At 37.1% G+C, this 285,905-nt stretch overlaps 16 protein-coding genes across 34 annotated transcripts; 6 read left to right on the top strand and 10 right to left on the bottom strand.

The window, feature by feature from the left end:
- Positions 1-2,324: 2,324 nt before the first annotated feature.
- colec11 (collectin sub-family member 11) lies at positions 2,325-6,090 on the bottom strand. Of its 2 annotated transcripts, none has more exons than XM_055053431.1 (7): positions 5,999-6,090; positions 5,356-5,507; positions 5,191-5,262; positions 4,389-4,460; positions 3,294-3,347; positions 3,111-3,206; positions 2,325-2,951 (listed from the first exon to the last, which is right to left on the bottom strand). In XM_055053431.1, the coding sequence occupies exons 2-7, from the start codon at positions 5,492-5,494 to the stop codon at positions 2,563-2,565; spliced, it is 822 nt and encodes a 273-aa protein (XP_054909406.1). In that variant the 5' UTR covers positions 5,495-5,507; positions 5,999-6,090; the 3' UTR covers positions 2,325-2,562. The 2 variants fall into 2 exon arrangements, with proteins under 2 accessions (XP_054909406.1, XP_054909404.1); XM_055053429.1 differs by having other exon boundaries at positions 2,325-2,969.
- A 1,735-nt stretch (positions 6,091-7,825) lies between these two features.
- myo6b (myosin VIb) lies at positions 7,826-48,103 on the top strand. Of its 3 annotated transcripts, XM_055053483.1 has the most exons (34): positions 7,826-7,935; positions 9,734-9,804; positions 12,234-12,380; positions 16,396-16,465; positions 16,545-16,618; positions 17,463-17,592; positions 17,821-17,926; positions 18,647-18,702; positions 18,777-18,874; positions 19,303-19,467; positions 19,786-19,866; positions 21,566-21,746; positions 23,122-23,266; positions 24,144-24,301; positions 25,135-25,226; positions 25,520-25,592; positions 28,251-28,378; positions 29,451-29,546; positions 30,697-30,867; positions 32,979-33,017; positions 33,100-33,193; positions 34,040-34,170; positions 34,258-34,335; positions 34,413-34,542; positions 35,692-35,782; positions 36,916-37,066; positions 39,447-39,655; positions 39,767-39,845; positions 40,724-40,884; positions 41,007-41,057; positions 42,921-43,024; positions 44,412-44,546; positions 45,883-46,101; positions 47,082-48,103. In XM_055053483.1, exons 3-34 carry the CDS (start codon positions 12,264-12,266, stop codon positions 47,279-47,281), a joined length of 3,813 nt encoding a protein of 1,270 aa, XP_054909458.1. In that variant the 5' UTR covers positions 7,826-7,935; positions 9,734-9,804; positions 12,234-12,263; the 3' UTR covers positions 47,282-48,103. The 3 variants fall into 3 exon arrangements, with proteins under 3 accessions (XP_054909458.1, XP_054909457.1, XP_054909459.1); XM_055053482.1 differs by lacking the exon at positions 9,734-9,804; XM_055053484.1 differs by lacking the exons at positions 9,734-9,804; positions 41,007-41,057.
- Positions 48,104-48,758: 655 nt separating this feature from the next.
- Positions 48,759-76,807, bottom strand: impg1b (interphotoreceptor matrix proteoglycan 1b). Of its 5 annotated transcripts, XM_055053529.1 has the most exons (19): positions 76,485-76,807; positions 70,440-70,655; positions 68,875-69,041; positions 68,751-68,776; positions 68,378-68,409; positions 68,245-68,291; positions 68,031-68,171; positions 67,044-67,102; positions 66,530-66,717; positions 65,376-65,669; positions 61,950-62,446; positions 61,073-61,162; positions 54,311-54,530; positions 53,109-53,319; positions 52,182-52,367; positions 51,900-52,074; positions 50,499-50,582; positions 49,965-49,983; positions 48,759-49,241 (listed from the first exon to the last, which is right to left on the bottom strand). In XM_055053529.1, the coding sequence occupies exons 1-19, from the start codon at positions 76,549-76,551 to the stop codon at positions 49,222-49,224; spliced, it is 2,739 nt and encodes a 912-aa protein (XP_054909504.1). In that variant the 5' UTR covers positions 76,552-76,807; the 3' UTR covers positions 48,759-49,221. The 5 variants fall into 5 exon arrangements, 4 of the variants coding, with proteins under 4 accessions (XP_054909504.1, XP_054909503.1, XP_054909505.1 ...); XM_055053528.1 differs by lacking the exon at positions 49,965-49,983; XR_008607559.1 differs by lacking the exon at positions 51,900-52,074 and having other exon boundaries at positions 49,183-49,241.
- Positions 76,808-88,735: 11,928 nt separating this feature from the next.
- htr1b (5-hydroxytryptamine (serotonin) receptor 1B) lies at positions 88,736-90,739 on the bottom strand. The gene has a single exon (XM_055053434.1). It carries the CDS (start codon positions 90,464-90,466, stop codon positions 89,312-89,314), a length of 1,155 nt encoding a protein of 384 aa, XP_054909409.1. The 5' UTR covers positions 90,467-90,739; the 3' UTR covers positions 88,736-89,311.
- Positions 90,740-103,812: 13,073 nt separating this feature from the next.
- Positions 103,813-122,617, bottom strand: LOC129374742 (sorting nexin-14-like). 7 transcript variants are annotated; one of them, XM_055053339.1, is made up of 31 exons: positions 122,177-122,617; positions 121,952-122,093; positions 121,723-121,843; positions 120,917-120,990; positions 120,444-120,522; positions 120,321-120,364; positions 119,258-119,345; positions 119,087-119,171; positions 118,847-119,003; positions 118,127-118,202; positions 118,005-118,049; positions 117,078-117,158; positions 116,873-116,987; positions 115,846-116,001; positions 115,601-115,725; positions 114,809-114,867; positions 113,786-113,812; positions 112,710-112,856; positions 111,186-111,318; positions 110,401-110,587; positions 109,373-109,456; positions 109,133-109,233; positions 108,445-108,556; positions 108,323-108,363; positions 107,651-107,770; positions 107,197-107,320; positions 106,298-106,462; positions 105,599-105,694; positions 105,410-105,501; positions 105,243-105,299; positions 103,813-104,133 (listed from the first exon to the last, which is right to left on the bottom strand). In XM_055053339.1, the coding sequence occupies exons 2-31, from the start codon at positions 122,086-122,088 to the stop codon at positions 104,095-104,097; spliced, it is 2,967 nt and encodes a 988-aa protein (XP_054909314.1). In that variant the 5' UTR covers positions 122,089-122,093; positions 122,177-122,617; the 3' UTR covers positions 103,813-104,094. The 7 variants fall into 7 exon arrangements, with proteins under 7 accessions (XP_054909314.1, XP_054909313.1, XP_054909315.1 ...); XM_055053338.1 differs by having other exon boundaries at positions 103,813-104,136; XM_055053340.1 differs by lacking the exon at positions 113,786-113,812 and having other exon boundaries at positions 103,813-104,136.
- A 1,903-nt stretch (positions 122,618-124,520) lies between these two features.
- LOC129374676 (heterogeneous nuclear ribonucleoprotein Q-like) lies at positions 124,521-133,043 on the bottom strand. 2 transcript variants are annotated; one of them, XM_055053213.1, is made up of 12 exons: positions 132,918-133,043; positions 131,275-131,434; positions 130,423-130,541; positions 130,124-130,231; positions 129,885-129,998; positions 129,472-129,648; positions 129,177-129,312; positions 128,580-128,785; positions 127,964-128,113; positions 127,749-127,870; positions 127,259-127,584; positions 124,521-126,047 (listed from the first exon to the last, which is right to left on the bottom strand). In XM_055053213.1, exons 2-12 carry the CDS (start codon positions 131,420-131,422, stop codon positions 126,019-126,021), a joined length of 1,635 nt encoding a protein of 544 aa, XP_054909188.1. In that variant the 5' UTR covers positions 131,423-131,434; positions 132,918-133,043; the 3' UTR covers positions 124,521-126,018. The 2 variants fall into 2 exon arrangements, with proteins under 2 accessions (XP_054909188.1, XP_054909189.1); XM_055053214.1 differs by lacking the exon at positions 131,275-131,434.
- Positions 133,044-137,890: 4,847 nt separating this feature from the next.
- On the top strand, positions 137,891-140,425 carry cga (glycoprotein hormones, alpha polypeptide). The gene is made up of 4 exons (XM_055053216.1): positions 137,891-138,024; positions 138,107-138,218; positions 139,524-139,711; positions 140,158-140,425. Exons 1-4 carry the CDS (start codon positions 138,022-138,024, stop codon positions 140,233-140,235), a joined length of 381 nt encoding a protein of 126 aa, XP_054909191.1. The 5' UTR covers positions 137,891-138,021; the 3' UTR covers positions 140,236-140,425.
- A 2,688-nt stretch (positions 140,426-143,113) lies between these two features.
- On the top strand, positions 143,114-156,842 carry znf292a (zinc finger protein 292a). Its single transcript, XM_055053215.1, has 8 exons — positions 143,114-143,320; positions 146,066-146,220; positions 146,912-146,990; positions 147,999-148,134; positions 148,226-148,428; positions 148,901-149,037; positions 149,547-149,688; positions 150,364-156,842. The coding sequence occupies exons 1-8, from the start codon at positions 143,171-143,173 to the stop codon at positions 156,406-156,408; spliced, it is 7,047 nt and encodes a 2,348-aa protein (XP_054909190.1). The 5' UTR covers positions 143,114-143,170; the 3' UTR covers positions 156,409-156,842.
- Positions 156,843-158,102: 1,260 nt separating this feature from the next.
- Positions 158,103-166,597, top strand: orc3 (origin recognition complex, subunit 3). Its single transcript, XM_055053363.1, has 20 exons — positions 158,103-158,232; positions 158,312-158,378; positions 158,459-158,556; positions 159,894-160,032; positions 160,110-160,214; positions 161,044-161,207; positions 161,288-161,427; positions 161,936-162,095; positions 162,393-162,506; positions 162,580-162,713; positions 163,339-163,402; positions 163,500-163,616; positions 163,697-163,776; positions 164,247-164,380; positions 164,486-164,577; positions 164,655-164,752; positions 164,884-165,025; positions 165,427-165,543; positions 165,651-165,730; positions 166,407-166,597. The coding sequence occupies exons 1-20, from the start codon at positions 158,209-158,211 to the stop codon at positions 166,510-166,512; spliced, it is 2,175 nt and encodes a 724-aa protein (XP_054909338.1). The 5' UTR covers positions 158,103-158,208; the 3' UTR covers positions 166,513-166,597.
- A 1,273-nt stretch (positions 166,598-167,870) lies between these two features.
- Positions 167,871-171,609, bottom strand: LOC129374755 (akirin-2-like). Its single transcript, XM_055053365.1, has 6 exons — positions 171,433-171,609; positions 170,967-171,140; positions 170,725-170,868; positions 169,518-169,667; positions 168,563-168,634; positions 167,871-168,444 (listed from the first exon to the last, which is right to left on the bottom strand). Exons 2-6 carry the CDS (start codon positions 171,136-171,138, stop codon positions 168,434-168,436), a joined length of 549 nt encoding a protein of 182 aa, XP_054909340.1. The 5' UTR covers positions 171,139-171,140; positions 171,433-171,609; the 3' UTR covers positions 167,871-168,433.
- A 2,144-nt stretch (positions 171,610-173,753) lies between these two features.
- LOC129374754 (cannabinoid receptor type 1B-like) lies at positions 173,754-176,754 on the bottom strand. Its single transcript, XM_055053364.1, has 2 exons — positions 176,580-176,754; positions 173,754-175,496 (listed from the first exon to the last, which is right to left on the bottom strand). The coding sequence occupies exon 2, from the start codon at positions 175,436-175,438 to the stop codon at positions 174,041-174,043; it is 1,398 nt and encodes a 465-aa protein (XP_054909339.1). The 5' UTR covers positions 175,439-175,496; positions 176,580-176,754; the 3' UTR covers positions 173,754-174,040.
- An 18,415-nt stretch (positions 176,755-195,169) lies between these two features.
- LOC129374821 (peptidase M20 domain-containing protein 2-like) lies at positions 195,170-202,004 on the top strand. The gene is made up of 7 exons (XM_055053463.1): positions 195,170-195,685; positions 197,147-197,295; positions 197,366-197,508; positions 198,385-198,539; positions 198,893-199,019; positions 199,124-199,231; positions 200,263-202,004. Exons 1-7 carry the CDS (start codon positions 195,290-195,292, stop codon positions 200,400-200,402), a joined length of 1,218 nt encoding a protein of 405 aa, XP_054909438.1. The 5' UTR covers positions 195,170-195,289; the 3' UTR covers positions 200,403-202,004.
- Positions 202,005-202,207: 203 nt separating this feature from the next.
- On the bottom strand, positions 202,208-225,418 carry LOC129374819 (gamma-aminobutyric acid receptor subunit rho-1). The gene is made up of 10 exons (XM_055053462.1): positions 225,027-225,418; positions 217,806-217,856; positions 217,619-217,725; positions 215,203-215,270; positions 214,032-214,255; positions 211,432-211,514; positions 209,506-209,646; positions 208,673-208,825; positions 206,407-206,603; positions 202,208-204,179 (listed from the first exon to the last, which is right to left on the bottom strand). Exons 1-10 carry the CDS (start codon positions 225,131-225,133, stop codon positions 203,877-203,879), a joined length of 1,434 nt encoding a protein of 477 aa, XP_054909437.1. The 5' UTR covers positions 225,134-225,418; the 3' UTR covers positions 202,208-203,876.
- A 3,001-nt stretch (positions 225,419-228,419) lies between these two features.
- Positions 228,420-242,206, top strand: tonsl (tonsoku-like, DNA repair protein). Of its 2 annotated transcripts, none has more exons than XM_055053570.1 (28): positions 228,420-228,715; positions 228,798-228,893; positions 229,743-229,885; positions 230,180-230,363; positions 230,444-230,573; positions 231,076-231,247; positions 232,049-232,163; positions 232,232-232,380; positions 233,141-233,293; positions 233,879-234,004; positions 234,145-234,343; positions 234,431-234,486; positions 234,576-234,665; positions 234,809-234,881; positions 234,973-235,136; positions 236,751-236,874; positions 237,295-237,473; positions 237,547-238,000; positions 238,340-238,548; positions 238,733-238,833; positions 238,919-239,075; positions 239,398-239,476; positions 239,564-239,871; positions 240,164-240,335; positions 240,773-240,948; positions 241,025-241,098; positions 241,396-241,529; positions 241,779-242,206. In XM_055053570.1, exons 1-28 carry the CDS (start codon positions 228,691-228,693, stop codon positions 242,096-242,098), a joined length of 4,362 nt encoding a protein of 1,453 aa, XP_054909545.1. In that variant the 5' UTR covers positions 228,420-228,690; the 3' UTR covers positions 242,099-242,206. The 2 variants fall into 2 exon arrangements, with proteins under 2 accessions (XP_054909545.1, XP_054909546.1); XM_055053571.1 differs by having other exon boundaries at positions 238,355-238,548.
- An 845-nt stretch (positions 242,207-243,051) lies between these two features.
- Positions 243,052-244,597, bottom strand: nkl.4 (NK-lysin tandem duplicate 4). Its single transcript, XM_055053458.1, has 5 exons — positions 244,546-244,597; positions 244,390-244,475; positions 243,528-243,605; positions 243,287-243,441; positions 243,052-243,215 (listed from the first exon to the last, which is right to left on the bottom strand). Exons 1-5 carry the CDS (start codon positions 244,592-244,594, stop codon positions 243,140-243,142), a joined length of 444 nt encoding a protein of 147 aa, XP_054909433.1. The 5' UTR covers positions 244,595-244,597; the 3' UTR covers positions 243,052-243,139.
- A 4,813-nt stretch (positions 244,598-249,410) lies between these two features.
- On the bottom strand, positions 249,411-278,738 carry stac (SH3 and cysteine rich domain). 4 transcript variants are annotated; one of them, XM_055053471.1, is made up of 12 exons: positions 278,318-278,724; positions 275,493-275,525; positions 271,611-271,944; positions 268,681-268,814; positions 263,771-263,852; positions 262,922-263,028; positions 259,923-260,004; positions 259,772-259,839; positions 257,290-257,387; positions 253,307-253,358; positions 252,905-253,042; positions 249,411-250,896 (listed from the first exon to the last, which is right to left on the bottom strand). In XM_055053471.1, the coding sequence occupies exons 1-12, from the start codon at positions 278,429-278,431 to the stop codon at positions 250,798-250,800; spliced, it is 1,341 nt and encodes a 446-aa protein (XP_054909446.1). In that variant the 5' UTR covers positions 278,432-278,724; the 3' UTR covers positions 249,411-250,797. The 4 variants fall into 4 exon arrangements, with proteins under 4 accessions (XP_054909446.1, XP_054909449.1, XP_054909450.1 ...); XM_055053475.1 differs by lacking the exon at positions 249,411-250,896 and adding an exon at positions 251,828-252,019 and having other exon boundaries at positions 278,318-278,729; XM_055053474.1 differs by lacking the exon at positions 275,493-275,525 and having other exon boundaries at positions 278,318-278,723.
- Between the last annotated feature and the right edge of the window lie 7,167 nt (positions 278,739-285,905).

A 285,905-nucleotide genomic window follows, 5' to 3' on the forward strand; every position in this document is an offset into this window, starting at 1 on the left:
TGAACCAAGAAATGTTTAAAGTGTTGATGAGTTTAGACATGAATAAGTATTTGCTTTTTACTGTCACAAGAAGACATAAGACAGGAGAAAATTGAAACCATCTCTTCCATCAATCATTATGAAAAAGAATCATATCTAAAATCTCTCTGCCTGACCTTTAACCAAATAATCAGAGATTTAAAGAAGAGCTGCAAAAGAAAATGAGTTGGATTAGCAATGCTTGTAAAAAATGATGCTCTTCAATTAAATATATTTAGTATTCCATTTTAAAAAAGTTAAAATCAAATAACCATTTATTGTACTTGTTTTTTTTTTGTTTTTTTTGTTTTTTTGTTTCACACTATTTCTTTCTTCGGTTTGTGAAACTACATTTTCCATTGTTTACTCTTCCACGGTTTCCCCAACCCTCCAAACAGTTTATTCTTATTTCTGCTCAGGTAACCAGAGATTGAACCAACCATGACACTTAATTGGTTTATGCTAGACAACTCCTGGTCATGTGGCTGCATAATTCATGTCGGCATTAATTATTCATTTCGTAAGGGACTGCTGGTGTGTTTTATTTGAAGACATGCATCATGCATATTCAAACTGCTTTTCCTAGAGAGCCACAAATTAGGATATCATCTCAGCTGGGATGCATATCTTACAAACAATAGCTGGCAGATTGTGGAAGGCAACTTGAGGTAAAACGCAGGGCTAAAAAACAAATCTAACGTAAGATTGTTATTCAGGACAGAGTCTACAGAAACATCTATTTGGAAAACAAATTTGAGCCCCCTACTGGTCAGAGTGGGAATAACCTCCTGATGTGGTGGACACTTATCTTTGATCCACAGGATCTTTGATCCTTGATCCTGTGGATCAAAGATCAGTATTTGCAGTTTGAGTCGTTAAAAATTTTTTGCAGTGTACCAGTGCAGCACCTTGACCAACTTGTCCTTTAAGATGATTTTGATTTGGTGTGAGAATTGAATATGGGGATTGTTTCCTATTGATTTTGTTTGCCTGCACTGATGTCGTTTTGCCTTCAAAAATGTTAAAGAAGTGAATTTATCTTCTGTCAAAAGTATGTGCAGGTTTTCTCCTCTCCTTCAGGCTCAGAGTTTCTCTCAGCTGCAGCACTGCTGCATTGAATAAAAGCAGCCAGCTCAGCAGTAGGAACTAATGTCCTCTTTCTTGTGTATCCATCACTGTTTATTGAACAAAAACCTGCACATTTCTTATCATGTCGAATAGAAACGCAGAAAGCATGCTGCATTCTATTTGTTTGATTAAAAGCACTCAAGCAGAAACTGAATGTGTTTTTTAATTGGATATTTCTTCATACAATCTATAGCCCACTGCTTATTTGTCCTGTTTGTCAATGAGACTCTTACAGGATATTTGCATAGTATGCAGATGGAAGAAAAACAGAATATAGTAGTGAGGATATGATTTGAATAAGAAGAATTTAAAACAAACTCAGGATCCTGGAAGCTCAGAAATAAATAGCTTATTAGATCCACCATCAAACAGAACATCCTCTTGTTTGTACATCTTGCAAGTGGTTTCCTTAATATTTACATGAAGACTAATCTCAGTGCATTGAGCTGCGTGTTCGGCTCCAACTAACGATTATTTAAGCAATCAATTTTGTACCAATGATTCTGACAAACAACAAAACTGGTACTTTCTGTAGATTTTTCACTTAAGCCTTTTTTTTCATAAATACATTAAAAGATTTAAATAAATACTTCAAATTTTAAGCAAGAAAATAAACATTATATTGCCTAAAACGCCATCAGAGCCAAATCATTCGTAGCAAAGGATGCGTCTGCAGCTACACTGCAAAAACATAAAATCTTACCAAAAATGTTTGACTAGTTTCTGGTGCAAAACAAACTGACAAGTACATTTTCAGCAAATATGGGAGCCTGTTTTATTATATATGATAAGTATACATTATATAAGTATAGGTATATGTTTTAAGTCCATAATTTATGAGTTATGATAACATCAAGTTCCATTAGTAGAATTTTGAACTTATAGCCAGATATTTTTATTATAAGTGCAAAAATAGAACTAACACTTTTTATTAATATTCAGTAATTATTGACCTAAAAACACATATTTTGCTGAAAAGTTACTTTATGTCATTTTGCAAGTGGACTAAAATATTTTCACTAAAAACTGGACTTGGTGAGACTTTATGTGTTTGCACTGTAAAAAATCATTCTAACATCGACGTGTTAAAAGCCCAGATCTTTCTTCTTGACTTAACATAAAAGCAGCGTAGGTTTTATTTATTTTTGGATGAACCAATTAATAACTGAATTGGAAAATGTTCTTTACAGGAGGTAGATTTATTGATGTTAGGAGAAGTTCTGACTGGATAGAACAGATTTATACACAAATACATGTTTTATCTTAAATGCAAAATGTATATATTTTTGTTCAGTTTTGGCTTAATTACCTCTTTAAAATCTCAATGATTAATTGAACGATTAATCAATTACTAAATCTGTTGATGATTATTTCAACTGTCGATTAATCGTGACTATTCATGACTGATGCAGTTAATCATTCCAGTTTGTTAAATTCACAGATGAAGAACATGGTGGGGTGGCAGGCCACGTCGGTCCACTCCCCGGACGCCACCATCTCCGTGCAGTCCTCGTCGTCGTAGGCGTTGTTGGGCTCCCCTTGCCTCCACCTGCTGAAGGTGCTCATCGGGGAGCCGTCCACGTAGCCGAACAGCCCTTCCTGGTCCAGGTCGTGAACGCCGATGTAGACTCTGCTCAGGCCTGCCTCCGTTATGTAGCCGGCGATGGCCACGTTGGCGCCGTCGTCCTTCGGCATGGCCAGGTGCCCCCCCCTCGCCTGGCAGTAAGCCTCAGCGTCGGCGTAGCGCTTCTCCTCCTTCACCAACAGGTAGACCTTACTGTCTGTCTCTTTTATGCCTGCAACAGCTGCAGGGGAGGGCAGTGCTGTGAAATGACCACTTGATTTTCTATAAATTTCTTACTGACTTGCACACCAATTACGTTTGGATGAATAGTTATTGCATAATTCTGATTCTTTTAAGAGAATGTTTTGCTGAATGTTAGTGTAGAATGTTTAGAGTATACCATTTTTAATGAAGTTCAGTTCTGAGGACAGCTGGGCCACGACGATGTCCATTTCTCCAATCATCTTCCTCATTGATGCGCACTCACATGGAACACCTGGTGAGGTGAAGGTTTGATGGATTACCACTCTGCCACTTTACAAGTTTTTAATTTGTTAAAGTGAATACTGTAGCTTTGTCTAACCTGGCTCTCCAGTAGGACCTCTTGGTCCCGGGTCGCCCATGTCACCTTTAACCCCTGAGAAAAAAAAGGATAATTCATTCAAAACTAATATTTTCTTGAAAGTTTATTGCAAGACATACGTTTTGTTTCTTGTCAGTAAATGTCACGTTACCTTCAGATGTTCAGAGATGCAGTTAAATTTTGTCTTCTTGGTGGAATAATAATTCAAAAACTACAGAGGATTCCTGTCGATTCACAATTCAGATGATTTCAACTATTCGCCCACTTTGCTGCGGTATATGATTCAAATTTATTTGTGCAAAATGTATCTATTCAATGAAGGGGCTCGTAGTGAACATCTAAAATATTCACAAGAAGATCAGTTTGGGAAGCAGGAATAGCTAGCCAAAATGCTACTCCAGCCAATCCAGGAGCAGCATTCATTTTCCTTTGTGCTGATTGGCTTACCCCCTCAGATCTACATTTCTCCATGTATTATGAATGCATATTAAGGTATTTTAACGGCGCTAACGTTAGCATTCTGGATGACCACAATCTAAACCATATTTTAAATGAAACATGTTTAGCTAAGATAAAACCCAGTAGACAAACCAGTTTTATCAAGTTACACCAGTTTTGACAAAAAGAGAGTTTAAACATTAAGAATCAAATCAGAAGTTTGTTGTTGTAGCAACCAGCTAATGGAGACTCATTGGATACTGAACCTATTATATATATGTAATATTCTGAGCAACTTCTTCACAAAACAGGAATAAAACAGTGTCTTCAGTCAGAGGTGTCTTCACAACCGCTGGATTATGTACTGCTACAGGATATTTGTACTGCCAACAGCCATAACCATCTAAAATGACTCTTTGAGAAGTTTGGCTTGCAGCAATGTTTAATTTTCCTTTAAGATTTAAGTTGGATTGAATTTATGTAACTGTATTATTTTGACCCTGAAATTAAATGAAATCGTTATTTTGACTAATATAGAGAGAAGAAAAAAAAACAATAATCCAACATAAAAATGCTTTGAAGGAAATCAACAATAAATCCAGACTTATTATAACATTTACATATGTGATGAGTTCAGGTTAACTTTTGACCACCAACCTTTTATCCCACTTGGGCCAAATTTTCCATGATGTCCCATAATTCCTTTCTGTCCTTTAAGCCCAGGTCCTCCTGAAACAGCAACACATTATAAACACATTCCAAACAAAAACACTGTATCATCCTGATTCTCTGATTTAGATACTTTCTTAAACACCTAAATCAGAAAATAGTGATTCAATCTGAAGACATCCTTTATTAATCTCTGCAGTAAACTCATGCAGTAACCCTGCATTCCTAAAACTGTTCCTCCTCCAACTTTTCACCCAAATGTAAACACATGGAGATCTGTGGCTGGCCTGGACGCAACTTAACTCCACATTATCAGCACAAGAAATGTAATCTTTGCCCCAGTAACTGCTGCACGTCTTAGAATATAGAAAAGAGGCTTTAGGGAAACAAACTTACAAAACAAACATTCAGGATAACACTGCAAAAACACAGAATATCTCCAAATATTTTCAGTGTAGTTTCTAGTGCAAATATTTTGGTACACTTGAAATGAGACAAAACTAACATACAACTAACTTTTTAGCTTCTTCTTTTAACTTAATAATTCCTTAATATTGATGAAAAAGTACAAGTTTCATTTCACTTATAACATGGGAAAATGTTTTGTTAAAAGTGACATAATCTGCTAATGTAGCAAGTATTTTTTCTTCAATATTAGGGATTTTCTCCAAAAACAAGCTCATATTTTTTCCTGAAAAGTTATTTACATGTTAGTTTTGTCTTATCTGAAGATGTTTGCACTAAACACTAAAGTTTAGTGTTTTTGCTGAAGGTAAACATGAAGGTTTACCGTTCTCTCCTGCAGGGCCGACTCTTCCTGGTCTGCCAGCCGATCCTTTTTGTCCTTTTTCTCCTGGTTCTCCTACAGCAGCAGGAAATCAAATCAGACATATTTCACCTTTAATACGATTGTTGTGTTGAGAAGAGCAGATTATGCACAGTGTGGATCATTTGCCTTTGAGTCCAGGGACAAGGATCTGAATTGTACAGGAGTCTTCTGCCACTTGTTGTCCATGTAATAGCTGCACTTGTAATAAACTTATCATCATCACAGATATCAGAGTCACATGGAGTAAAGGTTTCCATTGTGCCATTCTTCCACATGGACTGGATGGTGTGAGAAACAGAACAAGGTTAGAAAATATTAGGACAAAAACTGGTCCAGAGCTGAAGTAATGACGTTTAGATTCACTGCAAAAACACAAAAACCTACTGAGTATTTTTGGTTTTCTAGTGTAAATACCTTAGAACACTTGAGTTAAAAAATAAAATGCACTGTCACAATCACATTTTCCCCATGATATAAATCAAATCCACAAGTAGAACATATTCAACATTATTATGGTGCTATTGAGTAAAACAAGTTCCTATGTCTTGCTGAAAAGTGACTTGTGAGTTAGTTTTGTCTTAATTCAAGAGCCTTTAAGATATTTGCACTAGAAGTCTTGGTAAAAGTTAAAAAACAGTCATTCCTCCAGAAGGTGCATATAATAATCCTGGAGAAGAGACAAAACACAATTTATTTTTATGAAAAATTCTACTTTTTTAGAAATACTTCACAGTTTGAGATTAAAACCTTTGCGTTTTCTGACGCTCACCTTGACGAGTGTTTCCCGGATCAGACTGGCGATTCCAGCCTCCAGAGATCTGCAGCAGCTTTGATTTCTGGGCGTCCCACTGAAAAGTTTTCATGTTCCTCCTCGGATGTATGTGTGTGTGAAAGTGTGTGTGCGTGTATGTGTGTGTGTGTGATAGCACATTTATAAACACTTCAGAGATAACGTCCTGCAGCAGTCGGGGCCCCTGCAGATAATTGCCTGAGAAAGCAGCCTGTGATGGATGCGAGTTTAAATTCACAGACTCAGTTGGATCCCTTATTTTATGCCTTTTAATTATTCATTTAGACCTTTACAATCATATGTATACATATATAATTCATAATACCTTAAGTATGGCTTTGTTTAGAGGCTTATTTCTGTCAAGGAGTCTAAATATTTTTATAGTTTCCAGAAAATATGAAAATATATAAATGGCAATCAAACAGACAAAATTACAACATAATATACTGTGTTACTAAAAATAGTGAAAACAACAAACTATTTACAATATATAAAACTGTGCTGATATACATATAAATAAAAGGAGAAATAATTTGTTGATTTTCCAATTCATTACTTTTATGTTTTATCATTATTTAACTCATTTGTAGAACCTAAATTTCCTGCTCCAGCTTTTCAACATGTTCTTCACCTCTTTGGCCACTTGAGGGAGCCAGCGTCCACAAAAGGAGTGAGGAAGTCAATCCAATGTGTTGGTCCAGTTGGCAGGTTGTGGTATTTGCATTTCATTGCATATCTCTTCGTGTTTTTTTTTTTTTTTGTTTTTTTTTCTACTGTGTCCAGGACTTCTTAACGTTACCAACCTGGTATTAAAATGGTATCAAAAATTGTCCAGCCACTGCTGAGCATGCTGTCATCTTGTGTCAGTAATCAGATACGTCCAGTGTGGGAGTATCTGATGTCCTAATTAGATTTACAAACCCTGTGGCTGCCACTGTTTCAGCTGAGGATTGAGTGTCTCCTTCAAAATTCCCCCCAAAAGTTTTACATTACCTGCTTCTCAAATATTCATGACTCTCAAGGCAGCAGTGGCGGATGAAGAGGTCAGCGGTTCTCTCTGTTACTTTGCTTCAGTTTTATACCTGTAGAGTCCAGCCCAGCACTTACGCAACCAACCTTCTCCACTTTTCTGTCACATTTTTAAAGTTTATTATCAATAAATAGCACAACAGGGAAGAAATTTAATCAAGCTGAATTGAATGTTTATTTATTTATGCTACATTTTGGTGCGACTCACATGAATGAAAAACCAGTTGGAGATCAATTATTATCGTCCAAACAGAAAAACTAAATCTAATTGATTTAAATTAAATTTGTTTTGATGGTTTAGCTTCACAGACAGACAGACAGACAGACAGACAGACAGACAGACAGACAGACAGACAGACAGACAGACAGACAGACAGACAGACAGACAGACAGACAGATAGATAGATAGATAGATAGATAGATAGATAGATAGATAGATAGATAGATAGATAGATAGATAGATAGATAGATAGATAGATAGATAGATAGATGAGCAAAGCCCCTTTAAAAACTTTGTATAGGCTTTATAAACTTCAAATCCACACGCGAAACTTTAAAAAAATTGTACGTAAGACAATATTCCAATATTCAAAAGTTGTAGTCATTTATCTTCTTCATCGCAGGTTTTCCGCGCCTTTAAGCGCCAGTGAATCCACCTGACACGGGATCTTACGAGCAGCACTTTAACGCACCTCCAGGATGACGTCACGTGCGCTCACCGGGGGCGCGAGCACAGCGCTGGGTCTCAGCCTTTCATCTGTGCTGCAGCAGCGCGAGGAAACGCGGAGGCTCCTGGATCTGCGCCGCATTTCAGATCCGTATGAGGGACATGAAAGTTGTCCCGGTCCGTCTGCAGCGAAACGGCTCCATCTGAACCAGATCAAACGGTAAAATGGGCGGGATTTGATCCAACTTTAACTCCGGTTCAGAAACTTTCTTTAATTCAATGATTTGTCATTTTAATTATTTATCATGTGGATAGTGTTTATTGTCATTTTCTTGGACTTTTACTGTTTTATTGTGTCTTAAAAGTGAATTTGCTTTCTTACTTCCATGATAGAACAACTCATCAAGATCCTTTCATTCAGTGTTGAGTCATGGCCAGCCTTCTCTTGTCTGCATGTTTAACTTTCCACTTTTTGAAATGTTCTTTTAAATTTTCTCCAATAATACACATCTCCATCTTAACCCAGAGTTTCATACCTTTTTAAAAAGTGCAGCCTTGTTTTTTCCCAGTATTCACTGCTGTCCAGTTTCCCATTCTGGCCTGCTGCAGTCAGGAAACAAGTGGCAGGAAACAAGAGGCGTGTTTTTTGTGTCCTGCTTCAAACTCTGAGCTTGTGTCCTGCACACTTTCAAACTTGCTGTCTTCTGATTTGCATACTCCTTGTGCTGATGGCTGGCTGACTTTGGTCCAACTTGAAGCCTATCACCTCTGTTTGGATTAGGGTCAAATACTAAGAGGATTTCAGGCTGCAGAGTCAAAGGTTTTCTGGGTGAAAAACTAATCATGGTTTGATGAGGAATTTGAATGTATTATCCACAGTTTGACTTAAAGTAACATTGAAAAAGCTGTTGTCGTAAACTGAAAGTCAGACAGTTTATGTCTTAAGGCTGCTTAGGAGGCTGCTTAGGGCCTCCGCACCCACCGGGGGACCCCAAGAGCACCAAGCCAGAGTCATGGCTAACTATATACAGACTAAAAGTTAATTCACATGAAAAATGTAAGTTCAATATCATTTCTTATAGTTGTTACTTAAATAATAGGTCAGTCTCTTCCTGCTGCTGATATTTATTTACTGGAAACTTAGTGTTTATCAAGTGATGCTACATTCAAATAGTTAAAATAAAACGGCTCACTTAAATACCAATCTGCATTTCAAAATCCTATTGTTTATTTTAGTTTGCTTAGAGTTAGGGTTTATCTGGAGTTTTATCATTCCAGATAAAACTGGAATGATGTAAGCTAATTACAAGTTATGCTATTGATAGCAGATATGTTACACCTCTAAGGTATTTTAGGGATGATGAAGCACTTTGAGTTGAGTATTTGGTGAAAAGTCTTGGGCCGGCCCTGACCATAAAGAAACTCAAATCAAGGTTATGAACTTTAGCATAATTCTGTTTATCATCCATCTAACAAAAACAGTGATTCCATTCCTCGTCCCCCTCACAGCCTTGATCTGCCACTTCAAGGCTGATGATAAAAGACTGAGAGGATAAATGTCTCTGCTGTGGTTTTTAATTAACTGCTTTAAACATTTGGTTCTAATTATACATATAAATATATAAATTAGAGGTCCGTGTGGGTTTTTGTCAACTTTGGTTTCTGATTTGGGTTTGATTTCTTGCAGTTTTTACGGCTGGCTTCCCGTCTTCTCTAGTTGACGTCACATTTTGCGCCACTGTCAGCATTTATGAGCTGCTATAAAGAGTTTTTAGTTCCTTATTGCTCTTGATTTGGGTTCAGTGGCTGACCCTGAAATATCTTCCCTCAATGCAAGAACACTTCCAATTTCTAGGTGGCAATTGGAGTGATGTGTAATAAACAAGATCAAAGACCTGTTTGGAAATATTTCAACTTATATGATCAGTCATGGTTCGGAGAATCACCCAATTCTGACAAATTGTTTATTATATTGGCTGCAGTTGGAATAATTTTGTTTTTGTTTTTGTTTTTTGTAGAGATGCATCAATAAATTCACCAGAAAGTCCAAATTTCCATTAATCACCTTGGATTGTTGAACAATAAGTCAGTAAGTTTTTTTTTTTTTATCTTCCTTATTCAATAAATGCTTCACAATTTAGAAGTAAGCACATGAAACAACAACTTGAACATTTTTAGTTTAGTAAAGGTCAGCGCTCACATTAAAGCAGACGAAGCACAAATCCAACTGTAGTCCTTTTTAAATATATATATATATATAATCAGGATTTGATAGGTGCATCTCTACTTTTCTATTTTTATTGACAGCAATCAGTTTATGCGGCACATTAATGCTGCAATCTTCAGTATAAATAACCATATATTACACTGCCGGTTGCATCAGCTATATAATTTATCATACTGCAGGTTCTCATATTGACTTATGTTAACTTAAGTAAGTTATGTTGTATAAAATTACATTAGAGACCTTAAATTTACTTTGTTTAGACCTCACACTGCTAATAATGATGCAAAGTGCTTATGAGAAACAGTGTGTGTGGAAACTGGAATAATGTCTGACAAGTTTTATGTGAAGAACTTGATCAGTAATTTTATCGCCAATTTCTTTGAATATTGTTGTGTTAAAACATCTATTACAAATGTTTATAGCTGTTAACGTCCAATCAGATCGAGGTTTTTTTAAGCAGAAATTAACTTCTAATGAGCAAGAAACGTTTGCTGATGCACCAGAAACTTTGGTATCCAAAAGTTTCTTTTGGAAATTTTGTTTGTAAATTTAAATTAAAAAAGTGAATAATTGTGTTAAAATCGAGTCAAAATTAGCATGTTAAAGTCCCGGCCACAATAAGAATTTTTGCGTGATTAAGGAGATTATGCCAGTATCATCATCAAATACTGTGATGACATCAGCAATTTAATATACAGGAATTTATAAAATCAGTTGCTATTGGTAACATTTTCCTCACCCCTATTTTCCTTTCATTGCACCACGACCTGTGACCTTTATCAGCGTTGGCGCTCAGATCTGGGCAGCGTGTGACTGTCATCCAACAGGCTATGCTGTTAGCACACAAAGCATCACTTGGAATATAAGTGCCAACAAATGTCACCTTTTAAACAGGCTTTTTATATTAACCATTACACATTCACTCCAATTGCTAAATTTACCCAAAATGAACACAACAGCAGAGTTCCTAGTGGAATATGTTCCTATATCTCAACATACTGAATGGAGTAAATTACAGGTTTCAGGCTGGATGTCAACATGCTATCCTTTATGCTAATATTAGCATTGTGAGGAAACATTAGGCTATTGGGATATTTTAATGAAAAGAAAAGCTAAAGCTAACACTCTGATGTTAGTTTACCTGCTAGCGAAAGACAGAAAGGCAACAAAGCTCCACGAAGCCTAGATTTAAAATATGAGAAGCAGCCCAGTTGGAGGAGAGATGAGTTATTCTGATTGCCCTTGCAATAAAACAGCTTTAAACAGAACAAACTGTAACTTTAATACTGTTAAAGCTGTGACCATTTAAATCCGGTTAACTATTTCTGATAATCTTCATTTGGGATGATCATGTGGGGTCACCTGAGGTCGTGCTACCCCCTGCAGTGACTGCAGGAACCCTGCGGGGCGTATTCCCAGTCACATTGGACTGGGAAATCCTCTCTTATAAGATCAGAAGGGGAACAACAGGTTAGTGGAAAGCAAAGCAGACAGCAGCAGCTGGTCCAGTCCCAAACAACCAAAGCAAAGGACTGGGAAATGTCACTTCTGACATCATTGAGAGTTCTGGTAGTTACTCTGATGCGGTCTTTCTGTTTCGTGTAACAGATTGCAGTCAAATGATATTAGAAAATGTGATTTAGAAACATAGAAAGTTGATGTTAATCTATTTAGTATTAGATAAGAAATTTGGCGAGTGGCTCTGTTAACTGCACTGCAAAAACACAAAATCTTACCAAGTATTTTTGGTCCAATTTCTAGTGCAAATATCTTAGTGTACTTGAAATAAGGAAACTAGAAATAGGAGCTTATTTTAGTGGAATAATTTCTTAATATTGATGAAGTGTGCTAGTTCCACCGGCATATTATTTTATTTTGTAATATATGAAAAATATTTTGTTATAAATAAAATAATCTGTCAATGGAAATGGCACATTTTTATCAATATTAAATTTTTTGACTTAAAACAAGCTGCTATTTATATCTTGCTGAAAATTTACTTAGAAGTTTGTTTTTCTTATTTCAAGTGTTCTTAGATATTTGCTCTCGAAATTAAACCAGAAGTACCTGGTAAGAGTTTTCTGTTTTGTAGCTCTGATAGCAGACTGAAGCGTCTTTGTGAATTTGACGATGCATTTGGAAGCCAGTTAATTTTAGAAGCTGAGAATCAGGTTTGGTTTTATGAACTGATGTAAAAATGCAAATCTGTGTCTAACTTTGCATATTTCTACAAAAGCAAGTTCTTCTTCTGTTTGTTACCCACCTTCCTGTTCCTGTCGCTCTCTCCCCAGCGGTGCGGCTCGGCTGAGCGAAGGTAAGCCATGGAGGATGGGAAGCCAGTGTGGGCGCCCCACCCCACCGACGGGTTCCAGCTCGGCATGATCGTTGACATCGGAGCCGATGCGCTCACCATAGAACCGCTGAACCAGAAGGGCAAGGTGGGTCATCTCACTGCTGCACACAAACTGCGACTCTCAGCTCACAAGCAAGTTTCGTTTTGAACAAGCAGTGAGAAAGATGATGTGCATCGGTTTGATTTTTGTGCTTTGGACTCAAGTGTCGCCTCTCTGCTGTCAATTCAAGGTTTCCAATGTTTTCAGGATTTTGGAAAGTGCTTAATTTCTGTATAAAGTTCTTAATATTCAAACTGCACAATTTTGTAATAAAATCCAACATTTGATTAAAAGCTTGAATTTGGAACAGTTGAAACAAGATACACCAAATAAAAAGATACAAGCTGCGTTTCTATTGATATAATTGGAATTACGAAAATACATTAATACATTTTTCTTACTGGAGACACGGCAGGTCAAAAAAGTTTCCATCTCTGTCAAAATTAAATTTCAAAATGAATGGAAGGGCTTTTTTTCACAAGTCATGTGATCAAAAAAATGATTTTTACTACTGGCGGAAGAAGACAACAGGAAATGATGGCGCGAGATGTTTGTTTTTTTAATTATCACATAAAGAAATTTATTTACATGTGATTTTTTTAATTGCATTTCTATTTTAACTGAACAACTTTAATCGACTAACAACAGTTTTTTGTGCATTTGTATTGAAATCGCAGCTACTGTCTTTTTTTTTTCTCACTATCTGAACTGGAATCAAACTAAGCTTTTCTTTTTTTTAGGCCATTTAGAATCACTAAAATTATTTATGTTTCCTAAATGCCAGAAAACTTAGCGAGAAATCTTTTTTTGACATTTTTATATTGTAACTTTACTCTATTTATGTAGTGCCATTTGATTTAACTGTAATATTATTTGCGTGGATTGTTTCAATGTAATACATATTTATTACTGCTAATGCTTCAGTGACTTATATAAAATATGAAATTTTGCCTTTGTTTTGTGCTGGAAAAATTAGAAAATTTACATTGAAAATCATGAATTCATGGAAAATATTTTCCCCCAAAAATAAATTCTGTGAATGAATATTTCTGTACCTTTCCTTCAGCCAGTCTCCAGTGTGATTTCAGGCTGGAAGGCGTCAGCACAACAATGTGCATGATGGGAGAAACACGAGAGACCACATGTACAGAAGCATAAATAAGTAAAGAGCAGCAGCAGGTGTGCTGATAGCGTTGCCTGAGAGACAGAGAGAGGAAAGACAGAGCAGCTCATTAGGAGGTGAAGGCCACCTGTTGCACCTGAGTCACCGCCGGTCCACAACTTGCAGCCATCTGATGTTTACAGCAGCTGCTAGATGCCTCTTATTCTTTAAATAATTTCATAAATATTTTTAAATTCTGTCTTAATGTTTTGCCAAGAGCCCTTACTTAAACTATAAGGTGTTGTTTATACAGAAAAACAACAAATTCAGTGTCTATTTCTAAAATAAGAGTCTGGTATGTTGCAGCTTTTATACAAACACAGAAAAAAAGTTTTCTATTTTGTTAATTTAGTTATTTACATTTTGGTCATTTCTAACTTTCATACACAAGTCAAAAAAGAAAAAAAATACACAATGCTGAAAAAAACAAGACAAAAAAAAGTTTAAATTCCTCTCAATGTCAATAATACAAAATGTTGACTTAAGAAATTGTAGGTAGAAGTATCAACAATATTAAATAGTAAATAAATCCTACCTAATGGAAACTCCTGTGTTTTAATTGTCATATTTCCAAATGGCTGAAGATTAAAATAAATGTACTTCTATTTTTATTTCATGTTACGTCAAACTGACAACAATCAGGAAGTAGAAACACACAACAGCACCGTCCCTTTCTCACAGCTGAATTTACATATTTTACTCCAGATAATTTGTTTAATTAGTTCCAGGGACGCCGGCGCTGGAACTTACTGGAATTTACCTCAACTTTACTGCTTCCTGTGAACTTTTCCTGCTCCTATAAAAATTATACATTTGCAAACCATCTGCACGCGGAAATTGGCTCCTGATTTCTGAGCTGGATAATTAATTGTTTGTGTGATGAAAAAAATCCCTTTGAAGTTGAAAACATCTTTGTTTTAGAGCCTGATCCCCTGAAACATGTCATCAGGCTCATTAGCGGCTGTGTTTCTGCGTTACGTTTTATTGGTTAGCCGTTATTCACACAGTCGTTACCGTGGATGACCGTGTCTGTGTTTGTGCCAGCATCCTCCAGGAGGCTCACAAAGCTCCCCTTGTTTATGATCACCGGCTCCCTGTGGTAATAAACCATGCAGCATTGTGCAGCCGGCCGGGTTTACGCTGCCAAGCATTAATATTGAGATGTGGAGGCCAGCCATTAAATATAGCGAGGAATATAATGGAGTTTATGAAACCAAAATATATTGTAGGAGTAAAACTTGGGTTTGTCTTGACTGATTGGTCACCACTAATAATAGAGCAGCTTTATTCGTTCTAATGAGTTCAGCTTCATCATTACAGGGCTGAACAAAGCAATTTTAGGGCCCTGAGTAAATTGCAATGCGGGCCCCCCATTTTAAAATCAACACCAGATGCATCGTCATTCCTGGGTCACTACCTGTGTAAGATACACTAAAAAAACACAGTAATATACCCTGAATATCCTGAAGAATTGTCACAATAAGCTGTAAATCAATTAATCAAACAATAAATTAAAATAAACTCAATTTTCTTTTGCATAATTTATCATTTTTTTCTACCAAAATCCTGACAAAAGTTTTCTATCTGGTTCTTTGGTCTCAACTGGCCATTTTTTAAGGACTATTTTATTTACAGATATTTCAAAATTGATTTTATTTGTCATTCATGTAGTTTTGTTAGTTTATTTTGCATAAGTAAAATAAGTTTTAGCGTTAAATGTTCATTGAGAATGTGTTCTTGCATCATTGTGTCATTTACATTTTATCGCTTGGTCTTATAATAACATTATCGTTTTTTGCAATAACTTTCGGTTGGTTATTGTGACTATTATAACTTATAGGTTACCTTTCAGCACAAAATAGAAGCTTGTTTGAAGGAAATGATTCATTAATATTGATGAAAAAGTTCAGGGGAAAAACATTAAAATCATAATAATCTGCTAATAAAATGTGTGCCATATTATTTTAACTATTTAAACACTGAATTCAGAAGAGAAACCTCTTATATATGGACCAACTCTAAAAATAATGTAGTTTTTTTTTATGTATAATATTTTTTTTTTTGCATTATTCAAAGACAAAGATATATTTATCATGCTAGCTTTTTGCTCTGGTGGTGTAGAGGCAGCTGCTTAATTTGCATATGCCTTGGGCCGGCCCGGATTATCATCATCGGCTCCTCACTCAGCCCGCTCACCGACTCAGTCAGGTGTTCAGATCTTGTTGCTCTCCCTCCAAATTATTCATCACGCTGCCATGTCTCCCCTTGTTTCTCTCACAGCCGACTTGTTCCATTGAGTTTATTTCCATTGACTCAGACTCGGAGACAAAGCCGCCAGAGCAGCAGTAACTAACACATCCATGCGGTTTTGAACGTCATTACAGCCGTCTTTAAGCGTGATCAATCTTTCATGTTTATGCCGGATTGATTTGATCTTCTCTGTGCTTTTACGCCCCAATAGAAATGTTTTCTATTCTGCAAAAATGTAAAGTCTTACCAAGTATTTTGGTCTAGTTTCTGCAAATATTCTGAGCTTATTCTGAGCTTATTCTCAGCTTATTCTGAGCTATAATTTATTAATATTAATAAAAAGTGTGAAATAAAATTTAAATGACATAATCTGCCAGTGGAATTAGTGCTTTTTTTCATGAGTATTCAGAAATGACTGATTTAAACTCTTCTGTCTTGCTGAAAAGTTACTTGTAAATTAGTTTTGACTAATTTGACATATTTACACTTGAACCTTCACCACAAATACTTAATAATATTTAGTGTTTTTGCAGTGTAGCAGCTAATAAGGGGTGAATATTTTTTGCATAACTGAACCAGATACAGCTTGTGTTTTTTTTTCTTGTAAATGTTGTGGTGTAAATGTCACTGATGTGGCTCATGTTTCAGACGTTTCTGGCTCCTATGAACCAAGTCTTCCCGGCAGAAGATGATGTCAACAAACACGTCGATGACAACTGTACGTTTCCAGTTTTTAAAAATGTCACTTTGTTCCTCTATAATTTGACTACAATTGTTCTTTTTCTTCCTCTGTTCAGGTTCCCTCATGTACCTAAATGAAGCCACTCTTCTCAACAATGTCAGAGTTCGGTACACTAAGGACCATATCTATGTATGTTTTTACTTCTGTCTGTAATTTAAAGCCTTGAAAATATTCTGTTTTATTATAACAATTAATAGATCAGAATTCAGTTTCTCTGCTGCTGTTCTTTCATCGTAAAGGTTAGAAAAGATCCAAGTTTGTTGATAAGAACCTGTATCAGTACAAAATTATTTAGGTCATAAAAAATAAATACTCTTCTGGTGTTTATAGTGAAGTCCTTGAAAGTAATGGAGGGAGCAAAATGTTGCAAAAATAATATAAATATTTGTCCATTTTAATATTTTTGGATCAAATACTAAATTAATCTTGTGGAAAATGATGGACTTTAACTTTTGACTACGTTTTGCTGCTAACATTTAGTTCTGTGGACTAATAGAAACTAAATAAGCTAAAATCATTAAAAATGGGAAGCTTGGATTAGCCTTCCTGTTATCTGTTGAAATCTTGCTCTCTCTTGCTTTCTCGCAGCCTGAATAATGTGATATTAATTTCTCTTTACATACACTTAGGCTGTTATTATTGTACAAAAATGTTATAATTGACTTGGATTAAGTAGCAGATAGCAGAGCAGAGAGATTGGATGTCCGTCCTTGACTCTCTTGGGAAGAACTTCCAGGTGGTACCGGGGAAGGTCAGACCCGGGTCAGACCGGGAAACCCTGCCTTTAGTTCACTGACTCACTTAGGAAATTAGAAACAGCTGCTGGATGAAAAATTCAAGACATGAAAAACGGTAGAAGGCGTGTCTTGCTCGCTTTCAGTCCTCTCTCTTTCACCTCTGTTATTGTTTTTTGTTGAGGAATCTAAATTATGCATCTGCAGTGGCTCTAACCATGCATGTGCTTCTCCTGCAGACGTATGTGGCAAATATCCTGATAGCTGTTAATCCTTACTATGACGTACCGAAACTGTACGGGCCTGACGCCATCAAGTCGTACCAAGGAAAGTCGCTGGGAACGCTGCCACCCCACGTCTACGCTATAGGTGAGAACTCGCCTGTCAGACTGACCCCTTGCAGGTCAATCTTTGCAGAAACACTGTGCAAACTTTGAACGTCCTGCTCAACGAGGATGACACCCGATGTTTGATTCCTATAAACTTGTTCTATGTGTTCTGCACCACAGTTTCATAAGTGAAATAATGCATTATTTTATTTCATAAATTTGCATGGATGCCAAATTACACAGTCAGTGTCCATTTTGCTTGTTTTAGCGGATAAAGCCTACAGGGACATGAAGGTTTTAAAGATGAGTCAATCCATCATCGTTTCTGGTGAATCTGGAGCTGGAAAAACTGAAAACACCAAGTTTGTTCTCAGGTATTTCCTCTTTCTTTCTTTCCTGGTGTGCTCTGATTTATTTCAGGTCATTTTTAAAACAGTTTTCCATTTCTTCATAAAGCCATTCATGACCTTCAGACATTTTTGCCCTGAGTGTATCAATGCTTTAAGCCATTTTCGTGCTGCAGACCAATAACAAAAATAGTGCATTGAAAAATAGTTTTCAAACATCTGAACAAATGAAAGTCTGAAGATTAAACTGCATTTGTGTTTAATGCCCTGAAGTAAAATCCATATCATCCATTTGCATTTATCCAGTCTCCTAAGTAGATAAAACACACTTTTACTTTTTGAAATTCTTAGTTTAACTCACAATGTTTCAGTTCAATTTTAGATAAACTAATTTGAAACACTTTTTAAAACCATTTGATGTTCAAGCAATCTGTTGTATTTTCATTTCAGTAAAGGTAGACCACATTCTACCTTTACTGATTGTGGAAGGTATTTTGTTAATTTTTTGGATTAATAAATATGATTAAAAAGGAATTCAGAAAAATAAAACATAAATAATTCAATTAGAAAATAATCCTGATGATGGGAAAACAAATCCAACATAGAAACATAAAACTACTGCTTCAATACTTAATAAATAATACAATCATATCTAACTTCATTGTTGACAGTGCAGCTGAATACCCAGCATGCATTGCTGCTTTCCAAGGTAAATCCACCATGTTTAATTTTCTGCTCATCCTGTAGATACCTGACAACAACATATGGCAGTGGTCAAGATATTGATGAAAGGATTGTGGAAGGTAATCCATGTTACTGCCGGATTATGTGTGTTTGTGGGGTAATTCTCTCGGTGATTTTATGCTTTTTGCTCCAGCAAATCCCCTTCTGGAGGCATTTGGAAACGCAAAAACCGTCCGTAACAACAACAGCAGTCGGTTTGGGAAGTTTGTAGAAATTCACTTCAATGACAAAGTAAGTGATGGTGATTTCTTCAGTTTTGTTTGCACTTTAAGCACACATAAAAACTTTTGGGCTAATTTCTAGTGTAAATATCTTAGTACATTTAAAATAGAACAAAACTAATGTATAAGGAACTTGTGTGAGAGCTTGTTTTAAGACAATAAACTTTAATTTTGATGAAATGGTTCTAATGAAACAAGATATTTATTCCATATTATAAGTTAAAAATGTCCACTGGTCGATTATTTCATTTATTTCATCAACATAAGGAATTATTTACTTAAAACAAGCTCCCCTACCTTGCTGAAAAGTTACTCAGAAGTTTTTGTTTTTTTTGTCTTATTTCAAGTGTACTGGGATATTTGCATTAGAAGCTAAATCAAAAATACCTGGTGATATTTAGTATTTGTCTTGTTTTGTCTTGTCTTGTGCGTCACCAGAACGCTGTTGTGGGTGGATTTGTCTCCCATTACTTGTTGGAGAAATCCAGGATCTGTATGCAAAGCAACGAGGAGAGGAACTACCACATCTTCTACCGGCTGTGTGCCGGGGCGTCTGAGGACCTGAAGAAGACGTTACACCTCGACTCGCCCGATAGCTTCAGGGTCAGTGTGCAACAACAAGCTCCTCACTGAAGGGTTTATGTTCCTGACGCTTGTCATGTTTGGTCTTTTTAAAATTTTATCACTGTGACTATTTGGGATCCGTCTCTGTGAGCTTTATGCATCAAAAGTTTTTTGTTTTTGTCCAATCTACTTTGGAAAATAGATTTTAAATATGCAATTTATTTGGAAATGAGATATTTCTTCTAATTATTCAGAATAATATTGCAATAAATCAATCAGGATTTCTCACCAACGATGAGTTTAATATTTTCTGATCTTGACATTATTGAACAGTTTTTTTCTGGATTGTTTTTGCAGTACCTGAACCGAGGATGCACCAGATTCTTCGCCAGTAAAGACTCTGATAAACAAATCTTACAGAGCAGAAAGAGTGCTGAGGTAACGTTCCTCCTGTGTCCCTCTAATGTTCAATTTATGGTTTTTATAGAGCATAAATTACTAGCAGAGAAATTAAAAATTCTAGTTTCAACATAACAAGGATTTTCTAAACTGCAAACTTCCTTTTTAAGACACGCAGTCTTGAGCAGCAAAGCTTTTTAATTAATATTATAAATGATAGAAAAACTTATTGTCCTCTCCAAGGGACAAATTATTTAATTTTGTCTGTATTTTGCATTTTAAGGATTTAATTTTGTTCAAATAATATAACAAATGTAGCTAATAGCTAATGGAAAACCCACAATATATGAAAATTACATCAAACCAATTTAAAAAGTGAATTTAATGCAGAAAAAAAATAATTTCCTATTGGTCTGATGTATTCTGAGAAAATTGGGATTTTTATTAACTTTGTGCCAGAATAATCAGAATTAACACTTAAAATAATTAAATAAATTCCCTTTTCAGTGAGATCCTAATAGATTTTTTTTTAAACTTAAAGGATCATATTTGTTCCTGTAACAATAAAAACAGTTTAATCTGAAATGAATCTTGTTAATCATATTGTTTGCTTATAATGTCTATAATCAGTAATGTAATGATGAGCGTCCTGTGAGCTGTGATGTAAGTAAAACTGATTTATTTGTTCCTGATGATGTCATGTCCTGTCTGCCCGGTCGCTGATAATAAACAGGAAAATAAGGTGATTTGTTTTTCCTCCTGTGTTTTTTCTGACTTGCCATCAGAGGTTTCTTGCTCTCGCTTTTAGTGAAAACAGAAAATGGGTGCATGAAGTTTTTTTTCTTTTTCCATTTGCATGCCAGCGTGGATCTGGGTGTGGTGTTGCTTAATTATTCAGCTGTCTTCAGACCTTAAAGGCACGGCTGCAGAACTTCATGCAAATTTTACATGCAGCCATGTCACCCTCTGAGAAAAAAATAAAATTTTTTCTAAGAGGAGAAAAAAAATTTAAAAAATTCTCCTTCTTTAAGCATTGAAAAACAATTTATGTTCAGTGATCACTTTACAAGATTTATTGCGATGTAGAACTATTCTTACATATTCATAGATTATTATTTCATTCTTATTGTAATATGTTGTTGTTTTTGCTGAGTTCTGCTGGTGGAGGCATTTCTTCTGTTTCACAGTGTGAAGTTTGAGTGGGGATGCACGATATATCATCACTAACATTTGTATCGGCCGATATTAGTTTTAACATTTTGGTATTTGTTCAATTAAACATAAATAAACTGGGCCAAAATAAACAATCTTTCCATCTTGTTGCCATTTATTTCTGGAGGTTTGTCAAGCAAGGGTGACAGTAGCTGCATTTCCATTACAAATGTGCACAAAAAGTTGTTGCTAGTACCCTAATGTTAAAAAAATACAATTTCACATTTGCAGTGTTTCCATTAAATAACAAACTCAGTTAAAATCACAAATGAATACGTTTGTTCAGGTGATAAATCATAAATCAACAATAAAGATCCAACTACATCCTGTTTCTTCGTCTTCTTGCTGCAAGACATTAGTGCCACTAACTGTGCAGCCCTGTTGTACACAGCAGCTGTATTTATATTTATATTGGTCCAGATTTTTATATCCGTGCATCCCTGTGTTTGAGTGTTTGACTTGATCTGAGCTGAATTTTTTAACATGACGTTTTGTTTACTTTCTGACTCCTCCATGTTTCTTGCAGCATGTGAAGATGGGCGCTCTCCGCGACCCCCTGCTGGACGACCAGGGCGACTTCAACAGGATGTGCGTGGCCATGAAGAAAATCGGCCTGAACGACACGGAGAAGCTGGACCTCTTCAGGGTCGTCGCTGGCGTTCTGCATCTGGGAAACATCGACTTTGAAGAAACTGGGAGTTCCTCAGGTGAGAAATGAGCAATAATCAAGAATATTTTATTATTTAGTCTCTACAAAACAAAAACAAAAATTATGCCTTATTAGCATCATTCATTTCCACCCTTTATTTTTTTTCTGTTTTTTTTTTTACAATTGATCAACATGATTTTGATCAATTTTGATTTATACCATTGTTTTTCAACATTTCCTCTGTCAGATTTGGACACAAAGCTTCTGCAAACATCCATTTTGCCATAGATATTCAGTTAGATTGGGTTCTGGTTTCATCCAAACCGTTGTGTTGTTGCTCTGGCCGTACGTTTTGTGGTGGAAGTCTAACCTTCACCTCTGTCTCAGGTCTTCAGCAGCTTCTAACAGGATCGTCCAGGATTTACCTTCGTTTATCTTTCCATCAACTCTGACCAGATTCTCCTCCATTGCATCTTCACGCCATAATGCATGTTTCATCACAGCGATGTTTGCTGTGGTCTACATTAGCTTTCTTCTTAACATTCTCCCATAAAGTGCAGATTTGTGCAGTGCATTACTTAGATTTCCACATCTCAGAGTCGAATTTCTGCTGCTCCTCCAGAGGTGATATCAGGAAATTATCTAAATCCAAATGTCTGGAAACATTTTTAGGTTTTTATTTGTAAAAAAATATATATATTTGAAATTTATGTTTTTTCCCCACAATTATACACTATTTTCTGTTCTAGCTCCTAAAATCCCAATAAAATACTTTGAGTTTGGGTTTTAATATAACAACATTTCTTTTCTGCAATTATTTTCATGATAAATTCAAATCAGCTCAACTTCTGTTTTGATGTTAAAAGTTTTTTGAACAATACTCCACTTCATATCTGGGTTTCAGTTGTGTTTGATTTTTGTTTCACTTTTATTTATTGCTTTTGGTTGTCATGTTTTATTTTGGGTATTTAAAATATATTCCTGTTCTGGAGTTACGTGATATTTAAAAAAATGAAACTTTATGGTGAAGTTGTGTTATTATTCTATTAACAATATGAAAAGTAACATATTGTCTATCGCAGTAATTTATTGTCCAGTGAAATTTGATATTATGACAAGCCTAATCTTTCAAGACGTTGTGCATATGTTGCATTTTGTTATGGTTTTATTTCAACAAAGTAGATAAAAGTTGTCTTTTTTTTAAAAATCCAAGTGGCATTTTTATACATTTTTGTAACTGAAAAGTAAATTGCAGACCTTTAGTCCCACTGAGGTAATAAAAATGGAGATGTTGCTGTTGATCTCTTACTGATCCATTTGTTTTTGTTGTCCGTTGTGAAGGTCGTGACTCTGTTTCGTGACTCCAGTAAAAGCAAAACAGTTTAAGAACAAAACCTCGGTTTATTTATTTACTTTATTGCTTTTGCTTGCAGGTGGTTGCACCATTAAGAAACAGTCGGACCAGACGTTAAAGTTCTGCGCCGAGCTGTTGGGTCTGGACCAAGACGACCTGCGGGTCAGCCTCACAACTAGAGTTATGCTCACGACAGCAGGGGGCGCCAAAGGCACAGTCATCAAGTAAGAAAACCAATCCTGCTTCAGTCAGAAGGATAAACTTTGAGGTGATTTCACTGAAATAATCAGAGTTAAGCTAAAGGAGATGTTTTTCTTTTTTCTAATCTGTCTTTCAAAATGCTCTGTGAGTAAAACGAGCGTATGCAAATGAGGTTATGATATGAACACTGCTCCTCTGTACTTTGGTGGTGATGCCATGTTTGGTAGATGAATATTTCAGAAGGGGCCAGCTGCTGGCCTGGCCTGGAAGTGTTTCCTCCACATCAATAATGCAGCTTATGTCTAAGGAGGCAGGGGAGCGTGGCTGCGATGCGCTGCAGCCCCGGTGTCTGGGGAGCAGGTGGAGCTTTGTTACCAAGCTGCAGAGACATCCAGGCGTCCCCTGGGAGGGGAAAGTCTTTTAACTCATCAGATAAAACACTGTCGCTGATAAAATTACCTGTCATGGAGAGTAATTATTAAAAGAAGAAAATCTGCTAACAGGCTAATTGTTTGAGATGGGCTTTTGAACCTGAAAGGCTTTCTGAGCCGAATAACAAAAGGAAGTAGGAGGAAAAGAGATAAAACGGCTAAAGGGGCTATTTTAAATTAAAATTCAGCTTCTTCCCAGCTGGGACAGCTCAGTCAAACTCTTTGACCTGCACTTTGTGAGATCAGGCAACCTCTGTGAATAATTCGAACATGAATGGTGAGAAAAACGCCATTAGAGATTCAGGTAGGGTTGAAAGTTCACATTTCTTTTAAAACTAAACTCCTAGCTGGAATATTAAACTCCAAGCAACTTGAAAGATGCCACTTTAGAAATGGGGCTGATTTGAAACAGAGGAACAGAGCGTTGCTGTCCCAGTTAGACTTTGCCCCATTTTTTGTGTCCCTCCAGGGTTCCTCTGAAGGTGGAGCAGGCGAACAATGCTCGGGACGCGCTGGCCAAGGCCGTGTACAGCCGCCTCTTCGATCATGTGGTCAAACGTGTCAACCAGTGCTTCCCCTTCCAGGCGTCCTCCAACTTCATCGGCGTGTTGGACATCGCTGGGTTTGGTAATGACAGAACAGGCTCACCACGGCCATCGTAGACGGAATAAAAGGAGTAAAGTTCTGCCAAAAAGTTTTCTAGAAAAAACATTAAAATTTCTGGGTTTGAAAAGTGGAAAATTTTCTAGAAATTATAAAAAAAATTTAATTAATTTCAAAAGTTTTCTAGAAAAAAACTAAAATATTTGCAAGAAAAAAATGTCAAAGTTTAGATTAATCTCAAAATTTACGAGAAAAACTTCGAAAATATCTGAGTTCTGGAAAACTCTGAAATGTTGAGATTGATTTCAGAAATTTTCTAGAAAAAACAAGAAGCTTAAAGTTTCAGGGCAAAAATAATGAGATGAACGTCAGAAATTTTCTTTTTAAAAAAATTTGCATTTCTGAGCTCCAAAAGTAAAAAATATTCTTTAAAAAATCAGAAATATCTAGAAATGTTTAGATAAATCTGAGAAAAATGCAGAAATTTCTGAGTTTCAGAAGTAAAAAGATTTAGCTCAGAAATTTGCTTGTTTTTTCTGAGATTAATCTAAAAACTTCTGTGTAATCTGGCAGAAATTTAATCTCTTCTCTCTATTTTTAACATCCTTTATACATTGTTGTACTTTCAACCTGTAATTTGCCAAAATTTGCATTTCCTTTCTCTCGCCTCTTGTTGAGGAGGATGTTGGCTGTGTGTGGCCTGATTTTTAATTTAGCTAATATGATGCGTAAACACACTCCTCACCAGGCATCTTGTAGGAGAAACTCATTTCCTCGTTCCTATAATTAATGTGAGCTTTGCATTTATTTGTCAGGGTTTTAATTGAAATGTATCTTCTGTTTTTGGATCCTCTCAGAATACTTTGAGCACAACAGCTTTGAACAGTTCTGCATCAATTACTGCAATGAGAAACTGCAGCAGTTCTTCAACGAACGCATTCTCAAAGAGGTGGGTGATGAGCCAAACGCAAAAAAAGGCAACATTGTTTGCATGCAGACCATTTTTCTCTCACTTTGCTTTCTTTTTCGCTTTCTACGCCCACATTTCCTTTGAGCGTTCCCATTAGAGTGCTAATTTCAGCTTTTTTCCTCTCCTGTAATGTCATTTAATTAGTGGCTGTCAATTCTGGTTCTGCTCAGTACTTATTATATAAAAGTTGTTAGTCTAAAGCCTGTTGGATTGTTTGAAAACCTGGAAGAGTTTCTTTCAGAGTCTGATTTCTGTGTTTTTGGTGGTTACAGGAGCAGGAGCTCTACCAGAAGGAAGGGCTGGGGGTGAACGAGGTGCATTATGTGGACAACCAGGACTGCATCGGTGAGTTTCTGACTGGTTTTAAATCCTCAAACTTTTAGAATATTTATATTTATGTTCATAAAAATTTGGTATTATTGTCACAGTTTGTAAATTCATCATCAGTTCTGTTTTGCTATTAATAAAATATGCATCACTACACTAATTTGTTTTCTTGTATATTAATTTTGTAGTAGATTCAGTTACATTGTTCATTTGTGATTAATTATGTGCTTCAGCAAGCAATCCCTGCTGCAATATATTAAAAAAACTGTTTTTATGTTATTGAAAAAATTATTTACATGTAATATAGGGCTGCAAATAGCAATTATTTTAGCTATTCTTTGATCTATTGATTATTTTTGACAATTTTCTGTTTATTTTCTGTTTATACACAACATTGGAAATACATTAAAATATGCACATAAGCAGAAAATATTAAATCCCTTTTTTAAATAATAAAATAAAATAAATGAACACATTGAATGTTTGATTATTTGTAGCAAAAAATTAATCTGCAGCTAAAAATCTTTCCTGATATCAACAGGATTTAACATCAGTATGGAGAAAAGCTAATTGTTGACAATATTCCAGATTAAGAGATTAAAAATTGGAAAAGCTGATTATTAGAAGATTTATCAGACTTTTAACCAGGTGACATATTTATAAAGTTTTTTTTTTTTTTATTTAATCTTAAATGCAAAATGTTTTTTTTTTCAGTTTTGGGTAATTACTTCTCTGTTCACTTTTTTATCATGTGTGCTCCAGTTAACAATTAATCAATTATTAAATTATTTCAATAATCGATTTAATGATTTCAAGTCAAATGTAATTTCTAGGCAAGCAGACAAAGAATTGTTTTGAATATCCAGTGAGAGATTTAAAGAAAACTTTTATCCATTGACCAAAGTTTACAGTATTAATGCTGCTTTAATCATCCATCCATCCATCCATCCATCCATCCATTTTCTTCTTCTTTCTTATTAGAAAATGCCACTAACGAAGCTAAGAAACTATAAAGTGGCGTTCACCTGAATCCTTCTTCTGGGATTTATTTATCGGCATCGCGGCCGATAAATAAACAGAAACGCAGACTTCCTGTTCCTCTCAAAGCGTCCGTGTCTGTTTGGCTGAAGGGAGAAGCAGACTTGTCCCTCATGTCTCCCAGTAAAACCCTCTGGAAAGTTTCGGAGGGTTTTACGGCCCTCCGGCGCCGTGAGAAGCTCAGATTACGCCTCTTGTTTTGGTTCCGTTTCTCCTCGAATCAATCCTGGAATTAATGAGTTGAAGTAGTCCATGTACCAAGGTGAATGAGTTTGATTTGTATTTCAAAGGTTGTGATTATTCAGGTGTGAGGCTAACTGACAGCAGTGAATAACATTTATGACTTGCAAATGACCGTTTGGGACGGCCATTAATTCACTCATCAATCTTCTCCATTTATGCGCAGGTGCTTGCTCATGCTAATTTTTCTAAGGTCCTTGGCTGTAACATTATTCTCTGAATAGCATGTTGGATGAATAATTCAAACATGTGTCTGAATGAGCATCCAGGAACATGTTTTATACTTTTTAAATAATCAAATTCAGAAATGATGAGCCGTGGAAGTTTCAATGAATCCCAAAGTCAGAAAAAACATTTTGTAATTTCTGTGTTATAAATGATTGAAAACTGAAAATGAAGCCACTGTTGCATCATTTACTGTCTTGCTTGTGTGTTGGGAAACAAACTGGATGTTTCTGCATCATCAAGTTTCTTTCTTTTTGTGTTTTTCCCATTTGAATAGTGCATGTTCTTTGGGATCGAGGGAGCGGAGTTAATGTTCTGCTGCAAAAATAGCAGAACAGGATACATCTGTGCCTGTCACAATAATCAATCAAGTCCATAATAAATGAAAATGAGCTCAATAATTTCCATTCTGATGAATAATGTTCTTTTGAAGGGCAATTTTGATTGCAAACTATCTAATTAATATTATTTTCAGTTCTGTCTGTGTATTTTTATCTCCTTTTTACATTTTGGTTGTTGTTTCATTTTGGATATTTTAAATGTCTTTCAGTTCCAGTGGAGTTTTCTGTATAAAATTAAAGTTTACTCGTGTTTTATAGGACAAACCTGCATCATTATGCCATTATCAATCAAAAATGATCTCAGAACAACAATATTATTGTTTATCACAATAATTTCTGGTACATTTTGTTTGCTGCATCACCATCTTGTGTTACTTATAGTTTTTGATCATATTGAAGGATTAACATAAATTAAATTTTAATGCTCCATGAGCTTTCAAACATTTTTTTTTTTGGTTTTTTTACGTGGACTTGCGAAACAATATAAAAATAAAACACAATTTCAAGATGTAATCTAAAACTAAAGTATTGGTTTTGCATGCTGGTCTCAATCTAATATTGGTATGATGTTATCGGTATTTTGGATGGAAGTTTATTAAATTTACAGCATCCAGGTAGTTTCATTCCTATGTATTTAGTTTTATTTTGATTAAAGTAATTTATTTTGAACCCAGTTTGTTGAAACTGGTCTGAAAGGTTATTTCAGACGAAAACCTTTGATGTCTCACGATATCTGCAAAGCAAATCAGAATCCCTCATTAGCATAAATTACTGGACGTTAAATGTAAGCACAAGCTGTAATTCTGTGGCGGATCTTTGCATTTTGGTCCAGATCTTGTGGAGGCGAAGCTGGTGGGAATCCTGGACATTCTGGATGAGGAGAACCGGCTTCCTCAGGCCAGCGATCAGCACTTCACATCGGCCGTTCAGACCAAACACAAGGATCACTTCAGACTGACGGTCAGACATCTGGGCTCGATTCTGGTCTTTTTGATGCTTTGGCCTCACTGTAAAACATTCAGCTAGATGGAAGATTTCTAGTGAACATAACTTAATTCTCTTCCACTTGTTGTTTGAACTCAACTTAAACAAGTGGCGTGAATTTATGGATTGAAAAAATGCTTAAGTTAAGTCAGACCTTTTCTTGAAGAATATTTTTGCTTACAGACTTTATAATTCATTTTATCTGTTGTTTCTGCTGTTCTGTTTATTTATTTTGCATATTTAAAATGTCTTCCTGCCCCAGTGTTAAATATTCTTCAGAATTTAAAGTTCATTCATCTTGCATTATCATGATATTACTGTCGTAGGTTTGCAATACTGAAGTCATCGTAACTTCAGTGTGTAGTTGCGTGTTGCAATGATTGATTTTTTTGAGTCAGTTGGTTTGCATATGTCTAAGTAAAGGGATTATTTTCTGTTCTGGGTGTCGTTGTGATCAGTCAGTTTTGCAGTTCTGTGAGTGACGCACGGTCCCCGTCTCTCCCCCGGTCGCCGTCTTTGTCCTCATTGTTTGCCAGCCTGCCTGATTATCTGCTAATACGAAATTCTTTAAAGAATGTAGCCTTGACACTTATTCAAGCTCACCATTAGAGGCGGCTGGCTGCAGCCACGCCATTGTTGTCTCTTAAATGAAGTCCATTCTGTGCATTTAATAGGGTGAAAAATGAAGCTTGAATGTGCGGTGAGCTAACATCACTCCACACCTTCTGCAGCTTTTCAGAGGCTCGTTTTCCCTCAATCTCCCAGCAATTTCTGCCTCCGTTTTTTTTTTCATTGTTGATTCTGAAGAATGATCAATGTTTGGACCTTTTGACAGCACTCAAACTCGACAAGAGGAAAGTGGCATTCAGAGCCGTCTATTAAAGCACACTCACTGAATAAGTACAACGAATCCTTGAACAAAGTTTTAAAGGATGCACGGATTCTTAAAGTGTAGCTCTCTGCTCATCTCGACACCAAGGACGTAATAACAAAAATTCCTCCAGTCCAGATAACATTAGCCAAAATGTGTGTTTCCTTTCCCGCTCAGGTGCCCAGGAAGTCAAAGCTGGCGATCCACAGAAACCTTCGAGACGACGAAGGTTTTATGATCCGCCACTTTGCTGGAGCCGTCTGCTATGAAACGGTATTTATAACGCGAAAATTGTTTACCAAGAGTTACTATTTATGTACAAGTTTCCACACCCTTTGTTTTCTCACTTGAATGTATTTTCTTGAAGTTTGGTGTGAAAAAGCAACACAAAATGGTGTAACGGTGAAGGAAAATAAGCTGCAAAGTGCTGAATGCATGCAGCTGCAGCTGAAGGGCTGAGTATCTTTACTAGCTTTGCTCATTTTGAGATTTACATTTTTTACCGTTATGTTTTGCAAATTTGTTTGGACAGAAATGTAAACAATTTTTAAGACTTGCTGTAAATTTTTCGGGTGATTTATAAACATTGTATTGAAGACAAAAGTCATCATTATAGTAAATTTCTTATCATGATAAAAAAAATCTGATTTATTGTCACAATAATTTCTAATTAATGATGTTTAAAACCCCCCAAAATTTCCAAAGTTGGTAATTTCATGATTTTGTTTCACTATTTGTTCAACTAGAGAATCAATAAAATGTGGTTAAATGCAGATACAGTGTGTTATTTGGTGACAAATCACACTTTGTGTGTTATTTACACATTGGTATGTTTTTCAAGAGAAGTATCTGAGTTTCTGGGGCAACAATAGAATTATAAATATTTGTTATTGTCACTTTTGTAGTTATCACAATAATAAAACACAATTATTTTCCCTCTAGGATGAATTAGTAGCTTTGAAATGAAAATTTCCTGCGCGTGTCGTCCACCATCTCATTTAATCTGTTGATTCTCCAACCTTAGACAGACGGAAATGTTTGCTCAAAATAGTTCTGACAACTACTGTGTTCAAGCTTTGCAACAGATTCAAAATTGGACTTTGACTAAGCCATTTGGACACAAGTAATTGCTTTGATTTAATGAATTTAATTTTAATTTAACAAAAAAATAACTCAGATTGTTATAGAAGAAGGAATGCATAAATCAGTATAGATCCAAAACGCATCAGTTTGAGCTGGTGTGTCAAATCCTGTCGTTTGGGGTAATGAATATTTGGAGTTATCAAATATTTCCATCACATACAGAAACTTGTTGGTTCATGCAGAACGTATCCGATTCTTCAGTGGGTTTAGCGCTCCATCAGTATGTGGCAAACCAAGCCCTCCACTACATAAATGAATGCGAATGCGCTTGTGTTGACAGACGCGGTTCGTGGAGAAGAATAATGACGCCCTCCACATGTCCCTGGAGAGTTTAGTGTGTGAATCAAAAGACAAATTTGTTCGAGAGCTGTTTGAGAACTCCAGCACCTCCAAGGACTCCAAACAGAAGGCGGGAAAACTCAGCTTCATCAGCGTCGGCAACAAATTCAAGGTCAGTGGCGCGGGTCGCACCTTTCTGCACCAATCGGCAACTTGGAAAATCTCTGAGGTCATAATTTTCTTTTTTTCAAATTTAAAAGTGAAACATCGCCATATCATGACTTCTTTCATTTTCCCCGGCACAAAAACAGATTATGTTTAAAGCTGTCATATTTTTGTGGAAAAAGTAGAAAAGATTATTGAAGGCCTGAAAAACCCCCAGATGTTCATTTTTTTAACTTTTTGTTCTAAATGTTTTCTGCTTTGGTACATAAAATGTTTTCAATTATAAAGATGAGAATTTTATCCGGGTTTAGTCTGATTTTGACTAAAAGGTTTGTGGTTCGACTGACTAAGATACAAAAACGAGAGCAAGAAAAACAAACAAAATAACTGCATAATTAAAAGAAACTGTTTCAATGACAAACATTTTCTAATTAAGAAGCTATAAGCTCATCAATAATGACTTTTATTTTTAAAAGGGCCACAAATGGCTCCTGCCTTAAACAGTATTTTAATCAACACATGCTAAAATGTCCTGAGTTAACTTGGCATTAAGTAAGGCTGAGGCAGCAGTGGAGTAGAAGTAAAACATACTGCCACCTGCAGGTGGGAGGTAGCATCTCTTAAACCCATCATTTTTGCAAACAAATGTGCAACTATGCATGAGGAAAATAAGTTGTTGATTTTGTGTAAATTTCTGCAATTGCAAAAAACTCAAATTATGGAATAAATAACTTTTATTGTTTAGTTTTACATGTATTTGGATTCAGGTTTTACTTTTTGCATTTCATTTACAGATAACTAATTGGTTTTACATGCGCAAGAACTTTGCCTAAATTAAAGTTTGTGAAATCAGAATGTGAAATCCACCCATTTTCACTTTCTCTATGTTTTCTTGCTGCCTCTAATCTCTCTAAGCTTCTTTTCATACTAATAGAAAGTGAGCTAACTCTAATCTCCTTTCCCTTTTCCTTCCTGTTTCTCAGTTGCTTGTCCTTAGTTCGGACGCCCCGCTTAGATTCCCTCCAGTCTCACCTCTTTCCTCTGAGAAAACCTTCCTTGGGGGATAGATCTGGAAAAAGTCAGTTTGAGGTATAAAAACAGGAAGTTTTAAAGCAACAGCAAATACAACAACAGTGTTTTTTTAATTTTTTTAGAAGCAGAAGAAATCAGCTTTCAGTTGCATATAAATAAGTAAGTTTGGATCTTTCAGACGTATTCTTATATCTTGCAAAACAAGAAGTTTTTGAAGATCTGAAAAAAGCAACTCAAGATCTCATAAAAAAAATTAAACGTGAGACTTCAGAAAAAAACAAACTCAGGAACATTAACTTAAGATCTTAAAAATGTGTGGGATTGAATTAAATTGTTGTGGGATCTGAGAAAAGTAACTCAGGATGTACACTGCAAAAACATAACATCAAAAATATTTTTGGTCTAGTTTTTTGTTTAACTACTTTCTTACACTTGAAATAATACAAAATCAACTTAAAATAACTTTTCAGCAAGAAATAAAGCTTCTTTTTAGTCAATAATTGATTCCACTGACAGATTATTGGGAAAAAGCCAATAAATGACACTAAACTGTTTTAGGTTAGTCAGAAAATTATTTCTATTTGCTAAATAACAGAAAAAACAAATATATAATTCAGCATTTATTTTTAATTTAGGTAGATTTCAGAAAGTTACATACTTCTCCTCAATACACTGCAAATATACCCTTTCCAAAGCAAATTAAAAGCTACAGAAAATAATATATTTTTCCTGTTATAAGTGAAATATTCTACCAGTGGAACAAGCACTCTTTCTTCAATATGAAGGAATTATTTACTTACAACAAGCCTGTAGATGTTATTTTTTCTAGTGCAATAAGATATTTGCACTAGACCAAAGTAGATAAGATTTTGTTTTTGCAGTGTGATAAACCTTTTATTTTACAAAAATTAACCAGGATCCTTCAAAGTAACTTTAGTCTTGCTCATATTTGTGACCTCTCTCAAAATCAACTCTGGACTTTAGAGAAATATTCCTTTTTGCCTCCTTGAACTGTTTATTTAATATTAAAATCATTATGACTTATTTTAAAACGCCTGCCTAAAGTTTTTCTTCTTGCACAAACAGACACAACTGAACCTGCTCCTTGAGAAGCTTCGCAGCACAGTGAGTCCAATGTTTCTTACTGCTGAGTTAAAAATGAATCCAGGCTGAACTGGATCTTCTTCATGACTCGTTTTGTGTTCAGGGCTCCAGCTTCATTCGCTGCGTGAAGCCAAACCTGAAGATGGTCAGCCATCAGTTCGAAGGAGCGCTGATCCTCTCGCAGCTGCAGTGCTCAGGTAGGAGAAGGGAAACCAAGTTTATGACAAGAACAGCTCAGGAATTATATCTTATATAAACAATAAATGCACATTTAACTTCTTACTACTTCTCCAAACTTGATATGTTGAATTTAAAAAACGTGGAACGGTTTAAATGCATGTTATCTATAAAGATCTCTAATATAGAGAGATAGAAAGATGCATAAGACATTTTTATTTCACTTTTTCTTTTTCTTTTATTTTGCATTTCATATCTGCTTTTGTTATGTGGCTGTCATTCTATTTATGTGAAGAGAGAAGAAAAATATTTATTTATAAAATGTTTAAATCTGACCTAAGGCTCTGTCCAAGTTTTTAATTTGGACCCATTTTTATTACAGCCACTGTAGGAAAGTAAAACAATAAAAAATACAAGAATAAAGCTATAACATTACAGCTTTATGTTTGTATGTTTATCCTGGTTTTATTTTGACTTTATTCTTGTATTATTTTGACTTTTTTTGTAGTGTTATTATTTTATTGTCATATGAGTTTATTCTTATAATTTTATGACTTTATCCTCACAATCAAACTAAAACATTTAGTTTGATTTATTAATTTGTGATTAAATCACCTAAAATTGGTAAGACACTGCATTGTTGCAACTTTGGAAAAAAAAAAAAGTAAAAATTAGTTAATCAAACATAAACTCACAAACAAGCATCACTTGAACTGCTGCTAATAATCATGTTTATATGGATTAATAACTTCAGCCTTGCATAAATTTGCAGAATCGATTCATCCTGATTCAAACCTGTAAAGGACGTTGAGCCGTTCTGCTGTATGCATGTTGGATAAATGAAGGCTTGTGTTTGGATCTGTTAGGAATGGTTTCGGTTCTGGACCTGATGCAGGGCGGATTCCCCTCCAGGGCGCCGTTCCACGAACTCTACAACATGTACAAGGCGTACATGCCAGACAAACTCACACGGCTGAATCCTCGACTCTTCTGCAAGGTCGGCTCATCTGTTTCTCTGTTTATTTGTTGATTAACTTGTTTGTTTAAAAGTGATTAAAAAATATGTCGATCTGATCCTTTACAGGCTTTATTCAAAGCTTTGGGACTAAATGAAAAAGACTTCAAGTTTGGGTTAACTAAAGTGTTCTTCCGCCCAGGAAAGGTGACGTTTTACTCTTAACGTGTGGCAGAAGTCCGTCTCCATTAAGGGTCAAAGTGTGACGTGTTTCTGTGCCTCAGTTTGCTGAGTTTGACCAGATCATGAAGTCCGATCCAGAGCATCTCGCTGAGCTGCTGAAGAAAGTCAACAAGTGGTTGTTGTGCAGCCTCTGGAAGAAGGTCCAGTGGTGCTGCCTGTCTGTCATCAAACGTAGGTCCAAAACCCTGCAGACTGCGCAAAACATTAATGCTCCAAATTAATGTTCATTAATTCATGTTTGTACTAACACTGCTTAACACTTTATATGAGGAATAACTATGAACAAAAAACCTTTTTCTGCTTTTTGCATAAAATGAGAGGCAATGTTGGGCAAAATCAACTTTTTTCAGTTTTGCATTATGTTATAATGTCATTATGTTTTCTAAAAAGACAAAGTCTCAATTTAAAGGTGTTAAATTACAAAGTTAGATTTCTTTCAATTCATATCTGATGCATAAAACCCTTTTATAACCTCTTGATTGTGCTTTAAATTGTGTAGTAATTTGGGAAAACCCATGATCCTTCCTCTTTAACTGTATTTGTGTAAAGTTAAATAATTGATCACCTTTTTTTCCAGCGCTGCAGTAAAAATGAGCTCTTTGTAATAAAAACACAAGTTGGTATTTATACAATCATAAACATTATTTATAGCTGATTAGCTCAATTAGTTCAGTTTAATCAGTGATTTGTGTCCCCTGGGCTGGTTTTGTGCAGTACCTTTTTATTTTTAATTGGGACAGAAAAATTTAAGAGAAATGGAAAACTTATCAAACGTATTCAATGTTCTGTAAACAGAAACCCTTTTCTTAGCCAATCTAAAACATTTAATCTGATTTAATGCCAGTAGTTGAAGGAACAAGTGGTGTCTTTTTGAAAAACGTAGAAAATGTGGTTCATGTGGTGAAGCTAAAGCTGCCAGTTCCTGTCACAGTGAAGTTGGTATTCTGTGTGTTTTACTGTAGCATCAAGTGCAAAGCTGCCTGCAGCCGTCCGCCATTTTAAATTTACCACTTTTCATTCCTGTCTGAATATTAAAGTGTGCAGCCTCCAGCCTCAACACCGCTGAAGAAGAACACAGCCTGGTTATTTATGCTCAGCACCAAGCTGCTGGTTTTCCCTGTGTCAAACAGAACCGCCCGGGTCCGGCTCGTTTTTAAGCATCAAATGACCAGACTGCTGCACAGCAGACCCACAGCTGTGCATTGTTGTTTTTCTCATATTTCTGTTTCAGTGGAGTCTGAACGAAACACATAATAGGTTACGTTTCCTTAACATCAAAGTAAGCAGCTGATGACACTTAGTATTTTTGTTTCTTTGCAGTGAGGAATAAAATGCATTACAGAGCGTTGGCCTGTATTAAGATTCAGAAGACGGTCCGCATGTGGCTGAGTAGGAAGAAACACAAGCCGAGGTGAGTTTCCTCTTTTCTTTCTGCTTTGTTTGCTTCTGAGGCTGCATTCACACCAACCACAATCAGTCCGCTTTAATCCAACTCCACTCCGTTTGCCTGGAAAGTCTGGTTTGTTTGGGAAAGTGCGAAAGCGAAAAAGAGTGAACTCTGGTCCTCTAGAGACCAGAGACCGCTCCAAACTCAGAAAGCAGAATACAGCGCAGGGCATTCTGGGTAATCCAACCAAACAAACGTTAGCCTAGCGCTAGCAGAAGGAATGGCTCATGGTCTTTAGCCAAAAGCTAAAGAGAAATTCTACAGCCGCTAAAATCTGACGCCACTCCATGTTTATTTAAATTTGATGAAGAAAGGTTGTTGTTTGTTTGGAGGCGTTTGTGTCGCTTCCGTCAGTGTTTCTTGGTGCAGCGCCCCCACAGGCGAGGAGGGGAACAGGCAGCTCAAAAGGTTTGGTTTGACTCAGCAGAACCACAGCAGCTGGAATAAAAAGCAGTTTGGGTTGAACCCAAAACAAAACAGTCTTTCCTTTGTTATTATTTATTTTGTTTTACGTAGTAATTTCATTTACTCAGTTACATTTACCTGAGAAACCTCTAGGAAAATAAAAACTTTTGGAAGCATTTTTACACTTTGTACTTTTTACTGTAACTTGAGTATAGTTATAATGAAGTAACTGTAAATTTTGCTCTAGTTCATTAAAAATATTAACAATTGTAGATTTTATAAAACATAATCCAAAAAGGAACTGAATTCTCCTTTGATTTGTTTATTTCAATTTAAATTGTGTCTGTCTGATTTCAGTAAATGCTTTGTAGCAGATTTTAAATCATGGAACCATTCCTGACATTAAAAATAAAGTAATCAGCTTTCTGCTCAGTGATCTGGCTAAAACACTATAAATACAGGTTATTGATGCATTTCAACCATGTAGCAACATGTCCACTGATGCATGGCTGATTTACTGCTAATCAGCTACATTTATTGGATAATAATGCTCAGTTTAGAACAAACAGAGTTCATTTTAAACTCTGTTTGTCTGAGTGCAAAGAGAAGTAACTGAACATCTATATTAAAATAAAGGCTTTTTCTGAACTGTAAGTTTCATAAAAAGGTAATTCCTGACTCTGTTGATTCAGGATTGAAGGTCTGGTGAAAGTCCAAAAGCTGAAGAAGCACATGGAGCGTTTCAACGAAGTGGTGAACGGACTGAAGGAAGGGAAGCAGGAGATGAGCAAACAGGTTGCAGAGCTGGCCAAAGCCATAGATGCTCTGTTAGCCAAGATTAAGGTAGAAACTCCTCCATCTGCTTTTTGTGTCAATATCCAACAGCGTTTATTATATGTGAAACTAATATTTTAAAAGTGCACAAGAACAATTTAGATTTGTATTTCAGTTTCATGTTTTATTTCTCTCAAATCGTTTCTGGTTTGTGCTTCTTTTTCCAAGTTTCCTGATTTTCTGTTTTTGATTGAAATGTCTCGGCTGTTTCTAACATCTAGCATCTGACTGAACATTATTACAATTTTTGACTTTTTAAAGTCACTTACAGCTGATTTTACATTATAATTAGAAGCTTTGAACTTCCTTAATAATTGTTTACATGGTGTATTTTAAATGGAGCAACCATCTGAATAACTCTTAAAAGTTTATCTGAACTTTTAATAGTTAGAAATTTGTCATAAATAATGTTTAATTTTTTCTTTTGTTGATGCTCAAGTAATCAAGTTATTGATTGATGTATCTTAAAATGTCTGAAATTGATTTACTTTTTTAAGTAAACTGGCCTTTAATATGTTAACTGAAGGTCTTAAATTTTGTCTTTAAGGACTTTTCCATCTCATATATTTTATGTATTTTTTCAGTCAGGTGAAAGTCAGACATGATTCAGAACGGTTGAGGCTAACGCTAACTAGCTGCTAACATACCCTTGCTTGCTAATAAGCATTTTCTGCAGATTTATTTTCCGTTAGATGGACAAAATTCATGAATTTAGGTGGAAATATAGGTCTTAAATTCCATCCATGGTGGTCTTACAAAGTCTTAAATTTAACTTGGTGAAACTTGCATAAACCATGAATGTTTACATTAAACAGTTTGAGTTTTATAAACATATTTATTCATGGAAGAAAAAGGTAATTTTTTTCTTTAAGCGTCTCTGACTCATATTTGCTTGATTTTATTTTCTGTGCATTTGGAGATGCGGCTGTAGACGAAGCCCTCATCCTCGTATAACACACCATAACCTTTTTTAAGTCTTTTGTGGCCTTTTCTCATTCTTTCTCTGAAAATCAATGTTTTTAATCACATGAGGTGGAGAAAAGCTTGTGAAAAAGACTCCAATGATTTAACTTATTGAATTTGTTTTGCTCAGTGATCAATCATCGTTGGTTAGGTAAATCCCAGCTCTCCCCATGCAATATGCACCATTTATTATTGAACCCTTAAGGTGCAGCAAATAATCAGAAACACGATTTCATGCTATCTGAATTTGGTGCTCAAAATTCTCCAGTAGCAATGATACCATTTTTTGTGCTGCAGCTTCCTGTATGTAATTACCAAATGTAATTATGGTGTTCACTGGTATCCTGATTGACACTAAGGAGCCACTGACCTGATTTCTGACTCTCTCTCTCCGCTCCAAACATTTTTTCCATGCTAACTGTTGATTTATTACCATCCCTGCTGTCAAACACACATGTTACTCTGAAGGTTCAGCAATTGCTGTCGGCGTGGCGTGAATAATGCATCAGATGCCAATGGCTGCCGTTCAGCCCTCTATACATCTGTCATCTCACCTCTTCATGACAGCGTTAGAGACTCATCCTAATGAACCCCCACAATGCCTTGCAGATATGCAGAGGAATTGGACATTATGCCTGCAAATTGCAACTGACAGACTTACTGTCACTTTGTGTAACGCATGGCCTCATGGGAAACATTGCTAATCAATACCGCTTATGATTGACCTCTGTGGTGTTCAGGCCTACAAATTCAAGATAACAATGTTGCATGCTGTAATATTTGAGTTTAAAAATAAAAAAACTTTTTTAGAAATGGTCGATTTGACTGAAAAATGTATCACATTACAAGCCTTTCATATCAGTCGATATTGACAATTACTGATTTTTTTTTCTCTTTTAAATGTCTGGAAAAACTACCAAACTGATGGCATCTCCTTCCATGTTTTATCCACAGTTTTCACTTCACTGTTTATTCTTAATTAGGCAACCTGAAACTGCTGCTGCACACGTTACTCAATAGGCTGTTGCTAGTGAGTCGGTTTGTTGGTAGCACCAACACAAGCTCAAAACTGTTAAAGGTTGAGCAGCAAAAGTCCATTTTTAGATAGATAAGTCAAAAATTTGGTGGAAAAAATCTCAAATTACTCTCAGAATTTATTCATTTATTTAAGAAAAAATAGAAAATAATCTGACTTTTTTCACTTTTGGACATCTTTTTTTTACAAAATTTCTGACTCAAAACACTCCAAAATGTGTTTTCTATTTAAGAAATTATTCTGTGGGAATTTTACAATCATTGGAAGAGCTAATTATACTTTCAGGTTTTCTGGCTCTGAAACATTGTGATTCTTAGCCTTCGGTTTCTTTTATTTCCTGCTGCTCGTCTTGTAACCACGACCTTTAATTTGTGCCTGTTTGACCTCCAGGCCACGGTGATGACCTGGAAGCAGATCGACACGGAGTACCAGGCGCTGGTGAAACGCTCCGAGCAGCTGCTCGCCTCCATGCAGAAGAAGAAACGGGAGGAGGAAGAGACGGAGAGACTGAAACACATCGAGGAGGAGATGCAGAAGGAGAGGAAGAGGAGGGAGGAGGAAGAGCAGCGACGTAAACAGGAGGAAGAGGACAGAAGGCTGTGAGTGGAAAATACCCAAATATAACTGATGACATGTTTGTAAATAAATAATAACTAAGTGATGGATTTGATTCTTTTCAATGAGAGAAACTTTTTGTTTCAACATCTTAGAAAAGCAGAGATGGAAGTGAAAAGAAAGCAGGAAGAGGAAGACAGGAGGAAGAGGAAGGAGGAGGAAAAAGTTATTCAGGTTTGAAATGTTTTGTCTTTTCAACTTTGACTAAAGCGTTTCCAGCTGACAAAATTAATAAATAAAATCATATTAACTAGTTTTATTAATCCCCTGCTTTCAGCTTTTTATCGGCGTCTTCTGCACAGCAGGGAGAATAAAATGAGTGGAAGAAACCTGTGGAGTTTAAATATTACTGTAATTATTCCAAAATGTGCCACACAAAGATGAGAAAACTCATGTTTTTAAATCAAAACTGAAAACATGCATCTCTCTTCAATAACATACCAGACAGACTATAATTTGAAAAGGAAAAGTAGATTAATTTTTATAGAAGAATTAATCTGTTAGTCAGTCAATCAGGTTTATTTGTGAAGCACATTTAAGCAATTCAAAGGGCTTTATGTCGAGAAAACATTAAAAACAAACAAACAAACATGTTGTACAGTCAGCAGATGTGAAAACTAATAGCAAACGTTGCATTTTGTCATCACAACAGATTGAATATGTTGGTTTATTTTCTATTTATTACTTAGATTTAATTTAAAGAAACTCGGTGTTTCAGCTGTTTCACAGTTTTCTGGAAGTTTGTTCTAGATTTTAGGAGCTTAATGCTGCTTCTCTAAATCATTGTTGATCCAAAATATAAAGCAGGTTTTTCACAGTTTCTGTGTTAAATCACTTTTTAGATTTTTGTTGAGGTAGATGAGATCGGCTCGACGATTGGCCGATCATCACGCTCTAAAAATTAAGAAAATTGGTCCACCAAAAATCACAAAATGAATCTCAAATTCGCTCCATTGTAGATCAAGTGGCCAAAAGAAATCATCCAGAGGGCCTCAAACAGCCCCTGGGCCACACGTTGGACCTCCCTGATGTTCTGTGGTGTTTGTTTGCAGGCAGAGCTGGACGCGCAGTTGGCGCTGGAGCGCGAGGAGCAAGTCCAGCGCGCCGCCGTGGTGGAGCAGGAGAGACGCGACCGCGAGTTGGCCATGAGGATCGCGCAGAGCGAGGCGGAGCTCATCAGCGAAGACGGCCAGGGCGACGCGGGCCTGCGCAGGTAGACGCAGCCGACTCACGGCGCCGCTGCACAACGCAGCGGCACCGCTGCACAACGCCCGGCCAGGCCGGCCTGAGCGTGCAAAAGTTACTGACCTCTTCCTGTTGCTGTGTTTTCTGCAGCGATGACTTCTATTCAGGTCTTCCTATCTCTTCATCCTCAGCCGTACTCATGTAAGACACCTGAGCAGGTGGAACTAACGCCAGCCGTAGTCGCTCACTTAATCCTAGACTCTCTTAATCCCTGCTGTCGCACCACAGCCTGAAATAAATACCAGATTATAATCCACCAGCAAAATTACTCTTTATGATTGTTCAGTCAAATTATTGAGGTTAATAATCAACATTATTGATGATTTAATGCTGATTGTTTTGTTATTCGCAAGTATCATAAAGCTTGTATATTTATTATTAATTAACAGTAAAATCAGAATATGATGCAACAATAAAATGACTCCTTTTTAATTGTTCAATCAAATTATTTAAATTAATAATCCACATTACTGATGATTTTATGCTGATTTTTTGTCATTTATAATTTATTTTTAATTTTAATGAAAGTGAAAATCAGAATATTATTTATGATCACGTTGTTTGAACGTAAAAGTATATCTTCAGGCTTTTTACAACTTTCGAGTTGTAAAATTTTTGTTTGTCAAATCAAATGTTTGTGCAGCAGAAATGTTCAGACGGCTCTCAGAGAAAATCTCTCTGCTGCTCATTCTCTTCAGCCAGGAGTTTTCCCTTTAAGCTGCTGCCAGAGCAAAGAGCCGGCCGTTCCTCCACTTCCACTGCTCCCTGCGAAAAGATCAAGTCTTCCTTTCAAATTTACAACCTTTCCAATCAGGCACAAGTCGCAGCCGGAATGACAATGATCCCGAATCCGTTTCATCTTTCCAGTCAGTAAGATTTCTCAGAGATAATCCAATGATTCATAGATTAGCAGCCAGAAACAAGATGCTGACTGTAATTAGCAGAGGCAAATCCCTTCATTCCTATTATGGAATTAGCTGGATCCACTCAGCAGGGGGGCTGCAGACATGAGATCAGAACAGAGCAATCTGTCGAGTTGCTGAAATTAATCTGATTTAAATAAAAGCACTACGTCTTTTCCCTCGCTTTTCTTTTTTCGCTGTCTTTTTTACAAAACAAGAATAGAAGAGAAACGGCCTTTGCTGTCCCACAAAGAGGAAATTCATGTCTGACAGGAGCATCAGATGTAAAGGCTCACACAATTACAAAAAGCTTTTAGTGTTGAAAAAACATGAATAAAAATACAAGATTAACAGTAACGATAATAGTGATAATAATAGTACTGTATTTAAAATTCTGCGATCAAAAGGATGTGCAACTGAGCTGGATGTTTACTGAACACTGAGAAACGCAGATTATTTATTGTGCAATCCATCAGTCCAGAAAAAAAACAGCTGAAAAAAAAATAAAGTAAGGAGAGAGTGGATTGTTCAAACACCAGCATGTCTCTTAAACAGGCAGTTCTGAGTAAAATCAACTTTTTTGAGCTTTACCTCATGTTATAGTATTATTCCCTCATCAAAAACATGCATGTCTCTTCCATTCGTGTTTGAGAAATCCTTTAATCTCCGTGGACCTAGCCCCGCCTTCAAGACGCAGCTCCTTCAGACTAGCCTGCAACAATTAGCAAACACTTGGTGGAACATTTCTTCTGCTGGGCTCATTATAGGAGCCACTCCTCAGTGAAACGCTGATTAAAACGTTGTTAAAGGGTTAATAAAGGAGCCGTGTTGTGATGACTTTCTGAAGGCGGAGTTTCAGAAAGAGCAGAAGGTTTTTTAAAGAGACAGAGCCCCAAGTTTGAAGTCAAATTTATTTTAAGTCATATTTGATATATGACTATTAAGTACTACTAAAACCGCACTGAATTATTATTTTTTTTAGTCAAACACCTTTGTGAAAAGCAAAACATTTGCTTTTTTCCTACTAGTCTCACCTTTTCCAACTTACCTGCCTGCATCTGTTTCACCTTTCTCACACACCTTCGTCTGTTCCTGTCCACAGGGGCGCTCAGGTGCAGGCGACCAAAGCTGCTGCCGGCGTGAAAAAGTACGATCTCAGCAAGTGGAAATATGCTGAGCTTAGAGATGTCATCAACACTTCCTGTGGTGAGAATCCTGTTCAGCTCTCAGTCCTCCATTACCAGCAGATTTAGGTGTGAGACCTGTTAATGAAATTGATATTTTTCCTCCCTTCGTTCCTAAACTGCTCGCAGTTTTCAAGCACCATGTTAAATAATTCAGCACCAGCTCATATTTGGTGCTTAATGATACCCAAATTCATTCGACGTTATCTCTCTACATCTGTTTGATGGTTTTTTTAGTTGCCAAAGTGTCTGTTGAGCGTCTTGGACTCCAGCTGTGAACATGATGTCTTGCCTAGAAAGACATCAAAAGAGCAAAGTTGAGGATTTTCTTCCATCTGCTGCTCATTTCTGTGTGTTTGTGGTGAGGAGAGGAAATAGTTACCTTAGTAAAAGGATTGTTAATTTTTCCTTTTCAGTCTGAAGCATCATGAAAACCTTTGGCTGGTTTACACATTGATGCTTCTCTTCATGCTTTACTCTCATCAGGGCTTGGCTTTCCAAGGACATCTGGATAATTATCCACAATGGTGTCCATGATGTTTCATAAGGACCTCATTAGAAATGTAGCAAATACCCATCATTATGTTATTTATTAATTCATTTCAATGCGCTTATAATTTGTCCTCAGAATCTCAGTGAAAGTCTGTCATTACCTACAAAAGTATTTATATAATTTAAAATTTTAACCAATAAAATGTAAAATGTATTTTTTTAAACAAGTGAAAATATGAATATTAATTTGTCCCGCTGAGTCAAAACGTTGTAGAGCTTTAAAGTCTTTAATGTTAATTAATTCATCTATAATGACAATATTGGCCTGGTAATAATTTTATGAGTGACATTATTAACAAGTAAATCTACAATAAATCAGAAGAATTTGAAATAATATGAGTTAATACAACATTTTGTTTCCCTTTTGGATCAATAAAGTATTTTTGTATATAACATCAATTCCTAAATTAAAGATTTTAGTGGCAACCATACAGTTTATATGGGATAAGGTAGTGCAAGTAAATAAGTTTGTTTTCCTCCCATTCTGTATTGAAAGAGGGAATCCCACAGCATAACGCTGCCACCACCATGTTCCTGTCAGTGTGTTTAAGGTTTCCCCCACGTCGTTTCTCATATAGGTTAAAAATTCAGTTTTTTTTATTTTCTTTCAACAGTTTTTCTTCATGGAGGCCATATTTTTAAAATGACAATAAATTTCTTCTGTTGTGTTTTGGTTTACTTTTTAAATTTATCACTTTAAAAAATGCATGGAGGTCGAAGATTAACCTGAAGACCTTGAAGTTTTCAAATATTTTCTAGAGAGTAGGACAATAGATCCCAGCCAATCCTTTTAAATGTATTGATTTTTAACAATACATTTGTATGTGAGTTTTAACAAACTCGTTTTGTTTTGAAAGACATTGAGCTGCTGGCAGCCTGCAGAGAGGAATTCCACCGGCGTCTGAAGGTTTATCACGCCTGGAAGTCCAAGAACAAGAAACAAAATGATGACGGGAGCGACATGAGGGCTCCTAAATCGATCACTGACTATGGTTGGTAAACAACATTATTGTTCTCGTCACCCTGTTTCTCTGATTGCAGGAAAAATAATCCGGTTATAGTGAACAGCTCATAAACCTGAGCAGTTCTCATGTTTTTTCTTGCTGTTTGATTTTCACATCATCTAGTTCATCTTTACAGATAGAGACTTTGGTGTTGTAGGTTGAATATTTTAAGAGGATTCCCTCAATGGACATATTAAACCCATATTTTATGTTTAATTTGGCTTTAATATCACCAAAAAGAACATCAATACTGCTAAACTGCACCATTATGCAGACGACACTCTGCTTTCCTCTGTTGGCTCTAATTAAAGTGATTCTCAGTTTAAAATTTTATTGAAGTTAAAGTTATTCCCACAGTTGAAGTGCATCTTTATGCAGATGACACCACAGTTTACTGTAAAGCTTGTCACTATTGTGATATAGGTTATAGCTGCCCATGTTTTAAAAAGGAGTCCCTCAAGGCTCAAATTTAGGCCACTTTTGATTGTTGATTTGTGTCAATAACATTAAGAGAAAAACGTCTGAAGTTCACCTGTATGCAGATAACACCCGACTTTACTCCACTGACTCTACTACGAGGTAGACAGGCTTCAAACTGTCGACATGTCAATGTGATTGTTACCAGAAAAGATCCTCATTTGTGTCAAAATCAATTTCAAACTGATAATTTCAATTTTGCTGAGGCAAATACCGTGACATAGTTAACCTCCCAGACAACATCAGCCAACACCGTCTGTTTAAATATTAACTTTATGGATTTAAGATTAAAATTTTGTTATATTGAAATCAATTATTTTTTATCTTTACTGTAAAGAATATTTTTCCTTCAAAAAATGTAGTTGCAGTATTGAAAATGTTATCAAAGTGATTTTTTTGAAATGAATAAATATGATCCAAAAATGCCTCTCATATCTCAGATGTTAGTTTTTCTACTTTTAGAGTTAAACGTATTGAAAAGATGAAGATGTGGATGAATGACAGCTTTCCATTTGGAGCGAATAGTAATCTTTCTTTTTTTAAAAAAGCCAAAGGCTCAGTTGTGTTTTTATTGTCTAAATAGGAAACATCCTGTATTATCAGTCGAGACAAAACTTTTTCAGGCTACATTTGTGACACAGAGTATAAATATCTCCTTTTCATGTCCAATAAATATTCATTGGGGAAAAAAACAGCAGCACTGAAATACTTTAATTTACCAAATCAAACTGTACAAACTCTCCTCTTTCTATAGAACTTTCAAATATTATCCTTTGATTCAGATCAGACCAGACGGCTTGCTTTTCCTCTGGATTTTTCATTTGTTATTCAAATGATTGACTTGCAGCTGAGCAGAACCCGGCTCCTCCAACACCGGCCCAGCACCAGGAAGTCACCATGAACCGCCAGCAGCGATACTTTCGGATTCCTTTCATCCGACCCGCTGACCAGTACAAGGACCCGCAGAACAAAAAGAAGGGCTGGTGGTACGCCCACTTCGACGGGCCGTGGATAGCCAGACAGATGGAGCTGCATCCAGACAAACAGCCCATTGTGTTGGTCGCAGGTGAGTCATCAGCTCGCTCTTTGTTTCCTCAAAAGGTTTTGTTTTAGGAAAATTATTTCATACATACAAAGAAAATGTCATCATGTTTGGTCACTGATGCTGAAAAATTATATGAAAGAAAATTAAATTCTTCAAAAAATCCGTAGAAAAGATGTTTGTAGTTTTTCTTTAAATATATTCTCAAGTAGTTCTTATTTGATAAAATATGCAAAATGTATTTTGTCTAAGTTTTTATTTGTGTTTCTATCAGTTTATCTCTTTCCTAACTACAAATCTCCAATAATATTTATGAAACCAATGAATTAAAATATAATTAAAAAACTTATTGAAACCTAAAAATTGAATTTAAAAATCATTTGATATAGGGTTGATAGAAAATTGTTGAAAAAAATGTTTATATCACATCAGAATAATAAACTGTATCAAAATTTGAGCTTACACTTGTTGGGGCTCCTTTTGCATGAATCACTGCATCAATGCTGCGTGGCATGGATGGAGGTTCTGTATGCGCTGTACAATGGCTGCTGGAAAAGATAAGTGTTTTGTTGTTGACTTACAATCCAGAAACCATTTTCTGTGTTGCTGTTGTTTGTGCAGGAGGTTGCACTTCTGCTTTTCAAAGATGTACGATTGTAATTACGCATCTGTTTGCAGCCATTTTTCATGTGCGAGTGCAAAAGTTGAGTTGGGGGCGTGGCCAGTAGCAGCTTACTTGGATTTAAAGTGACAGAGACCCTAAAACAGCTGAAAATAGATGCATAATGAGATCCACAAATAATTTTGTGCAAAAAATGTAATGTAGGCTGTTTTGTAGCCCAAAATCTCTCCTAATCTATCCAAGGACTTATAATAGATCACTTTTAACTGGGAGGTTTATATTTAGTAATTTAATCATGATCTCATTCATCAAGTTGTTTTCTTCTTAATATTTAACGCCCAGCGTAAATCTCTCTGCTTTCTCGTCCTCCTTCACCTTGAAGGTAAAGACGACATGGAGATGTGTGAGCTGAGTCTGGAGGAGACGGGTCTGACCAGGAAGCGGGGCGCTGAGATCCTGCCCAGGCAGTTTGAGGAGATCTGGGAGCGCTGCGACGGGATCCAGTACCTGAAGAGGGCGATAGAGAACAAGCAGGCCCGGCCAACGTACGCCACTGCCATGCTGCAGAGTCTCCTCAAGTGAAACCATGCTTCTGCGTGAGCAGTTCACTGTCTCTGCGCTTTGTGGGAAACTAAGGAAATAACAACATGCAAAGAAGCTCCCAGTTCATCTCTAAATGCTCACTTGATATCAATTCTTATGCTGATTTAATTTTCTATTTTTTATTAATTTGCAGTGCAACATTTTAATTTAGTAGCGTTAGCAAACTGGTTGTTTTCCAAAATCTATGCAGAAATTCAAAATCCCACTGAGGCCTTACGATTGCAATAAAGTTGCACCACATAAGTCTTAATTGGTTGTAGCTGTCAACTTAAAACCCAAACAGTGACACCAGATTAGAGCTTTATGATGCCATAAAATTCATGCTTTATGATTTTTGTGACTATAAACGAGGACAGTCACCATTTACAGCGACATATATGATGTCATGAGTTTTTAGCAACGTCAGAAACCAATTCTTATTCTTCAAACAAACTTATACCGACTGAATTTTATCATTTTAATGTTGTCAGTTATGGGAGATACCGCGTAATGTTGCAACAATGTGATGCCTGTAAACACCAGTTTGTTTTTCTGGCTGCACACGTTCCGTATCTGGAGTCTTTTTTATTGTTACTCTTTTGATATGGAAGAGGGAAACGTTTTCATGTTTGCAGTTTTGTGCATACTGGGTTGTTTTACAGCTAATGATGTTGTTGGTGTTTGTGTTATGTTTTTCTTTTCTCAATGGTTAAACAAACAAATCTTAATTTACCTTAAAAAAAACAAAATCTGAGTTATGAAAACTGAGCATGATGGCCTTCTCTCTGGAAAACTGTAGAAAATAAACATTTCTGAAAAATTCCCAGTTGATTTGTTTTTTGGTTCTGAAATGTTATAAGTTTATAGTTCATATAATATAATTAATATTTTTATATTAGTGGGTAAATGTGTCAAAGCTATTAGAGGTTTTATACAACAAAGTATATCAGATTTTCACACAAGCCTCAAACAAAATGGAACTAAATAAATTCAAATATTTAATTTCAGTTAAAAATTAAGTTGGGTTTTTTTTTTAAGGTTTGCTTCACGCATTTTTTCTTCTTCCACTTAATTTTCCATTAACATGCTTGAATAGAGCGCTAGGAACAGCCATCGTCTTGAGCTGGGATCTTTTGTGGCTTATTCCCTTTTTGAAATAAATTTAGAAAAAATTTAATCAAAACGAAAATATTTTAATGTCTAGTAAAATTATAAAATATTGTTTCAACCTTTAATTAAATTGCTTCCAATATTAATTCTAACACTAGATTTAAAAGTAGTATTTACTCCATTACCTCCACATTTTTTCTTCTAATAAACACTTTAATCATATTAATTGTTTTTGCTTTTGCCCACTTATAAGTTTGGTATTATAATAAATAATTTCCACCATTTTTTCAATTAATTTGATTCTCCAAAAATGTGTTTAGATTGACAGAAAACACGCAGTTTGTTCTTCTAAAAACCTTAAATTTATTTGCTTTACATGAAAAATGTACAAAAATATGTCCGGATCAAATGGTTATCGATACGTCTGCGAATGGGAGTGACTGAAGCAGCCAAGTCAGTAGCTTATACAGTACATTCTCTTTTTGGGACACAAAATCCATCCAAAACAAAATATATTACTTTCTCTACACATACAGTGAGATACAGCCATGTGCATCTTTCTGTAAATAATAAATACCTCATTGTGAGGAAAGACCAACCTTTGCCAAGCGTGTAGAGGAAATGTTCCTACCATTTATAACGAGTAATAAATATTAGTTTCCCCTGGAACGCAGCCTCATCCGCAGAGCTCTCTGTCTATCACTATGAACACTATGCGGAGTGAAACCGCAGCGTTTTGTCCTGCTTCGCTCCGGATCAGGTGTCATCAGAGGACTGTGACTTCGAAACAGTCGCTGTCTGGCGCCCGGAGCAGGCAGCACCTCCCGTACTCACTGGACAGTCGCCACGTCTGGAGGAAACGAGAAGCAGAGTCAGTTTGTCCCCGGCGGAGAAACGCTTTGTAATTATCATTCATATGGGAGACGGTGATTTCCCCACAGAAATGACAAAAGCTTGAAATCACAAGCTCTTCATTTGGAAAATGTTTTCCATTGCACAACAGTTGTTAGGATTATTTTTGTGATGTTAAAACTGCAGTTGTTTTTTTTTTTTTTTCAAAATCAGCTTTTCACATATTTGTTACCATATCGTGTCAGTCTGAGACAGTCTGTGAAAAGATCGATCTCCACCTCCAACCTGAGCAACGCATCAACCCGGCCAAAAATAACCAATCAGAGCCAGGAGGCGGGTCTTAGCGCTGTCAACCAACCTCATGTACTTGCTGGTAAATATGCTAATGGGGGAAAAACAACTTATCATTAAAGTAAAACTTTCTCCGCCGTTGTTGGTAGCGATGATAACTAGTACTTAAGTTATCACTGCAGCAGTGATGACTGAAGTGACTGACAACGCTAAGTCCCGCCCCCTGGCTCTGATTGGTAGTTTCTAGTTTACACTGGGAGAAGGCAAAGGAACTGGATTTTTTCACAGGTTATCTACCTCATAGCAAACCATTAAGTATTTTAAAAAAGGTTACTGCAGCTTTAAGGGAAAACTTTGATCACAAAAACGCTGCAGTGACTCTGGTTGGTGAGTAAAATTATCACTGATGAGAGTTTTCATGGACTTTTACCTTTGCAGGCGTCAAACAGCTGGAAAATATTTCATCAAGTTATTAATACTTTAGCAAAATGATTTTCAAAACAGGATGCAAGTTTTAAATTATTGCGTCACATTCATTTGAGCAACATGGCAAATTACAAAAAACACATTCTTGAACCAACAGAGTAAATACATAGGAATGAAGCAATTAAAGCTACTTTACTTGTTTCTAAATGAAACACTTAAAACAGGATAAATATTAAATGTATTCAGTCAACATGTGACAATACTTTGGAGAAACAAGTTTACCTGCAAGTTACAGCTACAGGTCAAAGTTCAACTCCAACCCTTTGTTCATTTTTCTAGATTTGTGTTTAATGAAAACACCACAATTGAGAAATTGTGTTTTTTGGATATCAGTGGAGTTCTGATGTTTTGTGCACATTTCTAACTGAATCACAGCAAATGTCTAAACTTCTCACAGGGAACTTTAATAAAAATTAACCTCCAGATTTGCAAACACATTTAGAGCAAAGTTACTCAAAGCAGTTTATGCCAGTCTTACCTCACTGCGTGGCAAACTGTGATGGAAACCCACCATGTCTGACACTAACTTTTCTGATCTTGTTGTGTAGAGTCGTCTGGGGATCTGCAGAGAAAAGGTACATTTCAACGTTTTTCCTTCCAAGATGATTAAAGCAAAGATTTGACACAAATCTACCCCAAATTCAAATAATGATGAAATTCATCAATATTTAGGATTTAAAACAAGCCTCTATGTTATAAAAGTTATTTATATGTTAGTCTTGTGTTATTTAAGGAATTTGCACTAGAAAATAAACCAAAAACTTTGGCAACAGCCAAAGTCATCAACTCAAAAATACAAAACATTTTCTAAACACTGAAATCACAAAAACTTTTACTGAGATTTTTTTTTCTGCTCAGAAATAAATGAAGCATGAAAATATTTTAATTAAAAAAAAGTTTTTTTTTTTTTTTTTTTTTTTGTAGCTTCAAATGGTTTCACATGAAAAAAATTATTTTGGGCTCAATTGAAGAAAATTGAAACAGATTTAATCTCTTCAGAAAAAATAATTTAATTGACTTTTTATTTGAAAAGTTTAATAATGTAATTAAAAGCTTTAGTTCCTATCTAAGATGAAATTAAAGAGAAAGCAGAAAACTTGGTTATTAAAATATTAATTCTTTGAAGTGATGTGATGATTCAAGTACCTTGATTATTAAAACCCTTCGAATCTTCATCAAATTCATTAAATTATGTTTTATTACTTAGCACCAGGTACTCTGGCTGGATAATTATTAAAATATTTTAATGTTAACTCATAAAATATAATTTCAGCTTTTTAATTACTTAAAATGAACTTCAACAAAAAATATCCTATTAAAATATTCTTGTACACAAATCTCAATGAGTAATATGATTGGTAATTTATCTTTATACATATATATATTCCAATTATAATTCTAATGTTAGATTATAAATCTTTACCACATTGATTTACTCCATAATTTCCAGATTCTTTTCTTCTGTTGTGCCTTATTATAATCTACAGATTAAAACCCTTTAATCAAATTAAGTGAACTGCTAACCAAACACATTTGCCTGCTTTTTCCCACTCAGATTAATTTTCTGAGCTGCAAAAAAGTAATTGTTAATTTTTAGTAGGACCCAAATATTTCATGTTGAGAAAATGTTAATTTCTGTGTCATAGTTTTGTCCTAATTGTGAACAGAGAAAAGTCTCTCCATCTGCATCGATCAGCTGAACTTGTGGGACAGATTTGACTGTGTGGCTGCACTTTGGACTGTTCTACTGCAAATGCTTCTGAGGTCAAAGGTGAAACCTACAAAGCAGAGTTAAAGGTGTGAGAGGTTGAGAGCAGAAAACTGCGGCGGTTTGAGGTTAGTGAAAGGTTAGGTTTCAGTGCCGATCCTCTCGCTGTACCTCGATACTCAGGCGTATATTTTCAACCGAGGCAAAATGTTCCTGCTCAGACTGCGAAGAGGCCGAGCTTGAGGCGCACGGCAGAGTGGAAACATGAGTTAAGACACCGTCATCATTCTCAAAAACCGGGTTCTCCCTCAAAGTGTTCTCAAAGGCATACGGTGCATGAGCGTGCCTGTGATGCAAACGCACACAAACGCATTTACAGCAGCGGCGGCCGACACCCTGAGAACAACAAGGACGGGATACGCAACGCGAATCCCAAGCAGGGTTCTGACTTACACCAGAGCCACGGACTTTCTGGTCCTTATGCACTTCTTGTTGATGAATATTAAAATGCCGATGACGGCGCAAACTAGGCAGAGGCTCCCCAGCAGGCAGGTTGTAATCAGAGCCGGGTCCAGAGGCACCGACACCAGCTCGCTGCAGCGCGCGCCGTGGTAGCGCCAGTATTTACCTGCAGGGCATCTGAAACAAAGGAAAACAGAATGAAATCCCAGACACTTCCCTTAAGAAAAGAAAATTAATAGTTTACCGTTTCTTTCTCTGCAGGAGTGATTCAAAAACAATTTAGCACTTCCAGTTCTGAAAGCAAATGTTTATGAATGAACCCCCAGAGCGCAGAGTTCAGTTCAGGCCTGCAATCTCGCATTTCTATGGTGCATTTCCAAAAGTTTTAATGCAATGAATAAATACAAATACTGTAACATTTTGTACTTCAGGTAAAGATGGATCTGTTCAGTCTAATTCTGTTTTATTATTCATTTTGGTGGCACTTTTAATGCAGAGATGACACTAAAACTTTGCATTAAAAATGTCATAATTTACCAAATGACACTTCATGAAGACTCTTTCACATGTCTGATATGGTCAGCCATTCAAATAAAGTGTCACCATTATTTTAAATTATATTTAGAATTCCTATTGGACAATTTCTGAGTTTAAAAGTCAAACATTTTGGATGTTTGAAACTCAGAAATTTCTGAGCTTCACTTCAAAATCTTTGGTGTAAATTTACTTTTTTTATACATGTCTGCAATGACGCTAAAATGGCTTTGCAGTACAGATAGAAATAATATATTATTTCCAGTACACCGTCTGATGAACAGCTATGATGAATAGGACAAATTTGCATTGTTCTTGAATTGCAGTTGGGGGCCACAAATTGGCCCGCGGGCCGCTCTTTGAACAGCCCTGGTTTGCGTGTACCTGCAGGTGACTCCGTGGCCGGGGATTATCTCACACGCGCCTCCGTTCAGGCAGAAGTCCGGCTGCAGGGAGCAGGTGTCCTGGCAGGGCCGGCCGTCCACCGCGCTGTAGCCGGGGTCACACAGGCACTCGGCCTCGCCGCTCCAGCTGTTCACCACGCAGCGAGAAAACTCGTTGCAGGCCAGGAACTTACACAAATCTGCTTGGTCAGCTGAGGGCAGCGGGGCGGAGGAGGGAGATGACAGCAGGAGCAGAGAGGCGCCGGTTAGCAGTGATGAAGAGGAGAGCTCACAGCGTTTCAATCAGAATACAAACCATCACACAAGAAAAGGCACAACAGGAGGAACCTGAAGTCAACGACTTTTGGCTCTATAGAGTCAAGATTCAGCTGAACAGAACCCGTCAGGCAACACGAAGTCGGCTCAAAGATGTCAAAATAAGAAAATTCACAAACAGATGAGAAACAGAATCGTTGATATTTTTCAGTTTGTTGCATTTAAAGCAATTCTTTGGTTTTGGGACATAAAACACTGAAAAAACACAAAATATCACCAAATGTGTTGGTCTAGCTTATATTGCAAATAACTTATTACACTTGATTAAAGACAAATTCACTCATAAGCAACTTCAGCAACATATAGGGGTTTGATTAGAGTCAATAATTTCTTAATATTAATTTAAAAAACGTATTTTTTCCATTGGCAGATTACTTCACTTGTAACATGAAAAAATCATGTTTTCTATATTTTTTAACATATTTTTTGCAGTGTTTTAATAATTTTATTTTCATATGAAAGCTTTATTTATTTGCTAAACTTTTGACTCTGAAAAGTTCAGATCAGCATCAACGTTTTCCAACACTGTAAAAACACAAAATTTTACCAATTATTTCTGGACACAAGTGACTTTCAGTCAGATATAGGAGCTTGTTTTAAGTCAACTATTCAGATTATTTTGTTTATAACATGGGGAAATGTCTTATTATTAGTGAAATAATCTGTACATCACTGTGACAAAGGCAGCAAACTGCTGAGTCGGGTTTGTGTGATTAAACAGTTTGTGAAAATTAAAGCTTCCTCTCACCACTGTTGTTAATTTCGCCCTGAAAATTGTAAAAGTAAATGCAGACATTTTTTCTCAAGCACCAAAACAAGTGAAAAAGTAACAGAACACAAGCCAAGACTTCAGCAAGAACTTCTCACCTGGTTCAACCTCCAAAGAGCGACTGTCAATCTCGATGTCAAGCCGATTAGACGCGGCGCTGCACAAGTCCTCCAGCACACAGCGCACGGCTTCTGTGACGTTGTTGGGCACCGGCTTGTCCAGTTTCATCCTGCTGTTTACCACAACACTCCCATTCCTGAAGTTCAGAATCTCCAGCTGCTTGAATCCGGTCAGATTGGACTGTAAATATGGCAGAAGCTGTGCAAAGATAGAGGGGCACAAGTTCATCAGCTGCTGCTTTTCAGAGGTTAATCACAAGAGGATTAGTGCTGCAAAAAATCTATTTGCTGCAAGGAAGCAGATTTTATCTGGTGATAAAAGAAGAAACCTGAAGTTTTACTTTATCTATGACAATTTAAATTAATAAACAAAGCTGAATTTGTTATTATATAGAGCTGACATAAAAAAACATAAATATCTTCTGTTTTTATTCTCCTTTAGAGACAGCGCTCACGTTTCATTATTCAGGTCACATATAAGAGTGAATTCTATGAATAGTTCATAATTAAATTTTGATGTGAGCATGAAAGGATGAGTTTTCTGCACTGATTGAACAATTAGATGCAGAACAAAATTGGAGTTTTGGTTTCTAAGCACCGGTGCCACAAAAATGCTAATACTTCAAATTATAAAAACTGTGAAAGGATAAAATAGTTTAATAAAAATAATGTGTTCTGCTAGTAAAAGGTCTCAAACAGAAAACTAATCCTGAATAATAAAGTCCTAGATTTGTCCCAAGAGGTTTGCAGCAGCAGAGCCACTCAGTTACTGCAGGTTTGAAGAAAAGCCTGAAGGATTTTATCAATATGTCCAGCTAAAGTCAGGAACCGAACCAGGAGTTCAATCAGGACAGGACAAAACAACTTTTAAATATTTATCATTTAACATTCTGCTTCTGCTGAGGAAGAAAACGGTCATTTAGAGAAATGGGTGTGAAAACTTTCTAACATGATGGTTTGTGGAAATCAGCCATGACTCAGCGATTTGGATAAATTCAGCCAACAGAATAAAAAACCTGAATAAGACAAGAACTAATCAATCAACGTCGCTGCGTTTACAGTGATTATATAATTGCACAATTTGACAGTTCAATAACAAATAATAATTTACTTTATAGAAACACGTCAATTTTGAAAAGCTCTTGTTTTTCAGTGAAAGGTTTTGCCGATGAGGTTGTTCGATGGAGACGAGTCAGATGATCAACAACCGGATGAAACCAACAAAGAAGACGACGACAGGATGAGGACTAGGCATGTTTTTAACGGTTTAACACATGGACAAACTTATTCATATTTAATTGTTTTTATTTAATGAAAACTAATGGAATTTCAAAATTGTGTTGTTTTTTTTACACTAGTGGAATATTTAGGAAGTTTTTTGCACATTTTTAAAGCCGGCGTGTTTTTGATCAGGCCACATTTTTATGATTTGTTGCAGAGAAGAATCATCTTTTTCCTTAAATGAGTTTGTTTTTAAATTTAACACTTTTTTATTAATATTTCATTGTACAGAGGCATGCAGATCATTTTATTGAAGATAAGATTTTCTCCATTTGACTTCATGCTTCTCCTTTATTTGTTTTTTATTATTATTGAGACTATTTTCTGGACAAACTCTCTGCGTAACTGTAGAGATGTGTGTGTTGGAAAATAGTTTTCTTTCTCAGGCTGCAGCCAAGCAACGAGACACGGTCTGCTTTATTTAATTTAGTCATTTATCTTTTTCTAAATATTTCATGTGCCTCGTTGTCGTTCATGTGAATAAGATAAGGCAAATAAAATAGTTTCGCGCCGCACAGCGCCATCGCTTTCTAAATCTAACTGGATTAACTTGATGCAGAGACTAAATTAGATTATAAATATATCAAATTCTAATGGAATAATTCAAAGTTGCTTCTTCAAACACCCAAAGCAGTAAAATTACTTTCGACTCTAATTTAACCTAAACTTTAAATTTAAACATATTTGAATGTAACTGAGACGTAGAGTGACTTAGAAAACTCTTCAACTCCCTTCAAACTTCAGGGATTAGCTTTGGGATTACGCCGTCATGGGACAGCGCACGTCCTGGTCCAAAAGGGAAATGAAAGACAGTTTTCAATGTTTTTCAAAGAAAAAACAGAAAAATGTTGGGACCCAAAGTTTAGATTGACGGATTGGAGTTTTCAGTCAGCCAGCTAAGCTTTGGTTCCCTGCAGCTCCTCCAGAGTTGCCTCTTGGCTGCTTCTCTTATTAATGCTCGTCTTGTTCAGACTGTCAGTTCAGATCAGGGGTGTCTAAAGTGTGGCTCGGGGGCCATTGGCAGGCCATAGACGGACTGTTTAGAGCCCTGAACTTCATTTCAAAATATGACTTTAATCCTGAGGCTCAGGTGTTGAAAAACCTTCCAACAATTAAAAAGTATTGGACACAAAACAAAGTGTTTGTCTTTAAACAACCACCTTTTCTGCTTTTACTTGCCAGGACCAGTTTCTGTTACTCAAAAGCAAGATTTGCTGCAGTCATATCTGTTTTCAATTAATTTAATACACTTGGCTAAATGCAACAAGCACTTTCAGAAAAATCGACCCAAATCCAGATGTTACTGTTCAGAAATGATTAAATTTTATTATTTTATTCATGCAAACCTGCAGAACTTTTTTAAGTTTTGGATTTAGAATGATTTACGTGTCATTTTCCAGGAACATATTTAAGACTTTGTTTGATTAAAGTATTGCATGTTTAGTTTATTGTTGAAAAGATAAAAAATATTTTTTAGCACTCAGTTTTCTTTAGACTTGATGAAAATGTTTGGACCCCCTTGTTTAGTTGGATGCCCAGGTCTGCATAGCTTTGACGGTTCTGTTTGCTTTATTCACTAATTAGGAAACATTTGAAGGCAGTCGAGGTTAATGGGTTTTATCGAAGAGCGCCAGAGTAAAGGGGGAGGAATAAAACTGCATGACACACTTTTTAGAGTTTTATAAATAAAACAAAAGAAAAATTCCAAGAATATTCATGAAAGTTATCTGAATAGTTTAGCAAATGGCTGCACTGTAAAAACACAAAATGTGCCAAGTATTTTTAGTCTAGTTTCTAGTACAAACTAAATAAAACTAACTTTCAAGTAATTTTTCAGTAAGATACAATAGCTTATTTGAAGTCATCAATTCCTTAATAATGATAAAAAACTTCTAATTCCACCGGCAGATTATTTCACTTATGGCATGAAAAAGTGAAATAATCTGCCAAAATAAAACTTTTTAGTCAATATTAAGGGCTTATTAACTTAAAACCAGCTCTCATATCTTGCTAAAAAGTCGCTTGTAAGTTATTTTTGTCTTATTTCAAGTGTAATAAAATAGTTGCACAAGAAATTCGACCAAAGAAATATTTGGTAAGATTTTGTGTTTTTGCAGTGTGGAAATCCAAACTGTGGAGGAACTGATGCAGGAAGTCAGACGGCTGAAGAAGCGAGGCTCCATCAGGGTCATTGATCTGAACGGCTTCTAAGTTCAGCTCAGATGAAAGTGCTGCAGCGTGAGGGGCAGAGATTACGCTGCTTTAGCAGGCCTGAGAGGTGGAGGAGCGATAAGAAGCCTTAAGGAGCTCTGCTCAGGACAGGTGAGCTCACCTATCACCTGCCAACACTTCACACAGACCCGCTGCTCTGACTGCGCTGCAGCTGCACACGGACCAGCAGGGAACCACTTGAAAACACAGTAAGAGCCACAATAAAGGATCTCTCTACTGCAAACCACAGAACTTCTACATCCACAACTTGATGGTTTCATAAAAAGTTACGCATGTATCTACTGGTTCTGTTAAAACCAACAGGCCTGGTGCAGATGTCACCGAAGAGACACGATGAATATTAACCAACTTAGCGTGTTTATTTTTCATCCAATATAAAGGAAAAAACACTTTCTGAACTCCATGTCCAATTTTTTTTGGTTGCTTCACAAACCAGTAGGTACAGCAGTAATCGGAGCCGATAGAACGAACACATGCACAGATATTCAGAGTCTGTTTAAATGGGCTCATCAACATGATGCTCAGCAGTTCATGATGCTTTCTGATGAAACCAGGTCGGATCATTTAAGAGAAATAAGAAGTTGCCCATTTAAAAGATAATATAGCTGTGTTCCCATTCACCTTAAAATTGCACAAATTGGAATTACAAAAATAAATTCACTTAATGGAAACAGTTTTTCAATAAAACGTTTCTGCACAATGATGAGGTGGTTTTCTGCTATATTGAAATTACTTTGATTCGCCAAACTGCGACTGAAACACTTTCGCATCACATAAGGCGTGTGATCAACAACCAGATGTTACTACTGGCAGAAACCACAAAGAAGACAACAGGAAGTGGAAGGAGAACAATGATGCTCCATGTTTTTAACAACGTAACATGTTAACTTACTCAAATAAAATTTTAATTGCGTTTCTTACTTAATGGAGAAAAAGCAATTGGAAAATTATTAGCAGAATATCAACAAAGTTTTGTGCACATTTGTAATGGAAACGCAGATTATATTGGTAACTCTCAGAGCGGTAAATACTTACCGGATCAAACATCTGAAATCTAGTTTTTCCAGGAAGCTCAACAAATTAGTTAACAAGCAAAGTTCAAGGTTTGAGCAACCACTAAAAATTGGAGATGGAGTGTTGCTTTACATTGCTTTCTGCTTTTTTTCAATAGTTTCTCTGCAGACAAGACAAGTTACAATGTGAACAGAAACATCAATTTGTGACAGTCCCCCATTTATTCTTGCAGATTCAATACATCTGCTCATTTTAAACATGCATGTATGCTAACATACCAACCCTAGTGCCAATTTTTAAATACAGTTTAATAAAAAACAACAAAATAATTGATGTTTCAAAACTGACAGTGGCTTGACTGTTTTTATTCCATTTCCTGTGGTACATTCAGTTATATTGCATGCAGATACCAACGCCATCACACTAAGGAGATTGAAACCAGCATTAGCACAAAGTGTGTGATGCAGGAGCTGACGAGAAGCCCGCTAAGCTGCTTACTCCACGTCACAAACCGAAGACTAAAACAGGAAAAGGTCTCCTGACCTCCAGGCATAAATTAACTCTGCTTCAGTAAAACAAAAGCATAAATCAGCAAAACATCCCGAAAATGTTCATAAAGCTCATTCACTTACTACTCTAAGCCAAACTGATTTAAATTTAAGGCATCAGACATGCAAATAATGTAACATCCTAAACATGAAGCCATGCTGCATTTGTGTCTGTATAAGTAGTAAAATAACCTCCACAATCAGATATATATATATATATAATATAGATAACATTAAAATTTAATTTAGTCATTTAACAGATGCTGCTAACTAAGCAACAAAGAAGCAACATTCAGCATAAACTTTTAATGCTATATATGTTTATTAGCACCACTTTCAGAGCAAGTTGAAATAGCAAAATAACTAATAAGAAAATAAAAACTCAAAAGTTCTGTCCATAATATTGAGCCTTAATGTATGATTTAACTTTTTTGCAATGCTATAAAATCACTTCTGCAGCATTTTTCATTTTAAAAAATTCATTATGATGCCCATCAAGTGCTGGATAATAACCAAGAAATTCAGCAAAAATGCCCAGTAGAATAGGATAGAATTTTGTGAAATGTGTTTTAAAAAAGTACCAGTAGAATTTCCCAGTATTTTCTGGGAAAGTGTCAAATAAAATCCAGGGAAGTTCCATCCCAGTAAGCTCTGAAAGACGAAGAGAAGTAACACAAACGTTTTTCACTTCTCAGTTTTTCTTACCACATCTGACAAGCAGAACTGGTACCATTCAGGCATTTTGTTAGAGTTTAAAACTTGGTGGGGTTAGGATTAGGGTTCGGGTTAACTTGCTAAAGTTTTGTCTTGATCAGTTAATATGTTTTCGCCTGTTTTCTGCACTGTAACATACAGAACAGCTCCAGTTCTGTATGAACCAGTTTGTTTTGAGGTCAACACTCTGGACTAACGTTGTACACACTAAGCTTTCAGTGGCTCAGCAGCAAAGCACAAACACGTTTCCTAACAGCTTTCCCTTTTAAGTTAAATCTTCTGGTGCTGAACTTTCATCAGATCTTTACAAAAATACACATTTTTTGTATATGTACAAAAAATGTACACATAAATTTCTGCTTAGTTAAATCCTAACAATGAATGTTAGATATTAACTTCAAAATTACCAATTGAAACTTGCTTCGAAACTCAGAAAATAAAAATATCTTGCAAAGCTGCCACAAACCAAACTCTAACAGCTCAAAGCTAAAAAAACAGAAATCTCTGTTCTCAGTTGAACAACGATTTGAGTGTTGCAGACTTTCAGTTATGTAAAAGTCCTGCAGACTGGATTCATCCTGTTTGGCTTTGCAACTTGTCAATTTCCTCTTATATCCACTTACATCATTTCAAAAAACTCACACACAAAAGGAAAATGCAAACAGATTTTACAAGAATGTGTGCTTTTTTAAATACACAAAGAAACATAAATACAGACAAACAAATCAGCAGCACAAACTGAATGTTAGTGAAAGATTTTCAGGACAGATTTAAAAAAGAACTGCAGTGTGACTCAAAAGATTAAGGCACAAAGCATAAAGATGAGAAGTACAGAAAAGAATAAAGTTTTTCAGTTAGAAATGTTAGGAGGATCAGGTGCTTCTGGTTTTACGTACTGCATTCTTCAGGTTGTTAGTGAACAAACTGAGGAGAATCCAAGATAAAAAGGTACCGGTATGGAGGCTAACGTTGTCTGTCTCCCCAGCCCAGATTTACTGGAAGCTCCAGGGTTTGGCTGGTTTCTGGACCCAAAGTGCTGAGTCTGAGTGAAACAGAACAATTTCACCACAAGTGTTTCCACGCCGTCAACACGGCGGCTCCTCTGAAACAGAAGTCTTTAGCGTACTGCAGGTTTTCGGTTTGAAGACATCTCCCACTTTTACTAAACAAATATAAGAGCAACAATAGATTCGCTTCTCAACGTCTATAAGGCTCATTGCACAGCTTCTCATCTGCTCCTGTTTTCCCTCCACAAAATGTTGAGAAGTGATGCAATACGTTTTCTACAACTGCAACATTTTTATTTAAGATCCAGTTTTAGGGCCATAGTAAGAAAAACAATGAACAAAAATAAAATGACAAGAATAAAGTCAAAATTATTGGAATAAAGTCACATTAATATAAGAATGAAGTCAAAAGTTATCAAAAATAAAATCATATAGAATAAAGTCATAATAGATCATGAATAATAAAAGAAAGAAGAAATTTGTCAAAATATGCTTGTCATTATTTTGACAAAAGCATGAAGTCAAAACAATGAGAATAAAGTCGTAATACAATAAAAAGTCATCGAATTTCAAAAATAAAGACGCATGAATAATATTACCATCATTATTATTATTTGCGATAATAATAACACCAGAATAAAGTAATATTGTGACTTTGTTCTGGTAATATATTTACTTTATTCTCGTCATTTTCATTTTTTTCTTAGCACAGCGATATTTAGTCAGTCGTATTTATTGCAGTTTATCCTGGTTTCATGATATAAAGTAGGACAGTGAAGCATGCAGAAGCATTACATCCATCACAAAAGCTTGAGTACCTACCAGTTCCAGGAAGGTATTCTCCAGTGACTTATACTCTGGGGAGCTCTTGTTGAACAGGTCATCAGTAAACATCATGTTCGTGACCCTCAAGCTAAAGAAAACCACCAACTCTTTGCTCTTCTCCACAGCGGTCATCACGGGTGTGCTGGCTTGCCTCATCGCAGGCGCGGCTGTAGAGCCGTACGGACCTTCATCGGATTCTGACGCAAATCCGCTCCCGCTCTCCTCTTCCTGTTGCTCCGTTACTCCGCCTGCGGTGCGTGAATGATCTCCAGGAGCGGTTTGGGTGACCGAGGTCGGATCCAAGCGACCTTCCCCTCCGTCCTCGGGAGACGGTAAAGGCTCCACGTCTGATCCAGGTTCGCTGCCCTGGACGGCGTCCTCACCAGATGAACGGGTGGAAACCGGGTCAGTGGGAGTTCTGGATGGATCCAGGTTCACCTCAGAGGTTTGAGTTCCTTCAGGCCTGGAGCTCGAACTTCCCACCAGCTTCGGATCTGGTGAAAAGAAACCAAACAGCAGAGGGGTCACGTTTACATTTCTATGTTCAAAAACACATTAAATTTTTTGTACTTTCTACTGCTTCTGAAACCGGCACAAACACCACCAACATACTTTTGGCAATAAGGTCATGCGTTTTGGTGTTGAGACACATTCGAATGGCTCAGCACCGTTACCTAGCAACCCAAGGTAATTCCAGCTCATTTGGTCAGCTGGGTTTACCACTGTATGCGCTGTACAATGGCTGCTGGAAAAGACTAGAGTTTTGTTGTTGACTTATCAATAAACCACTTGCTACGTTTTTGTTGGATGTGCAGGAGGCTCCACTTCTGCTTTTCGAAAATGTATGGTGGTATTTTTGCGCATCTGTTTGCAGCCATTTTCACGTGAGTGTAAATATTGAGTTGGCCAGTTGACATTGTATATCAATTTGTGATTACAGTTTGTGCTGCAAGAAGTTGTTTTACTCATCGTTCCAGTTTTATAACTGTTGTGTTTTGATAATTTTGTTTCTGAATTAGCTCAGACAGACAGAAGGTTTTAAACTGCCTGGATAAACAACATCATCGGCTGTGCCTGAACGCAGGCGGACGACACGCCAGCAGCAGTGAACCCACCTCTGGTTCTGGGATTTAAACAGCGAGACGTTTTTCAAACATTTCTCAGGCGACTCGCTCGTGTTCCAGTTTAATTTCTGAAACTGTTTGTGTGAATATTTAAATTATGAGGAAAACATTCAAGAAGCTCGAGGCAGTTTGTTAGTTTTCGCGTTTTCACATATTACAGTTTTAAAGGTTAATCGGTATTTGATTTTGTGTTTCTAAACGTTCATTCTAACAGCTGTAGCTGCTTCCATGCTTTTATTTGTTTTAGATGTGTCCTGACTGTCTGCCCGTTTTAATATGAATTATTCCTAAACATTAAATTTCACAACTCTGGCAGCTCATTTATCAAACATGACAAACTTTTATTTTTATCCAAACACTGGTGCAGAATTTATTACATAAACATTGCACCGTGGAATATTAAAGTTTTATAGATTAACCATTTTTATTAAATATGACATCTGTAGATGCACCGAGGGTTTTTCACACATTTCTCTAAAGTTTGGGTGTCAGCCGTCAGGTGGGAAAATGTTGCTGTGACTTAATGAAATGCGTCTGTGCAGCGCGGCATGACTGGACCAGAGGCCCCCTGCTGCTGGAGCTTTTCCAAGGGTAAAGTGACAACACCAAGTCTAATCATGCTGCCATTTCTATTTCCTGGGTCAATCAAGGTTGTATTTAGATGCTGCAACTGTGTAAGATTAATTTGAACAAACTCTTAAGTTTGTGTGTCCCTCCCCGGCACTGTGACTGAAATATCTGACTTGATTTCCGTCAGATGTTCAGGAGCAGGAGAAAGATATGAGACCATTAAAAGTCATTTTAGTCCCGTTGAAATACGAAAAATAATGAAGTTATTATAAAAACTGTTCCTTTTTTCATACCTGCTCTTTGTTTTGACCATTTAGAGATTCAGCAGCATCTTAAAAAGTCATAAAATATTTATCTGATGGTTTTTAAAGTCTTCGTATTTTCCATTACTGGTCTTAAATTTCACATAATTTGTGTCCTATTTATTTTTCATTATCTGTGTAATGTGAGCAATCATTTGCTGTGTTGTTGCATCCTGCCTGAAGAATTAAAGTGTTTTTTTATGCAGTGGAAACTGTGAGGCTCACAGTGGGAGGCACCAAACAGTCTGTGAAAGAAATTTGCCCATAAATCTGTCTTATTGTTGTTTGTTTAGGGAAGTTCAATCAAAGGATCCTTGTTCTACTATCCATCCCCCTTTCCTCCAGGAGATTTCATATTTATTTGCATTTATGAGTTTTTAGACAGCTGATAGTCCAGTGCAGTTAGATTTGGGACCAAAATTGCAACATTTGTTGTAGTTCTCATGCTGTGGTTCTTTTTCTCACAGGCTGAGCCAAACCAAAAACATGTTCCCCTCCTCGCCTGTGGGGGCGCTGCATCAAGAAGCACTGGAGAAAACAACATGAAAACACTGAGCGCAACTTCTTTCTTCACAAAAATGTAAACAAAGATGGAGTAGTGCCAGATTTTAGCGGTTGTAGGATTTCTCTTTTGTCCTTTTGCTAGCGTTACCCTAGCGCTGTTTTTTTTTTGTTGTTGTATTTTCCCACATTGCACTGCGCTGTAGCCCACTTCCTGCTTTTGTAGAGGTACCCTGGTCACATATATGGAACCAGAGTTCACTTCAACCGAACCGAGACGTTGGTGTTAAAATGGACCAGATTCACTTTTTTTTAGTTGAATCAAATCGGATTTTATAGACAAACAAACTGATTAAAGCGGAATAAACCGGGCTGGTGCGAATTAAATTAGCTAAAAACCTGTTTCATGTAACCATTTGCTGGGTATAAAACATGTTAAAATTTCACCATTGCAGTCCAAAAGCAAATGGACCCCAACTGAAACCCAGCAAGAGAAATTGGGAGAGAAATATTCAGCCTAAGATAACAGCCAAGTCGAATAAAGGTTAATGAGTTCTTGCAGGTTTGAGGTTTAAATACTAATTATTTTACAAACATGATTAATTTAACCTTTGCTTTTTGTCTGCAGCTAGTTTCTCTTTTACTCCTTTATGTTTGGATGTTTTTATTTAACTCTGCAGATCCGCAGCCAACAGCTCAAAACACGGAGCCAACACAAGACGGCTGAGTGCGGTTTTCATTTCCAGAGCTCTTCTAATTACCTATCAATAGCTTTAAATGAAGTCTACACCACAGGTTAATGTGTGGTTAATCAATAAAGCTTTAAATTTTTAAACTTGGCTCTTCTTGACATTCTGCTTTATGAGCTGCATTCACCAGACGAAGGGTCATCGTCTGTCACCTCAGGGCCTTGGAGTCTCACTCACCTCCATCTTCACCATCACCTGGTGGAGCCTCCTCTTCCTCCTTTCGCTCCTCTTCCTCCTTTCCCTCCTCTTCCTCCTCTCTGGGTTTTTCTTCTGCAGCTGCCATTGAAGGAATCCCATCAGTAAAGCTAGAGCTGGTCTTTGGGAGGACGGTGGGGATAAAAGGCACAAAGGTTTTTGGTGTGGCGGAAGCTGAATCCTTCAGCTGGTTTTCCAAAACTCCCACAGTGGAGAATAAACTTTGGGTGGGTGGGCTGGCGTCTTCTGGTTCCACAGCCGGATAAACCACGGTCACTGCAAAATAGCAACAACAGCTAGAAGCCACAATTTATGGCAAGATAAAACAACAGCAATGTTTACGTTTATTTAGAGGAAAAAATGTTAATTAATTTCATTTCCAAGTTAAGCATTTAACTGGAGCGATTCAGTTCTAATAGCAGAAGATTTTATGTAAAGGCCTTAAAACCCAGCTTTTATTTTGATAATCCACTTCCGCTTATCAGCAAGCCTATTTCCATATTTAGTTAGCAGCTTAAATATTTAGTTAGCAAGATAAATATTTCATTTGAAAATTAAATGTGTGGCTTGGAAAAATATTTAGTTGTGACATAAAATGTTTGGAAAATATTTATTTAGCAAGATAAATATTGAATTTGGAGCTAAATAACATTTTCCAACAGCATATTATACCAACTATTTTTAATAAGCAAAATTGTTAGCAAAAAAACTTAGTTTGTACACCACATATTTACCGTAAAAGCTAAATATTGAGCTTACTCTTAAACATTTAATTTGAACTAAATATTTAGTTTGTGAAATAAATATGTAATTTGGGGTTAATTATGCAGTTAGAAAAATAAATATAAATATTTAGCTAAACATTGAGTTTAAAACTAAATACTTACTTTCCAAGCTAAATGTTTAATTTGAAAGCAAAATATTTAGAAAACTACAGCTAGTTTAGTGTCAAAAATAAATACTTAGCTTGTGAAATAAACATTTAATTTGAAAATCTAACATCTATAAATGTATTAATAACATGGTGAAAATTTGACTTTGAAACATTTTTTCTCGTTGACAGACTAAATAAACCAAAACTATTGCTGTTAATGTTTTACTGTGTAACTGTACAAACAGCCCATAATAATCATTACCAGCCTCAAAGCTGAGTGTCTGCATGTCCAGCAGCAGCGTCGGCTCCTGCTGCAAGGCCGTAACGATGATGCGTTTCAGTTTCACATCTTCTCTTGTCTCTTTTCCCTCTTCCATCTCCAAACTGTCGGAGTTTAGCTCCGTTTCTCCGTTAAAGACCACAGCGTAGCGCACAGAGAGATCCTCCGATCTGATCAACACAAATAAAATCCACTGAGAAATCCTCAGAACAAACTGCAAACATTAATCCAACCTTTTTAAATCCCTGACTAATTTAAATCCCAATCTCTGTTGATGTTCAGATTGTGCTGCTATTATTTGGCCAATTTAATCTAATATTGTTTCACAAGCTGTCAGCATTATTTTGTTGGACTAAAAATCATAAGTTACATCAAAACAGAGTGAATATGCTAGCATTAGTTTGACAATTGAACCCAAGAAACAGAAGAAGAATTAACTATAAACACATTTCCTTTATTTTAGTTGATTTGTTTCCAAAGCATTTATTAAACTCACCGGAATCCAAGAACTCGTATTTCTTTGAATCCTGGAACTTTTTCAAACACATGAACCATCTAAAAAAAACGAGAACTGAAAAATGTTAAAAGTGCAGAGAAGTTTTGACTCCAGGTTCATAGTTTTAATCATCTTACAGGTAAACTAGGATGAGTGGAAATATAAATAAAAAGTTAATTTATTACTAATTTGTTTGGAAAAATTTATCTTATGTTATTAAGTTTTCTTTTTGTGATATATCTGCAAAAACAAAACGTTTTACAGAGTATTTCAGTCTGGTGGAAATATCTTATCTTAATAAGACAGAACAATATCTTTTCAGCAAGTTATAGGAGATTATTTTTAGTCAACAATTAGTTAATATTGTTGGAACAAATCAGTTTATTTCACTAATTACAAAAGGTTTTTCTCATGTTTTAAGTAAACATCTTCAAAAAGAGATTGTAGACTTCAGTCAGGTTTTTATCCTGCTAAATGAAGGTTATTATTAAAACTAATGTTAAAGATATGTAGGCTTGTTTTAAGTCAATAATTCTTAAACAGATTTTAAAAATGACTAATTTCAGCTGTAATGAGACATTTTTGTGTTTTAAGTGAAATAATCTGGACAAGTACTTTCTGTGTCTATATCAAGGAATTATTTATTATCATTTGGCTGAAAAGTTGCTTTTGTTGTTTTGTAGAAACTAGACAAAACTTCTTGTTTTGCAGTGAATAATTCTGATTTCTGAGGTTCTGCTCTCAGTCGCTGATCTTTTTGCACTTCTTAGTTTAGATCCTAAAGGTTGAATCAAAGCTGTTAAATCAATGGTTTCCTCCTAGCAGCACAATAAAATCTGGCATTTCCCTCCTGTATTGTTGTTCAAGCCTCCCTGGGAGAGCCGGCGCTGCTGCTGAAACGACCGCAGGCTGTCGCCGTTTGCATGAAGGTGAAGACAACAGCTGGGAGGAGGAGCGCTGACATTTGCTGCAGGCGGGTGATCTCACCTTGTCTCTGAGCTCTCTGGTGACGCTGTTGTAATGCGGCGCTGCGGGGTTGCTAAGCATTTCGCTGTATGTCGGGTCAGACACAGTGATGCTGAACTCAACAATGTATTCCTCATAGTTCTCCTGAATCAGGTCTTTAGCCTGGGGAGAGAAAGGATACAAACAGTTTAGGTATTTGTGGGAAACTGGCGGTGGATTCTGATGGTGGGTTTACCTCGTCTGTTTCTGCCGGGAGCAGGATGGGAGGAGGAGTCCAAGAGCCTGAAATGAAAGATTTTTACAGAAAAACTTTGACTAAACTCCACCGATTTACAGAATATGGTTTAGTGAACGAATGCAGGACTTACATTCACTGCTTGGCTCTTTAGCTGCAACAAACCTACAAAAAAATATAGTTTTTTTTAACTGTGATGTTTTATTTAGATGTTTTCTGAATATGTAACAATATGTACAGAATGGCACAGGGAGAAAAAAAATTACACATGTGTACAAACATACATGCATACATTACACATAATAACTTTTAAAACATTCTTTAACTTTATGTTGAGTCCCAATAAATCTGAATCATTTGTGATATACAAAATCTCCTGCTACTTCATTTAATTTGCAGTGAAGATAAAAACTCATCCTTGATACTTTAATATAAGACACATTTAGGTAAAAAAATTGACATAGTTCTACTTATCTAATATAATATTCAGAGGTTGATGGCCCTACCCTTCACTTTCAGCCTCTTCTACTCTCTGAAATGAAAAAATATGAAAGTTTCATTTTAATGTTGAAGATGAACCAGTTGTGATGAAACTGAGTTTCATGGCGCTGCTGTGAGTCTGCTGCTCACTCTGGCCACCAGGTCCAGATGCTCCTGAGAGCTGCTGAAGTTCTGGGCCAGGTCGTCCATGCAAAGGTTCTGGTGCTGGCAGGTGGACACCCAGGTCCGGTACTCCTCCGGGGCCGGGACTCTGTCCAAGAAGACCCGGAACGCTTCCCAGATTGCTTCCTGACAAACTGGCAACAAAATCCTTGGTTTAAAACAAAGAATCCTCAAAAAGCACGACAGAACGAGGCTGAATCCGTTCACTGCAAAAATACAAAACCTACTTTTGATTCTACGTCAAATATTTTAGCACACTTCAAAGAAGAGAAAATTAACTCAAAAGTAACTTTTCAGCAAGATAAATATGCCAATAGTTCTTCAATATAGACAAGAAATTCTAGTTTCACTGGCAGATATTTTCACTTGAGACAGGAAAAATGTCTTGTTATAAAATTAAAAACTAGTAAATTTTATCAATATTCAACTTAAAACAACAGTATCATTCATCCACAAGACAATCACTTTGTATATTTGCAGTGCTGAAAAGGTTTTTGTTGTCCATGAAGGTTCTGGGTAACAAAGGGACAAATGTGGCAATTTAACAACTAAATAAAGCAATAAAAGTAAAATAATAGTATTAGGATAAGAAAAACTATAGAAAATAACACATTTTACCATATTGTAAGAGAAAAGATCTGCCAATGGAATTAGTACTGTTTTTATTAACTAAAAAATTATTGACTTAAAACAAACACCTATTTCTTGCTGAAAAGTTAATTGGAAATCAGTTTTGTCTTATTTTAAATTTTCTAAGATATTTGCACGAGAAACGTTACAGATACTTGGCAAGATTTAGTGTTTTTACCGTAAGGAAACTAAAGAGTAACTATTTAAATTACTTAAGTGCAAATGCTCCAGAATAAATCAGAATATGATGCACAGCGTTCCAAATTATTATGAAAGTGATATTTTCTCAGATTTTCTTAAATGGTCATTGCAAATGATGGTCGGTATAATTTTCAAGTCGTGAATTATTACAGTGTAAAACAGATTATACTGAACAAATCTCCCCATGAGAACATGTTGAAAACTCAAAATGCACTGTTCCAAATTATTATTTCCCTCATTTCCATAAAGGCGAACTGTATATTTCCAGCTTGCTGACGATATTTGAGTAAATATTAACATGTTTGGAGCAGAGGACCAGAAAAGCAGCCGCATTGTCCAACTCCCCACCGCCTGTGGGAAATGTTTTCTGCCTCACACCCATTAGAAACGATGCTATTACCTCTAATAGAACAATTTAATCTGTGTCACGTTGAAATGGCACGCTGCAGCAGCTGCTGGGATGACTTTGATAACAAGCCATTTGCAACCGTCGCATCCCCGTTTAATTCCCCTAAAACAGCCACAACGCATGTTGGAGGATGTTTTTTGTTTCGTAAATAATCCAAGTGCCTCTGTTGAATTTCATCCTCAGCATCTTGATGTTGAAAAGCTCTGAGTTGGCGGTGACATCATCAAAATGCTTTATGATGTGTTTTCTTGATTTTATATGAAAACCTCTTTAACAATCAGAGTGGCTCTACCTCTGAGCTTGTAGTAGGCCCGGTGGCTGCCGATGACGGTTTTCATCGTCTCCTGGGGACACACTTTGACGCCTGTGGTGTGGACGGCGGACCTCTTCACCCGCTGTCCGTCCTGCTCGGATCGGACGTTGGCCGCATGCCTCATGGGTCGGGAAGCTTCCAGAAAGTGCCGGTACTTCACGTCTCTGAGCCCGGAAAAGTTTATGTCATCCAGTTCTGCAGGAGGAGAGACAAAAGAGGAGGCAGGAATGTTTCAACTGAACTGGATAATTACAGCAAACAGCGGTTATTTTGTCATGTTTATGTCAGTTATTGGAGGATAATTGGTGGAATTACAAAATAAAGTCTTTCTGGGAACATTTTTGGTATTATTTTATGTACTTGTTGTGATCTTTTGACCTTCCACACTGGTTCCTTATAACTTTAGCCAAAAATTAAGCAGAATCAATTAGCATTATTTTATAACAAAGGCAGTTTTTTGCATTGAATTTCCAAAAAGAATGACACAAAAAGTACCAGGAACTTGTTTTCAGATCTGTTTTTCTTCTCATTTCTTTGAAGCCAATCAACAATCATCTTTAATTTTAATCCTGAAAAGAGAAATAAAATGCTTTAGTAGTCTCAAAAGTCATCTTGTTTCAAAGAGTCATGTGTTATTTGCAACTCTTATTTGGTTCACTGCAAAAACACAAAATGTTATTTATGGTTTAGTTTCTATTGCAAATATCTTCATTCACTTGAAACAGGTCAAAACTAACTTACAAGTAGCTTCTCACTAATATATAGGAGCTTATATTCAGTCAATAATTCCTTAATATTAATGAAAAGCACTAATGCCACTGGCATATTATTTCACTTAAAATAATCCTTATTTACGTCGGCACAGGTCTAAAAATCAACCGCTGCCTGCAGCCATCCAACCTTCAAAAACTCTTTGAAGAATCTGAATTAATGAGCTACATTTAGTTTCCCTTTTGGATAAATAAAGTATGTTTGAATTTTGATTTTTGCAGTGAGAGACAAACTGGACCACCAGGAAATCGACCAGAAAACGATGAAACTATTCCAGACCTCAGGTCTTCTGGTCTGCATCACCAGAACCAGAACCAAACATGGAGAAACGGCATTCCGCTTCTAATCTGGAACAAACTTCCAGAAAACAGCAAAAATGCTGGAACACTGAGTTCCTCCGGAGCTCCTGGCTGTTTTTCAGACAGACTTATCCCAACATCTCCTTACGGCCAAATCTTTCGGTAACATGTTGCCGAGTTGCACCACGATTAAACACAAACCTTAATGCTGCTTTTGCCTCTTCGTCTTTCCGTCGAGTTGGGGGAAAAAAAAGTTTATTTATGACAGTAAACTAATTAAGTTGAAACTAAAAGTTTAAATAACAGGAGTGAGTATTAAAACATTAACCTTTGGCCCTCAGCGTCAGCCAGAGCTCACTTTCTGTCAGGAGTATTTAATTTGCTCCGGAGTTAATCCAACAAAGTGACTTATGACGTTTGCTGAGCAGAGCGACTCTCTGCTGCTTCCTCTGCGAATGTGTTTTAGCAGCATTTTAACATTTGCAATGAAACATTTGCTGGTTTATTTTTGGACTAAATGCCACACAGAAATCCTCTGTGTGTTTGATTTCAGGTGCAAACTCATATAAAAACTTTTACTTATGGAAAGTTTGGAGTTGGTGGTTTTTGGTTGGAAGAAGTTATGAAAAAGTGCAAAAAATAAATAAAAGAAAAAATTTAACATTTGTCTTGAGGTGAAAGAACAGTTACTTCTGGGCTCTTTTGGCATTTTTGACAAAATACTGCAGCAAAAATATTTTTAATGCTATTTTTCCATTTTTAGACAATTACATTTTGTGCCTTTCTGTGGTTTTCTTTTTTTTAATACCATTTGATTTTTTTGTCGTCTGACTTTTGTTTTACGTCCCATCAGTGTTTTAAAATGTGCTTTACATAATTATAAGACATGTTACAACCAAAGTAATGCAAATAAACAAAGAAACCAGCAAACCTGACAGAGAGAAAAACACCAAAGACATGATGAATAAAAGGTGCAGAAACATAACAAAAGTCAAAATAAACCAATTATTGTTTATTTATGTTTATTTCATATCTTGTAACGCGTGAAATAATCTCAGTGGAACTAGTACTTCTTCTCAGTATTCAATTATTTACCTAAAGCAATCTCCAGTATCTTGCTGAAAAGTTACTAGTAAGAGAGTTTCTCCATATTTCTGAGTATTTGCACTAATAACTCTGATTTCTAGAGAAGCAGAGGAAGAAGGGAAAATGAAAGCAGCGTCTCAAATCAAGAGCTGATTGTCAGAGAGATGCTTCATATCAAGCAGCCTGAGTTACAGATTCAATTACCTAAAAACAAGAAAAGCTGTTTTGTTCACCTTTAGCATCTCTGCCAGAACTTCTGTTGTTCCACAGAGGAATTTGGCAGCGAAACAAAAGCCAGCGTGACGATCCTAAATGTGTGGGCCGACCGCCTCGGTGAATCATTTTAGAAGAAAGGCCTGATTGTGACGCCAGCTGGCAAATCTTCCCCGACTTCTTAAGACAATAAGCCAAAACACAGACAGGAGGTCACTGCACCCAAACAACAAACTACCATCGCTCCTGGATTAGGACACCGAGAGGCAAACCACAGGAATAAGTGACTGCAGATAATATAATTACAGCTGTCATGGCAGATTAAGATACTGGATTTCAAAAAACATTTCCTCTTTTAAGTCTAGTAAAAACTTAATACACTTAAAATAAGACAAAACTAACAAAACTGACTTTTCAGCAACATGCAGGATCTTGTTTGAAACAATGATTCCTAATAATGAAAAAGTTCTAGTTCCATTTGCAGATTATTTTGAAAAGAATCTGCCCATAAAATCTGACTTTTTCTGCAGTTTCAAGTTATTACTGACTTAAAACAAACTCTACCATCTTGCTGGAAAGTTCTTTGTAAGTTAGTTTTGTCTTATTTTGACGCTGTTTAGTTTACAGTGACTGAAAACTAAACCAAAAATAGTTGGTAAGATTTTGTTTTTGCATCGTGTGACTGACAGAAAGACCAGAACAATTCATTTAAAACTATTCAATAAAGGTTACATACATTTTATATTTATGTTTATGCACAAAATAATTTTGTTAGGTTAGCTTAGCCGCCTGGTTTTTACTTAAATAAAAAATATAAAAGAATTATTCAAAGGCTGAGTGGCGTCGTCGAGTGATTTGCAGTAATCCAACAAATTAAAGGCGTTTTAAAATGAATATTGAATCAATTGAGAATCCCCTGCACCAGAAATAGTTTTACTGCACCCCTATTTTCTATCAAATGAAAAGCTGTTTAGTGGCGTAATGCAATCCACTGTCGCCGCGTGCTTGCTTGCTCAGAAGGAGGGATTGCTGAAGGTCTGTGAATCATGCAATCGGCTGAGCTTCCTCTGATGGAAAACGTTTTATATCAACCGTGATGAACTGAATTTAACTGCTTCAGGAGATACCAATAAAATTAACTGAATTAAATTAGATTTAGACTGAAGGCAATCTCTGTCTCTTCAATTAAATTGTGTTCAGGCGGAGTATTTCTGGAGTTCATCATATCAGCCTTTTCTCTAAGCTAATAAAAATGAATTATTTTCGGGTGCATCGCCGCTCAACCCTCCTGAACCAGCTTTCACTTTTAACTTTTCAGCAATACAAGAAGGATTTTATCCATAGTTTTTATTTATGTTTTAGCAATTTTTCTGAGTTTGTACATAATTTTAATCTTTCACATTCTGTAAAATCCTTAAACATGAGGATTTTATTTTTTATGAGCTCTGTGAGGAATTCTTACATTCTGTAAAATTAAAATCCTCACATATTACTGGATGTAATATGTAAAATATACATATATTTTATTTGTGTTAAACATTTATTTTGTTTTACTCTTCCTCTGTTGTATGTGAGGAAAGAATATTTTGATTCCTTAACTTTTACTTTACTGTAAAAAAAAAAAAAAAAACTTTTTCAACAATTTGTCCTAATTAAACCCAAACACTGAAACAAAATCACAGGAGTTTTGCTAGATATCCGTTTTAAAGACAAAACTTCAGGTCAAACAAAAAATAAATAAATAAATTTTTTACAATTTAATATTGTTGCATTGGCTGCAGTCTGCTCTGTAGATTCATAGAAAATTAATATTTATTGATTTGCTGCAGATGTATTTTACAAAATCTGCGCCTCCTTTTTACCTCCCTCTGGTTTCTCCTGCAGTTCTCCAACCAGCCCAAGAGCTAAAATAAAAAAATATCCCCGTGTTTTTGGTAAGAAGTTAATGTTTTTTGGTACGTGGAAAATGAGTCGTTCCAAAAACCTGTGGAACGTAACACATCAAGGCAGCGACCGCTGTCCCTCACCTAGCAACCCACGCAGAACTCCAGCATGTTTGGTCAGCTGGTCTTAAAACTGTAAAACCAGTGGTAAAATGTTTACTTACGATCCAGAAACCACTTGCTGCATTCTTGTTGGTTGTGCAGGAGGCCCTACTTCTGCTTTTCAAAGATGTATGGTTGTATAATTACAAAAATGTAAAGTGACAAGAGGCCCAAAGACAACTTATTCTGAAAGGAGCTCAAACCAGGCAGAACTGTGCAAACTAAAGTTTCATTGTCCAAGAATGATTTTCTGCAAAAAAATGTAGCGAACATGTTTTATGAAATCCATAGAGGCATCCTAACCTGTTCCAGGAAGCATAGAAGGTCACCTTAAAGACAATTTCCACCTGCTTAGAGTCGGTCGGCTGAGTCCCTTCAACAAATCATTTTTCACAAAGCACCAGGACTCCTGCTGGTCTCCCTGAGCAGGCGGCTGTCGCACACATGCAGCGGCAGGAGGAGGGACCGTTAGCGACTGGACAGTATCGCCTGAAAAAGGCCCCACTGGAGAATTACGAGCCAGAAAAGATTAGCGTCCTGCAACAGTGAGGACAAAATGGCTTTTGTTTGCTTTCGGATAATGAGCTCACCCCGGGGCACATCGTACCGAGCGAGACAAACGGAAAACATTTTGCTCTGCTGAAACTCTCCATCCTGGTGAACAACTCTCAGATGTCGGGCTGATTGACGGAAAACGTTCATGACCTTAAAAACTGATTGCGAGCTGTTTGACATTTGCTTCACAGCCAAAAATCTAATATCTCCCTAAGATGGAGCTGACATTTTGGACTTGTGATGTTTACCTGCTACTTTATTGACACAAACACGCCTGAATTGGGCTGTCATTCAACCGCATGCGGAAAGAATCCACTGCAAAAAACACTGAATCTTACCAACTATTTCTCTCCAGTTTCTTGTTCAAATACTTTAGTTTTCACTTTTTAAGTGCAAAAACTTGAAAGTAACCTTTCAGCAAGATATAGAAATTAGTTTTCAGTCAATATTTACTTTGTATTGATAAAAAAAATTTTTTACTCGTTTTACTGTTTGTAGAAGATGGAGAAAATGTCTCAATAAAGTGAAAACTTTTTTTTTATCAATATTAAGGATTTATTGACCACATACAAGCTCCTGTATGTAGCAGAAAAGTTACTTGTCAGTAAGTTTTATCTTATTTGAAGTGTATTAAGAGATTTGCAGTTGAAATTACACTAAAAATGACTTTGTAAGATGTGGTTTTGCAGTGTGGGAAAGGTTTATGTTGAGTTTGACAATTCTGGATAATTAAGAGTCAAATGTGACTCAGTTAAGTAAATTAAGCATTAATAGTAAAAATGATTAAAACGCTGCAAAAGCCTCTCAAGACAAGTTAAAAATATAGAAACAAGACATTTTTCCCATACCTGAAATAATCTGCCAGTTGAACAAGAACATTTTCATCAATATTAAGGAATTATTGACTTCAACTATTAACTAATGAGTAGCTCGTTGCTGAAGTTACTTGTAAGTTAGTTTTGTCTTATTTTAAGTTCAGTAAGATATTAGAGTAAGAAACTAGAGAAAAATACTTTGTGTTTTTGCAGTGCCAGAGTTTCTGTCTTTCTCCTTACCTTTGATTCGACTCGCCTGAAGGGTAAACAGACACAAGGTGAGAAATACTCCTGACTTTAAAAGCATGATGGGCTGAATTATGTCTCTATCACTTCCAAAGTGCTCATGTGTGAAGAAAAGGTGTCACACAACAGAAGAATCCAGAATCTCTAGATGCCAAGTCCATCAGGAGGCGGCGGCGTTTCCCATCAGGCAGCTGCTGGTCCGGCTGCAGAACTGGCTGCATGGAGGAGCATGAGGGAGTGAGGGAGGAGGAAGGGGAGTTCGGCTACGAAGAGAAGTTTGGGTCTGGGGTTTCCTTCTGCTGCCCGGGTGCCAACAGTGACGAGGTTGAAAAAGCAGGCTGTGTTTTCGGTCTAATCTCTTTACCTTCTTGTTGCCGCTCGTAATCCCTGCTGGGCCACGTGGCTCATCCTGTTAGTTACCCTCTGGACCCTCCTCTGTCCTTTCAACAAACTTGGTGTTTTCACACAGAAGCAGAAGCTTAATTACAACTTCAGAGTCATTTTATAAATCCGTAATGTTTTCTTCAGCTTTTTTCAATAAAATGCTGCATGGATTTGAACAGGTGAGTCAAATCCATGCAGCATTACCTGGTACGATTTTATGTTTTTGCAGTGCAGACGAACCGTAAATGGAAGGACGTTTAAAAACTCCCCTGTGTCCTTTATGGTGGAGCCCAACTGTTCCAGTAAACCTGACCAGTTTATGACCTCAATCCTCCAGGATTACAGACGGAGTCACACATCACGTCTCCACTGAGCTTTAAATCAGCAGTTTGAAGGTTAAGATTAGGAATAAATTTAACAAATCAGTTCAAGATTAGTTTTAAATATTTGTGAAAATTAGCCTTCACAACTATGTGTTTCTTTTTGTTTGTCTATAAGTATAATTAGATTTTAATGTTACATTTTATAAACTGCTGACTCCATTGAAATGACCTAATATTCACTGTTAAACTGTAATAGTTGCTACCCTGTCTATCGTTGAAGATTTTGCAAAGAAAAATAAAACAAGAATTAGAAACATCTTGCAAAGAGATTTAAAAGTGTTATCTTTACCAAACTATTTCCTTCCAGACTCTGGAAAGCAGAGGACATGCAGGCGTCAGGTTGGCCGTCTAAAATTTGAGTCACGTTCGCCGTCAAACACCACTTACACGTCTTTGGGAATATCCACTCAGGGCTGATTATCGCTGTGATCTAACAGACCTTGAGCAGCAAAAGTGTCACTGTCAGTGTGCTAAGTGCCTTTTGCTCACATCATCCTGCAGCTTGGCACCAGCAGCAGAGGTTGCATAACCTATTATGCAGATCAGGGGCTGCACAAACAGGTTCAACACAGGCTGGATATCCTTTGGTCAGAGAGCATATTTAACCTCGACAACGTGCTGAGCTGAGTCATGAAGCTGGGTTTTAACTCTGTTAACAGAGGAGTTCTGAATCCTGCAAGGGATTTAAAGTGAGCTTTGTTTCCTAAAGATTTCCGGCTGTAAAGTAAAGAAAAGTGTAAACTATTGGCTAAGAGGCTCTTTGGAGCTTCTGCAATGGATCTTAATATTTGGGAAACAATTTATAAATATATATAGTTAGATATTTACAATATGCAAATTTTAGCTTTGTTTGTTTTTTGTTTGTTTCTTTTGCACAAAATTAATCTCACATTGAATTTCCACAACAGAAGGATACAAGTATCACAAACATTGTTTTTTCTTGTAAACTAAATGTTTCTTTGTTTTTTCTTTTGTCTTTTTTTTTTTTTTTTTTTTTTTGCATTTCCCAGAAACTTCAACATCCAATAGAAGAAAATGCATCAATCCTATTTTTGTAAATGTTTTATATTTTTCTTAGTTTTAACCTAAAGAACAGAAATAAAATGGTGGTTCTTTAAAATGACCAGAAATTTTCTAAATTATTATCGCATCATCGACAATTTTTCTCTGTTCTGCTTTTCCTCGCCTTCGTAGCAAATCCGTGATTTTTAAGTTGCTCGGTTGAATATTAATTTGAAACTTATTGAGTCTGTCGAGAGTTTTTATTTCAAAACAGAGACGCATAAAGTTTCTTTTACATCCAACTTTTATCTCCAACATTGAACTCTGATTTGACCGCTTCTCTTTACGGTTCTGTTTCAGCCGCCATCTTTGTTTCTATACATGGCTCTGCTTAAATGGCTGGCTGCGCCCTCTGCTGGATGGAGGCCAAACTACAACACTAAAAGATGATCTTACTGGACGTTTTATCAAATTTAAATAGTATAAAATTACATTATTTTATCAAATAAAATAAATTGTCGGATACTATTAACCAACAATTAGTATTAATTAACAGTAAGTCAATTAATTGATTGCATCCCTAATCAAAACCATTTTATAAAAATGAAAATCCTAAACGACAATGTCTGGCAATCTTTTTAGTCCTAAATTCAAGCACAGTTGTGGAGCTGGACAAATATGCAATACATAGCAATCTACTTGTGAATGGTTCAGAAAAAGAAATATAAGATGCAGGTTTTTCAAAGTCTGGGACAAGCCTGACTGAGATGCTTCACATGTTAAATTGATTTAAACAGAAAATCCTTCAGTGTAGCTGAATTAAAATAATTTTGCAAGGAAGAGTGGATGACATGTATTTAGATAATCTAAGAAAATGAAAACAAAAACACACGAAGCATAACACTAAGGAAATAAACATATGACACATAGCAACAGTGAATCTAATGAGGATGGATAACAAAAAGAAAACCAAGACAACACTAGAGGAACATGACAGAAAAAACATAAACTTAGAAAAATAAAATCAAAATAGGCTTAAGGACAAGCTATAAAACTCGACATAACTAAACCTAATGAGCAAGGAATAAAATAAATTAAACAAAACAGAAAGAGAGCAAACAGAAATAACCTAGATAAACTAGTCACCATAATAACCTCCCAGGAAGAAATAAAATTGCAAATAACATAAATAAGACAAAAACCACAATCCAAAAAATCCACATATCTAAAAATCAAAACTCATTTCCAGCAGAAACAAATTACTGATGGCAGCTGATCTGAAACATTTCAGTACAAAACACAACAATTATGTACTTTTTCACAGCACTGTAACCCTATTCCCATGTTTTCTAATTAAAAAGAATAAACAAATATTTAAATGTTCAGTTTTTGTAATTAAAAATGATTTACTGTATTTATAGTTTTTATGATGAAATTTGGCCAGAAGAATCATAAACCAACCCAAAAACAGATCTAGAAACATATCAATCAATTTACCAATTTATCCATTTATGGTTTGAATTATATTTCACCTTCTGCTTTTGTTGCTTATTTAACATTCTCAGGAACATCTGTGGTGTTTTTATGGGATTTGCTCCTGTTGATCCTTTGTCATCATGTTGACCCAGATCATGAAAACACCAACAGAGGGCAGCATGGTCAATGTTCCTGGTCAAACTTCACATCGTTACTGTTTGCTAGAAATAAAACGTTAAGTTCTGCATGTTTACATAAGTGAGCATTCAGAAATAATCATCTCATTGCCAAAGATATTATCTACAACAAAATACACTGGGAGCAGGAAAAATTTAGAATTTTGGAAAAATAAAGTGACTTTTTGATCAATACAATTTGTAACAAATCTGTGAGGGCTGTAAAATTTAGGGTTTCAACTAACAACTACTTTAGTGGTTGATTATTCTGATTGGATTAATCAGATTTTAAAAATGCAACAACCTCCAGATTTTTTAATTAAGCCTTCAGTAAAAGATGCAAATACAAAATTATTAAATTCCTTTTTTTAATAAAGAAAATGTATATTTTATTGCCTAAAATGCAACAACATAGGATTTCATTGAACCAGATGAAGCTACACTGCAAAAACTGAAAGTCTTACCAAGTATTCTTAGTCTAGTTTCCAGTGTAAATATCTTACAATAATTCCTTAATATGAATGAAAACTACTAGTTCCACTAGCAGATTATTTCACTCATGGGGAAAATGTCTAGTTATAAATTAAAAAACCTGCCAGTGGACCTAAAACTTTTCCATCAATATTAAGGAATTAGCCCCATATAGCTGTTGAAAATTTGCTTGTGAGTTAGTTTTTGTCTTATTTTAAATGTACTGAGATATTTGTAACCAAAAAGACTTGGAAATATTTTGTTTTTGCAGTGAAAGTATGATCCGTTCTGTTCCCAGGCGCGGTGCTGCGTGTTCACCCAGCAGGGTGCCTCCAGGACTCTGAGCTCAGGGAAAAATAAAAAGTCTGGAACAAGAAAAAACAGCTGAAACTCCTGTTTCTGGTCAAAAAGCAGCAGATTATCATGTTCTCTGCAGGCTTTTTTCATATCATCCCCTTGGAAAAGATGGATGCTCAGGAAAGTCAGCGAGGGAAGGACAGACATGGGAAAGGAAAGGGAAAGGAGCATGTTAAACAGACATGAAAGGAAGAAGTGAAGAAACAAACTTGGAAGAAAGATGGTGCATATGGTGGGGGAGCAAACAGGAGAAGGAGGTCAGGTCAACCGACGAACATCAGGGATGCTTTTCTGCCCCTGCTGGTAATCCTCACCTGTTTACAGCAGCATGATGGAGGCAGCATGAAAACCTCTGACACATTTAAACTGTGGCAACAGTGAAAAGAGGCATTCATGAGAACATGACTTAAATTTAGAAACTGATCTGCCAATCAATTTATGTAACACAGCAGCATAGATTTAACTAAGATTGCCATAAAATTGCCGATTTGTATTCCTGTTCCTACTGATTTTGGGTTTCCTTCTACATGAAGTAGGTCAGATTTTAAAGGTGACCTATTATGCTTCCTTGAATAAATAGAAATGTGGGGGAAACAAAACATGTTTACATATTTTTTGCAAAAAAAATTATTCTTAAATAATAAGATTTTCTGCTCAGTTCTGTCTATTTCCAGATGTTTTAGGGCGTCTTGTCACTTTCAATCCAAATAAGTTTCTCCTGGCCGACATTTACACTCGCACCTGAAAATGGTTGCAAACAGACGTGCAATTATTCTACAGCACATCTCTGAAAAGCAGAAGTAGAGCCTTCTGCACAATGAACAAGGACGCAGCCAGTGGTTTCTGGATGAAATGGCGGCCATTTTCCCTTATCAAACAAGCTTTTTCATAACATGAAGGGCTACATTTTTGATTAACATTAATAGCATTAATAAACTTTGATATGTCTATAGAACATTACAAAATAAAATCCCGTCAGCAACAAAACACTTTTCCAGCAGCCATTGCACAGCGCATGTAGCAATAAATCTACATTAAATCTTTGACAAATTGTGAAATAATATAAATTGCAACAATATTTTGTTTCATTTTTGGCATGGGTTGCTAGGCAACAGGCCAACCTTTGCTGGGGTTACTGGGTAAAAGTCTGATTACATTCCAAAAGTTTTTGAAACAGCTCATTTTCCATACACCAAAAAATATTCATTTATTGCCAAAATCCTGCTGGATGAGCGTTTTTAAGCTCGTGTGGAGAAACAAACAGTTTTTAGAAGCAGTTGAGACACAAATTGAAGTACAAAAACATTCAAAACAAAAATTTTAAAAACTGAAAATGAGCTGCTGAGGCTCTTCAAAGACCAGATTGCCCCTTTTTAGTTTAAAGAGACTCTGCTCTGCTGAATTTTAAATTCTGACCTTTATGCACCTTCTTCTTCATGGAAACATCCAGATACTAAAATGAAACCTGTCAATCATTTCAAATCCATCCTAGCATAGTAATTTTCCACAAAGAGAGCTCAGTTTTATGAAAATAGCCTCAGATTAAACTTAGCTTTTCTCTTTATAACCCGACCAAAGCTGAGACAAGCAGAGCGAAACCTCCACCTGCTAGATTAGAAAAGAACCAAATCAATTCAATCACAGGTCTGCAAGTGATTACATGGACAACATGCTAAAATCATGTCAAACCGATTACTTCTGAGACATTAAATGTGTTTAGTTGAAGAAACAACCAAAACAGGCCTTAAAATATTTGTTTTCACTATTCACTTCATCCTCAGATGGTTTGGCATCTGCTGAAAACTTGTCTGTGTCTTGAAATGAGAGGAAGGTGACCTGGATAAGCAGCTGAAAGTGGAAAGCAGCACGCTCAGTAAATAAACTCGTCTGCATCCTCCTCCTCCTCGCTCTGTGATGATGGCTATAATTTGGAGGTGGAGGGGGCGGACGTTGTTTGGTTCGGCTGGCGCCTCAATTTCTATAAAGGTTTAATGGAGCTGAGAGTCTAGGAACATTTCTGAAGCCTCCCTGCTTTGCTGTTTGATTCCCCAAAAGAAAAAGAGACAGATATTATCATTTGAGGACTTAAAAAGTGCTTTTATCAGATTCACTTTGGCTCTTTTTCTCTTTATTCAGCTGTTATCTCTCTCTAAAAGTTGCATTAATGTGAGAATAAAGTAAAGAGAGAATGAAGTTGTAATTATTTCTGAGTAAAGTCTGAATAATATCACAACAAATTGGAGAATGAAAACACAATAAGAGGATAAAGTTGTAAAAATAACAGTAAAGTTGTATTAACATGAGAATTAAATCTCATATAGTCGTTATTATACCAAGAATAAAGTAACAGAAAGAGAATAAAATTGTAATAATAGAAGAATACAGTCGCAATGAAATGACAATAACATTGTAATAACCCCTAACCCTAACCGTAACCCTAAGTCTCAATAATAAGAGAACAAAGTCATAATTTTACAAGAATGTAGTCATAACAATAACACAATAAAGTTGTATTAATTCAAGAATATGAAAATGAAGTTGGAATAAAATGAGAATAAATTCATAATATTATTAGAATAAAGTCGTAATAATTAAAGAATAAATTTGTAATAATATGAGAATAAAGTCGTAATAACATGAGAATAAAGTCGTAATAACATGAGAATAAAGTCATAATAACATGAGAAGAACTGGTCTCCTAACTCTGCTGCTGTTTTGCTTGTTTGCAATCTAAAACTTTTTATTTTTCAACCTAACAAAAAGCAACAAACTTCAAACAACAGGGTGAAACCTTCAGGACCCAATTCCTAAATAAAAAGCACAGATTGAGGTAATTAAGGCAATGAAAAGGTGAAGCTAATGGAGAACAACAATCGCTCCTGTTAATGTCTGCCTCCCAACAGACACATAAAGTTCAGTGGGCCTGACCTTTGAGCTCAAATGTCAGCAGAAAACAACAGTTTTTGTTCCCATCACACATCGGATTGTTAGTTTGTTTTGTGGTTCGCCTGTTTCCAGTCTGGACAGCTGCAGTTATGAGGCGCCGTTTGTAAAGTTACACAGCAAAATACCAACAGCAACACTTTTCTCTATTTAGTCTGTCAGAGAAACAAATGGGTGCTTTATTTTTAATGTCATATTTTCACCAAAAATTCATACATTTAGAAATATCAGACTTCCAAACTAAATATTTAATTCACAAGCTAAATGTTTAGGTTGCAAAGTAAATAATTAGCTTCTTAATGAAACATTTAAGTCTGAGATAACCATTTAGTTTCTGAATTAAATATTTAATTTGAAAACTACATACTTAGTTTCTAAATAAAATATTTAGCATTGAATTAAATATTTAAAATTCTTAGTTTGTTTGGTTATAAACAAAATATTTAGTATGTGAATTAAGTATTAATTGTGCAAGATAAATATTTAGTTCCTAACTAAAAGTCTGAACTAGTCTGTGAACTAAAATTTTAGTTTAGTTCACAAAATTTTAGTTTACAAACGAAATATTTAGTTCCCAACTAAATGTTTATATTTAATTTAGAATTAATAGTTAGTACATATTTAGTTTGTTTTTCTGAAATTCTGACATGTTTTGTTTATTTAGTTTGGAAGCTAAATATTTGGCTTTCAAATTAAAAATTTAACTAAATATTTAGTCTCAAAGTTAAATATATATTTTGGTGATTGGGGTGTAACTCTACCCCCCATGCTGTGACGCCATGTTGCTTCTTGAGGATCTAGAATAAATTTATTGCCTACAGAAAGTCAAAATAAATCCTGTTTCGAGTTTCCACAAGTCAAATAGGAAACAAACAAGTGGAAGAAGATTCTCTGCTCAGATGAAACCAAAATAGAACTAAATCATTGGCAGACTAACACTGCAAATAATGGGAATGCGCCACTTCCCCATGATGCATGATGATTCCCTGATATGGAAATGACAGCAGCAGCATGAAGACCTGCAGCTGCAGCAGCAGCAGAAGCCATTTCTACAAAATGTTATTCAGGAGGACAGAATCAAACAGCTTTTCAGATTTTCTGCCGTTGAATTATTTGAAAACATGTGTATCATTTTCTTTTTGCTTTTCAATCATAAATTCCCACTGAAACAGATTGAGGTTTGTGGTTTCAAGGTGAGCAAACGCAGAAAAAAATCCAATAACTCCTTTTGCAAGGCAAGTTATTGTTGTCCTGAGCCAGTTGTGGTTGAGAGTTCCTGTTGTTGAACGGAGCGGTGTATTATTAGACGTGTAGGTGAGCTGGAGGAGAAACTAATGCAAAGTGCTGTGAACCTTTAAACACTATATGGCCGCGGAGATGCTGTAAGAAAAGCAAATAACACACACAAGTGAAGGTTAGGCTTTAACACACTCAAGTGATAAAATGCAGGAAGCGCCTGAGCTGTCTGTGGCTATAAACGAGCCACTCACTATCTTCACCTTCACCAGTTTCCTACCAATAGCTTGTCACTAGAATCATATTAATTACGTAAACTTTAATCTATGAGGGCAGCTATAGGTTTGCAATGAAGATGCTGATAATCTGAAAGGTTGAGGATTGATTTAAAATGTACATTTCTGCCAGGAATCTATGAAGTTCGGTGCTGTTAGATAAAAGATTACTGAAAGTTATAATCAGATGTGGCGTTTCATTGTTTTGCAGCCGTTCTCTCCAATGCCGTTTAATAAATTGCTTGCTGCGTTTACTAACCACCAAGGTCAGCTGTGATCGCCCGGCCCCGGTTCGTCATTAAGAGCAGGTGGCCTCCATTTCTCAGGTGATGAATGTTTTAAACCTTCTCTAATCAGAAAGGAGGAAACAATAAAGCTGCTAACCAAACTACATGCAATAAATTCATATTTTACAGCTTCGTCATCAATGTGTTTGGCCTCGGTAAGCGTTGTCCTTCAGTCAAATGATCAAAATAAATAAACGAAGCAATATGATTACTGCACAATGCAACTGTTTGAATAATCAGATAATGTGCTCTGCAGCTGCTGCGTGTGAGTCATTCAGTAAATCACAAACCCTTTACTGAGCATAAAAAGTGATACGGTTTCCTCCAGGTGACTCATGCGCTGGAAAATTGTCCCACTTCTGCACGACTGAACAGCAAAGGTATCATTTCTGACAATACACATATCTACAAGTTCTCATTTTGTTTAACAAAATTGGATATTTTCCCCAAACACCTGATGTATGGAGTCCCATTCTGGCCGATTGAACTGTGGTGCTACAGATGGCTACACTGCAAAAGCTCAAAATCTGAACAAGTCATTTTTATAGAATACAAAACTAACTTTTCATGAAGATGTAAGATCTTCTTTCAGCCCTTAATATTGATGAAAAAGTGCTGGTTCTGTCAGAACATGAAAAAAAATTTAATTTCTTTTGTATCTTTAATACTAAAATTATTTTTGATCCGAAACATTTCAGTTTGACAAAAAAGCAAAAACAAAAGAAGCAAATACTTTTTAACATCAGTGTAAGAATTTGCAATAAAAATCTGTTAAAAATGTTAAAGTTGTACTCCGCCGCCATCTTTGACTGGAATTGATCAAGTTTAAACATTTGGAGAAGGTGCACTTTCATTTTTTGTTACATTTTCTGTACATTTAGTTACTTCTGCCCATTCAGTGAGGATGTTCTCTGTTCAGTCTCTGTATGTTGATCTCATCTTGACTTTGCTGCATTCTCAATCTGTTCTTTAAATAATAACTTGTTTTGTGTCATAAAAAACTGAACATTTTTCATCATTAATCTTGTTAAACACAACATCATGATGATTATTGCAGGACAATTTCAAATTCTGCATCTGCTGTTTGACTTTCCAGCCTTTCTGTCTGAGACTAGTTCTCTAAGGAAGAGCTTTGTCTTTCATGCATATTAAAATTCTCAAACAGAAGCCCATGGGGAGGGGTGTGTTTATGCATTTGCTGACATTATGAGGGCAGAAGAGCTTTTCCCACCATCATATCTCAGTGATATCTGACAGCTGCTGATCAAATAGAAGTGTGCTCCTCCCAGAGGGAGCCGAGCAGAGAAATTAGACGGACTGGAAGACGGTGGAGAAACCAAACAGTATGAAAATGAAATCTCCTGTTTTCATTCTTCATATTTTCCCAAAGCACTTAGAGCCACAAGACGTTGCTTCATATGATTTTGCCATCATTTTTATTATTCTGAGGGCAGTAATTTCCCATTTACAGACATTAAAAAGTTTTTTTCACTAATTTACACCACAATATTTAGTTTTTTAATGAAGAGAAACATTTTTTTCTATTGCACTTCCCTTCACACAGGTTCACACATGCTCAGTAAAACAGGGGATGTTTGTTCAGCAGAATTGAAGTCATCATGGCACTCAGCTTGGCAAATATCAGATGAAGTATTTTCTTTTTGTTTGACATCGATTTTATGTGAATGTTTTCCTGCTGCAGGGTGCAGCCTGCAGGCGTTTGGTTTGGTTATTATTCTCCGTTTTCTAACCACATGATCATTGAGTGGAGCAGAAAAGCAGGAGCAAAACAAACGCAAATGCTGGATTACTTTAACGTTGACATTTACAGGATGTTGTCAGGTTTAAAACCATCAACCAGTCTGAAAAAGATCAAACTGACCAGTTTTACCAGTGATTAGCACCAATCCAGAGTCAATATCTCAAATAAAATGATCATTCAGCAACAATCAACAGCATTGATGCTGAATGATTGACGCATTTATTGAGACACGGAGCATCATTAGAACATTTAATTAAAATAAATGTGTTTAATTGAGCCAAAAAACACAGAAAAGGTATCAATCAATCTGAAAAATACCAAAATCGACCAGTTTTCCCTTTTGGTTTATCTAATCAATGATCAATACGTGAAATAAAATGTTCATTCAACCCAATCAACAGCATTTACATGTATGCATCTTGTTGAGAATGATAAATAAAAAACATGAGAGTTCTCACTATTTTTTGAAGCACAATTTAAAAAACTAGATGATCACATGACCTAATGAATCCTGTTAGTGTGGAGGAACAGATTGATCGATGCGTCTGCTGACAGATCTTTGTTTGAACATTTAATCAAAATAAATGTTTCAGAAAAACGCAGAAAGTCACAGAATATTCCTGATCTGAATGATAATCAGAAGAAACTTCTCCCTTCTGATCCACACATGAAAATAGTGACTAATTTCTACACATAAAAGCAAATTTCAGTTTCAATTTCTTCTTTAAAATTTGCTCAAATTCATAATAGATCAAAATAGATTATCCTACATTTTATTATGCGCCTGTAAATTATAAGGATTTTATTTTTGCTCTTTAACATTCACATTTTATCTCCATTCCTCTTGTAACTAAACCTCATAAATAGCAAAGTTGCTCCTTTGCCATTTCGTCCCTTTTTTGGGTATGTGCTGCACATTTTCATCCACAAACCATAAAGTAATTATTTTATGTTGCACACATTTACTGTTTTGTGGAAATATGACAATATGACTCCAATAAAGGTAGCAGGAAGTTTCACAGGGGTCATAATGTGTCATTTTTTTCCAATCCCTTCCCTCATAATGAATCTGCTTGTTGCCATTTCCTCCTTTTCTTCTTCCATTTTATATTTATCAATAATCAGTTTCATATCCATGTTCCTAAACCACTGGGAATTAGTTTATTCTTGGCTATAGTTCATTATTTTAATTATTCAAAGTGATGAAAAGTTAGAAATGGCAAAATTTCATGTGTAAGTTAATCGCTTGTCAATTCTTCTCCATTCTACGGAAGAGAAACGTAAAATCTGACTTAAATCTCAGAATTTTGACAGTTTTGCTCAGAAGTCCAAAAGGCAAAATTCTGTTTTAAAAAATTCTAAATTCCACATAAAATTTTGAGGAAAAAAAGTGAGACTTTTCAGACTAAATCTAAATTCTGAGGTTAAAGTCAGAACTCTGAGATCAAGGTAAAAATTCTGTGTCAGAATTCTGAGAAAAATGTAAAAAAAAAATTGACACAAAGTCTAAATGTTTAGATTAAGATCAAATGTTTTAGATTGAACTAAGAATTATGAGATTAAGGTCCAAATTTGATCTAAATCCTGAAAAAAGTTAAACTTCTAAGAAAATAAGATTTCTCTTTATGGTGTCCCTGATCCTCTTTCTTGCTATTCCCAATATTTTAAATAAAATAAAATAGATCATGACCCCTCATGACCTCAAGTGACTTCCTGCTTGTAGGTATTTTCACTGTATTAATGCATTTCCAAACATTACACAGTAATAAACAATAAAAAAATAAATTCTGTACCAGAAAGAAAACAACTGAGGTCTGAAATGGCAAAATTGTGAAAAAAACAGCAAATAATCAAAATAAGTAGAACTGGATTGGCCCTACAGACTTTTATTGAATTACTTGAAGCTTTTTTGGATGATGTTTTATCTCCATGAATCATCAAAATATTGAATTACTCCGAAAAATAAAGGTGTCCGTCATGTCATGTCAGTTCAGGTACGAAACGGAAACAGCTGAGGACGAAATGGGAATAATTTTACATAAAACAAACATTTAGTTTGGAGGATGAGTTCAGGACCTGCAGCATCTGAAGCGCACCAGCTTTTGGAAAGCCTTCTTGAAGTCCTCGTTGGACATGGTGTAAATGATGGGGTTAATCAGAGAGTTCAGGTATCCCAGCCAGGTGAAGAAGTCGAACAGCTCGGGGTTCAAACATGTCTCACATGTGGCCACCAGCAGCGTGTAAATGAAAAACGGAAGCCAGCAGACGATGTACGCGCCGAGGATGATCCCCAGAGTCTTGGTCGCTTTTCTTTCCCTGGCCGCGGAGATGCGCTTTTTCTCCAAAAGCGCGTCGGACACCGTGACTTTCACCTGGTTCTCGCTGGTCGACGACCCGGTGTCGCTGGACGGAGTGTCGTGCCTCGCGTACTGCAGCGAAGTCGTGGACGCCACGGATCCGGGAGAGTTGGTGACCAGGTGCGCAGAGGTCAGTCTCTTCCCGACCTTTTTTGGAGACTGTTTCAGAATGCGCTTCCGGGCCTCCACGTAAATCCTCCCGTACAGCACGATGAGCAGCAGGGTGGGGATGTAAAACGCCCCGAAGGTGGAGTAGATGGTGTAAAAGATGTGGTCCGTGTTGACGCTGCAGCTGGTCAGCTCCTCCGCCTTCACTTGCCTCCAGAAGAGAGGCGGCAGGGAGATGGAGATGGCGATGACCCAGGCGGTGGCCACCATCCCGGCCGCGCGTCCCGGCGTGCGCTTTTTGGAATACTCCACCGCATCCGTGATGGCCCAGTACCTATCCAGCGCAATTACGCACAGATGCAGGATGGACGCGGTGCAGCAGGTGATGTCGGAGGAGAGCCAGATGTCGCAGACGATCTGGCCGAGCGTCCAGCTGTGGATGACCGTGTACAGGACGCAGATGGGCATCACCAGGATGGACACCAGGAGGTCGGTGACCGCCAGGGACGCGATCAGAAAGTTCGCCGGAGTTTGCAGCTTCTTCGATTGGGAAATGGTTGCGATGACGAAGGCGTTGGAGAGCGTGGTGGCGAGCGTGATGACCGACAGGACGGCCGCCAGAGAGACCTGATAGGCGAGGCTCTCCGCGCTCTCAGGTAGGAGAGAAACGAAGCTGTCATTGGAGGCGTTGACCGGCTGAGTCGGTTCCAGAAGCTCCATCACTTCTTCCACTTTTACTTCAGCCACTGATGCTGCCATCCGGTCAGAGGAACATAGAAACTCGTCTTCATTGTTTCTTTTTTATTCGTATTCGGCTGGAAAAATGTAGAACCAGAAGTCCATATATCTTTTCCATTATTATTAATTATTATTATTGCACACATATATCTATATATTAATCCACAAAGTAAATTTCTAACTGCGATGGCGCTGAAAGAGACAGAAAATGTTGGAGGATAAATATCGATCCGGATGTTTGAACATCTGGGAGGAAGTCGCAGTCGATCCGCATGAGGCCAGATGTTTCCCAGAGTTGTGGCTCCTTGGGCCCCTGGTGGCTGAATGGAGATCCGAGCTGACGACTCGTTTTATACTCTGACATCAAACAAGCGCAGTTGATCACAACCTTTTCTCTCTCTCTCTCTCTCTCTCTCTCTCTCTCTCTCTCTCTCTCTCTCTTTCTCTCTCTCTCTCTCTCTCTCTCTCTCTCTCTCTTTCTCTCTCTTTCTCTCTCTCTCTCTCTGTCTCTCTCTCTTTCTCTGAGGAGCAGCGTCTCCGCTGGGTCATAGCGCCCACATTCCATCTGGATGCAGATCACCAGCCAACAAAATAATTAGTTTTCAGCATATTTGAATGTTCAGGAGATGGAAGAAAGGAGTACATTTCCACCCAAAAATGGAGAAATATTCTGGAAATATTTCTGAGTTTGAACAGGTGATAATTTGCAATAAAATGGTAAAATTTTGGGATCAAATTCAGACGTTTTATGTTAAAAAACAAGATGTCTGAGCGAGACAAGTCAAACATTTTCAAAGAAATTTCAGAAATTTTATTTAAACAATTGAATTCTCTGAGTTTCAGAGGGTAAATTCTTTTTAGAAACAAAAACCCAAAAATGATTTTTATTAATCTTTAAAAAAATTCCAGAAAGATCTTAGAAATTTCTGATCTTGAATGTCAAAAATATGCTACAAAAAAACTCTGAAATTTTGAGTTTAACCTAAGAAATATTCTAGAAAGATGCTGAATTTCTGAGCTAAATATGTAGAACGTTTTCCAGAAAAATCTGAAATTCTGAGATTTAGCTCAGAAATTTTCTAGAAAAAAATTAATTTATGAATCTTCAAAAGTTAAAAACTCCCCTTAATTTTTTCTGATTAATCTTGAAAATCCTGGAAAGTTTGAAAATCCTATGAAATTTCTATGGTTGCAAAGTTGAACATTTGTACCAGAAATATTTAGATCAATCTCAAAAATTTCTTGAAAAACCTGGAAATTGCTGAGTTTGAAAAGAACTCAGCTATAGAAAAAATGATCAGTGCAGCTTCTATATCTGCTCAAGCAAAATGTGTCGATATTATGTTTCTGCCATTTTTACTCATAAAACTAATTGATGTGATTTATTTGTTTATTTAGTACATTAATGTGATAACAGACAAATAATCCAGTCTGGACTTTTATTCCAGATGTTTCTTACACAATGAGGTGAAAAGTGATATTATTTTATTGTTGAAGTCGGGGATTTACACGCACTCTTCACCAATAGTAGTGTGCACATTTCAATTTCTGGCCTTTATTTGCTCTATCTTCCGGTGTTGCACTTTGCAGTGTGGAATGAAACATCACAGCTTCTGATCTGTTGCCAGTGTTGACGCGTCTGATGTGTGAAAGGAGCCGTCATTAAAAACCTCCTGCTCTGATCAGCGCTCGCATTAAAACGATAATCCTTTTGTTGCCAATGAGTGAATGTTTCACAATTATATACAAAAAAGATGCTACATAATCAAACTACGACACGTTTAAAAGTTTTTTGGGGTTTATGTAACAGCTTTAATGCTCATGCATGAGTTAAGCAGCGGCTGATGTTCTGTGTCAAAGCCTTGCAGAGAGCAACACCAAACCTTCCTGTTAGTTCATGATTGTACTCCTTGACTGAGCCTGAGCGTCTGGCACATCCGATGCGCGCTCACTGACACACACTGACATGCCTGCTACGTTGTGTGTTCTGCTGCACACACAAGTCCATCACAGCAGAGGATAAAACATAATAAATACAAACAAAAAAATTTAAAATTACAGAAAAAAACTCCTACAGAACATCATCTGGAAATAGCAAGAGCTCTGATTCTTTCATCTTTATGTTTGTTTGTCTAGAAAAAAATATATATTTTAGTTCCCACTGGTGGAAGAAGGGGCAGGTTGATGGATTTTTTTTACATTATCAAGGAAATTTGATTGTGTAAATGGCAGTACTTTTTTACATATTTTTCAGTTGGGTCCTATCTTGTAGCTTTCATAAAATTGTGCAAGTTGGAGTTACAAAAATAAACAAAAAAGTAAAAATTTTATGCCAGCATGAGAGTTCTTTTGGCTGTATAGAAATTGGTTTATTTCTGAAAACTGCATCAACGACTAAATGCTGCTACTGGCAGAAATGACAAAGAAGATGACAGGAAGGAGTCAGAAGAATTTTTTAAATGACTTATCCGGTGAGCAAACTCGTTTTTTATTATAATTAGGTTTCTTGTTTATTGGAAACAGTAATTGTGAAATTGTGTTTGTCAACATTCACAAAATATTTACAAAATTCTGCGGACATTTGCATCGGAAATACAACCAATGACAATGCCGATTGTATTTCATACTTTCAAGAGTTGTAGGCTATAATTCTCTGAAATGTAATTATATTTCCAATATTTATAGTTGGTTATAGTGGCTTCCATGGTCATTCTCTGATCGAAAAGTTTCAATGTGACCCACTTTGGCGGCAGCAGCAGCAGCATGTGCCACTTTCAGAGGCTCTGTTGTGTTATCTACCCTCATCTCCAAACACAGGGCAGAGCAGCGCGGCGCAGTAGACAGAGACCTCCAGTCTCACTCTGACCCCAAACTCCTATTTTTAGTTATTTAATAAGGGATCCGGAGAGCCTTTACGTTTGTCGTGCGCACAACATGAAGCTGCTGCTTCACATCTTCAGTAAGAATCGCTCAAAAATGTTTGAATTTTGGCGTGAGTCATTTTCCGAAGCCTTTTGGGTTTCTTTGACCCAAAAGAAACCGAAAAAGGCTTCGGGATTGGCTCCCGTTAGCGCTTTTGCTAACTTTTAAAATGTTTAGCACACTTAGCTATCCCTAAACACTAGAGAAATAATATACTCGGTTGTTTTTGGAAACTTTCAGCTGAATAAATATGATTTAGTTTTGGGATCGACTGTTAGAAAGTCTACAAATAGTTTATATTTATGCTTTTGTTCTGAAGTCGCTAAAGAATTTTTACTGTTTTGGGAAAACTTTATTTCAAACTGAAAACATAGAGGAACAAAATAAACAATATAAAAACATTGATGCTATTATCATAAAACATGTAATGTCAAAATTAAATTGGTTCTCAGGGGTTTTTGTTTGAATTAAAGTTAGTGGTTTAGGATTAGCCTCCATTAGCTCTTTTGCTAACTTTGAAAATATTAGCATGTAGCATAGTTAGCTTTCCCTAAATTCTAAACCAATAATTTACTTGGTTGTCTTAAAAACGTTTAGTTGTCTAAAGTTTGATGCCTTTGTTGAAGTTTTGACTGGGAAATGATTCGAATTACAGTTAGCGCTTAAGAATTAGCTTCTGCTAAATCACACTGTGCTGGTGTAAAGCTTTAGCGTTGGCAGAACTAAAGGGTAGGATAGCGCTATAGGGTTAGCACAGCTAACATTTCAGTTGGTGGTGCCCTCTACTGTTAAAGAAAATCAATTTGTTTATTGTCATGCTGTGTAAATTTGAGGCAGACAAAGACAACCACAAAAAAACTGTATTTTAAAGGTTTTTTTAAAAAAATTAAAAGCATTAAAACTGAGGGAGGAGACTGATTATCAAGGATTCAACATTATGGAAACCAAAACAGGACAAGCCCGACATTAATCTAAGGGAAATAGAAACATGGGAATAAACTAAAAAAAAACTAAACATAAAGGAACGGCATAGTCTGGCAACACCTTAGTAACAATAATGAAATGGAGAAATAAACAAAATACTGCAAGATATACAACATAAATAAATCACATGGAAATTATGAAAACACAAACATATAAGAAATTCAACACCAAACACCCTGATGATAAAAAAAATCCCTCCCATATTTACAAAAATACCAACAGTTGGTAAATTATATATACTGCTCAAAAAAATAAAGGGAACACTCAATCAACACAATATAACTCAAACTTCTGTGAAATCAAACTGTGCACTTAGAAAGCAACACTGATTGACAATCAATATCACCTGCTGTTGTGCAAATGGAATAGACAACAGGTGGAAATTATTTTCATCTTTATTTCATTCATTCAGATCTAGGATGTGATATTTGAGCGTTCCCTTTTTTTTTTGAGCAGTGTATTTTTAAATAATCCAAACTGATGGATGGAATAACAACCTCAGCAGATGGAGAATAACACAAAAAACAGTCTTATGTTTGTACTGTACCATTAACTGAGTGGGTGAGTGTCTGTGGAGAAGTCTGTCTGTGTTTTCCTTCTGCACAGTGGATAAGATTATTACCTTTATTTATTAGTTTCATTCTACAGCTGCAACTAATGGTTAGTATTTTAGTAATTGATTAATCTAAAGATTATTCTGATGATCAATCTGTTAAAAAAAATTGGCACATTCTACGGATTTGTTTTATTTAACTACTTAAGCCATAAGCCTAAACAAAGCATTTCCATTTTTATAAGAAAATAAACACACACAGTTTGTTTATTGCATTTTATTGCCTAAATACAGTCACATACTGCTCCTCTAGTGAATGTGAAGCAGGTGGAGCTAAAGCTATGCTACCTGAGGAGTTTGTAAATAAAACATATTTACAGACAAAGATGTTTTTCTTATCTTAATGCAAAACTTGTCATAATTTGCTGGTTGAAGAATGGTGAGATAGATGGATTGAGAGAAAATGATGATTTAATGGGGAATAATAATTGTTTTCCTCACACAAGCTGTTTATGTCTGCAAATTATACTAGTCCACAAAATGTCGAGCAAAAGTTGTTAGAAAACTCCAGTCAGTTGTTCAACAATTTAATGTATTTTTTTTTAATGTAATTTTCTGTCAAGTATTTATTACCCCACTGGTGTAAATATAATCACAATACTTTGATCTTTTTCTATTCTCCAACTAAAAATTAACCAAAACACAAAAAAACTAAAACTACCACTACAACTAATAAGAACTAAGCTAAAACTGAACAATATTTAACTAAAAATAAGTGATAAAAACTAGAAAACACACTCTAAAATGATAAATTAAAGCAAACTGAAAAAGTCACAACAAATTAAAACTGAACTGCAAATAAAGAAGTGGGTGTTAAAAGTTCAAAAGTAAAGATATTCAGACAAAATGCTGCTTACAAATAATCAGACTAAACTGTGCATATGCAGACACTGTGTTGTTTGTTCAAATCAGAGTTAGCAAAACCCCTAAAAACAAGTTTATTTATTGTGGTCGCCTCTTTCTAATCGACAGCTGTAGAAGCTAAAGCAAATAGGGCAAAGCGAAAATCAGGACAGATCCCATGTCATTGCAAGATTTAGCCCCCCCTTCCTCCCGAAACCCTCGCTGCGGGGAACGGCTCCTTCTTATCCATGTGCTTACGAGATGAGACATGGGAGAAATGACCAAGCTGAGCAGCTAGGTCAGCCTCGTTTGGAGTCTGGGACCTGGAGGTCCACCAACAGCTGTGCACTTAAATGAGGCGTCTGCTTCAGCACAATCTGCTTTAGCACAATCTGCTGCACACGTACCACTGGAGTACCTGACAAGCATCGCAAGGCTTCAACTGGGGATTCACAAATGTGCCTGACAGTAAAAAATACATAAATAACCAATTATATGCTAATATGGACCCCTGATCCTGCCCCTTTCTCCCTGCTGGAGGCAAACGACTGCCCCCTGACAACGATGGCTCTAACGGTCAAGTTATCAATGTAACATGCTAAATCTTAGCAACTTTAAAAAGGGAACCTTTGTCCCTTTTTCTGCATCTGTCTCACATTATTATTTGTCAAATTATATCCAATTTTAGCCTTTTGTTTTCTCTCATAAAAGATGCTGAAGGCATTGAAAAATTAGGTGAAACAATTCCTTAATATTGATTAAAATAGCACTACTTACACTGGCAGATTGCTTCATTTGTAAAATGGGAAACACTTCTTTAAAGTGAAATATGCTTCGAATGGAACTACTTTATCTTAAATTTTAATGAATTATTGATTATATCTTGCTGAAAATTTATTTGTAAGTTTTATCTTCTAGGATATTTGCACTAAAAAGAGCAGAATTACTTGATAATGTTTTGTTTTTGCAGTGCTTTACAAATGGGAACGTTGTGTTGTATAAATGCTGTGACACACATTCAGTCATACTCAGTAATGTAAACATAGCACCACAAAATATTGTGATAAACCTGCTATCCAGATATTTAAATGAGTCCATGCTGTGTTTGGGCGAGCAGAGAAGTGGAGCCAGCGGTCGTGGGAGGAGCCGTGAGGGTGGAGGGGGTTGAATGCTGCTGCTGGCGTCAACCTGCCCCTGGAGCCACCGACGGCCTCGGCACAGAACACGGGGTGGAAACGGGCCAGGACCTCGCAGACCCGCCCACCGGTCAAGCTCCCCTCTGCCTCACTGCGTCCACACAATGCTTCAGATCATCTAATGTGACCTTCAGACTGGGCTGGGTTCACAGAGCGGGTGGAAAGTCGTAGTTTGGAGTTAGATTTTTTCATCAACACAGACTGATGAAACAAACAGGAACTCACTCTTACCAAAGAGTAACTTAGAGCAACCAGTCAACCAATTAACAGTCACATTTTTAGACTGTGGGAAGAAACCAGAGAGAAACCAACACATGCAAAGTCTGTCAACAAAGATGCCAAACCAGGATTCAAACCCCGACCTTCGTGCTAAAAGACACTATTACTGTGTTTCCACTACACAGTAATAGTGTGACTGTGAATATCCTGCTGATGTTGATAAAACCCAATTGTATTCTTTCCAATAAGTAAGAAAATCACATTTAAAAAATTCCTACAACTTCCTGTCGTCTTCTTCCTGGTTTTATGCCAGCAGCATCCTGTTAGTGACAAAAGAGAAGCAGTTTTGTGAAATAAACTAATTTCAGTGCAGCCAAACAAAACCACCAAAAATACAATTCTTTTCTAAAATTGCTGTATTTCAAATGCTTCCTTATACATGTTAGGGTAGGTCAATGGATGACACAAAATCATTCTTAGATGCTGAGATTTTAATCTGCTCAGTTCTGCATATTTTATTCCACATTTATATAACGGCACATCTTTGAAAAGCAGAAGTAGAGCCTCCTGCACAACCAACAAGAATGCATCAAGTGGTTTCTGGATGGTAAGTCAACAACAAAACACTTTTCCAACAGCCATTGTCCAGCACATACAGCAGTAAAACCAGCTGACCAAACGTGCTGGAGCTCATGTTGGGTTGCTGGGTAACGGGCTGGGCTTTGCTAGGGTTGCTAGGCAACAGGCAGTGCCTGTTGCGGCTGATTTGTGACTTTTTACATTCCAGAAAGTTTTGAAACATCTCATTTACCAGAAACCAAAAAAGATTAATTTATTCCCCAGAAACATCACATTTCACATAATAGAGCCTTTAAAACACATCAAACCCTTGATTCTTCAGACAGTGTGGATCCTGCGTTCAAATACAATGAGAGGGTAAAAAATAGGACACATGTTGAGACGTTACAGAACCCATTTCTCTGCTCTGCGGCCGAGCCGGGTCTGATGGGATCTGGCGTTTTCTGCTTCGCCAATCAGCTCTCCAGCTAAAAATGTATTGAGAGAAAAGTGGGCTTCTATGTACAACTGGGGGCTTTCTGAGCGCGAACCATCCAAAGCGGATGATCGTATCATCAAACCCTTGCCACCATGTTGGGGATTGTGCTACTTTTTGGAGAGCTGTGTCCTATTTGTGCTTCACACTGCGGCTCTGCTCACTGGAACAGCAGCACATCCACGAGAGGAGAGGCAGGAAATGTAAACTAAATGCACCGAGTAAAACTCTATTTTATTCCCCTGAGATAAATATATAACAGGAAATGAGCTGAGTGTTGCTGATAACTGGAAACTGTGGTCTGACTCATTTTGACTTGACTGGAAGTCCATTTAGAAACTGAAGGTTCGTACAGGAAATTCACTTCAGGCAGTCAGTTTTAAATCTAAAGTGGCCAAAGTTTACGTATCACAACACGAGAACAGAGTTTATTTTAAACAATAATTTACGTCACACAAGCAAGACTGACATCGGTGTCAGTTAATAAAGGTTTGTTATGGAAAGTCATGTCCAAGGATACGTCACAATGACAGGCCTCAAATCTCTATCCTGACTTTATGTGGATTCAGATTGATTGATTGATTGATTGATTGATTGATTGATTGATTGATTGATTGATTGATTGATTGATTGATTTAAACAATGTGGCCATTCACACTTCTAAATGTATCGGGTTACTTATCTCCTGTGTGAACTGCGAGGAAGATTTTTTATTAATTTTTTTTCACAAAACATTTATTGTACAAATAGATCAAATTAAAACATTACATTCTCGGAAGTAAAAATACTAACAAATAAATAAATATTTACAATAATAATAATTTGTTATAATTTAGTTCCTTCCGATCAGAAATGGTGCACAATATACTGTAAGAAGAGGAAGAAGGAGAAGAAGAAGAAGAAGTGCTCAGTGTTTGAAGTAAACATGGAGGCTATAGTTGTCTTTCTACCAGAGGAATCAAATGAACAATTTAATCCTCATTCTCATCCATGGATGTTTGTTTTTCTTCCCGTTTGCGCGGATCGGGACGCAGAATAATGAAATTTGTCGCGTATCAATGATGTTCGCCATACAGCTTCATGTCACATTTTAAATTTGAATGGATTTATTTAGAACTACACATATAGCGGTTATATGTGATCGTAGCCTTGATTAACGGTGAAAACAGTAATAAAGCTCAGATGACTGTATCTGTGTCAGAAAATCTCTCTCTATTTTGCTTGGTGTCGTTGCTGTGGTGACAGAAATCCTCTTTGGTCAGGCGAGTGTGAACGGCTCACAAGTTCACACTCAGACTGTGGGGTGATGCTCTGAACGGCTCACACTCAGACTGTGGGGTGATGCTCTGAACGGCTCACACTCAGACTGTGGGGTGATGCTCTGCGGAATGTGAAAAGCTGCAGGACGAGTGCAAGTCATCTGAAATTTTATCATCTTGTCAACAATGTTTGATGAATGAAAATGAAGCCTGTGGATCCTGAGGGGCATCACACCTCCGAGTCTCTGGTCTCTGGTCTCTGAGATTGTAAAGTATGTGGTTCAGGTTTAGTACTTTTTAAAACGCACAAAGTAAAAGTGAAGTAAACAAGAAAACCAGGGTAATAATCAATTGTTTATTATCTGACTTCTATTCTTCCATTCTTTGTCATCTAATTTGCTTTTCATCACACAGCAGGGGAGCGATTAGCAAATTAGTAGCAGCTGTGAGGAGAAGAGCTAAAGGCAAATCTAAACAAAACTAACATGGAAATGCAACAAAAATGAGCTCAAACACAAATTCATCAGAGCTGAGACCAAACTGCACAGAAATCCATAAAACCGAACAGGATCTTTCATTAAGGTCAGAACAAAGTGATAATATCCCTCCATTCTGCACAGAAAAAGAGTTTTTATGGATATGCTAAAAGCTGCTGTTCCACAGGTTGGGACTTGAAACTGACTTTGACCTTTCCATCATGTTTGATTATGTTTTATGGGTAATTTAGTGTCCTTGCAGGCTAGTTTTATGTTTTAACTTTTGTAAAAGCACTTGGTACGACATTAGCTTGCATGCTCTATTCCTGACGTTTGAGGGAATAAAAACATAATGCAATGAAAAAGCAGCAGAAAAGCTGCAGTGCAAAACCCACTGGAAACTGGAAAAATAAAAAACATAACTTGAAAAAAGTCTCAACAGAAAACAAAGAAATTAACCAAAGAACATGGCATTATGTTAACCAGACTAATAAATTACTGAAATAATCGTCAGCTGATTTAGCAATTAATTCATTCTTAACTGAAGCAGATAAACCCAAAAATGCCATTTGTTAAAAGAACAGTCAGTAGAAATTAAGCCAAAGCTACACAAAACAATATGCATTTAGAATTTAAAATAAAAAAAATTCTAAATATTTTCTATTTTCTCTTTTTATTATTCTATCCAATTATTAATCAATTAATCCAAGAATTATCATTTTAAAAATGATCTTTTTATTTTTAGTTTTTTATTTGCATTTTTATTCATGCATTTCTGATGTTGTGTGGAAAAATGAAACTTTTGCACAATGTGACCATTTTTAAACATTTGATTAATTGATTAATCATCATAATAATTTATAACTAAAATAATCATCAGACTTTATAAATCAGAATCAGAGATAATTGTTAGCAATTATACAAAAAAGGATTTAGAGATTTAGGTATTAAAATAATTGTTACACTTAATAAACCAGAAAAAGAGATAAATTATTAGTAATTACAGAAAGTCAGAGCTGCGACATGATTTCAGGAACTATATCATGAAAAGAGCAAATAAGTAATTTGGTTGAAATGTCTCTGCTGATTCCTAACAAAGGTCAAGAAAATGATGATGGTTTATCGCAGAAAGCTTTCTTCTCAAAGCAACGGTGTGCGAAGAGCTTTTAGTCCTTTAAGGGAGAAGCAGGCAGGAAAGAGGAGAGAGTGTTGTGTGGGATGAATGTTTACACTTCACAAGTACAATGCCATCTGTCCGTCTGTGTTAGCGCATGTGTCAGACTGCATCAGACGCAGCCTGTGGCACTTTGGAGAAACACAGTGAGATGTTGCACATCAGTTACATGTTCAGCTCTCGGGTTTTATTAATGGGGCAGAGGACGCAGCGCAGAGTGCTGGCCGGTTACGACTAAGTGAATTATTCTATCTGAAGGAGAAACAGCTGATCTGTCCTCTGTAGCTGCTGTTTCTAAGAGCTGATATTGTATTTCTCCACAGGGAAGTGTGTGTATAAACAGACTGAGGCGCATTAAGGATGAACGCAGCGGGAGACGTGTCAGTAAATCTGTGTGTAACATGATTTAAACATAACCATAACCTGACAGCTGCTCATCTGTTTGGTAGCTGCAACTTTCACACAAAATGATTTAATAATGTGATCTTTGCTTCACTTCTTGCATTGAGTTATGACTTTCTGCTGGCAGTATTCATGCTATCACAACTTTGATATATTTTGTCATGTTGTGACGTATTTTCTGATTGTTGTGACCTAAAATTACTGATTTTGCAGCAACCTTTTGAAAAAGTTGCATTTTTTAAAGCTTTAATTTTTTCCATGACACATAACCTCCATAAAAAAGAGGATTTTAACATAAGACTGTTTGCTTCTGCACACTTAAACCAACTTAATATATCGATATATCAAAACATCTGCTATAGATTACTGTTCAATTGTTTTGTAATTTAAAAAAATATATATTTTAACTCTTCTGCAAATTTCAGCTCCATTGAAATGCATTGAATTTCTTCCGTATCCTACAGAATTCAACTGAAACTTTGAGCTCTTTGACCGCTTTCTACATCAACTTAGAAACTGCATTCAACATTTAAACAAATCCCAAGATATTTAGCCATTTTCATACAATTCAGCGTTTTGATATTTCTTACGGTTTTTCTAAAATTGTGCTTTATGTTTCCTGGTGATTTTTGTCCGTTTTTAGTTTTTCAGGGTCATCCAGTAAAACTTCACTGATTCTTCACAAACAAACTGCTTCTGTTTGCACATATTTCACTTTAAGGATATAATTTCTGCATCAAGACAAAGCCACAGGATTCTGCTTTCAGGAAATATAAACATAATTCCCATATGTCTCACAGTTTTCTTTAAAATACTTCTAAAGTGCAGGATTGCCACCTCTTCCTCCATTGGGCTCCAAGTAAAATATTCTCACCTCTGTCTCTCTCTTCAGGTCTTACACTTTTCTTTAATCAAATCTGTCAATTCAATACTTACATAAGGTGTAAATATGTACAATTTTCCTTCCATTTCACATTTATACACATGCTGAGAGCTGGAACTGGCGCAAATAACAAAGAACTGCAACGTGTGAAACATCTCAAGAGTCACTTTGAATGCTGTGAAGATTATTTTGTCCTAACAGTTTCAGAAGTTACAGAGTTTAGAGAATTTTAATTTTTATTTAAAGAATATTTTTGCATGTTTAGAACAAGTAAAGTACATAAAATGGAAACTATTTCAGTGCATTTTAATCCCCTTGTCTCTGTTTCACAGGGTTAATCTTTCTGACTCTTCTCAGATTCAAGCCAAATGTAGGGAAGAAGAAGAAATATTGGCTAAAGTAACATATTTTCGTTCACCTGGCTGTTAAAAATGGTGCACAAATTTATCACCATTGACTTAAAGCTAAAGACAGGCTGCATGTTTCCTGCAGGCACAGATGCAGATGCATGTGTTTCTCTTCCAGGTCATCTTGGATGTGGAGTGAGGGCACCCTGCTGTGCAGAGACATCAGGAGCCGCTGGACGCCTCCCAGCAGGCTGCAGCCTCTCTGCTGCTCCCCACCCTCCCAAAGCCTGTGTGCGCTCTGACAAAACGCGATAAGCCGAAGGGCATGGAAATTTCTTCAGGACTTAGTAAACTGCCTTTCTGTCTCAACCCGTCAGGATAACTGGAAGACACCAGGAGTCAAAGTTCAGCCAAAGAACCAATTTATATCCGGACAGAAACTTCTGAACCGGATCTGGAGACATTAGGAAACCAAGTGAAGGAGTTTTTGTAACGTTTGGATAAAAAACAAAATTTAACTAAATCAACTTGCAGCAACAATTAGGAGACTGTTTTAAGTCAACAATTCCTTAATATAGATGAAAAGTCCGAGATTCACTGGCAGATCATACAAACTATACATGGAAAAATGTAGTTTATATGTAAAGCACAAAATAAAATGCTAAAAGAAATTATATAGTGTTTGTTTGCTGTGCCACCCTAAGAAAAACCAGAAAGATGGATTTTTTTATTTCCACATTACATACAATTTTGCCACCTCAAAATCCTTACTCATCAGCTCTGGCCATCCCTTTAAAACATTTTCTGTTTCTCTGAAACAATCAGTTTTGAAGAATAAAAGTCTGTTTTTATTAACAATTTAATAAACCGTCATGTTGGAAATCATTTATATTCCTCTTAATAACCAATAAAGTACATAGTCTGACAGTAATCAGAATAATCAGAGGGATTGGATTACAGTCAATAAACTCACACACAGCTGCTGAACTGAATCCAAATATTTTATTTTTAGCTTCACATTTCAGGAAAAAAAAAAAACAAGTCGACAACCGGTAAGAATTAAAAGTGCAAATCTGCAGATTTTCTACTTCAAATCAGAAAACATGTTGGCTGCGTTGATGCGGCTGAAACCCAGAAGCATGTCCAATGTCGAAGCCTCTGGACCGTCCTTTTGGATCCCCACTGGGACTTCCTGCTGCGACCCGCCAGAACCCAGAACCTCTCAGGATGCGGGTCGGACCGAACCGGGTCCATCTGGTTGATCGGTTCTGAGCGTTTTACATCCATGGAGCCACAGCAGACGGCTCCTTCTGCACCTGCTGGGAAATGACTCAGCATCACACAGAGACTCGGCTGCACCAACTGAATGATCATTTTCACAAATAAAGAGCCGGTTATTTCAGAATATGTTCACGAAACCCAAATATTAATAAAGCTCTGAAAATTAAATAATATTGAGCGTCTTTTCAAATTCCTCCAGAAATTCATAATTGATTTTCTGGAGCTACTTTATAAATATCAGAAATAAATGTGGATTATTTATTCTTGCTGCATATATGACAGTAAATGTGATTTTGTTGCTGCAAAAACACAAAACCAGGTGAAATTGGTCAAGTTTAGTGAAAATATCTTACAATAAAATTAAACCTACTATTAACTTTCCACAAGATAGAAGAGCTTATTTTCAGGAATCAATAATTCCTTAATTTTCACTTATAGTAAGACATTTTTTCTTCTTATAAATAAAATACTTTTTTATTAATATTAATAAATGATTCACTTAAAATAAGATCAGATTTATTGCTGAAGAAACATATTTAGAAACTAGAGAAAACAGCACTTGGTAAGATTTTGTATTTTTTCAGTGAATTCAAACAAATTTCTGGTATTTTTACTTGCAATAGTGAGTTTATAAAAGCGCTATAAACTTAAAAACAAAATAAACTGAAGATTTGAGAACATCTTAAGGATGCAGAACAAGTTAAAACAGCAAATCAAACTTTAGCATTTTTTTATTTCTATTTTTCTCTGTGGACCCATCAACAGGATTTAACGCTTTAGTTTGATTTGTGTTAAATCTGAGCAGGTTGAGTGCATTGAATGAAAACATTTACAGCCAACTGTGAAGTGGGTTTAATGGCTGAGCCTGCATTACCGGCCGCGTGTTAGAAATCTAACGAAAACCATTTAAACAACAAAACAAAATTAATATTCCAAACAGTTTCTTCATATGAAGCATAAATGACTAACACAGCTTTGAAATTATTCATCCACTTCATGACAGGCTTCTTTAATACAAAGCAGAGCATTTTGTATAAATATGTTTGATTTGTTGCAAACATCAGAACAATTAAGAATACTTTTAGTACTGAATGAGAAAACTCAAGACACTAGAGATGCCAATAAATGTTTTAGCCCTGATTACCTTGTTCAGTTCTGGAAAAAGTTCTTGAACGACAATGTCCAGCAGCACATAGGTCAGCTAATCAAGGCAACAAGACAAAAAAAGCATAAACATTAAAACAAAAACGTATTTGGATACATTTATGTGACGTAACCGATTACCAAACACACTGTGTGTTTTTCCTGTACCTGTTTGTTGAGAACCGGCTGCTGCAGTCCATCGAAGAGGAGACAAATGCCCTCGTACTTTGCCTCTTCCCCAATACACTTTCCTAGAAAATCTAAAGAAATTCGCCCCGTTGAACAATCGTTTGATATGGAGGCAATGCACTGCATTCACTAATAATAAAATTAAACAATATAAAATGAAATAAATACCTGGAATGTAGCTCATCATCTCCTCGAATGTCCGCTTGGCTCTGCTCTGCTTGTCCTGCGCCGAGCGCGGCGGACTGCTCTCGCAGAAAACCGCGTCTGGAACGACATCGGTTCTGTTAGCGACGGCGGATCAGCCAAATAAATACTCTTTATTTTATACCAAAAAATAAATAAAAAGTCATTTTCAGCCAGAAAAACTGAAATTTTGAGATCTTGGAAATTTTCTAGAAAAAAATAAATAAATAACCCAGATTTTTTTCATATTAACTTTCTGAGATCGAATACAAAATCTGTTTTCTATGAAATTTTTCACTGTTCAGTGGCAAAAATTTTCTGGAAAAAAGAGAAAATTTTCTGAACTTCAAATGGCAAAAACTTTTGAAACTCAGAAATAAAACAAGTAAATTTATCAGCGTGAAAAGTCCAAAATTTGCTACCAAAAAACCTTTTTTGAGTTTCAAATGTCAAAAATTTCAACTTTTTAGCCCAGAAATTTTCTATTTTTTCAAGGAAATTTTAGAGATGAATTTGAAAATGTTGTAGTTATTGTTTTATCAGATGTTTGACCTTTGAAGCTCAGACATTTTTGATATCAATCTCAAACTTTAAGAGATGTTTAGTGTAAATTTTGGCCCTGGTTCGGCGTCGCGGTCGAAGGCCAAGCGCTCCAGGAAGTGGCTCGTTGTGCTTCCTGTTTACCTCTCAGCAGGGTGATGAGCGAGACGAGCCGGTGCTCCTGCACCACCAGGTTCAGTTTGTGCTGCAGGTAGTGATCTGTGTAGGCCTCCAGGCTGTTCTTGAACAGGATCCTGCCGCCCATCAGCAGGTGATGAAACCAGTCAGGGATGTGAAACACAACGCGACCTGCCGCAGGAAACATTTAGAAAATCATACAAAAACTTTCACAAAGTTTGGGGAGACTTTGGGACGTCCCCATTGTTGCATATTTTTGAGAGTAATTTTCTGTCTCAAGTCACTGATGAAGGTCACTGACGGCACAGCTCATTTGTAATTTAGCGTTTTAGTGTTTTTACTAAAGATAAATTATAAACTGCTAATTTACTAGGAAGTTTAGCAAACTTTCATCGAAATAATGTTCGACTTTTGTGTTCAAACTAGTTAGACGGTTAAATTTATGCTCTTATTTTGAAGTCTGTTTACGTAGCAGATCTGTTTCCTGTACAACAAATATATGCAGAATAATACAACATGAACAAAATGCAGGAGTTAATGAAACGCATGTTGTGACAAATATTATAAACATTTAGGATTAGCATTAGCTTAGCCTTAGCTACAATCTTATATTATGCTCTAATTAATTGTATTACTTTTTAATTCTCTGCACTTTTCATTGAACTTAACTTCAGACATAAAGACAAGCTGCTCAAATTCAAGTGTTTGAATTTAAATATTTGCTTTTTTTTTATGGAACTACATTAAACAGTAACACCTGTTTGCTTATCCCACCTGAGCATAAACAGGGAATGTTTTAAAGTCAAACTGAGTAAAAAAAATGTTTTGTTTTTTTTATCAATTTAATGTAAAACTCTGATTTGACCTGCAGTTGTGCTGGACAGATTAGATTTACTTGAACTTACCGACATACATTAAATAATCATAAACTCCTTCGACAGTGATCATCTCCATGAAGTAGTTCTGGTTGTGCCTCTTCTCCGTCACTTCGGATCGGTTGGCGTTGTTTTTGAAGAGATCGTTGAAGAGCTGCAACACATTTTGCACTGAAGAAATTTTACAAAGTCCCACAGACTCTCTATACGAATGCATGCATTGAAAAAGGGCTAAAATGATTAATCAATTAATCGTCAGAATTAGATTAATTGATTACTAAAATAATTGTCACCTGCAGCCGTGGTAAAAAAAAATGCTTTTCTTTTTTAAATTTGTAATATTCTGAGCTTGAATAAAAAAGGTTTAAGAGAAAAATCTGTTGAATATTTTAAATCTGATTAATTGTCAGAATAAAAGATTAACAAGGAAATAAAATATCTGTCAGTTGCAGCCCTGAAATGAAAACAGTGAAAAAGTTGGAACCTTTTTATCGTTTTCTGACGTCGGACTGAGGATGGTGAGTTCGGGTCGGCTCGGTTTGGGTTTGGGAGATTCACAGGAGTTGAAGAAGGACTGGATGAACGGCTCCAGGTGCTGCCCTTTCTGAACAGGACATGAAAACAAATAACAAAAACACACAAAGGAGATTAATATATAATAATAATATTTGTAAAGTAGTCTGTTTTATTTCAAATAAATAAATTAACAGTTTAACAGTTCTGAGCAACAAAACATCAATAATGTATTTCTTTTAGCTTAAGCTCCAAACATTTTACTCAATGGGTGAAATAGAAAAACTCAGGGTGAAAAAAGTAAAAGAAGACAAAGAAACAAAGAAAAAAGAGGAAAGAAGGAAGAAAGAAAAAAAGAAAAGTTGATAAAAACAAAAAACAAAAAAAGACAAAATTTTGACATTTGATGAATTAAAACTGAGTAGAATATATAAGTATTCTAAATATTTTTAAATGAAATCCCTGTACAATTTTTATTTATTGACGTCTACACTTTAAATTGAAAAAGATTCATCGTGTGGTGATTCTTTGTTTTTGCCCTGCAGATAAATATTCCTGCATAAACTGACATTTTCTCCAGATTTATACTGAAACTAATGAGACTTTTTTTAAATCAAAACCAGGGACATAAACTCTCCTGTACCTCTTTTATCAGTTTGCTGGGCACTGCCTTGATGATTTTCCCTGCATAAATTAAAAAACAATATAATTATGATCCATTTCTTCTCCACTTTGCCCAGACGCAGCTTCACTCTCCCGTCGCACCGAGGTTCACATCCGGCAGCATCTTGTCCAGGAACTGAGACTCCATGCTGTGAGGAGACAGGAAGTCGGCCAGCAGCTGGCTGTTGCTCAGCTCCGGATGCTGCAGAAGTTTCTGCAAAAAGTACAAAATACAAGCAGGTAGTGAAGCAGATTAATACCAATACCAATTAACTTAAAGTCATTTAGGTCTTTTTACTTTAGCTTAGCATAAAGTTCAGGTTTTCTGGTGCTTGAATCAGTTTGTTGTGCAATAATTATCCAAGTTGAGGCCATTTAAAATGATTGGCTTCAGGATCACCGGGGTGAATTAAAAAAACTAGTGATGAAAAAGAAATCAACGAAATTCAAATTGTTCAAAACATTTGGTTGACGGCAGATTAGGCTCTTCAAACTGTTTTAAATCCATCATTTGGGTTTTGATTTAACGTTTAAACACAAATCTCACAGAAACAAAACAGCATTGAATGATTTATGGGATTAAAACGGCTTTCAAACGTAAAGCTCAATTTAGGATGATAGAAGCAGAACAATAATGTTTCTGCTGCCGGGGGAAATCAGGCTGCAACCAGCGGTTACTTCAGTTTTAATTGACATTATCTATTATTCTGATGATTTATTCATTTTATATTTAAAGTCATTTATATCAGGGTGGAAATGAGACAAGTTTTGAATTTTCTCCTTTATCTACCTGAAGATACTCCTCAAACTCTTCCCGCTTGGATGTCAGAAACTCGTAATTCTTGGGGCCAATTATTCTCTTGGAGGGCAACTGGGCATCTGGAAATGAACCTTTAACGAAGATAAAACTGAAAAATTAGTGCATGTAAAAAAAAACCTGACAAGAAATTACATTTCAGTGTCTTAGGTCTAAATAATAAAAAATTTGCAAAAATGCACAAAGTGAAGCAACAATAATTGAAAAACTTGCCATGAAATTCAGTGAGCTTTGATTCGAGGACGTAAAACTCCAGATATCTCCTGTAGACCGACCAGTGCTCAGTTTCATGACCCACTATTGGAAACCAAATATTAAAGATCAGAAAATCAGACGAGAAACTTTTGATGAAAACCTAAAATTTCTCAAATTATTCTCAGTCCAATTTGCAACATTTCCAACACTGCTTGTTTCATCTTTGTCTGATATGTATAAAATAACTATGACATTGTATTAGGACCATTTAAAAAACTGTTGAGATTTTCTGAAATTTTCAATACAGAAAAAAAAGTTGAAATTAATCTCTGAATTTGTCATATAAAAAAAATCTGAAATTTTTAAGATTAATTTCAGAAATTTTCTAAAAGGATATTTTAGAGTCTGAACATTTTCAAATTTGCACATGAAAAACTGAAATCGAGCTTAATCTCATACTTTCTGAGCTTCAAATATCAAAAATGTGCAAATAAAGGTATTTTTGAATGAATCTCAAATTTTCTAGAAAAAAAGCAAATTTCTGAGTTGCAAAAGTCAAAAACTTGCGAGATTCAGATGTTTTTAAATTATCCTCATATAGATTTTAGAAATAACTTACACAGTAAAACTGCTGGATTAAAAACAACCCAATTTGCAACCAAACATGGACGACTCCACGCTGGTTTGGTTTGAACTTGAAACTCAAAATTCGAGTTCCAAAAGTTGAGAATTTGCAAGAAATAAAACCAGAAATATTTAGATGACACAAAGAAATATTTTAGAGAAAAAACAAGGACATTTTAAAAAGTCCAAAATTTTCAACATCCGAAACTGATTCAGTCAAAAACTTGAGAGAAAAAAACTTTTAGATTATTCTCAAAAATTTTCTAGAAGAGTTTCAAAAGTTGACTTCTCCCCCTAGTGGGCTGAAGGACTTTTCAACTTGTGAAATTTTTGGCAAAACTTTACTACGAATTTTTTACAACACGCCATTGTGTATACCTGACAAAGTTTACAGAACAAGAAACATAACGCCCTCAGTTGACCTGCTTTCCTGTCGTTGCGCTCCACGTCGATGCAGAAGACGGGAATCCTCTCTCGCTTCACGTCGTCGTCGTAGAAGTCGATGTACGGGATGGTGATGTTCCAGGCGGAGAGGTTTCGAGGCGTGCTGGGCGTGGAGGCCGCCTCCATCGGCGAGTCGTCCTCCAGAACCATCATGGCTTCCTCGACCTGCAGTTAAAGATGCACCAGGTGTCAGCCATTTTGTAACGCTGTAATCTTCTCCCTCTCTCATTACCTCGTTTTCCTATCACATAAAAGCCACTAGAGGAAATAAAACTTTTTTTTAAAAAAAGTTTACTTTACTTTACTGCAAAAACACAACCTCTTAAAGGCAAAACTTTGCCAGAAAAAAAATCTGAAATTTTGAGATTTATTTCAGAGATCTTCTAGAAAACAAATTGGAAATTTCTGATTTTCAAAAGTCAAAAATTTTCCACCTATGAAACTCAGAAATTTGCAAGTATGATCTAGAACACTTTAGAGATTTTTTTTTCTTGCAAATTCTTTACTTTTCAATCTTAGAAAAAACATTTCCAAGATTAATATCAGAATTTCACAATGGGAAGGATATAATTAAGGAGGGAAGAAGGGAAGTTAATAAGGATGAAAGGAGGGACTAAAACCTGAAATATTTTCTGCGTTGCAACAGTATCTGATTTCCTTTACTCACTCTCGCCCCCTGCTGACAATGACCTGCCAGCCTGCAGATAATGACCCTTCCTTGATAAAATGTTCAGGATTTTCCAGCTGAGGCAGCCGGTCTCACCATGTCGTCCTCTCCCTCCACCTGGCCGTAGGACGGCAGCATGGCGCCCTCCATGGTCGTGCTTTTGAACACTCCTTTGATCTTGCTGCCGATGCGGCTGATCCCGAACGACTCGCCCCTCTTCGACGTGTTCCTGCAGAGCCAAGAGGGTGGAGAGTGGATGATGATCGACCGACCGAGGCGCCGCTTCAGCAGAGCACATGCAGCCAGAGAGGCTAAAATGATAAAGCAGCAGAGGAGGGGCGAAGCTCCCCAAGACGAAATGCCACTTGTCTTACGATGCCAAAAACTCTGCTGGCCCAAAGCAAAAGCAGTTACAAAGCAGTGAGAGTTGGTTTCACACGGTCCGATCCGGGAGCTTCAATCACTAACAAAGGAATTGTGCTTGTATTAATTAATCACAAGTCATCCACAAAACAAAACAGACACTCTGAGTCTGGCAAAAACACAAAATATCACCAAGCGCTTTGGTTTGGATTCTCGTGCAAAAACCTTGAAATAAGACAAAAGTAAATTACAAGTAACTTTTCAGCTACATAAAGAAGATTGTTTCCAGTCAAAACTTCCCTAATACTGATTAAAAGTAATGCTAGTTCAACTGGCACATTATTTCACTCGTTACAAGATGTTTTTCCCATAAAATGCATGAAATAATCTACAACGGTTTATTACTGTAATTCCAATACATATGGAAATAACTAGGACACAAAAAACTGAGAAACTTTGAGACTAATGTCACAAAAACACTTGGACATTAGAAAAGATGGAAATTTGCTCAAGAAAAACTTTAAAACTTTCTGAGTTTCAAAAGTCACATATTTCCCAGAAAACCTCAGAAATTAAATAAATAAATAACTTGGACATTTCTATGTTTGGAAAGTTTACATTTTGAAAAATATCAAAATTTGTTTGTTTTTTTTAGAAAAATTCAAGTTTCAAATGTTGAAAAATTTTCCATTTGGATTTCAGAAATTTTCTTGTTTTTTCTACAACATTTCTGAGATAAATCTTTTTTTTCTTGCAAATTTCTGACTTTTCAAAAATGTGAACTCTTAAAAATGTTCTTGTTTTTTTCTAAAATAATTTCTGAGATTAATTTCATAATTTCAGATTTTTTGGGTCGAAATTTCCCTCCTTTTTTCTGTCTACACTGACCCCAAATTGCTGTCTGAATAACCTGCCAGTGGAACATGTAATTTTTATCAATATTATTGATTTAAAGTAAGTCCATATTTCTTGCTGAAAAGTTACTTTTAAGTTGTGTCTAATTTTAAGTGCACTAAAATATTCAGACTAGAAACTAGACTAAAAATACTTGGTAAGATTTTGTTGGTTGAGAAACAGAGCACACGGGTTCAAACCCAATTAAAGAGACAAGTCACTGCATTGTTAGAAATAATAGAGTAACAGCAGGTTTCCATGCAGTTGGCCTACCATGCAGGCGTCTGGGTGGGACTGGGGTCACATGAGGGGACATGGAGGGGGATGGACAGCATGACATCACACAGATGGACCATGACTTACTTGGGCGATGAGTGGCGGTGGGTTTGCGAGCCGTATGGGAAGTTTGTGAACGTGGACTGGGCATGGAGGGAGCTAAAGGATGCAGGTGAGGAGCTGCCAGAGGCGGTGAAGAGTGAGGACGGGGACTCGGGGCTCCAGTCCCAGGAGCTACAGGCAGAACAGGGCCAGGTCCCCCGCGGGCCGGTGGGGGAGAGGACAGGGCAGGCAGTATGGTAGTCAGGGAATCATAGTGGACATTCAGGGTGCATTCACACCAGCCCAGTTTGGGCCGCTTTAACTCCGATCCATTTGCCTAGAAAGTCCAGTTATAGACTAGAAACTTCTCGGTCTCGGTTCGGTTGAGATGAACTCTGGTGCCATTGGAATTTATACTTGAACACCAAGTGGACCGCCCCAAAACCAGAAAGCGGACTACAGCACAAGGCATTCTGGGTAAATAGCAAAACAAACTCACTAGCCTAGCATTAGCAGGACAAATGGCTTGTCGTCTTTTACCAACGACAAGAGCGAAATCATCCAACCGCTAAAATCTGATGCTACTTTATTTTTGTTAACATTTCACAATTAGTGTCTGCTTCAGAGCTTTTCATGTAATTTCCTCCAGTGAGTTTTTGGTGCAGCGCCCCCACAGGTGGGGAGGAGAACAACACAGAGGCCAACTCAACAACAAAAAATGAGTCAGGCTACAATTATTTATTTTTTTATTATAAAAATAAAATCAAAGTAATACGAGAATAAAGTCTAGTCTTAAGTGAACCGGAATACACAAGTAGACCAACTTTCATTCATATTTAGGTTTTCAATAGATAATATTAATCAACAAGTGAAGCGCACACACACACAACAGCCATCTTTCTGAATCTCCCCATCAAATAAACTCTTATTTAGGAGTAAAATGTTGAATGTAATGAATTTATGAATGATTATTATACAGCTAAAATGCTAATGCTAATGCATTCGACAGTATTCTGAGCCAGCGCCCTGGTCAGGCAAGGAAGAAGCGTCTTTTATATGATGCGTGCGTCCCTGTTAAGCCAGTCACGGGTTTGGTCAACACACTGATGCCTCATACTCACCGAATGTCATCCAAACTGACGCTATTTCTGGAACAATATGCACAAGGAGTTAGCTACCTACACATCATTCGCTGTGATGTTAAATTAAAGCTAGAGCAATCCAATCCCAAGTCTCTGGTTAAACTCTGTTGGTGCACGGTCTGTGGTTTTACAAGACACATCTAAAATAACAAATCCTTTTATAATGTGCACATTATTTCCTTCAATCAGGATGTTTTGACTCGTTTTAATGACTTTCACGTTGACAGAGAGACTGTTTTGGCTGCTGCAGCACCTCGTCTTTCTGTCGTGTGACCTGGAACTGACTTTCCTAGATTGTTTTTCATTTAATTTTAATTTAAGTTTGTTTATTTGACTAGGACAGTGCATATTAATCAATGTTGCCACAATTCATGGCAGCATAAATTTGCAGGAATTAGCACAAAAGCTAATTTAAACTGGTTTATGTCTGGAAGAGCTCCACAGAAAGCAGCTGAAACACTGATGATGAACAACTTAAACATAAAAATGAAAGTATTAGTTTTATAAACTTATTTTGAAAATGACATATTGAATTATCAACAAGACGTATCAAAACAGAACAAACATGCTAATGTTAATGCTGAGCCGCTTTGAAGGCAACTCTGACTTAGTCAGATAAATTATTCTAAATATCATTTTGCTAATCCTAGGAGATGTACAATGGGAAAGTTTAGTCTGATTTAATGTTAAACATTGAGAAAAATGTCTTTTTTACAGTGCATGTAAAAATCCTAGTTTTTACTGTATTTTAGATGCAATCGTAAATGATCGAGACTAAAGTCAAATGATGTGGACATAAATGATGCAGCAGATAACAGATCAGAGATCCAGTGGGTCATGACCTCTGTGCTATGATAAACAAAATACCGCATGTCGAGTTTGGATGTTTTGTTGCATCTAATTTATTAACATTTTTTACATCACAATGTTACACTAAGTCATTGTTAATTTCTATTGATTTTTAGAGCTTTAAAAAGAAACTGATGATAAGCTAAAACCTACCTGCTCATCTTTGAGTTCCTGGCCGGAGACTCCGCCCCCCTCAGAAGCTGTCGAAAGTACTGCAGGAAAAAACAAAGTCAGTAATGACCACTTTGTAGGTTTGCTACAGCATGTAAGCTAAAGCACTACGTCGGCAACTGTAGTACTTAGAAATCAGATTTTAAAAATGTCATTATCCCGAAAAAAATATGACAACTGCTGACTGCGGACAATGTCTGATGTCAAGGCTGGAAGCAGATGTGCAACTATATAACTGTACATCTTTGAAAAACAGAAGTGGAGCCTCCTGCACAGCCAGCAAGAATGCAGCAGGTGGTTTCTAGATAGTAAGTCAACAACAAAACACTTGTCTTTTCCAGCAGCCATCGTACAGAGCACACCGTGATAAAACCAACTGACCAAATGTGCTGCACCCCAATTTTGGTTGCTAGGTAGCAGGCGGGACTCTGCTGGGGTAGCTAGGTAACGAGCTTTGCTTCACTGGGGTCACGAGGTGAGGGTGAGGGTTAGGGGTTAGGGTGAGGGTTAGGGTTAGGGTTAGGGTTAGGGGAGGGTCAGTGCCCGCTGAGTTGCGCCGATATATTGCAACAAAACATTAACTCACTGCCAGAAAAGCGCCAGGTGTTTGTTTTTAAGTGCCTGAGCCGTTTTCAAGAGAAGTTTGGAACCAAATGGAAGTACAATAATTGGTAAACTGTGAATTTTTCATAATATGTATCCGTTGAAAGTCTTTTTATTAACTGAGATTGAAAGCTGTGGTGAAACCATTGATTTCCTGCTGCAGTTACTGACCTCGTCGCTGTGACAGAACATCGGGGTGAAAACATTTTCCAGGAGCGACAGAACGTGCTCATAGGCTTCGAACAAACACCTCATGGTCTGCAGTTTCACCACCTGTGCATACGGGCCTTCGGCAACTGAGACCACAAAGAACACAGAAAAACAGATACATGCAAATGATCTGTTAGATTTTAATATAAAATATCTCATTTAACTTACTGTCTTATTGGTCTGTCAGATGCACATGATTTACGTACTGTTTCTGATTTCTTCCACTATGAATGGGTCGAAGCGGATCTTGTCAATGCTCTCGTCCAAGCAGTAAGTCTCGTAGATCTTCTTCACCTCTTCATGCAGCATCATCTTCTCCGAGTCCGACAGCTCCGGGCACAAAATCCTGTCGTTGAATTCCTCTGGGAAGTCGGGAAAGTCGGACACAACCGAGTCACTGCGTGCAAGACTTTCATGGGACAGAACTGCAGCTGGCGTATCGATCTAAATATCGATACCAAGGTAAGTATTGGTATCGGATAAACATTTTTATTTAGTTTCTCTTCCATATGTCCAGCAAATTACTCAAGTTGGTGCAGGAATTAAAATGCCAAATATCAAAAACTTGCATTTAAATTTTATACTTTTGTATGAAAATTTGCATTCAAAACTTTTACTTTCTTTCAAATACAATCTGTCTCATTCCCCATAAGCACAATTTTATCATCATCATCTACTCAGCTGACAAAGAATACACTTTTGTAAAGATATACATCTGAAAACTAAAAAATGAAACTACCCTATCATTCTACCTTGAACAGGTTACGATGGGTCTGCAGGTCACACAAAACATCTCCATTACATTTTTTTTCACAAAATCATTCTTGACCGCAAACAAATGAATAATTGTACATGCATCTTTGAAAAGCAAAAATGGAGCCTCCTGTACAATCAACAAGAATTCAACAAGTGGTTTCTGGATGGAAAATCAACAACAAAACACTCGCCTTCTCCAGAAGCCATTGTACAACACATACAATGCATACAGCATGCAGAAGCATTTGAGATCCAAATGAAAGTACAAAAATGTGCGAAATGTAAATTTATTCTCCACATTTTCAAATTATTCAATGACAATGTCATTTTTTCAGTACTAGATATGCTGGCCCTGTATGTTTTTGGTACCAAGTATTCTCCTGATACTTTGTATCAGAAAACTTCCAAGTGTCGTCTCCCTGCACAAAGTGAATTAATCGACCTGTTTTTGTCCAAGAGTGAACAGGAAACACTCACCTACAGCGAGACAGAACTGGAGGACGTGAACGGCTCCTTCCTGTTTGAGGAAGTTCATAAAACGAAACAGGAGGTCCTGCTGCTCTCTGATTTCCTTCAGCTCCAGCTTGAGCACCTGCTCCAGGAAAAGCAGACAGTTCAGGTGCTAATTTGATGATATAGTTAATAATTTATCAATATTCTATATGAAGAGCAAAGCACTCACCGAGGGCTTTTTGTTACGAGAATCCGAATATTTCTGTAAGAAGGGAACCAGTGCTGAAGTTGGCTCTGTAGCTTCTTCAGGCTGAAGAGATAAAAATACAGTAAATTCATTATAAAATTACATAAATTCATTATAAAATTACATGAATAATACAGGTATTATATCTTAATACCTGTCAGCAGGTATTAAACTATAACTATACTATAGTATATCTATACTTTGCATTTGATGCACACTTTTGTATTTAAAAAAGTGGTTCACTGATTGATTATTTGTTATTTCGGTTGTTTTGTTTATTTTGGATATTTAAAATGTTTTCTAGTTCTAGTGTTTTAAAGTTTAATGATCTTTGATAATGTGTTCTGCATTACAATGACCTGACAGTATCAGTTAGAAAAAAATATATCAGAAGCCACCAGTCAGATTAGCTAGCTATCGAGCTAACTAGCTACAAAGTTAGATAAATACCGTATTGATCCCAAAGGGGGGAAATTTGTTTTTTAGACATCTGTGATCGGCCAGCAAACTGCAATCCGTGCACCTCTGATTTTAAATGATCATATTTTCTACCAACTGTAGGCAATAAAAATCATAATTAACAGAACTAAATGGTTGAAAACAGCCTAATTAATCTATAGCATTATACAGTTGTGCTTTCATTGACTGCATAATGCACTTGTATAAGGTGTTTTTTTACTTGGCAATCGGAATAGTTTATTCACATCACATTTAACAGAAACACCACAATTGTAAAATTTGTGGAATATCAACAATGTTTTGCTTACATTTGTAATGGAGAGGCAGCTTTTCATTTAAATAAATTGACTGTATTCTTATTTATTAAATATGTTTGTTAATAAATTCTAACTGAAACATCAAGACAGAAATAAAAAACATTCAATTTGAACAAAGGTTGAACGTACTCACAGGGGAATTGTCGATAAATATTAAAATTAAATGATTCACTGTGTCCTGCAATGGAAACAAAACATATCGTCTATCAGCAGGAGGTTTGAAGTGACAGCAGCTCTTCATGGATCTGAACTCACCGGGTCGGCCAGATAGTCCATCGAAGGCAGGAAGACAGAACCGGCCAGAACTTCTCTGATCAGCAGAGTCAGAGATCTGTTGGAGATTATTTGGTTTTTGCAGTGAAGTCAGTTTCTTTCACAATATTTATTAAACGAGTTTAATAAGTTGAATAAAAGCTGATTTGGATGCAGCAAAGTCAGATTTTCAGTAAAAGTTTCTGTACAGAGGAGATTCTACTTATTCCTAGAGTTTGGCTAGAAAAACAAATACTTTGTGCTGCACTTAAGTTTGATGTCAAAAATAATTTTACCCTGATTAAAATTGTTTTTTATCATTCATGAAATGCAGTTGTGGGTAAAATCAGTCCATGAGCCACAAACGGGCCCGGGCCGCACTTTGGACACTCCTGCTTTATTTGGTAATTAAACTCACATTTTGCTGCATTGGAAACACAACATTAATGTATTTTAGTTGAATTTTATGAAAGAAAAAATTTAAGCAATGCAAGTTTTAAAGTGGGAAGGAAAGAAGACATTAAATTTATCATTTCTAAATAATACGCATAATGTAATTCCATCTGAACTTATAGACTTTTACTCGTTCTTATTTGGAGATTAAATAAAAAAGGATTAATTTACACACAACTTTGGGCACTGCAGTTTGTATATTTTGTGCCGCTACCTGCAGTTTGTACATTTTGTGCCGCTACCTGCAGTCTGTACATTTTGTGCCGCTACCTGCAGTCTGTGCCTTTGGGCGGCAGGATGTAGGGGAAAAGTATCTCAGTCAGCTTCCTCAGGTAGAGCAGTTCATCTCTGCGGCTTCGCAGCGCCACATGGAGATCCGGGCCCAACTCATCCAGCGCTGCTTGTTGAAGATACTCTGCGTTCTTCACTGCTCCGGACAACAAAACGTAAAGTTACACCTGCAGTACCGATCGCGACCTAGAGGAGGCAGTGTGCTGAAACCAGGAAGACCTTTCTGTCTGGCTTTGCTGATGATTTCAATGTGTTTCATGGAAACTTTCAGAAGCTTTCTAGTGATGAGTGAAGCCACATCCACCTTTGGGGAAACAGAGAAAAACAAGATAAAATGTTATTTAGGGTTAGGGTTAATGTAAAAATAATAATAATGTTAGATTATGTTACCTTTTGAATTCGGCGCACCAAGACAGCAGCAAGGAAGCGTAACGTCACCCTCAGCTCATCAACAAATGAGTCGTCATCTGTGATTTCTCTGGAAATCATCATCGAGTCACTTCAAATCGAGCAGCATCACATTTTACACCCAAATAGAAATGTTAAAGCTGCTGGGGTGGCTCTACAGGCCATTCAAAACATTCATCAAGTTTTTTACCCAAGTAATTTCAGTCGGTTTCACTCTGCCTATTTTTAGCATTAGGGCGTCCTGTCACTTTAAATCCAAATGAGCTGCTGCTGGCCACGCCCCCAACTCAAAGTTTACATTGTCTTGTAAAAAACTACCAAATTTTAGTATATTTGGCTTACTGTCTAGTGCAAATATGTTAGTACACTGACAACAACACAAAACCAACTGATAAGTAACTTTTCAGCATAATATGAGATTTTTAAGTCAATAATTAAGTCAATAATTCTTTGGTATTGATAAAAAGTACTAGTTCCACTGGCAGATTATTTCACTTATAACGTTTTCCCCGTGTTAAATTTGAAAAAAAATGACCAGTGGCAACAAATACCTTTTCATCAATATTAAGGAGTTATTGACTCAAAAAAAAAAAAAAAAAAAAGAAGCTTCCGTATTGTTCTGAAAAGTTGCTTCTCAGTTAGTTTGGTCTTATTGTAAGTGAACTAAAAAACTTGCAATAGAAACTAGAAAAAAAAAGTTAATATTTTGTTTTTGCAGTGCAATAAGTGGTTTCTGGGCGTCTTTTCCAGCAGCGCATACAGCGGTAAAACGTTGCTAGGTAACGGCGTTGGGCTCTGCTGGGGTTGCTAGGTAACGGCGTTGGGCTCTGCTGGGGTTGCTAGGTAACGGCGCAGTGTGCCGTTACATTTTGTTTTTTTTGAAACAGACAAAATTAATTTACTTATTACCAAAAACATGGCTGGGTGTTTTTAAGCATTTGGCTGTTTTTATGAGCAGCTGTGACCCAAACGGAAGTACAAAAAAAAAAACAATAAAAAAATGTATTTAGCATAATGCCTCCGCTTTAGCATAATAAAACCCTACCTGTACCAGGGATAAACCACATTCTCTAAAACAAGCTCCAGAATCTGTGAAAAATAAAAATATTACATGAGATCAGTGGATTCAAAACAGCTTTTATTGTTTGTTTTAATCATGATGTCACACCTCAGACAGAGAGGCATCCACCTTCGAGGGTATTTTCAGGTCAAGCCAGGGCTGATAGTTTTCCAGCAATAAAGTCGGTCTGGGAAGCAGAAAAATCACAGAATTGCACACAAAGAGCTGAAGTCATTTCTGACCACTAGCTGGCGCGAGCAGTTTTTATTTCTTTGGCTCCAAGTCTGCTTGTCGTTTAAACTGATCACTGAAGTTCTCTCACAAACCTCCATCTTCATAAAAAATATATACTTAAAGATTTTAATATGACAAAATGTACAGGATTATTTTAGCGTTATCAGACTAAATTGGGTTTAAAATAAACACTATATGTTGGTTTTTTGTTATTATTTGTAAAAAGGATTAGAAACTGTTTATTACTGTATTGTGAGGCATATTTAAATCTATTTAAATGTAAATATAACAGATTAAAACTTGAGGTTGAATTGCGACAAAAAGGGAAAACGTTTCAGGTTGTTTACCTGTGTCTTTTGCATTTAATCTTTCCACACACAGCGCAGCTGTGGCCCAAAGGAAACAGCTCCTGCTGGAAAGACTGGGACAAATTAACTCACATTATTAACCTGTTGCAGTAACTAAACATAATCAGTTTTACAACAGTCTCATCAGATTAAAAAACAAAGAAGGGGTAATTTTCACCAAAAACTGTAGCACTGTTCCAGCAAAACAAATGGTGGAAATTTCAAAGCTTTTTGATTTTTCAAACTCAGAAGTCTTTCTAGAAAATTTCTGATATTTCTAAGTTTCCACTCGCATATTTTCAACTTTTCTAACTCAGAAATCCCTTCATTTTGTCTAAACAAATTTATGAGAATCTGGGTCTTTGCTCACAAATTTTTGACTTTAGGAGTTTTTTATAGCAAATTTGCAATATTTCAAAATCAGAAATTTTCTCCTTTTTTACAGAAAATCTCTTAGATTAATTTCCAACTTTTTTTTTAATTTAGCAATTTACATTTTTTTCTAGAAAATTTCTGAACTTAATCTCAATTTTTTTAGCTAATTTTTACATTTTTGAAACTCAGAAATTTCCTTGTTTTTGATAAACAATTACTGTGATTAAAGCAAACTGACTATGGAGCAAATTTTTAATTTTTCAAAGTCAGAAAATTTCTTGTTTTTTCAATTTTTTCTGAGCAAATTGACAACTTGTCGAACGCAGAAATTGCCTTGTTTCTTTTGCAGTATCAAGATTTCTGAAATTTTTGGTGGAAAATTTTCTCTTCCGCTTTGATTTTTTAATCCAGGTCGTAGTAGTCTGACCAACCTTTGTTTTTTGTTTAATGGACATGAATATGTTTGGCAGCAGAGACTCGGGACCCAGTGAGCAGTAAAAAGTAACCACACCCGCCAGGAAGGACCAAAACACCATGATAATATGAATATATCTAAAAACAAAACAAATCACATTGTCAATGCTCACATGCCAAACAAACATTACATCATCCCAGGTCATCATGTGATGCGTTCAGGGACCCCATGCGACGTTGACTTGCCTGTTTAGCAGCAGAGTGGTCAGCAGTAAGAGCAGCAGGAGAAAACAGAAAACCGGGTACTGCCTGCCGAGCTCCTTGACCCGGTCCAGCTTCATCCCGCGGCTTGTCAGCTGCAGAAAAGCTCGGATGCTGCTCATCCTCCCTATAATCCAGGAAAACCAGAACACGCTGCAGCGTCGGGTTCTGGGATATTTACTGCATTTTATCTCTGAGTCCAACACTTACCGCCGGTTTACGGCCGAGCAGAGGCAGGAAAATGACACAAAGGTTGCTGGATGGCTGGATGATCAGCGCAGGCGTGGTGGCCGTGCGCAGCTGTCGGGATTAAGATCACGCAGCAGCATGGTTCCTCCCGGAGCAGCGGCTCTAATGGCTGCGGTGCTGGCTGTCAGCCCGGTCCGTTCCGGTCCGGTCCGGTCCGTGGAGGGACTGCCGCCTGGTTGTCAACACCGGAGACGCGTGATGTCACCGCGCTACGCCGCCTGTCCGGCCTCTGGCTGCTGCAGTTCTCACCAAACGCTGCACCTTCCCGACATGCGGGGTTTTTTCTTTATCTGGGTGAACGCGCAAATCATGAGGCGTTAAAATATTTTTAAAAGTTGGTATTCCATTAAGTAAGTCATATAAATTTAAGCTAAATAAGTTGTTTCTCTTCTTTGTGTTCATAAAAGATTAGAAGAAATATTTGTTTTGATTCGTTTTAATATTTTTAAACAATAATAATAAAAAACATCACTCAGTGGTGCCTCCAAGGGGTGGCTATGTGGGGACCATGGCCCCTGCTGGGAAAATGCTACCACCCAATACTTAATTCCCATAAGTCTGAACCGGAAGTGATTCAAGCCATCTTAGTAGACATGCAAATGCACAACAAAAATAAAATAAGTGGACACTCTTCACCGATGTTCACATGCCCAAATTCATGGTGGAGAAGCTTCGCAACCTTAAATCCACAGATGTATACAATGTTTATGTGGATTTGTAAAGGACATTCGACCACATCACGTAAATAAGGTTCTGGTGACTGACAGATTAAGTTCATGTCGTAACATACACATAGGCTACATGCCCGTCTTAGCTGGCAGGTAAAAGCTATGTTAGCTAAGCTAATTTTGCTAATTTGACAACAAGTGCAACAGTAAATAATGGGATAGAGTACTCAAAAATTGTGATCAACTAATAGTTATGTACTTATTTATTAGTTAAATAGATACCAAGTGAGAGCTAGTTCTCAGTTTGTGGTTTGTTTATTGTTGCTATAGCAACTTTCTGCCAAGATGTCTGCCAGTTACAAAGTTCCCAGAAGTGTGACACGTCACATGAGAACTGAAGTTTTTAGGTGACATGACACTTCCAGGAACTTTGTGTCTGGTGGCCATCTTGGTAGGTACCGAAATACCTGTCATGGCAGTTGCTATGGAGTTGCTATGACAACAATAAAAAGCCACAAGCTCAGTAGTCCTCTCGTTCCGATTTAACTCCTAAGTACATTTAAACAATTTGCTCAAAACTTTTGAGTACCTCTAAGTATTACGAAAATATTTACTGTAGTACTTACTGAGGTAAATGGACATGTAGCCTACAAGTATGTTACATGTATTCTGAGTCACCAGATCCTTGTTATTCATGTGAAGAGTTTGTACATCCTTTTACAAATCCATTGAAATGTTATAGTTCATCTGCTTTGCACTGCATTTGCCTACCAACATGGGGCAGATTGCATCTTGTTCAGACTTATAGGAACTTTGTTTAGACAACAAAATCACATTCAAGGGCACTAGTACAACTTTTAAATCCAAACCTTCTTACAAAAATGTTGGATGCAATTAAAATTTTTCTCCAAGTGTTCTGGTAACCTTCTGTTGTAACTAGGACTGCCTCTACTCATTGACTTGTACACTAAAGTACTTCTTGGTTCACCCAAATCTGCTTTTAATTTCAAATGAGGACTGAGCCAGATTCCACTGTCATTGCTTTTTCCAGTTTTCTTAAATGGAGCCCAAAATAATGAACTGGAAAAAATTAACAAAAAAAACTATTTGACGGTTTGGATCCATAATTCCATTATTACAAAAGACGATTTAATTAAAATAGTTCCTCAGTTTACTGATCAGTAGTGTTAGGGCCACAAAGTAAACTTAAAAAAATGCAAGACAGAAATTACGAGAATTTATATTACAATAAATTTATAATGCTACAAAATAGTCAAAATTACACAAAGTCGCGTTATGAGAATAATCAGAAGTCAAGTCACAAATAATCTCATAATGACCTATCTTGACTTTATTCACATTCTAATACTGTTTAAATTTTGGCCCAAGTAATTCTGAACTTAAGTGTTTCAACATTTTTCCAAATTAGAATATAAATTTTGTTAAATTTTATGACTAAAACATTAACATAATTTTTATGTTGACTTTTCCATTTGGTCGATTTTTCAAAGAAGCAAAAATAATGGATTATATTAGCCTAATATAAATATTTACATTGCAAACTAAAATAATTGGCTTTTGTTACCTCGCAGCACAACCGCTCACCACCAACATTTACCCAGAGAGTAAGACGCAGATAGAAATCAAAAACTTTATTACAAAAATAAGTTACACTCACCTCCATTTTACAGTATAAAACAATTTATTTGCAGGAATGCAAAAAATGTTGTTGGCCACCAACAATAGTTTAAAACTGCTAACATGTTTTTTTTTGTTTATGCATGTATGTTTTTTTTTCAAAAGGTGGTTGTTATGTTTTTTTTTTACTGAGGGAGTTAACTGTATAGAAAACTGGGATTGACAAACAGTTTCCTTTATGCTATACTTGGAAACAAATCATTCACTGCAGTATCCCTTCTACCACTGTGGGTCCGGGATCCCTTCTACAACCACAGCAGCTGGAGTTAGGCACGCTTTCTGACTGCAAAATATGGCAATTCAGTCATCAGGTCGACTACGCTGGGCGCCATTTATGATGCAGGAAGGGATCATTCGAGATGATCGTGATTCTACATGATGGTTTAGAGTTGCTGACATTATTCTGATGGTGTTTGAAAATGTGTTTCATGAATATAAAAACCCTCCCAGCAGAATAAAACAGTGGCACAAAAGGGACACTGCAGGGCCTTAATTTTTGTATTTTTTTGTATTTTTTTTAAATCAAAAGGCATTTGGATGCCTTCCGATTTTAAGCCTTTACAAAACGTAACATTTTCCGAAAAACTATACAACCAGTAACTACATATTCTGAAGAAGCAAGGCAGCTAATTCAGTTCAAAATACGATAAAAGCAGGGCTTGTTTTTAGACTCATCTCATGAGATTGTTTTGCATGCCCAGCTTGACTGTTTACAGCCTGCAGAGCTGCAGCGAAAAGGAGTATATTACATTAAGTACATCGTTTTAGCGCTGCAGCTCTTGTGCATATTGTTTGCAAACAAGCCCTGCTTTCATCTATATAGTTTCCCTATTTACAGTACAGGCCGGGTAGTTTAGTCCTCTGTACTGAGGTAGTCAACCAACCCTTAAAGACCAGTTCTGAAAAGAACCACTTTCCTGGAATGCCTGACTTATCCATGCCAGGTGGGTACACCCTAAAACCCTGCAAATGTTCGATTTCAAACATCCAGATCAAACAATAACATGGATATTTCGACAATAAAAATTGCGATTAACACAAAAATATACAATAGTATCAAGCTCCTTTGAGCCACTTCAAACCTAACAACTTAAAAAGTGCAATTTCTTCAATAATTATTCTGTTTTTTTCTTTTAAATGGCATGTTCGGGGGCAGGGAAGGGGCAGATTGTAAGGGCAATTCATAGATAGAGCCCTGAGAACCAGGGCGACGAACTGGCTGACATGGGTTTATATTCAAAAATCATCTGATCATTTTCTTTTAGGGTGGCGGTTTCTGGGGGAAAAGCAAAAGTAAAATGGGTGGAAGAGAGATGTTTCTTCTTCTTCTGTAAGGCTGGAATTTCACTGGACCTTTGTTGTCACTCTTGTCATTTCAACATCCATTGCAGCTTATGGTGTAAACCCACACATCGAGTCAGTCTCCACTGGGACAGGTCAGGAACGCCCTCGGCCCCGTTTCCCTGCTGAACACGGAAAAAGAAGGGGGGAAAAAAAAAACCACCAATTACACCCAGGTATGGACTAGGACAGCCTGGGAACGCCTAAATGCATCCAACGTAACTACCTTAAAGAATTCACATTAAACACAGTATGTCACGTATTAGAAATATTTGATAAAATTGTCACTACGTCTTTCTCAGCGGCAACTAGAAACAACCAATCAGAGCCAGGAGGCGGGTCTTAGCACTGTCAATCACCCTCCCCTCTTCCTCTCTGCTACACTACAGCGAGCACAGTTTAGCCATGCTAACAAAGCTTAGTTAGCATAGCCACCGATTGTGAAAGGTGTTTCTCCACCATTACAACATTTAGCAGTGCATTCATGAGCTTGATTGCCTGCGCCAAGACTCTCTTCCTAGCTCTGATTGGTGTTTTTGGTGCACCACATGACGACAATTTTAACAAAGATATAAAACACTTAAAAAAGTTATAAACTACAGCTTTAAGCCTTAAATTTTTCATTTTTTATATTTTGCACTTAAAATTTATACATGCAGCCAATGTGAAAAATTCAGAAAAACTCAAAATTGTAAATTATTAAATCTATTTCCATAAAGGGAAAAACATTTTCAGGCGAATCAGGACAAAACTGAAGGTTTAATAATTGGTTATGACTTTCAGAGAGAGAGAATCATAAAATAAATAGGTCAATTGAATCTAGAAAAGGTTTTCATTACATCAAATCAAAATGCTGCCAAGAGATTCTGGTTTCCTTTAATCACTTTAACCAAAAAGACGTTGACTTAAAGTTGAGGCTTTGACTCACTGAACATTTTTAAATTGTTTACCCTTTTTGTCATGTAAAAGTCTCTGCCCCATCTGCTGCTTTTTAATAACATTTTTGTTGCTTTACCATTTTCTTTTACAAATATATTTTTCAGTTTTTTTTTTTTTTTACCAAATAGAATGGTTTTCTGCTGCTTTAATTTTTAATTTGCATTAGCAACCATTTCAAATGTTATTTTGTTTTAAAATTTATTTTAGAGGTTTTGTCTCCCTCTAGTGTTTACTCATTAACATTAGTCCAACAAACAACTTCTTTCAACCTTACGTAGTTTTCATGATTAGACTTCAGTTCATTTAATTGCCTCCTGCCGTTTTTGGCTCCCTCTCTGCATATGAAACGTCCTCAGATAATATAATAAACTGAAATATTCCGCTGAACTTCTGGTACCTCTGATTGTTCCAAGGCCTCCGCGTTGAGTGAAGCCCAATCGGCCCCTGGGTGTGATGGCCCCACGGCCCCTGGTCTGGCTGGCTCCTCCGCGGACGCCTCCTCTGGCCCCTCTAGCCCCTCGCACAGACCCTTGGAAGTCATCGTAGCCGTAGTAGGGGTCGTCGTAGCCTCCCCGGTAGTTGTGGTAGTCGTATCCGTAGTAATCGTAGTAATCTTCATAGCCGTAGTAATCATGGGGGTAAGAGTAGCCGCCCCTCCCTCCTCTTGCTCTGCCTCTTGGTGGCGGCATGTGAGGCGGCCCATAGTAGTAATATTCATCATACCTGGGGAGGAACACCAACGTTTCTTACAACAAAGGGATTATCTTGTGATTTATTGGTTATATGCGATTTTAGCTGAAGCAGAATTAAATAAAGCAGCGTCTCACTTGTAACAGAGTTAATGACAAGCTGCCAACCCTAGCTTGAGCAGCATTGTTCTTGCTTACATTTGTGTTTTGGCGGCTTGTCTCTGGGCTTTGCGTTCTTTCCTTTTCTGGTCAGGCGGCTTGGCAAACACGATTTCAATGTGTTCTCCTTCCAGTTCTTTGCCATTGAGCTCGGCTAAAGCCTAAAAACAGGAAAAAGTTGTTTATTTGTTTTCTTTAACCTGTGGTTACCAGTCTAATTTGTAGCATTCATTAGTAAGTTTTTCCTTTCATACCTTCACTGCGCCATCTCGTTCTTCAAAGTGGATGAAGGCATAATCTTTCAATTTTTTCACTCTCTCCAGTTTTCCAAAATGATTAAACGTTTTTTCAAGCGCCTCCTCTGTAACAGTGCTCGCTAAATTCCTCACAAACAGCACCTTCACCTGTGAAAGAGGATGTTTTTATTATTTTTGTTTTATGAAATGGATGATCTGGGACAAAACATGATTATGGCCACTGGGAAAAAAAAAAAAAAGAAAAAGAAAGAAAGAACAGACTATTTCCCCCTCCGAGTTCTGACTAAGCTCAAACGATTAATCAGAACTCGGAGGGGAAAAAAGGACAGAGAAAAAAAAATTCCAAAAGAAAAACAAGAATTTCGAGGGAAGAAAAGATTGAAAGAAAAATAAGAATTTTGAGGGGGAAAGAATTGAATTCCAAGAGAAAGAATAGAAGAATTCAGAGAAAAAATATTTAAGTAACAAAAATTAAGAAAGAAAAGTGAGAATTCTTAAATTTAAATTTATAACTGAGGGGAAAAAGTCAGACTTTCTTTTTCCATTGGCCCTAATCATCTTCCTTAACTTGGCGATATCAACATGGCAGCTTCACTAAGCCTCTACGGCTCACCTTAGCCATGACTTCTGGGTCTGGGTCCTCAATTGGGTCGGCCCATTCCACCGTCACCACGTTTCCCCACACCTTGACCTTTCCACTCATGAGTCTGCGGCGAGCCTGAGCCGCCGTCTTATGGTCTTCATATTCCAGGAAGCAAAAGCCTCGGTTCTTCTTCTTGTCGTCTGGCTGGTGGTATAATATGACATCATTTAGACCTTCTGCAGAGACAAAAAGCAAGAGAAAAACTGTAAGTTATTTTTCCAAACAAAACATGTTCATAACTGCCTGCAAACAAATAAATACAGATATTACAATAGCTAATAATGGTCAACCAAGAAAATTACCAAAACTGTCCTCACTGCATTTGGAAAGAATCTTAGTAAATTTAGTTGAAAGACATGAGAATCTTGATTTATTTTAAAGTCAATCTGTTATAAGCTGCAAAATATGCAACAGTAACTCAAATCCAGTCAACTGTTCAGACAAAAACCAAGCAAATAGTTTTATATTCCCCAATAACATAAAAGCTGTACCTGCAACAAACGGAGAAAAACAAACATTAAGTTGCAGAAATACTGCTGAGCTACACAGAAAAAACACCAGACTCACCTGTAACTTTAGCAAATTCTTCAACAATCTGCTCTTTTGTTTTACTCTTGGGGATGGAGCCAACAAACAGTCTATTATTGGCCACAGAAATGCATACGCCGATGTGTTTACCCGGTCGAATTTCATTGTTGTTGCACTGTGGATGTTCAGAAAACAGTTAAAAGCTAAAATCTGAATAGATAGAAAACTAAAAAAGCCTATCTAGGTGCATCTGTAAAATAATAGCAAAATGAATGCAACATAATGTTCCCTTAGTAAAATAATAAGTATCATAATTGCAGTGGAGCATGCATACCAGCTTGACAGCTTGCTGTGCAGATTCTTTAGTGCAGTAAGTGACAAAGGCATAGCCTCTGTTGAGGCCACTGAGAGGATCCATCATCAGGCGCAGGTCCCAGATGGTGCCAGCTTTCTCAAACAGCGGAACCAGTTCATCCTCAAACAGGTCTCTGGGAATCTTCCCCACAAATATCTGTCAGGATGCATGAAGAAAATCATTTTACTTTAAAATGTCAAGAGTAGAAGTACGGACGACATGTTGGGGAAGGCATCCAGTCAGCTCTTAGCGGTAAAACATCACTGTAACCTTGGTTACTACAGGTGACAACAAAAAAAAGTCATCATTTGGACATGAGAAAGTGAAAAAAATCAACACTTCAAGCAGTTCAAATACGAATAAACCAGAGAATAAAGATAGAAGTTATGTACCTCTGTACCGATGGTGGGCTGAGCTCCTGTATGGGTAGACTCTGGTGGAGGACCCCCATACTTTCTCTGCCCAGTTGTTACATCAAGTGTATAACCAGTCCTATCCAGCAGAGCCTGAAATGAAACACAAAAGAAGCAACTTTAACAATAAACACTTTAAAAAATCATTATACTATTTAATTTTCTCATTGTTCAAAACAAAAACTGCTAACATATTGATTCAAAGCATTGATTCTCACTTTGATTTTGGCTTCATCCGGTCCTTTGTTGGTGTCCGACACTTTGGTCCCTTGTTTCTCTCTCTGTCTGTAAGTCTTCATCACGCCACAAAGAAAGGCACTTTTGTTCTGAAAAAAATACAGAAAAATCAAGAACAATGAAATAACTGAAAAAAAACAACATGAAGAAGCCAGATACTGTAATTTAGACAAGTCACATTTCATTTTCACACTCATCTAAAAGCCACGACAAACGGATTTGCTCTATAATATAAAATACAAAAGAAGTGTTTTCCTTTTCAGCAACACTTCGTGCATACCTGAACATGTGAGAGGTCGCTGTCCTTGAATTGTAAAAGGACTTGGAGAGCACCTTCTTCGTTGAATTCTTTCAGAGCCTCGATTGCTCGGTCATCTAAATCACTGTGTGACACCAAACCTGCAGGATGGACGACAGAGAAATGTGCTACCAACAATAAACACTGAAAACATCCATCTGTCAAAGAAAAATCCATGTGCAAACTTTTCTACAGCAGCTTCTTTATTAATAAATCATTATGACAGCTAGGAAGAAAGGGGGGGGACTGCACAGGCCTAATCAAATGGGACTGAAGCTGTGGACAAGTTCAGAAGAATTAATCACAACATATGCAAAAATGTAATGTGATGCACTGTAAGTCTTTCACATTGCACTATGGAAGATTTTAACTGAACCAGAATACATTTCCCCCGTATGGAGGGCCATCACCTGTCCGAGGCATCCACACCAGACAGCTGCTACCATTGTTTCTATTTCAGCCCCATCTGGCCCAAACTAGCAGCTAACATGTGACCAACCCTTCCCAAAAAAATACAAAAATCTAGCTTAAAATCTAGTCATTTGGATGTATGAGTGAGGTCATAAAAAAAAAAAACTCTGGGGGATATATTTATCAATCAAGACACCATATTGGGAATGAATATTCTGTGTTTTTATTACACATTTTAATCACATAGAGTATAATTAAATATTTTTGAAGCACTGCAGTACCCATTTAGCCTTTTGGAAACCACAAAAAGTTGCTTCAGGTTCCCAATTCCCCCATTCAAAAAGGTGATAAAATGACAATACATGCATGAATTCATACGAAGAATTGCATATTGAATATGCAAGTGTATTCATAATGCCTTACCTGCTATGTAAATTTCATCTAGTTTTTCAGCAACTTTCTGTGGTAAACCAGCTTCTAATAAAGACTGGAAGTGCTCAGAATGGGTAACTGCAGCAGAGGTGTCCATTGGCTCTTCTGGACCATTTCCATTTATATGTTCTGTGGCCATGTCTCCAGAAATCTGTATAAATGCAATGAGCCAAATTAATCCTGAGTCTTTGGATGTGTTCAAGCCTCAGATTTGTCAACAATATCATATTAAAAATACAGAAATGCAAACAAAAAAAGTGATCCTGGTATATGGAGTCATTCTTTTTACACTTTTGTTCAAAATATTTTACAAGGGGCATTCCAGTGTAAAATAAACTTTGCTTTTTGTAGCTGGAAACTTCTTCCTATCTTGACTTTTTTTTTTTTTTTTTACTGGCAGCTTCCAGCTTGGAAGAAGTAACAAACGTGGACAGTGTGCACAAGACAGACAACGCACATACCAAATTGTTACACATTAAACAGAGAAAATTGCGTCTTATTGTGGCATTCTGATTTGGTTTGCCTTAGTTTTACACGCAGGATCCGCTTTGCTCTCCTAATTGCATGTTAGCCGACCTTCTCACTGCTGACTTCAGCTGATATACGTGTTCAGACAATGTTCCCCGGCTTCCGGTGGCTGACCGTTGAGTACAAATGTGCTGCTTTATTTTTGGGTGGCACAAAATAAATGCTCTAAATTTCACTCAAACTTAATCTGTAATTCATGGTGTTTAATTTGCACGGCTGTACGGTAATAAACAGACAACTTGTGCACACAAAAGATCAAACTGTTCTCTTGACGTTTCAAAACTCATCAAAGCTAATTCTGATTTGGGCGGACAGCTGCCTTAATTATTTCTTCAAACGTTTGCTGATCAAGCTCACAAACACGTGCTGTCTGTAGTCAAAGGATAAATGGCAATTATACATTTTGATTTCACTCTCAGAAACAAACTATGGTGAATTTTAGCGCATAAATGCATGGAGATATTTATAGTTGGTTATTTTTAATGTATTTAAGATGTTGTGTTTAGCGCCTGACACTAAAGATACTGTTAGCAGGCTAGCCGGCTAGCGCGCACAGCTAACTACGGACCCTTTTTGGGACAATAACACGAGACTCATGTGTGCGATTTTAGTCGGAACTACCACTATTGATTTAATAAACAGAAGGTATAACTTACAGTGCAGTTGTAAGACGTTGTCAACATCTTTTGCGCATATACCAGGCTCCCCTATTGAGCCTTATTAGCATAAATTGACAATGAGCATGTCAGATCCATGATCTGTCAAAATGAGCTAGCTGAAGCTAGCATGCTAACTCGCACGGTATTACCACTGAGGCCATTGTTAGAACGTCATTTGTTGGTAGACTTCACCAAATGACAAAGCACACTTTTTATATTTAATATGACTTAACGAGGCCTGGGAAGCTAAGTGCTTAGCTCAACGGATGCGTGGTTAGTCAACGTGCCGCCACATAGGAAGAGTCCATTTTCAAAAAGCCGGTCTGGACAACTCGTTCCCAACCACCACCAGTTTCCACATTGTTTGAAACAGCACCGCACGATTCCGGGAGGTTTAGCTCTGAATAAAACAACATTAACGAGAACTTTCAGAAGCATTCGTCCTACCTGCCGCTGGCACACCAATGAGTGTGGTGCTGATTGTATAGGAAGATAAACGTGATATTTAAAAGACGGAAAAAGTGTAAAACTCCCGGCAATGGTCCGACTTCAGTCATTCACTCTTGATGATGTAAAATGGCTGCCACGTTCACGCCTCGAGTTTTGTCTCGTCGATGGGGTTTCTTGGACAGCCCTGCACGGGCTTGCCTTGTAGAGCGGCGGGTCATCCGCAGCATCATCCGACACAATTACAGCGAGGACAACGGACGGGTTTGTCCCCCAGCCACAGCATTTTAACTGCTAAAACCACGTTTTCTTGTTCTTTGAACTACTGCAGTGAAAGAAACATTTACAAACAAAATCTAACTCTGACTAAATGAGTCCGGCACTTGAAATAAAAAAGTCAATTTTGAAAAAGACCCAGAAATATAATGGAAAACCCCCCGAAAAAGATCCAAAAACAATGCAGCTGTAAAGCCAACTACAGCTTCTTGCAACAAATATTTATCTTTTGAAAATTCCCACATTTCAAAAGTCACAACTACAATCTTGAATGGATTTTATTGGAATTTTACAGACAAGTGGGTCCGAGGCCTAATTTACAAGGGTGGGGCACATATTTTTTAATGGAGACACAGAACAAAGAATGATTAATAAATATGTATATGTGGCTATAGTTCATAGTTTAATATATTAAGTGAGCCAAAGAGCCACTTGTGTCTGTGCTGCTGCAGGTTGCAAACCCCTGATCTTGCAAATGAAAATTGTGATTCCATCTCAATAGTCACACACCTATATGTGAAAGTGAGACTTTCTGGTAGACAAAGAGCTACATTTAAATATTTTTGACTACACTCAAAAATAGTGTAGTCATGTGTATAGTGTCAGTCAGTAAATATGTCGAGAAAAATATTTAGTACGTAACAGGAGTGTTTAACATAGTGTGATCATGAGATGCAAAAAGGCTATAAAAATTATTATGGTAATGCCTTTTTTTTTCTTTTTTTTTTTACACATTTCTCATGTTTTAACAATAAAATTATTGCTAAATAGTGTAGTTTTCATTTTTCCTGAACCTTGACCTTTACTCCAAGCTGCTCTGATGACCTTTGGACTTTTATGAACCTGGGTGAGGACCAGACCTGCAACAGATCTTTCATGCCACCCTGTGGTCAAATTGTCTGGCTCTCTTTCATCTAGCATCAGGAAACCATAAAAAGTAAATTATAAAATTTCAATAATAAATAGGTGAAGAAGAAATCCAAAATAAAAAACTTTTCCCAAAACTAGTATATCACATATAATTTTAAATTTTCTATTCAATTTACTTAAGTTTTGAATAAATATTTTTCAAACTCAAGTTGGGCACGTTCTGAAGCTTTAGTAGTTAATAGTTTGGATTTTCCATTTAGCAATAAAAAGAAGAAAAAAGAAAAATAACATAAATAAATAAACAAACTAAGGTAACAGGAAGTACATGTTTTTCTTGCATATCATTTGTGGCATTTTGTGACATAAACTCAGCTCTACAGACTGAAACCGAGTCCAGTAATCTTGACACTGGCCACTTTATTAGGTGCAATTCAACAAGAAATGTTCCATATTAATGACAGACTCTGACCTGGACCTTCAGAGCCACATAAAGGCAGTTACAAAGTCGGCCTTCTGTCACTGGAAGAACATTTCCAAAATGGAATAATGTTACAGAAAGATGTAGAAAAACCTATCCATTTATCTTTAGTCACATTGACTATGGCAACAGTGTCTTCACTACCTAAGCAGAAAGCTGCAGCTGTTCTAGTACGCTGCTGCTGGCGTTCTGACTAAAACCAGGAAGATAGAGCACATCACCCAGTTCATGATGCCGGCTCCCTGTAGCTCACAGAATAGATTTTAAAATGCCTAAACTCTTTTTCTTTGAACTCATTTATTTTTCTTTTCATATTTGGTTATGAATGTGTGAATTTAAAACAGTTATTCATTGTAGACACTAGATTGCTGCTTTGTTCTGTTGTTACCAGTTTGCTTGTTAGACAAAAAAAATTGCATGTTTTTGTACAAACACTTATAAAAAAATACACAGCAATTTTTTTGCCAATAAGTTAATATTTTTTGGTGTCTAGAAAATGAGCCGTTTCAAAAATCTCCTGATTAAGTCAGATTTAGTCTCAGTGCCTTTACCTATCAACCCCAGTAGAGCATAGTCCATTACCTAGCAAGCTGAGCTCCATTACATTTGATCAGCTGGTTTTACCGCTGTATGCACTTTGAAATGGCTGGTAGAAAAGACAAAAAGTGTTTTGTTGTTGACTTACCATCCAGAAACCACTTGGTATATTCTTGCTACTTGTGCAGAAAGTTCCACTTCTGCTTTTCAAAGCTGCATGATCGTACAATTGCACATCTATTTGCAGCTATTTTCAAGTGCGAGTGTAAACATTGATTATCTGGAGTTAAAGTGACAAGAGGTGATAAAACACCTCAAAATAGGCAGAACTGAGCATATGAAAATCTCATTGTCTGAAATTATTTTTTACAAAAATGTAATGAATATGTTTTGAAGAGGCAACTAATACTTCTTTAATTTTGCATGTTTGCTGTCTTGAAACAAAGACGCCTAGTTTTCAGTTTCTTTTGGGCTTGATTGAATACATTTATTTTTAGTAATTTGTGTCATTTTGTTTCAAAACAAATGTTAAATTTGGCTAACCTTAGCCAAATTTAACAAAGAATAAAAGCTGACTTTGTTGCAGAATAATTGGCTTTTCAGTAAAATTATCTGGATTTTACTAGTTTTACTTTTTGTTAAAAATTGGTTATAAAAACATGAATACTTTGTGTTGTACTTTACATTTCCCTGTGTAAGAAAATTATGTTGGTAACAATTTTTCTCCATTTAAACCTACAAATTTGTATCAGTTTTGAATTGCGGGTGGGGACCTCACAAAGTCAGTTCTAGAGCAACAAATGGCCCACGGGCCGCACTTTAGACACTCCTGCTTTATGGTAAACATGAAACCACGGCAACATCAGAGGAAGTTAAGCCACACCAATCAAAATGGGCTTCAGTCCAATTAGACAGAGATTTACTTTCCAACAAACTTGAAATGAATCGTCATTTAAAGTTTGTTAAATTAATAAACTTTAAAGAACTGAATTATTAAAGCTTTGTATTCTGCTTAAACTAACATTTCTGTTTGCTATTTCAGGCACTTCTAAGGTTCAAAAGAAAAGAGGAAAAAAATGTCCGAGTGCTATTTTAAAAAAGCATAAGGCTACAAAATGACAAATTATTATTTTATAGTGTTGTCTCTTGTATTCACCACTTGAGGGAGGATTTATCACCAAAACAACCAAGGACACGGAACATGGGCACTTAAGGGAACTCACAAATTAAACCTAAAATAAATTATTCATCCTTGACATTTTCAGAGATCGCGGGTGGAAACTCTTTATCACATATCAAATTCCTACTCGTTTATTCATGGAATCCAACCTGGATATGCAATGAAATCATCCTAAGAACAGGAAAAATACAGAGAACTCTGCAAAAACACAACATCTTACCAAGTAGGTTTTAGTTTCCAATGGAAATATCTCAGTACATTTGAAATGAAACAAAACTAACTCACAAGTAATTTTTCAGCAACTTACAGGAACTTTTTTTAGAGTCAATAATTCCTTATTGTTGAGGAAAACTAATAGCTTCACTGATAGATTAATTCACTTATAACAACAGTTTTCCCATGTTATAAATGAAATAATCTTCCAATAAAACTACTTTTCAATCAATATTAAGAAACTATTGACTCTGAAAAGTTTCTGAAATGTTACCTGTGGGTTAGTTCTGTTACATTTCAAGTGTATTTGCACGAGAAACTGAACCAAAATCACTTGGTAAAATGTTGTGTTTTTGTGAAACTCAGGTTTAGGCTGCTAGACGACAAACTTTTCCTCATTCACTTTCTTCTACTACTATCCAATTTGCTTTTTTGCTGTTATTTCAACTGTTAAATTAGTTTTTTTTCTTGAACAATTCAAAGTTCTCTCTCCTGACATAATTGTTTTGCTTTTCATGAACAGAAAATAATCTTACAACTCTTGTTTGTGTAAAAGTAGATGTGGTCATGAAAGTGAACTCACTCATGGTGCAGTTTGACGTGTTTATGTTAATGCCAAAAAATAGCTAATAAGTGTTGCATTCCTCTGAAAGGGGCTAATTTTTGATGAAATGGCTTTAGAGATGAATGTCCACCTACAACATATTAAAACTTATTAAAACTGAAAATGTGGTGATATCTAGAAACAACCAACCAGAGTCAGAAGGCGGGTCTTAGCGCTGTCAATCACCGTCTGTTTCAGAAATTTCCAAGTTTCCAAGTTTTTTCAACTTTTGGAGGTCCAATTTTTTTGTGTTTTTTTTTCTAGAAGATTTCTTATAATAATTTCAAAATTTCAGAGATTTTTTCATGCAAATTTTAGATTTTTGGAGCTAAGATGTTTTACTTTTAATAAATGTTTCATTAAACTCAACATTGCAGAGCTTTTTGGCAGAAATTTACACCACCTTTTTATTTTTTCAGTTTACAAAGCCCCCTCAATCTGCCACCCACAAGATGTTTTGGTAGATCTGACTCATGAGTAAAAGTTCATTTAACCTAAAAACACAACACTTAGTGGCATAAAACTTCATGCTGGACCTTTTGAAACAATAAAAAACAACTTCCTTATTGGTAAAATAACTCAATAAATGATTTATGATTTGATAAAATCCCTAATTAATGTGAATCTTTCTGTCCTGACCTGATGGATGACAGCAACCTTGTGTTACCAGGTAACAAAAATCCAGGGATTAAACGGAACGGCCATCGCAGGGATCGGGGGAAGTATATTATGAGTTTCCACAACTTGTTCCAATCTTTCTGGGCTCTAAATGGATTAGAGGAAAGAGGGCAAAGTAAACAGTGAATCACTGAGATCAGCGATAAGGTTGGCAGGTACCACCTAATCCAGGAAGTAGCCAGGTATAAAATTAGCAGATTTGGAGCATTAGTCCTCAATATAAAGGAGTCTTGAAAAGAAGCGGAATGAAGACAAGCTTTATCGCAACATGGTAACAACCTGCATTTCTATTTTATTTCCCTAAAACTGAACATATTCTTTCATAAATATGTCTTTTTGACTCCATTTTACAGGTGTCTGCTGTTACGACTATGGGCTGCATAAAGTCGGCTGCAGTGACTCTTCTTCTGTTGTTTTTTCTTCTGAACGTAGCCGATTCTTGTTCCAACTTCGACTCTTCAAGCAGTAAGTATTGTTTGTTAGCTGATTTTTTTTTTTAACTAGCAGAAAAGCTACAAGCAAACAAGCTGTTAGCTAAAAAACATAAAAATTTTCAACTAACATTATTTGGGTTGAAGCTACAAATTAAAGAACAAAGGACACAATTTAAAATATCGAAAAAATACAAAACCTTACCAAGTATTTTTGATCTAATTTGTTGTGCAAATATCTTAGTACAACTGAATTAAGACTAAACTACCTTACATGTAACTTTTCAGGAAGACATAGGAGCTTCTTTAAGTTAATAATTCCTTAATATTGACTTTTAAAAAATGCTAGTTGAAATGGCATACTGTTTCACTAAAAACTAGACATTTTCCCATGTTATAAGTGAAATAATTTGTACTTTTTTCCATCAATATTAAGTAATTATTAACTTAAAACAAACTTCTATATCTTGCTAAAAAAATTGTTTTGTCTTATTTCAAGTGTACTAACATATTTCCACTAAACTAGACAAGAAATAGTTGGTAGGTTTTGTGTCTTTGTGGTGTTTTTCACTCCTTTAATATCTTTCTACACTGTTAAACCATTTGAGCCTCATTTAATTATATATACTAACTTTTGCTCTTTACGTCAAATAAATCTTTCACATTTTTTTATTTTTCACTTAAATATGTGAGTTTATAAAACATAAACTGACAATGATAAGCTTTGTTAACTTTTTATTATTTTTGTCATAACTCCAAGAGTTGAGTGAATATTGTGGTTTTCAAGGTAATTAAAAATAAGCAAAAAAAGATAAAGGTATTATTTCCTAGGATGCTTAGCTGCATGCTTTTGTACCTTGTGTTTAGTTTATTTGGGTCTTTTTAAAATTTTCATCCAACTGACCAATCATTAAGGAAAATATCTTCTGACATAGCTGAAGCTCTGTTCAAAAGAATTTAGTGTAATGTTTAATAAAATGCATTAAAATATATTTTGTTAGTGCAAATTGAATCATGAATTTAAATTGTAGAAAAAAGTACATATTTCAACTGTATAACGTGAGTGAAACTAATGCAGAAACGTGTTTTTGTTCAACTAGGTGAGGGCAGATTTCTAGCATAGTGTGAAATAATTATTTGAAATAAAGTTATAGCTCATAATTGAAGGTTAATAAAGTATCAGAACACAAAAACAATGTTTAGACAACTTAACTTTCAAATCAACTCTTTGAACTTTAAATTTTTACTTAAAGCTGAAAACAATGCTCTTTATTTGAATGTTCAAACCTTAATTTTAAACCATCCTGGAGTGTTTCACAGTGTCCGTTTGGTTTTGCAGTAGGCTGTGGGAAATGCAGCCTGGGTCTGAACCGGTTTTTTTCTTCACGGGACCGTCCGATCTACCAGTGCATGGGCTACTGCTTCTCCTGGGCGTATCCAACACCGCAGAAGGCCTTGCAGACGATGGCGGTCCACAAGAACATCACCTCACAGGCATCTTGCTGCGTTGCAAAGCACAGCTACGAGGTAAAACATCATTCATTTAATTAAAATAGATGCATAAAGTGCTCACTGCAGCAACACAAAAACATATCAAGTACTTTTGGTCTAATTCCTAGTGCAAATAACTTAGTACACTTGTAAGCAATTATTATAGAAGTATTATATATTTATAAATAATTTATAATATATTGTATGGCATTGCACAATACATTATTATTATTATTATTATTATTATTATTATTATTATTATTATTATTATTATTATTATTATTATTATTTTATGGCAAATGTAGATAAGATTTAACTATCAAATGCAAAGCGTCAGCATTTGATTGATAACTTTTTATATGTTTTTTTTCTATTTTTATGTGCTGTTGCTGAGTTTTTATAAAATTCAACTTAATAAATAAATAAAATACTCAATTAATCTCTTTTTCTTATTCATTCCTGCTCATTTTACCTTCTTGCAGACACAGGTAAACGACCTCACAGTGAAAAACCACACGGCTTGTCACTGCAGCACCTGCTATTATCATAAGTTGATATGAAACGTGGAAACCTGCAGGCCGTCTCTTTTGAAATGCACAAGCTGTTCTCTGTTTGGAAGCAGGTGTTGTTTATGTTAGTGTTTCAGTGTTTGTGATGTGTAACTAGCCTTCATGTTTGCATTGATAACTGTGTATCAACAACTGAGGACTTGAAGTCAATAAAAAAAGTTCACCAAGAGGTCATCATGAAGGTCTGGTGTCTTATTTATTTTATAAACTGCTCTATGTGATGTGAAACTTCAGGGCAAGTGATGTGATTGCAAACTTTATGTTCAAAATAAATTATTTTATAGGACCTGAAATTACTTTTGTAAACAACTGATAAATAAATAAATAAAGAGGTTTATTTTTTTATTTTATATTTGATCAAAAATCATTATATTTTATGAGCATTTTTTAAAATAGATTCTTCTTACAACGACAAATAAAACTTTAAAGTGAAAAACGTTGCCAGAAAACCTGAATTTTTAATAAAGATTTTTTTTTTCAAAACTTTCACATCTTATTAATAGAAAAAGTTTTATTTATTAAGTGTTAATAAATTTTCTGCTTTGATTGGGAATTTTGGCTCTGCTGAACAGGGCCAGATTTACAAGGTTGTGGGTCCTGGGGCTAGAGCCCTATCTACTAAAAATACTATTTTACTAATGTAAATTACTAGAATATGTAGTTCCACACATTAGCAGGGATAAATTGATGCATGTTAGGTTTATTATATCCCCTAACTCCACATTTTTCAAAAAGAAATTGACTACACCTTCATAATTTACAAACACTTGAGTATTGTTTTTAATAAAAATAAAAATAAATATTAATGCAACTCATATAATTTGGGCCTATGAGTTTTCTATAAAGTACAATATTTGTAAAACATCTATTAATCAAAAAAAAAGAAAAAAGAAAAGACAAGAAAACGTGTGAACAGGAGGTAAAGCAATTTATGCAATTGCATAGTGCCCCCTGCTGGGCTGGAGGCTGTAGCTGCATAGAAATGACTTGTTTGTTTTTGTCAGAGATAAAAGTGAGTTCCTCCAACCGCTAAAATATGACACCACTCCATTTTTGTTTACATTTTGTGAAAGTGGGAAAGCCAAGGTTATCCTAGTTAACTAAAACTAATAAAATACTAAAATCAAAACTGAGAAAACATTTTTGTTAAATGAAATAAACAAAATAATTAATTGGGAAAAACTACAGCAAACTTGAACTACATTTTGAGTTTATAAAACTCATTAAAGCATACTGAAGGTATATATAATATCCTTTGTTTTTGTGTTTTAGCCTTTCGGACTGATGTAAAAATTTTCCTTTACGTAAAGATTCAATGTCCACTGTTGGCAAATTACGCTAGTCCACAAAATAGTGACAGCAAAAATTAGAAGAAAACACCAGTCAGTTGGTTGCACAACAAAAACTGAACAATTTTTCCTTCTGTTGAGTATTTATTCATTCATCTATACATAAATAACGCCCCCCCTGCAAAGAAAGATAGTCAAATAAATGTAATGTAATGGTTAAATGTAACTCTGCTAGATTTTTTTTGGGGGGGGAAAGGATAATGTTTCTGCATGTTTTCCCGCTGAAGCCTTTTTTTTTTTTTTGCCCCAATTTTTTCTTTAGGGCAATCTTACAACGTCCTGCAGTGTGTGATGAGTTACGTGGTGGTGTGTTAAATATTCAACATTATCTTAGCCCGTGTGGTTTTCCCTGACTGAGCGCATCCTGTTGAATGTGACAGGGAGCCAATCAGAAAGCGCGGTGAGAACCGAGGGGAATCCCAAACAACTGAGAGTCGGGTGGAGGTGACATGTGGAAATGTTTATTACTATATGTAAAGGTCATTTTATATATATGTTTATTATATGTGGTTATGTTTATTCAGTTAAAAATGTTAACTACAAAAAAAAAAAAAAACATAACTCGCCTCCACATCATAGTGCAAATAGAGCGGCTGCGTCTTTTATCGCTTAAAATGAACTATCGCTACTGCTCCTACAGCGTCATCCGTGTTTGATCGGACGGTACCACCTGGGAGACTGTGACACCCGAAGTGTTGCTTATGCTCAGGGTGCTACTTGGTCTCTAGTGGCGAAGCAGTTTGAAGCTTCATTGCCTTATTAACGAGCCGGTCACCATATCATGCAGAGCAGCTTGGAATGTGGGAATCACCTACCGGGATAAATCCATTCTCCTGTCTCTTGTCTGGGCCTTTTCCCTTCAAAGACACTTTCCAAAAACATCTGATCTGTTTCTGACTCATTTTGCTGCTTGTGGCTCATTGTTGGCACAAGATGTAACCCAGGGAATCCAGCTAAAGGATTTTCAAAATAAAAGATCGTTCAGACTCAAATAATACATGAAACAGAAATATTAAATATTTCTTGGGCGGAGGGGAGGAAGGGGTCACTGGTACAAGTAACTTGAAAATCACCACAAACCTGCAGTTTTTGTTTGTTTCACAAGTTTTATTTTGAAAGAAACTGATTTTGAAAAGTGTACATATGCCTGATTGTTATTTTTGTTAAAATAGCAAAATTTCTACTAAACATTAGAATTTTGTGCACCTGATTATGTAATTTTAAAATATTAAATATTGTATCTTTTGATCAGTTACTCAGTACTTTTGTTCACCAAATACTTTTTTAGTCTTACTTACTTTTACTTGGACAATCTTCCCACCTCTGGTTGACACTGAAGGACCCCGAATGACAATCTGCTTCGAGCCCCAAAAAGAGCTTGGACCGGCCCTGTTTCGGGGCCTGCTTCTCCTTTGATCCGCCATTGGGTTCCTGACATGAGGGGTCTTCTTTAGGAGGAGCCCTCTCTCTCTCTCCCTCCCTCTGTGAGCTCTCCCTTCCCCCTTCCTGCGTGCGCGTGCGTGTGCAGGGTCTGGCAGCGTAACATCTGTGCGTACGCGGTCGTGATTGTTGTGAAGATGGCGGAGGGGGAGACAGAAAAGGAATATGATACACGGAAAGCCACCGAGGAGCTCCGCGATCGCTTCCAGGCTCTGACCACGGCTTTAAAGGAGAGTCCGCAGCCTCCGCCGGAAGCCTCCCTTCACTTCTGCCAGGATTTCTGCCAGGTTAGCCCGCTATCCCGCTGCTCATCCCGGCCAGCCTGCAGCCCCTCTGGCTTCCTGGCCGAGGATGCGCGTCTACGTTTGCTACAACAATGTAGCTAAAGCTGCTAGCATCCAAGCTAGTCGGCTGCATTTCTAGATGTAGCAAGAGGGGAGGAAGAGGGGGGAGAAAAAAAACAACTAATTTCCATTTTTCAAACTGATGTACGTGTCTGAAGTGAAGTTAATTGCAAACATGGCTGTGTAATGGGCTGGAGGTCGCTGCAGAGTGTGCCAACTGTGCAAATATAGCTCGTATTTTCCAGGCCAGATCGCCCTCAGCAGATGAATGTTGCTAGCTGGTATGCAGGCAGAGACCCCTGTCCTGTGCAGTGGTCATGCTGTGCAAAAAAAACACACAAAAAAAACGGGATAGCTGCGTTAGCGGCTGCGAATGCATTGATGTGCACTAAAATAAACGCTTTAAAACGACTACAAATCTCCCTTTGTGGGTTTTTAGAGTGTTTTAAAATGGGGTTACTTTCTGAGGGTGCTTCATTGATCGCTGTGATTTTTTTTCTTCTTCAATAGGATGCTAGCCCGGGCCTTTTTCCTCTAATTAATCCGGCTCATTACATTAGCGCATATGTTAATGACGGTGTTAGAGCTTCTCCATCAACACGCTTTAAATCTGAAATGAAGCTTCATCTGCATCAGAGCCGCTGATTTAGAGGGAAAAGTGTGTCAATGGTCACTGACTCCATTACATCATTAATTAGCCTCCAGCTACCTAAATAAAACCTGCAAGCTGCACAAGTCACAGCCATCCTCACATTTTACTCATTCATTTTACTTTTTAGTTGTTTCCTAATCATAAAAATCTGCTTTCTTTTTGGTTTTAATGGAGTATTAGAGGTTATGATGGCGTCATAATGCTACTGTGCTACATGTTAGTTTCACTCCCAAAGCAAAAATTAAAATTTTATCATGTTTTCCAGCTGATACAGATTCTTCTGCAGTTTCAGAAGAAAAATAGTGTAGTTTTAGGATATTTATATCCTAAAACTATAGGATAGAAATAATCACTGAGGGATAAATAATTGAACCTCAGTGACAGTTAGCATTTAGATTTACAAAAAAAAAATAAAAATATGAACACCAGGAATGTAACAATCCACTTTTTTCACTTCTGATATCTGAGTTTTACTGTCGACCAACACAAAACCAGTCCTGAATTGACTTAAAACAATTATTTTTATAAAACACAGACATAAATGTAGTTTAAATGCAAATTTATTTGTTAACTCTGCACCAGTACAGCTCACTTAAATACACCAATAGCTTCATAAACTTTGTCAAACATGTGAAAACAACTAAACTTTAATTTGTTCAGTCAGTGCAATTAAGAGTAGAACAACTCATGTAAAATAAAAAAAGTAATAAAGAAGCTAAAACTGACAGAAATAAACTTCAACAAACCTTTCAAATGTTTTACAAATAAGCATTTGAAGGAATTTTAAATTTGATGTAAAATAAATAATCAGAATTATTCTGATCTGCCCTCATGGATTGGGATCTAGCATTTTTTCAACGATACCAACATTAATATTGGATCAGTCCATCACTCATAAAAACTGAAAATAAGAATAACATCCTGTATAGAGAGGACAAATTTACAGCAAAAAAAATGCTCTGCAGTTATTAGAAGTGGTAGAGATGCAAATATTTAACCTGCAGAAACATTTTTTCTATTGGGACTATCTCAATTTTCGGTTTGAATTATGTGACAGACGAGAGGAAAATACGGTGTAAATAAATAAAACATTTATATAAGTCATACTGCATCAAATTCCACCAGTTCATATTCAAATTAAAATATGTAGGTTTTCTGTTAAATGAAAAAATATCGAAGAATTATTAAAAATATGATTTAAGTAGACTGAAATTGATTTGTGCACATTTTGAACCGATTCAGGATTCTCAGGTTTAGAAATTGCCATTCTCCAGATTATTTAGAAGTATATAAAAATTGTGCAAGTAGCAGGAATGTTATTTTAAATCAGAAAAGGAGCTCACATGTAAAATGCATGCAAATAATGACGGTTGTTTAAAACAGAAAGAAAAGCACATTTAAAAATCTGTAATTTTGCCTCCATTATATGTCATAGCAACAACCTTAAACTTTATCTGACTTTATTAAACTGAAAAAGTACAAAGAATAAAAACAAAGGGAACCTTTATTTGTTCCTCAGTAATTACTGCTTAATAATAAGCATTAATTATAAGAAAGAAATATAAATAGTTTGTTTGATTCCTATGAACAGAATTGTATGTTAAACTGCTATAATTCATCTTTTTATGTTTATAATTTATGTAAATATTCTGCAACTATAACTTAATTGACACATTTTCAGACTGTAAATAAAGAGGCTTTGAGTTTTGATGCACTAAATTCAGAGGAAAGTTAAATTTTTAAGATTTCTTTTCAGTATTTGACCCGTTAATCACCAAGTAAGAAAACATTCCTATTTATGTGTCTTGGCATATAAAAAGTGTACAAAAGTGTTTTTTTTTTGTTAATTATAGACTGAAAATAAGTTATCTAGTTTAGGTTTGATGCATCACATTATTTTTCAAGCTGAAATATTAAAGATTGAGTAGTAAATCCATATTTCTTGTCATTTTTCTGGTATTTCTTTACATTTTGTGCAGATTTCTTGCTGTTTGCCTGTTCTGATGCCTGTGTGTGGTTTGTCTTTGGATTCCCAGGTTCTGGTGGAACATGCCGGGCGCTGGAAGACCGATGAAGACCCGCTGCCTTTGCTGGAGGTTTACACCGTGGCCATCCTCAGCTTCGCTAAGGCTGCTTCCTGTCTCTCCTCAGATTGTGAAAACGTGCCACTTCTACTTGAAAAGTTAGCATTGTGAGTAAAGAAACATCAAACTTGATGCTCTCCTGTTGGATTTCACTGATGTAACTGTGACAAAGCACTCTTTTATTCAACACTTTATGTTCCTTCTCTTACAACTAAGACATTTTTTTTTTCTAGAAAATTTCTTAGATTCATATGAACATTTCATATTTTGTTCTAGCAGATTTGAGACTTTCGGAGCTCAAATCCAAAAAATTTCTCATTATTTTGTTAATTTTTTTTATTTGTGGAGCTCAGAAATGTTCTTCTTTTCTCTAGAAGATTTTGATGATTAATCTCAAATTTTCAGATTATTTTTCTTGCACATTTCAGCCTTTGGAACTGAGAAATTTTGCTGTTTTTTTTTCTAGAAAATTTCACAGTTTAATTTCCAAATTTCTTGTTTGTTTTTTTTCTCTAGCAAACTTTTGACTCAAGGTTCTACTTATTTTTTTCACTGAAAAATTTTACTCATGTATAAATATGCACCTCTAGTTAGAAATCACACAGATTTAGACTCTTTCTGACATTTTTTTGTTTTTGAAATGAACAAAATAAGACGATATTTCTTCCCTTCATCGCCTTTTTCCCCTCCAGATCAGCACACAGGTTTCACAGTTACCTTCAGATGTGTTTTTGTTGAATGTGTGCACATCCTTGACCTAAATGTGGCTTTACCAAGCGACTTGTGTTTGACCTACAGGAGCTGCGCGGAGCTGCTGCTCTCGGTGCCCCAGCATGTCCCTGGTGCCTTATGGGAGGAGTTCCAGTCCTCCGTGAAGGTCAGCATCCCGCAGGCCGTCGCCGCTCCGCTGGCGCAATCAGAACGAGTCGCTTCATTAGGAAAATGCAGCTTATAAAATGCAGCTGGTTCACATCAGTAAAATAATAACCCACATGTCAGATTCTGGAGTTTTCTGCTGAGCCACTCCTTGTTGCTAGGCAAAGGTAAAAACCGCTGATCATGTGACCAGTTATGAGGAAGGCTGAATTTCTTGGAATTGGTAAAGTTGTTACACTTTCGTCTGTTCAAAACGTTTTTTCACTCTTTGAAGTTGTACTTTTACTTGAGTAATTTCATTATGAACTGCTTTACCCACTGAATGCAAAAAGTTTTGAATTGAAAAAAACTTATTTGGAAACAAATTCTCTGTTTTTTCTGTAAATTTTTAGCTTTTTCTAGAAAATTTCTCAGATTAATCTCAAACTTCCTGAATTATTGGTAGCAAATTTTTAATATTTTGGAGAAATGTAGTTGTTTCTCCAGAAAATTTTGGAGATTAATATAAAAGTTTCAATATTTTTTCTAGTCAATTTTAGACTACACAGCTTTTACCTTATTTTATTTCTCTACTTGTATAAATTATTGTCCTTTTCGTCTTTAACACCAAAATGTCTACGTAACTATATTTCGAGCTGTTTGGTGATGTAATTTTTAAACATTAAATGATTGATCATTTGATCAGTTACTCAGTACTTGAGTAGACTTTTTACCAAATACCTTTTACTTTTACTTGAGTAAAAACATGTCGAAGTAGTACTACTCTTACTTGAGTATAATTTTCGGGTACTTTCCCCAAGTGACTTGTTTACTTGGGAACATAAAATAATTTTTTTGGACATGTTTACACTCATATTGAATGAAGGGAAGCGCAATGTCCTAAACTATATGTGGGTACATAAGTTAGCAACTAAGCTAATGTTTCCTTGATATGAAAAATGGCTCATTTGACCTCCTCTCTAAAGGTTTAGTTGTGAATTTTTTGCTCTTTTTTGGTGTTTTGCTGCAGTTGGCACACAGCCTTTTGCAGGAAAGTGGGAGCACCCAGCTCCGTCTGCTCTCAGTTCTGGCTCAGCAGGACGGCGTCTGGGCCAACGTCACGCTAAGCAGCATCCTGTCCAATCAAATTCCTCGAACTGAACAAGGTTAGCGCTCCGTCATGGCGAATTTGCTGCTGTAATCCCATGGAATAACTTGGAATAACTGTTAGCTAAGAGAGGTTTTTTTGTGTCTTAGTGCACGAATATCTTGAATCGGAAGGTCCAGCGCTTCTCAACATGCGAATCAAGCACCTTATCAAAGCGGACAGCACTGACAAAGCGGCTGTGCTGGCAAAGATCTGCTCAGAGTACCCAGGGTATGAAGGAAAAGGCAACTTCAAGCAGACCTACTTGGTTTGCATCTGCATGACGAAAAGTCAGGAGCAGCTGATGGAAGAGGTAAGAAAAAATCCTGTTAAAACAAAAACTAATTAAATCACTTTTTATTGTCACAATGAGAATGAGTCACTTTCAGAGCAGTGCAGCTCTTATTGGCTTTTTAAAAAACATGTATTTACATTTTCATACATCAAACTCCACCATGTTTTTCACTGAAAAAAGTTCACTGCTTTCCAAATTTTCTGTCAAAGTTAGACCAGAAATGTCAGTTAATTTAATGACAACTAAAATATTTTGAGGTGAGTTTAAATAAATTACAATTATTAAACTTACTTAATATTTTTTGCATGAATTAATCAAAAGTAGTTGAACTTTAAAGTTTTGTTGCATTGACTGAATAGAAAAACACGTTTAGATTTGACTTTATCTGACCTGAGCCGATCATTGCTACTTCTTTTATCTTTTTTTTTATCTTTAGAGGAACAGGACTCAGAACAGCTCTGTATCCTGTGTTTTTTTTAATCTTCTATAGATTTCGTCGATAGACTGCAAAGATGCTCTTGAAATGATCTGCAACCTGGAGTCGGAGGGCGACGAGAAAGCGGCTCTGTGTTTGTGTACGGCTTTTCTGAAGCGACAGCTTCTTCAAGAAGACGTTTACTGTGCCTGGTGAGTCCCAAACTGCACCTCATCTGTTCCTACAAGAAACTCTGGGGCAATTATCACATTTTTTTCATTAAAATCTGTGAATTTGGACTATCTTATTATTATAACTGAGGGAATGAAAGTGATGAACATTTTCAATATATTTTGAGGTCAGACCAGATTTGATTTCTTTCAGATAGCGCACAGACTTCAGATATTGTCTTTTATCTTAAGTCTGCTTAACATTTAAATTAAGTTTCTAGCTGCCATCAGAAACAAATATCAGTAACAAGAAGACGAGTTAATTGCCCTGAAGCAATTTGGCTCATGTCACCATTTTGATGATTAGTAATAATAAAAGCAGAGCTCAAGTCTGTGGCCTACGGCTCCACATAACCGGCAAAGCCTGTAATCCTACTCCATTGTAGATGCCTTGTGTTAAATGTAAACAAAGTCTTTAGTTTAATTTGTCCTAATGCATTGCTTTGTTTATATTCAGAATCTCACCTAGCCTGATTCTCTTTCTCTTGCAGGGAACTTACGTTGTTCTGGAGTAAACTGCTTATGCGGTTGGAGGCGTCTGCCGACTCGTTCCTCAGTCGCAGCAAGGAGATGGCACTGCAGTGCGGAAACGTCTGCCACATTCTGTTTCTCATCAAAGTTATCCAAAATGAGGTAAAAAAATATATATATACTGCATGTGCAGAACTTAATATTATTACTTCATTGTCATACGACTTTATTTTGTTCTGGTTATATTATGATTAGTTATTTTACCATGTTGGTCTGGTAATATTATAATTCTTTAATCCTGTATTATTATACATTTACTCTGATATTATTATGACCTGTAATATTTTAGGACTTTAATCTGGTAACGTTATGACTTTATTTTCAGAATATGATGAGTTTATTTTGGTAATATTATGACTATTTCTGCAATTTTACAACTTTATTCTGTTGCTGTTATAACTTTATTGTTGTATTATTTTGACTATATTGTTGAATGATCTTAGTCTAATAATAAACAAAAATTATTTTAGCCTTGTCCTAATAATCTGTCATATAATTGATCTAAATTCAAAGTCCAAATAAGTAGAAGCTGTCGAACAAGATGGCCGCCTCTAGCATGCTGACATTCTTTTCATGTTCGTCTTGTAGCATCACTGAGGCGGTTCCCAAAAACAGGGACAAACCGCTTAGGATCTATAAATGGTTAAAGCCATGCCTTGGAGAAGGGTCTTTACAGAGTCTTTACAGACCCAGACCTAGAATAAGGAGTGTGTGTGTAAATGTTAAAATGTTGCCTCAGGTCTTGCAAATATCATATGTTCTGTTTTTTTTTCCCAGGTTGGAGAGGTGGGGCTTCCAGTGTGCGTAGAAATGTGTATTCAAGCTCTAAAAATGACCTCCAGTGATCACAAAGAAAGCAAGTCTACCATCTGTAAGACCATTTCCTGCCTCCTACCAACCGATCTAGAGGTCAAACGAGCATGCCAGCTCACCGAGTTCCTCCTGCAGCCGACTGTTGACTCATATTACGCCGTGGAGTCTTTGTACAACGAACCCGACCAGAAGCCGGAGGAGGACGGGAGTCTGCCGGTGCCGAACTCTTTGCGTTGCGAGTTGCTGCTGGCCTTGAAGACACAATGGCCTTTTGATCCGGAGTTCTGGGATTGGAAGACACTTAAGCGTAACTGCCTGGCCCTGATGGGCGAGGAGGCGGCCATTGTCTCTTCCATCGACACACTCAATGACACGGATGAACAGGAGATGGAAAGCGCACTTGGCAAACTTCCCGAATACAAGGATTTGGAAGACTTCTTACTCACAACTACAAACGAACTCAATGAGATTACAGATGAAAAAGAAAAGAACAGAGAGGCTAAGAAACTTCGGGAGCAAGGGTTTGTGTCCGCCCGCTTCCGAAATTGGCGGGCCTACATGCAGTATTGTGTTCTGTGTGATAAGGAGTTCTTGGGCCACAGGATCGTCCGTCATGCCCAGAAACATTTCAAAGATGGAGTGTACCTCTGCCCGATCTGTGCTGACAGCTTTGAAAGCAGGGAGGTGCTAGAGCCCCATGTAGCATCACATGTAAAGCAATCGTGCAAAGAGAGACTGGCAGCGATGAAAGCTGCGCGGAAGGTAACCAAACCACCTCAGTCACCTAAAAGTCCGACAAAAATGGTGAAAGTTGCAGCCAAGGCGAGCATGAGTCCCGTTAAAATCACCCCTCAAGTTGGCAACATATCTGCAACTCCTCTTAAGATAGAGCAACCAACGTCTGATCCTCAGATCAGTCAAGACTGTTACTGTCCTGTTACAAACTGCACAAAGGCTTTCAAGTTTTTCCGCAACCTGATGGCTCACGTCAGATCCCACAAGGACGACGAGGAGGCCATGAGGTTCTTGGAGATCCAGAAGCAGAAGGTGGTGTGCCAGTACTGCAGGAGGCAGTTCGTCAACGTCAGACACCTCAATGATCACCTGCAGATGCACTGTGGCACCAGACCGTACATATGCATTCAGCTGGACTGCAAGGCCAACTTCAACTCCAACTCTGAGCTCCTCATGCATAGAAAAATACACCCTGAATTTAAAGCCCAGTGCATGTTCCCGAACTGCGGCCAAGTTTTCAGTGAGGCCTACTTGTTGTATGATCACGAGGCTCAGCATTACCTCACCTACACCTGCCAAACCGATAACTGTGGCAAGATCTTCTACTCGCAGTCTGAATTTCTGTCTCACCAGGAGCATCATAGACCAAATGATGCTGTAAACAGTTTTGTTGTAATTAATCAAAACCCTGTATCTGCAATGCCTGATCCTGCACCTGAGAGCACCCTGATGAAGGAAGACACACACCCTGCCGAGTTTGGTTTTGAAAGAAACAACAGAGAGGCGTTCATGAACGACGTCTCAAAGGCAAATGCATCGCCATGCACGTCACCGGAGGCTGCTAAAGTGAAACACTCAATTGAGAACATGCTGAATTCAATGGCTGGTCATGGGATAAAAGAACCGGAGAAATGCTACACTCCACTAACTAATCCAGCTCCAGCACCTGCCAATGCAAACTTACCACCAGTGCAGCATAATGTGACCAGGCAAGGAGATATTCCTCCGGCATATCCTGTTCCTGTAGCAGCTCCACAGGAACACCAGCATAAGGAGGTGCAGTGCAACGAATTCCCAAAAATGGTCCCACAAATCATGTCTCCAAAGCAAATCAAGGCTGAGATTCCTGCCTCCATGCAGGGGTATCCCTCCAGCACCCCCGCCGTTCCTGCGGGAAACGAGGAGAACCTGCACTGCTGCCCGAGCAATGACTGTTCCCGGGCATATAGCACAAACAAGAGTCTGTCCAGGCACGTTAAGAAGCAGCATCCTGAAATATTTGAAGACTGGAAATTAGCAAAGAAATATAACAAAGTTGCTAAAATTACAGCCAAGAAGGGAAGCAAGCGATCCAACCCGCCAGCTATACTATGCAACAAACCAGTGGTGCAGCAGATGGATTATCCCATGGGATGCTCTGCCTCGCCCTCTCAGTGTTACCCTGGATCAGTTGAGCCTGTGCCCATTACTCCAATGGTCAACCCCTCATTGTACCCCAACTGGGGGGGGCACAACAATCCCAACACAGTGATGCAGTCAGACATGTCGCAGTCATGGTCTCCTCCTATGAATAATCCCTACCCTGAGAGCTTCAATATGAACGAGTACTCGTCCCGGAGCTACCCTCCCTGGCAAGCGGACCCGTACCACAACCCCTTGCCTCACTCTTCGGACCGAGAGCCTTCAATGGCAGCTATACACTCCTCCTCTATGTCGCCCGCTCCTTCAGAATCAACTTTGATGTCTCAGTACGTCTCCAGTTCCCTCATGCTTGACAACGGTGGACACATGCATAATGGAGGGAACCAATATGGGCTGATGCACGCTGACAGTACCGGAGACCATCCGGATGCAAGGAAAAGTGGACATTTGGATAACGGGAACAGCCTCTCGACCATTGACAGCCTTCCTGATGGAAGCTACCACACTCCGTACGCACAGAGCGAAAACTCCTGCCTCACACAGTGCTCTTCCGTTGATGTTCCCATGAAATGTGCGACCCCTGAAGCACAGGTTGCTTTAAAGGACTGTGGCAAAGTCACCAAAACAGAGACGGCGTCAAACTCTGGTTACGAACAGATAGACAACTCCGCTGATGGCGTGGTCAGTCCTCACAGCACCACTCACAACATTTTCCCTTATGATGAGGAGTGCCCTGATGCTGACTGCCAGCCTAACCCTTCAGAGGAGAAGGGCGGTGACACCGACGCCCTAAAAGCGAAACGCAGCCGGCTGAGCAAACGTACCAAGTGGCCTGCAATCATCAAGGATGGGAAAGTTATATGCAGAAGGTGCTTCAGAGAGTTCACAAGCACCAAATCTCTCGGTGGTCATCTCTCAAAGCGCTCACAGTGCAGACCTCTGGATGAAATTGACCTTACAGCGGACCTTCCTACGTCATTCTTGGATTTCCTCAACGACCCTCATGTACCCGATACAAATGGCTCGGTGTACAACGTGCCAAACGGAGATTTCTCAGACGGATCTTGCAACCTCACCACTCTGATTTCGCCTGCAATGTTAAAGCAGGAACCTCAGAGTACAAACATAATGGATGATTCAAACTCTTTCCCAGTTTGCTCAGCAAACCAGCAGGACAAACCGGCAGAGACAGCTAATCCCACACCTCCTGGACCTTATCGGGAGGATAACCTGATGGAAATGTCCAGCGCCTTTCAAAGAATGGACCTGATTGAGGCGGCGCAGGAGAAAATGCGTAACACTTTAGCCTTAGAACAGAAGGAAAAAACAACAGAAGTAGAGAAAAGTAAAAGTAAAGTACAAAATAAAAGTGATGAGAAACCCATTGAAAAGGTAACTAAACCTTTTAAATGTGACCAGGATGACTGTGAGTTCTCTTTCATGACAAAGGAAGCCTTATTCAAACACTTGAGTAAAATGCATGATTTTTCTACTGAGATGATTGAAGAACTCAAAAGAATCCCATCCAAACTGTCTCCATATCCTTGCCAGATCTGCCCAAAAACATTCACAAGAACAACAGGCTTGAGAATCCACTATGAAAAGGTTCACCGGCTGTCAAAGGCAGAAATGCAAAAGTTAAAAATCAGTGCTCGTAATCGGCGTGCCTTCAGACTTAACAAAGATGGCCCATTGAACAGTCAACCAAACAGTGAACGCAACACCAATCCGTCTGCAGCGTCTGCGCCTGTTATGCCTATTTTAAAACAAGAACCAATCGACATTGCCATAGCACCTCAACCACATAATGCAAATCCTCCAGAAGTTACTCAAATCACTCCAGGAGATACAGCAAAACAGCTCTCAAACCCTGAGATATTGACTGTTACACGACTCCCATCACCTCAAACTTATCTGACTCAAAGGCCACTTATGGAGGGGGCACCACCAGCGCCTAATTTAACTCCAGAGCATCATAAAGGGGCTATCATACACAGGAGTCCCAAAAATAAAGTAAATCCCAGTGTGAAAGAGAAACTTAGTCCTGTAACCAAAGCAAATGGGCAACAAGATAAACCTGACGTGTATCAGAATATAATAAGAGAACCAAAGTCCTCCTCTGCTTCTGCCTGCCCATCCCCAGAGAAACCGAGCAGCTCCAAAAGCACACCAACGAAGGATGAAAGAAAGGAGAAGCTTCCAAAAAGATTGAGCCTCAAGTTGTGTGAGACCGACAACGCCTTCAGTCCGTATAGACCATACAGGTGTGTCCATGAAGGATGCACGGCAGCGTTCACCATCCAGCAGAATCTAATTCTCCACTACAGGGCCATGCATCAGGCATCGCTTCCTCCTCTCAAAGCCGAGCCAGAGGCTGAGAAAATGGTCCTGGAAGTTGAACCGGAGATCATCCCCATTGGAAAAGACGACGAAGTCAGGTGTCAGGTGAGGAACTGCTCCAGGGTGTTCATGGGAATCACAAGGTTGGTGCAACACTACCTCCTGCTTCACAAGTTCACCTGCGACAAAGCCACTGCTATGATGGCCAGCATGAACTTGGGGACATTCAACTGCGATCGGCCTGAGTGTGCCCTCCCCTTTGATTCTGTGGAGAAGTACATCGAGCACATCAAGAACTTCCACAAGGAAATCGCCATTTCTGAGAGAGGCTCGGTAGATCCGACGTTCCGGTGCGAGTATGACGGATGCGACCGCGTGTACACTACAAAATCCAATCTGCTCCGTCACCTGATCAAAAAGCACGACTATGTCTATGATCCCAAAGCAACCGATGGGAGACGCACTAAGTCGATTGGACTCTTTCCGGGGATTAACAATGGGAAAGAAAACGTGGAAAACAAAATTAAAGTGAAGAAGAAGAACACTAAGAAGAAAGATGGGAAGGCCATTGAACACTGGACCAGTTTTGGTAAGCCTACACTAAAATCCCACGAAGAGGCGTCTGCGATGTGCACCAAGAAGTCCGCCCTGCAGTACCCATGCATGATCATAGGATGCGACACGGTGGAGAGGGCTGAGAGAAGTATATTTAAGCATTATGCAACTCATGGCCTCATGGAGAGGTACATCGAAGATCAGAGGAGTCAGTTCATTTTCTGCAAAAAGTATTCACGCTCCAGATTTAAAGATACAGGCAAGTCAGAAGGTGCATCAAGTTCCTCTGAGACGGAGCCGGACGAAGGGGAAAAGCTGTGCGAGCACATGTTTGGTGAGCAGAATCCTGAGGAGCAAAATCCTGAGGAGAAATTAACCCAAGACGAAACCAAGGTGTTCGCTGACAATACTTCAGAATCCCAAGCTTCCAATTTGACAGAAGGAGGCGCTAAAAGAGGGCGTCCCAGAAAACCTCCACATCCCACACCAGCTTGTCCACAAAGGATGCAAACCCTTAGAAACCGCCTGACTGTTACCAGCTCAACAGAAAACTCAAATCCAGGGACGCCGACCCCCCAGGAGCAACGGGACGACGGCGCTCCTCAGGGTTCCTTCAAGCCTTTAGGGCTAGAGGACTCATTCCTCACATTTTTGGAGACTTCTGAGACAACGAACGCTTCTAAGCGGAAACTAAACGAGAAAGCCAATTTGGAGGTGCCCCCCAAGCGAAAACAAATTCACAAACAGAAAGCTGTGTCCAGGAGCAAAAAGACTAATGAACTGAGAAACCGCAGCAGGGTTGTAGACTTCAGAAATCCACTAAATCTTAAATCTGTGAGTAATGTAAAAATTGTTATGGATAAAACATTTTCAGAAAGCGCAGATTCTGTGCTTAAGCAGTTACAACATATGAAGCCGATGGTTATTATTAAGAGGTGGCTTTATAGCGGATCATAGCCCAGTGTTTTGTTTGTAACTCAAAATTACTCAGGATCTGAGATGTTATGCTGCAGAATGGTTTGTTTCACAAAGCATCAGATTTTCAACTGTTAACAGTCATTACCACAGGTGACAATGAAATGGCCTATTTTATACTTCATTAAATAATGTCTCGGATGATTTTAAGTATGTATGTTAGTTATAATAACCAGGTATTCTATAGGGCATAGATTTTAGGATCATGTTTGTATTTATGCTTAGTATTAAAGATGTTTTTTTTTTTTTTTTTTGCTAAATGGACACTTTTAAAGAAAACTATGTTTTTAATATATCCCTATGGGATTTCAAGTTCTGTTTGTATTTATTTCATCCTTTTTCAACACTAGTAGACCTATCTGTAATATTTACATGTCTTCCACAAAGTGTTCAATAAAATGTTACTGGTTCTTTTTGTAAAATTCTGTCTGAAAATCTGATATTTTTTCTTTCTTATTTCAATACACTGGTTAGTACGAGTATTTTCAATCTACAAGCACAAGAAAATGGCGAAGTTATTATTACAATTTAATTTCTAGAGGTTTGCTAAATAGTGGTGTTTTGACTGGTTTTGAGTCATTCTGAAAGTAAAATGGGTATGATGTACCATAATCCAATGCATCCATTGCAGTAATCCAGGCATGCTAAACATTATTCATTTGTGACAATAATGCAAAAGTAAATAATTTTAGGAAAATAAATTTAGAGGCAGGAAATAATGAACAAATAAAAAAACAATCTAACGGAAAAGTAAAAGGGAACATTAAACAAGAATGTTAAATTGTTAGTGATTAAATTGGAAAAAAAAAATTATGATTCAATTTAAATGATCCAAAACCATTCAAACTACTGTGACTTTATTGTTTATGATACCTTTATGGGAAAATGATAAACTTCACCTATTATATGATTTCTGTTTCTTGCAATGCTGGCAATGTCATAATTGCCACCATATTAGACTTGGCAGCACAAGGTTGTTTTAAATAAAATTATTAGGCTTAATTAATGGATAGAAGTGGAAAAAACAGAAAAGAAAACACGAATTTAATAACCAGAATGGTTTATATAATAGAATATAAATTCTATTATTTATATGTATTATATAAATAATATAATAGAGATATGCCTTATTGTACTTGAAGAGGGAAATCTAGGTGACCCTAACCAAATAATATATATTCAAACTTGAGTAGAAAATATAAAAACAGAAAAAAAGAATGAGACTGTAAAGTAAGTGCAAATTAGCAATGTAAGAAAAGTAATATTGTAATTAAAAATAGCATATTCTACTGAAAAAATCCAACTCAGTATTGTCAGTTATAAAGATGAATCGAAATAAATCAAGTAAAAATATTACTTCATTTAGAACATAATTTATTAACGTTGGAGAACTTGCCACTCGCAAGATGGCGGCCCACGTCATCTTGCGAGTGGCAAGATGACACGTCGCTTATTTCTCTTTTACGCTTCCGTTTATGGTTATTATTCTCTCCATTTTCTGCCCCATTTTCCAACAGTTGATATTTTCTGAATCTGTAAACTTACAATAAAGGGAGGAGCAGGCCCATTCTACTAAATTATTGGGAAACTCAAAAAAAAACACTTTTCTTCAAGTTATGCAAACCACGCCTCACTAAAAACTCCAACCTCTTCCGTTTACGTCACATCGGCGGGAAAACAATGAAACCTCACACGGAATTCTACCGGAGATTTAAAAACGTATGAAATGGTGTAAACTGCTATCAACCAGAGGCTGTTCTTTTGCTGCTGCATTACTCAGCAATGGCGACGTCTTCTTTCTCAAGGGTAATGACTTTTATCACATTAAATGAGACGTTAGTTGATAAATATTTGTCACAAACTAACTTTTATGTCCGCCATTAAGGGTTGCTTCGTTTTTAAACCCAGTGCGAAGAAGAAGAAGAAGGAGAAGGAGACGCCTGTTGATCTTGGTGAGACTCGTCAGCTGAGCTGTTACTTTGTTTTGTTTTGGGATTTTTTTGTGTTGAAATGTTGAATAATTTCTGGACAGAGAGTTATTTCACCGACGGCTGTGAAGGTGCTGCGAGCAGCAAAACGCGCTTCAAACTTTGTTTGGATCTGTGGAACAAAATCAAAACAGAAACGGAGGTAAGAGCAGGTTTCATCACAAAATAATATGTTATTTTATCACAAAATAATACGTTATTTTATCACAAAATAATACGTTATTTTATCACAAAATAATACGTTATTTTATCACAAAATAATACGTTATTTTATCACAAAATAATACGTTATTTTATCACAAAATAATACGTTATTTTATCACAAAACAAGACGTTATTTTATCACAAAACAAGACATTATTTTGTCACAAAATAAGACATTATTTTGTCACAAAATAAGACATTATTTTATCACAAAATAAGACATTATTTCATCACAAAATAATACATTATTTCAACATATGAATAAATGACATCTCATTTTCAAGTGAAACAATATTCACAAATAAAAATCTGAAGAGTAACACACATTTATAGTAAGTTTATTTATGGACATTCCTAAATAAATTCCAGTTTATTATCAACAGTTCACAAAAAATTATTTAACTAAGTGGAGCATTACATTTTTTAAACATTTTTGCTCAAGTAAAAGTAAAAAAAATTAGTTAAGCAAAATTAGACAAGACTAGTCAGGTACTGAGTAACTGATCAAAAGATCATTTAATATGTGAAAAATCCAAAATACACATTTATGTGGAAATAATGCATTGAAAGACTCATATAAAAAACACAGACAAAATAAACATTTTTCCCAACCCAATGTTTCCCAATGTCAATCTTGTTCTTTGTTCAGTGACTTTACTCATAGTGTGTAGATTATCCAGACATTTTACTCAAGGAAAAATAGCGATACTTCATAATAAAATTATTCAAGTCAAATTAGAAATACACCTGAAAGTGCTTGTATTTTTTTGTTTTATAAAGCACATGTAACTAGTTATTACCCAAATCTGGTCGGGACAAGCATTAGTTGTACTCTCTGTAATCTTGTATTCAAAGATGGAAGCATGAAGAAAAACTGATGTATTCTCCTGTAGCAGTCATGAAGCACATCTGAAGAGGCCTCTGACTGAACACTGTTGCTGGATGATGGTTTCCTGACTGTCATCACATAAATTAAACTGAAAAATTAATTAAATGAACAAATAAACATGCTAACAGCTCAATTTCTGGACAGCAGAGACATAAATCAGTCGTCGGCTACACTGCTAATTCTTCTCATTTACTTTAGCTGCTCATCTTTGAAATTTTTAATCATAAAGTCTGTTGGAAAGTAAAAATGTAAAACAAACAGACATAATTGTACAAACTTTAAAATATATAAACAAAATGCTCCACAAACTTAAAGAATCACCTTCCAGCTGGACATTTTCTGTCACAACGTTGTTCCCAGAAGGTTGTATGAAATGTTTTAAACAGGATCTGCAGGACGAGCTCAACAGAAACATTTTGGACAGCTTGCTGGAGTTTACCAGGAAGTGCTCCTCCACCCGTCATCATGGTGACTGGGCTTCCCGGATGCGGGCCAGTGAGATCCCCACGGCCGCGCTAGTCCTGGGTATGCCAGCAACAACCGGGGAATCGTTTCTGATGAAAGCACTGTTACTTCTAATGTCTGTGATGTTCTGTCTGAAGGCGTGAACGTTCCCGATCACGACATGACGTTCCAGAGTTTGTTGGAGCTGCTGCGTTGTTCTGTCACGCCTCACGTTGCGTCTTTACAGGCCAAAGAATGTGGAGGTAAAAACTGCCAGGCAGTCGGGTTGGTTTGGAGTTCACAGCACGTTTAAGACTTTCACGCGATTTCACAATTTCTGATAGGAAGCAATTTTTTGTTTGTCTTTTTTTGTTGTTGTTGTTTTCGTTCACTAAAAAATTTATTAGAAATGACAAGAAATATGTTTCAATAAGATACTTTTATTTTGCGTATCCATTGTGTGAGTCGAACAACAGAAGATTAGAGCCAGGATCTGATCGCTTTTGCTCAATTAGAAGCATATTATCACAAAATTAGCTGAAAAAAGACATAATTTGTCCAGAAAAATGCCTTTAAAATTATGAGGAAAAGCTTTTTGTGTTGGAGTTTCCATTAAATAACTACTTTATTCCGCTAATATTAAGCTCATATCCTAAAATTATTTTGACTTTGTTCTGATAATGTTATGGGTTTGTAATATTACAAAATAACTTTCTTTGAATGTCAGAATAATATTCTTGTAACAAGTTCAGGAATTAATGTTACAATATAATTTTACAAAACTTTTTTTTACTTTACAAAATCAAGATTTTTTGTGACAATAACAACAACAACAACAATCTCAGCTGGACCTTTACATGCAGGCGTACAGTTGACTAGGATCCAAAGTCCTAATAAACAGAAGCTGTAAAACACGCTGGTCAAACAAGATGGCCGCTCTGTGTGTGTTGGCATCATCTGAACTAAGGAAACCCAAAGAGAGCATTGTGGGGAAAAACAAATCTCTATTTCCAAAGATTTAATTCATGTAATTAATATAATAGATTTATCCTCCAGCCTTACTTTAAGTTTTTTTCTTTTTGATAATTTCAGCTTTGAAGCATCTGATGAAAAGAGTCCTTGAGAGACTGATGGATGCTGTCGTGGACGATGAAGAAGAAGAGGAGGAGGAGGTCCAGCATAGCGGTGCTCTGCTCCGTAAGAGCGTTCACTGCTCTCTCAGAGCTCTCTGTGATTGGTACAGCTCAAAAACGAAGGCAAGGCCATGAAGCGTATTGATCATACATGGTTTTAGTGGGTGATAATGAATTTACTCATTATGGATGTTTGTTGACAGAAGTCCAGCTGCAGTTCTTCTGGACAGAAGCGCAAGTCCTCCGCTGTTGATGAACAGCAGCAGCCTCCTGTTGTGATCATTTTCAAAGATTTGGAAGCTTTTAACCCAAAGGTTCTGCAGGACTTCATACTCATCTGCAGGTATTTACTTATTCTTTTTTTAGGTTATTTTAATGAACAGTACTTATTAAATAACATGAGTTCATTAAAACAACCATGTAAATATGACTCATTTGGCCAAAAAGGCTCATTTTCATCTGCATTCTGGACAATACACATATCATTTACAGTTAATCACAAGAAATGATCAATAGTGACACAAATGAGCAATTATAATAAACCACAATGCAAAAACCCAACATTTTATGAAGTATTGGTCTATTTTCTAGTGTAAACATTTTACAAACTTGGAAAAACGTCATGTTATTATTAGTGAACTAATCTGCCAATGGAAGTAATGATTTTTAATCCATATTAAGGAATTATTCACTTAAAATAAGCTTCTATATCTTGTTGAAAAGTAACTTATAAGTTAGTTTTGTCTTATTTCAAGAGAAGTAAAACACGTGCAGTGGGAACTAGATACTCTGAGATGTTGTGTTTTTTCAGTGTAAAGGCAAAGCTAAGCTCTGTTTTTTGTCTGTTTCAGTCGATATCTTGATCGCTTGCCACTGACGTTCATCTTCGGCATCGCCACGTCGCCCAGCACCGTCCAGCGCATGCTGCCTCACTCCGTGTCCTCGCTGCTCTGCATCGAACTCTTCCAGTCTCTGTCCTGCACTCAGCACCTCACCACCGTCATCGACAAGGTCTGGACTTTGACTAGGCCATCCTAACGCATCAGTATGTGGGGTTCACTGCAGCTTCTACTCTATGTTCCAAGTGTTTTTCTAGCTTTCTGACTTTATTCTCATACTATTTTTTTGCACCATTTTATTCTTGTGATTTTATTCTGACAAAAAATAAAAAATGCCCCCAAGTCACCATCATCATTCTGGACTATTGGTGGAAAAAAATAAATTAAAAATTAAATCTTCAAAAACCAAACCTTTGATTAATTGATGAAGTCGAGTTTATGGGAACTGATTGATTCGGTTTCCTTGCAGCTCATCCTGACTCACTCCTTTCCTTTCAAACTCAACGGGAAAGTGATGCAAGTTCTGGTCAGCATCTTCCTCTACCACGATTTCTCAGTCAGAAACTTCATAAAGGGTCTCCAGGTAAGTGTCAGACTGTTGGAGTTGTTTTTTGGCAAACATAGTGGAGTGATTTTTGCATCCCTGCTTTGTGCAGCTGGCCCTTTTGGAGCATTTCCACTCCCAGCCTCTGAGCTCGCTGTGCTGCAGGAAGAAGGAAGCTCAGATTCAGCTGCAGCAGCTCGGCGCCGGAGACCTGGAGAGGATCAGGCAGCTTCCGTCGTTCAACAGGTGCAAAAACGCTTGTCTTGCAAATAATTTGTTTTCCAAAAGTGTCTTTTATTCCTGTCATTCCTTCTGCGTTTTGCTCGACAAGCTGTGAGAATTGTTGTTTATTTACAAGAATAAAGTTAAAGGCATTTATCAAGCAAAATTTCCTTTTTTCACATTTTTGTACTGAAAACGCGCTAAGCTCCTGAAAAAACACCAAATTGTTTTCTGGCAATAAATTTACGTTTGGCTGTCACCTAGCAACTTCCGCCCGTTACCTAGCAACCTAAGCTGAACTCCAGCACATGTGATCAGCTGGTTTTACCACTGCATGCGCTGCACAATGGCTGCTGGAAAAGACAATTATTTTGTTGTTGATGTGCAATTTAGTAAATGCTACATCGACCAGTAGCAACTTATTTGGAAAAAAAATATAATTTGGGGAAGCTAAGTGTGCTAAACATTTTCAAAGTTAGCAAAAGTGCTAAGCTAAGAATTAGCTCTGCTGTTAGAGCAATGAATTTTATCTGAAAAAATTAATTCAGGGGAAGCTGAGTGCACTCATTTCTCCACTACTGGCAGATTAGCAGAAGTGTGTTATCCAGGTTTTTTTTCAAATAACAGCTGTTTCACGTTTTTGTCGTAGGTTTCTGAAGGAGCAAGAGCAGCAAGAACAGGACAATCTCCGGACAGACGACGCTTATTTAAAGGTGATTTCTTTGCAATATCTCTTTATCAAAATCAGGAAATAAATGTCACCTTTATTTCAGCCTAAACTAGATTTTAAAATAACTTAATTCATTTTAGGAGGTGTGTCAGAAACTGCTGAAGGGCCTTCATAAATACCACAAGAACTATTACCCCATCCTGCGCTGTCTCCACACTCTGACCTCCGCGTTGCCCCGCTACCCTCTGGGCAAACAGGCAAAGATTTTTCCTTCATTAGCTGCGTTTAAAATGTTTGCTGTTTAGCATTTTCTACATATTATGTTTTTGTTTTCCAGATCAGAGAGCTTCATTTGATTTGTCAGGAGAAGAACGTGTGGGATAGTGAGGAATACCAGTCGGCCATGAAGCTTTTAAAGTAAGGCTCAAACGTTCAGCTGATTTGTTTCTATTTATTCCTAGTTTTTATTTATTATTCTGCAATTATTTATTATTCTGGTGCCTTCTACCTGGGGGAGTTTGGTTTTACCACTAGATGGAGCCGTACTGAAGGCTATCCTGAGTATGATGGTTTTTTTCTTAAATGCAGAATGTACATATATTTTTTTGTTTTTGGCTGAATAATGAGTGTGCTATTTTTTCAGCAATTGGCATCCTTATTGGATCTTCATACTCTAATTAATGATTAATCAATTACTAAATTAGTTGAAAATTATTCCAGTAATTGATTAATCACAATTAATTGATAAGCTTTATTCAGTATCCTTTTGTCTGAATACTGCATCAGTCCAGAACTGAATATTATGTAAACATGGAATTGCAGTAATCATGTCAGAAATCAATTAATCTGATTAATCGTGTCAGCGCTGATTTTGTGTCTTTCTCCAGGATGCTGGCGAAAGATGAGCTGATTTCTTTGCTTCAGAAGTGCGCAGAGGTTCTGCAGCCGTTAAAGTCGAAGAAGATGAAGAACGCTCTCGTCCAGCTGGAGGAGCTTCTTGATAAACTTAAGCAGCTGAACGGTGAGCTGTGAAAATGTTCGACACACCCTGTTTATCTTTTTTAATGATTATCCCGGAGTGGTTTTCTGTGTGATATGCATTAGAGTAAAGGTTCTGTTGGTTCAGCTGCTGCTGAATTGGCCCCTAGCATGGAGGAGAGACTCACCTCTCCGCTAAAAAACCTTCAAAAGAAAACGGACCTGTTCCAGCTGCAGAAGGTAGACGCTCTTCTGGTCCAACCAGGAAGCAACACTCAGGTTTCTTCAGAAGAAACTCAAACTTAATGTTTCTCTAGACGCTGCTGGAGATGAACGAGTCTCGTCGGTCCAAGAGGATGAGTCCTTTTGAGGTTCTCCGGAACGAAGCTGTGGAGTTTGTCGACGCTTTAGTGAAGTAAGAAAACTAAAATTACAAAAGAAAATCTGAATCACCAGCTAATTGTCAGCATAACTGATCGAATAATCAATGACTAAACTAATTATCAGTTGGTGCCCTAATCAGATCCTCCTGTGATGTTTGTCCAGGAATCATCTGGCGCCGCCGGAGTCCAAGCCGCTGTATGAAGTTTGCTACTACAGTTCATCGGCCACTGTGAGGCGCCACCTCAACGCGACGCCTCGTACCTCCATCCAGGCTGCGCTCAGCAACCCCTCCTGCTACATCCAGGTACAACCTCTGCGTAAAGCATGATGATTATTTATCACTCTTTATGTCCCTAATGTCAAAAACAAACATAAAGGGAGTTTTTATGGCGCTGCTCCTCATTCTAGATCGGTAGTCGGCCTGTCACCACAACAAATGTTGCTGGACGATAAATTGTCCCAGTAATTATTGTAATAAACAATAATATTGTTTTTCTTTTTGTGACAATTTTCAAGTGATAATGCAAGTTCGACTATGTTAATAATAACGTGGTATCATGAGAATAAAGTTATTACAGGAATAAAGCCTGTAATAACGTGGGAATATTCCTGGACTGCTACACAGTATTAGGATAATAAAGTTGAAATAATATGAGAACGAGGTTATTTCTTCTCATGCAGCAGTTCTTTTGTTTTCCGCTGCAGAACGACAGCTTGAAGTCGGAGGACGGCTCTGTGTCGAATGCTGCTCCTGATATCTGCATCGCTCACAAGCTGCACCTGGAGTGTGGCCGGCTGATCAACCTGTACGACTGGCTGCAAGTGAGTCTTTCATCTGTTTGGCTCCATAATAGTTAAACCAGGCTGGTTTGATCCTGAGGTTCATGTTGATGAAAGGTCATCTGTGAGTTCTGTTGTTTTGTTTCCAGGCCTACTCTACTGTTGTTTCTGCTGCAGAGGGCAACGATCCAGATTCAGATGGTTTTGGCAAAGTGGATGAAGTCAAACAGTATCTTTTTCTTTTTTAATTTATGAATTAATGCAAATAACCACAAAGCTGTATTAGGATCATTGTAGAAAGAGAAGAGTACATTCCTCCCTGAAAAACGATTTGTTTGTTTTTTACTTTTGGAGCTTAAGTTTTTCCAGAAAATTTTTAGTCTCAAACTTTCTGATTATTTTCCAGTAAATTTTTGACTTTGAGCTCAGAAATATCCAAGCTTTTTCTATAAATTTTCTGAGCTAAATGTCATTTATTTGGCAGAAATGTTCTCCTTTGTTTTGTACCTTCAGTAATCCCAAATCGTTGCCGAACTTTATCCCCGTTGTTTTTACCAACTTTCTTAGTTCTAAAGTTGCACAACAGAAAACTTGAAAAAAACATTTTATTCTATCAAGAACAGAATCATTTATTAGCCACTGCAGTAACAGTCAGTAAAATCTGTTCTAATTTCTTTTAGTGATTTCTTTGACTTTTGAAAGCGCTCACTAAAAATCATGAACTTATTGCCTAAAACCGTCTGGGTTGGTTTTCAAGCGTCTGACTGTTTTTAGAAGCAGTAGAGATCAAAACTGAAGCACAGCAATCTGAAAAAATGAATTTTCATAATGGGTCTCCTTTGTAAAAGTGTCTCTGTGATGATTTAATGTGGCATTGGGGGTTTAATCCTAAACTCGCCGTTCAGCGCTCGTTTCATCCGCGCCGTGTCGGAGATGGAGTTCCTTGGTTTCATCAAAGCAACCAAGAAGAAGACGGATCATGTGGCCCGGCTCACCTGGGGAGGATGCTAAAAAATACAAACAAAACAAAAACATCACCTCTCTTTGTTTTCACAACCAATTTGGGTTCCAATAAAACAGAGGTATTTATTTTTTACTGTTTCGTTTATGTATTTGTTTTGCTGAAAGGTTTTTCTCTTGCTCTAAATTACCTTTAGTATTCCAGTAATTCTGATTAGTTGTAAACGTTTAATATTTGATTTTGCATTTTCTTCCTAGTGCTGCTGTACTAGTTTGTTTTCCCTCAACTACAGAAGTTAGTGACTTAGAGCAGTTATTACATCAGTTATTACTGCAGTTATTACAACAGTTATTACTGCAGTTTGTTTTCACGGAGCAACTGGAGACATTGTTTCATACTGGCAGTCCCTCCAAGGAGACAAAATATGTGGATTGCAGAAGCATTTACTTTAATCTATATTTGTTAATATGTTTATTTGGCATAGACTTAAAGTAACGCTTAAGGAATTAAAGCTTATGGTTATTGTATGATACAATAATTACTATTGTTTTTCATAGTTACGTGAGACAAACATTGTTGTTAATCTTTGTTTTGTTTACACTATATTTTCTCCCCCATCCAAATGATCAGAACCAGCCGGTCCAATCACTTCCACAGGCGTGTAAAATGAAAGCTGAGGCGTTCAGATCGTTTTCACAAACGATCACAAACGATCACGATCACAAACAACGGGTCGCTCACTGAATTCCAGCGTGGAACTGAGAAAGGAATTTCACAAATCCAGTCGTGAAATTTTCTCACTTCTAAATATTCCATACACAGCTACATTATGAGAAAGAGAAAGTTTTTGGGAATGCAGCCAGGAAGTGGTCGGCCATGTAAACTGACGGGTTAGCGGATCGTTGTATTGCGAAGAGGTCAGCAACTTTCTGCAGTCGGTTACTGCAGACCCCCAGACTTCATGTGGCCTTCGGCTTAGCTCCGTGTTTCATGGAATGGGTTTCCATGGTGGTCAATTAGAGCAGAGATTGAGAGCTTCTTATCCAACATCAGTGTGTGACCTCACAAATGCCCTTCTGGAGTAACGATCAAACATCCCATAAAGCTCCAGTCGTAGAAGAGCTGAAGCTGTTCTAGCCTCAAAGGAGGACCGACGTCACCCTGAGGAGAGAGGTCACTGGCAACGTAGGAAAACTTTGGAAAAAAAAATCACATTGTCTTATTTTGTTCTGAAATTACACATCAGGTCCAGATGTAATTTGCTGGATCTCTTCTAAAGGAGTTTCTCTGTTTTTCAGCAACATGCATGTCAACTTTTGGAAAATAAAATAAATTGTAATAAGTTCCATAATGCAGCTTGAAATGTGACGCAGAAAAAAACTGAATCACTGAAATTTTCACAAGCGAAGATTCTCAACTCTCAATTTATTGTTTTTTTTTGTTGTTTGTTTTTCTCCACTAAAGTACATCGGTTGCAAACTGATACCAGCTGGGAAAAAGAAACTTCAAAATAAATACAGACACTGGTGGGAATAAAACAAAAAAAAACAGAAGTTACCTACTGTGTTTAATTTAAAAAGCAATAAATGAGGGACAAACGGCTGAAAAACACCGACTTCCTTTCAGATTGACCAGCAAACTTTGTAAAACTCTCCAGCGCCTCTTTTGTATTTACACGTAACAGAAACTACAGACACAGCCTGGAATGCTGGGAATCGATACAAAAAGTGAGATAACTGGGAACAGAGGCCACTTGTAGAGATAGGGTCCATTAATTTACACAGGAAGCAGCTAGCTGCTAGCCGCCGCTTCATGTCGTCGCCCAGAGAAGGATATATGGCACGGTCAGAAAAGTTTCATTTAAACTAGCTAAATTAAATCTCTTGGGATGAGAACTTTTCTTTTCTTTGAGATATCACATGACAGCTTGCAGCAGGCGGAGGTCTTCGTGCCGACGGTTCGGTGCCACACTCAGGAAACATCTGGAGAAAAGCAGAGATCCAGTTAAAACACAGAAACCAGATTTGTTAGCTTTGACTTCAGAAGACAAAAAGTCGGACTGCCTGCCAGCGGAGCAGGAATGTAAAAATAAAAACTCACAGCTGGCAGGCTGCTCCCCGAACCGCCGCATTAGCTGGTCGTGTGTGAACTTCACGAAGGTGTCGTATTGTTCTGGAAATAAGCACAACATTTTGGCCTTTAGTTTATCTGGAAACTCAGGAGGAAAAAAATGGATTCCTGTTGAAGTAAACAAATTGATTTTGCCAGGAAGCTGACAATATATTCCATCAATATTTCACTAAAAGCATTTAAAGCTTGAGATGCCCAAAGTGTGGGACGAGGGCCATTTGTGGCCCTCTAGATTATTACTTTTTGGCCCATCACTTCACATTTTTTGTTCATAAAATGAAACATTTTGTATATATATTAATATTTGATATTTTTTGTGGACTGATATCATTTTTGTAAGCTGTCAAGAGATTGCAGATATGCTTTAGCGTTTGCTGTAAACTTGTTCAGCCCACAAAACGCTGACATGTTAAGTTTTCCCTTTTTAAATAAAGTTCATTATCGCAACTGACTCAGGATATCTACAGATACAATCGTAAACATTTAAGTACAAAACAGTATTTTCATTTATTAACATGCTTTCCATTTTCATTGATGTTTCTGTTTGATAGAGACGTCTTTATGGTGCTTAAAGAAATGATTTATGTCACTAAACCGCATAGAGACTTTGTTCAATCATATTTTTGAATTTACTGATATTCATCAATATTCTTGTGTAAAATACATTGAAAAAAATGAAAAAAAAAACCCATTTCAGTCAGTTTTTAACATTAACTGGACTTTATTGTGACGACAATAAATCAAACCTCATCACAAGAAATTTACCATAATAATATAATTGCCCATCCCTGTTGTACATAATGTAAATATTTGACTTTTTAATTAACTTTCTGTGAGAAATCGCTTTTCTTTCCGTGTCTACTTGAAGAACATTCACATTTATTACTCAATATATCAGTTCATGCAGTCGATTAACAGACTTTACCTGCCAGTTTTGAAGTCATGGTCTCCTCATATTCCTCCCTCACCTTGTCTTCTCGTTCTTTGAGCAAGCGTTCACAGATCATCCCGACTTGCCTGAGCGTGAACAGCGGCTGTTCTTTTCTGGTCGGAGAGACGCCGCCTGAAGAGCTCCCTGTTAGGGGAAACATAAAAAATAAATTGTTTGGAATGAGGTGGATTTAAAGTCATGCTAATGCTGATCTCAGACATTTTAGTATATTTTTGATAGAGCAGGACCAAAACCTCACAAGTCTGAGGAAGATAAACGTTTATAGAAGTCTGGGTTTAAATATAGAAAGTTAAATAAAGCAGGAGGGATGAGAGGTAGAGCTTGTGTAACCATAACAGGCTGATTGAATGATATTTATGAATAGGAACTTATTGCCTGTATTCATGTTTGCATCATGAAGAGTGGGGAAAGTTGACTGGAATCAGCATTTTGTTCAAAATATTTTATTTCCATAGTATTATTAACGGATGCTTGATAAAAGGATAATTAAGCTTAATGGATGAATCAATTAATGAAGTAATCGCCAACTAATTTAGTAATAAATTAATTGCTAACAGATACAATTGCTGAAAAAAAAACTTGAAATGAAGGCAAAACTGTACAAAAATATATACACTTTTTTATACATATATGTGCTTAAAACTCCATAATTTTAGCTTCACATGGTTCAAATAACAGTAAAAGAAAATCCAAATATTAAAATTTGTTAATTAAAACAAAAAATAGAATTTACCTAATTTTTAGCTGATTATATATAACAATAACCAATAGATTAATAAATAGTTACTTACAGAGATGAATAACATTAACAAAAAGAAATGAAATATGTTCTACCCAAAACTCCAGTGACATTTTTTAGCTTCACATAGTTAAAATCCAGCAGAAATGAATAAAAATCTCACACTAAGCAACTTTTGCTATTCAGTTATTGATCAGTTCATCCAGACGTTTTTTTCTTGCATTTTAGCCTGAAAAAATCTTATTATATTAAATTGTTTACTGTATTTCTAAACTTGCACACACAAAAAAACCGTGAAAGTTGCAGAATCTGCCAAATTTTTTACATCAGATTGATTATCATAATAATTACTAACTAAAATCAACAGTTGCAGCTTCTAAATACACATAATCGTCCATTTTGTTTTGTTTTTGCGGCGTTTGGCATGTTTTCCAGACCGACCTGGCATGCTGGATACATTCATGGATAACTGGGAGGGGGATTCTGGAGAGTAGCAGCACTCTGGTTGTTGGTAGTAGCCTCCATCGAGGTGTTTCCTCTTCTGAATACGTTTGTACTCCTGTTTTATGTTGTTCAGGATTTGTTCTGGTGATTCAATCAAAGACATAAATAAAACAGAAGAAGAAGAACAAGAGTCACCGGTTGTCCGTTAAACTGCTCATTCCGGAGGCCGGAGGTTTTACTTGCGCTGAGTCTGGACGACGACTCTCCGAACGGAGAGGGCTCCATGCTGAGGTACCGCCTCGGGGAGGAAGCCGACGGGGCCACCGGGACGCATCTCCGCCTTTTGGGGGACGCGGGGCTCATCAGTGGGTCAAAATCCATGGTTCTCTTCAGGGTGGCTCCACACGCCATGACTTGTAAGTTGTCAAAGAAAGAGAATGGCTTTTAAAAAATGCAGGAAAATAACAATGATGAGGCCAGCTATTTCATTGGCGACTTTATTAGTTAAAACGGTTTATTTTATTGTATTTTTTCCTGGAGGAGTACGTGTTGAACACACTGTGTTGGGAAGGCTTTAACAGCAGCGATCCACCGCTAGCTTCGCCTGGAAGCCAATAATCAAAAAGAAAACAGAGCTAACACTAGCTTACACTACCGCTGACCCCGGACTATTTCATACGTTTATATGTTCATAATTTGTTTTACCTGTTAAGCGAAAGTATTTCCGACCAGAGGTGTTGACTTGGTTCTGCTGGGAGAGTTGTTTTCCAGAAGTTAAAGTGCCGAGCAGCCAGCTGCGGGCCAACTGTTGGTCTGCAGATAGCTAACGCTACTTAGCTGCTTGTTTTTGATACGACGCTGTCGGCGTCTCCGCCTCCTGACGTCACAAGTCAAACCCGGAAGCAAGGCATTCTGGGCTATGTAGTGACTTAGGAGAATAAAAAATTAATTATATTGTGAGGAAATGGTAAAATACTAAAAATATAGGAAAATAAAAAGTAAAAATAAAATAAAATAAAAACATTAAATTAAAAAAATTGGAATATCCCTGTTAGGTTAGATCTAATTGGTTATTTTTCTAGATTTTTGTTAATAAATGATTGTTTGGATAATTATCCCATATAGTTCTGGATGTTGTGGATCTGGCAGGATTTTGATTTTACTTTTTTCTTGTTGTGATCCGTAATCATGAGAACAAGTTATTGTTTTCACAACTTGGAGTAGCTAACAAGTTCAGGGCTACTTTATTGATCCCAAGAGGAAATTAAATGTCGCTTTAATTCATATTAATTCCTCAACCACGACCCCAAAACCTCCAACTCCATAGTCTCTCAGGTTTCTAACCATACAGCCAGAGAAATTAAATTATAATATATCTGCAACTAAAACATTATTTTATGAGTAACTGAGCTTTGAGTTTTAATTAGTTGTAAATTTGAAACATAAAAAGGTTCAATAAATATATTTACTAAACGTTTACATTCTTAAATTGAATCAAAAACAATAAACACTTTATTTTACCATATTCTGACGATTATTCGTTTTCAATTAATTTCCTACATATGTCCACAAGATGGCAACGTTACCCATAAAACTAAAATTGATTTAATAATTTTTCTGGTGATGCCCAGTAGTTTGTAGAGTCAGAAACAAACATTTATATGCTTAAAAATAATATAAAGTTGCCTTTAGTCACAGTTTAGTTCCAGGCAACTATATTTTCTGCCTTTGAATCCTGAAATTAAAAGAGTTCACAGCAAAAGAGCTGGTCTGTCACTTACTGGAATCTCTTTGGTTTCCTTTCATTTAAACTTTTAAACCAGTTTGAGTAATAAAATTAACTTTATTGCATTGTTAATCAGGCAGTTTGTAAGGAAAGGCTGCAAAGCGCAGCCTTAAATAGGCAAAGCTATTAACTAATGAAACATCAACAGAAGGCGAAGGGCTGGGATATTAATTTTATTTTAAAAACACACCCAACATTTGAACCAAATTAGGACAAAAATAGATAAAATTCACACTTTACAAAGTACTTCCTGGATTGTAAATACTGGTATGTGACACAGTGGTACACTAGCTTTTGCACAGGAATGATGCACAGCAGGATTAAAACTTTCTTTTTTAAAAAAAATACAATTAATAATTATCAAAACAAAAAATAAAAGAATATTTTCACAACAGATCACAGTCAAAATGTTGCAGCATTATGCAGTAAAAATGAATAAAATACAACACATCACAGCTGAAAAGATCTTCACTTTTTAAGCAGGAGCAAAGGCAACAAAGCATCAGTAGATCCTCCAACACAAAAATGTCCTTCAACAAAATGTTTTTAGTTATTAAAAAATATAGGCAATAAATTGATTTTGTCGGTTAATTGAATTTTTGAATACTTAATTTTCTAGAGTGATTCTGCTTTCCCAAAGCTGCCATTTTGTTTGACAAGCATATTTTAAACCTTCTGTTTATTTGGACTTTGAATTCAGGTCAAGAATATTAGGACTGGTTTAATAGTTATTTTTCTTTTAAATACAAGAATACAATCATAATGCTAGAAGAAGAAAGTAGTAATTTTAATAATCAAATAATAAAATGAGCAATGCTGAGCACCTTATGAAGTTATACTTTGGTGTAAATTTTACAAATAATACTTAATATTTTTCACAGCATCAAATCAAATTATTATCAGTAGCAGAAGTGAAACGATGCACAAACACCTGAGTCACTTCAGATCCTGATTACTCTGAGCAAACAACTTTTTTCTTGCCAATTTAAGACATTTTTTTTCTGGTAAAATTGTCTTTATTCTGCTAATATTATGATTATATTGTTGTTGTAATTAAACAAAACATGACATGATTGAAATAAAATCCACTTTTCTTTCATTAGTTTTTACAGAGTAAACTAAGAAAATAATAAATAAATAAAATTACAAGAATAGATATAAAATTACGAGAATAGTCAAAATAATGAGAATAAACCCATAGTACTATGTGAAAAATAATAGTATTCCAACTGAATCTCTAAATATTATGAATTTATTTTGTTATTTTTTTAATTTAATTTTTTTTTTCCTTATCATGGCCCTGGTGGTCTGTCCATCTTTGGAAAAGAAAGAAATGGATTAAAATCGAAAATCGTCTCTTTCTCAGTCATATGACCGAGGTCTAAAAGTACCATCATCTTTTTTTTATCCATAAAATCCTATTTCTTATTTTCTTGTCATTTTGGCACATTTTGTAGTAACAGAGCTAACAGGGCAGAGACTAAAGATCACTGTTAGTGTCACAGTTGTGCAGAAGCGCCGTTGGTTTCAGACAGGCTCTGCTGTAGAAGACTCCGTCCCTCCTGAAACTCTAACCTGAGCTACTTTCGCTTCAGTTTTCTCACGGCGGCCGCGTTTTTTCTCCGCCCTGCCAGCTGCTGCCGCGGCGGCGGCGGCTGCTCTCATGCTCCTGCTGGTCCAGACGCTCTCGCCGCTGCTGTCCAGGGTCTGGGAGCCTCCGCGCCACACGTGGCAGATGTTGCGGAAGGCCCTGCGCAGGTCTTTGCTCCTCATGGCGTAGATGACGGGGTTCACAGTGGAGTTGAGCAGACACAGCATGCTGCAGAAGGCGAACACGGTCTTGATGAAGTCGTCCACCTTCCCGAAGAGGTCGTAAACCATGATGGCAAGTAGCGGACCCCAGCAGATGATGAGGGCCACCAGGATCATGACCAAGGTTTTGGCCAGGCGGAGGTCCATCCGGGCTTGCTCGGGCCTCACCGTTTGCACTTTGGCGCCTTCTGCGGTGTAGATGATCACGCTCCTCTGGGAGGTCCGGCTCAGCATGCGGACGGCGTGGTGGTGCGACTTCCAGAGGATGAACATGTAGGCGTAGATGATGAACAACACCAAGACGCTCGTTATCCCAATCCAGAACATGAGGTACCTTCGGTCAATCAGCGGGAAAATGTCCGAGCAGACGGAGCCGAGCCGCTTGCAGTTCCAGCCGAGCAGCGGCAGCAACGAGATGACGATGGAGATGGTCCACATCATGCTGAAGGCGATCACCGCCTTCGTCTTGGTAACGATACGCTTGTACGCCATTGGCCTGTGGATGGAGATGTAGCGGTCAATGGCGGTGAGGAAGAGACTCCCGACGGAGGCCGTGAAGGAGGCGATGACTCCGGCCAGCTTGAAGAGGAAAACGTTAGGACTGTCCTTCCTGTGGAGAACATGGAAGTCCAAGAAGCTGTAGACGAAAATGATGCTTCCAATGAGATCGGCCACAGCCAGGCTGCCGATGAAGTGGTAAGACGGCCGAGATCGAAGCGTTTGGGAGTGGAGGATCACACACAGAACCACGAAGTTCTCCAACACGGTGAAGGTACCCAAAGTGAGCGCCAAGATGACGATTGCAAGCTGCTGACTAGGGGTGAGGATCATGAAGCACTCGAGGTTGTCCGCTAAGTTCTCCGCGCACTGCAGCGCATCGACGCTCTCCACAGCGGTGGCGTTACCCAGCGCTAATCCCGAGATGTTGGTGGGAAAAACCGGAGCAATGGCGGTGAAAATCACCTCCTTAGTTCCAAGGACGAAGCCGTTCTTCGATAGGCCAGAGTCGGCGGAGAGGTCATCGTAGCTGGCGTCGTTGGAGCCCAGGTACTGCACACCTGTCGTGAGAGCGCTCATTGCCGTGCCAGCCATCTGGTGCGCAGCCAGCTTCATGGCGGCAGAGATGCTCAGTGCAGAGGCGAGTTGAGTAACAGCATCAGGTGAAGAACATCTAAACGACAAAAGAATATGTGGTTTCCTTTAAAGGAATGTTATGATGTGTTTTCCAGTAACATAGTGCCATTTTACAGCACAGTCAGGTAACTACGATAACTTCAGTTGTAAAAATATTACATACGTTAAATATAACTTAAAGCTGCAGGATGTAACTTTTCTATATTTGTTCAAGCTGTCACCATGTTGTGACAGTATAAGTTGAAACAAATAAATTGTGAAAATATTGATGTCCTCCCTGAGCTGCTGGAAGAAATGCAAAAGCAGCCAATCAGATCCAGGAGGAGGGTCTTAGCGCTGTCAATCACCCCTGTGTACTCACTGCTAAATGTGCTAATGGCAGAGAAACAACTCACCTTTGCAGGAAAACTGTTTATTCACTGTCATCAGAGGCTATGGTAACTAGCATGCAGCATAACAGAGAGCGTGGGGGTCTGGAGGAAGAAGGATGAGCAGTGCCATAAGAAATTGTGATTGACAGCACTAACACCCGCCTCCTTGCTCCGATTAGTTGATCAGAATTTTTTCATACATACAAAGAATCAAGGCAGCACTTCAGGTAAGTTATTGATGAGGGAATAAATTTATTCCCTCATCAAGATGATGTAAAGCTTTAAAAAATACGTTTTTATATAATACTTCCCCTTTAAGAATGCAATCATTTCTTATTTAAAGTGATGTTAGTTTCAAATTTAAAGGAAAAATAAAACTTAGGGGCGCAGCTGACCCACAGTTTCATTCCTGACAATAATGGGAAACTGAACAGTTGGACCCTTTGCAGCCTCGGGGCATGGAGGAAACCAGGGGCATTTTTATTAATTAAATCAGGTCATTACGCATTGAAGCTGTTTTTTAATCCAGTGATCAGCAGATTAATTAGGCATCATGGGGCCAGCTGCGGGGATTAAGAATATCTGATCAATGAACCTTTAAAATTTGGTGACAGAATTCAAGAAATGAATTATTTAGACTCAGATTTACATAATTATTTAGCATCAAGAAGATTCAGGAGGATGGAAATGATAAATAATTGATTAATTTTAATAACAGATTCATGTAGTAAAGTTTGAAAAACACAAACCTTCATTGTTTCGCTCCCAACATCCCGCAGTGGTCCATGCTGTGGGAATAAAAAGTGCAAAGTCCGGGTGAGGAAAGCCTTAAAAGCGCGTTAATTAGCAGTGGTTGTTGCTATAGGGATGATTGCAGGATCCCGTTTGGATCCTTCAGACAGACGCGGGGAGCATCAGAGCCCGGCTGGCTGTGCGCTGCTTCTGCAGAGGGCGGTTATAAAGCGGCGCTTTGTGCGCCAGCCGCACGGTCACGTGACCTGAGGTGTTGGAGCGCAGCTCCCGGTTCTCATCACTATCTGTTATAAATACACACATTAACAGCTGCGGATGAGCTTTACCTCCCCTCCGTTAATGAATCGCACACGACAGAAGGCGCGTTTTAATATTTGCACAGATTTGAATGTGAATTAAATGGTCGCGTTAGAGAACCCAACAAATTGTAACAGGTTTTCACTGAAGTGAAAGTAAAAATGAAGAGTTAAAAAATGACTCACGAGTAAAACAAGGATCTGCAGGAGAAGCTCTGAGTCCGATTTAAAAACAGCAGATTAAAGTGAAAAGTCATGTACAAATATTTTCAAAACAAAAATAGTGCAAATAAATATGTTTATAAAACAGAGTCAACACTTTTCATAATTCTAAGAAGAAACAATGAAACTTAACATTTTGCACGACGTTTCGCTCGTGCAAAATGTTTCGGTGAAGCACTTCCGGTAAATGTCTCAGGCTCAGCATGAGATGATAATATACAATATATGTATATATAATATAAAATATCTGCTGAAGTGTCAGATGCATGTTTTGTTTTTGCTCCATTAGGTGAATTTACTCGCAGTAACCAGAGATTTGACTCACAGCAATACTTTGTTATAAAAACTCAAGTAATAAATGTGGTGCAGTAAAAAGTTAAATGTAAAATTTTTCAAAACTCAAACATAACTGTATAATATTAACAAATAAATACCATTGTTAGAAATGTTCTTAAGTTCAGAACAGTATTTTATTGATGTCTACTCAATTTTGAAATATTTGTGTTTCATTGACTGCTAACTACAGTTAGCCTACATGCTAACTGCCGTTAGCCTACATGCTAACTGCCGTTAGCCTACATGCTAACTGCCGTTAGCCTACATGCTAACTGCCGTTAGCCTACATGCTAACTGCCGTTAGATTCTTTCTCAAATAAGTTAGGTAATTTTCCAGACGTTCGCCCCTTGATTTTAGGTTTAAAAGTAGTTGCGATGTATTTGGCCAGATTTATTTAAGCACTGGTCCAGTATAAAATTGTAGCTATAGGCTATTTATTTTTATTAGTAACGTAATGTAAGTCAATTTTATGATTGACTCACTGACGTGGTTTATTTTGTACATAATCGGTTTAGTCAGGCAAAAATAGGAATATTTCACATTTTTTAAAATAAATGTTCTTATGTGTCCTGGTTACATAGAGTCTTAAAATAAATAAGAAACTGTGTATGTTTTATTTTTTGTTTTTTGGATTTTTAGTTTATATTCTCTTTTGATCATTTTTTGCTTTTCTTTATTTCTTGCCATTTTAGTTTGTTCCCTTTTCAAGCTTACCCCATATGACAGCGTAAGAGACAGAAGGAAAAACTGTCAGGATTTATGAGGATTGTTTTGAAAAAAAAAAGCAAAAATCCTGCAGTAAATAATGCTGCATAGCTCAGAAAGAAAGACGTGAAGCAACACGAGTCAACATTTGTTCAAGGCTGCTGCTGCTCTCAAGCTCAGACGAAATGAGCTCGATAATTATAAGTCAAATTAACATGTAAAATTCTGTTTTATAATCCCAACTATAGACTAAAACATGAATCTTTTTTGTTTGATTTAGAAATAAAGGTTTGTTCTTCCTCTACTTCATTGGGAAAATATTAACATGATGTTTGAGCCTTAGACCCAGATTGTGTTTCTGTTCTGATATTTTTTATTTTACATTTGGTTCATTCTTCTGTGGGTTTACTCCTTGAATTATTATTGTTTGATAATAAAGTTGGATTTCTTAGGTGAATGTTTCTTTCTCTTTGCTGTTTATATTAGTCTCATCTGTAATTTTAAAGCCGGGTCTTTTTAAAAACAAGTATTTACGTCACATCACTTAAAAAAATGTGGTTCACACAGAATCCGTTTCGTCCACATGAACCTGCAAAAACATGCCAGACCTAAAGAGGGCAGTGTAGTGCAAAACTAAACAAAAGGCAACGTCGATTGGGAATCGCAAAAACAAGCATTATTTACCATAAATCTCCATTTTCACATGTACACACGCAAACAAAGTGGAGCTTTCCCAAATCGCTTTTATAATCGCTTTTATAATTGCTTTAACAACATCAGATGAAGTTTTTGTGTAATTTGCTCTGTTGCTCCATATTTCCTGGTGTTGCCACGCTGTTTTCAGTTTCATGATTTACAAATCCTCAGCATGATCCTCTGAGCTCCTCTTCCACCTTTAACAACACCAAATAAATATTCTGCTAATTTCACGCTTGTACATTTCTGAATGGGCACCATGCAGTGCAATTCTAGAGCAATTTGAACCTCAAACTGCTGCTCAGTCTATAATTTATCTGTTTGCAGCAGTTGTGGGTCATAAGCACACATAAGTTTGTTTCCTGCCTTGCGCAGCTGCACAATTATTTCCCCTGTGCTCCCTCCACAGCGCTGGCTCACAAATTACATGTATCTTCTTGTGGGCTCATAATGCTGGGTTTAAAGCGCAGACGAGCAGCTATTGATTCGTTGTGGCAGAGCAGACTCTCTTTGGGAAGGCATTTCTCAAACTGACCGGATTTTCTCATGAGAGGCAGATATTGATCTGGAAACGACCGTTTCTGTTTCAACCTTTGTTTACGTTCAGGATTTTATGTTCAGACTGACACGTCTCAGATTAGTGGTGCAAACATCTATTTATTTATATTGTCGCTCTCTTAAATCTGTGAACAGTTCATGGAATGAATTGCCTACTTTCCTTGAACCTATGAGGTACTTTTCATCAAGAAAGTACTTTTCTGTATTTGTACTTCTGGGTTACTCTCCCTAGACTTTATAGGCTCCCTTCCTTACTGGCTAAACTTCCCAAATACTTTCCTGGAACTAACTGGTTGCATTTCTAGAACTTTACAGATTAACTGTTTTTGCAGCGAACTTCCTCAGAGGCACCAAGTACTAGCAAGGTACTTTCTTCTCATTTACTTTTTAAATTGCGAGAAAGTACGTGAGACTAAGTGGTTACTTTTAGAAAACCTACCAAGAACTTTCCAGCTAATTTAACTGTACATAAAGGTTACTGTTTCAAGACTTACTAATTACCTTTAGAAAACTTTCTGGGTATTTTCCTTAAACTTACCAGATATCTAACTTTGTAGAAACGTACTGGTTGTATTTTTGGGAAGTTTGTGAAAGTGACTGGTATCTTTCCTACCAGTACTGACCTGGAATTTTCTCGGAGCCAACTGGTTAAATTCCTGGATCATTGATCATCAGATACTTTCCTGTAGCTTTAATTGTACTTGCCATTTACTTTCTCAGAAGATGCCACACACTATCCAGGAACTGTCTACATTTTCTGGATCTATATTGTACTGGGATTTTGAGGAAAATGAATTTCCATCCGTAAAACTGCCATTTAAATATTTTTGTTAATCTCAGATATTTTTCAAGCATTCTGAATTTAACAGAAAAGGGTTTTTAAACATTTTCTGCAGTGAAACTTCTTTATGCATTTAAAATATGCTGCAAAACACACACACATTTGTGAAGTTCACCTCCTGTGTGTATGTGTGTGTTTGCGTGCGTGCGTGCGTGCGTGCGTGTGTGTGTGTGTGTGTTGCACCTCATCCATCATGACATTCATGATCATTATTCCAGCATCAACCGAGATGGTTTCACATCCATCTGGCTTTTATGATAAATATTGCAAGTGATTTGCATTGATTGGTACAATCAGCAGTCCACATGAAAGTGCCATTAGTATTGATCTCTCCCATTATTATACCCAATAAGTTGCACTCATGCATTAGTCTATTATTTAAAGGAAGCAGATTTCCTTTTTCTGCATGCACATCAAAAGTTGTTGTTCTGTTTTGCTTCAACTTGTGCAATAACACAATAAAGGCAGTGGGAAGCAGCAGCCTGTCGCTGATGTGTTTGTTCTGCAGGGACGATGCATAAATAGCGAAGGGGAGGAGGATCACTGACAGCTCCTAACTGTTTCCTAATCTGCCACTTCTATATTCTGTCCAACCCCAGCTGGAGACACTTGGCGCCGTAGCCAAGGTGACACCAAAAACGGAAATCGCACCAGATTCGTTTGGCTGGGGGAGAAAGAGCCCAATAATTATCAAGCTAAAGACTTTAATTCTCGATTCATGACACAAAACAGACAAAAACTGCAAAATTTGGAGGAATTTTTTGCATGCAACACCATCGCAGGACAAAAGTTGTGACTCAGTCCTTCTGTGAACAATGTTCTCCCACTTCATCCGTCCATTTTATTCCTAATAATCCTGCTGTCAAACAGCCATCAACGCATCTAGTTATCAGATTAATGGAAGTATCTGCAGATACTGACAACATAATGGTCAGTTAGTAGAATCTCCTTCATGCACCATTTAATCACATAAAGACCTTTTTTATCTCTGCAGAACACACTTGCAATCATAAAGACTTAGCAGGTGGTTCAGCAAATGTTCAGTTGCTGCAAAAGCATGCTACAGGCAGAGACGAGTAACTCAGGCAGAAACACCCAGTTTTACATAACATCTCACTATTTCTGCCGCAGATTCAGGCTGAACAAACGCTGCGGATCTTCAAACATCACTGTCTGAGTCACCTTCCTGAAAAACAAAAACACATCATCTGGAATAGCTGGGCTCAGTCCCAGTAACAGAACCATTTATTTGAGCTTTGTGCAGCTGCAGCGGATTACAGATTGACGAAAAACCCAAATAAACCCGACTGCCGTAGCACCAGCCGTCACTTACCTGGAAGCACCTGGCCCGGTTCTGTCACACAGAGGAGTTATGAAATTTAATTATCAATTTTAACTCCTTGAAGTCTGGTACAGATCAGTCAATTATATGTTTCTTCAAAGGCAAATATGATCATATTCTGCAGAAATAACCCTGAAAAGACATAAAACTTAAAGAAAAAAAATCACTGAAGGGTTTTAATTGGTTTTAGAAGCAATGAATAATTTCAAATGTACTTTTCTGAAAGAAGAAGGTTAGGGCCACTGAAGAAAAAATCCTGACTTTAACCAAAATTGTGGATTTTTTAAAGTGAAATACTGCAGTAGACAGAGATTTTTAGATTAATCTCAGAAATCTTCTAGAAATTTCTGAAAATTTGTGAATAAAAAATTTGGACATTAATCTGATCAATTTTAGAGAAATTTTCAGATTTTGTAAAGTCAAAAAATTTAGAAATTTTCACGTTTTTTTTCTAGAAAACTTTTGAGGTTGATCTAAAATTTTCAGTATTTTGGCGGAAATTTACTCGGAATTTTTTTTTCGTGTTTCTTGTTTGTTTTTTGTTTTTTTTCTATTTAGATCATAAGATTTTAACTTTAATCTCAGAATTATATCAAATATAAATTCTGAGAAAAAAGATACAATTTCTAGATTTAAATTAGAAACGTAAAAAATTTGAAGCGACTCCATTTTTGTTTACATTGTGTGGAACAGGAAGTTGAGCTCAGAGGTTTTTATATTGTGTCATTCAGTGGTTCTTGTTGCAGCGCCCCTACAGGCCAGGAGGGGAACAGGTTTTCAATTATTTTGAATAATTAATTATTATTAATTAATAATAATTAATAGTCATTATTATTATTAATGATTATCAATGATGGTCGTCTGCGTTGGTTTGACGGCAGATCAAACTGCAGAAGCTGAAAATGTAACAAATGTTGCAATTTACACCCAAATTGTACCGAATCTAGTGTGAAAACACCAGAAGCTTTTAAATTCCAGGATAGGGTGCTGGTTTGTTTGGTTTCCCAGTTTAGGCACTGAGATTTGTCCTTATCTGTCTGAATCTCACACTGAGAATGTGAAGGAATGTCGAATTTGAGATTATAATCCAGGAAGATTAGCTGTATTTTATTTGTCGATGTGGATGAAACGAGCTTTTAGAGGCAGCAGATTCTTTCTGTTCGTGATGCTGCAGAGATCTGATGCATTCAGGTGACTCACGGGCTTCGTGTTTACAGACCTGCAGCTCCTCAGATTCCCCAGAATAGAAAACGGCGTCAGTGACCCGCCCTGACTCCTGTAGCCGGTCAGAACTTAGCTATTTACCCAGCAGCCCAGAGACACTTCTCTCCACCGAATCATTTCCAGCTGACAGTCGGCGCTGAAAATAATCAGGTGAGATTTGTGCTGAAAACAGACAAATTTCTGCCTAATTTTGACATATTTACTAATTAAGAGACCAAAAATGCATTAAGATTGGTGTATATAGGAAGCAGAACGAGAACAATGAACTGGACCATTGTTCTGTGTAGGACCATCCACGTCCTACAAGGAACAAACGTATAACAAAGTCAATTCCTGCTACTTTACAGTCATGCATTCACTTAAACATCCACGTTAAATAGATTTATTTATTACAAAAGCGAGGATAAAAACTAACTTAATAAATCTTTACATCAAGTGGATATATTAAGAAATGAAAAAAATAACAACAAGCAGGGGAGGGTCTTACAATTCAACTACAATACCACAGAAGAAGAAATAAAGAGGAGAGGCTCTGAATCCTAAAGTCGTCTGAGAAACAGCATATTCTGCATCAGGTTAGTGAAGAATCATCCGTTTGACTGATGAGTGAAATCTCACCTGGATGATCTGTACAGGTAGAGACTCAATCTTCTCCTCCAAAGCGATTTCGACCATCTGTGGCGGAAAGTGAGTCTGCAGCAGGAAGCAGCCTGCTGGCAGCCGGCCAGCAGCCGTCAAACCAACGCAGACGACCATCATCATCATCATCATCATCATCATCATCCTCATCATCATCATCCTCATCATCCTCCACACTCAGGCGAGCAGACACACTTTTATCACTTCACAGCTTGTGGCCTAATGACTTCAGACTCACACATGGACGTTCGAAACTTTCAATTATCTGTGAATTATCACACCGAGGCAGATCTGCAAACACCTTTAACACCAACAAGTCACTTTCATTTTGAATACATTTTGTTTTTTTCCAGAAAACCAACGAGGACGGAGCAGAAGCAATTCCTCCTGACGCGTTATTGTTGTAGATTTAGCACACAGATATCAGCTGTTTTTGTTTTCCTGAGGTACTCAGACTGAAGGCATCTCTGATTTTCCTCTCATCTGTTTCTGGTTGAAACTCTTCTTTAGTTTTGACAAATGCATTCAAAAATGTGGATGAGAATAAAAGAAATAAGTTGCACAAGAAGGTGCAACGCAACAAAAATTTACTATTATACAATCACTGCTTGTATAATAACAATAATTTAGATTATTAACTGGTGCTTTACTTCAAGGTGACTGCACTGCAAAAAACAAAATCTTACACAGTATTTTGTCTGTTTTCTTGTGTAAATATCAAACTAAATGATCAGTAACTTTTCAGCAAGAAATAGAAGCTTTTTGTAAGTGAATAATTTATAAATATCGATGAAAAGAACCAGTTAGTATGGAGCTAAATTGGAGCCATAAAGTTTGTCCTGAAAAAAATTCTGCACTGAAATAAAAAGTTTGAAACTGATAATTTGGGTGACAATTATAATGATAATAACAATAATTTATGTTGTTAACTGTACTTTATTTCAGCGTGACTGCACTGCAAAAGCAAACTTTCATTATGCATTTATGTCTAGTTTCTATTGCTTTCAGTGAAACTTGCTTTAAGTCAATAATTTATTAATTTTGATAAAAAGTTCTCGCTCTGCCGACGTTTTTCATTCATAACATGTTAGAGAGCAAGGACACGCCGGCGAGGCTCTCATAACGATCAGAGAGAAATAAAAGTGCAGGAAAACTTGTGTTTCTAAGGTGAGCAGCAGCATTTAGCAATTCATGTCTGAGGTGAGACGAATATAAAAGGCCTTTGTTGGCGTCTGAGTGCGTCTCCATGGTAACCCACAACCAGCCAAGGTCACCTGGCTGAGCGCAGGTCAACGGAGGAAGACTTGGTTTTTATGAGGAGCCGCTCTGACGAAGATGAGTGTTCAGATTTCGCTGCCCAGCAGCTGCTGGGTACCAGTTGGTCTGTCATACGACGCCTTCTGTCGCATTTTCAGAGATTTTCCTGCATAAATTATTATTTCTGCTGGATCCCACCAACCAGTTGCCTGGAAGATTCACATGTGAGCATGTTTCATCTAAATGTGTTTAGTAGAGCGGATCATTAAAGGCTGCTGTAGTTGGAGGTATTTAATTTGTGCTTCATTCACTGCAAAAACACAAAACCTTACCATGTATTTTTAGTTTCTAGTGCAAATATGCTAGTGCTGTCTAAGTAAGACAAAACTAACCAAGAAGTAACTTTTCACCAAGATATAGTAAATAATGTTAAGTAAATATTAAGTAAATAATTTCTTGTAAGTTAGTTTTATTGAACTGCAAGAAACTAGATGAAAAATAGTTGGTAAAATTTCGTGTTTTTGCAAAGATACTTATAAGTTTGTTTTTGTCTTAATTCAGATTTACTGAGATATTTGAACTAGAAACTAGTGAAAAAATACTTTGTAAGATTTTTTTCCTGGATAAGTAAGAATAACTCTTCTTATTATATTTTATTTATATTGTGCCAATTCACAATAAAAGAAATCAATTCAATTCAATTCAATCATACATACATTTTTTTTATGGGTTATGTATTTTAGTTTTCTCCTTTTATGATTATATTTTACGTATTTAATCTTATGTTTGTAATTTTACTTTATTGCTGTAAAGTGCTATTAGTAACAAAATGTATTATTATTATTTAAACTGATGCTCGTTATCAAACAGTGCAAAAACAACATTTTAAATCTTAGTTTTACTCAAAAAGGGCCACTTATGAAGCTCTGGTGGGCCGGATTTGGCCCCCGAACCTTGAGTTTCACACGTTCTCTACAACTTGGATACTAAAGGGGGTGTATGTATACATTTGAACCTATCCGAGAAAATTTAAAGTAAATTCAAATCTGGGCTACAAATTCTTTATTTTGAAAAGAAAAAGGCCATTTCATCCCAAAATCCGTTTGTCTTGGTGATTTTTTGCGTTTTTTAAATTCTGACTGGAAAATGGGAATCTTTGTGAGCAGAATTAGGACCAGCATGCTTTCCGTCGTGACTCGCTGGTTCAACCCTTATCAATCAGCTTCAAATGAACGGTCACAATGAGGTCAAAGAGCCGACCGGCAGAGTTCAGAGTTCATCGCTACATTTTGACTGATTAATGACGTGTCATGTTGCGGCACCTGTTCCCACAATGAAATTAGCATTTGATCTCATTTCTTCTCACCGAGTGACGAGTCAGAAACTCCAACAACTCGATGATCTCTATGTTTTTGTCAAAGGCCAGAAGAATGTTTCCAATAATTTATGTATTTTTTATGAACCTTCAGCTTGATGTCTTTTATTCAGCTAAGAAATCCAAAATAAATTGTATTTTCTTTTATCACACTAAATACTCAAAAAAACAGTTGCATTTATTTTGATTAAATTTAGCCATTTTCCAGAAAACCAACAAGAATGTAGCAGCAACAAATGCAGCACACAAATACTGGCTGTCTTTATATTCCTGAGATACTCAGATGTATTTATGATTCTTTTGTTTTGTCTCTATCTAGTTGAAAATGTTCAATAATATTCCAATATAAATTTAAAAATGTGGATGAGTAGAAAAGATTTAAGTTGGACCAGGAGATCAACCACCACACAATTTTGCAAACAATAACAATAACTAATTAATAATAATAATGACTGATATTAACTTGTTGTATGTCTTCTTTTTTCAAAAGAAGAAAATTAAACTATAAAAAAATTACTTGAAACTGAAAACATTTCAAAAGTACTTTTAAGATTCAATTTTATTTTCAGTTTCAGTTTGCCGCATTTAATGGCCCCAATTTAGCTCCATAGATTGGCCAATTACAGAGAACTGTTTTGAAATTCAAACTTGTTGGTCATCAGATGATTAAAAAAACTGTAAAAACACCAAATCCACAAATAATTCTCACTTTTATATAATTTCTCTTCCTTTCACTTTTCGGTTAGTGGTGTAATCAAAAGGTTAGCCAAAGCGCTAACATGTAGCTAACTGTTCAATATGTGTTGTAGCTAACCAAAAAGTTTACTAAACATTTAGCTACTGAGCTCTCACAGGATTAAATTTTCCCTTTAGCTGAAATACAAACTTTTCAGTTCAGTCAGCTTAGCTAACTGAGACGTTAGCTAACTGAGACGTTAGCTAACTGAGACGTTAGCTAAGCATTTAACTTCCTTAGCTCTCACTTAATTAATATTTCTGGATACATTTTGAAGTGTGAATTTACTCGGTTGTTTTCTAAACTTTCAGTTGAATAAAATTCAACATTTGTACTTGAAGTTTTGGTTATTGACGATTTGCACACTTCTGCTAATCCGCTAAAAATGCACGTAACATTTTGGTTAGCACTTTTTCTAACTTTGAAAACATTTAGCTTCTATTAAATTAACTTAAATTCTGAAGTGTGATTTCACTTGGCGGTTTTGTGAGGTAAAGTTTGACATCTGTGTTGAAGTTCTTTGCTATTGACTGTTACTTAAGTTTTTATGTGATTTAATCAAGAAAAACACAGGAGTGATGCTTGTTACCAAGTCAGTTTTGACATTCTTAGTTCTGTTTTGGGAAGAGCATGATTAAAAATTTGCCTTCTTTGGTTTGTCTTTTACTTCTTTTTACATGACGCATAATGAAATAAGGACGTGCAGCTTTATTTTCAGGGCATATTTTAAGGCTTTACACACAATATCAGTGGAAAATGTATTAAAAGCAATCTTTGATTTAAGTAAATTTATTCAATGTTGAGAAAATCCAATGTTATCAGATTTAATTGAGTGTGTCAGTCAGTAGCATCTTTAGAAGTTCAGATAAAATGAATGAAGCACAGCAGAGGGAGGCAGGTGGATAAATTGCTCAGCAGATGCAGCTTACAGTTGATTAATATAATGACACTTGTGACAGTTTGATGACTGAGAGCCCTCATTAAAATAAGGATGAAAAAGATTCATCTTCATTTTGTTTCCCGTCTGTACAGTCATGTTTATCTCTAGAAATGCACATGGTAAAAAGATAAAAATGAAAATGAAACACAGAAAATGAGCTACTTAACACAGATTGCTCATAAAATAAAAGATGATAAGTTTGTTTTAAAGAATTCTTCATCTTGTTTGTGTAAACCTGTAAAGATTTCTCTGTTTTAGGAGGATTAAACAACAGTAACACAAAAATAGGTCCCACATTTACATATTCAGTTTAATCAGGCTGTAAAGAAATGTGCCCTGTGGAGAGTAATGATGCCTTGGCATCCTGACGGATGACTGATTCTCTGCAAGTGTCGATCACAGTTAATGTCATAGCTGCTGAGTTTCTGAATAGATTCATGCTGCAGGTCATCTTTCTCAGCCTCCTCAACAAGAAAACACAACATTAAAACTTAACAAGTGAGAGGAAAATCTTAGGAAATCTAAGCTAGATCTAAATATTTACCCTGGATGCTGCATAGGTGAGCAGATGGGCAACAGCTGTAGAAGAGCAGGAAGCTGAGGCACTGAGGAAAACACCACACTTATGATCAAAGATGGGAACAAAGTGAAACACAAGGCGCTGCAACAGAACCTCCATGACTCCGAACTCAAAGTTCAACAGATCATGAAAACATTAAACAGGAGATGTTGCGCAAAATTCTCAGTTTTGTTTTTCCATTTTGGTCTTAACTGCTACTAACAACTGTCCAAACATTTTAAAAAGGTCACTTAGCTGTTTTTTCACAATTAGTTGATGTTTTTGGTGTCTGGAAAATGAGCCGTTTCAAAAACTTGCCAATTGTTAAGTCACAATCCATGAGTGACACCATCAACCCCACACGAGCCAAGTCATTGCTCCGCCATACAATGACTCCTGGAAACTGCAGTGACTTACCATCCAGAAACCACTTGCTGCATTGGTGTTGGTTGTGCAGGAGGCTCCACTTCTGCTTTTCAAAGATGTACGGTAGGATAAATGTACATCTGTTTGCAGCCATTTTGACGTGATAAATGTTGCATTGGGATGGTGGGCGGAGCCAGCAGCAGTGTGTGTTATAGTACCACTGTAGATAGATAATAAAGGAGTAAATTTTCACATAAAAAAACGCCAAAATTTTGAGATTTTTTTTGAGAATTTTTTTTTTCTTAATTTGGAAATTCAAAACTTTTAATTTGATGTTAGTTGTATTTAAGTGGCAATTTTGGTATTTTAAGAACCAAAATTACAATAGTTTATATAAATAAAAAGTAACAAAATAAGGCAAAATAAAAAATGTCCAAATCAGTTTCTATCAATAAAAAATTTAACAAACTTTAACTTAACAAAAACTGCAAGTGTGTGTCTCAGTCTGGTGACATTTTGGTGAAAACATGTTTGTTTTTCATTCAGTGGGTAGAAAATCCAGAAGTTTGAGCAGAAATACTTTATAAATGTATTTCAGTGAATGTAACTAGTTACTAAACAACTTGGATTTTACTACTTGACATGATAGTTTGAAAACAGTTTGGTTTTTACAAAGTTTTAGGTTATTTTATGTAGAAACTAATAGCATTTTACCATCCAAACATTTGAGAAAAAACATTTCCTGATATTAACAGTGTTGGTAGCACATGTGCATCAAAGTCTCTCAAAATGTGTTTGAGTCTCTTTTGTCGTCCAGGTAAATTGTTAAATCTCATGTCTTTGGGGTCAGAATCGTCTGGCAGGAATATTAAGCATGTTCATTATTCAGAAGAAGGTGTGAGTCGAGGAAATCCCATTAGGCAGCAAACGGAGGACAAGAAGACGCCTGCAAGCTCTCATGGGACGGCATCCAATTAGCACTTAAGCTTTTTCCCCGACATGTTGGCTATTCTCAAAGAAAGAGCGACAAAAATCACACAGAAACACAGACTGAGCATCTTTTTTTTAACATTTACAGATACATGAAAGCTTCACCTGATTTTCATTTGTAGCGTTTTGTGTTTCTGATGCTAATAAATTTAATTAGACTTTTGTGTTTCATATAAGCGGTGTCTCCATCGACCTTGAAAATGTGCAAATTGTAATTACGAAAATAAATTTGCTCAATGAAAATGAACTTTTGAGCTCAGATGTATCAATTGTATCAAAATTTGTTTCACATTACACAATTCATGTGATGAACAATAAATTGTTACTACTGGCGGAAACAACAAAAAAACCGACAGGAAGTAGTTGGAGGATGATGGCGCAGGGTTTTTTTAACGACTTATCTACTTGTGATTCTCATTTTATGGAAATAGAGCAATTGCACAATTTAGTTTTTTCACCATTAGCGGAATATTGACAATTTCTTTTTGCACGCATTTGTAATGGAAACAAATGAAGCTCAAGTATTGCTTTGTTTTGTGTTCCGTACGGTAGCTTACATAATTTCATCAACTGCTGATCCAGCCTGCCTTGGATTTTTTTTACTTTTTTTTGGACATGTTTGCAGAAGAATTAATGCATCTTGTGTAAACATACTACCATATTTACACAAGTACGAAATAATTCTAGTTAAATATTGCTGCAACTACCCAATGTTGTTTATCCTCATGCTACACAATGCAAACACTCTGTCTGCAATAATAAAGATTCACCCACATTGGCATCCAGGATGATTGGCACTAAAATTTTAACTGTTTTACCTATTATTAATAATCTGGTAAAGAAATTCTAATCCCAAAGCAGTGATATCCCCAAAGGGGGGTCCAGGGAGGCCGTAGCCCCTTCTGGAAATATGCCGGCCACATCACTAGCTTAATGTTCAGGTCATATAAAACTATACAGAGTTATACATAAATACAAAAAATATATTAAGAAGTTTAGAAAATTAAACATAATTTAAGTATGGTTATGTACTCAAGGAGTTAATTGCTAGCACACAGCGCTAACATGATGCTACTGATATAAAATGAGAAATTTAATTCTAAATTACAGTTTGTTGTTATCAATAAAGTTTATTTGCCAGTGATAGAGTTGTTTTCTGACAGGTAATTACACACATTCAAATCCAATATTCAACCTGGCATTAAAAGTGACAGAAATACTTCAAATATATGAAAGTATTTGCTGCTTCATTTCCTGCAGACCAGCTTCTTCTCCACTGCTCTTCTGTCTCCTGCCGTCTTGCTGACCTTTCCTTTGTGTCATCACAGGTCTTATCTTCACACAGAAAACATACATTCCCAGTTAATCTCTGTGTTCAACCTGCAGCTGGCAGCTCAAAGCAGTAATAAAAGATGGAGGATCCCCTGAAGAGGAGAAGGAGGAGGAGGAAGAGGAGTTCCTTACCTCATTTTAATATGTAGTCCCAAGAAACAGAAAACCTATAATAAAAAGCTTCTATTTGGAGGAAGGGAGTGAACAGTCTGAGACTGATTTTCTAAAACATTTTCCACACTCATTTAATATGCTTGATGTTAACATTTATAGTAGAAATCTAGGCAAACATCACTTCTGTTTAATCAGCTTTAATCCAACTCCAGGCCGTTAGCCTAGAAAGTCCGGTTCGGTTGGGAGGTGGGAATGCTAATTAAACTCTGGTCCACCTTCGGACCTCGGTCTCGGTTCGGTTGAAGTGAACTCTGGTGCAGTTTGAATGCATATGTGAACAGCAAGCGAACCAGGCTGGAAGTGGACTACAGAGCAGGGCATTCTGGGTAAATGAAACCAAACCAAAGGTGTTAGCCTAGCGCTAGCAGGAGAAATGGCTTGTGGTCCTGAGCCAAAGACAAAAATGAAATCTGACTGGATGAAGGAAGGTGCGTTAGACGTCTCCTTCAGAGTTTTTTGTGTTATTTTCTTTAGTGGTGCAGCGCCGCCACAGGCGAGGAGGGGAACAGGTTCTTTAAACGATTTGGTTCATTTGATTCAGTGCAGTGTGAAAGCAAACCGCAGCAGCTGGAAATGCAACAAATGTTGCAAGTTTGGTCCCAAGCCGAACCAAGTCTACCGGTTTATGGTCTTCACTCGGCTCCACTTTGCAAGCAGCCCTGCTGATCATGGCTTGTCTGCAGGTTGAAGGACTGCTTGTCCACCCACCGTTCCCCAGCCTGCCAACAAAGGCTGATGTTATTGGGTCAGACGCTTTTCCTTTGCCAAACAAAGAAAGAAGTGGAGATACACTCAGGAGGAAACATAGGAAACAAACAAAATGAACAAAACATCCGAATATTGTCAATTTCTTGCAAAAACAGAAATAAACCTTCAACCCACATAAAGAAAATGACTTCCCTATTTATTGCAAACGAATTAAAAATGAAAAGATTCCAATAAATAAACAGAATAATCATTTAGCTTAATGAAATTGAAACGCATAAGCTGCTGCAGCTGTAAAATTAGAAAAACTGATTTTTTTTCCATCTTGTAACGTCTGAGAGGAAGAAATGAAGCTAAACTCGATCATGCAAACACAACAAACATAAAGCAAATATTGCAGCGGGTAATTTCACCTCCAAACCGAGGTGTAAATGTATTACTGCTTGGTGAACGCAGAGGCAGAGAGCATGCACTGATGTGATGGTAATGACAGAAGAGGGACTGTCACACACACACACACACACACACACACACACACACACACACACACACACACACACACACACACACACACACACACACACACACACACACACACACTTTCCCTCGGGGGATTTGCTCGCCCCGCTGAGTGGCTCGGTTTGCAATATGAAGCACAACAGGCAGGATTTCTGTTGGGACTCTTCACGCTTTGCATCTCATTTGAAAGTGATGCAGACAGGATGATGTCACTTCCCTCCACTGGGCTTGAATTTTATGTATAAAAATCAAGTTCCTCAAAAACAATACTGAAGTTTTGAAGCAACAAAAAGTAAGAGATTGTGTGACAAACTGCAAAAACACAAATCTTAGAGTGTTTTTGGTATAGTTTATTAGTGCACTGGAAATAAGACAAAGAAACTTATAAGTAATTTTTCTGAAAGATTTAGAGGCTTGTTTTAAGTCAATAATTCATTAATATTGATGAAAAAGTACTAGTTCACAGGCAAATTATAAAATGGAAAAAATGTCTTCCCATAAATCGTAAAAAAGGAGTGAAATCCTCTGCCATAAAAGCTCAAACATTTTATTGAAAAGAACATAAAGTTACATAAACAAAAGTTAAAAATTTGCTAGAAAACAAACAAAAATGTACAAGTTTTTTTTGGAAACACTTGTACATTTTGAAATTAATCTCCAAAATTTTTACAATTATCAGTTTCTGTTGAAAGCCAGGAATTTCTTCTTTTTTTTCAACAAAATATTCTGATTTCTGTTGCAGCAAAATGTGGACTTTCCAAACTCAGAAATGTCCTTCATTTTCATGGAAAATATCTGGAATTAAAATGTATTTTTTTTAAGCAAAATTTCAATTGTACAAACTCAAGAGTTTCTGAGTTTTGTCTAGAAAATTTCTGAGATTAATGTAAAAATTTCAGATTTTTGTCCAAACATATTTTTGACTTTTCAAACTCAAACATTTCCAATTTTTTTTCTAGAATTTTATTTAAATTGGGGGCTAAAATTGACTCCTTACCCTAATGCGCCGTCATATAAGAGTGAGTAAATTAATTTATTTGACGTAAATCCCCCCGTGAAAGCATGTGAAATCAAACACATGCTCCCGCAGCAGAGGTCAGCGGGGTCACGCGTGGGTAGGTCAACTGAAACAAAATGGCGGCGTCACCGGCGGGGCGTGGACGAGGCTGACAGGCGGCCGTGGCGACATGTTTCCTCCTGTGACTGACAGCCGATCCCAATTAACCTCACACAGAAAAACACGCACAAGTACACCTGCTCTCCGTGTCACACACTGATTTTACACCTGCACTCCCTCTGAGAGTCAATTTATATAGACTGTATCGTTAATAAAATGAAATTAGGGCTGAAATGATTAATTGGATATATTAATCGCAATAAATGATTACTGGAATAATCATCTAATTTAGTAATCAATTAACTAAATTAATCAATACATAGACCCATTTGCTGAAACATCAACATATTCAGAGCAGTAATTAAGACAAAACTTTACAAAAATATTCACATTTAAGATCAACAAAAACTTCTTTATTCTTCCTGAAACTCTTCAAGTGATAGTTTTAGTTTCACCTACTTCATATCGTGTTGAAAAAATAATTATTATAAAAAATTTCTATTAAGCATCTTTGCCATCTAATTGGTTAATCCAAGAAATTATCATCAGACTTTCTTGTATTTTAGGCAAGAAACGTTTTTAAACCTTATTTGTCTTCATTAAAACTGAAATAAATTAGTTATTTGCACTTATTTGTGTATTTCTATAAAAAAGAATAAATAAAAAGTTTGAATTTTTTATTTTTTAATTGAATTGATCGATTCATCATCAGGATAATTGATTAATCAATAAGTGAAGTAGTCCTTAATTGCATTTGTAAATAAATTACACTATGACACAAATTCCCTCTTTAGATCATTTGTTTCATTCACCAGCAGGAAAAATGTGACTCTGGCTCCCTCTAGTGACGATGTGGATGCAAATGCCTTTAATTGGCCTATTTTGTTTATTAGAACAAAACAAAGTAATTGCAATTTAATAATAAAACATACTTGTTTTATAATCTAAATAAAATACAGAAAAGTCCCTTTTTGAGTAATTTAAACTCAATATAAATTAATCTGTTCTTTTTCTGGCCTCAAAACATTAATGAACAAACACAGAACCCATACAACATTATATTTTGGTGATTTGTTGCTATATTTAGATATTATTGTTTTCTGTTGTGTAATTATGTGAATAAGCTGGATTTTGTTTGAGAAGAATGTGATTCCGGCAAAGTTTAAACATCTTGTTTTAGAAATTAATCATAAAGTGCCCTTAAAAGCTACGCAGCATTATTTGTCCCTATTATTACTTCATAGAAAAAACTACTAGTGCAAATATCTTAATACATTGAAATAAGATGAAACTGACTTATATCTTACTTTTCAGCAAGAAATATGGTAGATCAATATTAATAAATAATTTACTGATATTGATTTTAAAAGGTACTAGTTACTTTGTTATTTCACTTGTGGCATTGAATAAGTTTTTTTTAAATAAATATTCTGCCAGTTGAATATTTAACAATAATATTCAGTGATTATTGATTTAAAACAAGCTGGTGAACATTTACATATAAGTTCCTTTTATCTTATCTGAGGTGTGTTAAGATATTTGCTCTATAAAGAGACTAAAACTACTTGGTGTGATTTTGTGTTTTTGCAGTGTCTCAGGTAATTTACCACTAATTAAATTAGGACAACCGGAACTACTTCCGGTCGGAAGCTCCGCCCACTTCGAGCCGTTCATGAATGTTTATTGATCAGGATGAACTTCTTGAGTGTTTCTCAGATTAATGTAGGAATGAACTAAAATTCTGGTTCTGTTTGGACCTCCCGCGGTGCTGTGGGGATGGCGAACCGGAACCAGATGAAGAAAGCCCTCCAGCAGCGCATAGAGTCACTGAAGCAGCAGCTGCACGGTCTGAGCCGGGACATCTGGACCCGACCGGAAGTCGCTGGCCAGGAAGTGAACGCACACGATGTGCTGGTTCGGTTCTTCTCCGAGCAGGACCGGGCATGGACGGTCCAAAGCCACTACGAGCTACCGACCGCGTTCCGGGCCAGCTGGGGTTCGGTCGGTACCACCGGGGAACCCCGGCGGCTGAACGTGGGTTTCCTGTGCGAGTATGACGCGCTGCCGGAAATTGGCCACGCGTGCGGTCACAACCTGATAGCGGAAGTGGGAGCTGCGGCTGCTGTGGGGCTGAAGGCGGCGGTGGAGACCCAGCCGGGACTCCCAGTGGAGGTACGGGTCCCTCACTGGGAGGAAGTGCAAAGTCCCAGAGTTAGCTAGATAGCTAACTGGTAATAATTACACCAGACGTCTATGGAATGTCAAAAGTACCAAATGTCAATAAGTCCTGTAACATGTTCTAAATATCGACACCTTCCTAAAGAAATGGGCCATGTCTTTTTTCATCAAAAGTGATTTATTTATTTATTTATTTATTTGGTTAAACACACTCAGAAATTTCTTTGTTTTTCTTAGAAAATTTTGATGGAAATTTACTCCTCTACTTTTTTTCATTCTACATTCTACTCAATATGACATCCCTATGATCAATGACTTTAATTTTGTAAGGCAGACTTTACATTGAAACAGGAAGATCCATCCACACTTACTTTAGTTACTTGTGACACTCTGGTACTTCCATACAGGGAAAAAAAATCTCTAATTCTTCAACCACAAACACATCTTTGACTTTCTTCTCCAAGCTTTTTATATATATATATATATATATATATATATATATATATATATATATATATATATATATATATATATATATACATATATATATATATATATATATATATATATATATATATATATATATATATACACACACACACACACAGTTCTATGTCTCCTCCATTACATCATCTTGTTTATGAAAACTTTATTTTGATCAAATATATAAGCAATAATTTCTGTTTACTAGTTGAGCTGGTAGTTTGAAGAATGATGTAAGCGGAAGCTTGATTGGAGAAACTTTTCTAAAGATGAAAACAGCCTATGCTTTCATGACGATAAAATGCATACGGTCTCATAATCTTGACTTTATTTGAAAGGTGACCTATTATGATTCCTGGAACAGGATTGGTCTAAAACATGTTTATTACATTTGTTGCACAAAATCGTTCTTAAATAATGAGAATTTAGTCGGCTGTTCTGGCTGTTTTCAGATGTTTTACAATGTCTTGTCACTTTAAATCTGCTGCGGGCCATGCGCCTCAACTGTACATTTACAAACACTCATAAAAGTGGCTGTCAACAAATGCACAATTACACAACCACACATCTTTGAAAAGCAGAAGCAGAGCCGCCTGCACAACTGGAAAGAATACAGCAAGTGATTTATAGATGGCAGGTCAACAACAAAACACTTGTCTTTTCCAGCAGCCATTGTACAACACATGCAGCAGTAAAACAGCTGAGCAGCCCGTTAATTTATGTTGTTATATTCTGAAAGTTTTTCGAGTGGCTAGTTTTTCAGACACCAAAAATCTTTAACTTATTGTCAAGAAACTTTTAAATACTGGGACTTCTCTTACAAACAAACCCAAATGGAAGTACAAAAATATGCAAAATGTAAATTTTGCTTAATAGATCCCCTTTCATATTAGGCCAATTGACATCTTTGGATCATGACTGGCACATGCAAGCTGATATTGTCATGAGGTTACTGAACCTTTTTAATCCCAGATAACCGTTCTGGGAACACCCGCAGAGGAGGCGATTGGAGGAAAGATCGACCTGATCCGAGCCGGTGCTTTCACTAATGTGGATCTCATCTTCATGGCTCATCCGGCTCAGCAGGACGCCTCCTTCCTTCCCACCGTCACAATCGCTGAGTGAGCTCTTTTCCTTTCTTCTCTTTCTCCCTTGAAATAAAAACCTAAACTAAGCGTGGTGATGTCGCAGGGTGTCAGTGAAGTACCACGGGAAGGCGTCTCATGCTTCTGCGTATCCGTGGGAGGGGGTGAACGCTCTGGATGCTGCTGTGCTGGCTTACAGCAACCTCTCTGCGCTCAGACAGCAGCTGAAGCCTGAGTGGAAACTTCATGGTGAGGGGAAAAAAGTTAACAGCTTTATTTCAGTTTGATTAGCCTGGTATAGAGAGAAAATTGTGGGTGTTCATATTTCAAAGCCATATTTTCACTATGTTATCCATTCATTTATAAATACTCAGTGAAATCCCAAAAAACACTAGTTGCATTTTTATTTAGAAATGCACGCAAAGCTTTGTTGATATTCCACTAATGTAAAAAAAAAACACACAATTTTGCAACTGCGATGTTTCCATTAAATAAGAAACAATTAAAACAATACATGAATACGTTTGTTCACATAATTATTTATTAAAAACATGATGCGTCATCATCCTCCTCCCACTTCCTGTCGTCTTCTTTGTCATTTTCATCAGTAGCAACATCCCGTTGCTGGTCATGTGACTTGTAATGCGAAAAAAGTGCTTCCAATGCAGTTTTGTGAATTATGTAAATTTTTGTATTTGTATTTTTTTAGCCGAATCAAAATTGGGTTATTTTGCAAAATTGAAACATTATTTTCGCATCATGAGTCACATGATCAACAGCAAGATGTTTGTCCAAAATTGGCTTGTTCCTATTAAGCGTTTATTTTTTAAATTTTGATTTCCTTGTTGATAAACAGCAGCTGCATTGCCATTGAGCAAATTGGAATTACGATAATAAATTTGCTTAATGGAAACACACCAATTAAAGGTTGTTTTTTTTAATTGGTATGTTTTCATTTAACAAATTTAATTTAGTAATTTCTATCTGCACAATTATATGGCTAGTTTAAAACAACATTTAATAATATCTGCCAAGTGTAAACCTTGTTACTGCATATAATAAGAAAGTGGATGCTCTAATTTTCTGTCCTCCATTTTTTGTTGTCTCTGTTTTCCTTCCTAACAGGCATCATCAAACACGGAGGGGTGAAGCCCAACATCATCCCTGCCTACTCGGAGCTGGAGTTTTATCTGCGAACCCCGCGGCTCGGCGATCTTCGGGAGCTGAAGGCCAAAGCTGAGGCGTGTTTCAGAGCTGCGGCTCTGGCCACAGGCTGCCAGGTGAGCTGCTGTCCGTGACTCACCTGTCGTGTAGCATCATCTTTTTCTTATCTCATTGCTGTAATTATGCTCCAGAATGTTTGTTGCTGTTGCATAACCGCTACCTTTGAGCTATACGTCTCCTCAGACTGCAGCTGATCTAAACAGGCTCTAGTTTCAGGAAACACACAAACAGAACAGCTTGAATACAAACCAAGCTCAAATAGAAAGAAAAGATTGAACTTATGAGGTTGGAGCTATATGGTAACGCAACAATCAAACAATGAGGATTATTCTTTTCATTCTTAAAGTAAACTTGCCAATTCTTTTAAATCTTAAATTGTAAACACATTGTTTCCCTTTGGTCCCTGTAGGTGGAGATAATCTACCCGGCCCATACCTACTCTAACATTCAGCCTAATGAAACACTGGCAACACTGTATAAAACCAACGGAGAAGCTTTGGGCATGGTGTTTCCTGAGCAGCCAGCCAGCTTCTCTGGTTGGTAAATATTTAATCTCCTCTGTTTTGCAGTGCTAATATTTAGCAGCAGGATTGTTTCCACACAGAATCATTATCACAATGAGTTTCTAATTATCCGGCAGGTTCCACAGACTTTGGCAACGTTTCATTCATAGTGCCTGGGATCCACCCGTTCTTCCACATCGGCACCGACGCATTAAACCACACAGAGAAATATGCTGAAGCAGCAGGTACAGCAAAATTATTATATTTAACTAAAACTAGCAAAAACATTAAGTAATTAAAAACTATAATTAATGGAGAAAAACAACTGGTGAAATATAGATGAACGGTGGCTTCCAAACCAACAAAAATACATTATATTGACAATCTCTAGCCACATGGAAAAGAAACGTAACAAAATGGCTGCTATTGCAATCGAACGTGTCAGACGATATGGACATGCTACCGCCGATCTCATACTATGACATAGTTACCTACCTACTGAGCACAGAGTTAAATCCATGGACGCATAAAATCAATGTTTAAATGGATTTGTAAAGGACGTACGAACTCTTTGGGTGAAAAACAAAATCCTGGGCACTGGCAGAGTAAGTACAAGTAGCAAGACACATGTATGCTACATGTCCAAAAGCTACACTAGCTAAGCTAACTTTGGTAGCTAGGCAGTAAGTACTGCAGTAAATATCACTGATATTTATCTTAGTATTACACAGAGGTGGGTAGAGTGCTCAAAAATTGTAATTGAGTAATAGTTGTAATTTTATAAGTTAAATATGAACAAGATGATAGTTCTAAGCTCGTGGCTTATTTATTGTAGTCATAGCAACGCCATAGCAACTGCCTATCAAGATGGCCGTCAGTTACAAAGTTCACTGAAGTGTGAACACGATATGAGAAATGTGTCGGCAAATTACGGCGATCCAGACACAAAGTGTCTGCAAAACGTCGACTGCAAAGTTTAGGAGACAAAAAAAAAAAAAAAAAACAGTCAGTTTGTTGTTCCAGAAAAATTTAGTCTATTTTTTTAAATAGATGAAAAAACTAGAAATACTGCTGTAGATAATAAAAATTACATTCAACTAACAATACTAAGTAATAAATCTAGCAAACACACTAAAACTAACTGAATTAGACAACCAAAAAGTCATAACTAAATAAAACTATTGGTTTCTGGCTATAAAAATGAACTCAATGAAGATCCCTTCCATGTCATGTGGTGGTTTCTATTTGTAGCGTTTTATTTTCCTTCCTGCGCCAGGAGCCGAGGAGGCCCAGTTGTACGCCCTGCGGGCGGCCAAGGCTCTGGCTATGACAGCTGTGGATGTGCTGTGCTGCTCGGATCTGCTGCAGCGAGTCAGGGACGACTTCAGGCTGGCCAAACTGAGAGAGGAGAAGTGACCAGAGGGCAGAAACAACAACTCACATCGAGACACACAAACTCCCTGAACTCGGCTGGGCGGTTTCACTTCAACAATTAATGCTAAAACAACAAATTAATGGCACTTTGAAACTAATTTCAATGCATTTAAAATGATAAACCAACACAAGTGGTGTAAAAAGGTGAAGCAGAAAGAAAATTGTGATTATGAATTCATTTTCTTTTACAAATAAAAAAAGTAAGTGGTGTGCTGTTTACTAAAAACTCAGCAGGGCTGCAAAAACACAAACTCTTACCAAGTATTTCTAGTTCTTGGGCAAATATTTTAGTTTTGTTGAAATAAGACAAAACTAACTTACAAGTAACTTTTCAGCAATATAAGAACTTTTTAAGCCAACACTGAATATTGATTTAAAAATCAATATTCTTAAATATTGATTTAACATGTTAACTTATAAAGCCATTTTTCCGTGGTAAAAGTGAAATGATCTGCCTGTGAAACTTGTACTTTAGTACTGATCAAGCTCCTATTGTGCTCTAAAGCTACTTGCAAGTAATTGTGTTTTATTTGAAGTGTGATAAGATATTTACATTAGATATTAGACAAAGACCACTAGATATTTGTTTTTCTTAGTGAAAACATCTGTTTACACACTGAATATTTACAGATGTTAAGTGTTTCAGTGGAGATCATAAACAAACCAAAATACTTGGTAAGATTTTGCCGTTGTTCCGTCTTTGTGTCTTTTGCAGCATAATTTTCCAGTTTTTAAATTTTCTCATCTTCAGCAGCTTTTAAGTAATGAAGAGTCGGATATTTCCCCGAGGCTGCTTGGAGATGAAATGCAGAGTTAAAGGAAAACGCTCAGAGCTGAATCTCTTTCACAGGTGAGCAGGAACTCATGATGTGGCCTCCAATGAATGTTAATGCTGCAATGTGCCTCCCTAACTGCAGGGGGTGCTTCACTTTGAACTTTTTTTTAAAAAACATTTGGCGTTGGACCAAACTGGGCTTTATGCAATTTACATGCACACATCCTGTCATTTAGATCTTAGTGATGTTTTCACAACTGACAGCTAAAGTAGCAATACTGGGAATTTATGCAAAAAAGCAGCATCAGTTCAAAGACATAAATTCAGTGCACAAGTTCTAGTTTCAGTTCAGTTTATAAATCCAAAGTCAAAATTTAAAGGTCTCAGAAACTACAAGCATTTTATACCCCAAAAACAAACGCCTGGTACTTTTGGTTTGATATTTCATCACTATTTTGAACAGCTTTGGTGGATTTTGTGGCACAACCCCAACTTTTAATCTATTTTCCATAGAACTGAATTCCATCAACTTAAATGTTTTCCTGCTTTGTATATTAAAAGCTACTTATGATGTATAATTTGGATTATTACTGTTGGAGCATTCAACTGCACCAAAATCCTAACAATTCAAACCCAAACTCACTTCTGATGAATCCAAGTTGATCGGATTCATCAGAATCATGTTCCAGAAAAACCCAGAAAATACAAAAGACTTTGATTTAGCTGTCAAACATGGTGGTGGCAGCATCATTTTCAGGTCAAGTGCTACAGCTAAATCGCTCAAATTGGCTCCAAAACCTACTTTAATTTTCTCGCAAATAAAAAACAAGATGACAGAAAAAATTCTTAATGTTTGATGCAAATTCAAACGTTAACCTTAAAAAGTATAGTTTGAATAAATGATGAGCTCAAAATTAAAGTTATTCCGGTTTTGCTTCAGTTTTCACTCTTATTTTTGTCTAATTTCTTTCTTTTATTAAGGTTAAAAATAATCACAGCCATGCATGTCAAAGCTCTTCATCATTCTTATATTGCATGCAAGAGGGAATTTACATCAGCTGTGATAAATTCAGCACAAACAATTTTCACATTTTTAAGAAAATAAAACAGTTATCTTCAATCTTTACTTTATCTCAATCGGAGTACGTTTGGTCATTTTACAAATTAAATATCTACAGAAGATGATTAGGGTGACTGAAAAAATGAAAGGATTCTGAATTTATTTCTGACTTTTAAGATTTTTGAATTTTCTCAAAATTTAGATTTTTTTCTAAGAATTCTGTTTCCTCAGAATTCTCTATTTTCTTATAAGATTTTTTCCTTCAGCACTCTGATTTTAATATTTTAAAATGTAAATTCTGAGAAAAAAAATCTGATTTTTTTTTTCAGTGGCTCTAATCTTCATCTGTAGATATCTATTTAATTTCATCAAACTTTATGATAAAAGATAAAACTATCAACTAACAGGTCACAGTGAACCTCAAAGCCTCACAACAACAACATAGGAGATCAGCTTCAGTATAAAAAAATGAACAGGAAATAGATGTTTAAAAAAATACTAAAACAAGTGTTTGGGATTGACCTCTTATATTATGCAAATATTTTACAACCCTTCATTATACCTAAACAGATTGGCAATAAAACAGTTCCACTGATCAAAAATTTATGCAACATAAACTGAGTCATGATGCAGAAAATCTGGAAATCTAACATGAGAACTGAATACAAAACTTGAACTTGTAACAAAATCTGTTTGGAAATACTCAGAAATTTTTAGACTAATCTCACAATGTTTTGAGAAAAAAAACTCATTTAAAAAAAGAAAAAAGTTGTTTTCCTACAAAAAATTTCAACAAAACTTAGAAATTTCTACATTTCAAAAGTTTTAATTTTTTAACTTTTCAAACTTGCAAACTTTCTAAATGTCAAATATTTCTAACAAGTTCTTTTAAATCTCATAAATGCCATCTTTTGTAGAAAACTTCTGAGAATAATTAAAAGATTTCTGAGTTTTTTGACCAAAATGTACCTCATCTACAATGGCCCAAGAATATTTTGTTGGATCTGAAAATCTCCATATCGCCAGTAGAAATACTTCAACATGTAGCATCATGACAAACTTCACATGAATGTGAATTAAGTAAAAACGAAAGTTTAAATTAGAGGTATTAGCAGGTAAATTCCCTTAAACCTTGGAAACAGAAGCTCATTTAAAGTTTTTCCACCTTAAATGAGTCGATTTTGCCAACAAACCTGAAAACAGCGTCACTTTGCTCTTCTGAGGCTTTCCACGTCTGTGTTGATTGTCAGGCCCAGTTTTTCCTACAGAGCGGACATTTTTTTTAAATGGCGGTTTTGTCACTTCTTTTTTCTTTTTTTTTTTACAAAGTCCAACGTCGTCATCGACACCAGATACGCAAAAGCACACGGATTTGACGGAGTGATAAAACGGTGTTCTCATCAGTTTTAAGTGGCTGGGGCAAGAAGGCAAAAGTTTTCCATCTGTTGTTGCTCCCCAGTTTATCCTCCGACAGGGCTTCGGTTTAGCTTCTGCGCTAGCCAGTCGGCTAAACAGCCCGCCAGCTCGCTAGCCATCCGGCCAGCTAACTAGCCTGCTGGCTATCTAGCCGGCTAACTAGCCCGACGGCTATCCAATCGCGTTCTATTTAAAGCGTCACAGTTTACGAGTATATGGACCAGTAAATGATGTTGAAGAGGATGTACGCGCCGGGGAAGACGACCCGAGAGTATTTGTCTATGGCGTGGGTGTCAATCCAGATGTTGACGTAGCTTCGGGACGCCTTCACCTGACCCGTGATCTGAGGGTCGTTCAGCGCCACTTGGGCCAGGATTCGCTCCTGGCGCCCGCCGTTCTCAGGTATCCCATAATTCCCCGTGGTGTTGACGTCCATGGAGCCGTAGCCAGTGATCTGTGGGTCGATCATCATGTCGTCGGGGTTTCCGATGCCACATGTGCATGGCAGCTAAACGACATAAACAAACATTAAAGGTAAAAGGTGCATAAATCACATTTACTTTAAGGCCTCTTTAGTCATTTCATTAATTGCTTTGTTCAAAATTATTCTTAGATAATGAGATTTTAGTCTGGTTAGAGTATGACGGTATGAGGGCTATGCTATGAAAATAAAAATAAGAAAATTACGAGAATAAGAATAGTCATAATTATTCATACTTTATTCCCATAAAATCACAACTTTATTCTTGTAGTATTTTAACTTTATTCTCATATTATTTTAACTTTACTGTCATATGACTACTCTTAGTTTTATTTTATTTTTTTATTATTAATTATAAAAATTAGTATAATCCTAATAGTCTGTTGCATTTGACCTCCTTTCAGAATGAGTTGATGTAGGGCATCTTGTCACTTTAAATCCAAATAAGCTGCTGCAGACCAGGCCCCACAATGTTTTCACTGGCACATAAAAATGTCTGCAAAAATGCACAATTATACAACCATACATCTTTACAAAGCAGAAGGGGATCCTCTTAGACAACCAACAAGAATGCAGCAAGTGGTTTCTGGATTTCAAGCCAAAAACAAAACACATTTCTTCTCCAGCAGTAAAACCAGCTGACTAAACCTGCTGGAACTCAACTCGGGTTGCTAGGTAACAGAAATAACTCTCCTGGGGTTGCTAGGTAACAGAAATAACTCTCCTGGGGTTGCTAGGTAACAGAACTCTCCAGGTAATGGGCTCACCTTCACGGAGGGCATTCGGTGAGGGGCAGTTCCTGCTGATTAGTGGCTCTACATTCCGTAGTTTAATTTTCCAGATACCAAAAATAATTAACTTATTGCATAAAAATAAAAAAATACAGCTGAATTTTTTTTAAGCGTTTGGGATTTTTTTAAGAAGCACTACAAACCCAAATAGAAGAACAAAAACTTGCAAAATGTGAATTTTATTGTCAAAGGTAATAAACTGTCTTGTCTCTAAAGTGTGCTTATTTCTGTATCACACTAAGGGCATTGGAATGAGTTTGCTGTGGGAGATTTATTGAAGATGTTTTCGCTGGAAATGTTCCTCGAGGTATGTGGGCAGTTTGGCTCCATATGCCACAACATTTGGCACATGAAGAATAGCAGCTCCGCATTCCCAGAAATAATTTACCGTGGCCCTCTGAGGAGCTTAAAGAGAGACGATTCAGAAAATATTTATCTGTTTATTGGCAAAGGACATGAATCATTAACGCTTATTTCTGCCAGTTTGGAAATATTTTCCCCATAAATCAGGTCAGCCTTCACTGATGCATCAACGAACTCGGTTTAAATGTCTGACTTTTCTGTGTTTAAACAGGTTTTCTTTCACCACAGTAACAAAACTTCAATATTTTCTAAGCCAATGTTGACCAAAATATGCTTTTTAGTATCTAGTTTAGGTTTAAAGAATGTTCTGTGTTCCTCAGGAGAATTAATGAAATATTGAAATGTCACCAACTTACTGACTGCAACTGCAAAGATTGATGTTGACAAATCTCATAAATTGTAGGCAAATATTTCAAGTATATAAAAACCTATTTTTTTAGCATATTCCTTTATACATTTGGAAATTATCCCAGATCTTATCCGAATGTACCGAGTTAAAAAAAACTCCAGGAAAGCTAACGAGAATGTGGAACATTTTATTTCATCTTTTGAACTTTTATCTTCTTTCTGCTACTGAGAACAAAAAATGTGGACAAGTCAACAGGACAGCTTCTTCAGTAGTTACCTGGTGCATTCAATTTCTAGTCAGAACTCATAATTTCCAGTGTCCCAGTCAGAGAAAAAAAACAACTGGAAAGCCCACTGAAGTCAGGCTTCCTACTGGGAAAGTTGATCCAGTTATAATTTGTAAGGCAGTCTTTGCGTTTCAATATGGCCGACCCATTAATAATAGCATATAAGAGTGAATCTAATGTCATTACTGAAATAAGTTAAAGTGATGTTTGCTTATGAAAAACTATGTTAATATCTCCAACTACTTTAACTGGAATGCTGTGACTTTCAGTGTAATGTTAAAACCAGCTCCGATTTCAAACTTTGTTTTTTGTGTTTTTTATATTCACTTACAAAACCAATATGAAATATTTAAAAACTCTCTGGTTTGAAAAATTTTGCCATCAGATCAAAATCATATTTATATTTCACAGCAGGCAGGAAACATAGAGAAAAACCCAACAAACAAGCAAACAGAAATAACTTACTCTCTCCCTCAGCTTCCTCTCTTTCCTCTCCTGCACAGTTGAGAGGTAGTTCACCGCCGCGTACTCGATCACCGAGAGGAAGACGAAGACGAAGCTGACCCACAGGTAAATGTCTACAGCCTTGATGTAGGACACGCGAGGCATGGAGGCGTTGACCCCGGTGATGATGGTGGACATGGTCAGCACTGTAGTGATACCTGAAGAGAGGATGATGACAAACACTTTGGTAAACACACGGGGAATTAAAAACCGACGCTCCGCTCCGTGATGTTAAACCAGGTTTATTTATATGGCACATTTCAGTTCAAAGTCTTTAAATTAAACATAAAAACATTATACAGTGAACAAAAAGAAAATATGTTGACTCTCTTGACCAATGTGCAAGAGAAAGACACATTAACATAATGGCTGCTGTTGGGATCGACCCGTATGAATCGGATAATGAAAACATGTCAGGTCTCCAACCTCCTAATGTGACGCCTACCTCGTAATCTAAGTCGGTAATCTATGCGTTCATAGATTACAGGAAGTGCAATCTATGAACACATAAAATAAAATGCTTAAACAGATTTGTAAAGATTGTGCAAACTGAATAACAAGGTTCTGTTGACTGGTAAATATATGTAGCAACAAACACATAGGCTACATCTCCGTCATAACTAGCTTGTAGAAGCTACGTTAGCTACCTGCTAATGTACCTGTAATAGTACAGCTACTATTACAGTAAATATCACTGAAATTGATCTTTGTTTTACTCAGGAGGGTTGAGTACTTAAACTGTAATCGAGTATTAGCTCTAATGTACTTCTATTTATAAATTGGGATTAAGAACGAGGCGAGAGCGAGCTTGTGGCTTGTTCATTGTTGTCATACCAACTCCATCATAACTGCCTTCCAGTTATAAATTTCATGGAACTTCATGGAAGTCCATGAACAAATATGTCTGTCAATGTCCCATTTATTGGGGTTCATTGACCAACAGGTGGGTTTTTATTTTCTTGCACAGACCCGTGAAAACACTGTTGCAGTAATCACTACGACGAAAGATAAACGCATGGACGAGTTTCTCTAGCTCTTGCTTTGCTATTAGTCCTTTAGTCCTGGAAATGTTTTTCAGGCGACGCAAGGCTGATTTTGTAACTCTGAAGGCTCAGGTCAGAGTCTTGATCCCTTGTTTCCAGCTGTGCTAACTGAAGCTTTGTGCATTGACTAGATTGTTCCTCTTTAGGTCCAAAGACAATCATTTCTGTTTCTGTTCAGCTGGAGAAAGTTTCGGCACCCAAACACATTGTTTTTTTCTAAGCATCTGTTTAGTACATCCTGTTTGCAACCGGAGCAAACGAGAGCATTTAGATTTTGAATAGTAGGGCTGTTTCTGATATTATCCTAAAAGTTAAAATTTAAAGTAAAATATATTTTCAATTGATGGCAAATTACTTGAGGTCTAAGACTGTTTTTGATAGCTCAGATTCTTTGAGTTAGACATTTTTGTGTGTTGTGTTGCACCCCCACTCTGCTCATTTCTGCCTACAATGAACTGTTTTAGGGCCTCTTGTGACCTCTTCTGACCAAATATGTTGCTCAACGTTTACACTCGAACGTGAAAATGGCTGCAAACAGATATGCAATTAAACATTTGAACATCTCTCAAAAGCAGAAGTGGAGCCTCCTGCACAAACAAGAAGACAGCAAGTAGTTTCTGGATGGTAAGTCAACAACAAAACATTTGTCTTTTCCAGCAGCCATTGTACAATGCATACAGTAAGACCAGCTGACCAAACGTGTTGGAACCTTGATTGGGTTGCTAGGTAATGGGCAGAGCTCAACAGAGGTTGCTAGGTAATAGTGCAGCGTGACTAAACCAGACTATACAGCCTTTGGTTCTCCAATTTTTGGTAGAAAGATAAAATAAAATAAAATATGATAGGTCATATAAATTGAATTAACTGATTTATTGCGTAATGCGACAGGCTCATCTATCGGGATGTTTTGAAACAGCTCATTTTCCAGACACCAGAAAACACTAACTTATTGCCAAAACCCGGCTGGATGTTTTTTTTTAACCACTTTGAACTGGTAGAAACCCAAATGGAAGTATAAAAATGCCAATTATGCATCATAGAAAATGTACGAACATCAAGAGATATACATTTAATTAATCTAGTGTATGTCATTTTTGCAAAGTTTGCATTAAGACACTCAAATTATGTACCCAAATTATCGAGAAAGCTTTGATAGAGGCTATTTCTTAGTAAAATATATCTACCGAGTGGCACCCTGGCAGGCACGGCCCTGCGATCGATCCAGAAGGAAACCCAGGACAGCATGACCATCAGCGTGGCGGGGAAGTACGTCTGCAGCAGGAAAAAGAAGATGTGGCGCCGCAGGGTGAAGTGGATGTACAAACGGTTGTACCAGCCTGCAGCACAGAAAGAGAGACAGCGCCAGTTATTCCCACATTGTCAGGCAGCTGATGAGCCGTGTCAACACTGTAGGAATTGTCCCTGCAACTTTGGCAGAGAAAGATAGCACACAAAATCCTTTTCATGCACTGAGACGCTGGAAAGTGACATGTGGTTGTGTGAACAGTGTAAAGCTTTCTGTGGGTTTCCTGCAGAGCACAGCAGGTTCACAGCAGCCTGTCTGCTTCAGTTCGCTGCAAGGATTACGGATTCTTCACTGCAAAAACACAAAGTCTTACCAACTATTTTCTAGTGCAGATATCTTGCTGCACTTAAAAACTGAACTATCTCTCAACAAGCTATAGGAGCTTGTTTTAAGTCAATGATTCCTTAATATTGATGAAAAGGTTCTTACTTCATTTTGCTGATAATGTAGGAAATATGTCTTGTTATGAGTGAAACAAGACATATTTCCTAAACAAGTGAAAAGTTATTTTTATGTTAATTTGATTGTATTTCAAGTGTACTAAGATATTTGTAGTAGAAACTCAACTAAAACTTCTTGATAATAGTTTATTGTGTTTTTTGCTGTGTCCTGTTTGCTCTGCAAACGGCAGGTTCCTGTATGAAATGGCTGATCCTTTTTGTTCAAACTGACATGAGAAATGAAGTTTTAATTCAGCCGTGTTGCAGCTACCTGTGCTGCTGTAAAACGCCAGCTTTGTGGTGGTGTGAAACTTTTGGATCAGGAACTGGGACAGAGATATTCTGTCGTCCGTGTTCAGAGATTCGTTTCCTTTCTTCCAGTACAGCATCAGGTCGTCATCTGTGTACGCATCTGTTTGGGAAACATGTAGAAAATGTAAAACATTTTACATTACAAAACAATTTTAACCCATTTGAATAATAAACTGAACTTGGATCCAGGGCTAGCTAAGCTTGGTTGGTGGCGTTTAATGTTTATTAATTTTCCTTTTGGATCAATAAAGTATTTTTGAATTTGAATTGACACCCTAACTCTTTGGTTACCTAGCAACAACTTGCACAGCAGCAGTTTTATGATTTTGCCGCTGTGCCTCATTACTGCTTAAAAATAAAAAAATGGAAACGGTTATGCCAACTAACTGTTTAACAGTATTTCAGATATTTAAAACAAAAAAAAATCAATAACTGATATGTATATCAGTCATGATATGTTTTGCGACAATATTGTCCAACCCTTCATTATATACATAAAAATAGTAGGAGATCTTCAGAAATTAAGAAAACATTTACGTTAAGAGACAGTAAATATAGTTTAATGTCTCAATAAGGTTTGTTGAAAACCTCAAAGTAAAATCTAGATGCGTTTTAGTTATTGGTGTAAAACTATGGAATAAATGAGATGATAATCTGAAATCATGTGCTTTTTTTGTTACTTGTTTGTAAAATAGTGTTTTATTTTGTTTCCTTTTTTGAAATGTAAATTTTCTAAAAAATAAAATGAAAAAGCTAATCTGAATCTGGATGAAAATGTGATTTACCCACATTGGGTCTTTACCTGCCATGTTATCTACATGCTGCTCTGTATTCACCATGAAGTTTTACATGAGACGAACTTAAAAGTAAAGCAGCAGAAAGTCCTAAAACTTTAATGGTGCAGCAGATCTGAGGTTTCAGGGAATATCTGGTATGCAGAGCGGACATGTCAGTCTCAGCAGGGGGCAAGAAGAAAGCTCCTGAAGAGTGATGATATTAAAAATTACTGTCAGGCAACATGATCTGTGGAAAATGACAGAAATACTCGAGTCGGGCGGACGTCTTTAATGTTTCTGATGGGGGGGATTTTACTGCAAAATCAGTTTAGTTGACTTTATTTCAGATTGGAGTTTTTATCCTGTGCTTTTCCAGGTGCTTTATTTCTGCTTGCATTACTTTTTTCAATAAAGAAAACGTAATGTGCAAAATTCACCTGCTTGTACTTCCATTTCAGTCGTACTGCTTCGAAAAACAGATTTAAAAAAATACATGTTTTTTGGTAATAAGTGATTTTTTTGGTATCTGGAATATGAGCCGTTTCAAAACTATATGGAATGTAACTTGACAAATCAGCAGGTTCTGTGCCATGAGCGAGCCCGGCAAGGCCCGGCCCGTTGCCGGGCAACCCCAGCGGAACGCCGCCCGTCACCTAGCAACCCCAGCGGAACGCCGCCCGTCACCTAGCAACCCAATCTCTTCACCTAGCAACCCAGTCTCACTTCCACAACATTTCATCAGATTAACTGTGAAAATAAGCTGTTTGCAAGTATTGCCCAATTTTTAGGGGAAGTCTCTTTATTTACTGAAAATAAGACAAAACTAACTTATAAATAACTTTTCAGTGCGATTTATTAGTTTTAAGTTAATAATTCCTGAATACTGATGAAAAAGCTAGTTCCTTTGGCAGATTATTTCACTTATAACAAGGGAGAAATGTGTAGCTATATCTGAAACAATATCGTAGTGGAACTAGTACTTTTAAAGATCAATATTAAAAAATTAAATTGGCTTATTTCAAATCATGGCTTATCTTAAACCCCAGCTGTAAAACAAAAGATCCGGGTCTGAAATGTTGACCTTTGCCCCTGGAAATCATTTCACTCACAGCTCTCAATCTCCAGTGAGCAGGTCTGGGTGTCCAGGGGGAAGCGGCTCAGGTCCATGTTGCACATGGCAGTGACTGTGACCCTGCAGAAAAGACAAAGCAGATCCTCCTTAAACCAAGACAATAAACCTTCATCTGAATATCAGATGAGAATCACTAAACCTGGAGCTGCTCTGTTTTATATCAGGGAAACTAATTAGTGTCTTGAATTGCTGTGTTAAAAATGTCCTATTACCTTTTAAAATGTAATCAGTATTAATTATCTTCAGGTGTTGAAAGGGCTGAGTGATTTCATCATTATGATTCACTGACTTAGAAAAGCCTCCTTGATTTATCTCCACTGTGAAACTGTGCGATATCCTTTATATTCAATCAAGACCTGCAGCTGAACAAAAGACTCTCAGCCTCCATTTTACCTGCAGTGCTGGCAGAGGAATGTCCTATTCAAAGCACTGTTCACACTTCCAACAATGGTTCAAAAGCTTTTAAATGCATCTGTGTGTCTTCTGGGTTATTTTTTTGAGCAGCATAACCCATTTAAAATGGAATATTTTAATTTGAAAAAATCCAATATAAAAAAAAGTTTTATTTTTTACCTGTATCACATTTTTTGATTTGTCTGTTATTAATGGTTTGTGCATGTGGATTTTTTCAATACTCAATCTCTGATTTGACCCTAATTCTTGGTTGAGTAAACAAGAATCATTAGTCTAGAAATTGTTTTTATCTATTTGAAAGTACTATTTTTATTACTTCACCCAATTCTACCATAAATGTGCTTTATTGTTGTGGTATTTTAATTTCCTAAGAGGATCCCAAGGTCAGTTGCATGGTAATTCAATTTAATTTAAATCGATTCAATAATACTTTATTCATCTCAAAAGGGAAATAAAATGTTGTTCTAACTTATAAGCCCATTTTTCGCTGCACCGCTGGACTCGGGTCGACCCGGCAGGACCCTGCAGTGCAAAAAGGGCTGTACTAGCAGCATTACTTGGACTTTGCTGATGTTGACAGTTGTTCGTAGTTTTAAAAAAAACACCTTGTTGCTATGGTTACGCATCATGCCGAAAAGTAACAAAAAAAAGAAACTGCAAAAATCCTTCCAGCTGCATAGCATCCAAGATCAGAGGGAATAGTTGATCAAAAAAGTCGTGTTTGTGCCAGAACCGGAGAAATTCATGTTTCTTAAAAAGAAAGAGTCAGAATGAGGGTAAAACGACGCGACGCCAACATGTTGCCAGCTTCACAGCAGAACTAACAGGAAAACTGTGTTGCCCAGTCTGACCAAAGATCATGGCTCCAACTGAAATCCAAGTACAGCTAAATAAACTTCACACATTCAGTTTTGTAACAGCAGCCGGACACACTAAAGTATTTTTCACTGTAAAAATCCACTTTGAATTTTAATGGTTGCTATGAAGACTAACAGACTTACCATTGTCTAACCTTCTGTGGCGTTTACCAGGTTACAGTTACACCCTAAGAAAACAGGAACTCATGGATTGAGATTAGATAGGGACTCTGATTGGCTAATCAGAGCTAATCAGAGTGCTTAGTTCTCTGATTAGCCAATAGTTTTTTTTTTTTGTATCTATTTAACATTTTGCTAACTTTGTTGTAAAGGTTCAGTTGAATAAAGTTCAACATCTGCTGGTTCTAAGAATTCCTGAAGTAGTTAGATATTTAAATCCATGCTCTTATTTTGAAGTTTGTTAATGCTGAAGTTCTGTTTCCTCTGCCAGCAAGTGGCAAACGAACAGATGAGGTAAACAACCAGGATTGATAACTAAACAAAAACAAATATTCTGAACTGTTTTGAGAGCATTTTTGTCGGTACATGTTTTCCACCAGTGATGTTGACATTTATTCTGTACCCAGAATGCATTGCAGAGCTAATGTTTATTATTAGTTATCTGTGCCCACCACTGGAATATATAAAATTACCTTACTACAACATGTTATGTGAAATTGCTAGGTATGACGTAGTTTTATAGAACACTAATAAGAAATTAAAAAAATAAAATTATGACGACAAAGTCATAATATTACAAGAAAATAGTTAAATGTGAATCATGTCATTTGTCAAGAATAAAATCAGATTATTACAAGAATTAAGTTGTACAAGAATAAAGTGGAAATAATGCAAGAAAAAACTACAATATGATCATTTTTGAGAATATATTACAAGAATAAAGTTATAATATGACTATTCTCATAATACTATGACTTTAATCTTCATTATTTTGACTTTATTCTCATATGATTTTATTCTTGTAATATTATGAGTGTATTGTCATTATTTTCATTGCCTGTGTCTGATGATATCAAAAATAAAGCCATATTTTTAACATCACTAGTTAAACGTTCTCAGACTGAAGGTTGGATTTTTTTCAAGTATTGTTCTCAAATTATTTTACCCTCATAAAAGACAAATTAGGTTTTTACAAATATTTATCAGGGCGCCAATAAGGAAGAAAAACAGCTACACTGAAGACATGTACAAACTGTTGCATTAGATGTGGTTACACACCTGCATCATTACTGCTCTTTACTTTGTGAATTAGATAGAAGAAAAGTAAAACTAATTTTGTTCTTACCTGAGACTGTAGAGCACGTTACCGTCAGGGTAAACTCTCAACATGACATTATCAGTGGTGGTGTCGTGGATGAAAGAGCGCTTAGAGTGAACAAAAAACATGTCAGGAACCCAAATCTTCTTCACCAGACGACTGTCGAAAGTCATGCTCTGGTTGTTGGTGCTGGGAAACGACAGCCGCTCATCTTTCCAGTAGTGGCGCAGATACAAAGTCATGGTGAAGTCCTGTGGGAACAAAAATATTAAACAATATGAAACAAAGTTCTAATGCACTTGGCAGGACAAACATCCAAATTTGTCTCATAAGTGAAATTCTGATGAGATTATATACAGATGGACAACAGAAACATAACTTTTTATTTAAATTGATAGATTTAATCTTCCAAAAAGATTATGGATGTTAATTGAAAAAAAATATGATACACATTTCATTTTGAGGAACAACCTGTTGTAAATATGCTTTAAAACTCTTAATAACATTAGGTTAGCTTGTGTGATAAAATGTAAAACAAGCTTTTGGGCAATGTTTACATTTTATGTTTTAGCGGTTTGCATGTTTTTCCCCCAAAATATAAATAATCTCATTATTGATGTTTCTAATAAAAATTTAAAATCTGTAAACTCAAACTTTGATACTAAAATGGTGCAACTATTTCAAAAAAAATTGTAATAAATAATTTTAGAAAATGTCTGCCAGTTACATCTGATCAGTAGCTCATAGCAACATCAACGCTAACCCTAACGGCTAGCCAAATGTGCAACACTTCCCAAACAAACGAGCATCAGACACAGAAACACATTTATTTTAGTGATATCATCAGAAGACACAGTTCTCCTGTGATGTCACCCCTACAGGAACTTCGTAATTGACAGCGATCTTGGCAGGTATTCGTAACTGACTGTTATGACAGTTGCTAAGGAGTTGCTAATTTATAAACAATGTAAGTACATTACAGCTGTTATTTCATTCCTACCAAGATGGCGGTTCAGTGGTGCGGATCACTTCCACTTCAGACTTGTGGGAACTATCACTCGATCCCTTAAATGTAATTTATTTATTTTCTTACCATTAAATGGAGTTCTTTATGTCCAATAAGTGTAACCTGTAATTCATGACTTCTTTTTTAATTTGAAATGATTTTTATGAACCCAAACAGCTCTGCCATGCTCACCATATCCACCTCAGAGATGGTGTCAATACTTTCCACCTGAACATCAACACCAACAGGTATTGGAGGACCTGAAAAATAATTCATTTCAAAAGTCATTGTGTTGAAATATTATTTTCTGCTTTTCTAGAAGATAAGAAACAATGTCACTAAACACGCAATCATTGTGACCTTTCACCCACAAAAACTCTCCTCTCAGCTGGCCAGCTGATTTTAAGGTCTAGTCAAAATAAAGTCTTATTTTAGTCATTAAAACAACTTTCTAAAAAATAAATGTTTTTTCTGACCTTCCAAACTAATGTTGCATAATTTTTCTTTCATAAAACAAACCATTACTCTGTCCAATGTACTGTCACTATGGTAACGCCAGGGCCTGCGAAAAACCTTTTTGGGACCCAAAGCAGATTTTTAATGGAGCCCCCAATACTAACATGCCAACACCAGATGCTTCACTATTCCTACGCTACTCTATGTGTGACATGCCTGCTATCATTAGCATAATTTGTAATTAACTTACATCATACCACTGTAACCACCGCTGATGATACTAACCTTACAGGAAAAACAAACTTAAAAAAGAAATATTTAGATTTTGAAATTCAGATTGGTTTTTAAGTGTGCCATATTACTTTAACTATTTGTAAGTATCACTTGCAGTTTAAATTTAAATTACAGTCAGGAAGTTAACAAGTTTTATATCTTATAAGAAATAAGAAAAGATTAATCTATTATTTGCATAACAACTATAAAAACAATATAGAAATTACTTTTTCATATGTAATAGCATTTAGTTTGTGTTATTTAATGCTATTACGTATGTTTTTTAGTATTACATGGACTGCCGTGTTTTCTTTTAATTATAATAGAACATAAAATTTTGAATTAGACCAGTGTAAACAAAAATTGTCTTTTCACTAAGCCAAATCTTGATCATTTTTACACCTTCAATCAGCTTTAATTCTTACAGAAAGGAAATAACTATATTTTTGGCTACAATCTTCAAAAAACATTTCATTTCTGTGTTGATTCTAGTAACATTCATGCTTCAGATGCCAAAACTTTCATTGAAAAACTCTAAAACTGTATTTTTGAGGAAGTAGCTCATATTTCCTGGATGTGTTTACATTTTTTAAATAGAGACAGTGTTTAAAAGAAAAGACAATGGCTCAGGCACTAGCAACACAGCAAATGTTCGTGCTCCAGCTGTGACAGTCAGGCTCTGATTTATCTTTGACCTATTTCAGCCCCTGTACTCTGCATCATCAAATTCCCACAAGCACAAAACAACAATCAGGTCATAACAGATGAAAGCTGATGCAACACAACTCTCTTTTCCTCTTCAATGCTTCACATTGGACATCACAAAGACAATCCTGCAAAGCATCACTTTGTGTTTGTGGATTGTTGTGATTAAAAAAAAATAGCAGCACATGTCGCAAATTAAAAGCTGATTTGTTGCTGCTAAAATAAGCTTTTGTTTTTGCATTATAGGAGAATCAACACTGCAAAAACACACAACCTTACACAGTATTTTTGGTCTAGTTTCTATTGTCCACTTGAAATAAGGCAAAGCTAACTTATGAGTACATTTTCAGCAAGATACAGGAGTTTGTTTTAAGTTAATAACTCCTTAATATTGATGAAAAAGTCCTAGTCTGTTGCAGATTATTCCACTTATAGCAAAACATTTTTCCCTTGCTATAACTAAAATAATCTACTGATAATCTACCAAAAAGCAGAAGCAGAACATTTTCATCATTATTGAGAAATTATTGGCTTTAAACAAGCTCCTGCATCTTGTTGAAAAATTGCCTAAAAGTCAGTTTTGTCTTATTTCAAGTTTACTAAGACATTTGCTTTGAAAATTGGACAAGAATTACTTGCTGACATTTTGTGTTTTTGCAGTGTACCACTCTGTATTTCAAGGTCCAAATATTTTTTTTAGTTTGCTGCTCCTGTAAGTTAAAAATCAACAGCCATAACTGGTATGATGTAAGCTACACGATAGCAGCGATGCTACACATAGAGCAGTATAGTAACAATGAAGCATCATTTTTGGGGACCCCCCAAATAACAAGACAAGACCCAGAGGCCCCAAAAAGGCTTGGACCGACCCTGTTCAAGTGTACTAAGATACTAATATTTTATGTTTTACAGTGTAAAAGATAACAAATACAGTATATAATTACTGTCCTCCAGTCTGCATTTCTCTTTGCATAATATTCAACAATCCTTCCAGTGAAAACAAAATGAAAACATGAAGCAGAGCTGCTGCTGATAATAGCGTTCTTAAAGTTTCAGGGAGATTAGAGCCTGCAGGACTAAAAGGCTAAAACAAAAACAACACAAACAGGAAAAAAACTGATTGGATCTTAGTGTAGCGTTTCGGAGAGTTTTAATTTATAAAGTAGTTTCTAACCTCCAAATGCCGGCCTCATGGTGAAATCGTGATCATCTATTCTCAGCAGCTGCTCAGATTTTGTCATCGGGTTTTTCGTCAGGTCTGGGCTTCGTTTGTAAATTGGACTATTTGGAAAATAAAAGCAAAATGTTTGTGAAATATAAACTTTTATATTATTATTTTAAAAAAAGAAAATGCATTTTACCTTCCAGACTTCTGACCACCTCCTCCCTCCATTCTGGTGTCTCTTCGTGACCTGGTGATTTAAAACAGAAAACATTATGGCAGATTTATTAATATTGTTTTTTCTATCATTTTATGTATTTCTTTTGATTTTACAGTTTTGTTACACTTAAATAATAAAACCTGTTTGTTATTACATCTAAATTTTAAAATATTAGCTGGTTCTTTAAACTTCATTCAAAGTTATTAAGAGCTGTTGTGATTGGACAGATTTTTTTCTGTAACATATAAAACATAAAATGTAAAAAGGTTTTTTTATTTACTCAAGTTGTATTTGTCTGATGTTAAAATATGTTTCTGATTGGAAACAATTCTGTTTTTTGCTAAATTTTATTGTAGCTTTATTTTAAATTCTAAAAATAGAAATTAATGAATGATTCTTTTAAAAAAAGATAACTATTTTGTAGTATAGTTGATATTTATCTAAAATTATAAGTTGTCCTTTTTCAAGAAGTCATGCGGCATTTACCGCCGTAATAAGTTTTATTTTGCTAGCCAGAGAATATAAATCTCCACCTCAATGTTTACACTCGCTCACAAAAATGGTTCCAAACAAATGCACAATTATGCAACCGTACGTCTTTGAAAAACAGAAGGGTAACCTGCTGCACAATCAACAACAACACAGAAAGAAATTTCTGGGTGGTAAGTGAACAACAAAAACAGTTGTCTTTTCCAGCAGCCATTGTGCAGCAGTAAACTGGAACTCAGCATGGGTTGCTAGTTAACAGACTGGGCTCTGCTGTGTCTGCTAGGTAATGGCACTTTTGAAACAGCTCACTTTCCAGACACCAAAAATTATGAAATTATTGCTAAAGAACAAGTGGGTGTTTTTAGAAGCAGCTGCAGCCCAATTAGACTCATACAAATGATCAAAAAGTGAATTTTGCAACAGTAAAAATACTCCTAAAAGTATATTTTTCCCAAATAGATTACTCAAGTAAATGTAACTAGTTACTATCTAGTTCTGGTTATTATGCAGCCAGTTGGTAAATTTTGCACCAAGTCACCAAGGTGTTACTTTCCAACATGGCCGCCAGTTGCTTTGTGCCTTAGGTATAAATTTTGGGCCACAAGTAGAAAGAAGGACAGAATAGATTAAAAAATAAAACCCAAAACTGGATTAATAGAGTAGCGCTATGCTGTGACAGGCGAAGCTAAATCCCTGTCGACTGAAGACGTGCATTAAGGAAATATCAAAGACGGAGCGGAGCTGAGACACAGAGACTGAAAAACAAAAGGGGGAATAATGGAGAGCGAAGGAACAAGGTTTCACTGGGTTAAAGCTGCAGCGCAGTCGGTGTTGGGCCAGTGGATGCTACACATCCACCCAGCAGCTGGCTCTTAATCCTCTTGGCAGAAATGCCTCTGCAATCCCCTCTCTGCTGGCCTGTGGCACATGCAGGCCGCCTGTCCCTGCGTTGTTCGCCACTGCAGCTGTGGGAATACATCACTGCTGAGGCCGCAGCACGGTTACTGGGCCAAATTTGTGCAGAGGTCATTTTGGACGTGTTTACTAGCAGCAGGCCTACAAATAACAGCAGCAGCAACTGAAAGCAGCGGGATAACTGTAAATAAAACACTTAGAAGGCAAATATTGTTTTTAAACGCATTAATCCTATTAAATGTTAGATATTGAATGAATTATAAAACATAAATCAATTACAAATAATTTAATATCTGCTTTGTTGAAAGCAGAAATATCTTTATAATCATTTCAGAGTAATTTTTGACAACAGTCTGTGCATCTTTCTAGATAAATAACTCAAACTATTTACAAACAGAAAATTGTAGGAGTTTCAATTAATGTTCTTTAAATAAAACACAAAATGCTAAATTTGTTCATTTTGAAATGGTAAAAATTTTGCCGTTGGCTCTTTCCCTTCAGAAAGTGGATTTTTAGCATCTCCACTGTGAGGCGTTTTCTCCTCTGCTGTTCTCTTTCTGTGCATCTCGTCTTTCCTGACTTTTCAAACCCAGCAGCTCCTGGTCGCTTTGGGGATTTCGCAGTCAAGACAGGAGACAGGTGATGAGAAACAGAGGAGGGGAAGAGTTGAATCCAATATAAATGTCTGAGGTTTTTATTCAAATTGAATTAACAGAGCCTGCATGTGCCAGCAGGGAGAAGTTTGATGTGAGGTGACTTTTAATAGGAAGAAACAGCAAACTAGCTGCGTTTCCATTAAAAATGTACGCAAAATTTGTGAAATTGCAGTTTTGCAATTGCGATTTTTACATTAAATAAGAAATGCAATTAAAATCACAAGAGAATAAGTTTGTTAATTTGATATGTTGTTAAAAAACATGCAGTGCCATGATCTTCCAAACACTTCCTGTTGTTGATCACATGACGCATGTGATGCCAAAAAATGTTTTGCCAAATAAATCAAAATTTATACAGCCAATAAACAACACCTCATATTAGCTCCAAAAAGTGTAATTATGTCTCAAAATGTACACATTTGGATTAAGTTAATGTATTTTCATAATTTTATGGTTAATGGAAACAAAAGCTGCATTTTCTTTACAAATGTGTGCAAAACTGTAATGTTTTGCTAACATAAAATAAAACAATGTTTCACTAAAGTAAGAAACACAATTAAAATCACATGTGAATAAGTTTGTTTACACGATATGTTGTTAAAAATCCTCCAGCCACTTCCTGTTGTCTTCTTTTTCGATGTTTCTTCCAGAAGTAACATCCTGTTGTTGATCATGTGACCCGTGTGATCAAAATAAGTGTCTCCATTAGTGTTGTGAAATAAATAAAACCACTTCATTCTAGCAAAAAACATTTTATGCATTTTCAAAATTAAGTAAATTTAAGAATAATTTGGGTAATTTTAAGATCAATGGAAAGGCAGGTGCTCTTAGTTGATAACACAATATCTGTGTCTCCATTGACTGCAAAATTGTGTAAATTGGAATTCTTAAAATGAATTTGCTTAATAAAAACATTAAATTAAAGGTTTTTGCGTTAGGAGGAGGCTGGCTGTAGCGAAATGGTATTTTGCAAAACTACAATGGAAACAATTTTTTATATATCACACGTGATCAGCAACAGGATGTTACTACTGGTGGAAATGAAGAAGAAGACAATAGAAAGTAGTTAAAGGATAAAGTTTTTAATGATTTATCGCATGAACAGAAGCATTCATGGATGATTTAAACTGCCTTTATTATTTTATGGAAAATTTACATGATACAAATTTTTACCGAGATATGGACAAAGTTTTGCGCACATCTGTGAAAAAACGTAGCTACTGGCATTTAAAGATTACACACCAGTTTGGAGCTGCATATCCTGTCATACTAATAATAATTTTAACTAAGTTTTGCTTGTATTTTAATGATCATCTCACCAGAGCAGTTTTTCTTTCTTTCTGAAAACCAACCAGTTCATTAACTTTAACCATTTTATCAAGATCTCTGCACCCAGTAGCTGTTTGTTAATTAAAACCTTTTTATTTCCTTCAGATGGAGGAGAGTCTTAATAATGAACTTGTTTTTCTGATCTACCAAAACCATCTGAAGCATAAAAAGTAACACTGCATCTAAATGCAGGGGAGGATTATGATTTGACAGGGTTTGTTGAATATATTAAGTGGATGCTGATAGCGTTTTGAGGCGTTCAGCGCTGTTCTGGCACACTTTGGGGAAATCTTATCATCTTTAGCAGATTTTAATTCAAAGACAGCTTCTCACTTCAGGCAACAGGCTGCAGCTGCACTTAGTGCTGATATATTTTTAAATGACAAACTGAGACCGCTGCTGTGTATTTACCATCCACTGAGAACTTTCTCTTCTTTTTTCCCCACATTTAAAGTTGAGTTTTTGTTTGTTCAAAGTGCTTATTTACCTTATGCCTTTGCAGAAGTTGTATTTATGATTGCACAGTTTCTGTGGCAACCAAACTGAAAGCGATGCCCGAAGCAATTCAAAGAAATGCACTTTTTGCTTATTACAAAATGATGCAATTACATCTGAAGAGCTTTAGCAAGGGGTGCCAGAGTTTTATGCCACTGTATAAGACAAAATTACGGCATTTTCTTTCTGTTATTTTTTCTTGTTTAATATGGCACCATTTTATACCAATTTGAAACTACAATTTAATTCAAAAGCACTTTATTAATAATAATAAAGAGAACGTAAATGTAGTTCATCCATGTTTCCTCATAGAGTTGTGCAGAGTTTACCTGTGGGCAGGAGAGATCTCCTGTTGCTGTCTGTACTGCAGTGTACCTTAAGGAGCCTCTGACTGAAGACATTCTATTATAATGTAACTGTCTGTGCTGCTAGCTAAAAAGCTAGCTGCGCTAACCCTAAAGCCATAATCATACGCATTAGTTCTGCTAGTGCTAAAATGCTAACTTCAGTTCATATTTTATCTGCCCGTGACAGACTACAACCTTAGAACATCAATTTACTTTTGACATCATAATTTACATAACACCCAAAAATATGTATTTATGTTTACATCTTGTTTTCTACTATCAGTGTTATGTTTATTGCTTTGGGTAAAATTATTTGCAGAAAAATGAGGAGAGGAAACGGAATTGCTGATTAAACAGATTTCAACCACTTCAAAACAAGAGCATGAATATAAACAGCTAACTACTTGAAAAACTCGTAACAAAAACTGTAAAACAGATTATTCAACTGAAAGTTACAATTTATTTTTAAAATATATCAAAGGAATCTAAGTGTGCTAAGCATTTTCAAAGTTAGCAAAAGCGCTAAATGAAAATTACCTACTAGCTTGTTAGCTCGTTAGCAGAAGTGTGCCCACCACAGTTCATAATGAAAATCTTATACCTTTCTATGTGTCTCTTAAAAAATCTACAATAATCGTGTTTGTTTTGATTCCATTCAAGACAAAATTATGGAACTGGACCTTTTCCCGCCAAAAATAAGCAATTAAAACCAAACAATTCAGTCGCGTATATACAGATTAATCTGAATTTTAATATAATCCTGTTTAATTTAGTTTTTAACTGGTAAAAATGTTGCCTATCTGGTGTGGTTCCAATGTCAAAAGGGACAAAGTTCAAGAAAAACATTGAATAATTGTTGATAGGAGATCAATATGTCGATCGCAAAGGAAGTCTGGATAAATCGCATGACATTTTAAAAACCACACAGACGTATGCCAATCTTTCAGGGGTTAGGGTTACCAGCTGGTGGCGGTAATGTTCCCTTCACTTGTTATACAAACGCCATTATAACAAAGAAGAAGAAGAACGGACCCATGCGCAAATAACGTCTCTTGGCGCAGCAAAACGAACTTGTTAGCTAGTTAGCTCCAGTTCTTAGCCTTCGGCTCTTCTCTTAAGAAATAGATTAAAAATAAGTAGGGGAATACTTACAGGACTAGAATACGTAATCTGACACCAGTGAGTTATTTTTTTTTTGTTTTTGTGAGCGTTTTCTTCAGTCAGTGTAAATTTTTAAGCATCAGCACTCCGCCTACAGGGACGCTGCCTGTTTTAATTAGCTGTCAGAGTAAATGGAGACGAAGAGAAGAATTTAAACTACTTAGAAAAGTTAGTTTCATTCTGAAAGGCCTGGTGACAATTAGAAAAGCTTGATCATTAGATCAAATGGCAGACTTGTTTTGAAAATTGGGGATGTAGTTAAAAAAGCCTGGATTTAAACATTAAACGCATTTATTTTTCATTTTTAATGTGAAGTGCAGACAGAAAGGCAGCATGTTGCAGCTAAACTAGGTGAGCTTTAGCTGTGCCCTACTTTACAATTATTTTCAAATTTTATTCAGACGCTAGCACTCTCACATCCTGCACCTAATATTTAGTAAGACTTCCTGATCGAAATAATATTTCTTAATAAAAATGCATGATAAGTGTAAAAAAATGGCTAGATTTATTCTTTGATTTTTAAAAAACAGGAATTATGAACATTAATGGAGCTTCAAAAATGAGAAATGGGTTAATTCATGGAAAAAAATTGTGAATTTTGTAAGAAAAAAACCCCAATTTATTTATTTTTGTCCCTAAATGATTATAATGACACCTGCAATGAACATAAACCTTGACAGTTTATTAATCATATTAAAATTTATAAATTATTTTGGTGATCAGATGACATTAACTTTTAAAATTAAAATACTTGTTAAACATAAATGATCCGAATGCCAGAGGTCAGTCCTGAGACATTACTTCCAGTCATTAAACTGGAAACAGATGTTTCATCGACTGATCCAGTTTAGACCCCAGTAAAAACATTTAATCCAATGCACACATTAACCAGGCTGCAATTAGCCTAAATAATCACCTGGAAATGACATTGGCTACAACTACAGCCAGTGGGAAAACAGTCATTATCTGCCCTGCAGCAGTTGTGGGCCAAGAGAACAGAGCATCGTCCCGTCGTACATAAATAGACTTTGGGATTTAGGTCTCCCTCTCTCATCTGGCCGACCTGCTGTCTGAATAAGTCTGTTTTCTGAGGGGAGGGAGCGTCCAGGTGATGCAGGGAAAAGGGGAAAAAAAGTGGATGCAAAATAAACTACAAATGGGGAATAAAACTTACAGTCTCTACAGTCTAAATTATTTCTGCTTAAACTATTTTCTTTCTTTCAATAGCTGTTAGCATTGTAGATAGAAAAAAGAAGTGAATGTCTGCCAAAAACTCAGAAATTTTTAGATTGATTTAATAAATTTTCTAGAAAAAGCAAGAATATTTATGAGCCTAAAAGTCACAAATTTGCAAGAATAATACTAAAATACAATGAAAAAATACTCAGAAGTTTTGAGTCTTCTTGAAAAAACTTGAAAATTTCTGAACTTCAAAAGTCAAAACTTTGTGAGAAAAAAAATTAGATTAATCTCAGAGCTATTTTAGTTCAAGAATATTTCTAAGCTCATTTGAAAATGTTTGAAAAGTGAACATTTTTCGGTTTTTCGAGTTCAAAATGTAACATTTTTTCTAGAAAATTTCTGATATTTTTTTTCCACAAATGCTTAAGTTTTGGAACTCAAATGTGTCTTTGTTTTTTCTAAAATATTTCTATGATTAATATGAAAACTTCAGAGTTTTTTCTTGCAAATTTACAACTTTTTGAGGTGACAGAGTTTTCTTGTTTTTCTGTAAAATTTCTGAGTTTATTGGATGAAAATTACTCTTTTTTTTTTTTTTTTTCTAATTGTCACCTGTGAGTCGTTACCTGGTTTGTTTGTAGGGCTCCAGCTTGTGACCTCTTGGCTGAACCATCTTCGCCGCTGTTCCTGCCATCCAGACACAGAAAAGCATCAGAACCGTTTCCGCCTGCATGGCTCACATTCCCCGGACCGCTCCTGTCAGTCAGAATCCGCTTCCCACCGGGGTTTCCAGCACTCTGCCCTCCTCAGACATTCCCTTCTCCAGCACCGGAGGAGCCGATAAGACGTAGGAAAACGGCAGCAGCAACCCGGCTATTCTCCGCGCTGAGAGGAAAACATCCTACTGTGCTTAATCTCCACAGTGGGAAAAGCAATTTTGACTAAACCCATAAATCCTTGAGCGTCAGATGGTACAGATTTGATCCCTCTGGCGGCGGATGTGCCTGCCTCTCTGCTGTTTTCAGATACCCTGCGCTCTGATGCGCTCTCCTCCACTCATTGCGCCGCCCAGAATCACCAATTCTCGTAGTGATGCAGCGCGCTCGTTTGGAAGGTCAGACACACAGAAGCAGAGAGGAAGCGGAGAAAAGATGCTCTACATTTATACATTCCAATGGCAGCAGAGGTTTTCCTTCTGAATATTGCTGCTTGCTGCGTTATTTTTCAATACTTGTGTTTCCATCGGCCGTAACACTGCATAAATTCAAATTACAAAAATAAATTTGCAAAATTGAAACATCAATTTAAAAAAATAATGAAGTCTGGGCACTAGGATCAGGTGCTATTTTCTTTTTGGGCTGTATCAAAATTTGTTTATTTCACAAAATTGCAATAGAAACACTTTTTTCAGAGCACATAATTCGTGATCAATAACCGGACAATACTACTGGTAGAAACGACAAAGAAGACAGCAGGAAGTAGCTGGCTGATGATTTTTTTTAGTGGCGTGGAAAACGTATTTATATGTGATTTTAATTTTGCTTCCTACTTAATGGAAACACTTCGATTGTAAATTTGCAGAAATTGGAATTATGAAAATAAATGTACTGATTGGAAACACGCTAAGTTTGAACATACAGGGTTTTTTTGTTGAAAAATTTCAGCAATATCATAAAGTGTTTTTTTTTTCTTTGCCGTATCAAAATACACGTGTTACACAAAACCAATGGAAACATTACAAGTCATGATCAATAATCGGATGTTACTACTGGTGAAAACAACAAGGAAGAAGACAGGAAGTAGTTGGAGGATTATGGCGCAGCATGTTTAATGATTTATTGCCTGAACAAAGTTATTTAAGTGTGATTTTAATTGTGTTTCTTATTATAATTTCCAAAAGTATTTTTAAAAATTACTAAAGTAACTTCACAGTGAAATTACTCAGCTAAAAGTAAATAGTACAACGTGGCAAAAATACTCCTAAAAGTAATTTTTTTCCTCAAGTAATTGTAACTAATTACTCTCCTGCTAATTACTGCTGATATATTTAATCCAGTCAACAGGAAAACTAAATTTGTTTGTTAAATAAAAGGGCACGTTTTTTTCCATCAAAACGTGCCGTTCTTCTGTAAACGCCGGTGAAAAAAAGCGCTGACGTCATCATCCGCCTGGCCATGTGTCCCCCTTTCCAGACCGCACAGCTGGATTATAAGATCATGAATTTGGGTTAACTCCACCTACGTCAGTCTAAAAATTGGTCTAAATAATCTTAAGCATTATTTGTTTTTCAGTTTTGTAGGTCTTGTTTACAAAAGTGTCACTGACCAAGCAAATACAAGGCTCACAGATTACCCAAAGTCTCATGAGAGTCGTTATTTAGACATCAGGACTTTGTTGTTGTGCTGGTTTAAAGTGCAGAAAGTAGGTCTTTAGAAAAAAGACACAAACACACATATACATGTATACATATATAAGCTTATATAAATTCTTTTATGACGATGATTTAAGAATGTGCATACATAGATTATCCGTAGTCATATACTAACTTCAATTGTCTTTTTTCAACACTTTTGAAATATTCAGTGGAAACTTTATTCTCAGAATTTTGCGAAATTTTACATTTCCATCCATTCTTAAAATCTATAAAAGAAAAAAAGTACGGAATGCCAAAAGTTCCACAATGCAATAAAGAAATCATTTGTGAAATATTCACATAAGCAATATTACGATAGTCTTACAATGTCAAAAAGGGACATGAAATGGGTTTCAGTAATATTTAAAAAAATTTATAAACTCTGAATTTCCCAGCAGAATTTATTCTTAAAGCTAAATCTGTATTTTACTAAATCTCTGTTTAATGTATCAACATTTAGTTCAGATTCTACCAATCCAAGTATTTTTGCTGTGAGCTAGAAATGATCAAATGCTGGTCAAATTTCTATTTAAAAAGCGTAATAACCTTTTAGTTTAACAAAAAATAGCTGAAAACTTCAAGTCACAAAACAACTTAATAATCCTCAACCTGCTGCAGTACACGTACTGGGCAGAACACAAGGGGACGCCAAATTCACATTTACTCAATAAAATTAATAATGGATACAGAGATAATAAACTAAGACATTGTTGCCAATTTTCTGTATTCATCACGTTTAATTATTCAAGCTACTTTTTTTTTTTTACAAAAAATAAACAGAAAGCAATCTATCATAAGTGTTTTTTAAATGTTTTATTTCAAACTCCCTGAGAATTTAAAGGGAAACTTAACAAACTGTCCACAGGAGGTCGTTGTGCTCAAATTAGATAGAATAGAATCAAACTTTAGCATTTTAATGTATGTTGTTTCAAAACTGAAGTCCAAAGGGGCAACAATTCAAAAATAAGTCGTTAAAAAATGTTTACCTAGGTGATATTTAAAATATAAATTTAAAAAAACATACTTATAAGTGTGCCCATAATATGTTTGATATTTTTCAAACTTTTTCCAACTTGAATGCTGAGATAAAAAATATAAAAAAATAAAATTGTCACCTTGTGTAGAAGCACTTAAGGCTCTCATATCTTGAATGATGATGGATAATAACACGCATGTTCGGATTCATTTTAATAGGTTTATAACTGTTGATAAACTGTAAAAGTAGAAAAACAAACTAAAAACTGAAGCGTTAGTTGAAATTTTAATTTTATTGACTCCTCTGGTTTAGGCCATGTTCAGTCTATATTTAATAACATTATAATGTTGTCATTTTGTGTTTGTTGTTAATGAAGTTAGGAAAGAGGCTCCACTTTAAGGCGTTAATTTCACCCTGAGTTTTGACTGTTAGACTGACTTTTACTCAGAAAGATTTTATTTTTCATGAGGCTGTCGCATTATAACTTTTACGTTACATTTTCTGAGAAATGTGTTAATAAACGTCTAAAGTAAAATCATGTAGCTGAAAATTGAGTTTTGTGGCGCTGTCCTGTTCGATGTTTCAGATAGCGGGACTGTGCCTTGCAGACAAAACTCCGGGTAAACCAACCATCGCTGTCATTGGTTCTCGCCTTCCTGGCGGGGAACTGTGAAGCTTATTGTGCATTTTGAGCCAAATGTCGGCGATCATTTCCTGAGATTATGACAGTAGATAGTTGATTTCTTTAAACCGACACCCGAACCGACCATGAATGCCGAACACGCAGATAAACGGCAGTTAAAATGAGCTAAAGGTTGTTCGGTTTATCCGTTAAGAAACCAGCGCGAAGCTAAAGTTGTCGTTTCCTCCCAGCTGTAGGTCTGCCGCTAGCTGGACAAAGATGAGCTCCTCTCGGGAAATTAAACGCAAGTATCTCTTTGTTTACGTTTCTCTTGCTGGCTTAGAAGGAGGGTGCTCACCTCCGCGCTGTTTTTGTTCGCGTTTCAGAGCTGCAGAAAGCTAAAAGCAAAGCTCAGGCTAACAGAAACTTAAAGGAAGAGGCTAACATCTGCAACCAGCTGGGAGAATTGCTGTCCAGGACTGGTAGGACGTGTTTTACACTTAACATCCCAATACATAGAGACAAAAACAGTTTTAAAATACATAAACACCATGTTGTGACCATTTCAGACTGCTGGATTAATTTAATGAAAAGTTTAGTGGAAGGAAAAAGTGTGATGACAAAAGGTGAATGAACTTTGTATAGAGGACAATATTTATGCTTTAAAATCCTTTCTTCTTGATTTCATTAATCATATTTTCTGATAAACTGAATTTGTGTGTGTGAGTTGTAAGCGAGAATCATCAAAACTAATAAAAACAAACTTTTGAAACTGGTTTAATGAGACGATATTGCATTTAATTAAATTATTTTGTAATTATACTGAATACACATCTACTTTAAAAGATTCTGTTTTAATCTCTACCAAATATAAACATTTGGTTTCCAAATGTCTGAATATTGAGAGCAAAGAGGAGTTGTTGCCAAAAACATGACCAATAAACTGAAATTAAGTAACTTTTTAAAATACTGTTATTTACTTTAGTTTCACCCATATATCAACAGTATTTTTGGTTTTCATTTTACTTCTCATACTTCTTACTTCAAACTTTTCTGTAGCTTCTGAGCGTCTTTGCAATGATCTGTTTTACTTTGGGCTGCAACTAACAGTTATTCTAGTAGTTGATTATTCTATCACTTATTTCGATAACTAATTGGATAAAAACATTGGCACATTTAGCAAATTTTTCATTTAGCAACTTAAGCTATTTTTACACAATATTTGAAAGAATCAAATGAGTAAATAATTAGAAATAATAATCAGTTTCAGCTTTCCTGGGTCCATGGTTCCTTTTTTCAGTTTGTCTTATTGTGTTTATTTTGCACCTCAGGTGACTATGAGGGCGCCATTAAGGAACACCAACAGGAGCTGTTGCTCTCTGAAGCGCTGAATGACGTGATTGGACGCGCTGTAGCAAACCGTAAGATAGGAGAGTGCTACGCTGAGATGGGGAAAATCGAAGCCGCTTTGAAGGTTGGTTTTCTGTACAAAAAAGCCTTGACTCATTAATGGTCAATTAGATTAAAATTAGTTTCAATGGATTAACTGATAAAGTCCACTTAAACCTTCTTTTAGCGTTGTAGTTTAGCCGCCATTTGTTATGGAAAGATGGTCAATCCTTTTGATACAAGAAAAAATAAAAGTTTTTAAGAAAGTAGCCGCTTATCAATTCATCTCTAGTCGATTTACTCATTAATCGATAACTTTCATCCCTCCATCCATCGTCTTTAACTCTGATACTGAAGAGTGAGATGTTTTGTTCTCCAGCACCAGCGTTGTCATCTGGACCTGGCCCGCTCAGTCGGAGATCATGCAGAGGAGCAGAGAGCGCTGGCCACCATTGGGCGAACCTTCCTGTTCCGGTATGAATCCGACCAATCAAAAAGCAGCTTACAGCAAGCTGAGGACGCTTTCAGGAAGAGTTTGGCTGTTGTGGATGAACGACTAGGCGGTGCGTGTCGGTTTTGTCTAGTTGATTAGTGAGTGATGTCGAATGACTCAGTAAATGATGTTTTTATTTTACATTTCTAGGGACGGTGCCTGCGCGAGAGATCAGTGAGATGAAGGCTCGTCTCTTCCTCAACTTGGGTCTGGTCTGCGATCATCTGGGGGAGCCCAAACGCTGCAGCGAGTTCATCCGACGGAGCGTTTTCATCGCAGAGTAAGAACAGGCAGATAGTTTATTTATACGACATCAGAGTGATGTCAGCTCATGGTGGCCATTTTGTTTACAACTTCTGTTTATTTAAACTTTGAATTCATATCAGCTCCCTGACGGAGAATTAGGAGCATGCTAAGGTGTTTTTAATTGGAAGAATAAAGTAATTTTATGAGAACTCAAGACATAAAAAATAAAAATGAGGATTATTGAAGTGATACTTCGGTTTCACAGATAATGCTTAATAGAAATACTAAACCTGATAGTTTCTTGTAAGCTAAAATTATTGTAGCTTTGGTCTAAAACTTTAATAATTTCATTTTAGAAAAGAGAGCCAGAAAGTTAAATCTGCAAAATGAGTAATTTTGATGAATTGATCAAATTATTACCTGATTAAAATGTCTTATAAATCAGGAAGTTTCGTCATTAATTTAGCATTTTATGTTTCTCAGATTGCCGATGTTGTGCTTCATTGTTTTACTTTACGTATTTTCCCCGTCTAAAGGAAGAGCCAGCTTCTGGAGGATCTGTACCGGGCGAACTTCAACCTGGGCAACATCTACTTCCGCAACGGCGAGCCATCCAACGCCGTCCGCTGCCTGGAGCAGGCCAAGGAGTGCGCCCGGAAAACGAAGGACAAGTTCAGCGAGAGCGAGTGCTTCCACTGCATCGGCAAGGTCCCGACCAAGTTTATGATCATCTCATTATAGTTCAGTTTTATTTCATTATTTTCTGTTAATTATTATTTAAATATTGTTTAGTGTTAGATTTTTCTATTGTTAGTTATAGTTGTAGTTTTTTCAAGCTTTCATTCACAGCTTATTGTGTTGTGATTATGTAAACATAGGGCTGGACAATATGGCTGAAACCTTTATCACAATATTAGACTTTCTTAACAGTTCATCAATAAATATTGATTAGTTTTTTTATTTTTAAATATTTGAAATATTACCAAACTGGCGGTATAACCTCCTGTTTTATCCACACTTTTCACTCCAGTTTATTTATTGTTTTTAAGTCGTTTTGCGGCAGCGTGGGAGGTTCCTCTGCTGCCCACAATGCAATTAACAGTGAAAATTATATTTATTGGATACTGAACATTCCATCAGACTTATTATCTATTAATATATAATATTTATTTATTGTCCAGCCCTGTTGGGTGATGAATACTCAACAGAAGATACTATTTTTAAAACATTTATTCACTCATTGTTGAACAAATGACTGACTGAGGCGTTTTAGTCCAACTTTTATTCTCGCCGTTTTGCAGCTTGAGGAAAAAAATCAGTTTCTTATCAATTTGAAAGGCTAAGAAATCGATTCATAAACACAAAAACCAAGGAAATTGTACACATAATTACAGTATTGTGGGTTGTTTTATTAATGTGTAGTTATAGTTTTTTCCTCATTATTTCAGTTATTGGAAATGTTTCCGTTGCTTTCTTAGCTCCATTTAACTGGAATAGTCTCATCCACAGGTTCAGCTTTCTCTGGGCGACTTCGTGGCAGCACGACGATCTCTGAAGAAAGCCCTGCTTCTCGGCTCGCAGCAGCTGGCGGACAAAATGGCCGTGAAGAAAGCTTTCAAATATGGTGAGAAATCCAATCTTGTTTCTGGCTTTGTCTTTGTAAGACAGTTGCTTTATTTCAATATTCTGCAGCTGATAAGGGCTGCAGGCTGGAGGAGCTGCTGGAGGATCTTGGCAGCAGACCCAGTTCTCACCAGGTTGTGGAGCTGAGCGAGCAGCTGGGCGATCTCTGCTGCAAACTGGGCTGCTACACCAAAGCTCTGGACGCCTACCGGACTCAGGTGAGACATAAGACTGGGCCATAAATCCATTTCAATTAGTAGTTTTGGTGAAACTAAATGCTTTCATTTGTTTGTCAGATTTAACTTTTTGGAAAATCTGTACTTTTTCCCCACCAATTATCAAGGGCGGCCATCTTGTTTCACAGCTTCTGATCATTTGAACTTTGAATTCAGGTCAACTCTACAATGAAATATTAGGACCAAGCTCAAAAAGGTTTTATTTTGATCATAAAGTCGTATTATTACCAGAATAAAGTTGTATTAATACAACAGTCGTATTATAGTTGTAATAATATCAGAATAAAGTCGAAATATTGGGATAATAATGTGGTTATTTTATGGTAACTCAAACATTGAAAATAGCAAAAAGATAAAATGAGGAAAGATGAGCATCTTCTGAAGTTATACTTTAGTGTAAACTTTTACAAATAAAAACACTTAATCTTTTAACACATCAAATTATTATCAGTAGCACAACTTTATTATAAAAACGTTTTTCTCGTAATTTTAAGATGTTTTTCTGGTAAAATTGCATCTTTATTCTCATGATTAAACAGAAATTCTCACAGCCTGGCAATAACATGTCCAACTCACAGAAAGAATGCTTGAAATAACACTTTTTGAAAAAGTTTTATTTCCATTTTAGCTAAAAACAGAAAACTGATCTGTTATAAAAAAAAAAAAAAAGATTTTATTTCTAATCCATATCGACATTTTTGCCGGTGACTTTCACTGCATTTTGTTTTCTGCTGCTGCTCAGTTGACGGCTGCTGAGGCTTTGGGGAAGCCGGATCGGGAGCTGGCCGTCATCCACGTCTCCCTGGCCGCGACCCACACCGACCTGAGGCAGCACCGCCGGGCCGTGGAGCACTACAGGAAGGAGCTGGCGCTGCGGCGCGGCAACGCCGCCGAGGTGCTGATGAGCAACACGCTGCTGCGTCTTCTGGACTGCAGCTCACTAAAAATCAAACAAGTTAAATGAACGGTGTAAAGTCAAGCAGAAAGTGTTGAGCTTTCTGCATATTGATGGTGGGATTTGTTTTAGCTACAGATGGATGTGTTGCTAAAGATGGAAATGTTTTCCCCTCGTCTGTTGTGGAGGGAAAAAAGAGACTAAATTTCCCAAGAAAGAAAAAACTTGGAGATTTCTAAGTTTGAACAGTCAATTTAAACCTAAAAGTTTTTAGTTTTATTTCAGAAACTTTCTATAAAAAACAAGAACATGTCAGTTTTCCATTTATTTAAAAGAAATTTAGTTCTCCTTTTATCCTTATTTTTAGCAAAACTATGACCCTGCTACATCATCATAGACAGTTTTTATTTTCTTATCTGAAAACAAACTGAATTGTTTGCATTTTTGTTGTATTTCAAATATTGCATAAAATAAGTGTCAGTGAATATATGAAAAATTCATTACAAAAGTTAATTACGATCACTTGATTAATCGTCAGAATAATCAGTCACTGAGTGTTGCTTGCTTTCGGTTTCTGTGTTGTAGGAGTGCAGCACGTGGCTGAACATTGCCGCCGCTCAGGAGGAGAGCGGCTGCAGCTCGGAGGACGTGGAGAGCAGCTACAGCTCGGCCGTCAGCTGCGCTGAGGCGTCTGGCCACGCCCGGCTGCAGGTGAGCTGATGAAATGGCTCCAGTGGAGCATTTAATTAGCCTTAGAGAAGCTAAATAATAAAATGATTAAAACAGTCTGTAGAAATGAGCTTAAAGTTAGTTTCCGGCATGTTGATGGAAGTCGGCTCTCGTTCCTGCAGAAGCGGGCGCTGCGGCTCTGGCTGGCGTCCCGGCGGCGGCGCGGCGCGGCAGGCGATGATGCGTTGGAGGCGCGGCTGCGGCGGCTCTGCGCCGCAGGAAGCTGGGACCCCGAGGGGAGTGACGGAGAGGAGGAGGAAGAGGAGGAGATGGAGAACAGCGAACCTCTGGATGACAGCGACGTGGTTCTGTCAGACTCGGGTTCGGAGGCGTTCATCAGAACCGAGAGAGAACAACAACCAATCGATCAATCAGTTGATTAATTGATCCTGTTTGATTTTCCTGTAGACGACGATCTGGACGGTTACGACAAGATGGTGTCAGGACGAAGGAAGACAGGAAGGGTGAGTGGCGCAGAGCGGCCATTTTTAATATCTCAATTCAGACATTTTTACCTTAAACCTGTGACCTTTGACCTTTGACCCTGCTTTAGTGGAACAAGAGGAACGAGAAAGGAGAGACGTCTCTGCACAGAGCGAGCATCGATGGAGACCTGAGGCAGGTCGTCTACCTGGTGGAGCAGGTGAGCAAACTAAACGCTTTCATCTGTTCGTCAGTCGTTTGTTCATTCATTCATTCATTCATTGTTTCATTCATTCATTCATTCATGCTTTCGACTTTTTCGTTTTCCTTCCTTCTGTTCTCTTGTTGTCTGACCTGTTTCAGGGTCACCCGGTGAATCCCAGGGATTACTGCGGCTGGACGCCGCTGCACGAGGCCTGCAACCACGGTCACCATGGTAAGCTGGTGTTTCATTCATTCATTTTGATTTCTGTGGAAAATGATCCACTGTGTTCACGTCGTTCCTGTTTTGTTTTTTTTTCCCCCAGACATCGTAGCCGTGCTTCTGGACCGCGGCGCCAACATCAACGACCCCGGCGGTCCGCTGTGTGAGGGCGTGACCCCGCTGCACGACGCGCTCGCGTGCGGAAACTTCAAAGTGGCTCGGCTGCTGGTGGAGCGAGGCGCCTCCGTCACGATCCGAAACGCAAAGGTTTGAGTTTTCTTTCTCGGTCTTGATGGGGAAAAAACTCTGAATTCACCCCAAAACCAAGCAGGCCACAGGTCAGAGGTCACAGCTCTGAGTAGTTTATGAATAATGAAAGCAGATTCAGGGTGTTTACAGCAACGTGTTGGGGCAGGGCTCCTGCAGGAAATGGAAAAGGATCCAATCATTTCATCGTTTTGCTTTCCGGTTTGGAGAAAGTAAATAAAAGTTTGCAGAGTTTGTTTCAGATGTTTTTATCTTCTTATTACCTTAAGAAGCATCCCATCTTCTTTCTCTCTTTCTTTCTTTCTCTCTTTCTTTCTTTGTTTCTTTCTTTCTTTCTTTCTTTCTTTCTTTCTCTTTTCTTTCTTTCTTTCTTTCTTTCTTTCTCTCTTTCTTTCTTTCTCTCTTTCTTTCTTCCTTCTTTCCTTCTTTGTTCCGCCTTTTCTGTTTTCTTCTTAGATCACGTCGTCTAATTCTGCACCCTTTAGAAATATTTTCTATAAATTATTTTCTATTTTAAAGTGATGACTCTGCAAACTTGGTTTTATTTCAAGCTTGATGTGTTTGTGGTTTTCACACTATTCTGGTTTCTCTTTCCAGTTTTTCAGATGATGTTTAATTTGCTGCTGTAGCTTCTTGCGTTAATCCAGACTAGCAGAAATAATCAGTTGAAATACTTTCCCCTGTTGATAACAGATAGAGAATATGACTAAATGCACTTTTCACTCACTTTTAATTGGATTATATGTGAAATGCTTTTGAGTTTTTTTTGGTAATTAATTGAGCTGCAGATCTTTGAAGGGCCGCCATGGACTCAGATCTGACAGGAACATCGACGCTGTGGTGGAGACGATTTATCAGTGCGGTTTTTAGCCCTTGATGTGAAATTGGCTACGTGGCTCTGATGTATTTTTGATACAAACCGTTAAGTTTTACTTTAACTTCTCAAGAACTTGAGAGGTTTAATGTGAGAGAAAGTCCCAGTGACATTCTCTCACAGGTCGATGAATGTTTGCATGCAGCAGCTTCAAGTTGTTTCCACATGTTGCAGATAAATCTGGAAAAATTTTCCCTCTCAAACTTTCTTTCATTTTGGGACTTAAAGATAATTTTGATGCATTTAATTATAATTTCTGCTTTTTAAGCCACACAAACTGGTGTATAAATGTGAAGTGAAAGGAAAGTTATCAATAGGTTTTCACATTTTTTACAAAAAGAAATCTGAAAAGTGTGGGATGTGATTCTGGAATTGGGAGCATGTTGGAAAAACTATGTTGGTTCTGAGTCAAAGTCAAGCAGAAAAAGGGTCTATTCAAGTATTTATTTATCTGCAGGTGCATCCTTTACTACACATAATCAAACATTTCCTGAAGGAATGCTGACATTGCCTAAAATGCAATGAAAAGTTTTTTCTTCCTTATTTACAAATAATCTAATATTTAAAAAAGGCTAAAATTAAAAAACCAGCAGAATGTACACACTGTCAGAATAATCCATTTCTAAAACAGTTTTTCTTCCGACTGTTTTGCAACACTTTGTGTGATTTTAATGGAACAAAATGTGGGAATCAGTCGGGATATTTTCTTGTCGTGATTTTAGTTGTTTCCGTTCCTTCAGGGTGAGACGCCGATGGACACGCTGCGTCACTGGCAGAGGACCTACAGGACGGAGCTGGACGAGGAGACCAGGCAGGAATGTCTCTGCACGGAGAAGCTGCTGAGGAAGGCGGCCGCAGGAGGAGGTGAAGCGTTACCCAGCATCCCCGGCAAATTTCTGCCCGTTACCTACCAACCCAATCTGAGCAACAAGTGTTTTGTCGACTTACCATTCTGAAACCACTTGCTGCGTTCTTGTTGGTTGTGCAGGAGGTTCCACTTCTGCTTTTCAAAGATGTATGGTTGTATAATTGCTCATCTGTTTGCAGCCATTTTCACGTGCGAGTGTAAATGTAGAGTTGGGGCGTGGCCAGCAGCAGATTATTTGGATTTAAAGTGACAAGAGGCCTTAAAACGACTGAAAACAGGCAGAAATTAGCAGATTAAAATCTCATAACCCAAAAACGATTTTGTAAAAACATGCTTTGTTAGACCTATTCTCAGGTCACCTTCAAAGCAACACGCTGCTAAAAAATTTTAATTTTCCCAATTTCTTTCCAACACAGTTCCTGCTGCTCCAGCTGCAGCCAAGCCGTTTGATGCCCTGCAGGACAGCCAGCTGTTTGACACAGAGAACTCGGAGCCCCTCCTGACCACCGGAGGGCGCTCTTCGTCAAACCAGGACAGATCCAACACCAGGCAGCGGCAAGGAGCCAGAGGGACCGAGGGCTCTGTTTTATACGGGGTAAGACAACCTCAGAGTTGCTTTTGTTTGTGACAGAGAGAAAAGTAAACCGGAGTCTGTCTGTATGGTTCAGACGTCCAGCAGCGGCTCAGACGGCAGCGACTCTGACAGCCCGGTCAGTCCTCTCCGTCCCGTCCGTCCCAGACACGCCATCCCAGCCGCTCCGAGTCAGAAGGAGAATCCGTCAACCCAGGAGCCGCTCAGGACCGAAAGCACCAGGGAGGCCCCCGCGCCGTGCGTTTTCCAACGGGACGAGTACCACAGCGCCATCCGCAGCTTGGGCAGCGCCAAAACTCTTCGCCAGGCTGTTTCGCAGCCGCAGTTCTCCAGCACGCCGACCGTTTCGTCCGCTCTGGTTCCGGAGGACGAGTATCTGGCCGACGACTGGTTAGAGGATGATCTGGGTGAGATGCAGCCAAAGAAGAAGAGACGACTTCGAATGGATTTCACAGAACCGAGACGTGAAGAACCGACTTCATCATCAGCTAGAAGTCAGAATCATCTGAGCTCTGAGTCGTCCTGCAGAGGTAATCGCTGAGATTTCAGTTCTTAATCTGAGTTTCTTTCCCAGTTTTACTTTCCTACGGCTCAACGGCTGCAGCTAACAATTATTTTAGTTATTGATTAATCGACTATTCTGACGATTAATGGATACGTCTTGTTAAAAACTGGTACCTTCTGCACTTTTCATTTAAGTCTTGTTTATATGACATTAGAATTACATTAATAACATGCAAATAAACAATTTAATTACTTTTTAAATAAGAAAGTGAAACTAAAGAGCAAAAAAAAAATTAAATTAAAATTAAAGCAAAATTAAAATTACATTTTAGTAATAAATGTTTTAATTGTTAGATCGCTGTCAGGCTCTCTTCCTCCAGGCGCTGTGTCCAGCTCGTCCAGCAGGGGGCTCTCTCAGCGGAAGAACGGCTCGCTGAAGCCTCACCAGGTCAAGATGACGCAGATGCCAGGGATGGTGAGGCTGGGCACACGGGAGGTCAGCAGGTCAGACAGCCCCTCCGTTACAGACGACGAAGACGTGAGGCCTGGAGCTCTTCCACTGGGCCACTTTCAGGTGAGACGCCAGGTACTAACTTCAACTAAATGCTGTTTATTTGTACAGCCCTGACGCAAAGTAAATGTTCTTTACTGTGAGGCGTCCAGCCAATTGTTGCTTTTCTCCCCCCAAAAAACTGGTATAAAGATGTCACATTTGAAGGTGAATTTGAGTCTCTTCCTGGTGTGCTTGTATATTTTAGCCTCCAGTTCTTGCTGCTCCCATACCAGCATCACTGCCTCCACCAATCAGGATGAGGGTCAAAGTGCAAGAAGATGTCTTTCTCATCCCAGTTCCACAGAGGTTTGTGTTGCAGAAGCCCTGATTTCAGATCTGGAGGGTTCTGGGGGGTTTTCCAGTTAAAACCATCATGCTGGGGTTTTTGCAGCGAGGCGGACTCCTGCACCGTGTCGTGGCTTTGTGAGCAGGCAGCTCAGCGCTACTACCAGAAATGTGGCCTCCTGCCACGCCTCTCGCTGCAGAAGGAAGGAGCGCTGCTCTCTCCACAGGACCTGCTGCTGGCTGTGCTGCACACCAACGAGGAGGTGAGGGATAAATAAAGGACGTTAATCAATCCACTTTCGATAAACTGATTAATCGATAACTTGCATCCATAATCCTTTCTCCAGCTGAACAGAAACAAAATTGAAGTTATAAAAGAGGAATTATCTAGAGTCAATGCACAGCTTCAGTTATTACAACTAGAAACCAGAGATCAGGCCTGAACTAGACTGACCTGAACCTTCAGAGCCACATAAAGACAGTCACAAAGTCAGCCTTCCAGAATTAGAGGACTAATGTCTCAGCGGGATCTAGAGAAATGCATCCATGCATTTATCTTCAGTCGTGTCAATTTGATTGATGCAGGTTTTGGCTGAAGTTTGCTCCTGGGATCTCCCTCCTCTTCCTGATCGCTATAGGAAGGCTTGTCAGAGTCTGGCAGTGGGTGAGCGACACACACCGTAACGCAACTACGAGTTTTCTGATTCTTATTTTCTTTATTTGCTGTAACCAAACGTTTCTCCGCCTCCAGACGAGGACAGACGCGTCTCCCGGCTGTGCGAGGTCCAGGACGGCGGCCAGTCCGTGTCGCTGTGCGGCCTCGGTTTGGCCCCCGCCTCCCTCAACCCCCTGCTGCGCGCCCTCAAGCTCCAGGTCAGCCTCACCGAGCTCCGCCTCTCTGGGAACCGTCTCCACAACAACCTCCTTCCGGAGCTGGTCGCCACCACAATCACCATGCCCCGCCTCCGGCTGCTGGACGTTTCGGCCAACGGCATCACGGGGGAGGGCCTGGAGAAGGCCGTGGAGGCGCTGAGGGGACAGAGTCGCCCTGCATACGCGGTAAACCACTTCATGTGTTCACACTGTTCCTCTCACATTATCACCACAACGATGAGAGTGAAGCAGCAAGTACCCTTCAAATCTTACCAAGTGTTGTTTCTGCTGCAAATATCACTGCACTTAAAGCAAAACTAAATTATAAATAACATTTCAGTAAGATATAGGAGCTTGTTTTAACTAATAACTCCTTAAAATGGCAGAAAAAGTTCTGGTTCTGTTAATGTACGGGAATTTTGAGGAATTATTGACTTAGATCAAGGCTTATATCTGTCAATCTGTTTTGGCTCTGCAGTACCTGGAGGAGCTTGATCTGAGCCTCAACCCGCTCGGAGACGCTGTGTCCGAGTCTCTGTCCTGCCTGCTGTCCAGCTGTCCTCTGCTGTCCAGGTTGTGTCTGCAGGCCTGTCGGCTCACGGCCCGCTTCCTCCAGCAGCACCGCCTGCTGCTGGCCGCCGCGCTGACGGGTAGGATGACAGACCCGCACCGCGAAGAGACACTGCAGTGCCTAAAAGTCGACCTTTCAGGCCATTCTGCCGACATAAAGCTGTAAATCAGCTGCTTTGTCTTCTTTATAACATGAACATTCACTTTAAAAGGCCAAATTACTGTAAAATCAACTTTTATTGAATTTGGTGAATTTTTGTTTTTTTGTGATCATTTTTGGAAAATGTGGATTTTTGCACTCATTGGGTTTCCGTAGTTCAGTGATGTCATCATGCCCAGGTCGGCCTTCTTCTATTTGAATTCAGGTCAACTCTACAGTGAAGTATTAGCAAACGGCTAATGCAACAGTCATGATTATTAAAGCTGTAATAAAATAACTGTTTCATTTTATTTGGGAAGAAAGTGAAGGGAAAATGTATTAAAATGGCTGTTTAACTAAAATCCCTTCATGCCTCAGGACTGGGCCACCTGAAATCAGTGTCTCTGTCCCACAATGCACTGGGCTCCACTGGCTTTGAGCTGGTGCTGAAGACTCTGCCCCTGCAGACGCTCACTCACCTGGACCTGGCCGCCGTCTGCAGGGGTCCAGCCGATCAGCCGGCGCTGGAACACCTGGCCAAACTCCTGTCCCAGGTACGAACACGCCCAGGTTGGGACGTTATGGACGTTTCTCTACGATGAAACCAGTAAAACCAGTATGTTTGTACAGGGCGAGTGTCCTTTGATCCACCTGAGTCTGGCAGGAAATGGACTGACGGACGGCAGTGTCGCCATCTTGGCCAGGTGTGTGAATGGATGAAGGTCCCCCATGTGGACGATAAATCGGTATCGCCATAGAAACTGAACTCTGATCCATCTTTAACTCTCGATTCTGCTGATTTATGTAAACCTTATGAAGTTAGCAGACGTGGCTAGCTGCAGCTAACTAGCTTCCTGACAGCAAGTATGGGAGCTGCAGAGGCCAAAAGACGACAGACTCCTGTTTATTCTTTTCTGATCGCAGATATCAGCTAATTCTGCGTTTTCTTTTGATTTCTATAAAACTGTGACATCATCAGCTCAGTTTCTGTTTTCCGTCAGGTGTCTGCCTTCGTGTCCAAGCCTGACCAGTCTGGACCTGTCAGGAAACCCGTCCGTTTCCTGGTCGGGCCTCCGCAGCATCCTGACGTCCGTCAGAGAGGCTTCTCGACCTCTGACCCTTCTCAACTTGCAAGGTGGACATTAGCCTGTAGTTCTCTTTACACACATTAGTAAATATCAAATTCATCGTCAGAATAATTGATTAGTAGGTTTATGAAATAGTGAATTTAAACTTTATTTTCCATATTATTTGAATTGTTTTACCTCTAAAATATGGGAAAGTTTGAAAAGTGATTTGAAAGACTCCGTTCTTCTACATTTATTAACATTTTAGGTGTTAAATTGATATTTTTGTGGTGTAACATTTGGGTCCTCTTCATCAGGCTGTCAGGTTTCTGGTCCTTGGAGCAGCGAAGAGCTGGACGGTTTGTCCGAACTGGTGCAGGATCTCCGGCTTTGCTCCCAAGGATTAAACAAGCTGGACAGAGACGCACTGAGGCACAGCTGGGGACTCCAAGATGGAGGCTGTGTGAACCGAAACGCCCGGTTTGGACTCCAAGATGGAGGCTGTGTGAACCGAAACGCCCGGTTTGGACTCCAAGATGGAGGCTGTGTGAACCGAAACGCCCGGTTTGGACTCCAAGATGGAGGCTGTGTGAACCGAAACGCCCGGTTTCTGCTTTCTTCAGCAGCGTCATCATGAGGCCGAGAGCCAGCTGTGGTGTTGAATGTAAATACTTGTGTTTAGAAGTATCATTTTGCTTGTTCCTTTTACACTAAATAATGGAAACTTAAATGAAAAACCAATAAAAATCCCTTTATTTCCAATTGTCTGCATTTTTAATTCCATCAGTATTTATGGGTCTGTATTTTTGTATTATTATTGTATGTATGTAATATCTGTTTTTTATGAAATAGGACTAATTTTATTACTTCGTTCAAGCCTCTATCCCAGTGTATTGATTGATTGATTGATTGAGTTGTCTACATTATTGATTAATAAGCAGCTGTTTTCTAAACCTTAGCCATCTGTTTTCTATTAGATCGACAGCGATTTCCTAAACTCAGAGGTAAATTTATCAGAGAACAATGAATTTTGAAAATATATTGTAGCACCCTCAATGATTTAGCCGTCCGCCATCTTTGTTCTTTTACCAACGGCTCCGCTTCAGTATGACCAGCAGCGCCCCCAGTGGATGGCGGCTAAATTACAACACTAAAAAAGCTCCAACTAATTGGAACTAATTTTAAGTTAATAAACCATTTACGGACAATTAATTGTAACTCAGTTAGTTATTCACATCCCTTTCTTATAGTGGAGGCATGACCTTTGACCTTATCTAAGATTTATGGATGCCGTATTACTTTTCCCACAAGGCCATTGAGGTTCTTAATTTTTTCTCCCATAATATCTCAGTTTTATTGTATTTGACTAATATTTAAATTGATTTGATCTCCAGTCAGTTGCTTTGTTTCTTTCTGCAGGGGGGGATGTGAGTTTTCTGTCTGTTTTCTTAAAGATTTTGCCTTGCAAAAATGCGAAAACATGCAAAAAAATAAACAAGGGCCGATTAGAAAAAAACTGACACAACAATGTCAAAATAAAGCAATTTGTCAACTTTATTTGTTTCAGAAAAAAAGTTTTAGCTGAAGATATGCTTTAGTTAAAGGAAGCCAAGAAAAGCTCATTATTTGCCGTTTGAATGCTTTCAGTTGCATGAAGCTCCATTTATGTGTCTGGCTGTCAGTTGACCTCACTGATCTCGATGCGTCGCAATTCCTGTTTGTTTGGATAGAAGATCATTTCCAGATCCTTTGGCCTGAAGAGAAAAAACAAACCAAATTAAAGTGTTGCAGTGAAAAACTGTAAAGCTGATCTGCGCTGACTCACTTGCACGCTCCAACGTTGACGCAAATCGTTCTGACGTCATCAGTCGTGGTCAGCTCCTCAATCAGGACTCCAAGGTGTGCGTTCATAAATTTACGGCACTGTGATTTCAGTATTCCAATCCCATCGCAGACGGATCTCAGTTTTGCTTTAATGGCCTGGAAAAACACAAATAAATGAGTTTTTTTTCTCTCCACGTGTCTGATGGGATTTTTTGCTGCATGCAGCCATTTTGAACTTTTACCTCCACGGTGGAATTTGATCCAAGTTGTTTTTTCAACTTGTTCAAAGCCCATTTGCATCCCCAGCACATCCCTGGAAGCTAAAAACAAGAGTTGGAAAAATAAAACTGAATTGATTTCACCTCATGCAGAATTAATCCAACTTTTTATTTAAATCCACTTTAAACCAATTTAAATGTATAACTAAACGACGTCGGGTAGAAACCAGTCACATTAACTCACATTTACTTGAGTAACTTGTTGGAAAAGTTACTTTAATTAGAGGAAAATATCTGGGAACTCTACCCATGTGTAGCTTCACCGAATGAATAATAAGTTTGTTTGAATCAAAATTCACCAGAAACACTTTAGATCTGCAGTTTCAGCTAAAGCTTCATCTTGAAATCGATTTTATTTCTGATTTTATTATTTTATTATTCTTGTAAAATTATTTTCAATTAGGTTCTTAAAATTCTAAAAGATCCACTTAAATCAACATTTTAGTTCATATGATGATATAACTTTTAAATAATATAAAGACTCGACTAAAAATGTTATCGCATTAAGTCATAATATGTTACCTGATAATAAAAAATGTCAACATATTTTGCAGCGAATATGTTAAACGAAGGTTAATAATTATTGAAAAGTGAATAAAAGTGAGAAATTTTTTTTTTTTTTGTTTACATATTTTAGTAGCTTTCTGTGCTGTTTTTAGCCAGAAACTAAAGCTATTCATCTTATTATTGGCTTTTTTTTCCTGGTTTAACAACAATTGCGTGTTTCAGTTGCATATATTTCTAAAAATTGTTTATTATAGATACAATGTAAATTGGGATAAATAGCTACCAGAATCATTTTAACCAAATATTTTGAAATCCTTACCCGTTGTACGTCTACATCAGGTTCTCCCAGCTCATCATCATCATCATCGATCCTGACCTTCAGGCTTCTTCCCTGGACCATCCAGACTGTGAAAAGGTTAAACAGTTTTATTAATGCAAACCTGAGTTAATGCGAATTTTGAAGGAAAGTGCGTACTTGAACAAGCCACAGCGATGCACAGCAGGAGGAGTGAGCGGTTCTCCATTGTCTGCCTGTCGGCTGAAACCTCTGGAGCAAAGTTGGACCGCAGTATTTATGTCTGATGGAGGAGAAGGAGGTGGATGTGCATGCAAATAGTCACTGCCAGCCGCCAAGATAACACCTCCTCCTCCCTGTTTATAGGGGTGGAGGTGTTAGGATGGTGGTCTTCTTTGTTCCTTTCTGTCACTGCTGTGACAGGAAACGAGGGTGTTTTTTTATTATTAGTCACTATCTTCATTTCCAAGTTGAAGAATTCATTTAATAGACAAATATTTAAAATGTATCTTCGGTACACAAAGGGGCATTAACTCAGATCCTTCCTATCCGGCCACAAACAGTTTTACTCAATTCAAATAAGATTTAAACATCTCTGTTACACAGTTTTTCTTTTATATATATTGTAAATATGCTATTGTCTTTTATAGAACAAATTAACATAGTTGCACTGCAAAAAGTCTAGTTTCTATTGCAAATATTTTATTCCACTCAAAATGAGACAAAACTAACTTACTGGTAACATTTCAGTAAAATATAGGAGTTTGTTTAAAGTGAATAATTCCTGAGTATTAATGAAAAAGTACTGGTTCTATTGGCAGATTATTTAACTTATGAGAAAAATGTCTTGTTATGAATAAAATAATGTGCCAATGGAACTGGCGCTTTAATATCAATATTAAGGAATTATCAAAACCAATTGGGTGAAAGAGTCGACTCAGACATCTGAGACAAGACACCAGAAGACTCGACTAAAAATGGTGTTAAAAACTAACAGCATGTAAGAAAATATGGTTGTCTGTTCACACTCAATGCCAGAGCCCAATGCTTTTCCCTGTCTTCACTATTTAGACCAATATTAGATCAATTTTTAGATCATTATGCAGAGACTCCTATTATTGCAACCCAGAAAAGGAATTAGAACAAACTTAGAATCCAGAAAAAAATAAGATTTAAACAGAACAGGAACATTCAGTTTTTATTATTACTTAGAAACTGTGCAGTACTCATTACTTTTATGAATTTAGAGCAGACTTAGAGGATAATTACACTGATCTAGTAACCCAGAGGACACTTACTTATTCTTATCTACCAACCGTGAATAGAACTCAATAGTTTATTTACTTTAGATCAACATTAGATTCTTTTTTTTTGTTTGTTCTTTTCTTTTGTTTGCTATTTTGTTCATATTTCCTTTTGATTCCTGTAAAGCACTTTTATTGCCTTGTTGCTGAAAATGTGCAAAAATAAATACAAATAAAACTACATGTGCCTTTAAATGACAAAACAACATGCAGCCGACAAAGACAGGAGACAGCAGGTCTGTGACTGTTTTGACCAACGGCACTAGAATAATAATAATAATAATAATAATAATAATAATAATATTATTATATTGTTATATAATATTATTATTATTATTATTATTTATTATTATTATTATTAGATTATTATTAGACGGGTTGATATTATTATTATTATTATTAAAAGAAGCAGGAAAAAAGAAGCAGGAATTATGTGCCAGTGTTGCCAATTATTATTATTATTATTATTATTATTATTATTATTATTATTATTATTATTATTATTATTATTATTATTATTAGACGGGTTGATATTTATTTGATATGCAGAAACAATAAGAGACTGGATGGATGGATGGATGGATGGATGGATGGATGGATGGATGGATGGATGGATGGATGGATGGATGGATGGATGGATGGATGGATGGATGATGGATGGATGGATGGATGGATGGATGGATGGATGGATGGATGGATTCAGTAAAATGGTTTATAGTTTTAAAACTGAATATTTTGGTCATTTTTTCCAGGATTCTTGAATCTCTGTCAGACTGAACTCAGATTTGAAGGATTAATGTCTGATTTAAAGTTTCTCCATGTTGTGTTTCTTGGTCTTCATGATGTCGTTTGTTCTCTGAAAGTCAGTGATAGATTTCTTAGGTATTACCAGAATAGGGGTGCAGAGGAAATGACACGTATTATAACACTTCATCATAAAGTACAAGAAGACTTGACACTTCTTTTAGAGAATTTATATTTCCCTCTAACAGCAGGTGCAATATTATGAATGTGGAATTACATTTCTATTGGAAATTTATTTATTACAGTTGTTCAAAATCTTTATTTATGACTTAAATGAACCGTGATTAAAATAATTTGTGGCCTTTTGCATACAAACTGCAAACATCACAGTTTGAAATAATTACTTTGCTCAGGTGGAAATGAAGATATGAACCAGCAGCAAAGGCAGAAAATTCCACCTGTTGAGAATTTTTATAAAACAAAAAGAATAAAAGAATAAAAGTAACGGTTATGATGCATTTCAATTATTTAAAAGTTTGTTAGGAACGAGGCAAGAGATAGTTCTCTTGTGGTCATAGTAACTCCTTAGTTTCGGATACCTACCAAGATGGCTGCCAGTTGCAAAGGTTGCAGAAGTCTGAAAATGTTTGACTTTTGGAAAGTTTCTGAGTTTCAAAAGATGGAAGTTAGAAAATTCCTTATGTTCTGTAGATCTGTGATTAAACTAAAAATTTATTCAGAAATTTACTCTGTTTTTCATCCACAATGGCCTTAATATCCAGAGAGAAGAAACGTCTTAAAATGGGTGAAATATTCAGACTTCAGGCTGGAATTGCTGCTAAAGTTGGATCAACAAAGTGTTAGGCAGAGAATGGAACATTTTCTACACTCAAAAAATGTTCCCACATTGTCATAGTGTATAGAATTATACAAGAAATTAATTTAACTCAATTTAAAACAATGTTTTAAATGTGTAAAAAGTGAAGCATTTTCCAGATGCTTGAGTAAATCCATTAACAACTAGCCAAACAAAGAGCTTTTCTGATTTCAACCTTTTGAAGATGTTGGAAGGGGAATTGTACTTGATCAAATGTTCTTTTCTCAACTTTCTGTAAATAGTCAGTGGCCGTTGTGCTGCCATTCACACAATACAAACTATCACACGATCAGTGTGTGAATGCAGGAAGTAACACGGGGGTTTCTCTATATGAATATGTGTTACATGAGTAAACTCTACCGCTATTAACCAATGACCTGTTTCCCTGAACAGGTTAGTTCAATGTTCATTACGTTTTGTGCACAAAATCATTCTCAGATAATGAGATTTTAGTCTTGAGCTGCTTCCAGAATGAGCTGCTTTAAAGCTTCCAATCCAAATAAGCTGCTCAATATTTATATTCCTACTGAAAACATCTGCTAACAGATGCACAATTATGCAACAGCTCATCTTTGAAAAGCAGGAGTAGAACCTCCTGCACAACCAACAAGAATGCTGGATTGGAGGTCGACCACAAAACATTTGTGTTTTCCAGCAGCCGTTGTACAGCGGTAAATCCAGCTGACCAAATGTTGACTCACATGCATATTTGTATGTGACTCGACAATCTGGTTTTTTTTAAACGGCTCATTTTCCAGACACCAGAAACATTAAACTGCTGCCAAATAAAGGCTGGGTGTTATTTTTTTTAAGCATTTGCATTGTTTTTAGAAGCAGAGACCAACATTGAAGTACGTAAACGTGCAAAATGTGAGTTTTGTAAAATACAGATGCTTTGAAGGGGTGGTATTATGTATTTCCCAGGCAAATGGTGCCATTTTATAACAATCAGGTAACTATGTTGTCTTCAGTTGTTATAAAAATGCTTCATTTATCAAATATGACTTAAAAGGAACTTGACTTCTTGATTTAATGCATTAAAAATGGGCCTTTGTCTCTTTAAAACCACTGCTTTTCCAGAAACTCTGCCTCCAGGGCCCTGAAGCTTGGACACTGTAGCTCTGGGGAGGAGCTGCAGCTTGAAGGCGGGGCTAGGTCCACCCAGGCGTTTGAATGATTGCCATGGAGATTACAGGATTTCACAAACATGCATGGAGTCAGGCAAAACTTCAGATGCATTTCTGATGAGGGATTAACATTATAACATGATATAAAACTCAAAAAAGTCAATTTTGCACAATACTGATCAAAACTCAGATGATGTCAGACAATGTTAAAAAAATGTAGTGAACATGTTTTGCATCACTCATGTATTTAGACCAACCTTGATTCCTACAGAGCAGAAAGTATTAACGCTATCTGAGCTTCAACAAAGCCATTTAGTCCTCTGAATCTTTAATTTCAGTATTTTAAAGGTGTGATTAACAGGATGTAATCGGTCAGTAATAACCTGAGAGTCTGTCCTAATTTCAGTTGGAAGCCATCCAGTCCGTCCCAAGAGATTCACAAGCAGGAGAAATTCAAATGAGCACCGAGCCGCCCTGCAGAGATATCTAATAACTTCAGTCTGCAGAGTGCAAATACTTCCAGCACATGCATTGATATTCAATGGAGCGGTTATTTAAATACTCACTGTAAAAAGGTTAATTGCGGAAAGGATTTTGATTTATTTGTGGTGTTGAATAATTTTAGACAGTCGACCCACTGAACCAAGGTTTGGTTCTGTTTTATAAGATTTTAGAAAAATCAGTGCTGAAGTAGCAGAGCTGCGCTGGACACGTGAAGCACGACGCTGCCCTCTGCTGGTGGAAAGGAGAAATTACACAGAGACGGATTTTAGCAACATGGCGGTCAGACATCTTACAGAAATACAGGAGAGTATTGCTGCCATTATAGGCAGGAACATGAGACGATTCTTATCATTAAGTATCGCTAGTCTTACTTGAGTAAAATTTATTAATTTCTTCGAGCTTAGAAGGTTTTTTTTTATTTACTTGATAATAATAAAAAAATTGACACAAAAAGAATAAAAAGGCTGTAAGAGGCAAGAACTTTTCACAGCTTTATAGTTTAGAGAACTTAAATCTTTGAGGAAAAATGACAACAACAACAAAAAAAAACACACAATAAACTGTAACTTAAAAAGAAAAATGAGTCATGTAGAAAAAGTTTACAACCTAACAAGTAAAGTGGCAGGTGATAGGATAAAGATACAGCAAGACTTTACACCGGATATTTACTGTAGGTTACAGTTTTTTCCCTTTATAATATGGGCTGGAGGTCTTGAACATTGTGTATTCTTGGAATTTGGTTGTTTTATGTTAAATATAGCAGTCTAAATGTGTTTAAATATTTAGCTAAATCCTTAATTTTTAGTCTTTTACAAGATCATACTGAGATTACTAGCAACCTGTTGCCACGTTCTGGACCAGTTAGCTCTGATCATTTGACTCTTATTTGGTCTGATTAGGCAGCGTTTGAGTCTGTTCTTCATACTGTATGATAAAAATGCCTCTGTATGTTTAATTAAATACTGAAAATTAGGTAAGCTAAGGGTTTCTATCTTAAAATGGAATTTTGGCGTGACAATTTTGGGGGCTCGTCCGGGATCTCACTGAATCTATCACAATGGGAAAAATGTAACATTGTAACAGTTTCTGATCAATTTGGAAACAGTGAGGGTCACATCATTAAATATTTTTTGGATTTAATGACTTGTTCTCATCTTTTTCTTTCAGTTTTATCGTTTCAGAGCAATTATAGACTAAAAATAAGATTTTGTTTGATTTTAAGAAGAGAGCTCAAATGAGTAGAAACAAAAATAAGTGAACAAATTCATAAACTTCTAGGACAAATCAAGGCATAAATGCTCTTTTTCTCTTATTGTAAAGAGACATGTTTGTTTTTGTACTGCTGTGTGGGGTCAGTAACTCTGTCATAGAAAACTACACTTACTATTCTTTACTTCTGTACAAATGCAACATTTAAGTGGAAAATCCTCTGTATAAAACCATTGGGAGCTAAACTATGTAAAAGGGGAATTCTGTTTATGTAATAAAAGCTGTAAAAAATAATTTCAATAAGCAATTGCCTATGTTTTTACACTTTAAGCTGTTTTCTTTTGTCTGAGCAACCGCTTATATTTAAATAAACTGCAGTAAAACAAAACAAAAGCCTCAGGCTCTATAAATTAAAAGTAAAAAACAGTGACACAGTGATCTCCTGTCTCCATGCAGTTTGTCGTCGCAGCGTCTTCTTGAGCAGGACCATCTGAGATGGAGGTTTTTCTGAGGTTTGGTGCCAAACCCATCAGTGCTTGATTAAACTCCATTTTGTGACGATGTGAATGCCTCTCTTCCTTCGCCTTCGGTTCCTCCACCTCTTACGTCCCAGCGGCTGATCCAGTCCGACTCTTTATCCCTGTCATGCTTTTGCAGAGTCTTTGTCTCAGATGATTTCCAGGACATCACAGGGAACATAGCCTCTCTTCTTTCCAAACGCCACTCTGATGAAGCCGCCACGCTCGCCCTCACTGCTCACACAGATCTACAGCAGAGGAGAAATCATATCAATTAATGGATGAAAAACATCTTAGCTGGTCTATTCTCTTACTACATCATCCCAAATTTACCTTTTACATCCCAGATTTAAAATGAGTGAGAGTTGTCTGTGTTCGGACTGCAACAAACAATTATTTTAGTAAACGATTAATCGCTCGTCTGACGATTAATCAGATTTTAAAAAATCACTTAACCACGTAAGCATTTCTTATACAATATTACAAATACATTATAGAAATAATTAAATTTTTTTCATAAAGAAATAAACGTGATTTCCTAAAATGAAACAACACGACTTTCATTTCACGGACGCTTGATCGTTTATACGATGCATCAAATGTGAAAAGATCAACCTTTTCTGCTTGACTTATCAATAGGGGCAATCTGCTGATTGCTTTTTGGATTAACCAATCAATAATTATATAGCACACTTAATTAGATATTTTTAAGAAAATCTGAACCAGATGAAGCTAAAACTGTCTCTATATGGGGTTCATGTTTACAGACATTTTTGTTTGTTTTTATTTTATTTTAAAGGCAAAATGTATTTTATGTGCAGTTTTGGTTTAGTTCCTGCTCTGTGCTCTTTATTCAGCAATATTAATTAAATATTATGATAGAAGGAGCGGAAATGTGCAACATGATAATAAAACATGTTGTTGCTCATCGGTTCATTTTTGATTTGCTGTTTGCTTTAAAATTCCTGGCGAAAATAGCCTGTCATCATTTTTGCTGCCAGGCTGTTTTTGACAAAAATCAGAGTTTCCCACAAGCTCATAACAAAACTATTTCACTTTTTTTTCTGCATTCATTAACTTCCATATCTCATTTCAATCAGATTATTCACTCCTTTACAGCTGTCACTTTAAATAAAGTACAAACGGCTTTGTCTTCAGTCATGAAGTGTTTACCTTGCCTCGTTTAGACTTCGACCCTGTTAATGGGACAGAACACATGAATGTGCATGTCTGCTCTGAACATTTCTCCCTGGGGTCTGAGTGAATGGAAAAGAGAGTCAGCAGGTCACAGATTCATCTTGCTGAGTTGCTTTTATCCCCACTGGGGCGCATTTACTTTAGGCGTACTCAGAGTCTTCAACACAGCAGGTCCTGGGAAGCAAACAGAGGCTGGTCTGAGATCTGCTAGCAGCTGAGATGCTAATTTGATTAGATTAGATTCCTGAGAGGAAATGACTCCAGATTAACTTTTCTGTGAACAAGTGTGTCCCAGAATAATTTAACCGAAGAGCTGTCGGATAATTTGAAGCTCAGGTTCTTAAACGTTGAGCTGTGACTTTGCATTAGACATGAGTGATGTATGAAATTAGAGGCTGGATATTTACACTTGAGATTATATTACCAAATGTGTCTGTCCCTATCAAATAAACCTAATATAGGAAAATAAATGTGTAGATAAAGGCTGCAGCTAATGATTAAGCTAATATTCTGACAGTTAAAATATTCAGTTAACCACTTAAACCTTTTTATACAACGTTAGAAATACATCTAAAAGATCAACTAAATTATTTAAGTGTAGACACCAAAACATCAGACTAAAGACTTTTATCATGCAGGTTTTGGTAGAAAGAGAGAGAAAAAAGAAAAATGAAAAGTCATGCAAATGGAAATTATTGAACTGGATTTAATTGATCTTGCAATTAATTGATTTATTGCAACAAGTTGAATTTTATGATGTCTATTTATTATTAGTTTACTTATTTTTTCAATAGATTTTTATCATTTAAAAAACGTTTAAAATCAGTTAAATCCCATAAAATTAGATTATTTCTCATATTTAGAACTTTTTCCATCAGTTTTAGGGAATTATTGACTAAAAACAAACTCCTGCAGTTCTGCCTTACTTTAATATATTTACATCAGATATTAGACCAATTTATGGTTTTGCTGTTAAAACAACAACCAAAGCAGAAACTCCAGTAGATTTTGTTTGTGAATACCCCGCTGGATGTTTGTGGGGTAAATTAGCTGCAGTACCTGCCCCTCCTTCAGAGTGAGCTGCCCTTGCTCTTTGCAGCCGATGAACGTCCTGTTGCACCTGAACACCTGATCTCCCTCCTGCAGCTCTTGAGCAAAGGCTGCTGGGAAATATCCGATCCTGTCCTCAATCACTCCCTAAAAGACAAGACAGACATTCATCAAGCTGAAGTTAGCGACTCTAAGAACAAAACAACTGAACTGTTGAACGGGGACAGATGAGCTTTTTAATCTGCGCCTGCAGACGTTGAGTTTCCGTTCGCTCTGCTGGAAACAATCTGGCGCAGCCATTTTGTCCCCTGATTTATTATAAAGTTTATCAGTATTTATCTTTGTTATGAACAAAAAATTACAAATCTCGGCGCAACAGTTTGGCAAATGAAGCAGTGATTTCCTACCGACCTTCCACCAGTCGTCGTTGGAATCATCCGCCAGCAATATTCTGTCTCCTGCTCTGTAAGGAGAAACAGGGAGGAGGATTAGGGCCACCGTAAAAAAATAATCTCACTTTAATCTCAGCATTCTGATTATTTTTCTGTTTTTTCCCCTCAGAATTGTTAATCTTTTCTGACTTTTTTTTTTTTTTGGAGAATTCTAACTTTTTTTCAGAATTCAGATTTTTTTCTCAGAATTTATATTTTTTATCTTGGAATTCTGATAATTTTTTATCGTAATTCTGACTTTTCTTCTCAAAATCAGAATTGTTTGAATTGGCAAAGCTCGTCTTCAAACTTGAATCTACTGAGTTAATCTGGGAACAGGTTAAAGTGTTATTATTTCCATATATTAACGACATAACTGACACAGAACTAAGAATGTTTGGTTATTGATTTGGATTTTGACATAATCAGAATTCTAAAATTAAAATCAGAAATTTATTTTTTTGTTTCTGGGTCAATATCTTCTTCTGTAGAAAAGAAAGAGATATTTGTAAATAAGAAAACTCATAAATGCACATAAACATTAAACCACTAGAGGGCCCTGGTTCAACATTTATCCCCAATAATAGTGTCTGTATGATTTTGAGCTCAAGTAAAAGAAAAATCTCAGTTTTTACAGAAAGAGGTATCAAAAGTTTAACCATTGCTTCCTGTAATCCTCTGAGGAAGAACGTTTTTGCTCCACTGAACAAAAATATTAAAAATGGAGGAACGTCTTTCAGGATTTTGCTCTCATTTAAAAGTGCGTCAATGTAATTAGAGTCTGTGTTGGCAGCTGAAACTAATCAACAAACTAATTTTCTTACTTTAGATCAGAATGAAAATTAGCCCTTTTGATTGGGGATACTCTTTAGTTTTTTTATTTAAAGCACTGATTTATTTCTGAACTAAATAGGAGAAAAAACTTGGAAAAAATGAGGAAAAGAGAAATTCATCTTATCCAAGTTTCCTCAGGAGATTTCTGTGAGAACGGAAACAAATTGATACTTCGGCTCAAGGACTCATCTTTCCCGAAAGCCTATTTTAAAGTATCCTGCAGATCATGAGCAAAGAGCCAAAGTTTGGTCAGAGGACAACATCTGGAAGTCCTTTAAAAAGCACTCCAGTAATGAAACAAAAAAATTATCTGAAAAGTACAAATAATCAACTAATACTCAGCTTTTTACATGCTTTTTAGGGCGTCTATCACTTTAAATCCAAATCATCTCCTGCTGGCCACGCTCCCAGCTCAATGTTTACACTCACATAAAAATGGCTGCAAACAGATGAGCATTTATACAACCATACATCTTTGAAAAGCAGAAGTGGAGCCTGCTGCACAACCAACAAACATAGACACCACAAAAACACAAAATCTTACCAAATAATTTTGGTATTAAAAATAAATAAGAAATGCATATTAATAAATCAGTTTCATTAATTTGTTTGCTTAAAATGCAACTACATAACACTCATTCAGTGTACGCTTGATAATCTGTAGCAAAGTATGCATGTACAGCTAAAAACAAATACTGAAATAATCACTTTAATAACCCTTTTTTGCATCACTTATCAATGCAATGTATGGCTGATTAATGTGATGATACAGCTTTTAAATAAATGACTGGATAACAAATGAGATTTTCTTTAGAAAATCTGAACCAGGTGAAGCTAAACTTACTCTTTGAAGAGTTCTGGGTAGAAAATAATTACTGATAAAAAAGATGTTTCATCTAAAAAATTAAAATGTTTTGCTCCGTTTTGGCTTAATTACTGCTCAGACTGTGTTGGTTTTTGAGTCCAGTTAACGATTAATCGGTTACTAAATTAGTTGAAGATTATTTCAATGATCGATTAATTGTGATTAATCTGTTCAGACCGTCGTCGCTACAGTTACAGGGAATGTTTCTACTAGATGCTGACAAGTTGATGTGCAAAACAATTCAAACTCAGTCAGATCAGATGGAGACGAAACTCAAGACAAATAAATTAAAAAACCTATTAAAATTGATTTTCCTCATAATGTCTGATTTTGTTCTATTGAAAGATCTAAACATCATTCACACCACATGAGCATCATTTTAGAAAGCTGCTTTTCCTCTGATTTGTCTTCCATTCGTCTTCCTTCCACATCCTAAATTACAGCTGCGTCTACTTCTGTTCTGGCCTGAAATACGCAACACTTTGTCAGTTTAATGGCAATAAATCATATTTGCATTAGGCTTCAAACACGGTGCAGTCCGTCTTAGTGAAATACCCTAATGGAAGCTATTCATGGAATATCCTGGCATTATTAATCTCATTCAGGTTAGATATAAAAAAGACTGATTGGATATTAATACTTAATCCCATTTCTCCATCAGGTATCAGTAATGAGGTCATTCTGCACATCTGAGTCTTTGTCTCATTTATAAACATAAAAGTTTTATTGCTGTAAGTTATGTTACAAGTCACAGCTAAAAAAAATAATGGAGTGCAAGAACAGAGGGAAATGCAGAAGTAATAGAGGGCTGAATCGATTAATCGTGATTAATCGATTATTGAAATAATCATCAACTAATTTTGTAATTGATTAATCGTTAACTGGAATATACAGACTCAAAAACGATAATTTACTCCAAAAACTGAGAAGTATTGAAGCTAAAAATGTACAAGAATCACAGTTTTAGCTTCAAATTATTTAAAAAAAATTAATTATCCTAACAATTCATTGATAAATTAAGAAGAAAGGGTTGAGCTTTTCAAATGTATTTATTTTAGCAGCAGATGAATCCTTTGCACCACATGATCAAGCAAACACTAAAGGAAAGACATGTTATTCAATTTTAGGCAATGAAATGTTTATATTATTATACAAAAAAGGAATTTAATTATTTGTTGCCTTTTTGCATTTTTAATACTTTTTAAATATTATTTTAAAAATGCTTAAAGTAGTTCAATGAAAATCTGAAAATATGCCAATTTCCTCATACAAATCATCAGAATAATCAATTACTAAAATAATAAATAATGCTTTATTCAGCACAGAAAGGTGAATCAAGCTACTTACTGCTAATCTATTCATTTATGAATAATCATGGAGGCAGTTATTAGCATTAATGCACATATTTTACCAGCTGCCATTCATGAAAAACATTTATCAGATTTTGAGCTCTAATTGATGGAAAATGTCTTCCCCTGATTAATGGAGTCAAATTCTCCAAACTGAAACGGCAATATGTGAGAAGGAGAACAGATGAAAACTTAAATCTGGCTTCTTAGTGAAGTTGAATCGTTGGATCTGGAGAGGTGAGACCGCTGTGCACAGCGAGCCTCGGCCTTTTTGTTTATTTCACATTTTCAACAAAGAAAATCAATGAGGAAACGTCAGAGTCAATCAGTCAGCAACGATTCACCTGCAGGCCTGGAAAGGTGCAGTTTGCCATAACTCTGTGTGTGTGTGTGTGTGTGTGGGTGTGTGTGTGTGTGTGTGTGTGTGTCTATGTGTGTGTGTGTGTGTCTATGTGTGTGTGTGTGTGTCTATGTGTGTGTGTGTGTGTGTGTGCGTGCGTGCCTGCGTGCGTGAGTGGGTGTGTGTGTGTGTGTGGGTGTGTGTGTGTGTGTGTGTGTGTGTGTGGGTGTGTGTGTGTGTGTGTGGGTGTGTGTGTGTGTGTGTGTGTCTATGTGTGTGTGTGTGTGTGTGTCTATGTGTGTGTGTGTGTGTCTATGTGTGTGTGTGTGTGTGTGTGTGTGTGTGTGTCTATGTGTGTGTGTGTGTGTGTGCGTGCGTGCGTGCGTGCGTGAGTGGGTGTGTGTGTGTGTGTGTGTGTGTGTGTGTGTGTGTGTGTGTGTGTGTGGTGGGTGTGTGTGTGTGTGTGTGGGTGGGTGTGTGTGTGGGTGTGCGCGTGGGTGTGTGTGTGTGTGTGTGTGTGTGTGTGTGTGTGTGTGTGTGTGTGTGTGTGTGTGTGTGTGTGTGTGCAAGCGGACCTCATCTCCAGGTCATGGCCCTCCTGGGCGCTGAAATCGTACAAGGCCACCAGCGTGTGGAGCTTGAGTGGATCGTTCTGCAGCTGGATCTGATCCATCTAAGCAGAACAGAAACACGGCTGAAGCCAAATGTTTACATACCCCACAATAAAAAACACAACATCAGTGAAACACAACATCAGTGAAACACAACATCAGTGAAACACAACATCAGTGAAACACAACATCAGTGAAACACAACATCAGTGACCTTCATCAGGAAGACGATGTGTGGAGCTCCGGGAGTCCAAATTACTACTTTAATGAATAAAGACGAAACTAAAAGAAAACAATATTTAACTTAAAATAAGTAAGAAAAACTAGCAAACACACTAAAAAACAAACTAAAACTAAATGAATTAGTCAAAAAGTCACAACAAAAACCTGAGGGAAATGTCTGGCTCCACTTGCAAATTTCAGAGGGTTGCAGAGTTTCTGCAACCCATCAGTATGGAAACTCAATCTGCATAGCACCAGCAGGAAAAAAATCATTTTAAAAAATGACACGGCTTTTAGGGAATTTAATTGCCTCTTTCTGCCGCTGGACAGCGAGAGACGGCTATAATAAAGTGAAACGGCTCCACAGGTGTCAGCAGCAGCGGCTGCTAATGCGGCTGATGGATGGTCTAGTTAAAGGAAGCCGGGAGGGAAACGGCCTTGAGGTCCAAACCGGGATACCAGGCATCCATTACTGAGCCGCCAGGACCACAATCTGTGCTACAAGTAAAATCAGATTAGCTGTTCTGGAGTGAATCAAATGCAGAAATCCAGCCAAAGTGAGAGTATTTTAAATATACTGTTGAAAAGAAAAGTACTTTTTTTACTGCTTGACGTGAAATCACATTACATATTTGCTGTTTTGGGTGAATTAGGATTAATAAAATATTTATTTTTGCTAAATAATAAAATAATCAGAGGGGAAAAAATCTAAATATGCACAGAAGGAGCAGTGTGTAACTTTTATAAAGAATATTTTTATATATATTTGTTGAAACTGTCACCATGTTGTGACACTTTATGAATCAAATAATCTGGGAAAAAAAAACATCTGAATCTCAGTTTAAATGTCTTTTAATGAAAAATGTAACTATTTGCAATTACTATGTCTTAATGGAGTATTATCATTATCTTCCAAAAGATACTTTATTTTGCTAAATAATAAAATCTTTAAGTTGCCATGACAGCAAAGAGTTTTTTATAGGTCAAAGGTCAAAATCTAATGACAGGTTCATGCTACACTTTTATGAGATCATAGTTTTGGTTCTGGATCTGAATGCTACCAATGATTATGTATTTTATTTGAACTGCACTATTGAAATCCACCATTGATGAAGAGGAAACCAGTCCCGCCTGGACGGCTTTTCCAGAGGCTTTCTGGGCTCCAACAGAACCTCCATCTGTCGCTCCGCCAGCCTGAGCTAATGGACCTGACAAACCGCCAGTCCGACCCGCTCCAGTCCGACCCGCTGCCAGTCCGACCCGCTGCAGTCCGACCCGCTCCAGTCCGACCCGCTGCCAGTCCAACCCGCTCCAGTCCGACCCGCTCCAGTCCGACCCGCTGCCAGTCCGACCCGCTGCAGTCCGACCCGCTGCAGTCCGACCCGCTGCAGTCCGACCCGCTCCAGTCCGACCCGCTGCAGTCCGACCCGCTCCAGTCCGACCCGCTCCAGTCCGACCCGCTGCAGTCCGGCTGCTGGAGCGGCGCGTTGCACAACACGGAGTCTCAACCAAACCTTTTTCACATTTTATCACCTTAAAACCACAACTTTCAGTGTATTTCATGTCATAGTTCAACTATGACAATACAAGGTATATAAAGTTAATTTTTACAAATAGAAATGTGATTCGTATTTCTATTCAACCCGGCAGAAGTGACAAAATCGATAAAGATGCTTCTAATTGGTTGTTTCTGTATAGCAAGAAGGCAGAGCAGCTTGACTTTTTCACAAATTATCTGAGTTTTCAACAAAAATCAGAAAAAAATATTTTTCCATAAAAGTTACATATCGCAGCTTTAACACATGAAACTAAACCGTAACAGAATTTCCGCCTGAAGGAGACGATAGAGAGGATGAAACTTAGCATCGTTCAGCAATGAAATATTCATCGCTGAGCTGCAGGAGGTGAGTCAGAGGCTTAACCTTTTTCCTTTCTGCAGCATGAGTTTTGCACCATCAGCACTGAATCCAAGCACAGCAAATGGCAGCAGACTGAAGGTCTAAAGGTCAAGGTTTGTCTGCGCTGCCACAGGGAAACGGTCACATCAGTTTGGTTTTGATTTGTCATAGATGGATGAAAACTGAATTTTTCCCCCCAAAGTCCGAGGAAATTTATCAGACAATCACAGTTGGTGTGAGGAAAGATTATTGGCCAAGAGTAAATTCTCATAAAAGTAGAAGTTTTCAGATAAAGAAAAATGTTTTCTTAGGAAGTAGTTTCTCACCGGTAAGTCATCGGCCTTTCTCTCTGGCAGGTACAAACACTCGGCTCCGTTCTGCATAACTGTGAAAACTAAGAAAACCAACAGAAAGTGACTCACTGCAGAAATGGAGTGGAAAACTGCAAGAAAACGAGTTCCTGGAACAGGTACTCACCGTCATCGCTGTGTTTTCTCGACAACTGTTGCCTACTGCTGTGAGCCACGACCTCCTCTGGGACGTTATCCAGATCGCTGGCCTAAAAGCAATTAATCAATATCTGAGTAAAGCGCAGCTATTTAAAGCACACATTGGTATTGACATGATGGCATTCTTAAGTGCTACCACAGATTCTCGATTTAGTTCTGGACTTTGACTGGGCCACTCTAACAGCAATAAATTAATCAAAATATTAATTAAAAGGCTTTAGATAATTTCTATTCTGAGGATCGATTTTTTTTAAGTTTAAATTATTTATGGATTCAGATTTCACAACAGGATATTACGCCTTTCGTAGGTATAAAAGAAATAGTAGTTAATTTTTGCCAAAGATTTTGAGATCAATCTCAGACATTTTATGGAAAAAGAACATTTATAAATTTCTGAGCTGCAAAGTTTTTTAATTTATGAGAAAACAAATTCAGAATTCTTCAGAATAATTTAAGAAATTTTCTAGAAACGTTCCTAAAAAGTTTTTAATAGCAAATTTCCATTTGTTCAAGCTCAGAAATTTCTAGAAAATTTGAGGTTGATCTCAAAATTTCTAAGATTTTTGGTAGAAATTTAGTTATTTTTTATTTTCTATCTAACAATCTAAACATCAGCATAACCTTATTTTCGCTACATTTGTCACTAAATATGGATAAAATATGTGCAAGTTAGTTCACCAAAGTCAGCGGTGGCCACATTTATGCTAATATGCTAATCTGCTATTTTGCTATATCAGAGCTAATTTTTAGCTTAATGCTTCCAAACTGTGAAAACAATTAGTGCACCCAACTTTACCTAAATGTTTTCAGATAAATTTTGAAACGCTAATTTACTTGACTGTTTTGTAAAATAAAGTTTGACATCTGTGTTTCAGTTTTGGTTCTTGACTCTTAGAAATTGAAGCACTTATGATGTTTATTTTCATGCACCAACAAATATGACACTAGATGGCAACAAAGTAACACATGTTAACAAATAGTATCAACATGGTTGAATTTAGCGCGCTAGCAATAACTTCTTCTAAATATTCTTTTGGTGTAGTGATTTAGCGTTAGCGCAGTTAGCGTTTGAGTTAGCGTTTGAGTTAGCCATTGCCTAATTTACAACAAAAAGTGCTAGAAAGTTGTTAAGCACCAAATACACATTGTTTAACAAACAGCTAACATTCAATGTCTCAACATGCCAGCAGAATGGCTGAAAAATCACCGTGAGAGAACGTAAAAATATTCACAACTTCAATCAAAAGCTGCCACAGAAAATTAATTCAAGACAGCGAGAACATAAAACCAGTCCTGACATTCGGCAACTTCTGAAGGGAGTTGGCTGGACTAGATTATCCTTAAGTGAATCAGTATAATGACACACCACACTTTTCAGATATTTAATTGTGCAAAACTAACAAAAAACAACCTTTCTTCAATGTCACAATTATGTCTGCTTGGCGTTCTGCTGAATGCAGTTTCAATGGAAACAATGAAGGGTTTTTAGCTGTGATGTAACAAAACAAAGTACGCAAAGGGGTGTGAATACTTTTACAAAGCGCAATAAGTAAACAAGTAAAGTTTCAAAGCACTAAGTGGCTCAAATTAATCTATTTTCTGTGCTGAACTACAGATGGGAGTAAACATGTCGTTTCCTAGTCTGCATTTGGAAGCTATTATCAGGCTCCTGCTGAGATCACATTGTCTCTAAAGTCTCCACACGCGCACACACACGCGCACACACACGCGCGCGCACACACAAACACACACACACACGCACACGCACACACACACACACACACACCCACGCATCTCTAACAGCTGCACAGGACAGCAGATGACGGCTGAAACCCAGCAGCTTTCAGACGTCATCATCCAGAGGCACGCGTCCAGATTCGGTTCACCTTACATTACGATATATACGGCGTGAGAGCAGATTCTGCATGCAGCAGCAAATCAGTCTGATTCATCTTCGGAGCGGTGACACCGCCGTTCGCAGTGACATCTTCCAGCAAGCCCGCCTGGGCCACACTGCCTTTATTGGTAGTGTTTGCAGCTCTGCAGCTTACAGATCTATCTAAACCATCGCGTCTGCAAAATTTACATGAAGCCCAAACAAAAGTAATGGTGCTTTCACACCAGCTCTGTTTAGTCCACTTCAAACTAACTCCAGTTTGTTTGTCTAGAAAGTTTGGTTCATTTGGGGAGGTGTGAATGTGTAATGGAACTTCAAAAAAAGCGAACTCTGACTCTGGTGCATTTTGAATGCATAAGCAGACTGGAAACCACTGCAAAAGCAGAAAGTGGACAACAGCGCAGGGCATTCTGGGTAAATACTACCAAAACAAACGTGCTAGCTTGGCACTTGCAGGACAAATTGTTTGTGGCCTTTAGCCAAACTCAAAAGAGAAATCCTCCAACGTTTGCACTCACACATGAAGATGAGCAAAGATAAACCCGCACACCTTTGAAAAGCACAAATTGAGCCTCCTGCACAACAAACAAGAACACAGCAAGTGGTTTCTGGATGGTAAGTTAACAACAAAACACTGTTTCTCTTTTCCAGCGGCCATTGTACAGCGCATGCAGCGGTAAAACCAGCTGACCAAATGTTCTGTAACTCAGCTTGGGTTCACTGGGGTTGGTAGGAAACGGGGTCTGCTGATTTGTGACGTTACATTTTGGTTTTGGTTTTTGGAACGGCTCATTTTCCAAACATCAAAAAAAAATTAACTTATTGTCAAAAAATGGTTGGATGTTGGTTTGTTTTAAGCAGTTGGTCTGTTTCTAGAAGTGTTTTTGTACTTCCAAACGGAAGCGAAAAAATTATATTTTTCATAATTTGTCCTCTTTAAAGGGCTTGATTTGTTTCAGAAAACCGCAGCAGCTGAAAAATGTAACAAATGTTGCAATTCCAGTCCCAAATCGAACTGACATCACCCTACAGCTCTAGATATCACATGAAGCCAAGTATTGGGTTCTTACTGAGTTTCTGTGTGGAGAATCTGAGCCGCTTGCCCTCTTGGCCTTTTGTGCCAGAGACGTCCCAAACCTCAGGGCTTCATAAACTGGGTCCACCTTATTCCCACAGGCTTTGGAGCAAAACACAAGATACAAGATAAGCTGAGGAGCAAACAAATATGAAGCTTTCATCTCGGCCAAGTGGTTTTTCCATAAAGGCATAAACATTAAACGGCAGATAAACTCTGTAATCTGTGCAATTAGATATACAGCAAAGTGTAAACACACAGAAGCAGAGGTGGGCAGAGTATTCAAAACGTGGACTCAAGTAACATCAGCAATACTTCGACATATTTTCACTCAAGTGAAAGGAAAAGTACCTTTTTTATGAGTAAAAAAGTATTTGGTAAAAAGTCTAGTCACATACTGAGCAACTGATCAAACCATTAATCATTTACTATTTAAAAATTACATAATCAGACAAACCAAATGATAAAATTATGCAGAAATGTTGGTACTTTTAAGATCAAAATGTAAATAAGTCATATAAATACATATTTTTACAAAATAAAATCAGACAAAAGTAAAAACTTTCAATTTCTTTCAACACTTATGAAACTTTAATAAAAACTTAATTCAGTTAAGTTACTCAGTGGGTAAAATGTCCAGAAATCAGGCTGAAGTAAGAATAGTTAGATGATATAATCTGTCTAGCTCGCTGGACAGATTATTAATCCCATGTGGGAAATTGTTTTGCTACAGCAGGGACAACAACTAGAAAGTAAAAATCCTCCTATCAGTATTTTCTAAATGTAACTGAGTAAATGTAACTAGTTACTTCCCAGCTCTGTGTATAAGATGTTTGAATCTCACCGATGGGCATGACTTCTTTAATGCAGCCGTATTGTTCCTGGTTCAGCAACGGAGAGCTGTAGTATCGGCGAAAACCTTTGGGCTGTAGAAGAGGAAAACAGTGAGTCAAAATATGTCGATCTGACAAACCATAATCATTAAATTTAACATAAAAAATTCCTGAAGTCTTGAAATATTTGGATTTTTGATAAAGTTGTGGAGAGAGGTGTTTTTGTCCATAGAAAGCCGTCCATCTGTGCAGCAAATGCGACCCATTTTCTCACTTGAAAAAAGAGAAAAAGGCAGACTGAACTCATCAAATCTTTTAGTCACCGTTTATCAGCCTATAAAAATGCGCAAATTAATAGAAATGTTGTGACAGCTACAAATAAAAAGCAGTTCAAGGGCAAAGTGGGTAACAGATGCTGGAGGGTGTGGCGCTGTTAGCCAAACGATGTCAGACTCGGACGTCACGCGCAGCACAGGGCCGCCCTGAGGCTAACCCGCAACGTCATTTCTACAAACTCAGATTTACCACGACATTAAACGGAAAAAAAATATCAGTGGCTACAGTTTAAAAAGGAAGCTCTATTTAGTGATTCCTAAGGTTGAAATGTGGACGGGTATCCAGCTAGAAAATGCTCAGAAAGTATTATCTCTCCTAAATATTCCTAGGAACAGTTTATGCATGCTTTCTGAAAGGTATATGACATGCAAATCACATGTCAGAGCCAGAAACACCTAAAACCATTGAAAATCTAAAAACAAACATGTATAAATTACCCTTTTATTGCTATAATAAGCAGATTAGAAATTCTAAAAACTCTTGTCATATGAAAGAGAGCTGCTCTAAAACAGGAGGGCTCTGCAGGACATGGACATAGAAATTTATCACAATATTGTATTAATAATTAATCATATTAATAATATCAACATTGTGATAATAATAATAATGAAAAAATCTATTTATAGCTTTTAATTTTTAGATGTGACCATATATAGCAAAATAAACACAAATATTGCTGTTATAAAACATTCCCATCTTCAGGATGCAGTTTACAGAGCACTTCAAAAAGTAACTCAATTTAATCATACTTTTTAATTTTCTTTATTTATAATAATACAGTCAGTTATTTTTAAACATCGTTAATTGGAATTTTTCTCATCACCTAGCAACCCCAGTAGAGTTCCGCTTGTTACCTAGCAACCCCAGTAGAGTTCCGCCCGTTACCTAGCAACCCCAGTAGAGTTCCGCCCGTTACCTAGCAACCCCAGCAGAGTTCCGCCCGTAACCTAGCAACCCCAGTCAAGCTAAAAGATTGTCAGTAAAGACTGACATGCTTTGTTTTGCTGAGACGAATCCTGACCTGTTCAGAGAAGCATAGTAAGTCACCCTTAAACAGCCAACATAACTTATGTTTAAAAGCTTCTTTTTAGAGAAATTATTCAGATTTAAAAAACAGGAAGTCACTTTTCATTCTTTGGAGGAAACCTGAAGGAAGCTGTGAAGATGAGCAGGAGGTGTTGCTCTTTATGTTTGTGACAAAACATTCCTCACACAAAAAAAACAACAACTGAAGAATGAATCACTGATTTTCATCATGAGCAGCGCCGTGAATTAATTTGGTTCCTTTTCAAATCATGACGCTGCAGATATTGTCCAACATGTGAACGGCTGTCAGGATCCGAGACTGAAGCAGTGACTCACAAATCAACTGTTGGCTTATGTTAACAGGAAATACAACATTTAACCGTCAGAGAAAAAAAGTCTTCAAAGTATGAAACAAATATTTCTCAGAGACTTTTTACTGTTTTTCAAAGTGAATAATTTTAAAATCAACTTTTCAGCCACCAAAAAAACAAACATTTGAGTCACAGTTCAGATCCATTTTCATGTATGGATTCTGTCCTGGCAAATTGTGTTTATTTCTTGAGAAATAATTTTCACATCAAAATTACACACTTTTCCAAACTCAGGTTCTTAGTAATTTTAAATGTAAAATATATGTATACACATATATATCTGCATTTAGTATCTGTATAGTAGAAGGAAAGAAACAAACCAATGAGGTCTTCCTGAATTATGTGAAACTTTCAATGAGTTTTCGTCAAGAGCCACATTTCTGCAGGTAATTCACCACAGAGAGCTTTTACATTTCAGGATAGGGTGCCAGTCTGCTAGGTCTCTATGGTATTCTTGCTTTATCTTTGTCATCTTTAGATAAATATTTTCATTTTATGACTTCAGGTTGAAACTGGAGGCTTTTCTCTGGTTTTTTGTTACTTCACACATCGATACCTGAAACCCAAGTCTGTCGCAATAAATCAATTAATTACATGATAAATTTAGACAAAATTGACAATTTCTATTTGGACAAAAAAACATAAAATTGAATCCCATTTTAATACAGTTGAAAATTGCTGCAAAAATCCTACCTTGCCCTTTTGAGTGTGTTCCCCGTCTAAGCTGAATGATCAATATATTTTCAAATGCAATTTTCCTTGTAGAGATTTTAAAATACATTTTAGATATTTTAGTTTTGTTTTGCTGTTTATTTATGTGGGATATTTGAAATGTTTTCCATTTCCAGCATCAAGAGTTCTTAAGGAAATTATTTTCTTTCTTTTTCTTTTCAACTCTTAAGTGGAAAAGAGTCTCGAAAAGACAATAATATTGTTTATCGCAATAATTTCTGGAACAATTTATCGTCTCGTAGTTGTTGAGTTTTAAAAACTACACCCTGCTCTCCAAAGCTGTCAGTTTTTGTTTTTTGCAGAGCTTATTGGCAAAATAAGTTTCAGCTTTAATGCAGCTTTGGAGCATGAAGTCACTCGCTTTTCTACTGGCTGCATTCAGTTAGCCAAGAGAAACAAGCATGGCAGCAAACGCATCCAAGTTTAGAGTTTGCTGAATTTAGAGCTGCACTCCTCTGGGGAAACTTCCCTTTATATGCTTGACCTTTCAACCTGATTTTCCACTCCTGAGAGCTGGTCATATCTGCGAGCTTCATCCCAGGGAAAAACATAGCAGGGGGGAAAAGCAGAACGCAAAGGCTGTGTTGTTGATTTTACGGCTGCATCGTTTCCATATGACATTTATTCCCTTTTATCTTGTTTGACACCAACTCAGCGTACTCCAAATGTTCCTAACTGGTTCCAGTTATTGTTGCATAATGGAGACAACAGAGGAGCATTAAAGGGGGGGAGGTAATCATAAATTGTACGACTTTAAAGGCCTGCAGCGGCTGAGGTGCAGTGTGCAGGATGACAATGAAAAATGCTTCTCTGTCTTGACGAAAACACCAGGACCACCCTGACAAACGCATCCCTCAGCCAGAAGATCTTATTTTAATACAGGATATAAATGATCCACAGAGATAAAAGTTGTGACACATTCTTTCCAGATCTTTGTTTTTAACTCTTAAGAAAATGGCCTACAAGTTGAATCACTTCATGGTCTACAAAAACAGTGACAAAGACTTTCCTGGGAGTAAAATTCCTGAGCAAAGTGTTTTAAGGTTACACACTCACTGCTACTGAGGCGTTTCGGATCACGGGACAATAACTCTGACTCAGCTGAGGAGAATCTACACATTTACAGAAATAATGGAGCTAAAATTTAGCAAAACTGTCAATAGTTTCATCATGAAGGACATAAACGAAGCCTCACTGCAGACAGTTTAAGTATGTTATTAATGAATCAGTCAACAAAAGCAGAAATTAAGTTTACGCTGCTTAGTTGTCCAGTTTGAGCCACAAACTTTAATATGTTTATTGGGATTTTATGAGACAAAGCAACACGAAATACTTTATATTTATGAAGTAAGAAGAGAAGGTGAATTCTTTCACAGGTAAAAATGTGAAAAGTAACATTCATATTCGTGAATCAATAAGAACAGAAATTTATGACTCCACGGAGATGAATCTCAGGTACAACAGCAGCCTTAAAGGTGACCTGTTTTTAATTTTGTTTGGGGTCAATAAAGGATCCAGAACTTTCATAAAAACATTTTTTAAAGTCTTTTTTTTTTTACATATTTGTTCAAATTATCATCATGATAATCTGAAAAAAAGTATGGTTTGAGGCTGATAATCTGGGAAAAAAAACCTACTCTGCCTTTTCCCAGTGCTAACTATAAACAACCAATCAGAGTCAGGAGGCGGGTTTTAGTGCTGTCAATCAAGCTCTCTTCCTTCCTCTCTTCTTAAGGCCAGTTAGCATAAAATCCAATGATGACGGAGAGACAGTTTTTCTGTAACAGTCAGTTGTTCCTTTGCCATTAGCACATAAACCAGGCATACATGAGCTTGATTGACAGCGCTAAAACCCTCCTCCTGGCTCTGTTTGGTGGTTTTTCATAATAGCGTTGGGAAAAGGTGGAGGAGGTCGATCTTTTCACAGAGTATCTGTCTCGTATTGTCCTGGGATCTGGGTAAATATTTCTTTGTAAAAGTTGCAGCTTTAAAGGAGTGAACACTTTTATTCAGCTGAATGTTTTCCATCTGCATTTTGATCCTGCCATTCCAACCTGTGGACAAACTTCATTATTTCAGGAATCCAAACCATTTGACTTCCTGTTGATGTCATGCACATTAAACTGGCTCATGATCTTTGATAAGCAGCCGGAGGGCCGTCGCGTTTGTCTTTATGAAGGGGAGCTCAGTGTTTTTAGACGAGGAGCTGCGCTGCTCTTATCTAACGCGGATGATATAACGACGATGAGGAGATGACGGCGGTGGTCACAGATGCGCTGGCACACTGACACATTAAGTGTGATTTCTGAATAAGCACATTCTGGTGGGAAAAAGACACTTTTCATATTTCAACGTGTCTGTTTTGGTTGCCGTCGCTGTGTTGACTGACTTCCTGGGGCTCAGAGGCTCCCAAACTGGTAAAAGTGCATTCATGCGCCATGCGGTCTGCGTCTCACCAGTTTCCCCATGCACCGCTGCTGGCCGACTCCGTTCTCACATTTGTGGTGCAGGCTCATCTTGCAGGCTTTGCAGCGCAGGCCATGCTTCGCCGTGTTTCCTGCCAGGAACACCACGTGCTTGGCTGTTGTTCCTGATGCAAACAAAATGGAGGGAAAACAGTTTAGACAAAAAATCCACTTAAAGCCAGAGAACCTGGAAAAGACTTTTCCAGATGCCGTCAGTATTCATGTCTGAAAATGTAGTTATGCAGTGGTGAAGACTAGGGGAGCAGAGAGGATTGAAGAATATCTATTCTAATATTTAACAATGTAAGATTAGCTGCTTTTCTATTATAAATGTGTGCAAAACTTTGGCAACATTCTGCTAATGTCGAAAAAACACATTTTCATAATTGCATTGTCTCCATTGAATAACAAACGCAATATAAAATGAATAAGTTTGTTTTTGCAATAAGTCATTAAAAAACATGCAGCTCCATCATCTTAAAACTTCTTCCTGTCGCATTCTTCATCGTTTCCACCAGTAGAAACATCTGGTTGTTGATCATGTGATTCGCGATGTGAAAAAAGTTTTTTATTGCAATTTTGCAACCACCTCATCTTAGCACCAAATGTTTTTATGAAAAAAAAACCGTTTTTTTTTTTTTTGGTGCATTTTCATAAAGAAAATCAACTTTCAAAATGTCAGATTGCACAATTATATGGTCACTGGAAACACATCTGGTCTCTGGTTCTGCAGAACTGTTTGCCAGGATTACATGACTTATAATTCTGTATCACAAATAGCAAACCACTTTTTAAAAAATAGCAAAATAACTTAAATTCCTTTGCTTATTTTTCTGTGAAATCCATGTTAAAACTTTCTAAAGGTTTAGTAGATTGGTAAAATGTTTAAATCTGAAACGATTAATTAGATTAATTGTGATTAATCAATTATTGACAGATCTGTCAACAAATTTAACAATCAAACAAACATTAAGTGGAATGTGCAGACTTTAAAAACATCAGTTGCTGAAAGAAGGACATACACATACAGGTAATTAAGCCACAACTGTACAAAATATATATACATTTTAATTTAAGAAAGAAAAAGTCTTTGCATGAATGTTTTAGGAAGAACTCAACTCGCATAACTCGAGCTTCACCTGCTTTTTGGTTTTAGTCGACATCCACGGTTTAAGAAAACTAAAGAAAGTAAAACTCTTTAGTTGGTTTGCACATGTTTCAGTGAGATGGAGCTTCACACATCATCACCACAACAACACCAGCAGCAGCAGAAGCAATGCACAAAACTTGCAGCATTTTTTCACTTAAAATTAGATCAAGTAATTATGTCCTTTAACGAGAACCTCGTGTTTCACACCCCAGGTCAGCGGATCTTTAATAAAGGAAACCTTTTAGGATTAAGCTGTTAGTCTGTCTCTGAGGAAACTGAGGACAGGAAGTCAAATATTTTCTCATTAGGAAACTTTTATGCTGACCTGAGAGAATAAACTCCAGAAATGTTCCTTTCTTTGAGGATAAATTCCTCTGAGCATTTAAAACTTAAATGAAGATGATCGTCTTCACCTGAGAAATCGATTGATCACGATTAATCAGATTTTCTCAGTTAATCATGATTAATCAATTATCAATTACTAATTGTCTGTTTATTGTCTGTTTTATTTGTTTCAGTGTGCAGCACATTGGCTCACAGAAACATCAACTAATTTAGAATTTATTAGTTAATTGGCTCATAAAGACTCAAAGCAGAACCTATTCAGAGCAATAATTAAGCTAAAGTTGTACAAAATAAACACATATACGTTCCATTTCAGATAAAAACATTTTTATCAATAAACATGTTTTACCCAAAACTCCTCAAGCGGCCGTTTTTGTTTCACCTGGTTCAAGTTCACTATAGGAAATGCATTTTATTTTTAAACCCTAAAATGTTTAATTTCTTATTTACAAAAAAAAATCAGTTTTTTTTTTTTACATATTTTAATGTATTTCAAATATTGTATAAAAAGGCTAAAGTGGTTAAGTGAAAAATGAGTAAAATGTGCCAATTTGTAGCTGATTAATCGATTTCTAAAATAATCGCCAACCCTATCAATCTTTTGTTTAAGAGACGGAATAATTCAAACCCAAGTGTCGGTTTATCAGCTAGTAAAAATGGTGAAATATGCCCTTTAATGTTGTAACCACAGCATTTGGTTAATATGATAATTAATTCCTCAAACGAAATAGAAAACATTGAAAAGTTTCTATTTAAAGGCTCATTGAAGGCTGTTTTCAGAGTGGTTTACATGCTGATTAAAGGGACACATTTACATGTCTTTTTACCTTCTCAGTGCTTGCATTATGCAGTCATGTGTTCCTGACATAAGGCCTATCAATATTCATGGATTACAAGGATATCTGCTGCCAGAGAACTTGGCCTGTCTGGCGAGGGAAGGACAGATGGAGGGACTGGACTCAGGTTGGGCTGAATAATCTGTCAGATTGAGCTGCAGTTCTCTCATGTATTTATCAAATATCTTCTGTTGGAAGCTGAGGGGAAAAAACACTCAGCTGTTTTTTAGCAATAGGTTAATGTTTTCTGGTGTCTGGAAAATGAACAAACCTCAATGCAACGCCGTTACCTCGCAACCCAAGCAGAGAACCAGAACGTTTCGTTAGGTGGTTTTATCGCTGTATAATGGCTGCTGGAAAAAACTGGTGTTTTGTTGTTGACTTAACATCTGGAAACCACTTGCTGCATTCTTGTTGGTTTTGCAGAAGGCTCCACTTCTGCTTTTCAAAGACGTACAGTTGTATAATTGTGCATCTTTAGTAACCCATGCTAACCTGTTTAAGGAAACATCACAGGTTTCCTGTTAAGCCCCATCTCCTGCTCTCAGTTCTCATGGATCGTGTCAGCAGAGGCGGCGTTCTAACCATACCTACTATCATGTGGTTGCAGACGTCGCAGAACGTGGGCTTCTTGAAGATGTGCTCCATGAAGCAGTGTCCCGCCGAGTCCACCTGCAGCGGGTTGCGCGCCTGCGAGCGCGACGTCGGCGGCGGGGCGCTGGGGATGGCGGGCGGGACCGGAGGGATGGGCAGGCTGGTGGTGTGTGGCGGGGCCATCCCGATGTTGCAGAGATGGCCCGTGCTGCTGCTCACTTCCGAGAGGAGCTCCGTCTTGTTCTCGCTGCTGTTCCGGAAGAAGTTGTCGGCGCTCTTGCTGCGGATGCTTTTCGTCTTGAAGGAAAGCGAGCGTTTGAGTCTCTGCAGCTGGAAGACGAGAGAAGATGAAAATGTAGAGCAGGTTTGTTTTACTAAACGACCCCGATATGGACTGCATTTCCAGTAACCAGATAATGGTCATGCTTGTTACTGGTTTTCTATTTGTTGACGTTATGGTGTCTTTTCTGACTTTATATTTTTGTGTTTTTATGAAGAAAAGCTCGCCTTGCGGCTGAAATCTGCTATACAAATAAAGTTCGCTGATTGATTGATGATCGCTCAATTTGACATTTAGAAAATATATTTGCTTATTTACACTGCAAAACAAAATATTGCCAAATATTTTTGTTCTAGTTTCTACAGCAACTATCTAATTCCTGCTCTTTCTGTAACGCTGCCTTCAGGAAGTCATGATAACATGGTTCATTTATTAACCCTTTAACCAAGATTTTATCAACGTTTCGCTGAGAAGTCAGAATAATGACCTCAGCAGATGCACCGTTCAGCCAGGTGTTTGCTAATTGCTGCTGGCTAGTCTAAAGGAGCAGCTCTTCTAATTGGAAACTGAAGCTCTGAGGAGGAGCTTTGCCATCGAAGGCGGGGCTAAGTCCTCCCAGGCGTTCTGCACATTGTTGCCATGGAGAATCAAACCATTGTATTTTTTAGACTTTATTGGTGTTTAGGTTTTGTTAAAAATGTTTTCCAATAAAAAATAATTTGCGAGACATATTTTAAAATTTCCTCTCAACTTTAAACATTTTTAACAAAAAAGAAACAGCTTGTTGGGCAGTTGTGGGATGTTTATAAGCAGATTTATTTGGTTAATGTCCATTTGAGAATCTGTGGCAAGACCTAAAAACTAAAGTTGAGCTTCAAACTTGAGCTTCAGCTGCTCCAAAAAAAAAAATTGGCCATTTGTTGTTCTCTGGATGTTGCAAATCTGGTGGAGATGCCCCAAAAGTTTCTAATCACGGTGAAAGAGTGTTGGAAAACAAATGCAACAACAAAAGGGCAAAAGTTCAATGGGTGAGAACACCTTTGCAGGGCACCATGCGCGTCTTCTCCTGCGTACAGATGCAATTTATCCAAAACACAATAAACTGCAGAGCTGCTAGCTGAATTAACACATTGTGCACAGGCTGGTTTTGCTTGTCATTTTTCCTCAACATGGATGTGCAAATCATTCTGAGTCACTGCAGCTGGGCCATAGTGAATCAATTCCCTGGGTCACTCTGGAAACAATCAATTTACAGCCTTTCTCTATCATTACCACCCACACACACTTTCACAAACAAATCTACAACAGAAAACCTCCATGTTACATTAAATTACTTCTAAAAATAAACCTCATTTCCAGAAAAACTGGGAAGTTTTCTGAAATGCTTCAAAACCTGAAAGCGGTCTCAGTCCAGTATGAATAAATGTAGAATTTTGTGCCAGTGCAGACGGGCAAATGTAAATAATCAAGCAGTGGGAGTCCACAGAATATTAGCATGCAAAGACAAAAGCAACAAGCTAACATTACATTAGTGTGACCTTTGAGAAGATAAGAAATGACGCAAAATTACAAAATCTTACCGAGTATTTATGGTCTAATTTCTAGAGAAAATGTCTTATTACACTTGAATGAAGACAAAAACAAATTAAGAGTAAGTTTTAGAAAGTTATAGGAGTTTGCTTTAAGTCAGTGATTCTTTAACGCTGACGAAAAAGTTCTATCTTCTTTGGTAGATTATTTCCAAGACATTTTAAATTGTTAAAAGTCAAATAATCTGCCAATGAAACTTGTACTTTTTCCTCAATATTAAAGGATTATCGACTTAACATAAGCACCAATATCTTGCTGACAACTTAGTTTGTCAAGTGCATAAGGCATTTTAACCAGAACCTGGATCAACAATGTTTTATAAGATTTTTTTTTACAGTGAACTGATGTTTGCATGGATTAATTTGTATTTATTTTGATTTTCAGACTTTTCTATATTCCAGAAGTAATAAAGGAAAAGCAGGCAAGTGAAAAAAGCCATGCATTAGGGTTTGTGGCTTTGAGCTGATGCAGAAGCAAATGTGGAGCGTTTCATGCCGCCAGCTGCCAGAAATGTAGGGCTGGACAATAAATCAATAACGATAAATATTGTGATAAACACCTAACCAATATTAACAGTTAATAAATATGATATTCAACATATATTCACTGAAATCCCTTCTAGAACCAAATTGGTGGAATCAACCAATCAGCATTCTTTGGTTACCTAGCAACAACATGCTGAGTGAGTTGCGCAGTAGCGGTTTCATGTTTTGCTACAGTTTCTCATAACCACTTAAAAATAAAAAAACTTTGTAGAGTGAAAATTGCTGCTAAAACAGTAAAGGTTAGGCTATCATTTTTTCAGTATTTTAGATATTTAAAAACAAAACAAACAAAAAAATAAACGGATCAAGATTTATAAATATCGACTGATGTGAAACACTTGTGATGTGATACCAGCTCCAGAGATTCAGTTTCAGTGATTTCCATTCAAATATTTAGTTTAATATCAATGATCTTTTATTATAAATGCATTAAAATATGAACAGATAAAAATGCAATCATAAGCATGATACTGCCACTGCCATGCTTCACTCAGGAAAGGGTGAGTCCAAGGTGATCAGTGTTTAAATGTTTAATGCACAACTAAGAGATTTATTTACAACTTTCTCCCTGCCAGACACAGTAAATAAACATGCAAGTTTGTTAATTTGGTGGGAAAAATGTGAAAAATGTGAAGAATTTTTTGTGACTGCGACACGGCTTAAAAAAATAAATCTCATACCACAGCCAGTTTTCATTTCTTTACTAAAAATATAAATGATAAATGCTGAAAACAAACAGCATTTATATTTTTGAAAAGTCAATTTTACTTCCATCAATTCTTCTGTAAATGTTATGCTAAAGTATTATTATTTTTGTTTTATTACAAGAATATAGACGTAACATTGGCAGAAAAAGGATTTTACCAGATAAACAAAGAAATTGTTTTAATGAGAACAAAACTTTTCTAGAGTTATCTTGATCTGACTCAGTTCATGTGATTCTTATAATAAATAAGTTTAAAATTAATGCAATCAGAGCTAAAAAAAAAACAACAAAATCCTTAAAAAAACAGATAACAGCTTTTGTTGTGCATATTTTGATTTTTGATTCAATTTAAATGCTCATTTTCTTCCATTTTGAAAACTTCCCAACTTGTCTGGTGATGCAGTTGGTAGATTGATCATTATTTGTGTAATTCTATCATCCATCTTCTTTTTGCTGTTGCAATGAATACAGAAGGAGAGGGAAATGCGTGCATGCAGCTCATGCATCAGGTTTATGGGACCCATCGTAAAGCAGGAAGGGTTAAACAAACCGCAGCTACTACTCACTGCTAAAGATTCAAATCTTGATCACGTGCAGAAGAAGTGCCATCTATAAGTATTTAACTGGATTCCTTACAGTGATTTAACCTTAAAAGCACTAAAAGTTAATAAACATGTTTTATGTACATGCATGCAGGTATGCTTTTATGTAATGAAGGCCTAAAATCAGCTGAGTTTACACAGGAGTGGAGGCTCACCTTGCGCTTCTGATGCTCAGGTCTCACAGTATTCTTAAAAGGAGGAATGAAAACACAGACACAGCTTTACTACGAGGGAACCTTTCTACTTTTTCTATCAACAAGACGTCAATAGAAACGTTTTAACTCAGATTAGCTTAAATCTGAGTTAAATCGTTTTAACTCAGATTTAAACTGACTGTCAGCACAGGTGAAGCTAAACTAGACCAGCTTTACTGGCATTTAGAGCGAGAGCTGCCCTGCTGGGTCCTGTGTGGGAGTTTTTGGGACAGGAGAGGAGAAGAGCGGACGACTGCAGCCCAATAATGTGCTGCTAATTGTAGGAGGCCGGCCAACATGTGACCCACATAGACAACGCCAGAGGCAGCGATAAATCTCTGCTGCTCGGCTTCCATCAGGAACAAGCAGAAAGTGCAAAACTACTTTAGGTTAGGCACAATTATTAGAGCCAAAATTAACCACTTTTCACTCTAATTTAAACAGGAAACTCCTTATAACTTGTTGATTCCATAAAACACAACGCAAAAAACTATAATTATATAAAGTAAGATAATAAAACACAAAGTTATAGAAGTTAAAATCAGTTTTGTAGCTCATCTGGCTCAATCTTAAAAACACAATTTTACCAAGTATTTATGTCTAGTCTAGTGTAAATATCTAAGAACACTTGAAATAAGAAAAATTAACTTATGAGTAACTTTGCAGACTTAAAGTCCACATGATTCCTCAATATTGATGAAAAAGCTCCACTGGAAAATTATTTAACTTATAGCAAAAAAGATTTCCACGTGTCATAAGTGAAATAATTTGTAGTTTTTCATCCATATTAAGAAATTATCCAGTTGAAAGGTTATCTACAAATTAGTTTTGTCTTATTCCAAGTGTTTTAAGATATTTCCACTTGAAACTAGACTAAAAATACTTGGTAAGATTTTGTGTTTTTGCAGCGTAGAGATGCAAATTATCAATTAATCAGTTCTAAGATTGATTTTTTGGATTAATTGATAAGTGGCCATTTTCTGTTGTATCTAAAGGGCCGACAGTCTTACAACATGAAGAGTTAAATTTATGCTGAATTTAACAAAAATATGATAAAACTTTAGCATCATTTTGTCAGCTGTATAAGAAAAATATTGGTTTTCTAAATGTGAACTTCTTAATTTGCTGAATAAAAAAAAAAAAGGTGAAAAGAATAAAATATGTGAAACACAAAGTTTGTGGAGTTGAAGCTTTTCTCATTAACTTTTTAAGAAGAAGCTGAAACTGCTCCGAAAAGCAGCTCACCTGGATGAAACGTGATCTCAGGCGAAATTTGAGGAAACTCTGTTTAAAAGTGTTTATATTTTTGAACAGAATCGCTTGATGTGCATTTCGAACTCCAAACCGGATTCCTTTCCGTTCTGGTTTGGCCGCCATCTTTGTTCTAGTATCAACGGCTCCGATTAAGGATGACCAAACGACAACACTGAAAGAAGGTCTAAAGTTATTAGTTAATCTATTGGAACTAATTTTAACCTGATAAACCATTAATTAACAATTACTGGAACAATGAAGGGGGTTATTTTTTAAATGAACCAGTGTTTTTCTAAAATCTAACGTCTGACCTCCAAGCATGCAGACACTCACCGTCATGACTTATTAAACAGAGATGAAGTTCGTTAACGTTCAACCTGCTGCTTTCTACTTAAAAGCACCGACTAGCAGATCATTAATAGGGCTGCCACATAACACGTTTCAGTACTTAATAAACTACAAGAAATTATTTGGTTGTTCTAACAGTTAATTGGTAAATTAGAAAAATGGCCCATTCTGCAGATTTTTCATTTAACCACTGAAGCTTATTTTACACAATATTTAAAAACATGCTTAAAAGTGCTAATAAACAATTACATTTCTTTCAGTGCAGTGAAGAGCTGATCTATTAAATACGTTTTCAATTAACAAATTAATAATTGGATAGGAGAATTGTACATAATTTGAATCAGGTGAAGCTAAAACTATGTCACTTGAGAACTTCTGGGTGGAACATATTAACATAAAAATATTTTTTTTCATCTCAAATGCAAAGTCTGCATATTTTTTTGTACAGTTTTAGCTTAATTAGTGGTCTGAGTATGTTGTTCTTTCAGAAAATGTTATTTTTTAGTCTGTTGTCAATTATTAATCATTACTAAGTTAATTTCAGTGATAAATTAATCACGAATAATCCCATTACTCGTTAATCCCTACATTTTAGAAATAAATTCCTCTGACCGGTGAAGCTTGACCCAAACTGGGGCATCAACAGGAGAATGACAACAAACAGACAGGAATCTATAACAGAACCGCTGGAAAAAACAACCAAAGAGCTGCAACAGTCTAGTTAAAGTCTAGACTTTAAGCTTAAAGTCCATCAGTTTGGACTTTGAGGTTGGAATAAAGGGATATGAGAAATCCAAACAGAGAACTGCTAAAGAGAGATTTTACTCTCCATTTTGGGTTAATAAACAATAACTGCGGAATTGTTTGCTCTCATAAATTCAGATTCAGCCCTATAAAATTCAGATTTATGAGAGCAAATTCAGATTTATGAGAGCAATAAGCCCATTTTAAACCACTTTTGCTGCTTCCTAAAACCGCCAGGTTGGTGCATTTTCATCTATTAAATAATATTTCTGATTATTATGTCTGTCAGAATGAAACATAATTCCTCTCTGGTTTTAAAACTACTTTGAAACTCCTGCTGCTGTTCAGCTGATCGCAGCTGAACTGATTCGACAGAAGTTTCTTGTTTCTTGCATCCTGTTAAAACTCGGGTGTTGATGAGGAAATGGTTCCGGGCAGACCTTGGTTTCCTGCTGGCTGGCGCTCATCGTCGGGGATTTTGGATCTTCATCCTGGTCCTGCTCGTCCTCTTTGCCTCCGCTGTCCTCCTGCACTGCGTCGGCCGGCGGGATCATCCTCTCTTTCTGTGAGCTCTGTTTGAAAAAACGCTGCTGCCCTTCAGAGTGGAAAGCTGGTTTCCACTCCCACAACCCGAAACGGTCACAGCGAAGTCACCCAGAGCCGAGTGGCTCAGGAGGAGGAAGAGAGAAAGATCCGAGAGGAAATCAGCAGATGCGAGCGGAAAGAGGAGGTTTCCCAACTAAAGTGCGTCCCGCTTCGGCTCCAGCTGCGTGGCGTGGCGTGGCGTCGTGCGTAAACCTCCCAAGACGTTCCCAAGAACACGCTGCGCGCTCTGCGCCTCGCAGCGCCCGATCCGGAGGCTTTAAGGGAAGATCCGGACGGGAAGGAGGAGAAACGCGACGTCGTCACTGCGTGTTGTCAAGATGTGAACTTCCAGAACACGGAGGCAACACGCCCACTATAAACACGGGCAGCCCACTCCACGCGTGGCTCGTTACTGAATACACTTTAACTTTTACCATGACTTCAGTTCTGGTTACATTGACAGATTCTGTTTTCCTTCATGGGATCAGAATCTTTAAGATGATTTTTGTTCAAAACTTATTTGATTTTTATGTCTGCAGCTTCTTGTCAGTGTTGGTGGTGAATAATGTGCACGAAATTTAAAGCAAATAAATGACTTGACCGTCATGTTTTTGTGCTAGAAAGCAGAGTACCCAGAAAGAACCAATCCATTCACAAGGAGAAACTGCAAACTGAAACAATTAATCGGGTTAATCATTAATCAATTTTGGAAATAACCATCAACTAATTAAGTAGTCATATAATCTGTAGTATTGCCATTTAAAGCTCAACCAAGTAACTATGTTACCTTCAGTTGTTGTAAAAACGCAATATATACGTATTTTTTACTTCCTGATTTAATGTCTTGAAATTGAGCCTTTGTCTCTTTCAGGAAGGCATCACAATATGGCTCCTCAACAACAATTTTACCAGCGTTTCACTGAGAAGGAGCAACAGATGCTGTAGTTCCACCAGGTGATCGCTAACTGCTGCTGGCTAGTCTGAAGGAGTTGAGTGGGGAAAGTGCACTTCAGCGCAGGGCATTCTGGGTAAATACAAACAAAATAAACATGCTTGCTTAGCGCTAGCAGGAAAAAAAATCAGACGCTACCTTTTCAGTTTGCATTTTTCCAAAGAAGAAAGATGGGCTCAATGGCTTCTTCGTTTCCTTCAGTGTTTTTTAATGCAGCGCCTCCGCAGGTGAGGAGGGGAACAGGTTTTTCAGATAGTTTGGTTGCTTTCACTCAGTGCAGTGTGAACGTGAACCGCAGCAGCTGAAAATGTAACAAATGTAGCTGTTTTGGTCCCAAATCGAATCAAATCTACTGGACTGTCAGGTCTGAAAACACCCTGAAAGTGAACGTCAGTGTAAGTTTCTGCATCCAGAGCTCAAAGCTGAAAAGTGTTAGCAATAACCACAGGCACACACAGACACACACACACACACACACACACACACACACACACACACACACACACACATGCACACACACACACACAGCCCACACATCCCCCTCTCTCACACACACACACACACACACACACCACACCCACACACACACACACCACACACACACACACACACACACACAGCCCCACACATCCCCCCCTCTCTCTCACACACACACACACCTACTAAGGCATGCCACTCGGTTTTACTGACATCGTGGGGATTCCTACACACGTCTACATCCCAGAATAACACAAGAACCAAACTCTTGAAGCACTTTCATCCCCAAAGCTTCCTGAATGACCCGAAACAAGAACTTCTGGGTTCTGGAACTCAATAAAAGGAGTATAAGTTCATAGATCTCTCTTCTGCTTTGTTTCCTATGTTTGGTAAAATAGTCACATCAGTAAATTGTCTGCGAAAAGAAAAAAAAAACATGAATAATACATGAATAATTATGATAAATGAATAAGAATTAAAAATAATAGTGGATAAATAGCTTAAGACCAAATGCAAAAATGAATCATATACAAATCTATTAATCTCATGTTAAATAAATAAAAAATATTACTTTTTATTTAAGTATTTTATGTCAGCTGAGTTATGCAGAAACACATCTGATCGTTGCTATGGAAACGATCAGAAGCAAACGTTGCGGCTGAAGTCCAGTGAGGTCACTGATGAGGTCACTGATGAGGTCATAGATGACATTACATCACAATAGATCAAAGAGGTTCTGATGCTTAAATGATTGAATCGGAAAGCATAAGCCAGATGAAGATACTGGAGCATCAGAGTAGAGCATCAAATTACACAGCAGTCATGTTTGGCCTAGCTAAAGCATTCGTCCCTTTTTCATCCCCCTCGGTTGGGGCATTGGCTATGCTGTTACCACCAGCATGCAGAAGCTCACGGACCAGTACTTTTCCGGGAAGGATTCGAAAGAAAACGCCAATCAACGTGGAGAGGAGGATTTGCTCTGGAAGGGTCCAAACACTTCCACAGAACAGACCGACCCGGAGGGCGAGGTTTGTCGTGAAGCGGGTGTGTGGGACCTCGGCCTCTATCCCCTCAAGGACCGTCCATACAGAGGACAACACCACTGCCTCTGAGCAAACCTGCCGGCTGGGGAGGTTTGCTCAGAGCAGACAACTGGTGTGGTGGACTCTGTACCAGACAGTCCTGAGGGGGTTCCGACTGTCGATGAACAAACTGACCGGGGGGGAAGTTTGTTCAGAGACGGCGGAACATGAGGGGGAGGGCGCGGTTGTAGAGAAGTCTCCCCCGGCTGGGGAAGACTTGTCTGCGACTGACCTCGCGGCCAAAGCTGTGGCTGAAGCCACAGAGAAGTCTTTGGTTTCGCTGGTCCCATCGCTGGCCCTTCCTTTAAATTCCTCTCCGCTCGTCTATACAAGAACTTTTCCATTAAGTTCCCTGGCCGAGGAAGATATTTTTTCTCAAAATACTCTGTCTGCAACAATTTCCGTTGGCCTTGAGATCGATTGTCCCCCGGACACAAAAAAAGAAGAAGTCGGCTCAGATTTCCCAGGGACAGAGGGGACGGCATTGGTGGGCCATGGACTAGCGGACGATGGACTCCGCTACAGCTGGGTGGACGCTGCTCTCCAGAGCGTCCTGAACCTGGGCGTCACACGGAGGTGTCTCGCTCAGGAAAGGGACTTTCTGGAGGCTTCGTCCATCCCCAGTTGGACGAGGCTCATCCTCTCTGCGGTCCATGACCCCGGCAGACATTTTAGTCCGGAGGACCTTTCCCCGGTGTTGATGGAGCTGAGGGAGAGGTGTCAGCCATCGGCCCTGGGAAGGGACTTCGATATAAAATGTTTGTTGGAGTCATCCCTGGTCTGGCTGGACGCTTTCGGCAGTGCCACAGATAGGGAGTTGTACAACAATAACTCTTGCTCTGTCTGTGGCACGATGTTTCTTGAGCTGCTAAACAACGGCTCCCTGCTCTCCCTACCACCGGTGAGATTTCCAGCCAGCATTGCAACGCTCTTGTACTACTGGCTGGATGTGCGGGGGAAACGCCGTTGTTCAGTGTGCGAGTCGGCCTTGGAGAGAAAGCACTGCCTTACCAACAATAAGGTCCTAGTGTTTTTCCTCCACAGGCTGACCAGGAAACACCGGATAGTTTCCAGTCAGGTCGTGGATGTGCCGGCCAAATGCAAAGGTGGTACTGAAAGGTACCACCTGTCTTCCGTTGTTTGTGGGGGATCAGAGCCGACCCACTTCTACACTTATGTAGTGAAAGGGGGACAAATCACCAAGGCCACAAACCAGAATGTCTGCAGTGTGGACTTCACTGACTGCAATGAAGACATTTCCACGAATGGATTCATTTTTATTTACGAGAAATTGTAACATCTGTGACAGTTATATGGCCCCTCCTCCGGAAGATGATGAAGGTGCCTAATTATGCGGTAGAAACTAACAATTATATAGAAGGCGCACAGGGTTAACTGGGTAGGTTGTTGCTGTCATGACGCGTGTTCTAATAACTTCAAGTGGCTCCTTTGTGTTGTTGTTACCATCAATTTATTTATATATCAGCTTAAATACTTAAGAACTGACACATGCTGACCAGGCTAAATCATAATGATACTAACAATAAACAATATTTAACACGGTCAACAGAAATTATGACTCTCCACCCGGTGCACCCGTTTCCTTCTACATAGTGACAAGCGCGTCAGTACGGCTCTCATTCATACTAAGTGACAGTCACGCCCACTTACGACACACCCACCATTAACTGTCACAGCTGTGCCACAAATAATGCTCATTTAGGTCATTTGGCTCTTACATACCGGCCCCTAATTATTATAAAGATAATTATCCATCATATTAACATTATAAGAGCCAAGCCTCGGCAATAAATGACCATAAATTTACTCAATATCAAATTCATCCTAATCTATTCTTCTTGAGTAAGCAATCGATTAGAAAGAAAGTCACTAACAATCCTAAAAAGGGAGAGAAAAGGTTATTAAAATGTTCATGGTATCTCCGCCTCCTGAAGCAGACACAACTTGGTAATGGGTCTTTCCAGGTAGTTTGTCTTAGTCTTGATGCGAACTGATCGCACAAGTCCTCCTTTATCAGGAACAATGTTCACAACTCTTCCCATTAACCAAGAGTTGCGTGGAGCAGAGTCGTCCACGATGAGGACAACATCTCCAGGAATGAAGTTCCGTCTTGTTCTTTGCCACTTCTGTCGCTCTTGTAGTTGAGGCAAGTACTCCTTTGACCAACGCTTCCAGAAGAGATCCGCCATATATTGCACCTGTCTCCATCTTCGCCGAGCGTATACATCATTCTTGGAAAACACTCCTGGTGGTAATGAAGGTGTAGTCTTTAGAAGAAGAAGATGATTTGGAGTTAGTGCTTCCAGGTCTTGAACATCAGTTGATGCTTTGGTTATAGGTCGACTATTGATAATGGCCTCAACTTCGCAGAAAACTGTATGAAGACTTTCTTCATCAAGACTCTGCGTCCTTAAAACAGAATTTAACACCTTTCGCACAGACTTAATAAGACTTTCCCATGCACCTCCATGGTGTGAGCCAGTAGGAGGATTGAAAGACCATTTTATTCCTTTCTGAAGGAGAGTGTTACTGATCAGAGTTTGATTCCATCTTTCAATTTCTTCCCTTAATTCCCGTTCAGCTCCTACAAAGTTGGTTCCATTGTCTGAACGCAGCTCCAACACTTGACCACGTCTGGCAATAAATCTTCGTAGACCATTGATGAAAGAATCAGTATCCAGTGATGACAACATCTCAAGGTGAACCGCTCTTATTGCCATACACGTAAAAATGACTCCATATCGTTTTAACAGGCTCCTGCCACGCTTAATTTCAAAGGGACCAAAACAATCCACACCCACACAAGTAAATGGGGGTTTGTCTGGATACACTCGTTCCTGTGGAAGGTCTGCCATCCTTTGAATTCCTGGTGTGGCATGGAGTCGTCGACAAGTTATGCACCTTGATAGAGTCTTTCTGATTGCAACACTGGCACCTGGGATCCAATACTTTTGACGTAGTTCAGCGAGCATATGATTACGTCCACCATGGCCTGTCTGATGATGTATATGGCGCAGTAAGATTTCAGAGATGTGAAGATCTTTAGACAATATGGCTGGATATTTGGCTTCAGCTGGCATAGCTGCTTTGCTTAGCCTTCCACCAACTCTCAATACACCACCTTCAAGAATAGGATTAAGCTTGTAGAGCTGACTTGTTTTCTTCACACTTTCATGTTTTTGCAAACTTGTTATTTCTTCTGGATATCGCTGTCTTTGACAATAACAAATGATGGCACTCTCAGCTTTCTCAAACTCCTCTACTGTTAAGGCTCCCAATGCAACATCTTTCTTGTAGACATTCATTTCTTTCGTAAGCCTTTCTTGAAAATTTTCATCATCAAGATTGGAGTCTGCAAGTTCCAACTTCAGTTGTGCTCTCTTTTGAGCCAGTTTGGAAAGCAATTGTTTGAACCTGAGTAGCCACCCAACCATTGTTTTTAGTTTGTTCCAAGAGGAAACTGTATGAATAAAATCCATAATTGGATCCACTTGCTCATTAAGGCATGTTGCATTAACAGAAACCAATGTCTTGACCTCTGGATCTTCTGGATCCTCCTGAGCAAAACGACTTATGCACTCAGGATTTGTAGGCCATTTCCATTCAGGATTATGAAGAAACTTTGGTCCAGACATCCAGGTATTTGTCTTGAGAAAAGACTTCACACTTGTTCCTCTGGATGCCAAATCTGCTGGGTTCATACTGGTAGCAACGTACCTCCACTGCAAGGGATTTGACAAATTGAGTATCTCTCCAACTCGATTTGTCACAAAGGTCTTGAACCTCAATCTTTCATTGTTGATGTACTTCAAAACTGAAGTACTATCAGTCCAAAACACTGAGTCTTTCAGTTCCATTCTTAAACTCCTTCTTCAACAGCTTATCCATACGGCTGGCAACCACTGCAGCAGTCAACTCCATCCGAGGGATGGTGATTGGTTTCAGTGGAGCTACACGAGCTTTACCCATTACAAATGCACAATGCACCTGTCCATCAGCATTATACTGCAACAAGTAGCTCACTGTTCCATATCCATTCTCACTTGCATCACTGAAATGATGAAGCTGCAAATTTGTGGCTTGTCCAAAGTCCTGTGGTTTCAAACATCTGTTAACTTCAAATTGTTCAAGCTGATGAAGTTCTTCCAACCAGTTTTTCCACTTCTGTAACACATCATGCGGCAAAGAATCATCCCAGCCAACATGTCTTCTGCTTAGGTCTTGTAAAATCCCCTTGCGACCAAAACAACTGGTGCCAAAAAGCCAAGAGGATCGTAGATGGAACTTATGATGGACAAGATTCCTCGTCTTGTCAGAGGTCTATTTTTGAGAATGATCTTGAATTTCAGCAGGTCTGATTGTACACACCACTGTACACCCAACACACGTTCCACAGGTAGATCATCATTTTCCATATCCAGGTTCTTCACCTCAATGGATCTTTCATGCTGTGGTATTGCAGTAAGAACACTGCGTCGGTTGCTTATCCATTTGAGAAGTTGAAATCCACCTTTCTTGCACAAATCACGAAGTCCTTGATATAATGACACAGCTTCTTCTTCTGTGCTCACAGAAACCAAACAGTCATCCACATAAAAATTGTGAAGCACAGCATCTATAATATTAGATGGAAACAGTTGTATTTTATCCTCTGCACACCTTCTCAGTGCAAAACATGCACAGTTTGGAGATGATGTAGCTCCAAAAGGATGTGCAACCATTCGGTATTCCACCAGCTGCTGCTCATACTCTCCATTCGGCCACCAGAGAAATCTCAACAGATCCGAGTCAGATGGTGGTACTCGGACCTGATGAAACATGGCCTCAATGTCTGCTGTTATAACAACAGGTTCCTTTCTGAATCTGATGATGACACCAACCAATGAACTGGTGAGGTTTGGACCTTGTAAG

Source organism: Poeciliopsis prolifica, unplaced genomic scaffold (assembly GCF_027474105.1).
Source record: "Poeciliopsis prolifica strain line A6 unplaced genomic scaffold, Auburn_PproV2 SCAFFOLD037, whole genome shotgun sequence".
Classification (NCBI taxonomy): Eukaryota; Metazoa; Chordata; class Actinopteri; order Cyprinodontiformes; family Poeciliidae; genus Poeciliopsis; species Poeciliopsis prolifica.

What these genes read in the sequence shown, in the direction of transcription:
- colec11 (XM_055053429.1), bottom strand. Translation starts at nt 5,494, where the DNA reads ATGGCACAATGGAAACCTTTACTCCATGTGACTCTGATATCTGTGATG. An exon ending in CGGCCCTGCAGGAGAGAACG is followed by an intron (nt 4,461 to 5,190) that starts GTAAACCTTCAT and finishes TTGCTGTTTCAG; the next exon opens with GAGGACCTGGGCTTAAAGGA. An exon ending in TGGCCCAAGTGGGATAAAAG is followed by an intron (nt 3,348 to 4,388) that starts GTTGGTGGTCAA and finishes TTTTTTTCTCAG; the next exon opens with GGGTTAAAGGTGACATGGGC.
- myo6b (XM_055053483.1), top strand. Translation starts at nt 12,264, where the DNA reads ATGGAGGATGGGAAGCCAGTGTGGGCGCCCCACCCCACCGACGGGTTC. An exon ending in ACCCCACGTCTACGCTATAG is followed by an intron (nt 17,593 to 17,820) that starts GTGAGAACTCGC and finishes TGCTTGTTTTAG; the next exon opens with CGGATAAAGCCTACAGGGAC. An exon ending in ACTCGCCCGATAGCTTCAGG is followed by an intron (nt 19,468 to 19,785) that starts GTCAGTGTGCAA and finishes TTGTTTTTGCAG; the next exon opens with TACCTGAACCGAGGATGCAC.
- impg1b (XM_055053528.1), bottom strand. Translation starts at nt 76,551, where the DNA reads ATGCTTTTAAAGTCAGGAGTATTTCTCACCTTGTGTCTGTTTACCCTT. An exon ending in CTCTTTGGAGGTTGAACCAG is followed by an intron (nt 53,320 to 54,310) that starts GTGAGAAGTTCT and finishes CGCTGCCCTCAG; the next exon opens with CTGACCAAGCAGATTTGTGT. An exon ending in ATATACGCCTGAGTATCGAG is followed by an intron (nt 50,583 to 51,899) that starts GTACAGCGAGAG and finishes TTTTCTCTGCAG; the next exon opens with ATCCCCAGACGACTCTACAC.
- htr1b (XM_055053434.1), bottom strand. Translation starts at nt 90,466, where the DNA reads ATGGCAGCATCAGTGGCTGAAGTAAAAGTGGAAGAAGTGATGGAGCTT.
- LOC129374742 (XM_055053338.1), bottom strand. Translation starts at nt 122,088, where the DNA reads ATGAGCAGCATCCGAGCTTTTCTGCAGCTGACAAGCCGCGGGATGAAG. An exon ending in ACCACTCTGCTGCTAAACAG is followed by an intron (nt 121,844 to 121,951) that starts GCAAGTCAACGT and finishes TTTTGTTTTTAG; the next exon opens with ATATATTCATATTATCATGG. An exon ending in CTCGTAACAAAAAGCCCTCG is followed by an intron (nt 116,988 to 117,077) that starts GTGAGTGCTTTG and finishes TTCCTGGAGCAG; the next exon opens with GTGCTCAAGCTGGAGCTGAA.
- LOC129374676 (XM_055053213.1), bottom strand. Translation starts at nt 131,422, where the DNA reads ATGGCCACAGAACATATAAATGGAAATGGTCCAGAAGAGCCAATGGAC. An exon ending in CACAGCAAGCTGTCAAGCTG is followed by an intron (nt 129,313 to 129,471) that starts GTATGCATGCTC and finishes GAACATCCACAG; the next exon opens with TGCAACAACAATGAAATTCG. An exon ending in ACCCAGAAGTCATGGCTAAG is followed by an intron (nt 128,114 to 128,579) that starts GTGAGCCGTAGA and finishes CCTCTTTCACAG; the next exon opens with GTGAAGGTGCTGTTTGTGAG.
- cga (XM_055053216.1), top strand. An exon ending in CAACTTCGACTCTTCAAGCA is followed by an intron (nt 138,219 to 139,523) that starts GTAAGTATTGTT and finishes TTGGTTTTGCAG; the next exon opens with TAGGCTGTGGGAAATGCAGC. An exon ending in TTGCAAAGCACAGCTACGAG is followed by an intron (nt 139,712 to 140,157) that starts GTAAAACATCAT and finishes ACCTTCTTGCAG; the next exon opens with ACACAGGTAAACGACCTCAC.
- znf292a (XM_055053215.1), top strand. Translation starts at nt 143,171, where the DNA reads ATGGCGGAGGGGGAGACAGAAAAGGAATATGATACACGGAAAGCCACC. An exon ending in AGTTCCAGTCCTCCGTGAAG is followed by an intron (nt 146,991 to 147,998) that starts GTCAGCATCCCG and finishes GTTTTGCTGCAG; the next exon opens with TTGGCACACAGCCTTTTGCA. An exon ending in AATTCCTCGAACTGAACAAG is followed by an intron (nt 148,135 to 148,225) that starts GTTAGCGCTCCG and finishes TTTGTGTCTTAG; the next exon opens with TGCACGAATATCTTGAATCG.
- orc3 (XM_055053363.1), top strand. Translation starts at nt 158,209, where the DNA reads ATGGCGACGTCTTCTTTCTCAAGG. An exon ending in AAATCAAAACAGAAACGGAG is followed by an intron (nt 158,557 to 159,893) that starts GTAAGAGCAGGT and finishes TGTTTTAAACAG; the next exon opens with GATCTGCAGGACGAGCTCAA. An exon ending in TTTGTCGACGCTTTAGTGAA is followed by an intron (nt 164,753 to 164,883) that starts GTAAGAAAACTA and finishes ATGTTTGTCCAG; the next exon opens with GAATCATCTGGCGCCGCCGG.
- LOC129374755 (XM_055053365.1), bottom strand. Translation starts at nt 171,138, where the DNA reads ATGGCGTGTGGAGCCACCCTGAAGAGAACCATGGATTTTGACCCACTG. An exon ending in GTCGTCCAGACTCAGCGCAA is followed by an intron (nt 170,869 to 170,966) that starts GTAAAACCTCCG and finishes TTGAATCACCAG; the next exon opens with AACAAATCCTGAACAACATA. An exon ending in CATGACTTCAAAACTGGCAG is followed by an intron (nt 168,635 to 169,517) that starts GTAAAGTCTGTT and finishes GCTTATTTCCAG; the next exon opens with AACAATACGACACCTTCGTG.
- LOC129374754 (XM_055053364.1), bottom strand. Translation starts at nt 175,438, where the DNA reads ATGAAGCTGGCTGCGCACCAGATGGCTGGCACGGCAATGAGCGCTCTC.
- LOC129374821 (XM_055053463.1), top strand. Translation starts at nt 195,290, where the DNA reads ATGGCGAACCGGAACCAGATGAAGAAAGCCCTCCAGCAGCGCATAGAG. An exon ending in CTCTGGCCACAGGCTGCCAG is followed by an intron (nt 198,540 to 198,892) that starts GTGAGCTGCTGT and finishes TGGTCCCTGTAG; the next exon opens with GTGGAGATAATCTACCCGGC. An exon ending in GCAGCCAGCCAGCTTCTCTG is followed by an intron (nt 199,020 to 199,123) that starts GTTGGTAAATAT and finishes ATTATCCGGCAG; the next exon opens with GTTCCACAGACTTTGGCAAC.
- LOC129374819 (XM_055053462.1), bottom strand. Translation starts at nt 225,133, where the DNA reads ATGCAGGCGGAAACGGTTCTGATGCTTTTCTGTGTCTGGATGGCAGGA. An exon ending in AACGTGCTCTACAGTCTCAG is followed by an intron (nt 211,515 to 214,031) that starts GTAAGAACAAAA and finishes TCTTTTCTGCAG; the next exon opens with GGTCACAGTCACTGCCATGT. An exon ending in AGAGGAAGCTGAGGGAGAGA is followed by an intron (nt 204,180 to 206,406) that starts GTAAGTTATTTC and finishes TATGTCGTTTAG; the next exon opens with CTGCCATGCACATGTGGCAT.
- tonsl (XM_055053570.1), top strand. Translation starts at nt 228,691, where the DNA reads ATGAGCTCCTCTCGGGAAATTAAAC. An exon ending in CGTGGTTCTGTCAGACTCGG is followed by an intron (nt 234,344 to 234,430) that starts GTTCGGAGGCGT and finishes ATTTTCCTGTAG; the next exon opens with ACGACGATCTGGACGGTTAC. An exon ending in GACCCTTCTCAACTTGCAAG is followed by an intron (nt 241,530 to 241,778) that starts GTGGACATTAGC and finishes CCTCTTCATCAG; the next exon opens with GCTGTCAGGTTTCTGGTCCT.
- nkl.4 (XM_055053458.1), bottom strand. Translation starts at nt 244,594, where the DNA reads ATGGAGAACCGCTCACTCCTCCTGCTGTGCATCGCTGTGGCTTGTTCA. An exon ending in CTGATGTAGACGTACAACGG is followed by an intron (nt 243,606 to 244,389) that starts GTAAGGATTTCA and finishes TCTTGTTTTTAG; the next exon opens with CTTCCAGGGATGTGCTGGGG. An exon ending in GATCAAATTCCACCGTGGAG is followed by an intron (nt 243,442 to 243,527) that starts GTAAAAGTTCAA and finishes GTGTTTTTCCAG; the next exon opens with GCCATTAAAGCAAAACTGAG.
- stac (XM_055053471.1), bottom strand. Translation starts at nt 278,431, where the DNA reads ATGATCCCGCCGGCCGACGCAGTGCAGGAGGACAGCGGAGGCAAAGAG. An exon ending in AGCGGTGCATGGGGAAACTG is followed by an intron (nt 263,853 to 268,680) that starts GTGAGACGCAGA and finishes CCTCTTCTACAG; the next exon opens with CCCAAAGGTTTTCGCCGATA. An exon ending in TAAAGAAGTCATGCCCATCG is followed by an intron (nt 263,029 to 263,770) that starts GTGAGATTCAAA and finishes TTTGCTCCAAAG; the next exon opens with CCTGTGGGAATAAGGTGGAC.